The sequence below is a fragment of the Euprymna scolopes genome, chromosome 44 (assembly GCF_053919585.1).
Source record: "Euprymna scolopes isolate OS-2025 chromosome 44, ASM5391958v1, whole genome shotgun sequence".
Lineage (NCBI taxonomy): Eukaryota > Metazoa > Mollusca > Cephalopoda > Sepiida > Sepiolidae > Euprymna > Euprymna scolopes.
The window spans coordinates 55755999-56035998 of record NC_136525.1 but is presented as its reverse complement, the minus strand read 5'-3'; the positions used below and the strand labels follow the sequence as shown (position 1 = coordinate 56035998).

General features: G+C 35.4%; 3 protein-coding genes and 1 non-coding gene across 36 annotated transcripts in view; 2 read left to right on the top strand and 2 right to left on the bottom strand.

The window, feature by feature from the left end:
- LOC145268857 (retinoic acid receptor RXR-like) overlaps positions 1-35837 on the top strand; it is a 647258-nt gene extending 611421 nt beyond the window's left edge. For 17 of the 31 annotated variants that reach the window (XM_080124550.1, XM_080124541.1, XM_080124544.1 and 14 more), the window contains 5 exons: positions 2289-2437; positions 20325-20375; positions 30564-30690; positions 32594-32818; positions 35551-35837. In XM_080124550.1, coding sequence (XP_079980676.1) covers positions 2289-2437; positions 20325-20375; positions 30564-30690; positions 32594-32818; positions 35551-35804 — 806 coding nt within the window. In that variant the 3' untranslated portion in view covers positions 35805-35837. The remainder of the gene's footprint in view (positions 1-2288; positions 2438-20324; positions 20376-30563; positions 30691-32593; positions 32819-35550) is intronic. The other 14 variants (XM_080124564.1, XM_080124557.1, XM_080124546.1 and 11 more) reach the window with 1 other exon arrangement.
- Positions 35838-42444: 6607 nt separating this feature from the next.
- LOC145268856 (uncharacterized) lies at positions 42445-140685 on the bottom strand. The gene is made up of 19 exons (XM_080124538.1): positions 139657-140685; positions 133944-134015; positions 133356-133452; positions 128420-128586; positions 124419-124592; positions 122782-122847; positions 119055-119156; positions 117113-117211; positions 114585-114660; positions 109034-109140; positions 103614-103779; positions 88087-88294; positions 83602-83682; positions 61831-61927; positions 56294-56400; positions 51380-51497; positions 48949-49040; positions 46099-46215; positions 42445-42645 (listed from the first exon to the last, which is right to left on the bottom strand). Exons 1-19 carry the CDS (start codon positions 139885-139887, stop codon positions 42639-42641), a joined length of 2184 nt encoding a protein of 727 aa, XP_079980664.1. The 5' UTR covers positions 139888-140685; the 3' UTR covers positions 42445-42638.
- Positions 77895-78095, bottom strand: LOC145268920 (U2 spliceosomal RNA). The gene has a single exon (XR_013864936.1). It is a non-coding gene; the product is annotated as a U2 spliceosomal RNA (small nuclear RNA).
- Positions 140686-149465: 8780 nt separating the features above from the next.
- LOC145268855 (ATP-dependent RNA helicase A-like) lies at positions 149466-259020 on the top strand. Of its 3 annotated transcripts, XM_080124534.1 has the most exons (31): positions 149466-149573; positions 157077-157186; positions 157881-158015; positions 161283-161334; positions 162325-162413; positions 169301-169440; positions 176894-176937; positions 177684-177820; positions 180169-180258; positions 182356-182520; positions 186236-186313; positions 189424-189543; positions 191333-191404; positions 197693-197834; positions 199236-199318; positions 204937-205093; positions 207779-207876; positions 210812-210910; positions 212999-213113; positions 216636-216730; positions 224000-224073; positions 235115-235267; positions 241188-241348; positions 242324-242435; positions 245283-245447; positions 247991-248075; positions 249981-250079; positions 255275-255430; positions 256473-256600; positions 257511-257708; positions 258877-259020. In XM_080124534.1, the coding sequence occupies exons 2-31, from the start codon at positions 157079-157081 to the stop codon at positions 258950-258952; spliced, it is 3426 nt and encodes a 1141-aa protein (XP_079980660.1). In that variant the 5' UTR covers positions 149466-149573; positions 157077-157078; the 3' UTR covers positions 258953-259020. The 3 variants fall into 3 exon arrangements, with proteins under 3 accessions (XP_079980660.1, XP_079980661.1, XP_079980662.1); XM_080124535.1 differs by lacking the exon at positions 157881-158015; XM_080124536.1 differs by lacking the exons at positions 149466-149573; positions 157077-157186; positions 157881-158015; positions 161283-161334; positions 162325-162413 and having other exon boundaries at positions 169365-169440; positions 177663-177820.
- The last annotated feature ends 20980 nt before the right edge of the window (positions 259021-280000 follow it).

Genomic DNA, 280000 nt, shown 5'->3' with positions numbered 1-280000 from the left:
CAGCTATTCTACGACTGCTGCTGATTTTCTCACAATGCGCTTACACACGCTGTTACCAAGAGAGCGCACACTTCGTTACAATAGCTCTGATTTTTAAACACATTGTTAATCTGAAATATATATTTTGAGTGTCGCCTGCAATGAGGATTCAACCTCCAGAAAAGTGCAAGTTAGGACCAAAACGTGAAAATGGCAAGATAAGAACAATAGTGTAGTATATGTTCATTCCAAAAGTAAAATCTCCTATTTTTTTTAATTCAAAAACTAAAATGTTAAAGAGTTATGAAGACGGGAGTGGTATCAATAAAAGAGCAACCTTTTTTGTGTTCCAGAATTTATTTTTTCTACATAGTCACCAGCATTCTCAATGCACTTTTTGCCAACCTGTTTTGATTCCTCGGTCGTAAAATCCAGAACACACTTTGTCACTCGTATCTCTGTCGCCACTCTGAAATCTGCAAACCCATCTCCTTTGCTAACATCAACTACATCAGCTTCCTAAATGTTCAACAGTCGCCGGTAAATGTTGATCAGTTCAATTTTTTTTTTTTTTTTTTTTTTTTTCCATGGAGGAATTCAACAGCACATCTCTGCTTCTGACACACGTTCATGACAAGGGTTGCTTTCTTAGTCTCATACTGTCAATATTTGCAACACAGATGAAACTTTCAGGTCATGAATGCATAAGTTCAGTCATCATAACAATGCAATTTGCAGTCCCCTCTGATCCATTCGAATAGAATAAAAAATAGGAGGCATTATTTTTGGAACGCCCTGGTATATATACTAGTAAAATAAATATGCTCTCTTTCATTGCATATTTCTGCTATTCTTAATAATTTTTATAGTATCTGTTGTCATGATACCATCTTCCCAGGCTTTACCTCCTACTTTACCAGAGCAGTCTAGAATAAGTCAATTTGTTATATATACTAGTAAAAATGTTCTCTTTGATCACATATTACTACAGGATGGAACAATAAAATTATCACCCTAGAAAGGACGACCTGATTCCATTTCCGTTTGATGACAATCGTTTTCTTGGGGGGGGGGTCCTAGTTAGCCGTGTACAGATCTGAGTAGCGATAGGAGATTCTATCATGCCTGAAAATGACACAATGTTCAACAAGCACGATTGTAGATGCACCACTGTACAACTCATGCTTTCTACCAATCCAAGTTATGACAACAGGACCATTGCCCACACTCTGAAAGTGCATTACTGGATTGCCACAAATAACAGGAACATGTTGAGGGTGATGAAAACAAAATTTCCGACCACAGTTATGGTCTTTTGTGTGGTTTCAAGCGAGGGCTACATCATGCCACCTCACATCTTCGAAGTCGGCTTGAAATCAACACCAAATTGTACCTGGATGTGTTGAAGAGTGTGGTGCACCTCTGGTGCAATCAGGTGGCCGATGGCAAACCCTGAATGAGGCAGCAGGACTCAGCACCAGCCCACAAGTCCAAAGAGTCTCAGGCTTGGCTTCAGAAGGAATGTTACGACTTTGTACCCTTCTCTCTCCTGCCCCGACGTGAACCTGCTGGACTACTTTGTTTGGTCATACGTCAAGAACATCACCAACATGACCTCCCACAACATCAAAGCCAGCCTAATCGCCACATCCGCCAAGTATTCGCTGAGCTCCCGTCGGCACTTGTGGAAAGGCCTGCTCCCACAACCGGGCCTGTATTGAGGCGGTGATTGATGCTGAAGGTCCCATCCATCCATAGCCCTTGAGCCCCTGGAGAGGCATAGGCCATCCTACAACTTTTATAGATGTTTTTGTAGGAGTTCTTTTTACAGGGTGAGGGTTCTGGCTCCACGCCCAACCTTCCCAGAAGGTACATACAGCGCCTAGCCTTCCCAAATTGTCACCCATCTGGTACTGACCAGGCTCAACGTTGCTTAACTTAATTATCTGATGAGAACTGGTGTGTCAACATGATTGCGCTGTACATGAGGCTGAAGGTGGCTACATTGAATAGATGTCAGCTCTACTACATAATCAAGTTACCTTAATTGATTTTTCCAATAAAAGTTTTCAAATGAAGCTGTGGTGTCTTTTTTTTTTTTTTTTTTTTTTTTTAGGAGCGAAAACTTTATTGTTCCACTCTGTATTAGCCTTAAAAATAACTTTTTTTTTTTTTTTTTTTTTTTTTCATATTGATCTTTTCACTGAACCCAAATCCTATTCCGTTAATATTGTACATAAAATTCTCTGTTAAAATATCTTTTATTCTTAGTTATTTAAAATTTTTTTCTTCCTTCTCATTTTTTCCAGCCGTACAAGAAGAGCGGCAAAGGGTGAAAGAGAAAGGCGAAGGGGAGGTGGAGAGTACAAGCAGCGCAAACGTTGACATGCCCGTCGAGAGGATCCTTGAAGCAGAACTTGCTGTTGAACCCAAAATCGAGACCTATATAGACACACAGGTAAGAAACGGCTTCTTCTCTGTTTCTTGTGTGCTTTTTGCACGCTGTCTCTCGCACACTCACTCTTGCGCTCTTGTACACACTCTCTCTCTCTCTCTCTGTTTGTCACTCTCTCTCTCTGTCTTGTGCACGCATGCTCACTGTTGCTCTCTCTCGCTCTCTTTGTCGATTTCTCTCTCTCTCTCTGTTTGCCGCTCTCTCTCTCTGTTTGCCGCTCTGTTTGTCGCTCTCTCTCTCTCTGTTTGTCTCTCTCTCTCTCTCTCTCTCTCTCTGTTTGTCTCTCTCTCTCTCTCTGTTTGTCGCTCTCTCTCTCTCTCTCTGTTTGTCGCTCTCTCTCTCTCTCTCTCTGTTTGTCGCTCTCTCTCTCTCTCTCTGTTTGTCGCTCTCTCTCTCTCTCTCTCTGTTTGTCGCTCTCTCTCTCTCTCTCTCTGTTTGTCGCTCTCTCTCTCTCTCTCTCTGTTGCTCTCTCTGTCGCTCTCTCTCTCTCTGTTGCTCTCTCTGTCGCTCTCTCTCTCTCTCTCTGTCGCTCTCTCTCTCTCTGTCGCTCTTGCTCTCTCTCTCTCTCTCTGTTGCTCTCTCTGTCGCTCTTGCTCTCTCTCTCTCTCTCTGTCGCTCTTGCTCTCTCTCTCTCTCTGTCGCTCTTGCTCTCTCTGTCTCTGTCTCTGTCGCTCTTGCTCTCTCTGTCTCTGTCGCTCTTGCTCTCTCTGTCTCTGTCGCTCTTGCTCTCTCTGTCTCTGTCGCTCTTGCTCTCTCTGTCTCTGTCGCTCTTGCTCTCTCTGTCTCTGTCGCTCTTGCTCTCTCTGTCTCTGTCACTCTTGTTCTCTCTGTCTCTCTCTCTCTCTCTCTCTCAACAGTTGTTTCATATTTTTTCAATTAAATGCGATGAAGTCATTTTGTTTTTATTTTGCAATTAAACTTTATTATTTTTAAACTCGTGCGGAAAAATATTTTGTTGTAAGGGAGATAATCTATGCTTGTGTATGTTTCTAAACCTGTATACTTTGCAAGTTATTGGGAATAAAACTAAATTTAAGACCATTTTTTTCTACTTGGGTTAGAGTCACCATTTATCATGGCCTGGACCACTTGAGGATCTGGGTTAATGAGTCTAGTATCAGTTAACTGGTGAAACAACACTGTGATTATTGAGGATAATAGAACATATTGTTTCAGAGAATATTACAACTGGTGTTTCGTTCCATAAAGACCACATGCTCCATTGTCTAGAGTGGTTTAAGTCTTATGACGGAAAGTGTAAACACTTCTCCAAATTAAAAACTGAAGACAGTTTGTCGTTGAATCAACAGGTTTATTGAAAATGAAGAAGGTAAAAACTGAAAACAGAAAGAAAGAATAAAACAGAATTAGCGTGAAGCTGGTGTGGAAGGGGAAAGCAGCAAACGCTTAAAAATATGTCAAAATTGATTAAGTCCAAAATACTAACGAAATAGAATGTAAGAAATTAATCAAAGTCCCAGTGTGGAGATGGAAGAAAGGAAAAGCTCCGACATTGAGGAGAGAAAGGTGGAGGCAGTAGTAGCTAAACCCTCATGTCCACCAATCCATGGAAAGGGGGAAAAAAAAAGGAAGCCCCGGTGTTAGCAGTGAAGGGTCACAAGTTGTTCCCTCCAAAAAAAAGGGAAAGATGAGGGGCAATAAAAGAAAGACTGAGTTACGACAGCTAGTATGGAAGCAGCCTCACAGTATTGTGTTCCACTGATTGTCAGTTGTAGGAAAGAAACTTTGCTCATAGGATTTAGTTTTAGTCACAGATGAATAATAAAGGAAATTATTAGCAGTTGTTGTAGCTAAATGAGAGTCTACTGCAAATGTTCTAATTATATTGAAATCAAAGGGTTTGTATTACTGTACACATAGATTCGAAAAAGTTGTCAAAAAAACAAATATATAACAAATAGATGTTATCAAAGGCAAGATAAGTTACTTTTCTACCAAACTGGATATCATTTTCATGTTTTTATTCAATTTAACATGTTTATTCAGCTCGAAAAGCATACAGTGTTTACCGATGTATTGGAAAATTCAAAATGGCGGCCAACTCTCTCTTTAATACGGTAAGTTCGGAAAAAGGTGTAATAAATAATAAACTCAACAAAATACTGTTAGGAATTCGCTCAATATATGTTTTCGTGACATAACTTGACATATATTCGGTGTTTTTTTAATAGCATTTTGTCTAGTTTATTATTTATAACACTTTTTCCCGAACTTACTGTGTTAAAGAGAGAGTTGGCCGCCATTTTGAATTTTCCAATACATCGGTAAACACTGTATGCTTTTCGAGCTGAATAAACATGTTAAATTGAATAAAAACGCGAAAATTATATCCAGTTTGGTAGAAAAGTAACTTATTTTGCCTTTGATAACATTTATTTGTTATATATGTTTTTTGACAACTTTTTCGAATCTATGTGTACAGTAATACAAACCCCAATCAAATAGTAAAGACAGAAGTTTCCTGAACTTATTCCATCCACTTAATTCTTGAAACCACAGTCGAACACGTGTCATGACAATAGAGCGGAGATAGACTGTCTCTTCTATGAGAAAGAGGAAGTATGGTGGGGAAGAAGCTTCAGCCACTAGATTTCAAAGCCGGTTTTGAGCCCTGTCAAAGCAAGAAAGGATACTCTAGTAAAAAATATAATAAATCTATAACTTAAAGTATTGCAGCATTAAGAATTGATTATATAATTGGTATAAATTGAATTTAAAAAAAAAATTCTTAATGCTTCAACATTTGAAGTTATAAATTTATTATATTTTTTACTAGAATATCTTGTCCTTTTCTTTTCCAGTTTTAACAATTAGTCCTTTACTTTTCCATGTTTAAGCTTAACCATATTAATTTTCATGCTCGCATTTTTCTATTGTAATCCATGATTTGTCCAGGCTTCCAGTAAATTCACTTGTTCTTTGTTTAATTTTAGTCTTATTTTTTTTTTTTTTTTTTTGCCCCATAAACATAACATACACCCATGTAATAACAATGTACGGTACTCGTCTCCTTTTGATGATCCCCCCCCCCCGCCCCCAATTATCTAAATTTTATTCTCTCTGTTTCACTTATTTCTTTTTTCATGAGAGCGGTGAATTGGTAGCAACAGTAGTCACTGAAGCGATGTGGTTGCTATAGAAACCAGTCATAAAAAAAAACGTCACTCACCTCCTTACACTTTTTTATGATTTTAAACACCAGTAAATTCATCATAACTTTTGTTTTACTGAACAAAAATTGAAAAAAAAAAAAAAAAAAAAAAAATTTCACAATATAGCTGAGAAGGTGATCTATAAACTGTAATAATTGTTAGAAATTTGGTCAAAAAATGAGTGAGCAATGAAGCTTTAAAGCAGTTCTAAATGACTATAACTGCCACTTAACCATATATTCAACCACTATCGTGTTTGAATGATCCAGGTTGCACAGAGAAACACCTTCAAAGATGTAGGCATTTTTAATGTGTGTTTGGGGAGAGGAGGGTTAAACCATTTTCAAGTTATTAGAGGTTAGTAGCAAGTCTCCTTAAGCAATAAAAACCTGAGATGTTAATGATCATGGCGAAACTTATGTCAATTATCTATAATTATATATTCCAATGCTGTATATTAAATTTTTTTATTGTAAATATTATGCAGGCACTAATCGCTTCTTTATATTTAAAAATGTTCGTTTAGCTAATAGGTACATCGTAAGTGTTCCACAGGTAATAATTTTTTACAAAACTATTAGCACACGATTATGTAACGTCACCGATATTTTAGCAGTGATTTATTTATATAATAAGCATACGAGATTTGTTCGCCTGAGGTGTATCGTTAATATCTTGCTGACATGAAAATCTCAAATTAGTAACCGCTAATCCGATTCATCCACTAAAGCAAAACAAATCTGTTTTTAGGCAGAGTCATAATAAAAATAGATTTCACGCCTGTTTACGATGGCTATACAAGTTAATGGACCAATGTTTATCGGAAAAGGTTTACATTTATCTGACTGTTTGTTCTTTAGTTAGTCTTTTGGTCTCTTGTATTCCGCCCCCCCCCCACACACACCCCACCTTCCGAGCAGCAGAGTTAGATGTTTTCTTACTCTAAAATGTTTCTTCATTAATTTTTCACGACGTTGTATAACCATGTATGCAGAATTGACCAGATTTTTGGTTCCGTGGCAAAGGAAGGATTGGACCTAGTAATTCTCTCCCGTTCATTTGTTCACACTTTTTTTTAATAACCCCGTCTGGGACTTTAAAAAAAAAATTTGCACAAACATTAGTCATGGTGAAAGTTAATTTTTGCCAGAGCAGATTTTCCGGGATAACTCTGGTCTTTCCCCACCAAACCAACCCCACCCCCACACCATTATCAGGGTAAAATTGTCCTCAAAACGTTCATCTATTTGCATTTTTCACAATGACCATATCTTGGATATTTTGAAATTTTGCACAAACATGAGTCATGGTGAAAGTAAATTTTTCACTCGTGGAGGGGCACCCCGTATGCTTGGCTTGTTTTTTTTCTGTTCCTTTCCAAAACTCTAACAAGAATTTTCCTCTACAATACAACTAAACTAAACCCCAGAAGAAGACCAGAGGAATAGTTGGCCGAAACGTGGTGAAACAACAATTATAAAAACACGGATAACAGTCCACAAATAAATAAACAGTTTTACTCTACAAAACAACCAAACTAAAAACCATAAATTAATATTCGAATATATTGAAGCATAAAAACTTTTTCCAAAATTACTGGATTCGACATTAAATAACCTGAAAAGGGCTTGATGTACCGTAAGACCAAACGACCAAACATTTAACACCTACTCCACCCTGTGCTGCAATTCTAAAAATCACATCTGATAGAGGCCTTTAAGTGAAACGAGATTAGCATGTTAAGTTATGGGAGTTAATACTCCTTAATCCGTTTTTAACTTTAATGGTGTGACACTTAATGCTGTCTCCTATTGTTTGCTATTAGATTTTGATTTGCATGCACCAAACCGTGTAATTACAAATCGGATTTCACGTACACACCCCTACCCTTTCAAGTCTTATCCGTTAATTAGCTGACTAATCTATGTACGAAATGCCTCGTGCACTAAGTCAATGCATCACGGAGAGTGACCTCTGCTTGTCATGTTTATGTTCATTTTAGACTTAGTGTAAATTTTTCTTTTCTTTTTTATCCTACTCCAAAAATGATATATTGCCACTTGGACATAAAGGGCTACGTTTTAGGATCGTATCTAACGAGGGTGGGGGGGGGGGTAAGGAGTTGAGCAGCAAGATGTCAGTTCACATTACATTCAAACTTCCCCGTGTTAGTACAGCCAGGGGAGCAGGAAACGGGGAGGGAATTCCAAAATCTAGCAGTCTGAGGAAAGAAGCTATTAAAGTAGGCTTTTCAGCATTTGGGCACCTTCCTTCCCCTCCTGCCCTGACTTTTCTTTTCCTCCACCTCCAACTTTTCTTCCCCCTGATTCCCTCACCACGGACCCACCCCCTCGACTTTTCTCCCCGACTTTTCTCTCCCTGCTGGTTTTCCCCAACATCTTAGGGGGAAACAAAAAATATACAGAAACTGGTTTGCAGCCAAAGTTAAGTGCGTGATTTCATTCACCTATCGCATGTTTGACCTCATTAAATTTACGAACCTGTCACTTTTTAATCGTTTAATTTCAACCTTTCTCAGTTTTCTGCCCAGTTAGCGTTGCGGTAAGTTATCACGATTTTATTTTATCAACCTTCCCCTCAAGGCTTCAGGTTCGAGCCTACCTGCCTACCCGAAGTTTTTTTTTTTTTTTTTTTTTTTTTTTTTGCACCTCCAAACACCTGGGCAACGCCAGGCACCCACATTAGTAAAACCATAAATATCAGTTGTTTGTGTGTGTTTGTATGTCCACTAAACCTTTTTGTCATCCACATTGTATCAGCATGGACCTGGTACTGTTAGAAAGAGCAATCTTTCAGACATATTATGGAAAAATTAGAAAAAATCGTCAATTACATGTAGAAATGTTTTGTTTCACAGGTGGGAGGGTCAGGTAAAAATCTAGGTTTTGACGCTGTTTGTTAATTGCACATGTGCGAACGGTCGATTTATTGGTACATTTTAAAAAGCTAATTTTGCGACGTGATAACATCAGTGGTCCGATCGATAGTGTTCACTTACAAACTTTTGCAAGTTCGTGTCCGCCAACGCTGCCATTTTTTTTTTTTTTTTTTTTTTTTTTTAAACTAACGAATCAAACTTTCCAGATTACTGTTTTACTATACAATCGACAAAAATAACATACTTTGCTACAGTTTATTTACAGAATCATCTGGTTCTGCTCTACCAATCTAGATTATCACTAAAAGAAATTAAATAAACATGAGCAAGGGCAATAACTTGTAATGTGAAGAGTTGCCTCCCTTACATTTTTTTATTTTTTTAAGTAAAACAAAAATAAGATTACATATGACTAGGGCTATGACAATAGTATATTCTTTTCATTATTTTGACTCTCGAGTATTTATTAGTTAATATCTTATGTTTTTATATAGAGTGATGTGGTTCTCGATTGATTGTCTTACATATCAGGGCTCTACATTCCGAGTGATTTTTCAAAGTGGCGACTAGAAATAATGAATTTATTAGTTAATATCTTATGGTTTTATATAGAGTGATGTGGTTCTCGATTGATTGTCTTACATATCAGGGCTCTACATTCCGAGTGATTTTTCAAAATGGCGACTAGAAATAATGAAACGCTTATCTTTTAGTGATTGCATTTCTTTCACTGACAATCTTCCAACGCTCACTACTGAGTGAAAAATATCTTTTCAACTTTGTTCGTTTTATTAAAAAAAAAAAAAAGAGTCTCCAATCTAATAAGTCCTGAACTATCAGGCAAAATCTAACCTCTGTCCCATCGCCAAAATACTGCAGTCCTGTGTTCTGACAAACTTGTAGCACTCGTGCCTTTTCCACATAAATACTCCCGACTAATCTGACAAGCAGCAAAATCCCACCCCTCCACTGTGGAGATCTCTAGATTCTGGAAGGCCTTCTACTCTAATAGTTTCGTCCCTCGAACTGCTAGACTTTGGAATTTCCTCCCGGTTCTTCTGCTTCCCTTACTGTACTCACGTGTCAAAGTTTAAACCAGGGCTTTACGTTGCGAGTGAAACAGTCGCATTTGCAAGCGATTTTTCAAAGTGACGACTAGAAATAATGAAACGTTTATCTTTTGTATTTCTTTCACTGACAATCTTCCGAAGCTCATTACTGTGTGAAAAATATCTTTTTAACTTATATTATAACTAGCCTGAGTGCCTGGCGTTGCCCGAGTGTTTGGAGACGTGTGTTGAGAAAAAAATCAAGGTGGTAGTATGCAGGCTCAAATTCGTGACGCGAACGCGGAAAAGAAAGTGGAGGTGTCTGTAAGAGCAAGAAAAACAAAATAGGAAAGTTGCTAGCGCAAAAAAAAAAAAAAAAAAAAAAAGTTGTAGTAGGCAGGCAGGCAGGCTTGAACCTATACCGCGAAGGAGGAAAAGAACATGAAAAAACAGTGACATCTTTGCTGTTGCACCCATCGCCAAACCGGAAATGACATAGTTTTAAATTAAAGCTAGTCAATCAAAAACAGAGGATGACTTTCGTAAATTTCGGCAAAAAAAACTAACCCCTCCCTGTAAAAAGTTCCCAGTTGAGGGTGATGGAATTAATGCTTCTGGACAATTTTTCGATATTTGTTGTCCAAAAGGTCGGGCTTCAGAACGGTGCCAATCTCATGAAAATTCGTCGCCTCTGTCGAAAGTTTTAGGCAGATATATAAACATACATACATTTAAACGGACAGGTGAGATTTATATTATAGATATGAAGCGTTGTCTCCCTTACAATTTTTTTTTTTTCTAACCAAAACAAAAATAAAATTACATATGACTTAGGACTATGACAACAGCATATTCTTTTTATTATTTTGACTCTTGAGTATTTATCAGTTAATATCTTAGATGTTTTTATATAGAGTGATGTTGTTCTCGATTGATTAACTTGCATATACTCAAGAGTCAAAACAATAAGATAATTCTGTTGCCATAGCCCTAATTATGACTCATGACTTCACTGCATTCCAAGCTATGTGTAAGTGCAGTTTATGTATGTATAATTTTATTTTTCAACAGTTTATGTATGTGTGTGCATGTATATATTTTTTTATTATTGAATGCTAAAATAAAATTCTTGATTAAGATAATACATGACCAGGTTGGCATAAAACAAATCTTCTAAATTTCTGTAAATTTTCAAACATTTCTACAAATGTTTTCCTGTTTAAAATCCTCATTTCAAATTGGCATAAACTGATATCTGTCAACATTCATAAACTCTGACTATCTTTTTATTATAAAAAAAAAGTTTGAACTTGAAGAAGTTTGGAAGTTACACCGGCTAAAACATCCTGAATATAACAATTTGAGAATAATTACAAGGAAAATCTTATGAAATGGTTTTTACAATAAATTATACAAAACCGGTTATGTTGTAAAAAAAAAAAAAAAAAAAAAAAAAAAATTATTTAACTTTCTGTAGAATAAAAAAAAGTACATGTTAATTTCTAAATTTAAAAAAAAAAAATTTTTTTGTATTTTGTTTTATACTTAAAAAAATTTTTATTTAAAGTTTTTTTTTTTTTTTTTTTTTTTTTTTTTTTTTTTTTAAGATTTTATTTAAAATTTTATCTTTTTTATTTTATTTGTATCATAATTTTTTGTTTCGTTTTTATTTAATACTAACAATTCAGCCCAGTTTTGCTCGGGCTCTATGTACTGTACATAACTTTATATGTATATATATAGTAAAAAGTTGACTCAAATGCATGACTACATCTAAAATTTCAAGTGTTTAGACTCAAAATTGGCAGAGGAGTTTGGTAGAGTCTACAAAGGTCAACTCTTTCAACTTTGACCTCTTGGCAACCAAATTTTCGCCCAAAAACTGATTAAAGTTTGCTGCACGCCTGAATACCATTTATGTAAAATTTGAAATGTTTAGACCCAAAATTTGCTGAATAGTTTGCTTTTGAACTTTGACCCCTTGGTAGCCAAATTTTTGGCCTAAAACTGATTAAAAAACTTACTCTCTGTCTGAATACAATTTATGTAAAATTTCAAATGTTTAGACCAAATATTGGCTGAGAGGTCAAATTATTTTTAAATTTTGCCCCAATTTTGATCCCTTAACATTTATTATTTTGGGCTCAAATCAAGTTAAAAAGTTTGATCCATATCCAAGGAACCTACATCTAAAATTTCAAGGGTTTAGACTCAAAATTGGTGGAGGAGTTTGGTAGAGTTTTCAAAGGTCAAATCGTTGAACTTTAACGCCTTGACAACCAAATTTTTGGCTAAAAACTGATTAAAAAGATTTTCCCTGTCTCAATATCCCTTATGTCAACTCTCAAATCTGTAGACTGAAAATTGACAGAGTAATTTGGTAGGGAAATGTACACACAGAGACAATTTCACTTTTCTAGATATATAGATTAAAAAAAAAAAAAAAGAAAAAAAATTGAAAATGTATTTTTGACCAAGTGTATTTTAAGCCCTAGCACATTTTTTTAATTTTTTTAATTTTTTATTTATTTCTTAATTAAAATAGTTTATTGAACCCACATAGACCTCTTTCTGGCTCTGGAGTGGATAAATCTCAAAGTCTATCATAATAACCATTAAGGAGACATTGTAGAGCAAAGCAAGATCGCCACATTATCGTTGACATTCAAGAATAAAAAGGGTTAGGACCAATCTTATAGACCCAGCACCATTCGAGAAGCCAGTCTTTGAACTCTCCGCAGATGTAGGATATCACATTAGATATGGAGAAGAGCCCTGGGCTGTGGTCAATGTAAAATAAATTTAGACCCTTGCAATGAAAATGACGACATGTCTGAAGTCCTAGCAAGATCTGTTGAACTTTTAATAAAGACAGATTTTTTTTTTTTTTAATTTTACAGATTTTTAGCTAGTCGATATATTAATACGATAGCGTGTGTTATTTTGTCATGCTTACATCTTTTTTTCTTCCGAGTGACTGTCATTTAATTGTTATGACCTTTCATTTCTTGTAATAAATAATTTTACCAAGAATTTTTCATAAGTTTCGGTCTCAGCTGAAGGAACTCAATTTATATATATATATATATATATATATATATATATTTATTTATTTAATCAGTGGTGGAAAAAAAAAACTGACTAGAGTGCTCAATGTGTAGCCAGAGCAGTATATAGGAAATTTATTGCTGAGTCCAGAATGAATTTACATATCGTTTCGCTAGGAAGATATCCTAGCGAAAACGATATATATATATATATATATATATAAAATATATTTTAGTAATCGACATACAGTCCTGTTTCGTTGTATCACAACTCATCAGTGCCGCTAGACTAGCACCTATCCCAAGCCGAGGATCGAACCTAGAACCGTCGTGATGACAGTCGGCAGTTCTACCCCTTGACCACGGAAGCGGTGCCCGCAACTAATCTGTCCGGATGTCTATTTAAATAAACATCCGTCCGCCACTCGTAAAGTGCTCAAACGTTTGTTTGTAAACAAACAGCGAGCTTCGCATTTTTCAGCCAAATTAAGTAGCGAGTGAGAAATTTTAGTCATTCAATAAAGTTAAAAATTTATGACGTGAAATGGTTAAATTTCAAATCAAAATATTTTTATTATTCTATGTAAGACAAAGAATACATTTGAAATATAACGCCTGATCCTATATATATATATATATATACTAGCAAAAGTACCAGTCGTTGACTGGGTTCAAAAACAGCCTACAGAAAATTGACTCTGATTTATGAAAGTATGATAGGTTATGAAAAGGAAGGGTTGTAAAGAGATAGCTTCGAATTTGGGGGTATTAAAACCAAAGCAAAATATGATGAAAGTAAAAATAAAATAGATAAACCCCATGATTTATTGTACCATACCTGTTCACACTGAAACACTTATCACAATAATCTGTGGATCTATATTAAAATATCTTGTTAAACTTTGTGACATATTTCCGTTCTATGGAGGTCAGGCGCGAACGAACACCCCATAATTTTATTATACAATATTTCTTAAAATTAAAACATAATTATCAAAGTATACTTACGCAGATAGATATGAAAAGTCTTTATTAAAGTTTGTGCCTATTTCCATTCTATGGAGGCCAGGCGCGAACGCAGACCCCACAATTTTATTATACCATCCCTATTTAAGTTAAAACATACTTATCAAAGTATTATGTACATCTATATCAAAAACACTTGTAAAGGTTTTTTTTTTTTAAATTTTAAAATTTTTTATTTTCATACTTTGTGGACCAGCCGCATACGCAGACCCCACAATTTTAATGAATCATCATTATGCCAGATCAAACATACCCATTCCTGTGTCTCGATACATCTTCTATCATTATATGTAATCAGTTTTTTAAAATAGTCAACCATATAGGAGCCTATTTGTGACCAGACACACACACACATTTTTTTCTTCATAAGTTTTGGTTTCAGTTTCGATTCAAGCTGATGGTTTCGGTTTGATTCAAGTCATATAGATACATATTTTGTATTTTTGAAATCACAACTTTATAATATATAAGAATTGATATAAAATTGACTCTATAATAATATATACAACTCTATAATAATATATACGAAATCGGCATAAATTAAAATATATTGAAATATACTTTATGACCGGACTACGCCGGACGTCCCTGCTAGCTTAGATAAATACTTTTGCAGTTTTAACAAAAGAGCTACAATAACATCAAGACATCTCCATTTATGCTGAACATCTACAGAATGCCAGCATCAATATATTACATATGAATGAATCTGCTGTGGAATTTCCACGGGTCCCACTAATATTACCATGATTACATTTATGGCCATTTTTCTAATTATTTTTTTCTTTTTATTAAAGTTGATCTTTCCTCAAATTTTAACAAAAAATTATTTTTATAAATATTTTTAAAAAAAGGAGCATTTCACCCACGACATTTGTATTAAAACAAAGTAATAAAGCATGTTTACGTGTTTTACTAATAAAATAAACATCATTTTTTTTTTACATAAACATACCGTTTTCATCTTAAGAACAAATCATATTCTGCAGGTATATAAGCATTTGTGTGTGTATATGCAATAACGTCAAAATACATATTTAAAGCAAGTGAGCTACACAAACGTTTGTTTCTTTCCAGTAAAAGAATTCTCCAGGCTAAATGTTAGTCTGACAAATTCCTTCAGTGGAATGAAACAGTTGCAATAAGTGTACATCATATACTACTGCAAGACTCTAGAGTATTCAATGGGGTTTAAACCATGGAATGAAATCTCAAACAAAATACAGTGGGGGTCAAAAGAGTTTGCAGACCTATTTTTTCTCAATTTCTTTATTAATCTTGCTTTATTTTTCATTTTGGACTCTTCCATCATTTGCTGGTTGCCATTCTGGTTTGTTCCATTATTACATTTTACGATAAAAGCCAGAATGTAATAATAGTTCGACATTTTCCACTTTTCAGGTGAGCCAAAAGTTTATGCAGGTAATCTTAATTTATTGATAATGGCTAAAGGAAAGATGTTGACAGATAGGGAGAAGGGTGAAGTTGTTACATTTCTTACTGTAAAGAAGTCTACATTGGAAATTTCGAAAATTTTGAAACGAGATCATCGAACTGTGAACCGTTTCATCATTGACGCCAAAGATGGAAGAAAGAATCATAAAAGTGACAGACCAAAGGTGACTTCATTACGAGATATTAGAAAAATCAAGAGGAGTTTGCTAGCAAACCCACACAGCACAAGCAAAGCTATTTTCGACCATGCAGGAGTGTTTGGCATCTCTAAAAGGACCCGAAATCGGATTTTGAAACAGATAGCCAACCAGAGAACACAGACAAAATGTCATCCTTTGAGTAATATAAACTGTCAGAAGCGACTAGCATGGGCCACTAAATATTTGAAAACCAATTTTCAAAATGTTACTGACGAGGCCAGAGCAACCCTCGACGGCCCCGATGGTTGAGCCAAGGGATGGCTTCTTAAAGGCAATAGCCCACGCTTGCAATTCGAACATCAACAGGGAGGAGGAGGAGGAGGAGGAGGAGGAGGAGTGATGATTTGGGCTCATATTATTGGAAGTGAGATTGTTGGTCCTTTTCTTGTCCCTGACTGTGTCAAAATGAATTCTGTGAACTACTGCAAGTTTTTGGAAGCAAATTTATTGCCCTGGTTGAATTCACAAAATGATGCTTTCAACCAGAATCTAATTATCCAACAAGACAATGCCCCAAGCCATGCTTCTCGGTTCACAAAAGCTTGGCTTTCAGATAAGGGGATCTCTGGTGAACGTCTGATGGACTGGCCACCTCAGAGCCCAGATTTGAATCCGATAGAGAACCTCTGGTCGATTCTGAAGAGGAAGGTTTATGAGAACAGGCATCAATTCCATAGTAAAAAAGACGTTTGCGAGAGAATCAAGAAGGTATCTTCTGAAATCACACCTCAGCAAGTGCATACATTAACATCCTCTGTTGATAGGAGGCTGATTGATTTGATTAAAAATGGAGGAAAGCGAATAAAGGGTTAAATAGTTTAATAAATTCGTATTGTTCTGTTAATTGTTATTTGAGTAATAACTGTTGTTTTCTTGTAATATGTTATCAATATATGGTACTATAATCATGATGACACAATTTTTCGAATTATATCATGTTTAAAAATGGTATTTATTGCGGATAAATGACTGCTTGCAAACTCTTTTGGCCCATATTCCTTCCTGAAATCATTTAAAGATCCATACCCCCCCCCCAGAATATGATTATTTGGTTTCCGTTTCTATGAATTTACTTCATATATTTGCATATCAACAATGAGTAACATAGTTATTAAATTGGAAAATACTGAAGCATAAATCTATCAATTCATACAATTTGCAAACACTTGAAACTGCAATTTATTATAGTCATAAATTGTAAAGATGTACATGTCCTTTAAAAAAAACGAGTGGAAAAATGTAGGAAATGTAAAAAAAAATAATAAAAACGAACCGGCATAAAATTTCCGTTTGCATGAAGACTCTTTCAATGGCGATCTGAAGATGAAAATAAATCTTTAGAAAGAATCAAATTAAATCCAATTGATTAGAATTAGTTCAGTTGGAAAATAAAATAAAAAACAAGATATATATATATAGTAAGTTATAAAATATATATGGCAATTAAGCTACACTGAATATTCCGCGTTTCATCCACTCTAGGACACTTCAGGCTTTTTATATATATAATATATATATATATATATATATATATATATATAACTACTTCATTTACTCACATAAAGCCTGAAGAGTCCTAGAGTGGATGAAATGCGGAGTATTCAGTGTAGCTTAATCGCCATATATATTTTATAACTTACTATATATATGTGTGTGTGTATATGTATGTATATATATATATATATATATATATATATATATATATATATACATATATATATATATATATATATACATATATAAAAATAAAAAGGAAACAAACCATATTATGTGTTCATCAACGTTTCGTCTTTATTTCGAGACTTCCTCTGGATGGATGAGATTAAGAAACAAAAAATACCAGTACAAAATATTTTAAAATGTTTCACGTGCACAGTGTGATGCAGTTCTATTTCAGAAAAACGGAAAAAGACACTGTGCACGTGAAACATTTTCAAATATTTTGTACTGGTATTTTTTTGTTTCTTAATCTCATTCATTCAGAGGAAGTCTCGAAATAAAGACGAAACGTTGATGAACACATAATACGGTTTGTTTCCTTTTTATTTCTCTATTTTGTCGGAATACTATTTCCATTATTTTCATCATATATATATATTGTTTTTTATATGCTGGGGTGGGTGCCAGGCGTAAAATACGCTTAAATATGATATTTTAATTTGTCCAGATTTCAAATATATATTTCCAAAGAAAAAAAAAATGTATTTGGGTGCCATCAATTAAAAACCGAAAGCAAAACTGTAGCATTCAAAGCTGGTGACGTTACCACTGTACCAACGTGACACACATATGAACTGATTAAAAATAAACTAAGATGAATGTATGAAATGAATAACGATTTTTTTCAATTTTAAGGGATCAAAAACTATTTTAATTGGTTAAAGACCCATAAAAAGAGCGATCCTTAAAAAATCCAATCATTTGAAGCTCCTGGTGCCGCTCTGCGACTTGTAGTTTTTGAGGAGATAGTTTGAAAATATGGAGGCAGACATACATATTTATACTTGCATTTTATACTTTTATATTTTATACTTGTAATGTGTTCTTGTGTCAGCATGGTTAAATAGAAGTCCGTACTATATATGATGCGGACTTCTATTTGACCATGCTAACACAAGTAAGAAAACATTGAAAGTATATAAAATATGATTTTAAAAAAACGTGTGTGCGTTACAGCTTTTATATGCACATTTTAACTAAAAATCAAACACACATTCTGAAGAAGGGAATATTTTCCCGAAATATTATATAAAACCTTCATCTGACTGATTCTTGTAAAAACACAATTTTACATTAAAGCAATTTTTAAAAAAAAATTACATTAATTGTATTAATAATTCGCTCATTCCACCGTTATGTATTAATTGACTTTAGTTTGTGTCTGTTATAATTCTGCATTGTATTGCCTTCTGTAAATTTCCTTTTTTGCTCCCCTCACCTGGCTTCACCTTCCTTCCTTCCTTCCTTCCTGCTTGCACCCTTATTTTCTAATTCTATTTCAGTAAAATCACGCATGATTTTATAAATCTTATTATTGTTTATTTTTTTATAGCACTTCAGAAAAAAAAGATTTTTAATTGGCTACTTTTGTAAAATTACTCTACCATGAAAAAAAAACTTGCCTTAATATTTAAAAAAATAAAAATTCTTTTAGCACCTCACAAAAAAAAAAAAAAACGGGTGCTTTAAAATTACCATGAAAAATATTTAAAAAAAAAAAAAAATTTAATAAAAAAATTGGCTACTTTAAAATGACCCTACCATGAAAAGGACTTGTATCGACATTTAAAATATATATATATATATATATATATATATATATATATTTATTTATTTAAAAATATATATTTTTTTTTTTTTTTTTTTTAAGCACTTCAGGAGAAAAAAAAAACGGCTGCTTTAAAATTACTACGAAAAAACTTATTTCGATATTTAAAAAAAAAAAAAAAAAAATTTGATACTCTAATTTTTTTCGATGGTTACGCCAATCATAAGCTCTTCAAGTCTTTGATAACAAATTTTTAATTATTTCTCAATAAAGTTGAGTTTCCCCTGCCACGTTTCTTTTTTGTATTAAACTACAGCAGCATATCTTGAGAAATGCCGCTCAGAGGACTCTTCCTTGTCTTGACAAAGTACTTGACGTGTTCCCTCAGCACCAAATGTAAAAGAGTCTAGATCTTTTCTCTTTTTTGATTGCGGTATAATGCCGGTCCTATGCAGTTCTAGGAAGTTTATCTAGTGTTGGGATGTTGAATCAGGAATCGGAAAAATCTGAATTTTATGGGGTATCAGAATCTGAAAAATTTGTACCTATTTTCCAATGCCAAAAACGATTCTTTTAATTTACTGTTTTTATTTGATTTTGTTACAAGCAAAGTCTTCAACTGCTGGCCATAATGATGAACTAATAAATATTTATTGATTTGAAACTAATATTACAACTAAAATCTATAGATTATTCCTTACAAGTGTATTTTTTACGCTTCACAAAATGGGCATGTGTTGTTACGATAATCGGGGAAAAATAATTTTATAGTTAAATATTTCGAGATTTATAAAGAATCGGAATCCGTAATTGTATCGGAATTGGAAACATTGGAATCGTCCCATCACTAAGTTTATATTCCTAGGCTTTGCCCGATGGATGCTGATGAGGCTGTTCAGGCATTTTTTGCAGGTCAGAGTGCTTCTCCTCAGAGGTATGAATTCTAAATCCCATTCTCTAACCTTGGTCACATTTCTCTCTGCGTGAGAGATAAATACTATCTGCGGCTTTTATTCGGAATCTCGACTCACTTTTTTTTCTTCCCAGCAGTACTCCCGCCACATCTGGGAAGGTGCCGCTTAGCAGCTAATGAAAATTAAATTGATATCGGAGACGCAATAAATGTTAATTGATGTAAAATATCAACATTTCAATTTTTTTTTTTTTACTGCTTTGTGCGGCTCTGATGCTGACAAAAAGCAAGACAGAAACATGGTGGAAACCCTTAACGTGGCAAATAAGATCCAAAATTAATATAAAAACTATTATCAAAATAAACAGATTCTACAAGCTTCTGACTACCCATGCAAAAACAGGGGTCATTTAAGGGCTTTTTTGATTGCTTTGTGTAAATAAGATCCAAAATTAATTATAAAAAACTTGGAACACAAACAGATTCTATGAGCTTCTGACTACCTACGAAAAAAAAAAGAGTGATTCAAGGGCTTTTTTGACTGCTTTATGCGACTCTGATGCTGACAAAAAAAAAATCAAGATAAAAACATGGTGAAAACACTTAACGTGGCAAATAAGATCCAAAATTATAAGAACTATTATTGAAATAAATAAATTCTACAAGCTTCTGACTACCCATGCAGAAAAAGGGAGTCATTTAAGGGCTTTTTTCGTGGATGGGCTCATCAGAAAGAAGTGCTTGAAATTATATTGACTTTGAACCTTTTCTTTTTTTTTTTTTTTTTTTTTTTTTTCTTTTTTTTTTTGTGTGTGTGTGATAATTTCTGTTAATACAGAGGGGTCACTGTTATTCTTCAGGTCCCAAATGACAGTCCGACTCTAGAGAAGGAACCCTACACTACTGAAGAAGTAAGTGAAACTGGGAATGAACAATTTTGTTGCAGTGTTGTCCTTTTTTTTACTCTAATAATTAATAAATGTGGCTTATCTTAACACTTGACTGCACTTTCATGGTATTTCCAAGCATTACTTAGCAGCACAGCCTTACAATTGTCGGCCAAAAGAAGATGCATGTGCAGGAAGTGTGATGTTGTATGGAAGTGAGGGTTGAGGACATGTGTTGCATGAAGAGAAATGATATAAAGATTGAGGACATGTGTTGCATGAAGAGAAATGATATGAAGATTGAGGACATGTGTTGCATGAAGAGAAATGATATGAAGGTCCTATTAAATTAATATCTGGAGAGTATAAGAAGATGTATGTGTTTATGAGGGTTTCATTTATCTTCCCTGTATACAGAGAAAGGTCTTATCTGACACTTTAGAAAGATTTTCTTTCACAAAAGTTTACAATGACCGAGAAAAAAAAAAAAGATTTAGAATTTTCCAGAACCTTCAAGAGTGGTTAATAGAATCGTGTACTTTTACAAGACCACCATTCACCCATGCATGGAGTATTATTGCCATATTTGGGCTGATGCATCTACCACTAGTCTCTCCCTCTTGGATAGGGCCCAAAAAAGAGTTTTCAATCTAATAGGTCCCACTTTGTCAACTAAGCTCCAACCCCTGTCCCATCACTGCAATGTTGCATCACTGTGCCTGTTTTACAAGTATTTTAATGAAATGTGCTCTGATGAACTTGTTGAACTTGTGCCCCCCTCAAAGTACATATCCCCGACAAACCTGTTTAGCAATAAAATCTTATCCCTTAACTGTTGAGGTCCCTAAATGCCAGAAAGTTTTTTACTCTAAAAGTTTCTTCCCTCAAACAGCTAGATTTTGAAATTCCCTTCCTGCTACCTGTTTTCCTTACTGTACTGATATGCAGAAGTTTAAATGTTACATAAACCAACATCTTCTTAATCTTTCCTAGGCATGGTCCCAAATAGTAGCCCCTTGTGTCCCAGTGGCATTATGCCTTGTTAGGGGTGAATGGGAGCAAAAAAAAAAAAGAAAAAAAATTCTAATACTGAGTGGCATTCTCTATAAAAGATTTTTATGCTAACTTGAGAGTTGTCGGTCTGTCGGCATGGGTTGGGAGTTGTCGGCATGGATTGGGAGTTGTCGGTCTGTCGGCATGGATTGGGAGTTGTCGGTCTGTCGGCATGGATTGGAAGTTGTCGGTCTGTCGGCCTGGATTGGGAGTTGTCGGTCTGTCGGCCTGGATTGGGAGTTGTCGGTCTGTCGGCCTGGATTGGGAGTTGTCGGTCTGTCGGCCTGGATTGGGAGTTGTCGGTCTGTCGGCCTGGATTGGGAGTTGTCGGTCTGTCGGCCTGGATTGGGAGTTGTCGGTCTGTCGGCCTGGATTGGGAGTTGTCGGTCTGTCGGCCTGGATTGGGAGTTGTCGGCCTGGATTGGGAGTTGTCGGTCTGTCGGCCTGGATTGGGAGTTGTCGGTCTGTCGGCCTGGATTGGGAGTTGTCGGCCTGGATTGGGAGTTGTCGGCCTGGATTGGGAGTTGTCGGTCTGTCGGCATGGATTGGGAGTTGTCGGTCTGTCGGCATGGATTGAGAGTTGTCGGTCTGTCGGCATGGATTGGGAGTTGTCGGCATGGATTGAGAGTTGTCAGTCTGTCGGCATGGATTCGAATTTGTTGTCTCTCGGCATGGATTGGGAGTTGTCAGCATGGATTGGGAGTTGTAGGCCTGGATTAGGAGTTGTCAGCTTTTCGACCTGGATTGGGAGTTGTCAGCCTTGATTGGGAGTTAACGTTAGTCAAGGTTCCAACCTTGGCAATCTGTCTGACAGAAACTGAGGTATTTCGATGACCTTTTTGTTGTTATACAGATGCAAGATGTTTTCTACACGACCAGGCTTCACCTTTTGGAGGAAGCAAGGTTATCACTTTTTGTCTGACCAGGAAATACCGGCAAGGCTACTCAGAATTATTTTTGCAACGGCAGAAGTGTTCTTCCTCTTTGGGTACTGGCTCATTTTCCGACCTTGTGTCACATCCTCTTGCGGTGGGAGAGGGGTAAATACTGGTTTGTCCACGTGGTGTGTTCAACTTCAGCTCCAGCATTATTCCAGAGTTCTAAATTGAGCTAGAAATCCTCTTTAAAATTCTTTGTTAACAAAAGATACTTTTGAAATATTTCTCTGATCAGAGATTTCATGAATAAAATTTTTTTTTTTTAGATTTCTTTGTGTATGATGACCTCTTTTTTCTAATAACTTTTGTGGGAGTTGATAGGTCAGCAGATGTAGACCAGTTGTGGTAGCAGGGTCTATTGGATGAGGAGGTTATTGAAGTTGTTTGGAAGTTTTGTTACCCTGATAAAACAGGTTAGAAGTGGATGGAATGAGTCTAGAAAAAATTTTGTCGTTGCTAACCAGCAACGCATTAAGATTTTTCAACCAAAGGAAGAATCTTTCGAGCATTTGGATGCAATGTAATAATGAATGGAAAGGAAACCTGAACAGTGAGGGTTGAGGATAGACGTTGCATGGCTAGAAATGATGAGAATGATACAGTGGATGGGTAATGCGAGTCTTAAAGACGGGTTTATATATGATGAGCTCCGAGAAAAATAAAACCTGCATGGTATGTGGAGATGCATGCCAAACAGGAGACTTTGTTAGTATGGTCACGTTGTAATGATGGATGAATTTTTTTACTTCCCCCTACAAAGGACCTAGTAATTCACTCCCGCTTGTTTGTTCACACTTTTCTCAATAACCACACTTTGGATTTTTTTTTTTTTTTTTTTTTTTTTTTTTTCAAATTTTGCACAAACATTAGTCATGGTGGAAGTAAATTTTTACCAGAACGGATTTTCTGGGATTGCCCCCAAATCGTTTGTTTGTTCATTTGTTTGCACTTTTCTCAATAATCACGCCTTGGATTTTTTGTCAAATTTTGCACAAACATTAATCATGGTGGAAGTAAATTTTTTACTTGTGGAGGTGGATCCCGCATGCTCAGCTTGTGACGTAGAACAGTTGAGGTAGCAGGTTCAGATCACAGAAGAAGGCCAAAGGTAACATTGCAGCGTGTGCTAAAAATGAATTTGAGAGAAAGATAGACAAAGGCTTGGTCAGAGATAAGTTTTGAAGTCAGTTTTTTAAAACCATCCAACACATGCCAGCATGTAAAACCGTGGAATAAATCGGTGATTGCGATTTCTATATTGAATAAAGATTTATATTCAACCGTCTAAAAGCGCAGAGAAATACGTTTTTTTTTCATGATTGGATGTACTGTGAAACTGCAGTAAATTGTCAAAATAGACCACTTTATTTAGTAATTGTTATGAATTGCTCTATCTGAAAGGATATTGAGCATTTTGTGTGTACAAAGTTTGTTGTGTTTGTGCTGCTCAGTGCCAATATGATTTTCATGTTATGCTGTGTGTGTATATGTATGTGTATGTATATATATGTATGTGTGTGTGTGTAAAGAATTATTAAAATTTTAGGTTGTCAGAAGATGCTGGCTTTGTGACTTAAAATGCACCAAACTAGGTTATATGTAAAATGTATGTGAAATGGTGATTTTTTTTTTTTTTTTTTTTTTTTTTTATTAATATTGGTTGAGGGTTCTTTCTGGAAGCGATTTTGTCTTCTGATGAGCTACATGTATAAAAAATCCTGGTAATTCCATGTTTATTTGCAGTTGTTTTGCATGCGAAATCGTCAAGTTACGGAAATTCAAAATTTTGTTATAGTTAATCAGCCATCTTGGATTATAATTCGGACAAAAAAAAATTTGTTCAACATATTTTTCTTGTGAGGTTCTTTTTTTTTTTTTTTTTTTTTTTGTTTTTTTTTTTTGATTACTTTCATATGAAAAATTTAATTCTGATTTTTTTCGTAAATATTATTTACAATGGAATGGGTTTCTCCCGACTTTTATATTACTTAAAAATAAGTTTGAAAAAAAAAATGAAAGGATTAAAAAAAAAAAAAAATACAAAAGTTTCATTGATTTTTTTTTTTTTTTTTTTTTATTTTTAGAATGGTTAGTGGATGTAGAACAGTTAAAACATCAGGGTCAGTTCACTGTGGAAATTCAAGGAAAACATGGAAGGAATTAATGAAATTTGAGCAAAAGAGAAATAAATACTTTGTTAGTTTGGAAGTCGATCTTTAAAAGCCATTCAATATACTTGTAATGTAGTCATTACATGTCAACACTCGGGACCCACACGTTGTATGCAGACAGTCGCAAGGAAACAAAGACAAGGAAAGATTTGGCTCACTCTTTTTTTAGTGGTGGGCCAATTAATCGGAATCAGAAAAACCAAATCATATGAAGCGTGTTGTCAGCACTGAAAACCTGATAGGTGTAACAAAGTCGTTACATGTCAGCCTCAGGACGCATACGATGTATGCAAATTGTCACGAGGAAACAAAAACAAGGAAAAATTGGGCTCACTTTTTAAAAAAAAATTAAAAACAGACATTTATTTACAGGTACTTTCAGGATAACGCTTTGTTCTCATCCAAAAGTCTTTTCATACTCCAATGTGTTTAACAAGAACACATGGCACTCTGTAGTTATCCGATATGTTTAGGACAAGTCTTTTCCCTATCACTTGTTGGTCATGGGTCTAACACATCCCAAAAATCCTATTGTATGAAGAATTGGAATGTATCCAAAACCAAGCTTCTATCTTTGTCATCAACGCTCTGATCCCCATCTGGCATCAATTGAAATGGATGACTCTCGTCTTGGAGAGGCTCCATGTTTTGACAAGCTTCTGGGTTTGACCTTTTCTCCTGATCTAAAATGGAACACGTACATCAAATCTGTTGCCAGGGACGCTGGGAAAATGGTGGGATCCTTCTACCGCTCCAGAAGATATCTCACTACTGATGCAATTCTCTATCTTTATAAAAGCCAAGAACGTCCAAGGATGGAATACTGCTGCCATATCTGGGCAGGAGCTGCTAAAAACAGCCTATCCTGCCTTGACAGAGTACAAAATAGACTTCGTGGTTTAGTGGGGGATGCCCTTTTCTCTTCCCTGCAGCCTCTCTTCCACAGAAGAGACGTTGCAAGCCTGTCTTTGTTTTATCGCTATTTCCGTGGCAAGTGCTCGTCTGAGCTTCAATCCCCCGTCCCCCCTTGCCAATCTTTCACGATAAACACCCGTCTGGCTGAAACTACTGTCAATAATTTTCCCCACTCTTTATCTGTGCCTAAATCCAAACGTAGATTCCATGAGCAAAGCTTCTTTCTTAGAACTGCACGCCAGTGGAACTCTGCCGCTTGCCTGTTTCCCATCTGACTAGAACTTGGACGTCTTCAAGTCCAACATAAACAAACTCCTGACAAACCGCCCCCTTAAGTAAGACATTCTATCAAAACCCCCAATACTAATGATTACTACAATACTATCTCATCGATTACTGTACACGCAATAACCCTTATCCCTGAGTGGCCTTCGGGCCTTGATAAGTGGTGACCCCCATGTAAAAAAAAAAAAAAAAAAAAAAAAAAGAGATACAGAAAACTTGGTGAGCAGAAACTCCGCTACAAGGCTATGATAAAACGCCACCTAAAAGCAATGAATATGAACACGAAAAATTGGGAAAAGTTAGCAAAAGTTGCTGGTGCAGAGCCTTCACAAAGGAAAGGCAGAAATAGAAGCAAAAATAAAGGCCAGGTCTGAATAAAAACATTACCAAAGGCAACAATCCTAGTAACTACCCATGCACTATTTGAGGGGAAACTTTCCACACTTAGCATGGAATGTTACAACGCCATAGGATAATGCACCGAGACGCTGACTTGTCATCTTCAGCTAAGGACTACTACTACTACTACTACTACTACTACTACTACTACTACTACTACTACATCATCATCATCATCATCAAGAAGAAGAATAATATACAGTGGGTGTAATAAGTATCTATTACAAAGCAAAGCGTTGATTTATTTTTGTTACATGATAACAAAAAGCAATAACAAAATGCTATTCTAATAAGAATGGAAAACAATCGCATTCCAAAAATCCTATTGTATGGAGAATTGGAAAATGGATACAGAAAAATTGGTGAGCAGAAACTCCGCTACAAGTAACTACCCATGCACTATTTGTGGGGAAACTTTCCACACTTAGCATGGAATGCTACGACGCCATAGGATAAAGCACCGAGACCCTGACTTGTCATCTTCAGCTAAGAAGGACTGAGTAGTGCTCATGGTCATGGTGATGATGACTTTGAATAAGCAAGAAACAAGATCATTATCGATTTTTAATAACATTTTTGTATTGTTGCAACTTCAGCGATCGGTTCTTTTATACGCAGATGGGAAGGGTGATAACGTACGGACAGACATAAAAAAATTCCTTCGCATATTATGATATACATAAGATGTATTATGTTCCTATTTACTTTGCCTCCCCACGAGGGCAGAGTTAGACACCAGGATCGTTTTTTTTTTTATGTGGAGAAAGGAGCAAAAATTAAAAAAATTGCCTCAGTCGTGAAGGATTTCTCCTCCACTGATTGAGAACAAAAAAATTGAAGTGTGGCATCAGAACAGATACTACGCTTTGAGATATTATTATTCAAGCTAAAATTACATTTATTCATTTATTCAAGCTAAAATTACAATGCTAGTTCTAACGGAACAAATACTACACTTTGATCTTGGCTCGAAGGCCAAGCTTATGAGATGTGTTTATTGTGTTAATTTTTTATTTTTATCATACTCCTTTCGCTATCATCCCCTTTTTCCCTACGAACCCCTGCCCTTTTCTGAACTCCCTGAAACTGGGATTATAATTAACTCTCAAAACAGAATATTCAAACTATTAATTTTTACTGAGGTTCCCTGCTTTGCTTTTGAAAAGGCATGAACTCCATTTTCCCTGCATCCTCATCTGTATCCTGTTCACTTCCCAACATAACATTAGTAAATTAAGGGTAACTTAATGAATGAATTATATATATATATATATATATATATATATATATATATATATATATATATATATATATATATATATATATAGTGGGTTGGCAATTAAGTTCTTACCGTTTTTTAAATTGTGTTTTGAAAATTTATTTGTTATATTTTATGTTTTGGTTCAAGTTATTTCAATATATTTATTTTCAAATCATCAAAATAGAATGTTAGGTTTAAAAAATCTGTACTTTCGACACATAGTTGTTAAATGGTAGAACTTAGTTGCCAACCTAATATCTATATAAATAAAATGAACTCATTTTTTCCCGTCTGATTTTGACATTAATAGGATTAAAAATCAAGATATTTCATGCAAATATAATATGCACAAACGGCAGAACAATATCTGAGGTGTGTTATAGGCTTATTTCTCAAATTCCTCGATAATCTTAGATTTCTATACTTTTTCTGCTGAGAAGTCACGGCCAAAATCGGTCAAGATCAATGGAAGTGGTAAAATATTTTCTCTCTAATAAATTCCTCCTCCCCCTGCCACCACTAAACACCGTTTGGGGATCGTTCACAAGGAACAGTTGAGAAGAGAACACCGGTTTGGCTTCGTAGTTCTTTCATGTCAAGTTATTTAAAATCACTAAACTAAGCTGCAGTGCTCTGTGGCGTAGTGGTTAGCGTGCTGGACAATTCACATTATATTTTCACGTTCGCGCCGACCTACCGTAGTCGTTTTTTTTTTTTTTTTTTTTTTTTTCCCTAAACAACTGGAATGGACTTTTCTTGGTGGCCGAACTGTTAACGTTGCAGATGTTTTTTTTTTTTTTTTTTTTTTTTCACTTTATTTTCCTACTTTTACTCATGACTTCGGGTTTGATCCTTCCTACTTACCTACCATAACATTTTTTAAACCCCCCCCCCCCCCGTCCCGGAAACAAACACTCGGGCAACGCCGGGTACCCCCGCTAGTATATATATATATATATATATATATATATATAATGTATATGTATGTTCAATTATATTCCAGCAGACAAATGTATGACCCATATAAATGTTTGTATACCTTCAAAATGATTTTTTTTTATTTATATTTCTTTTCATTTAAAATTATAACCTTTTTTTTTTTTTTTTTTTAAATTCTTCAAATTTAAAAAAAAAAAAATTATTCAACAACTCCAATAAAAATAAAAATTCTATTTTCTTTAGCCTTTAAAAGTGGGCTTCTCCACTTATAAGTAGCGTTTTCTCCGTCTGAACTTTGTATGTCTGTCTGAATTTTTGGAAAAGGAATTCATCTACTTCTTTCAAACATGTTTAAATAAAGTTCTGACTTTTTGAGAAGATGATTCATACGAACCAATCCTCGTCTCAAAAATTCAGAAACGTTTTGAGGAATGACCAATCGTATTTTGATAATTCAGATGACTGCTCTCTTTTTCAGTGTTAATTGCACAGCATTTCAGTCAATGTAATCTGGCCTTTTGGTGTGCAGCGACCGATGTTTCTACATCAGCGTTTAAAATCATAATGTGTAAGCTCAATTATACACACAGTGTTTGCGCAGGCACTATCCTGAATAAAAACAATTACATTTTGGGCCAATCAGAAAACTTTCTGGATTTATTTGAAATGGTCGGAGGTGCCATCAACCGAAACGTTGTGCAAATAACATTCAAGTTTTCTTAAGTTTACATATTTTTATTGCATACTGTTCATTTAGAATTTTTGCTATGCTATGTGTAAATCAACGTAACGTTTGAGATATTTTGCTGAAGTCACTAATCTATAAGTAGATCTTTTTTTTTTTTTTTTTTTTTTTTTTTTTTTTTAAGAAAAGGAAATTAATTTTTTTTTTCTGCAAGAAAAGTATATTCATTTTTTTTTCCAAGAAAAGTATATTCATTTTTTTTTCCAAGAAAAGTATATTCATTTTTTTTTCCAAGAAAAGTATATTCATTTTTTTTTTTCCAAGAAAAGTATATTCATTTTTTTTTTTCGAAGAAAAGTATATTCATTTTTTTTTTTCGAAGAAAAGTATATTCATTTTTTTTTTCCAAGAAAAGTATATTCATTTTTTTTTTCCAAGAAAAGTATATTCATTTTTTTTTTCCAAGAAAAGTATATTCATTTTTTTTTTCCAAGAAAAGTATATTCATTTTTTTTTTCCAAGAAAAGTATATTCATTTTTTTTTTTCCAAGAAAAGTATATTCATTTTTTTTTTCCAAGAAAAGTATATTCATTTTTTTTTTCCAAGAAAAGTATATTCATTTTTTTTTTCCAAGAAAAGTATATTCATTTTTTTTTTCCAAGAAAAGTATATTCATTTTTTTTTTTCCAAGAAAAGTATATTCATTTTTTTTTTTCCAAGAAAAGTATATTCATTTTTTTTTTCCAAGAAAAGTATATTCATTTTTTTTTTCCAAGAAAAGTATATTCATTTTTTTTTTCCAAGAAAAGTATATTCATTTTTTTTTTCCAAGAAAAGTATATTCATTTTTTTTTTCCAAGAAAAGTATATTCATTTTTTTTTTCCAAGAAAAGTATATTCATTTTTTTTTCCCCAATAAACGTATATTCTTTTTTTTTTTTTTTTTTTCAGGAAACGTTTATTCTTTTTTTTTTTTTTTTTTTTTTTTTTTTTTTTTTTTTTTTTTCAAGAAACCTTTATTCGGTTTTCGTTTTTTTCTTTTTTTTTTTTTCAAGAAACCTTTATTCGTTTTTTTTTGTTTTGTTTTTTTAAAGAAACGTGTATTCATTTTTGTTTTTGTTTTTTTTTTGCAAGAAACGTTTATTCATTTTTGTTTTTTTTCAAAAAACGTATATTCATTTTTTTTAATTTTTTTTTTTAAGAAAGTATATTTATATATTCTTTTTTTTTTTTTTTTTTTTTTTTTTTCAAGAAAAATATATTCATTTATTTATTTTTTTTTTTTTTCAAGTAAAGTATACTAAAAAAAAAAATTTCATGTAAAATATATTAATTTGTAATTTTTATTTTACAAGAAAATTATATTAATTTTTTTTTTTTTTTTTTTTCATGTAAAGTATCTAAAATCTATTTTTAAAAACGAACACATTTTGAAAAAAAAAATTCCTAAATAATTTTTATATTCCTTGTAAATTATGGGCAATCATCACATAAGTAAAAAGTATGTTTTAACAAAAAAAAAACGTTTCCATGTTTTTGAAATGTTTTCTTTTGTGTAATTGTAGAAAGATCCTGTGACAAATATCTTCCAAGCTGCTGAGAAACAGCTTTTTACTCTCGTCGAATGGGCCAAACGCGTTCCTCATTTCACAAAACTGTCACTTGATGACCAGGTGACACTACTGCGAGCTGGTAAGCATTGTTCATGCCGCTGTTTGTTAGGTGTGTTGAAATTCAAATGCAAGCAAGCCATGTTAATGACTGGAATTGGAAAAATCAGAACTTTTTGGGGTATCGGAATCTGAAAAATCTGTGCCTATTTTCTTATGCCAAAAACGATTCTTTCTTTCTTTTTTCTATTTTTTTCATTTGGTGTGTTTGATTAGTGTGAAAATCCATGTAATATGTGTATATGTAAAGGTCATTCCAAAAATAAAGCCTCCCATTTTTTTAACTCAGAAAGTTGAAGAGCTATAAAGACAAGAGTGGTGCCATTAAAATGAGCAAGATTTTGTTCCAGAATTTATTTTTCTACATAGTCACCACCATTTTCAAAAAACCATCCTCTCATGACGAGTTTGCTTCTACGCATGATCATACGACGTCGTAACCTGATTTAGTTTAAATATTTGAAAAAACAACAGAATTTCATCGACGTCGTCTTGAGTCAGTTGCTTAGAGCGCGACCTCATTTTCTAAAGGTTTTGGGTTCAAATCGTGGTGTGAGATGTCTTTCTTTTCGATTTTTTTCGATTTTTTAAATTTTAATATTGAAGCAGGGTTATTTAAGCCATTTTTCACGGTTTTTTTTTTTTGGGGGGGGTATTTTTCACGTTCGTTTTTCTGTTATTTTGTTGTTTTTTTACTTCGCTTATTCTAAGGTGTTCATTAACAACCCCAACCCCCGCCCAAACACACACACACCCAAAAAAAAAACACCCGGGCAACGCCGGGTACCCCCCGCTAGTATTTTCATAAATCAGAGTCCATTTTCTGTAGGCTATTTTTGAACCCAGTCAATGACGGGTACTTTTACTAGTATAATAATAAAAACAAAATCTGCATTAATCAAAATATCATATTAAAGCATATTTTATGACCGGGCAATGCCGAGCGGCCATTAATCATTATATAAACACAACTGAAAAGAAATTACTTTGAAATGAGGACGAATTTAATTGTTTCCCCCCAATGAAAATCCATTGAATGTTTCTTATCGTCCGGCCCAAAAATACAAGTGGCATAAAGATCTCATTTTCTAAATCTTGTTTTGATCAAAGGAGATAACTTAGTTATTTCCCTTTTAAATATAAAATATTTAAGATTTTATCACTCCTGTTTATAAATAAAACATTTTAATGTTTTGGAATCCTATCCTCATTAGAACAAAAATATTGCAACACAAACTAATGTACTCTTTTTAAACCCTCTGTTCGGAGGTGGGGGGTGGATCTTGTTCTGTTCTCATGATACAATCCTCCCAGTGTTTACCTTCTCCTTTGGGAAAAGGTAAACACTGGTAGGATTGTCTCTATCATTATTTTCTGGGAGGATTATCTCTATCATTATTTTCATGGTAAGTGCTCGTCTGAGCTCTAATCTATAGTCTCCCCCCCCCTTGCCACATTTGCACAAAAAAAAAAAAACACTCAACTAGCTACAATCACTATCAACAATTTCTCCCAACTCTCTGTCTGTGCCCAAATCTAAACGCAGATTCCATGAGCAAAGCTTTCTTCCTAGAACTGCCCACCTGTGGAACACTGTTCCACTGGCTTGCTTCCCAACCGATTACAATATAGTAGCCTTCAAGTCCAATGTAAACAAGTTCTTGTTGAGCCATCCTCTTAAATAATCCAAATTCTACCCACTTTACATTATTAACAATTACTACACTACCATCTTACATTCAGTAACCCTTATCCTCGAGTGGCCTTCGGGCCTTGATAAGTGGTAACTCCCTTGTATAAACAAAAAAAAAATGCTCTGTTGTCATGATACAATACTCCTAGGCATCACCTCCTTAGACTTATGTATATATGTTCTTACTTTTGTCGTCTTGTTTTTACACGTGTGACCCTTTTCCCTTTCGCAGGCTGGAATGAATTGCTAATTGCCGGCTTCTCTCACCGGTCGATACCCGTCAAGGATGGCATTCTTCTTGCCACTGGTATTCACGTCCATCGAAGCAGTGCCCATCACGCTGGTGTTGGAACCATTTTTGATCGTGTCCTCTCTGAATTGGTAGCTAAAATGCGCGAAATGAAAATGGACAAGTCAGAACTAGGTTGCTTACGGGCAATCGTTCTCTTCAACCCGGGTAAGTAATAGCTTTTAAAAAAGAGATAACAGGTGTGTGTGTATATATATACATATATGATGATGATGAGAAGGTACTTGTACAGTTTAATCAAGACATTAAAAAATGAAAATATCGGGGGGGGGGGTTATTTTGTACGTATTCATTATGGAATGAAGTTCTCCGAAAAAAAAAAAAAATTCACTTAATTTCATCAAGTTTTTATTTTACAGCGAAAAAAACAATTTGTTATGATACCGAGCAAAAGGTTCGATTTTTAGGAAGAAAAGCTAGTATTAAAGATGGGGAAGGAGTGTCGGCGCTTTTACATGGAGTTATCTCCCCGTGGCGTGGTCGACAAATTTCATAATGGCTGACTTCAATGTGCTCTCATAAGAACGTGTTTTTCTGCTGTAAAAAAAAAAATCTACTTAATCAAATTAAACGAAATTTTTTTTCTGGAGATCTTCAGTCCAAAACGGATACGTACAATATAACTTTTTTTTCGATATTTTCATTTTTTAATGTCTTCATTAAACTGTACAAGTACCAATGAGAATAATGGAAATAGTATTCCGACAAAATAGAGAAATAAAAGGAAACAAATCGAATCACGTGTTCATCAACGTTTCGTCTTTATTTCGAGATATTTTGTGTGTGTGTATATATATTTATATAAGATTTGTTGGCATTTTTTTAGCGATATTAACAACTTCGAAACATATCGCTAAAAAAAATGCCAACAATAAATCTTAATTTTATAAGCGATAAAAACCGTGCATTAAAGTGGCGATTGACCGTGGTTCATTGGTAGCATATGAGAATGCGGATACTGATGTCATGAGTTCGATCCTAACCTGTGCGAATGATGACTAAAAGCCAGAAGCACACATGTCCATAGGTATACTTTTATGCATGTAAAATAATATTTAATAATAAATATGTATAATGTGTACGGTTGGAGAGCTGTATGTTTTAGTTTCGATTCCAGCTGATGGCATCCAAATCATGTATATATATATATATATATATATATATATATATATATATATATATATATATTAATTTTATTTATACAAACATTAATGGCTACATATGTGCATACATGTTTCTGTAATCACCCACGTTGGGGGATTACGTCTTCAGGCCAAGAATTACCGTCGACGGTTATTCTTGGCCTGAAGACGTAATCCCCCAACGTGGGTGATTACAGAAACATGTATGCACATATGTAGCCATTAATTTTTGTATAAATAAAATTAATATACCTGCTCTGTTCACTCATTGAGCACTATTTTGGTAGACACATGTTGTTTCATTGGATGTACTTCTAGGAAACTAAACTCTACTGGCTATATATATATATATATATATATATATATATATATATAATCTTATTTTTGTTCACTACTATATATTAGGTTCAATATAATGATTAATAGACTTGTTTTTATAATAATAAATACATAATCTGCATGAATTAAAATAAAAATTCAAATCTGTACATACCCATGACAAAAATATTATATTCCAAAAATCAGGTAAACTCATCAAGTAGTTTAATTTTTAAATAAGAAAATCAAAATTTTTATGAGGATCTGAGAATTGACTGTCTCGTCTGCCATTTTAAATATAATTTCAGGAAACAAAGTCAGATAACTCAACAGTGATTCATAGCTTGCGAGATTTATGTTGAATTCCCATTGTTTTGGCATCCAAGTCATATATATTAATTTTGATATATTAGGTTCGATTTAATAATCAATAGAGAATCTGCATGAATTAAAATATTATATCTAAGCATATCTTACAACCGGGCAATGCCTGGTGACCTGCTAAGAAACAAAACGGCCACATGCGTTTTTGTATGTCTAACAAAGACTTTTTTTTTTTTTTCCGGGCCGGGGGGGGGGGGGTACTATACTTTAGAACTTTTTATATAGTCCCTAGATCATAATATCTACGATTTGCAAACGGACATCATATCTACATTTATTTACATCGACTTTTATAAAATTCACGTTACTCCTTCCTCTCGCATGTTTGTTCAGCTTGTTCATATAAAAACGAAACTGAATTGAAAGTGAAGGCAGCTTACCCAGCCTTTTGTGCCGGGACATCCAGAAAGCAATCAGCTTTGATCAATCTGGAGGAAACCCCTCATATAAGATAATTGCTATTCATTTGAACACTCCCTTTTTGTGAGGAACTGGTTTTTCCCAACATTGTGGGGAAATGAAACGGCGGTAAGCTGAACTGGCCTCCAGCCAATGTTCGTTTCTGCAAGTAACTTTTTGATTGACATCGCTAAATTTTAATGCTTTTCACTTCCTATGGTTCCCTAGTGTAGCGGTAAAATGTTATGTTTTCTTTCACTTTCTTTTCTACCTTTCGGTTGTTTTTTTTTTTTCATACCTACAAAACACCCGGGCAACGCCAAAGAAATTTGATTCGAAGTCATCTCGGAATAAAAAAAATTTTCAAATTGTTAGTTTTATTGAATCGAATGTTGAAATTAGTCTTACTTTTTCTTTTTAGATGCAAAATAAAAAATTAAATAAAAATCTGTACGCTGTATTTATCCATGATAAAAGTATTATAGTCCAAAAACCAGGTAAACTGAAATCCAGCCCGTTTAATGGGGACCTAGAAGTTTTAACTAGTAAGACTAGCTAAAACTTTCAGGTCTCCATTATATAAAAATTGTATCAAATGTTGAAATTACTATAATTTATTTAAATCTTTTTTTTTAGATGCAAAAGGTCTTGTGTCAACCCAAGAGGTGGAATCACTCCGCGAGAAAGTGTACGCGACTTTGGAAGAATACTGCAAGTGTCAGTATCCCGAAGAGACAGGCCGTTTTGCGAAGCTGCTGTTGCGTTTGCCAGCCCTAAGGAGTATCGGACTGAAATGCCTGGAGCATTTGTTTTTCTTCAAACTCATTGGCGACACCCCCATCGACACGTTCCTTATGGAGATGCTGGAAAACCCCAGTCCCCAGACTTAAAAAAAAAAAAAAAAAAAAAAAAAAATTAAATAAGACACCAATCTTGTATAAATAAAGGGGGGGGGGCAAAAAAGAAAAGAATCTCCTTGAGGATTTCTTTTTCTTTTCTCTTAATTGTGGAAACATGTACACCCACGCAAATGGTTATTTTTATTCAGGTTTTTTAATGTTTAATTCATTCCTTAAATAATTTCCTAAATTTAATATAAAAAAAATAATTTTTCATTTGTAATTATTTTTTAGTTTCTAATTTATTCTTTTTAAATTTCTGATTTTTTAAAGTTTTTTTTTTTTTTTAAATATTTATAATTTCTAATTTTAATGTTTTTTAATTTCTAAATTTTTCAGTTTTTTAATTTATAATTATTTGCATTTTCATTCTATCTTTAATTCTACTAAATACTGTTGGTTAGCCATCAAATTTTTAGATAAGAAATTTTCCAGAAGAAAATTAATTTCTAGTCTTTTGAAGAATTAAAAAAAAATATTTTAATTTTGTTTTTAATAATTAATTTTTATTAATTTTTTAAATACTTAAAGTTCTAATTATTTTTAATTTTATTTGTTCATTTCTTATTATTTTTTAAATTTCTAATTTAACATGTTCAATTTCTGATTTTTATTTTTTTAATTTTAATTTTTTAAACTAATAATTTTTTTAAATTCTAGCGAATTCTATTAATCAACAGAATGTTAGAATTTAAAAAATAAATAAGATAAATTTAAAAACTTTAAAAAAAAAAAATCAAATTTTTAGATAAGAAATTTTCAAGATAAAATATCTAGTATTTCAAAGAATTTTTAAAAAGGAAAATAAAAATAACTTTACATTTTCTTTTGAAAAAGGGTGTAACAATATACATGTTCACAATTGTATTTTATTTTTATTTTATTTTATTTTTTTTAATTTAAATTTTTTTTGTTAGTGGAAGAAAAACTATTGAGACTTCCGGTGTCTCCATTTAAAAAAAAAAAAAAAAAAATATGACATTTTTCAAAGAACTCAGAGAAAACTCAATTTTATCTCCATGTTGCATGCAACCACATAAAAAGACAACTCTTCTTAACAAAAACTCCTGCGAGTTTACGCCCCCACCCCTTCATATTTACCTTGTACATACTAATGCACTGAATGACCTTTCAGCTAAAACAAAACTACACCATGTAGTAAACGACTGTTTTCCCTGGGTTTTTAGCGAAACATTAATCCTTAAAAAAAAAAAGGGGTTCATTCGAGTGACGATATGGCAACTATTTGCCGCCCATCCTGCTACTCCGGTATTTTTGTCACTTTGGTTCATAGCTACCTAAAACGCCCGCCCATCATCACTTGTCATTTCAATTTAATCCCTTCTTAACCCCACCCGTCTACCTATCCCTCCCCCCAACCCTAGAATTGGCAACAACCAAAAGGACACATTTTTCCATAACGTCAGTTTAGTAAGTTTTGAAAAATATAGATGGCAATTACTGCATGATTTTTTTTTTTCTTTTAACAAACTTTTCTTTTCCTTTTCTTCCCAGCAAAAAATTAACCCTTAGTCTTTTGTAGAATTTTAAAAAAAAATTATTTTATTTAATTTTAAATATTTTTTTAATAATTAATTTTGATTATTTTTTATAATTTTTTCACTAGTTCATTTGTATTTTTTTTTTTTTTTCATTTCTAATTTAATGTTCAATTTTTTAGTATTTTTTTTTTTTTTCTAATTTTAATATTTTAAACTTCTAATTTTGAAGAGTTTTTAAAATTTCTAACTTTTTTAATTTTTTTAAATTCTGGTGAATACTATTAATCAATTGTTTTTTGGAAACATTTTGGCATAACTTCGCTTTAGTAAGTTTTGAAGAAATATATGGCAATTAAGCTACACAGAATTTTCTCCATTTCATCCTCGTGAGGATTTGTCAGGCTATTGCATGGAAATGATGTTGCTACATGTTTTTATATATGCCCCTGAGTTTGCTAGTCAGCCAATCAAGTTCTTTGCTATTCACACACATTTATCGCAGCCAATAGTTGCACGTTTATAAGGCAGAAGTTCACGTGACCTGTAGTTCACCTTTTTCTTTGTTCGATTTTTGGGAGAATAGAGCCATCTTTATAAATGGAAAGAATAAAGCTATCTGTGCACACATACACACATTATATATAAGGCATACAAAATCCCAGCAATACTAAACTTCTGATGGAGCACGACTGAAGGGATGCATTCATTTATTTTGCAACTGCACGACCATCTGATTATGACATTGTCATTATGCTAAAGCTGTTGAAATAAGATGCTTGGGGGGAGGGGGCTCTGTCTTGCTGCCATGCAAAGTGATGGAATCAACAGAAGACAAAAAGACCTTCACCAGATCAGAGTCCTAAAAGAATTATTTCAAATAACTTTACAAAGCCACTCGATGTACAAAATAGCATATTGAGATAATGAGCGTGTAAGGAATCGAAAATCTCACCAGTTCCAAACGTTTGATCGCACACAACCGTCGGGAAATTGCACGATCATTACGCTGCAGTAGTTTCAAGTCAGAAGTGTTTGGGGGTACTGATGTCTTTAAGTTCTTTTATTTATTTTTTTAAAAATAGGCTCTTATTTAGAATTTAACCTAATTTTTAAAAAAAACTGCAGAAAAATCTGTCTTGTACATGTCCGTTATGAAAACAAATGTCGTATCCCCCCCCCCCAAAAAAAAAGTTGTGTAAATTGATAAAGTTTTATTTTTATATTATTTGTATTGATCGGACTATTGTTCTCATCTTGAATTTTATTTGTGCAACGTTTCGGTCGGTTTGGCTTTCGGGCGTGTTGGTTGTTGTTTGGAAAAGAAAGGAGAAAAGTTACTGGCCTGAAGACGGTCGAAGGCTACATCGACCGAAACGTTGCACAAATAACACTCAAGACGAGAACAATAGTTCAATCAAAACAAGTAATACAATCAGTTCTCATTTTATAAATTCAGAACTTTAATTTTATTTTAAAAAAAAAAACAAAAACATTTTTAAGCGAATCTGTCAATGTTATAAAAGTTATTGAGTTATCTCCCTTTGATTTTTTCTTTTCTTTTTTAACTTTTTTTTTTTATAATTGTTGGTGAGATAACTACTCAGATAAATTTGACTTTTGTCTCTGAAAATTTGTAATTTTTGGAATATGACATCTTCGTTCCATGACAGGTACTACTACATTATAAAGATTTTTTGAATTCTATATGAAAACCAGACTTCTGATAGAATACTGCTGGCACACATCTGATCATGGCATGATAATTATACTGAAGCGGTTTTTAAGTCGGAAACGCGTTAAGCTTTAAAAAAACAAAAAACAATTGTTAACAAAAATGTGTTCTTTAGATTGTTACCAATTTTTGAGTGCCGCAAATTTGTTAAATAAAAAAAAAAAAAAAAAAAAAATGAAATTATCAATCTTCACATCTCTTGTGTGATCGAAAAGAAATGATTTTAAATAAAGTTTAACAAAAATGTAACCAAAAAAAAATGTGGGGGGGGGGTGAAAGATCGTTTATGCTCATCATCATCTTCAGAGTTTCCCATCTTCAAGCCAAAGTATCCTCCCCACCTCTTCTTGCATAAAGATGTCCATATTTCCTTCTTTTTTTTTTTTTCTTTTTTTTCTTTAACCCTAAAATCGATATCCTTTCTGTTTGGTGCATCTGATCTGTCCAAGTATCCTTTTTTTGTCAGAGCAAAATAATTGGTCAAAGTTCACTGATCAACTGCACCGCCCCCCCCCCCCACCCCACCCGGATTTCATTCCCACATTGTCGGTGGAGCAGGAGCAGCAGAATATTATCAGCACTCCCCTCCTCCTCTTCCTCGAGGGGTGGGGAACTGATCTTGCCATATGATATACTCAAAATGCTGTAAACTTTGCTTTTGTATTAACCTCCACCCCCTATGGCCGCCTTTCTCTCTTACCCCCTTCCCCCAAGTTGCAAATGTTTCTGTCTCCTCCTCAACCCCAACCCATCTGATTTCTACCATAAATCATCATCATCATTATCATCATCGTCTCCACTGCGTGATTTTTTTTTTTTATTACTTTTTTTTAACTTTTAATTTTTTTTTTCTCTCTGCTGTGACTGTAATGACTTTTTTTTTCTTAAAAAAAAATAAATAAAAATTTTGATTGCAAAAAAAAGTAAAAAATACTGTTTTTTTTTCTTTTTTGTTTCTTTTTTCTTTTTTTTCTTTTTTTCTTTTTTGTCTAAATAATGACCGGTTTTTTTTTGGGGGGGGGGGTAACACCTCAACTACTTTGGACTTCGCCAACGTTATTTCTGCTCATCTGTGTGTGTGTTTGTCCCTTTGTCTGCATTGGTTCATTTTCCTTTCTACATTTTTTTTTTTTAAATTTCTTGGGTGGTCTAGTGAACTATTTTTTTTTTATATTTGTCTAAATATTGATCGGTTGTTGTGGGAAGGAAGAGAGGGGCATAACAGGGCAACTATTTTTGCCTCCGCCAACACAGAGAATACTAACAGACCGTCTGCCATTGCCTGGTCGTAAAATACGCATAAAGATATATTTTAATTCATACAGAAACTGAGACATGTGCATGCGACTATCATGTTTTTTTCCCATACAGTTCACTTCTTGTGAGTAAAAAAAAAAAATTTGAAATCGAAACCAAAGTCTAAAGACAATGAGTCAAATATGATAACCATTAGACCAGCTTGACACGATCTTTACAAAGTGTTTTCAAACCAACTTATTGTTCACATAAAGAAGCTGTCAGGTTTCATGGCCGTGCATGCGCATTCATGAAAGGTGACAAACATAAACATCTGATTACTCCCACGTACCAATTTTTCAATTTTTACCCCTTTAATGGCCCTTTTTTCCGCATGAAAACCGATTAGAAAGTTTTCCAATATGTAGATACTATTGTTTTCATGTGAAATTCAGTTTTACGATTTCCGAAATTTCGTCCCAATAGTGTAGAAGCGCCGATTCCCGAGTTCAACAAGATACACCCAAAGAAGGTTAGATCGACCAAAACGTGAAATTATCACTCAAGATGAAAATAATAGTCCAAATAATATGAATAATCAGTCCTCATCTAAAAAAAATTCAGGACTGTAACATTAATTGACTAAACTTGTTTAACTTTATATAACACTAGCAGGCCACTTGGCATTGCCCGGTCATAAAATATGAATAAATATACAGTGCCAGCAAAAAAGAAAGTTTGCACTTGTAATTTTTTCAAAAACTGCAAATTTAAGCTAAGTTGGATGCAACTGTTTAAGCAACCTATGCCGCATTTGATTCGCCTTTTATTCCTCTATAATTTTACCTATTCATATTTGACTTTTAATTGAAATATTCTAATATTTTAATGGCCAGAGAGAATCTCCTCAACTTCTGTCACATCTTGTTGGAACCAATTAATACATTCTTGCTTGACCTTTTGGTTCTGATCAAAGTGTAGTATCTGTTCTGAATAATCACCGGTGAGTCGCAATATTTTTCTCGGTAATGGTCACAAAGTATGTGTTCGATTTAGTAGAACGCTATAATTGAAAACTGATCCCCCACGATAAAAGTCATAAAAAGTATTTATATAAATGTTGTTTATGTATATATAGTTGAATGTCAAAAAACATTATTTTTGCACAAACCTTTATATATTTTGTTGCAGTAAAATTTGAAACTTGACAAAAAAATTGTGGAATTTAGAGGTGGGGGGCAGTTCCCTAAACGTCTGCCATCATTTTTAGTATTTCAAATTATTTAATCAAGTAAAAATTCTTTGTGTGTGTATGTATGTATGTATATATATATATATATATATATATATTAGGTTGATGCAAAAACGTTTTTATATATATAGTTGAATTTCAAAAACAACATTTTTGCACCAACCTTATATATATATATATATATATATACATATATATTGTTGCAGTAAAATTTGAAACTTAACAAAAAAATTGTGGAATTTAGAGGTGGGGGTCAGTTCCCTAAACGTCTGCCATCATTTTTAGTATTTCAAATTATTTAATCAAGTAAAAATTCTTTGTGTGTGTGTATGTATATATATATATATATATATATATATATATATATATATAAGGTTGATGCAAAAACGTTGTTTTTTTATATATATATATATAGTTGAATTTCAAAATACAACATTTTTGCACCAACAATAAATATATATATATATATATATATATATATATATATATATATATTGTTGCAGTAAAATTTGAAACTTGGCAAAAGAAATAAATAATGCACTCTGGCTGATGTCTATCTATTTGCGTCTCAACGAGGCCAGACTTAGGCACAGTTTCTAATGTGGGAGGAAAATACTGAAATACTGATGCACAAAAAGGGGCACTCTGGATTGGTGGTGGTCAAGAAAGATTTCTCTTTCAATGACTGAAGACAGAACATAATCCCAGCCCAAAGTCAATGTTACTAAGTCTGCAAATGGTATTTTTCTGGTTCTTTTTTTTTTTTTTTCACATAGTCGATATTGTTACTTGCTTTTTTACGTGGACAAACTTTAATATTTTAAATGTTGAACATCTGTGCAAACATGTACAAAAAATCAGTACTAAAAAAAAACAAAAACAAATGAATTATAACAGATTTTTAGGAAGGACGTTAAAAACAAATATTTATTTGAAATAAACAAAATTATCTGTTCGGAAAAAAAACAAAACTGTGCTATATCATCTTCAAGATGACTTTTTTTTGTAATCAGAATTATTTTAATTTTATTTTTGCAAGAATTTCTCCACATTTGTGTGACATGACAGCAATCAGAATGTCCAGAAATAATGTGTGGTTGGATTCAGGATCTACAAAATAAAAAAAAAAATAAAAAAATTGATGTCAAGGTTGACAATTTGTACAACTAATGTATTGAGTTCCCCTTATCTCTCTTTCTTTCTCTCTCTCTAAAAATCTCGAAATATCTGTAGTTTACCAATTTAATTTCCCATTAGGAGAATGTATCTCTAATACTACCAACTACAGAGGCCATACTACAAACACATTGTCACAAAGACAAACTCTCCACCTCTCCGACTCCAGTTCGATATCGCAACACTAAAAAAAAAACATGGCTGCCATCATTCTGAATTTCAAAGAATCCTGGTTGAAAATACTAAAGTATGACAAAGCAATAATATAAATAGATTGAAAATACTTGAAGTGTTTTATAGATAAAGACAAAGAAGCTCCAGACAAAGAAATTAAATTACGAATGTGGTCGTAAATTTTAAATATGTATACAAAATGATTGAGAAAAACAAAAAGCAATTCAACATTATGTAAATATCAATGTTAACCTCCTCCCCCTGTTAAAAACTGCCCATTTAACTCTTGATTAGACACCACATTACAATATATAAAGCTTGGGAATAATTTTCCCTTTGAACAATTTGGTACCCCCGAAATGGGGAGTGGCATATATATATATATATAAGCGAAAATGTATGTATGTGTGTTCGCTTTTTCTGTATATCAACAAAAGGCTTTTTTCAGAGAAGCGGTCGGTCGGTTCACAACTTTTTGAAACTTTTTATATCACATATAAATTTGTAATATCTCACAGTTAACAACGAAGCTCACCTGTCTATTTAATTTGCTCGATTTCGGGAAGATAAATATTCTATATTTGTTACTCATCGCATGTGGGTTAGTCTTTTTCCTATAACATCTGGGGGGGGGGGCGTTCAGTAGTAAATGAATACTATCCCGCAGTCAAACTTGACCTCATTAACTCATTAAAACGGGCACCTGCCAAATCCAAGTAATTAAATAAATTCAAACATGTTTCTGTTAGCATCTCGCGGTGGGGCAATGGTTAACGTCGCACATTTTTTTTTCACACTTTAATTTACAACTTTGCCTCAACGGTTCATACTTACTTTTTTTTTTTTTGTTTAAACCCCCTCCCCCCCCACACACACACACCTCCAAACTTTAATAGGGATAGTATAATAAAATTGTGGGGTCTGCGTTCACGCCTGCCTCCATAGAATGGAAATAGGCACAAACTTTAATAAAGACTTTTCGTATCTATCTGCGTAAGTATACTTTGATAATTATGTTTCAGTTTGAAGAAATATGGTATAATAAAGTTATGGGGTGTTCGTTCGCGCCTGGACCTCCATAGAATGGAAATAGGTCACAAAGTTTAACAAGGTTTTTTAATATAGATCCACAGAATATTGTGATAAGTGTTTCAGTGTGAACAGGTATGGTATAATAAATTATGGGGTTTATCTATTTTATTTTTACTTTCATCATATTTTGCTTTGGTTTTGATACCCCCAAATTCGAAGCTATCTCTTTACAACCCTTCCTTTTTGTTGTGTCTGCACAAATAATTAACAAGAACACGAAAGTGAAGGTATACAATAATATATTAGGAAGAAAAGTTATATACATATTTACATGTCTTCAGATATACTTCAGTTGGAGATATTCCGGCAGGTGGCGTGTTGCATGTCTTACTGGAGGCAGCATAGGCGTCTTGCCTATTTGACGGTCGTTGCCGGACTCTCCCGGTATTGGTGATTGATACCTTTATATATCTCACTCATCCGCCTATGTTAATTAGTAGGCGCCTCCACAACACTTTTCATAACCTATCATACTTTCATAAATGAGAGTCCATTTTCTGTAGGCTGTTTTTGAACCCAGTCAACGACAGATACTTTTACTAGTATATATATATAAAATACCAAACACAATTTTAAGAAATAATATGCCTGAGGATGATGGAAGTGTTCCAAATCGAAATCGCTCGCTAAACAAACATAAGAATCCAACTTAAATAAGTTTGAAAAAAAAAAAAACAGAAAGAGAATTATTCAGAGAAAGTATAAAAAGAAAATAATGAAACAAAAGAACTCTGCGATTTTCAATATATATATATATATCTATAAAAGTGAACCTGTCTGTCTGTGTGTCTGTCTGTCTGTGTACATTTCCCTACGCAATAACTCTGTCAATTTTTAGTCTATAGACTCGAAATTTGAAATACCGGGTACTGAGATTTGGGAAAATCGATGTGACAGGTGTCAGCCAGAAATTTGGCTGTTAAGGAGTCAAATTTCAACGATTTGACCTTTAAGAACTCTACCAAACTCCTCCGACAATTTTGGGTCTAGACACTTGAAATTTTAGATATAGGTTCCTTGAACCTGGATCTAACTTAATAAAGTGATTTGAGCCCGAAACTATAAATTTTAAGGGGTCATAATAGGGGTCAAATTTTAAAAAAATTAACCATTTTTTTTTTGTTTTTTTGCTTTTTTTGCACAGCATACACCTCCAAACACCCGAGCAATGCCGGGCACCCCTGCTAGTATATATATATATATACGTAGTTTAAAGTTACTATTTTTCAAAAGTAGGGTAACCAATGAAATATAGGAGGTTAATACAAGAGTGCTCAATATGGGTAGTAGAGCAAATTATATTTTCAAATTGTTTTTACATGAGCAGTAATTTGTTGCTACACAGTCATGAGCATGTTTCAGTCTTCTAGCGTTTAGTAACTAGAGATCTCTTCAGGCAACATACGCTTATTAACGAAAGTATAATTCAGAATGAAAACCGAAAATCCAATTTCAGCAAAAGAAGGCAATTTTTTTTTCTCTCTCTCTCTGCAAATTTTTTTTTTTTTTTTGCTGAAATCGGATTTTCAGTTTTCATTCTGAATTCCACTTTCGTTAATAAGCGTATGTTTCCTGAAGAGATCTCTAGTTACTAAACGCTAGAAGACTGAAACATGCTCATGACTGTGTAGCAACAAATTGAAAATATATATGTCATCCATATACAGTACTATTTCGCTGTGTTACAGCTCATCAGTGGAGCTAGACAAGCAACTACCTCAAGCCAGGATCAAAACCCAATCGCCCAAACAACAGTCAGAGCTTCTAACCGTTACGCTATATGGCTGCTGCTATGCGGACAAGTGAATTAAAAATAAAATATTAATTACAAAGAAGTAAAATATTTGTTTATTTTCATATTGTGTTGTGATTTGGCTTTCAAATGCATCTGATGCATATTTTATTTTATTTAAAAAAAAAAAAAAAAAAAAATTTTAATCAGCTAAAGACCCATAAAAGAACAGGGCGTAAAAAATCCAATCATTTGAGGCCACTAGTGCTGCTCTGCAACTTTTAGTTTCGGAGACAGACATATAGCCGTTTACATATTAGATGATGATGATGATCATTATCTTCTTTGAAGACAGACAATTGAAAAAAATAAATAAATACCAGACTCACCGATTGAATTCCATTGGGTCAGTTTCAAGTAGGGAAACACCTGCTCCGAGTTCATACTCTCCGTCGGATGGAACATGACGTTCATCTTTCTTACGACCTTCTTCTTCGGCTCGTTTTCTGTAAAAATAAAAATAAAACCACATTCGATTTTTATTATCTAGATAACGTGTCATTACTCACCAGCAGATCATTACCACTGTCAACCAAATCAATCGTGTCTGCAGTCTGATTATGTATGGAATTGAAACTTGACCATCTGTTATATCCCATATGTTATGACTAACAGGGAGACCCCGCATTGCCCGGAATTGAATGAGGATCAACAAATAGTGTCATTATTAAGGCTATGACAACAGCATATTCTTTTCATTATTTTTACTCTCGAATATATATCAGCTAATATCTTATCTTTTTAGATAGAGTGATGTGGCTCTCGATTGATTACTGTGTTTAATTGTGTCGGATATATACTCGAGAGTCAAAATAATAATTTCGTATCATAGCCCTAGATATGGTTTCATATGTGCAAAAAAGTTGGTTGACAAAGGGGAGGCAACTCTAATAAAGTCAACAGGGGATTAGCTCCCTTCCATCGCCGAAATTTTAAGGATGTACAATTTTTGTTTTCCCTAAAATTAGAGGCTCCCAAATTTCTAAGCTTCGTAACTTTTGTCTTTTTAGCATCTGTGCTGCTTCTTTGAGTCGCCTGACTCCATCTTGCATCCCTATCAATTATTTCGACCTCGTTCCACAAAGGGAAGTGTGTTCCTTTTACTTTCCATATGTGATTAGTAGGGTTATGACAACAGCATATTCTTTTCCTTATTTTGACTCTCGAGTATATATCAATTAATATCTTATGTTTTTTAGAGTAATATATTCTCTTGTCATAGCCCTAGTCATTACTAACCAGCAGAGCATTACCACTGTCAACCAAATCAAGCATATGTACATAGTCTGATGATGTATGGAATTGGTTATATCTAGGGCTATGACAACAGCATATTCTTATCGTTGTTTTGACTCTCGAGTATATATCTGACATAGTGAGACACAGTTAATCAATCGAGAACCACATCACTCTATATAAAAACATCTAAGATATTAACTGATAAATACTCAAGAGTCAAAATAATGAAAAGAATATGCTGTTGTCATAGTCCTAAGTCATATGTAATTTTATTTTTGTTTGGTTAAAAAAAAAAAATTGTAAGGGAGACAACTCTTCATATCTATAATATAAATCTCACCTGTCCGTTTAAATGTATGTATGTTTATATATCTGCCTAAAACTTTCGACAGAGGCGACGGATTTTCATGAGATTGGCACCATTCTGAAGCCCGACCTTTCGGACAACAAATATCGAAAAATTGTCCAGAAACATTAATTCCATCACCCTCAACTGGGAACTTTTTACAGGGAGGGGTTAGTTTTTGGGGGTTTTTTTTGCCGAAATTTACGAAAGTCATCCTCTGTTTTCGATTGACTAGCTTTAATTTAAACTTATGTCATTTCCGGTTTGGCGATGGGCGCAACAGCAAAGACGTCACTTTTTTTTTTTCATGTTCTTTTCATCCTTTGCGGTATAGGTTCAAGCCTGCCTGCCTGCTACAACTTTTTTTTTTTTTTTTTTTGCGCTAGCAACTTTCCTATTAACTGATAAATACTCAAGAGTCAAAATAATGAAAAGAATATGTTATTATCATGGCCCTAGTTATATTCCATATGTTATGTGACTTTGGGGTTTTTGGAGGGAGGTGTGGTGAAACCCTTACTGTTCACATTCACAAACTATACACCCAACTTTCTTCTAGAACGTAAATCACAAACATTTTTTCTAATGATGTTAAAGTGGGGTGAGAAGAGACAGCGGGTGTCGAAGAAACTTCACAAACATTTTTTTCTAATGTAAGGTGAGGCTAGACAACCAATTTTAAAATATTAAATTAAGACAGTTGGGATATTCCCTTAGGATTAAGAAGACTTTTCTACAGTCACATCAGACGATGTTAAAGTGGGGTGAGAAGAGACAGCGGGTAGCTTTTCGATATATGCTTTAAAATGGAGACAAAAGGATAATTACCAAATTTCATTTCTGTTTCCACATAAACTCGAAAAGATAACCGTTGAGAAGCTCCTGACTGGTCCAGTTGATTTTTTTCAAATATTCTCCCCAAAGATCGTCTGTTCCTTTTCTGTGCATTGATCGGCGTCTTACATCAGATTACAGTCAAACTCAAATGCAAGATGTCATGTTCCGAGCAAAATCGAATTGACGGTTAATTACGTCAGATTCAAATGATGCATATAAGCAGCAAAAAATTTAATTGGTTAATATTTAGAATTTAATCTTATTAAAAAGACAAAACTATAGAAAAATATGTTGTACATATCTGTAACAGAATGGAAATATCATATTCCAAAAATCACATAAATTGGTCAAATAGTTTTATTTTTATAATAAAGAAAATAATTTTTAATTGATTAATAAGAATTCATCGACAAATCTAGTAACTATGAATTATTGTTGAGTTATCTCCCTTTTTTTTTTTCTTTTTTTTTTCATAATGGTAAGCGAGACAGTTATTTCTCAGATTTTTATAAAATTTGATTATCTTACATGAATTTTGGAATATGACATCTTCATTCCATGATGGGTACTTATATCATAAAGATGTTTGTGTATTTTTGATTTTTTTAAAATTAGGTAGAATTCTAAATAAGAATCGACTAATTAATTGATAATTTAAAAACTTCTCCACAAATAAAAATCCATTGCAAGCATGCAATGTCCAACTGCAGCTGCAATATGCAATTGCCAAATGCAACAAAGTGCATCGTCTTCTTACCTGGCAACTTCCTTTTTCAATTGTTCATGTTTCATTAATAATCGCTTTCGTTCGCAAAATGTTTTCCGCACGCGATAACCACGAAAGACGGACTGAAACCAAAAAATGTTTGAAACATAAAAATATGCAAAAAAGAAAAATACAAAAAAACACTGAAGTTTTATTTTTTTTAATTTGCACAAATTTATTTTCATAATTTTAATCAAATAATTTTTTTTTATTTTTTTAAACTTCAATTTATTTTCATAATTTTAATCAAATAATTTTTTTTTATTTTTTAAACTTCAATTTATTTTCATAATTGTACCTATTTACTATGCCTCCCCACGGGACAGAGTTAGACACCAGGGTCGTTTTTTAACGTGGAGAAAAGGTACAAAAATAAAAATTGTTTCAGTCGTGAAAGATTTCTCCTCCACCGAAAGAGAACAAAAAATGGAAGTGCATCATCTGAAGAACAGATACTACACTTTGATCTTGACCAAAATTTTCATAATTGTAATCAAATAATTTTTTTTTATTTTTTAAACTTCAATTTATTTTCATAATGTTATGTAGCAGGTATATATTGGAAATAACATATTGGGGGGGGGGACTCAGAACAAAAGACTACACATAAAGTTCATATTTATAACACATAGGAGATGTGAATTCATTATCGAAGGTGGGTAATGTGTAATACAGTTCTTTTATACCAGAGGGGGATAGAGGTATTATTAATGATAGTGGAGGGGACAGATAATACTTTGAAGGGAATTATACAAAGTTCATTTAAGAGATGACAAACAAAACACATTTACCTCCTCTTTTTTGGTGGAATGACAACAGACGACAACAACAGATTACAAATATTGATGATTCTTTATTCACACCAGCTGGATGATGATCAGGGATTCAAACTTTTTCAATTACATTGTTCTATCTCCTCCCCCCACCCCCACCTCTCGCCTCCAAGAGGGCATCAGCTCCCAGTGTGGCCGACTCGAGCTTTCTCCGACCCTTTCTCTCACTGTCTAACTTCGAACCCTGTCTCAATATGTTGGAAATATTTTTTTCGCCACATGAAATTTATTTAAATGGAGTTTTTTTTTTTTCGCCACATGAAATTTATTCACATGGATTTTTTTCGCCACATGAAATTTATTCAAATGGATTTTTTTTCACCACATGAAATTTATTCAAATGGATTTTTTTTCGCCACATGAAATTTATTCACATGGATTTTTTTTCGCTACATGAAATTTATTCACATGGATTTTTTTCGCCACATGAAATTTATTCACATGGATATTTTTCGCCACATGAAATTTATTCACATGAATTTTTTTTTCGCCACATGAAATTTATTCACATGAATTTTTTTTCGCCACATGAAATTTATTCACATGAATTTTTTTTTTGCCACATGAAATTTATTCACATGGATTTTTTTTCACCACATGAAATTTATTCAAATGGATTTTTTTTCGCCACATGAAATTTATTCACATGGATTTTTTTTCGCCACATGAAATTTATTCACATGGATATTTTTCGCCACATGAAATTTATTCACATGAATTTTTTTTTCGCCACATGAAATTTATTCACTATATGTCGAAAGCACACTTTTGGCAAACAAAGAATTCCCAACTTAAATTGTTTCATTTAAAACCCATTTATTTGAAAATCTAACTTATTTTGTTAATCCTTATTTCTAAACTCTTATTGTCCATTCTTTTAACTGACATATTTAATATCCAGTTATTTCTAAAAGAATGAACGACTGCATTCCTAAACTAAATCTCTGACATAAATAATATTTAGTTATTTGCAACGAACAATGACAATCATTCTGTATTTCTAGGATTTCAATATGTATTCTTTTTTTAACACTTGCCTACTGGGTTCGATTCTAACCTTTTCCTAATTTTCAAACTTATCTAGTTTGCTCTTTTACTTACTGGGGGTCTGTCCCTTTTTACATAACAGTAATTTTATTTGAGTTATTTTTATATTTTTTTATATTCAATTTTCCTAATTTTCATTGAATTATTTTTTTATTTTTTAAAATTCATTTTATTTTCTTAATTTTTAAAAAAATTATTTTTTTAATTTTGTTTATTCAATTTATTTTTCTAACTTTATTTGAATTTTTTTTTTTTTTTTTTTTTAATACATTTTATTTTTCTTATTTTATTTGGATATTTTTTTTTTTGGGGGGGGGGGAGGAGATTTTTTAAAATTCAGAAAGAGAAAGAGAGAAAGAAAGACAAAGAATAGGAGAAAGAAATACAGAAGGAAAGAAAAAAAATGAAAGGGGGTTGCTCCATATTCCTCAACCTGGGGCCACACGACCACCATTAAACACAGTGAAGGTCAAACCAAAGACATGATTTCACTCGTATTCAATTCTATTCAAGAAAATTAAAATAATAATAAAAAATCGCACCTGTATTTTCTGAGCCGCAATATCTTGTAAACCAATGATTGATAATGCGCCTTGCTCAATCATGTACTGTGCAACGTCATAATGCTCGCCCATCAACGCATAATCCAATGGTGTATATCTTGAAAAAAAACAAAAAAAAAAAAAAAATTATAAAACGTTCACTGCATTTCAACAAGATTTCAGTTTTGTTCATGTGATGAAATTTGTCTTATTTTAATTATTTTTAGAAATCGAAAATATTGCATTAATATATATATATTTCGAACGATATCAAAACATCGTTAAACTCACTACTCGTTAAAGCAGCCGCCAATAGCGTAATGGTTAGGAGCCTTGACTGCCGTACAAACGGTCGGGTTTCAATCCTTGCTTGAGGTAGTTGCCTGTCTAGCCGCACTGATGAGCTGTGAAACAGCGAAACAGTACTGTATGTGGATGACTATATATATATATATATATATACATATGCATGTGTGTGCAAATATTAAACTGATAAACCCTTAAACTACTGTAGCTGTCATTTAAACATGAAGTCATAAAAATTGGTCAGTCATCTCATAAGATGTATAGCAATAATATACTAAATTTTTAAGAGTCTATGACAATTTTGAATGCATGTACAAAAAAGTCTGGAAATTTATTGAAGGCACCTCGTATGTTTGTCGATGTGAAAATATTTAACTGATAAACTCTTAAACTACTGGTCACATAGCACTGAAATTAACAAGAAACCGTAATCATACACCAAAAAATGGTTTATAACGAGTAAAATCTTTGTTTGGATGAATGATGAATATGCCGACATATTTCTGTACCCGTTATTGGCAGCAGCAGAAATTTCAACTTGCTGACATTTCTGTTACTTTTGCGAATGTGCAAATTCATTCATAGTTTGAAGTGGTTTAATTTTAAATCTTTCTTGCCTATCTGTTGATAGCTCAAATGGTAGGGAACGAGGCTTGAGTGTTAAATGTTTTGATTTTGATTCTAGCTGATTGGACCAAAGTCATTTTTTTTTAAAACTTTTGAAATCAGTACTATAAATTAGGTACAATATAATATTCATTAAAGAATTGGCCCTGAAATAATGAATATAAAATCTGCATCAATCAAAATATATTTAAGCATATTTTACGATCTTACAAGACATATATGAATGAGACTTACATAAAAGCAACACATTTTAAAAGAAATATTGTGACGTAAAATCATGATTGGGATATAATGCTGGAAAGCCGGACGACCACCCCCTCTCCCCACTCCTTTCTTTTATTACTAGCCTGGATGCCCGGCATTGCCTGGGTGTTTGGAGGTGTGTGCTGAGCAAAACAAAAAAAGTAGTAGTAGGCAGGCAGGCAGGCTTGAACCTGGGACGCAAAGGTAGAAAAGAAAGTGAAAGAAAATCTGACGTCTTACCGCTACTCCATGACGCGATCGGAAATTCAGAACGTTAAAATTAGGCAAAGTCAATCCAACTAATACGATGACTTGCAAAAATGGCTCACACAAAAAAAAACTAATTACAAATTTAACCGTATGGAACTGCAAAAGAACTTTGAACTCATGTTTGGATTTCGATCAGATTTTTTACTGTTCTGGAACTCGCGGCCGTTATTCCTCAGAATCTTGCTTTCAGGTACCTACAATACCGTATAGCAGTCAACTTTAGAAAGCGTGCGTTGATCAGACAGATAAACTCAAATCAACATAACGAAAACAACTGGTACGTTGAAAACGTTTTATTAATTAGGTAAAAAATCTGAAACAAAAACAAAACAAATAGTTAAAAGGAGAAAACATAATTAAACAAAAGGAAATAATACATGAAAATAATTATGTTTTGGACAGGCTTCCAAATTTTGGGATATCTTATCTTTTTCAATCAACTGTTAGGTGAAAGTCCGTAACAGTTAGAAAAGTGTCTTTTCTCCATTAAATTGTTAGGTGAAAGTATGGAGTGGTTAGAAAATGTCTTTTCTCCATTAATTACCTATAATTATACGTAATTATACGTATGGCAAGAGAATATGAAATCCACAAAAAGAGATGCATTGACCGACAACGTAAATGTAGTTGGGCACACGAGAAATTATGTTTATCTGCCTGTCGACTTTCTATATATCAATGTGATCTATCGATCTCGCTATCTTAAAACTGACGAGGTAAAAGTAACACGTTTACAATACTGTGACGTAAAAGCACGACTGGGTTATAATGCCAGAAAGCCAGAATTGCAGGCAAGTTTTTATCTGACTTCCCCCTTTAAACAATATGACATTTCTCCACACAAAATAATTGACAAATGTTTTTTTCCAATTTTTCGATATTATGTGTCCGAAACATCGCTCTTTCTAACGATACTGTGTTCGTGCCTGTATGATACAGATGACAAAAGTTTTTAGCGGACATACAAACACACAGAAAACTGAGATTTATATACTAGACTAGTAGGGGTACCCCGCGTTGTCTGGGTGTTTGGAGATGTAAAAGAAAAAAAAAAGTTTTGGTAGGCAGGTAGGCTCGAACCCAAAGCCTTGAGGTGAAGTCGGAAAAGAAAACCTGGTTACGATGCTAAGAGGGTAGGGAAGTGAGAATGGTTGAAATTAAACGGTTAAAAAAGCAGGTGCTTAAACGAACGTCAATGTCTGTTTTTCTAGGTCAAAAGAGAAATGAAATCACAGTGCGAATTTTGTAACAGAAAAGTCGCTCAAATAAAAGATAGAGACGACCTCGTTTCGTAAATCGGAGATATTATAATCTAGGGAGTATATAAAAAAGTTGTAAGAATTAGTGACCCCCCCCCCCTGAAAAAAACCTTTGCCAGACATACAAAAAAATACACACACGCATATGTTTTGGCTTTTATAGATGTTAAAACAGATAAAGATGTTAATTTATTTTTATTGCGGACTATTATCCTCATCTTTCTTAGTTGTTGTTTCACAACGTTTCAGCCAACTATTCCTCTGGCCTTCGTCAGGTCGTAACCGCAACAGGATAGGAACTCAGAATCTCCTAACTGGTAAGACAACAACAATTACGAATTGCAGTAATTGCTGAGAATGCAGTTAGGAGATTTTCTTTATGTCAACATGGGAAGAATCTTTTGCTCTGTGGATTTCAACTCGAGAACTGTCTACTGCGAACTAGTCACCTTGTGTAGAACAACGAACCATCGGAAACTAAACATGGCTTACACTTCTAGATGTTTCGTAATGCAAAATCATTCATTTAATTATTATATCAATCAATGGATTTATTTCGTCCTCAACAACTCGGAAGGAAAAGCATTTTTTCATTTTAAAAGAAAATGAATGCATATAGGCATGATTACAAAATCCAAAGAATTGGTTGAAAAATTACCTTTTTTTCATTTTGTTACGCCATGTTTAAATTTTTAAGTAAAACCACCAAATTTAAATTCCTGTATTAATAAATTGTATTTATTTTCATATACATTATTAAAAATATTTTGTTTGATACTATAGCAATTCAACCCGGCTTTGCTTGGGCCTTATGTACTGGTTGGTGGGTTGTTTTTGTTTTATGGCATATCAACCCTTTTCAGGTTATTTTAATGCCGAATCCAGTTATTTTGTTTGGGAGAGAGGTTGTAGTGAAGAAAAAGGGGTGGGAGCCAATCAAATTGCAGATACGTTTCTACACTATAAAGAATCTTCAAATGAGACAAAGATTCACCAGCCCAAATATAACGACAATACTCCATACATGGTCTGATAGTTGATTTGTAGAGATAGAATGTTACAATATTTTTTACTATAATGAGGTATGATCCCACACAGTCAGGATATTCTATTTATAAACGATGCTGTTAGGAACTGACAAATCGAATTCATGTTCTGCTACCAACCAATCAGAAACCAGAATTGCTCCATAAAAATTAAACCTTTCTGTAGCAATTTTGCATATGTTTCCTTCGTGTCAACATGGGAGTTTAGTCGGTTGTTTTTGTTTTACGGCATATCAACCCTTTTCAGGTTATTTAATGCCAAATCCAGTTATTTTGAAGAAAAAGTTTTTAATAGAATATTTTTTATTTTTTTTTAGTTGGTTTCTATTTAACCCATAGTTGGAACCCTAACAGGTACTACCACTCCGGGTCAGGATCCCTATTAAGGGACTTTTACCCTCTGCAGTTGGGACCCTAACAGATAATGCAATGGCAATTAAAGGGTCGCTCCACACTCCCCAAAGCCCGCAAGCTGGGACCTCACCATCGGATATAGTCTAAGGTCATATCCTGGACCAAGAATGCAGTTAGGAGATTCAGAGCTCCTATCCCATCGCGATTATCACCTGACGAAGGCCAGAGGATAGTTGGTCGAAACACTGTGAAACAACAACTAATAAAGATGAGTTGAATAGTCGGCAATAAAATAAATTAATATATAATACTCATCTCAAGGATAAATTCCAATTAAATAAGATTTGTAGCTTTTCATGTTTAATTAAGTTAAGCCTTGGTACCTTTTGACACATTCTGGTTGTAATTTAAGACTTTTAAATGTAGGAAGTAAAACAAAGAATGAAATGAAACGATACGGAAAGTTTTGTTTTTGTACAAAACAAATGAAAATGAATTAGGTAATATTTTGAACTAGCCTGGGTGCCCAGCATTGCCCGGGATGTGTGGAGGTATGTGTAAGGGTGTTCGTTGAGCAAAAAAAAAAAAAAAAAAAAAAAAAATTATGAGCGCAAAAAAAAAAAAAAAAAATTATAAGCGCAAAAAAACAAAAAAATTATGAGCGCAAAAAAAAATTGAGAACAAAAAAAACAAAAAAAAATTATGAGAAAAAAAAAAAAAAAATTATGAGAGCAAAAAAAAAAAAACAACAAAAAAAAATTATGAGAGCAAAAAAACCCAAAAAAACATATAAAGGTGTGTCGTCTCACCTGTCCTCCGTATGATCCATGTAATTAGGAAAGGCACCGTACTGAATTAAAAGTTTCACAGCATCCAAATGTCCTCGGCTGCACGCCCAATGCATTGCCGTCATGCCCTTTGGAAAAGAAGGAAAAAAAAACTGTTAAAACTGAGAGAGCAAACATCTAACGTATACGAGGGTCATTTCAAACGTAATGCCTCCTATTTTTTTTTATCCCATCCGAATAGATCAAAGGGGATTGCAAACTGCATTGTTATGATGACTGAACTTATGCATTCATCTACTGAAAGTTTCATCTCTCTGTTGCAGATATTGACAGTATGAGACGCTTAGAAAAGCAACCCCTGTCATGGATGTGCATCAGAAGCAGAGATGCGTCATTAAAAAAATTGAACCAATCAACATTCACCGGTGTCTATTAAACATTTACAAAATCGATGCAGTTGACGTTAGCACAGTTAGCAAATGGGTTCATCGATTTCTGAGTGGCAATAAAGATGTGAGTGACACACATTGATTGAGATTGTCGGACTGACTTCCTCATCTTGGTTGTTATCGTCACAACGTTTCGGCCGATTTGCCCTCCGGCCTTCATCAGGTGTTTTGTATCGAACTGGGTTCGATACAAAACACCTGATGAAGGCCGGAGGGTAAATTCGATACAAAACACCTGATGAAGGCCGGAGGGCAAAACGGCCGAAACGTTGTGACAATAACAACCAAGATGAGGAAGTCAGTCTGACAATCTCAATCAATGAAAACACCTCATCTCAAAAATACAGACAATTACTAAAGCGCACACAGTCAGAAATTTGATAAATTGTCAATTCCAGGTTTTTTTGTTATTCTGGAATCTGTCCAACTTATTGTAGATGTTAGCTTTGGTTCTGGCATTTCTCGCTTGTTTTCATTTGTTCTACCCTCCAGAGGCCTTCAATACTTTTCCAGGATCCAATTGGCGTCTAAGTGCCTAAACCTAAGTGTAAATTCCATGAGCAAAGCTTCTTTCTTAGAACTGCACGCCTATGGAATTATCTTCCGTTTTTCTGCATTCCAGTTGACCACAATATGGTTGTCTTCAAGTCTAACGTAAACAAGTTCTTGATGAGCCGTTCCATATAAGTTAACAAATTTACCGAATCTCCATTACTAACGGTTACTATATTGTCCAATTTCTACTGTGCACTCTTTAACCCTTATCCTTGAGTGGCCTCCTGGCCTTGATAAGTGGTGATGCCTATGTAAAAAAAAAAAAAGAAAAGATTTTTACGAGCGAGGCATCAAAGAAGGATGGCAAAAAAGTGCATTGAGAATGCTGGTGACTATGTAGAAAAAATAAATTCTGAAACACAAAAAGTCACTCATTTTAATGGTACTACTTTCGTCTTTGTAGCTCTTCAATATTTTAGTTTTTGAGTTGAAATTAAGAGGCTTAACCTTTGGAAGGACCCTCATATAAAATGTGGTGAATTTTCAAAATCAGACCCAAATAGCAATCTATCTCACATATCGATATTCGATTCGGACTAGCCTTTTTTTGTTTATTTGTTTGTTTGTTTGTTTCTCTCTCCTAGTATGACATTTATCCAGCACTAATGTTATCCTAAAAACAAATCACTTATAGGGTTCGAAATAAAAATCCATCTCACATATCGATATTCGATTCGGACTAGCCTATTTCTTTTTTTTTTTTTTTTTGAAGAGCTCAGCGCCGATGACTGATAACTAATGACCAGTGTGTTAAAGATCCTGCCACATAGACTTAGTGTTGTGCGTGTTTTGTGCACTCTGAGCATCGGAGCAGTAATTCCAGTGACCAGTAAATGTCTGGTTATGTTTTGGTTGGTTGGTTGTTTTTGTTTTACGGCATATCAACCCTTTTCAGGTTATTTAATGCCGAATCCAGTGATTTTGAAGAACAATTTTTTAATATAGTATATTTGTTTTTTAAGCCGGTTTCTATTTAACCCATAGTTGGGACCCTAACAGGTGCTACCACTCCGGATCAGAGTGGACCTGGGAGCAATGGCAATTAAAGGGTGGCTCCACATTCCCCAAAGCCCACAAGCTGGGGCCTCACCATCGGATATAGTTTTAGGTCATATCCAGGACCCACGTGAAGGAAGGCAATAATTGCAGTGGATGCAGTCAGGAGATTTGGAGTTCCTCGCGGTTACCACCTGACGAAGGCCAGAGGAATAGTTGGCCGAAAGGTCGTGAAACAACTACGAAAAAGATGAGGATAATAGTCCGCAATAAATAGAGGTTGTTCAGAAGTTTTGTCACCTTCATAATAGCATCGGGGGTAAAGGATGGAGCAGGTGCTGGTATGATTGCAAGACGTAGGATTGGATGGAATAAGTTCAGGGAACTTTGGTTATTACAAACCGGCAGAGCATTACCACTGTCGACAGATGTATGCGTGGTGATTGTTTAAAGTATTCAAGGACTGATATCTCGTGTAGCTTTTTTTTGTCTGATTGGCAAGCTCGTAGAAGTAAATTAACTGAATGAAAATTTCTCCGGAAAAAGTTGCGGGTCAATGTTCACCGTTACGCCAACTGAAGACGCCGCAACATTTTAAAAAAATTCCAAGGCGTAGTTATTGAGAAAAGTGCGGACAGACAAACAGACAAATGGACAAACAGACAAACGGACAAACAGACAGACGGACAAATGGACAAACGGACAAACAGACAAATTGACAAACAGACAAACGGACAAATTTACAGGTCCACCCTTCTTTTTGTCGGGGAACCAAAAAAAAAAAAAAAAAAAAAAAAATGAAGGAATGGAAAATTATGAAAATTTAAGGGAGAAGAACATAGAAAATATGATCAGACATTTATTTCTTGTTAGAGTCTCAAGGGTTTCTTACTAATTGTTATAATTTAAGGAGAGCAGAAAGTGGATCTTGGGTTTATTTTCGACAGAAGAAAAGAAGAAAAGAAAAAAAAGCCATTTTTGGTTTCAGAAGAAAAGAAAAAAGCCATTTTTGGTTTCAGAAGAAAAAAAAAGCCATTTTTGGTTTCAGAAGAAAAGAAAAAAAAGCCATTTTTGGTTTCTTCTGAAAAAAAGGAAAAAAAGCCATTTTTGGTTTCAGAAGAAAAAAAGAAGCCATTTTTGGTTTCAGAAGAAAAAAAAAAGCCATTTTTGGTTTCAGAAGAAAAAAAAAAAAGCCATTTTTGGTTTCAGAAGAAAAAAAAAAAAGCCATTTTTGGTTTCAGAAGAAAGGGGAAAAAAAGCCATTTTTGGTTTCAGAAGAAAAAAAAAAAAGCCATTTTTGGTTTCAGAAGAAAGGGGAAAAAAAGCCATTTTTGGTTTCAGAAGAAAAAAAAAAAAAGCCATTTTTGGTTTCAGAAGAAAAGAAAAATCGACTAAAGAAAGAGACAGATGTACGCATGGAGATTCAAGTATTCCAGGGATAACTGATATCTTGTGCAGCTTTCTTTGTCTGACTGGCAAGCTCATAGTCAACAATCACTAAAGAAGTTATTACAAACCAGCAGAGCATTACCACCATCAACTAAGGGAAGAGACAGATGTATGCACAGTGATTGTTGTGAGTAGTTATGTTCATTGCATGATCCCTAAAACCCATTAAAATACTTCAAAGAAATTGCAATTTAAAGAATATTTCTTAATCATTGGCTAATATTATTGCAATAAAACTTCACAAAAATCAGAGGTAGCTAAAATAAATTAAATATAACCCACATTTGGACGCCTTACACCTAGCAGTTGCGTTCTAAAATTCATAATGACCAGCTAATTAGTTTAGGAGTGAATCCTGTCTACACAAATATATAAACATACCTAAGTTTATATAAAATATACACGAATAGAACTACGTTTGATTATAAAATGAAAAATATTTATTAAAAGTTATTAGGGGTGAAGGCGGAACACAACTGACTTGTTTGCTCGGTCTAACAGTGGAGTGTGGGGCAGTTGAGCAGCGAGATATCTGTTCACATTACATTTAAACTTCAGCAGATTAGTACAATCAGGGAAACGAGGAACCGGGAGGGGATTCCAGTCTAGCAGTCAGAGGAAATAAATTATTAGAGTAGAAGGCTTTTCGGCATCTAGGAACCTCAACAGTGAAGGGGTGGGATTTTGCTGCTTGTTGGGTTTGTCGTGAGTATGTATGTGGAGAGGGGGGGGCGTAAGTGCTAGCAGTTCAATTTACGATGTAGGATTTGATTGCAACATCCGAAAGTAAAAATAAAAAAAAAAAATTTTTTTTTAAACTGGAAATACTTTTTAGATCAAAATTCTTAATTTAAAAATCCGCGCTCAATAAAAAATATTCGTTTATAAAAATACATGTAATAATAATAATAAAATTAAAACTCAATCAGAAAACAAAAAAAAGACAAAGAATGAATTAATGAGATGTCCTATTGTAAAGAAATATGCAAATTAGGTAACCATAAACCATCAATCGTATAGCTGTGATATTAAAAAGTTATTTATTTATATATTTATTGTCATTGTTTCACCACATTTTGGCCAACTCATCCTCTGGCCTTCTTTAGATGGTTAACCACGACGAGATAGGAGTGCTGAATCTTGCAATTGTATTCCCAGTAATTACTGCCTTCCATAGGGGTTGTTTCGCCAGGTCATTTGGCCAACTAATCCTCTAAGCTTGCTTTGGGTAGGATTGAAACCGCTATCTTCAGACAATACTCACCTGGAACGGTAGAGATCCAATGCCTCTATTCACTGTGCCACATGCCCTGAAGTGCGATTAAGGTTGGATTTTTTTTTTAATGAATTCACATTTTCATTCTTATCTGGACTTCCATTGTCGGGTCCATACCAAATGGTATTAAATATCATTTTTTTTATTGGAATCCTTTGAGATGAGAAATTTGTAATTTGTGTATTTATTTACTGAAAAAATAATTATGGAAGGCAGTAATTACTATTTTTAAATATTGAAGAGTTGTCCCCCCTTTAACCGTTATTTATCAGTGATATAAGCAGCTTACAGTTGTCTCCCTTTATCTGTTAAGTGATAACTAGGGCTATGACAACAGCATATTCTTTTCATTGTTTTGACTCTCGAGTATATATCCGACGCAGTTAGACACAATTAATCAACCAAGAACCAGATCACTCTATATAAAAGCACATAAGATATGAACGGATACACACTCGAGAGTCAAAACAATGAACAGAATATGCTGTTGTCCTCGCCCTAGTAATCACTGCAGATACAGTTATGAGACTCAGCAATGATATCCCGGTTAATCACCTGAAGAAGGCCAGAGGATGAGTTGGCCGAAACATGGTAAAACAACAATTAAGAAGATGAGGATAACAATCCATAAATAAATACACAAATTACACATCTCAAAGGATTCAAAAATAAAAATAAATAAATAAAAATATATAAAAAAGTTATTGTTCTTTTATATTGCATATGAATTTGGTGTTTTAATATCACTGCCAGTGCGATAAAAAAATTACCCCATTTTATAAACATGTCGGTTTTCATGGGGTCATGCTAGTTCTGATTATCATAATTCATACCTCTGAATCCTGGACGTTCGGGTCAGCCATATGTTCCATAAGCATAGACATACAGTTCACAAATCCACCGTAAGCGGCACATTGCAATGATGTCCTCCTGCGTCACCCGACAGGTTGAACGGAGCGAGAAAAAAAAAAAAAAAGTTACAATAAAATTAATATTTTTTAATTAAAATCAAATTAACCCTTTATGACCTGAATTATGATGTAAATGATTAAAAAAATATATATATTTTGTTTATTTTAGTTTAACCCTTTAAACTAAACTGAACAAAATATTTTTTTTTTTCAATCTTCTACATCATAATTCAGGTCATAAAGGGTTAATTTGATTAAAATTTAATTTTTTTTTAATTAAAATCAAATTAACCCTTTATGACCTGAATTATGATGTACCTATTTACTATGCCTCCCCACAGGACAGAGTTAGACACCAGGGTCGTTTTTTTAACGTGGAGAAAAGGTACAAAAATAAAAATTGTCTCAGTCGGGAAGGATTTCTCCTCCACCGAAAGAGAACAAGAAATGGAAGTGCAGCATCTGAAGAACAGATACTACACTTTGAGGTATTTATTTGCTCCCCCACTGAGCAAATTAGGCACAAGGCCGATTTTTAATGTGAGGAGTGAAGGGGAAATGGGGACCAACTCCCCGGGGAGTAGGGGAGTTGGATAATGACAATTGGTATGAAGGGTTGCCCCTACATTGACCAAGGTCTTATATGTGAGGTTGCCCACACATATGGTCTTTGCTTGCAGTATCTGTCGGAACAGATGGTATTTATTTGCTCCCCCATCGAGCAAATTAGGCACAAGGCCGATTTTTAATGTGAGGAGTGAAGGGAGGGGGAAGGGAAAAAGGGGGCCAGCTCCCGAGAGATGGGAAATGGGAGCTGGTTAATGGTCAGGCATGTGGGGTTGCCCCCACATCTGGTCTTTGCTAGTCATAGCGTGCAGCATCTGTCGGAACAGATACTACACTTTGATCTTGTTTATATATTTTATTGAGAAAGAAAAAATTGAACATAAAAAACGTACAAAAAATTCAATTCAACAAAATTAGGCACAAGGCCCTACAAGAAATTGGGAGGGGGAGGGTACAGGGTCTTTTTGACTACGTAACAGATGAGACTTTGAAGTCTTACTCTTGACTGGCAACATTTACCAAAATACCTCAATCACTCTGTGGATCCTAATCTAACTAATAACCCCAGCGTTCAATGTAAAATTTAACTATGTACAATTTGTATATTCATTTCTGTATGTTGTGTGTGCATTTTTTTTTTTTTTTTTTTTTTTTTGTGTGTGTGTGTGTATGTGTGAGAAAATAAAGTTCGATTTCATTAGAAAGAGTTCTTGAATTAATTGGCATAAAATGTTCGTGGAGTGGGAAAAAACTAATGAAAATGTTCATTTCAAAAATAAGGAAAATCTACTAATGTGTTGTTAGTAAGACCCCCCCTGTACTATTCTATGTGGCTAGATCCCCCACTGTTTTCCGGGGAACCGAAAACAAGCAGAGCATCCCTAATGGGGTTTGGGGAAGTCGCCTTAATGGAGGTGGGAGAAAATAAAGCAACGGATGGAGGGGGTAGGAAGGTGACCTCTGAGTAGGGGGATGATCGGGGGCATCAGAAAATAAAGATGAGGAGCAGGGGGGGTTGGGCAGACTCAGAGGTTCTCTAATACCAAAAAATAAAATCAGGAACAGGATCTCATTTGTACCACCAGTCAAGAGTTACTTTACTGAACTTATAATGCTAACCTAGGCGGGATGGGTTCCGTAGGACCCAGCACCGCCCATGCCATGCCTAAGGAGGGAACACGTATTGAAACTTGGCTCCTCGACGGATGCACAAACTAGTGCTGTGCACCCACCTCTTGTCAAATTCCACTCTAGGCAACCTCTTCCAATCGCATCTGATCTTTACTTTAAGCAAATGTTTAAAGTAAACGATCAGATCCCGATCAGGAACAGATGTCCCTTCGTGGACCAACTTGAGGCGCGCGATCCAAATGGTCATGCGCGCTACTGCTAGGATCGCCAGGAAAACCAAACTTTCCTCCCTGGGGAACGGCGGCTCCATGTTGTACACAAAAGTTCCTACGTCGAGATCGAGCAGACACTCGGCATCGATGCGAGCTGTTACCCCCTCGACGTACCTTAATAGGGGCTGTATCCGGCTGCAACTAAAAAATGCGTGCTCGATTGTTTCGGGCTCGCGTTCGTCACAGCACGGACAGAAGCGGCTGGTATGTTCTTTATACTGGAAAAGTACGTCGAAGAGGGGCAGCGCATTTCGGACCAGTCGCCAAGTCAGGGAGAATTCCGAGTTATTCAGAATCTCCCGTCCCGGCGCCCAACGCCATTGAGAACGGACAACCTCCATCGACCATCCCATCCGCCTACAAAGTGGATCCTTCGCGGTCCCCTCCACTAAATCCCGATACAGTTTCTTCCTTGGCTGATCGAGGACATTGGTCCCCGGCAAAGCTCTAAGAGCGGTTCGGCATTCGGAGAAGAACTTGGACTCCCCCTTCGGTCTACGACGACCTTCTACCGAAGGGTTGGGTTTGAGGTTGGGAAACGAGTTCTCAACCACAGGGACCCAAGGAGCGTCTCCTTCAAGCGAACGACCCAGGAAAGCCAATCTCTCGGCGTTTCTATGACACAAGAGACTGGGCTGACCCAGGCCTCCCTCGCTCGGATTTTGAACACAGACCTCTCTGCAGACATAATGCTTACCCTCGTTCCACAAAAGTGAATCGAGGCGCCCTTGTAAGCGGGTTAGTCGTTCTGCAGGGAGAGGAAGTACAGACAAACGGTAAAGGATGAGCGGAAAGACGTATGTAGCACACGCCTCCGCCCGACCCTTCAAGGACAATTTCCTTCCAATCCAAGTCTTTACTGACGATTTGACCTTAGACTGTACTTCCGACCAATTCTTTTCCAGCTGAAGTCCCGGTCCAAACCAGACACCGAGAATGCGGACCGGTCCATCGGTCCAGCTGAAAATACCTGGAAGCGAGTTTACCCCGGTCCAGGCCCCCAACCGCAGGCCAACAGACTTGCTACGGTTGAAGATGGCCCCTGTTACTTCTTCGTATCGAGCGAGCGCCTCGACCACCGCTTGAACGTCCGTGAGGCAAGACACGAACACGGTGACGTCATCGGCGAACGCGGAAACCCTGGCTCGTGTGCCTCCAGGGAGAGCTATTCCGCGCAGGACTGGTGTAGCCGCCTCGTCCCTTAACTTGCGAAGGAGGGGTTCCAACGCCAGGACATACAACAGAGGCGACAGCGGACAACCCTGTCGCACCGACCGAGAGACAGCGAATGACTCCGACAGCTTACCGTTGATCTGCACCGCTACCGTCGGCCTGTCATACAGAACAAAGATCCACTTGCGGAAGTCCGGATTAAATCCGGCGGCCTCTAGCACAGATCCTAGGAACCGATGGTCGACCCTATCGAATGCCTTGGACTGATCCAAACTGATCAGCGCGGCTTCGGCGTCGTCTTCTGTCCCCTCTATGATCGAGCGTATCAAGTGCAAATTGTCTTGAATCGATCTCCCCTTCACAGCATAAGTCTGGTCCGGTTCGATCAAGTCAGTGATGACAACCTGCAAGCGATTCGCAAGAATCTTTGCCAAAATCTTTAACTCTGTGTTTAGCAGAGTCAAGGGCCTAAAATCATCAAAGTTTTCCCTCCCACCATGCCGTTGACCTTTCCTCAGCAATGTGATCACACCTTTGGTCACCTGTCCAGGGATGGAACCCTGGGCAAACCAATGGTTGAACATATCCTTCAGAATAGGGACCAACATGGGCGACAGCCTCAAGTAAAACTCGTAGGGTAGACCATCAAGCCCCGGGGATTTGTTATAGCCGACCTGCTTCAACGCAGTAATGACCTCATGTTCAGTAATAAGACCATCACAGCTAGCCGCCCGAGCCGCCGTGAGGCGGGGCGAGTCAGCCAAATAGCTGCCAAACTCATCAACCCTGAGTCCGGGTAGTTGGGTGAAGCGCACCGATAGATGCTCCCGAAACCCCTCGCAGATCTCCCGAGTCGATACTAAGGGGTGTCCTTCCAGGTTATGTACTTTACGAATGTACCCATCCGAACCGCGCCTTAAAGCAGCCTTACGCTCAACAGCGTCAACATTCACAGCCTCGTTAGAAACTTTCTTTAACCTAGCCCTAACTACTTGACCTTCATACCGCTCACTAGCCAAGCGGTTGAGATCTTGTTTAGCTAGTGCTAACTCTAGGGGGTCTCCCCCCTCCACCGCCCGGGTCAGCTTATCCTCTAAACGCTTCTTTGCCTTAGCCTTATCTATCGCGAGGCGTTGGCTATACTGGACAGAGAAGCGCCTAATTTTGGCCTTGAGACTAACCCACCACTTACTCCCTGTAACCGCCCCCACTAAAGCCCGCTGAATTAGCTCAGTGACCTTCAACCGGTAGTCCTCCAGCTCCAACAAGGTGCTGTTGAACTTCCAGTATCCGGCCAGTTTAGGCCTAGCACTTAAGCTCAAACGGGCCATAACAAGTTTATGGTCCGAGTGTCCTAGCAAGTGGAACGTGGGGCAAGATAGGAAGTCTACATCGCCTCTTCTAACTAACATCCGATCCAAGTAAGTGCTTGGATGGGAAGGCACTACAGGATGCCACGTCCACATCTCCCGCCCAGGATGATCCAGACGAAATCTGTCGACGAGATCGCACGAGGCCATCAGGTCAGACAGACTGCTGTCACACCACGCCGACCCGCTAGTCCCCCCGACCTTATCTATTTTGGGATCAAGGATTGCATTCCAATCCCCCATTAAAACTAACCGTTCCGGATCCACTAAGAAGCCCTCCAACCGTCGAAAAAAGGTTGCCCTCTCTACAGCAGCATTGGGAGCATAAACAGCAACAATCCGAAAAACACTACAATTAACAGCAACATCAACAACAAGCGCCCGCCCGTCCTCGCCTGCGTGAACAACATTCACCGACGCTGACAGGGTGCGACTCACTAGCAAGGAGATTCCACGACTATAGGTATTGCCATATGCTGAGTAGACATCGTAATCGTTTACCAACACCTGACAATCCGCGTCACAAACAAAGTGGGTCTCCTGGATAGCGGCAATATCTACCTTGAGGGACACCAAGTCTCTCACAACGCGCAAGGCCTTGCTTCGACACCTGATGCCCCTCACATTCAATGTAGCCAAGTTCAAAGACATGATCACTTACCTCAAGCACTGTCACAGACGGGTCTGAAATCCTGGGCAGTGAGGACATGGCAGGCCTGGCCAAGGCTGCCGGTAAGTAAATCCGATGAAGGTGATCCATCCTTGGCCACGCCCCCCACGTCCAGGGGGAAGGTTAGTTTGAGTGCCCTGTATAGCGATGGGTGTACATACATGGGGATTCTACCCTCACATTTAAAGAAAATGTTGGTCAGCGAAGGATGGTCCCTATCCACCAGCTGCTGGCCTGGGATCGCATTCTTCGCTGCCTTAATCATTGCCCACATTCCTCCAGTCCTAGCGTCCTTGTCGACCCTAACGAAAGTGGTCAACAAGGGAGCGTCCTTGAATTTAGTGGGGTCTGTTACTAGGTCTCCACCGACTTTTTCAAAGTTTTTGAGTTTATTGTACCGGACCTTCTGTTGTCCTTTAAGGTCCGGAGCCGGTTGGAGAGGGTCTGTTTCACAAATCCTGCTTCCTGGCAGGAAGGGGAGCTTTTTGGTCCGTTCAGTGCGTACTTTGGGAGTGGGGGAGGGGACCTCTTTTGGTTGATGGGGAGGCTGAGCGCTTGGGGAGGGGGTAGCCTGCTCGTTTTCTTCTTTTTGGCTCCTGTCACGGGATGAGGGGCGGGAAGAGTTTCTTGGGGCCTTTATAGGAGAGGGGGAAGGTTGTTCGGGTTGCTGGGGTGTTGGGATCACAGGGGGCTCATCCTGTGTTGTTGTTGCGAGGGAGTCCTTCTCAGTCTCAGTGGGGGTAGGAGGGTTTGCGCGTGTCTTGCGGCTTTTCCTCCTCCTGGCCCTCCTGATCTCTGTTGCGCTCAGGGCCATAGAGACTGTTGTTGTCTCTTCCTCTGCCTCTGACGCGGCCTCCTCCTCAGATTCTGGTAGTTTCCTCTTGTTTGAGGAGGAGGGTGTCTGTGTGTCCATCTTCTCCGTCTCGCTCTTCGGTTGTTCTTGGTCTTGGGTGACTGTCTGCAAGAATGGCTGTTTGTTGGTCTTGCCTTTCTTTACGACTGTCACCCAGCCTGTCGGTGCCTCTGGAGGATTTGCGGCCGGCGCGGGAGCAGCGGCTTGATTTGTTGTCACGCTTGTTCCCGCCGCTTTTGTGGGCTTCTTTCCTCCATTCCTCTTCGGACAGTCCTTCGCCATATGCCCTTGTTGTGTGCACAGCCAGCAATGGGGCCTCCTCCCTTCCACTATAAGGGAGAGTGTCCACTCTCCGAACTTGAGTGTGGCTGGGATGGCGTAGAATCCAGCCTTGTCCAGGACCATCTGTACTTTGTAGTCCCCGGTCATGATGTTTCTTAATCCGCGGACCGGGGTGACTTCCTCTACGTCCCCATACTGGCTTAGGATAGCCCCCAGTTGTTTGGCCTCCATATAGCAGGGGACGTTTAGAGCAGAAACATTTGCTCTCCTCTTGTTCATATAGATGGGTTGGAGCTTTATGTTCCTGCTCTGATGGCAGGTCCTGGACAGCCTGACTGCGTCTTCGGAGGTGGGGAGCAGAACATCCCACTGTGCGTAACTCCTTCTACAGATGTAGTTGGCGGGAATGTTCTGCTCCAGCAACACGTTCATCATGGTGTCCTTGTTGACGCCCGTCAGACCCCTTGTCTTGGTGTCTGAAGTTATCAGCGAGAGCACTCTTTTCTCCAGAACTTCCACTTGACCCGGGAGGGGTTGGATGTTGTTCCCCTGGGTATACTCCTTGTAAGTGGAGTCGAAGAGTGCTCTGTAGTCTTCGGGCGTCAACTTCCCTTGCTGCTCTTTGGGGCCCCATGCCGGTCCTCCATCCTGGTGGGTGTCAGCTGGACTCGGGTTGGGGGGCGTAGCTGATGTTGTGGGGCTCTCCCCTGTTATGGGCCTTTTTGGTTTCGGAACTGGCCCGTTACCAGGCAAAGTAGGCCATTGTGTTTTTGGCGTTGTTTTGTCCTGGCTTGGTTTGCTCTCCGGGCCGCTCCCCTTTCTTATTTTCTTCCTTTGTTGGGTGGCTGTCCCCTTGGGGGATGGAGGTGTCTCCCCTTCTGGTGCCGTGTTCCCAGCTGGAGCCTTGGTGGGTACTGTCAAGGGTGTCTCTCCTTCCAGCTTGCTTTTGTTACCACTGGCCGGAGAGTCACCCCTTTTCCGTATTTGGTCCTCTTGGGGAGTGTTGGGGGGCCAATCACTGTCTTCCCCGCCGAATAGTGAGCAGATGGAGGCTATTACGTCTTCATCCAGCGCCTCGGTTTGGTCCGCGGTGCTGTTCTCCTCCTTTTCTGTTGGGGAGTCGCCCTTTGGGGGAGCGGGGGATGGGTTCCCCGGTCTTCCTCCCTTGGTTCTGCCGTCCTGGGGTGCAGCTGGTTGGCTGGGTTCTGCACTTTCCCCAGCTATTGACTTAGCGGCAGCTTTTTCCGCTGGGTTGCCCTCGTGGGGAGCGGTTGCAGGTGCTTTTCGGGGGGTCGCCGCGGGCTGCGGCCCTACCCTCCCGCTTTCTTCCAAGGTCGCCGCGCGCCGGGGCCCTACCTTGTTTCCTGGCGCCGTCTCGCCGGGAGATGCATCAGCTCCCTCACATAGGGAGTCGTTCGCAGTTGAGATGCTGCGCATTTGGGGTGACGTACCCCTCCTGCCTGGCATCGTGGCGGTTGCACTGGCCGCTGGCGCGGACCAAAGTGTAGTGGGGGAAAAGAAAACCCAGGGGAATGGAGGGGGAGGAGGGGGAGGAGCGGACTTTGAAGAAATTAGAGTTTTTGACTTCCCCTCACGGGGATGTCGGGTTAGCAGCTCAGATCCCCCCGCGAGGGGGGAGAGCAGAGAAGAAAGACGCAGTGGGTGCTAGCGGGTCAGAGTGCCGCGTCGCAATTAAGAGAGAGAGGGGATAGGCATCCCTGCCCACAGAGGGGAGCAGAAACGAAGCACCCGCCCTACCCCACGTCACCCTACCCACTAACTTACCCCAACGGAAGCGAGAAAGAGAACCCTGTCTGCTCGATCCACTGGGAGAGCAGCGAAGATAGACAAAGTTTGGGCCTAGCAGGTCAGAGTGCTGCTCAGGCAATTAAGTGTTGAGAAATTAGACCATCCCAGTCTCGAGAAGTGAGACCGAAACGAAGAAAAAACAACATGCAAAAACAACAAATGAAAAAAGGTCTCAACTACCAGCGATAGTGGTGTTGGTCCCGAGATTCCAGTCTCCCAAAAGAGGGGATCGGTTTCCGGGTCCAAGCTCCCACAAATGTGGAGTCGGTCCTCTAGGTCCTGACTCCCCAAAGGAGGGGGTCGGTCCTAACTAACAAAGGTTAGTACGAAAAAACACCTTAACCTAGCCCGAAAGCCCGGTGGTGGGTCAAGTTTAGTAACTGAGAGAACAGATACTACACTTTGATCTTGTTTATATATTTTATTGAGAAAGAAAAAATTGAACATAAAAAACGTACAAAAAATTCAATTCAACAAAATTAGGCACAAGGCCCTACAAGAAATTGGGAGGGGGAGGGTACAGGGTCTTTTTGACTACGTAACAGATGAGACTTTGAAGTCTTACTCTTGACTGGCAACATTTACCAAAATACCTCAATCACTCTGTGGATCCTAATCTAACTAATAACCCCAGCGTTCAATGTAAAATTTAACTATGTACAATTTGTATATTCATTTCTGTATGTTGTGTGTGCATTTTTTTTTTTTTTTTTTTTTTTTTTTTTGTGTGTGTGTGTGTATGTGTGAGAAAATAAAGTTCGATTTCATTAGAAAGAGTTCTTGAATTAATTGGCATAAAATGTTCGTGGAGTGGGAAAAAACTAATGAAAATGTTCATTTCAAAAATAAGGAAAATCTACTAATGTGTTGTTAGTAAGACCCCCCCTGTACTATTCTATGTGGCTAGATCCCCCACTGTTTTCCGGGGAACCGAAAACAAGCAGAGCATCCCTAATGGGGTTTGGGGAAGTCGCCTTAATGGAGGTGGGAGAAAATAAAGCAACGGATGGAGGGGGTAGGAAGGTGACCTCTGAGTAGGGGGATGATCGGGGGCATCAGAAAATAAAGATGAGGAGCAGGGGGGGTTGGGCAGACTCAGAGGTTCTCTAATACCAAAAAATAAAATCAGGAACAGGATCTCATTTGTACCACCAGTCAAGAGTTACTTTACTGAACTTATAATGCTAACCTAGGCGGGATGGGTTCCGTAGGACCCAGCACCGCCCATGCCATGCCTAAGGAGGGAACACGTATTGAAACTTGGCTCCTCGACGGATGCACAAACTAGTGCTGTGCACCCACCTCTTGTCAAATTCCACTCTAGGCAACCTCTTCCAATCGCATCTGATCTTCACTTTAAGCAAATGTTTAAAGTAAACGATCAGATCCCGATCAGGAACAGATGTCCCTTCGTGGACCAACTTGAGGCGCGCGATCCAAATGGTCATGCTCGCTACTGCTAGGATCGCCAGGAAAACCAAACTTTCCTCCCTGGGGAACGGCGGCTCCATGTTGTACACAAAAGTTCCTACGTCGAGATCGAGCAGACACTCGGCATCGATGCGAGCTGTTACCCCCTCGACGTACCTTAATAGGGGCTGTATCCGGCTGCAACTAAAAAATGCGTGCTCGATTGTTTCGGGCTCGCGTTCGTCACAGCACGGACAGAAGCGGCTGGTATGTTCTTTATACCGGAAAAGTATGTCGAAGAGGGGCAGCGCATTTCGGACCAGTCGCCAAGTCAGGGAGAATTCCGAGTTATTCAGAATCTCCCGTCCCGGCGCCCAACGCCATTGAGAACGGACAACCTCCATCGACCATCCCATCCGCCTACAAAGTGGATCCTTCGCGGTCCCCTCCACTAAATCCCGATACAGTTTCTTCCTTGGCTGATCGAGGACATTGGTCCCCGGCAAAGCTCTAAGAGCGGTTCGGCATTCGGAGAAGAACTTGGACTCCCCCTTCGGTCTACGACGACCTTCTACCGAAGGGTTGGGTTTGAGGTTGGGAAACGAGTTCTCAACCACAGGGACCCAAGGAGCGTCTCCTTCAAGCGAACGACCCAGGAAAGCCAATCTCTCGGCGTTTCTATGACACAAGAGACTGGGCTGACCCAGGCCTCCCTCGCTCGGATTTTGAACACAGACCTCCCTGCAGACATAATGCTTACCCTCGTTCCACAAAAGTGAATCGAGGCGCCCTTGTAAGCGGGTTAGTCGTTCTGCAGGGAGAGGAAGTACAGACAAACGGTAAAGGATGAGCGGAAAGACGTATGTAGCACACGCCTCCGCCCGACCCTTCAAGGACAATTTCCTTCCAATCCAAGTCTTTACTGACGATTTGACCTTAGACTGTACTTCCGACCAATTCTTTTCCAGCTGAAGTCCCGGTCCAAACCAGACACCGAGAATGCGGACCGGTCCATCGGTCCAGCTGAAAATACCTGGAAGCGAGTTTACCCCGGTCCAGGCCCCCAACCGCAGGCCAACAGACTTGCTACGGTTGAAGATGGCCCCTGTTACTTCTTCGTATCGAGCGAGCGCCTCGACCACCGCTTGAACGTCCGTGAGGCAAGACACGAACACGGTGACGTCATCGGCGAACGCGGAAACCCTGGCTCGTGTGCCTCCAGGGAGAGCTATTCCGCGCAGGACTGGTGTAGCCGCCTCGTCCCTTAACTTGCGAAGGAGGGGTTCCAACGCCAGGACATACAACAGAGGCGACAGCGGACAACCCTGTCGCACCGACCGAGAGACAGCGAATGACTCCGACAGCTTACCGTTGATCTGCACCGCTACCGTCGGCCTGTCATACAGAACAAAGATCCACTTGCGGAAGTCCGGATTAAATCCGGCGGCCTCTAGCACAGATCCTAGGAACCGATGGTCGACCCTATCGAATGCCTTGGACTGATCCAAACTGATCAGCGCGGCTTCGGCGTCGTCTTCTGTCCCCTCTATGATCGAGCGTATCAAGTGCAAATTGTCTTGAATCGATCTCCCCTTCACAGCATAAGTCTGGTCCGGTTCGATCAAGTCAGTGATGACAACCTGCAAGCGATTCGCAAGAATCTTTGCCAAAATCTTTAACTCTGTGTTTAGCAGAGTCAAGGGCCTAAAATCATCAAAGTTTTCCCTCCCACCATGCCGTTGACCTTTCCTCAGCAATGTGATCACACCTTTGGTCACCTGTCCAGGGATGGAACCCTGGGCAAACCAATGGTTGAACATATCCTTCAGAATAGGGACCAACATGGGCGACAGCCTCAAGTAAAACTCGTAGGGTAGACCATCAAGCCCCGGGGATTTGTTATAGCCGACCTGCTTCAACGCAGTAATGACCTCATGTTCAGTAATAAGACCATCACAGCTAGCCGCCCGAGCCGCCGTGAGGCGGGGCGAGTCAGCCAAATAGCTGCCAAACTCATCAACCCTGAGTCCGGGTAGTTGGGTGAAGCGCACCGATAGATGCTCCCGAAACCCCTCGCAGATCTCCCGAGTCGATACTAAGGGGTGTCCTTCCAGGTTATGTACTTTACGAATGTACCCATCCGAACCACGCCTTAAAGCAGCCTTACGCTCAACAGCGTCAACATTCACAGCCTCGTTAGAAACTTTCTTTAACCTAGCCCTAACTACTTGACCTTCATACCGCTCGCTAGCCAAGCGGTTGAGATCTTGTTTAGCTAGTGCTAACTCTAGGGGGTCTCCCCCCTCCACCGCCCGGGTCAGCTTATCCTCTAAACGCTTCTTTGCCTTAGCCTTATCTATCGCGAGGCGTTGGCTATACTGGACAGAGAAGCGCCTAATTTTGGCCTTGAGACTAACCCACCACTTACTCCCTGTAACCGCCCCCACTAAAGCCCGCTGAATTAGCTCAGTGACCTTCAACCGGTAGTCCTCCAGCTCCAACAAGGTGCTGTTGAACTTCCAGTATCCGGCCAGTTTAGGCCTAGCACTTAAGCTCAAATGGGCCATAACAAGTTTATGGTCCGAGTGTCCTAGCAAGTGGAACGTGGGGCAAGATAGGAAGTCTACATCGCCTCTTCTAACTAACATCCGATCCAAGTAAGTGCTTGGATGGGAAGGCACTACAGGATGCCACGTCCACATCTCCCGCCCAGGATGATCCAGACGAAATCTGTCGACGAGATCGCACGAGGCCATCAGGTCAGACAGACTGCTGTCACACCACGCCGACCCGCTAGTCCCCCCGACCTTATCTATTTTGGGATCAAGGATTGCATTCCAATCCCCCATTAAAACTAACCGTTCCGGATCCACTAAGAAGCCCTCCAACCGTCGAAAAAAGGTTGCCCTCTCTACAGCAGCATTGGGAGCATAAACAGCAACAATCCGAAAAACACTACAATTAACAGCAACATCAACAAGCGCCCGCCCGTCCTCGCCTGCGTGAACAACATTCACCGACGCTGACAGGGTGCGACTCACTAGCAAGGAGATTCCACGACTATAGGTATTGCCATATGCTGAGTAGACATCGTAATCGTTTACCAGCACCTGACAATCCGCGTCACAAACAAAGTGGGTCTCCTGGATAGCGGCAATATCTACCTTGAGGGACACCAAGTCTCTCACAACGCGCGAGGCCTTGCTTCGACACCTGATGCCCCTCACATTCAATGTAGCCAAGTTCAAAGACATGATCACTTACCTCAAGCACTGTCACAGACGGGTCTGAAATCCTGGGCAGTGAGGACATGGCAGGCCTGGCCAAGGCTGCCGGTAAGTAAATCTGATGAAGGTGATCCATCCTTGGCCACGCCCCCCACGTCCAGGGGGAAGGTTAGTTTGAGTGCCCTGTATAGCGATGGGTGTACATACATGGGGATTCTACCCTCACATTTAAAGAAAATGTTGGTCAGCGAAGGATGGTCCCTATCCACCAGCTGCTGGCCTGGGATCGCATTCTTCGCTGCCTTAATCATTGCCCACATTCCTCCAGTCCTAGCGTCCTTGTCGACCCTAACGAAAGTGGTCAACAAGGGAGCGTCCTTGAATTTAGTGGGGTCTGTTACTAGGTCTCCACCGACTTTTTCAAAGTTTTTGAGTTTATTGTACCGGACCTTCTGTTGTCCTTTAAGGTCTGGAGCCGGTTGGAGAGGGTCTGTTTCACAAATCCTGCTTCCTGGCAGGAAGGGGAGCTTTTTGGTCCGTTCAGTGCGGACTTTGGGAGTGGGGGAGGGGACCTCTTTTGGTTGATGGGGAGGCTGAGTGCTTGGGGAGGGGGTAGCCTGCTCGTTTTCTTCTTTTTGGCTCCTGTCACGGGATGAGGGGCGGGAAGAGTTTCTTGGGGCCTTTATAGGAGAGGGGGAAGGTTGTTCGGGTTGCTGGGGTGTTGGGATCACAGGGGGCTCATCCTGTGTTGTTGTTGCGAGGGAGTCTTTCTCAGTCTCAGTGGGGGTAGGAGGGTTTGCGCGTGTCTTGCGGCTTTTCCTCCTCCTGGCCCTCCTGATCTCTGTTGCGCTCAGGGCCATAGAGACTGTTGTTGTCTCTTCCTCTGCCTCTGACGCGGCCTCCTCCTCAGATTCTGGTAGTTTCCTCTTGTTTGAGGAGGAGGGTGTCTGTGTGTCCATCTTCTCCGTCTCGCTCTTCGGTTGTTCTTGGTCTTGGGTGACTGTCTGTAAGAATGGCTGTTTGTTGGTCTTGCCTTTCTTTACGACTGTCACCCAGCCTGTCGGTGCCTCTGGAGGATTTGCGGCCGGCGCGGGAGCAGCGGCTTGATTTGTTGTCACGCTTGTTCCCGCCGCTTTTGTGGGCTTCTTCCCTCCATTCCTCTTCGGACAGTCCTTCGCCATATGCCCTTGTTGTGTGCACAGCCAGCAATGGGGCCTCCTCCCTTCCACTATAAGGGAGAGTGTCCACTCTCCGAACTTGAGTGTGGCTGGGATGGCGTAGAATCCAGCCTTGTCCAGGACCATCTGTACTTTGTAGTCCCCGGTCATGATGTTTCTTAATCCGCGGACCGGGGTGACTTCCTCTACGTCTCCATACTGGCTTAGGATAGCCCCCAGTTGTTTGGCCTCCATATAGCAGGGGACGTTTAGAGCAGAAACATTTGCTCTCCTCTTGTTCATATAGATGGGTTGGAGCTTTATGTTCCTGCTCTGATGGCAGGTCCTGGACAGCCTGACTGCGTCTTCGGAGGTGGGGAGCAGAACATCCCACTGTGCGTAACTCCTTCTACAGATGTAGTTAGCGGGAATGTTCTGCTCCAGCAACACGTTCATCATGGTGTCCTTGTTGACGCCCGTCAGACCCCTTGTCTTGGTGTCTGAAGTTATCAGCGAGAGCACTCTTTTCTCCAGAACTTCCACTTGACCCGGGAGGGGTTGGATGTTGTTCCCCTGGGTATACTCCTTGTAAGTGGAGTCGAAGAGTGCTCTGTAGTCTTCGGGCGTCAACTTCCCTTGCTGCTCTTTGGGGCCCCATGCCGGTCCTCCATCCTGGTGGGTGTCAGCTGGACTCGGGTTGGGGGGCGTAGCTGATGTTGTGGGGCTCTCCCCTGTTATGGGCCTTTTTGGTTTCGGAACTGGCCCGTTACCAGGCAAAGTAGGCCATTGTGTTTTTGGCGATGTTTTGTCCTGGCTTGGTTTGCTCTCCGGGCCGCTCCCCTTTCTTATTTTCTTCCTTTGCTGGGTGGCTGTCCCCTTGGGGGATGGAGGTGTCTCCCCTTCTGGTGCCGTGTTCCCAGCTGGAGCCTTGGTGGGTACTGTCAAGGGTGTCTCTCCTTCCAGCTTGCTTTTGTTACCACTGGCCGGAGAGTCACCCCTTTTCCGTATTTGGTCCTCTTGGGGAGTGTTGGGGGGCCAATCACTGTCTTCCCCGCCGAATAGTGAGCAGATGGAGGCTATTACGTCTTCATCCAGCGCCTCGGTTTGGTCCGCGGTGCTGTTCTCCTCCTTTTCTGTTGGGGAGTCGCCCTTTGGGGGAGCGGGGGATGGGTTCCCCGGTCTTCCTCCCTTGGTTCTGCCGTCCTGGGGTGCAGCTGGTTGGCTGGGTTCTGCACTTTCCCCAGCTATTGACTTAGCGGCAGCTTTTTCCGCTGGGTTGCCCTCGTGGGGAGCGGTTGCAGGTGCTTTTCGGGGGGTCGCCGCGGGCTGCGGCCCTACCCTCCCGCTTTCTTCCAAGGTCGCCGCGCGCCGGGGCCCTACCTTGTTTCCTGGCGCCGTCTCGCCGGGAGATGCATCAGCTCCCTCACATAGGGAGTCGTTCGCAGTTGAGATGCTGCGCATTTGGGGTGACGTACCCCTCCTGCCTGGCATCGTGGCGGTTGCACTGGCCGCTGGCGCGGACCAAAGTGTAGTGGGGGAAAAGAAAACCCAGGGGAATGGAGGGGGAGGAGGGGGAGGAGCGGACTTTGAAGAAATTAGAGTTTTTGACTTCCCCTCACGGGGATGTCGGGTTAGCAGCTCAGATCCCCCCGCGAGGGGGGAGAGCAGAGAAGAAAGACGCAGTGGGTGCTAGCGGGTCAGAGTGCCGCGTCGCAATTAAGAGAGAGAGGGGATAGGCATCCCTGCCCACAGAGGGGAGCAGAAACGAAGCACCCGCCCTACCCCACGTCACCCTACCCACTAACTTACCCCAACGGAAGCGAGAAAGAGAACCCTGTCTGCTCGATCCACTGGGAGAGCAGCGAAGATAGACAAAGTTTGGGCCTAGCAGGTCAGAGTGCTGCTCAGGCAATTAAGTGTTGAGAAATTAGACCATCCCAGTCTCGAGAAGTGAGACCGAAACGAAGAAAAAACAACATGCAAAAACAACAAATGAAAAAAGGTCTCAACTACCAGCGATAGTGGTGTTGGTCCCGAGATTCCAGTCTCCCAAAAGAGGGGATCGGTTTCCGGGTCCAAGCTCCCACAAATGTGGAGTCGGTCCTCTAGGTCCTGACTCCCCAAAGGAGGGGGTCGGTCCTAACTAACAAAGGTTAGTACGAAAAAACACCTTAACCTAGCCCGAAAGCCCGGTGGTGGGTCAAGTTTAGTAACTGAGAGAACAGATACTACACTTTGATCTTGACCAAAAGGCCAAGAAATGTATATTGAATTATGATGTAGATGATTAAAAAAATATATATTTTGTTTATTTTAGTTTAACTCTTTAAACTAAAGTAAACAAAATATTTTTTTTCAATCTTGTACATCATAATTCCGGTCATAAAGGGTTAATTTGATTTTAATTAAAAAAAAAAAGTTAATTTTATGACCGTTAGTTTAAAGGGTCATGATACTATGTTTTTCTTCAAACTTAAAAAAATTATGAAGTTCAACAGTTAAACTATCACTGAGAATTTTTGCATTTAATTAACCTACCTTGATTATTATCCATAGTGTTTGAAAAAGTGTTTATGACAACAAACAAAATCCTCCACTCTCTGAGACAGATGGCAACTTACTGAATGTAAATAATGGACACTTGCAATCTGGAGGTGTCTGGCATCTAACCAGATATTGAACTAATTTTTTTTTTTTTATTACACAGTGGTCACCACTTATCAAGGCCCAGAAGCCACTTAGGGATAAGGGTTATTGCAAGTACATTACGTTAGTGTGGAGATTTGATGAAGTGTTTACTTAAGGGGGCGGTTCATTAGGAATTTGTTAACATTGGACTTGAACACATCCAAGTTGTAGTCAGGTGGGAAGCAGGCAGAACTAATACATAAAAGGCATGTTTGAATAAAAACCCACTTTAATTATGCCGTTATATTCATTTATTTATGACTTAACAAATTAGTTCAACCAGGTGATAAAGAGTTAATTAAATTCTTTATTAATATCAAATTAACAAATTAATTTAGAACCAAATAAATTTTTTATTAGAATCACATGAATTTAATATTTTTGAACTAATTTAAATTAATTGCACTCATGCAGAATAAGTCCGTCGGAATTTTCCAGGCAGTTTGCGTAAAACGTTGAAAGGCGCTAAAATACTAAGCCAATGAAGTCACAGCAATGTCATTCAGGAAAACATTTTTTTAAAAATTGGTTAACGTTTGAATGCAAAAAAAAAAAAAAAAAAGCATTTAATTTTAATAAAGTTGTGTAAAAATTACCCGATAATTATTTATAGTTTTTTTTTCTTTGTAACAACAAAAAGAATATTAAAGTTCTCAATATTTTAGTAAAAGTAAAGCTAGAAGAATACCGTGTAAAGCCATGACACGGGGAAAGGTCAAAAAGTCGGGACTAGCTGATCACATATGGAAAGAAAAAGAAACAACACTTCCTTTGTGAAATGATGTCAAAATAATTAACAAAGGGTGGAAGATGACGTGACTCAAGGAGTGTGAAAAAAAAAATTACTAAGCAGACCAAGCCTAGATATTAGTAGCATTTGGGAGCCTCTAATTGTTGAAAAAACAAACATTGTGCACTCTTAAAATTTCAATGATGGAAGGGAGATAATCTCCTGTTGATCTTTATTAGAGTTACCTCCCCTTTGCAACCAATTTTTTTTTTTTTTCCCCCTAAATTCAAAACAATAAAGGAGTGTGAAAAAAAAAAATTACTAAGCAGACCAAGCCTAGAGATTAGTAGCATTTGGGAGCCTAAAACAAACATTGTACATTCTTAAAATTTCAATGATGGAAGGGTTGGTTGGTTGTTATTATTTTACGGCATATCAACCTTTTTCAGGTTATTTAATGCCGAATCTAGTTATTTTGAGGAACGATTTTTAATGGAGTATATTTTTTTTTAAGTCAGATTCTATTTAACACATAGTTGGGACCCTAAAAGGCACTCCGGGTCAGAGTGGACTTGGGAGCAATGGCAATTAAAGGGTGACTCCACACTCCCCAAGGCCCGCAAGGTGGGGCCTCACCATCGGATATAGTTTAAGGTCATATACAGGACCGTATGATGGAAGGGAGATAATCTTCTGATGATCTTTATTAGAGTTACCTCCCCTTTGTCAACCAATTTTTTTTTTTTTTCATAAATTCAAAACAATAACCATAAAATAAAGATTAACTCTAGAATACGGAAATATCTACGCAGTCAGTAACTTTCCTCTTTTCTTTTCCAAACAACCAACATGCCTGATGACGGTCGAAGGCCAACCCGACCGAAACGTTGCACAAATAATACTCAAGATGAGAACAATATTCTGATCAATACAAGTAATTAAAAACAAAATTGTTTTACTTTTTCAATTAATTTTTCACTAAATTATCTTTGCAATGACAGAAATAATATACTTTTAATTGAAAAAATTTGTTTGTGAAAAAAAAAATCACATAACTTTCGTTCAGCAACTTCCACCATTTTATGTAAACAGTCTGTATTTATTCAACTTAAATATCAAATTTTTCATTAGATTCAAATTAATTTAATATTTATTCAACTTAAATACCAAATTTTTCATTAGAATCAAATTAATTTAATATTTATTCAACTTAAATATCAAATTTTTTTATTAGAATCAAATTAATTTAATATTTATTCAACTTAAATACCAAATTTTTCATTAGATTCAAATTAATTTAATATTTATTCAACTTAAATATCAAATTTTTCATTAGATTCAAATTAATTTAATATTTATTCAACTTAAATACCAAAGTTTTCATTAGATTCAAATTAATTTAATATTTATTCAACTTAAATATCAAATTTTTCATTAGATTAAAATTAATTTAATATTTATTCAACTTAAATATCAAATTTTTTATTAGATTCAAATTAATTTAATATTCATTCAACTTAAATATCAAATTTTTCATTAGATTAAAATTAATTTAATATTTATTCAACTTAAATATCAAATTTTTCATTAGATTCAAATTAATTTAATATTCATTCAACTTAAATATTAAATTTTTTCATTAGATTCAAATTAATTTAATATTTATTCAACTTAAATACCAAAGTTTTCATTAGATTCAAATTAATTTAATATTCATTCAACTTAAATATTAAATTTTTTCATTAGATTCAAATTAATTTAATATTTATTCAACTTAAATATCAAATTTTTCATTAGATTCAAATTAATTTAATATTTATTCAACTTAAATATTAAATTTTTTCATTAGATTCAAATTAATTTGTTTCTCAATTTTTTAAATGAGGATTGATTTTTTTTAATCTTTTGGACTACTGTTCTCATTTTGAGTTTATTTTCACGTTTCAGTCAATGCAACCTTTGATCTTCAGGTGTAATAGTGTTGAACTCAGGAATCTTTCTGTTGAATTTTAGAATTTCAAACAGAACCATTTATTTAATCCACGGCTAGCATACTCTCATTCCGTCAGCCATGATTGGGTAGAAGTAAATAATGAACAATTGAATTTTTGATCATTACCTGCACTGAGGATTGAACCTTTAAACCCCAGAAGAGTAACTCACAACTGAATTTTACCAAATACTTTATCCACTACGTCACTTGCAAGGACCGATGGTGTAGCAGATAAAGTACTTGGTAAAATATAGCAGGGTTAGCCGGCGTCGCCCACTATAATAAAAACACTAAATAAAGGATTCATTAGTAATTGTCTGTATTTTTGAGATGAGCTGTTTTCATTTACTGAGATTGTCGGACTGACTTCCTCATCTTGGTTGTTGTAGTCACAACGTTTCGGCCGTTTTGCCCTCCGACCTTCATCATATGTTTTGTATCGAACTATGTCCCAGAGCCTAGCTGGAGTCCGAACACGGTACCCCCGTAATAATAATAAAGGGTTGGGTTCGAGACTCCTAACAAACAGTTCTCCAGTTCGATACAAAACACCTGATGAAGGCTGGAGGGCAAAATGGCCGAAACGTTGTGACTACAACAACCAAGATGAGGAAGTCAGTCCGACAATCTCAGTAAAGGATTCATTAGTTTATTATTGGAATCCTTTGATGTGAGTAATTTGTATGTCTATTTGCGGACTTTGGCCAACTATTCCTCTGGCCTTCTTCAGGATAGGAATGACAAGTCTCTCAACTGTATCCTCAGCAATTATTGCTATAACAATATATAATATAAGACAACTACAGAAGGCAGTAATTACTGAGGATGCAGTTAAGAGACGGCATTCCTATCCCATCGAGGTTAACAACCTGACGATGGTCAGAGGAATAGGTTGGGCGAAACGTCATGAAATAACAACAATGAAGATGAGGATAACAGTCCGTAAATAAATAAATAAATGTAGAAAATTCATATTATTCTGTTCTCAGCTTGAGCGTTATTCTCACAACATTTCAGCTGATGTAACCTCCGACTTTCTTCAGGTGTAGCTATTCAAACTTCGGGGGCAGGGAGGGGGGAGGGGCATGAAAATTTCAAATGGAGCTCTTTAATTAATCCACATGTCAGCCATGACTGGGTAGAAGTTCAAAGTCACTTACAATTGTATTTTGATTGAACATTCAACCTCCAGAAGAATGTAACTCACAACTGAATGTTACCAAATACTTTTATTCACTATGTCACTTGCAAAGACCCGTGGTATAGCAGATAAAGTACTTGGTAAAATACAATTGCCAATTACTTAAGACTTCTCCGCAGACATGGCTGATGGTATCAGAGCATGCTATTTCCGTAGATTAAATAAAAGGTTTCGTTCAAAATTCTATACAGATTCCACAGTTTGACAGAAAGATTCCTGATTCAGAGGTTACATGGACCAAAATGTTGTAAAAAAACTCAAGATGAGAATAGTAGTCTGAAGAATACAAATGATTTGAATACTCATATATATTTTTTCATGACAAAATCAGTGGCTGATTATGTACGACAAATTAAGGCACAAATATTGTTTTTTGGGGGGGGTCAGTAAACATCTTTGAAAAAAAATAAACAGGTTTTTTTTTTCCAGACTTAGTAGAAAAATATTTTTTCAAAAATATGAATCAAACATAAAATAATTAAATTTTTCAAGAAAAAATCTTTTAAGAAAAAAAAAAAATGTTTAAAATTAAATGTTTAAAAAAAAATGAAAATTTAACAAAAAGTTTTTTTAAAAATGCTTAAAAATATTTCAAGAGAAAAAAATGTTTTAAAAAATGTTTCAAGAAGAAAATGTTTAAAGAAAAAAAAAAATGTTTAAAATAAAAGTTTAAAGAGAAAAAAAATCTACTTTTTTGAAATCCTAAATGTTTTTTTTGTTTGTTTTTTTGTGTTGTTTTTTGTTTTCTTTAAATTGTAAATATTTACCCCCAAAAAATGACAATGAAAAATAAATATATCAACAAATTATTTATTTCACAAATCTCAACATGTCAGTCTGAAAAAGAAAGAAAACTTGTTTATTTTTTAAGAAGATTCTTTCATCATCCTTGACATAAAAAGTGATGTATGCAAAATTTGAATATCACTACTTCATCCTTTCAGATTTTTTGTTAGCTTTCTTTCCACTCGCCTATTGTAGTTTATGTTTAAATAAAAATCGGCTGCTTCTTGTTGCTCTTGACATAAAAAAATCCCAGGTTGTCTGAATGACGTGCTTAACTATCACTAAAATAGAAAATTAGCAAAAGTCATTTGTCGTGACTTAATTTATCATCCGTAATTAGTAAAACCCGTAGAGTCATAGTGAAATGGACTCACCCAGAACGATCTTGACTGTTAGGCTCAATGCCATAGCGTATTAGAATCTGGCAAATGTTGGCATGACCTCCAAGAGCAGCCCTGAAAATATGAAAGCATAAAGTCACTTGCAGGTAATAAAATTCAGACTTTAATCATTTTAAAAATGAATTGTTCCAAAATCAAATTATGTCATTCCATTGATTAAAACAATCTATAAAGTTGAGATTTTTTTTCTCGCTCTGACATTGATATTAAAAGCCTACTTTTTCTTTTTAAAAATTATTAATGTAATAGAGAGAGGAGAGGTGCGAATAAACTGGAAATCCGGGCCATCAAAAATGCAACCTGGAATTGGATGACCTGGTCCTATGACGCAAGTCGGTTTATGGGTCAGACCGTTGAATGGAGCAAAGTTCGGATGAACTTAAACCCTGACCGACAAAAATGAAAGCCCGGAATAAGATGACGTAATTCGGCCGCAAGTAAGACCAAAAGCAAACATCGACAGGGTCAGAATGTGGGTCGATGACGTAAATTGGTTAACGGGAAAATTCATAAAAAGAAATGATAAACAAGAGTCAGAGTCAGTCAGAGTGTGACAGCAGAAAGGGGAGGACAGACAACGCTCAACTGCCTGTCACGGTCGCAACCACACCCTCTCCACGTACACTATCTCCACCACCACCTCCACCGCCGTATTATGTGTATATGAATGTTTATTAAATAAACAAAGTTGTTTTATAACAAAGCGTCTCGTTATTCATTGATAAATGAACAGCGGTCATTCCATTCACTAGACGACTTACAACAAACATATATGCATCAATGTCAAACGAACTATCTCTATATCTATCGAGATATTCAAAAATCTTGGATAGTGAAAATACAGGCTTGGTGCTAATAAAATAGACGTCACCGCCATGCCAACCAGTATATAACATTAACACTAACTTCTGGATATGCAAATGACTATATGAAAGTTAACTAATTTGCATATTCCTTTGAAAAATGAGCTTGCGTTAATTAATACTTCATTTTTAATGTTTTCTCATTAGATGATTCGTTTCATCTAACTATTACGCTGAATTCTATTTATGCATAGTTTCTACATTCTGCATAATTGTGTAGAATTAGAGATGAAAATGTTCTAGCACATAAAAATATTTATCTCTCTCTCTCTCTCTCTATATATATATATATATATATATATATATTAAGTAATGTGATTTATAATTTAAAAATTTTAAAAATTTAAATTATAAATCACATTACTTAATATTGAATTAGCTCTAGGACATTTAACTATCGAGCTTATTATATATCTAAATTACAACGAGCATTTCCTGTATTTTAATTAAACTAGTAATTTCACTATTACATTAAAATACACTTAGCTCTTTAGACTATTATTCTAATCTCCTTTAAATTATATATATATATATATATATATGAGTGACCTTGTTCCCTGAATATTAAGTCTACAGAAAGTTCCCTGAATATTAAGTCTACAGAATTGAAATTTGATATATAAGCTATCTGGACCTGTAGTACACTTTTGATTTAGTTTTTTTTTTTTGTCAGCAAAAATTGCTGCTAAGGGTTAAAATTGAAAACAAAATCGTTGCAACTCTGCAAGGTAAGTCGAATAAAACATCACTCTTGCTGTTACTTTTGAGCATGCGCAAAACTAAACATACACAGCTCAAAGTCGCTTACTTTTTAATCTTTAACATCCATCCGTTGGTAGCTCGGATGGTAAAAATGCTGAAGAGATAAATAACAACTAAGGCCGGAGAGATAAGCATTCTGGTTTAGAATTTAGCGGATGGTATTTTTGAATCATTATTTTTTTAAATCATTACTGTATATTGGACTAGCGGGGGGTACCCGGCGATGCCCGGGTGTTTGGAGGTGTGTGTGGTGTTAAATAAAAAAGAACCCGAAGCCCTGAGGCGAAGTTTGAAAATAAAATCGGTGAGCCAGAATGAGTTAGTGAAAGATGTTTGAATTTATTTAAGAACCAAATTGACAGGAGCGTGGCCAGAAGTCGTTGAGCGTGACGACGACGTAGGTTTGTTTGTTATAAGCGAAGTAAAAAAAGAAAACAACGTTAACACTAAGCGGGAAAAAAACACAAAAAAAAATAACATAAGGCAAATGAATGATGAAAACAGAAAAACGAACACGTGAAAAATGGCTTAAATAAGCCTGTTTCGATATTAAAATTTTAAAAATCGAAAAAAAAAAAAAAAAACCATCTCACACCACGATTCGAACCCAAAAGTTTAGATAATGAACCAAAGACTTAACCAAATGAGCTAAGTCGACGTTCACGAAATTTGTTCGGTTTTTCAACTATTTAAAGTAAATCAGGTTATGACGTCATCTGACACATGCGTAGAATCGGTCATTGTCACGAGAGGACCATTTTTGTTGACACCCCCCCCTGTCGAAAATTGTCGATTTCAGGGTGAAAAAGTTAACATTTTTGGCCAATTTTTCGATATTTTTCGAGCAAAGGATGGAGCTTCGATGTGATACCGAGTTTGTGAATTTTTGTCGCGTCTGTCGAAAGTTTTTAGCAGACATCCAAACATACACACAAACATACATACATACATTTTCGCTTTTATATATATAGATAATAATTAATGCAGAATTGGTTGTATAATGATGAATAAGAAATCTGCATGAATCAAAATATAATATTTATGACCGGGCAATACCGGGCGGACTGCTAGTTTAAAAGAAATACATTTTCATTTGTTTTATTGAATTGAAGGATATTCAGCAACAATTATTTTTATGGTAAGAAAAAAAAAGAATATTTGCTTTAAAAAGAAGTTTAATCTATATATATATATAAAAGTGAAAATGTGTGTATGTTTGTGTGTCTGCTAAAAACTTTCGACAGACACGACTTCCGGGCGCGCACCTGTCAATTTGGTTCTTACTTAAATAAATTCAAACATCTTTCACTAACTCATTCTGGCTGGTTGATTTTATTTTCAAACTTCGCCTCAAGGATTCCGGTTCGATCCTACCCCCCCCCCCCCGCCCTAGTTTCTTTTTTATTTAACACCACACACACCTACAAACACCCGGGCAACGCCGGGGACCCCTGCTAGTCTATCTATATATATAAATCTCAAACGTCTGTGTGTATGTATGTATGTTTGTTTGTAACGCTAAAACTTTTGGCAGACACAACCAGAGTTGACAAATTTGGTATCATATTGAAGCCCCATCACCCGGATGACAAATATCGAAATTTCACGTCAAACGGACCACTAGAAGTGGGTCAACTGATCAGTTTTCTTCAAGGGGGGCCCCCCAAATCCCAAACATCTGTGTGTATGTAGGTTTGTATGTAACGCTAAAACTTTTGACAGACACAACCAAACTTGACAAATTTGGTATCATATTGAAGCCCCATCACCCGGATGACAAATATCGAAATTTCACGTCAAACGGATCACTAGAAGTAGCTCAACTGATCAGTTTTCTTCAAGGGGGGCCCTCCAAAAACCTGTCATTATCTATATATATAAAAGACAAATGTTTGTTTGTAACGCTAAAACTTGAGATGAAAGATTCCTCTCCCCTAAGAATAAAACATATGTTCAATATCTGCTTTTGTTTTTTCATTGTTTATACGGTCCCGAGCAACACCGGGTAGCCCTGCTAGTATATATATAAAGGGTAAAATGTGTGTGTATGTTTGTATGTCTTGCAAAAACTTTCGACAGCGGCAACAAATCCTCACGAGATCGGTATCGTTTTAAAGCTCGCCCCTTCGGATGACAAATATCGAAAAATTAGCCAAAAACATTAATTCCTTCACACTCAACTGGGTAGTTTTCTACAAGGAGGGGTCGTTTTTTTATTGCGTCGCCATTTTTGCAAGTTATCGTCAACGTTGGATTGCCTTCACTTAATTTCAATGTTCCGAACTTTCAGTCGGACTATGGAGACATCGGCAAAGACATCACTTTTTTTTTTAATCCTTCGCGTTACGGGTTCAAGCCTGCCTACTACCACTTTTTTTTTCTCTCTCTCTTTCCACTCAAATTACCTACTGTTGTTTCACCTCCCCGCCCCGCTACTACCAATTTATTTTTTTTAACCCCGCCCCATCCGGGGTTCCTTACTCAACCCAAGCAACGCTGGGGAACCCTGCTACTATACCACTTTTTTTTTTTAGCATCTGTTAATCCCCTCCCCCTTGCGGTTCCTTACTATACCTACACACACCCGGGCAACACCAGGTACCCCCACTAGTTATAAATAAACATATCCGAATTGAAATATTTAAAGAATATCTAGTCCTGATGAACTGAGTGCACTTGTATCCCCCATACATACCATAATACCCATACATAAACATAATTTTATTAAAATGGTTTAGTTCTTTTAAGTTCTTATACGAGAAGAAACATGCCTGTGAGGAGAAGAACAATATACGCATCTCGAAAGCAAAGAAAAACGAAAGGTTACGCTTACCAATGTAATGATGAATGTCCGTCTTGGTCAAGCACGTCAATTCTTGCCCCGAGGTCAATTAAGCACTGGACAACATCCGTGTGGCCCATTTCACAAGCTCTCAGCAGTGGCGTGTGCTTCATCAGGTTTGTAGCATCGATCTGAGCTTTGTTCTCAAGCAAAAGTTTTACGGTCGAGGCGTGACCAGAAAGGGCAGCAACATGCAAGGCTGAAATACAACAATGACAAACTTTAAATATTTTTTTTTTTTTTTTTTTTTACAAAAGCATCACCACATTATCAAGGCCCAGAGGCCACTCAAGGATAAGGGTAAAAGAGTGTACAGTAGAAATTGGTCAATATAGTAATCATTAGTAATGAAAATTTGGTAAATTTAATAACTTATATGGAACGGCTCATCAAGAACTTATTTACTTTAGACTTTTGAACACAACCATATTGTAGTCAGCCGGAAAGTAGGAAAATGGAAGTCCACAGGCATGCAGTTCTAAGAAAGAAGCTTTGTTCATGGAATCTACGTTTAGGTTTAGGCACAGATAAAGAGTGGGGGAAATTATTGATAGTGTTTACAGCTAGACGAGTGTTTCTTGTGAAAGTTTGGCGAGGGGGGACCATAGATTGAAGCTCAGTTGAACACTTTCCATGAAAATAACGATACATCAGAGACAAACTCGCAACATCTCTTCTGTGAGATAGAAGTTGCAAAGAGGAGAAAAGGACATCTCCTACGAGGCTACGAAGTCTATTTATTTGCGGACTGTCATCCTCATCTGCGTAGTTGTTATTGTTTTACTACGTTTCATCTAACTTATCCTCTGACCTTTGTCAGGTGCTTAACCGCAACGGTATAGAAATGCTGAGTCTTGTAATCGTATCCCCAGTAATTACTGCCTTCCATAGTTGTTGTCTGATCACATTTTTTTTTGATAACTAATCCTGCTTTTGATAGGATTGGCAATGCTCACCTGGAACCGTAGAGACTCAACGCCTCTATCCACTGCACCACGGACCCCAAAGAGTGATCAAGGTTGTTTTTTTTTAGTCTTAAAAATCCAAGTTTTTGTTCTTATCTGGTCATCCATTGTTGGGTCTGTACCGAATAGAATTATACATTATTTTTGGTTCCCCAACAAAAGGAGGGTGAACCTGTAATTCACCCTTGTCCGTTTGTCTGTCCGTACTTTCCTCAGTAACTTATGCCTTGGAATTTTTGGAAATTTTGCACAAATATTAAACATGATATGAGTAAAAAATGTAACAGAACGGATTTTCTGGGAAAACTCCATTTGCCCTCCTTGGGGTGCCTTTTGGGTTAAAATGGCTAAAATTGATACTTTTGTGCTTATTAAAAAAAATTGATGCCTTGGATTTTTATAAAACTTTCTGAAAACTTGTAACTGATTTCTATATAATTTTGTTTATCTATACTATACAATAACTCTTGGGTGTGCTCCAGAGGTTCTTTTAGGGCTAATAAAAAACACTCCATTTTTGGGACTATTTTACCATATTTGTCCAAAATTTTCAGTGTATGTCTATTTAGCAGTTTCGCATGGTGCTGAACTCAAATTTAAATATGTTAAGCCCTTGGAGACTTTTGGGGCTAAATGGGGGGGGGCAAATGATGGACTTAGTCATTTCTTTTTTATGGTGCAGAACTCAAATTTCCATATGTTAAGGCCTAAAACTGCACCGTTTGTACATTTTCATCAGGATTGGACGTCTCCTGGTGGCTTTGGGAGCTAAATGGGGTGGGGTGGTGGGGACTGATGAACTTAGTCATTTTTTTTTATGCCTCGTTTTCTGTGCACTCACGGAGGACCATGCATACTTTCCTTGTTTTTATTGGAATCCTTTGAGATGAGTAATTTGCATATTTATTTGTGGTGAAATAACAACTATAAAGATGAGGATAACAGTCCACAAATAAATAAATAAATATAAAAATTACTCATCTCAAAGGATTCCAATAAAACAATACATAATTAAAACTTTTAAATTCAATGTTGTAGGGTAAGGAAACTTGGTTGTGCGGACCAAGCTTTACTCAACTTAAACCCAAGGTACAGCCTGCAATACAAAAGAACAAAACGCTCCTGAGACATATTGTAAAGACAGTGACACACGAACCATGTACATATGTTATATATTCGTTATCATCGGAGTTCTCACTGGGGTTATCATCGTGGGGCGCCATTTAGATCATTGAGGGGCACTTTTTACGTTTGGGTGTATACACTCAAAAGGCGAAGACATACATTTACGTTTCTTGTATACACTGTATAACATCAAAATGTATTCGTGTGCGTATGACTGTCTCTAATATAAAGGGTTGTGTGTTTGATTATCATAAAGGGAATCGTGTGTGTGACATGTAATTTCTGAACCTACCTCTGCTTCTTCAAAACGGACCATCTGGAAATTTCTCATCCTGAAGGGAGACTTGGTACCTGCTTGACGAAGATTTATCACTCCAAGACGATGAATGTGTTTTATAGTTTTTTTTATTTCACTTTCCCCAGAGGTCCTGCAGCAGGTGGAAGTGAAATCTGCTTGTGTGGGTTCTTCTTCACACACGTCAGCGTTCGTCTCCCCCCTCCCCAGTTAAGAGGGGGAGACCACGGAAAAACGTCCGTCTTCTTCAAAGCTCAAATCAAATCTCACAGATCTAGCCAACCACGTCACACATACGTAATTTGGTCAGCTGACCTTCGGTTCTGGTAAACGTGTCTACCTCCACGTTTACTCACCTCTCTCTCTCTCTCTCTCTCTCTCTCTCTCTCTCTCTCTCTCTCTCTCTCTCTCTCTCTGTAACACATATACAACAATAAATAAATAGTGAGGTAAAGTAAGTAATGAAAGCGAGACACCCATATGTCTGCACCGATGCTGAGCTTGTTTCCCGCCAATCTCCAAAACATAAACAAAAATGAAAACGCTCGCTAGCGAAGTATGAAAATGTCACAGTAACAACAAAGTTAACCTACAAAACCAATATAACAGGTCTCACATGGCGGTAAATAGCTCAGGACAGAGTTAGATGGCTAAAGTCCAGAGAGGGGTTCCTCATTGAATGACAAAACCCTTGTGGATTAACTGGTTTGTAAGCATAACAATTCATAAAATATTTTGTTTTTCAAAGTATCAAACTTTAATAAATTACAATTAAATTATTAATAATTAAATGTGTGATTATATTGTTTAAAATTTTAAAAAAAAAAAAATCCTGTATATATTGTTTAAAATAAATAAAAAGTGTTTATTATATATATAAAAAAAGTTCTGTTTATATTGCATAGTAACATAACGGTAATTAGGGAAATTTGGGCCCTTTTATGTGATATAGGGTTTGAGAGTATTTTGCCAATCTTACCTCAAGGGACGTAAAGACAGTGACATATGAACAGTAACAACAAAGTTAACCTACACAATGAATATAACATCCAATTATTTAATGTGTCAAAAAAAAATAAATAAATAATAAAAAGTATCATTGGAGCACAGGGAAGAGCAGGTGTTTGCGTGTGTTTCACCGTGTTTCAACGTGTTTCAACGTGTTTCACCGTGTTTCACCGTGTTTCAACGTGGCGAACTTGGCAATCTGAAAATCATTCTTTCTTTAACATTCAACGATTAGAGTAACTTTTGGATATGTTCATTACTGCGACATTTTTCTTTTTCTTTAACTCAAACATTTAACGATTAAAGACCACATTCTGCAATCCTGTGACCTACGAGTGTAACAGAGTGCAGGGGAGAAAATCAGCAGCAGCCGTAGGATAGCTAACTATTGAAAATACATATGCAAATTATGCAAGTGTGCTTGCGCTGTCGTCACAGGAAGGTTGGTTGTTTGGTTGTTTTTGTTTTACGGCATATCAACCCTTTTCGGGTTATTTAATGCAGAATCCAAAGATTTTGAAGAAAAAATTTTTTAATAGAATATATTTGTTGTTTTCAAGTTGGTTTCTATTTAACCCATAGTTGGAACCCTAACAGGTACTACCACTCCAGGTCAGAGTGGACCTGGGAGCAATGGTAATTAAAGGGTGGCTCCACACTCCCCAAAGCCCACAAGCTGGGGCCTCACCACTGGATATAGTTTAAGGTCATATCCAGGACCGTCACAGGAAGGAGAAAAAGGAAAATAGGAGAGCATGAGGAGAGAAGCAAAATGCGCGCCAGGGAAGATGGACATGTGACGTTGAGGGCGAGAAAGTGAATAGAATAAAAGTCTACAGCAGATAAATGTACATTATTTTAACAAAAAAAATTGTTTCTTCATTAGAGAGAGATTCAAATATCGAAATATTGAATTTCAAGTAAACCCAACAGTATCTACTTAACTATCGTGTCACAGAAATCAACATATTCAAAAATTATGAAAGATTATAAAGTAGAAAATTATTTATTAATGAAAATAATTTTCAAAGACAGCAAAAATTCAGTTTTGAAAAAAAAAAAAAATACCAGAGAGTAACTTGTACCAAGGGAGGTAATTATTTCTGAAATCTTAGGCCAATTTAGAAAATCACAGTTTTTGCTAATTGTCTTTGAAAACTTTTTCATTATAATTAATTTTCTACCTTATCGTTTTTCATAATGCAACAAAGATGGTTAAACGTTTAAATCCAATTAAGTATGTGTCAAAAAAATATCATTGGTGTGGTGTAAATGAAGAAAAAAGAAACAAGAACGACCGACCGCGTTTTTGTGTGGCTTACCTCGTGTTCATAATGAAGAAGAAAGAAACAAAAATGGCTGCCCTGTTTCTTTATATGCCTACAGGGTGACCACGAGGTATGCAAATGAGATGCTCCTGATTGGAGATAAAAGAGGAGTGATTTGGGGAAGGAAGGCATTCTGAAGTTAGATTGCGAGCAGAGAAGTTGTATTTGTAGAAGAGAAAAGTCGGATTCGGGGAGAGAAAAGCTAAAGTTGCAGAAGTTCGTTTTGGAGTGGAGAGAAGACGCGTCAAGTGGTAACCAGAAAGTGAAAGTTCGGACAGCAGTGTCACGCAATCGACAATTGGATCACAGAGAGGAGCAGGGGCTTGCGTGCAAGAACTTGAAGTGAATAGAGTGAATTTCTACAGATATACAGCAGATGAATACACGTTATTTTAACAAAAAAAAAAAAATTGGTGCTCCTTCATTATTAGAGTGAAATTCGAAAAATCAAAATATCATATTTCAAGTAAAACCAACGGTATCTACTTAATTGTCAGGTCACAGTAATGAACATATCCAAAAATTATGAAAAACTATAAGGTAGAAAATTAATTGTTAATGAAATCAGTTTTCTCTTCCCTGCACCCTCTTTCTCACAGAAGAGATGTTGCTAGCCTGCCTCTGCTTTATCGTTATTTTCATGGCAAGTGCTCGACTGAGCTCTAATCTATGGTCCCCCCCACTAGCCAAACTTTCATGAGAAACACTCATCTAGCTGAAAACACTATCAATAATTTCCCCCACTCTTTATCTGTGCCTAAACCTTTTTTTTTTTTTTTTAATTACATTTTCACCCCAAACAAGGCACATTGACACTTTGGTGTAGGGGGCTACTATCAGGGGCAACAACTACTGGGGTACTATGTAGGGATTTGGGCAGCAAGATGTTAGTTCACGTTGCACTTGAACTTCTGCATGTCAGTACAGTTGGGGAAGCAGTGACCTGGAATGGAATTCCAAAGTCTAGCGGTTCTGGGGAAGAAACTACCGGAGTAGAAAGATCTTTTACATCTAGGGATCTCTACAGTGTGGGGGTGGGATTTTGCAGCTTGTCGGGTCTGTCGAGGGTGTTCACGTCGTGGGGGCACAAGTGCTTGCAGTTCATCAGAGCATTCACCATTAAAATACTTGTAGAACAGGCAGAGGGATGCAACGCTTCGTCGATGGGACAGAGGCTGAAGCTTAGATGGCCTATCAGATTTGCGACTCTCTTTTGAACCCTAAATGTAGATTCCATGAACAAAGCTTCTTTGTTAGAACTGCACACCTGTGGAACTCTCTTCCGTCTGCCTGCTTTCCAGCTGACTACAATATGGTCGTCTTCAAGTCCAACGTAAACAAATTCTTGATGAGCCGTTCCTCTTAAGTAATCCAATTTACCAAATTTCCACTAATAACAATTACTACGATATTGTCCCATTGACTCTGTACACTCTTTTAACCCTTATCCTCGAGTGGCCCTGGGCCTTGATAAGTGGTGACTCCTATGTAAAAAAAAAAAAAAAAAAAAACAACTGAGATTTGCTACATTGGCCAAAGATTGCGGAAAATAATTACCTCCCTTTTCACAAGTTGAAATTTCTGGTTTCTTTCTTTTTTTTTGTTTTTACAAAACTTAATTTTCGCTGTCTTTGAAACCTATTTTCATTAATACTTAATTTTTTACCTTATTGTTTTTCGCAACTGTAGGGGGAAAATTATAGTCTGCATGATTAGCGTGTGTATCATTCGCTTACGAAAAGAAAGAGAAAAATTCTTAAACTCGAAACCTGACCGACACGAGACAAAAACGTGTCTTATACAAATTGAGATGCGGTTGGGTTTGGCAATATAAAAAGCCAGCATTTCTTCAATTGGATGATTTTTTTTTTTTTTTTTTGTCGGCTCAATGTTGGTACAGTGTACTTTGCAGCCTGATGTCAATTTAAGAAAGCTTGTTCGCGATAACGTCAAAAAGGGAACAGGACAGATTTTTTTTACATGCGTTTCACCGCAGCGAACTTGGCGATCTGAAAATCATTTTTTCTTTAACATTCAACGATTAGAGTAACTTTTGGATATGTTCATTACTGCGACATTCTTTAACTCAAACATTCAACGATTAAAGACCACATTCTGCAATCCTGTAATCTACGAGTGTAACAGAGTGCGTATGGTCGCGTGGGAGAAAATCAGCAGCAGCCGTAGGATAGCTAACTATTGAAAATACATATGCAAGTGTGCTTGTGCTGTCGTCACAGGAAGGAGAAAAAGGAAAAAAGGACAGCATGAGGAGAGAAGCAAAGTGCGAGCCAGGGAAGATGGACATGTGACATTGAGGGCAAGAAAGGCTGGCATCTGGTGACAGGGAAAGAGACTTTTAAAAAGCACATCTTATATAGCACAGCATTGTAAAACTGTAGGGAAAATTGCAGTGTGCATGATTAGCGTGGGTGTCATTCGCTTACTAAAAAAAATAGAAAAAGTCAAACTCAAAACCTGACCGCCACAAGAAAAAATTGTGTCATACAAATTTTGAGATGCAGTCAGGTTTGGCAATATGAAAAGCCAGCATTTCTCCAATTGGATAATTGTTTTTTGTTTTCGTTCATTGGACAAAACAGGGGAGGGTAGAGCGATGGCCCTTGATATATCTAAGGCTTTTGACAGGGTATGGCACGATGGTATTCTAAGGAAAATTAGATCATATGGAATCACTGGAAGAATTCATAATGTAATTAAATCCTTCTTAAGTAAAAGAAAAATCAAAGTTGTCCTCGACAGTCGTACATCCAAACAATATGACATAAATGCGGGAGTACCTCAGGGGTCTATCCTTGGACCTCTATTATTCCTGATATTCATAAATGACCTCCCTGATAAAATTGTTTCGGAGATGGGTATATTTGCCGATGACACCACTCTCTATAACAGATATGAGGGGAAAACAAATGAACACATATCCAAGGAAATGGCAGAAACACTAGAGGATGACCTCCAATCCGTAGTGGAATGGGGACAAAAATGGTTGGTCACATTCAATGCTGCTAAGACTAAGCTTGTTTCCTTCAATAACTACAAGAAACCTTCTCTACCACCAATAGCAATGGCCAAGAACACATTGCCTGAAAGTACTTCTTTTAAACTCCTCGGCCTAACGTTTACAGGGAATATGAACTGGAATAGATACATTGAGAGCATTGCCAAGGCTGCTGCAAGGAAGGTTGGCTCCCTCTACCATGCTAGAAAACTACTTACGCCTGACAGTATCCTATACCTCTATAAGGCAACCATTCGCCCATGTATGGAGTACTGTTGTCACATCTGGGCTGGTGCATCTGCTGCTTGTCTCTCACTCCTGGACAGGGTTCAAAAGAGAGTCGCCAATTTTTTTGTAAATAATTCCTGAACTGTCAGCTAGGCTTCAGCCTCTGTCCCATCGACGAGATGTTGCATCCCTCTGCCTGTTCTACAAATACTTTAATGGTGAATGCTCTGACGAACTGCAAACACTTGTACCTGCCCGACGTAACTACCCCTGACAAACCCGACAAGCTACTAAGTCTCATCCCTTTACAGTAAAGATCCCTAGGTGCAAGAAAGCCTTTTACTCCAATAGTTTCTTCCCCAGAACTGCGGGTCTTTGGAACTCCCTTCCGGGATTCTGCTTTCCCAACTGCAATGATATGCAGAAGTTCAAGTGTAATGTTAACAAACATCTTTCTACTCATCTCCCTTCATAATGACCCCGCTAATTAAGTCCCTAATAGTAGCCCCCTGTGAAAATTGAATAAAAAAAAAAAAAAAAAAAAAAAAAAAAGATAAACAGTGGGGGGAATTATTGATAGTGTTTTCGATTTTTGTTACATGTGTTTCAACATGGTGAACTTGGCGATCTGAAAATTATTCTTTCTTTTTTTTTTTAATTCAAACATTCTACAACTAGAGTAATTTTTGGATACGTTCATTACTGCAACATGACAATTAAGTAGATACCATTGGGTTTACTTGAAATTTGATATTTCAATTTCCGATACTCTCTCTTATAGAGAAGAAGCACCAAAAATTTTAGTGCCTTTGAGCATATGGGAAAGTATTAGCAGCAGCAGCAGAGGATGGCTGGCTTGCGAAGAGATTGGCAGCAGAGAAAAAATGCACTACTAATAAGGGCCAGTGGAATGCGGCATGGAAAAATGAAATTTCTATCTAAATTTTTTTGTAAATAATTTCTCCTCAAGAGCAGAGCCATCCATGAGAATCTCAGTAAGAAAAGGGGCACATCTACAATTGAAAGACATGAACTGAGTCTTAACAGGGTTAGATAAAACATGCCATTTCGTATCCCAATCAACAACGGAACCCGACGGTCAACTTTTATATCAGTTATATATTTCAACAATTTCAACACAGATTCACCAGCCCAAATATTACAATAGTACTCCTTACATGGTCTGATGGTAGATTTGTAGAGATAGCGAATAGTCTCGGGTAGAAGAAAGAGTTTAGAGCGATAGAGAATCTATTTTACAAGAAGCAAAAATTTTAGTGCATTTGAGCATATGGGAAACTATTAGCAGCAGCAGAGGGTGGCTGGCTTGCGAAGAGATTGGAAGCAGAGAAAAAATGTACTACGTGGTCGGGGAAAAACAAAGTGGATGTCGAAAAAAAAGAATGTGTAAAAAGTCGAGGACGAGAATGGGCTGGCTGTGGCAGAGGAAAGAGAAACGCGAGCCAGGCTAGATGGACATGTAGCTGGTTGGTTGGTTGCTTTTGTTTTACGGCATATCAACCCTTTTCAGGTTATTTAATGCCGAATCCAAAGATTTTGAAGAAAAATTTTTTAATAGAATATATTTGTTGTTTTCAAGTCGGTTTCTATTTAACCCATAGTTGGGACCCTAACAGGTACTACCACTCTAGGTCAGAGTGGACCTGGGAGCAATGGCAATCAAAGGGTGGCTCCACATTCCCCAAAGCCTGTAAGCTGGGGCCTCACCACTGGATATAGTTTAAGGTCATATCCAAGACCATGGACATGGCAGCGAGAAATTTTTTAAGTGGTGTTGAGACACGAGAGTAGCATGTAATAAAAACTTGTCGAAAAAGAAAAGATAGCTGCTCGGATTTTATTTAATCATTTTTGTTACAAAAGGACAAATTAAAGAAAGCGAGTGTTGCAATATTTTGGTTCTATAATGGGGTATGATCCCACACAGTCGGACGATTCTATTTATAAACGATGCTGCTAAGAACTGACGAATCAAATAAATTTACGTTCTGCTACCAACCAATCAGAAACCAGAATTGCTTCATAAATATTAAACCTTTTCTGAAGCAATTTCACATGTTCTTTTCCCGGGTTTCGACACGGTAAGAATATTTTGTTCTGTGGAACTGTCTACTACAAACAAATCACCTCCCAGTACTTGTGTGTAACAGCGAACCATCTGAAACTGTTCTGAAACTCAAAATGGCTTACACTTCTAGAGCGAGAATTACAGAAATTGCTGAAAGTAAAGCTAAAATAGTTTGAGGATGATGACGTATGGCGGTGAAACCTGGCCAGTGTTGGTTACCATAGTCAACCTGTAAAAATCGAATTTAACTTGAAAATCCTTCTATGTCATTTCTTCGTGTGTTCTGGGTTAAGCCTTCCTTGACTTCATATGCAACCACTGAGCCTTGCTGTTCTTGTCGTTGGGGCTAAAAACATGCAACCTCTTATAGAATTGAATTTACTCTCTTCCTCTATCTACCCTCGTTATATGTATATATGATGATTGTAACGTCTTTTCAGACGAGTGCCACTCCCTCAGACATTTAAAATCCATGAGCCCAAATGCCTGAGGGAGTATCTATACAAATATGATGTTACAGAGTCTTAGCTTTGTACGACAGCTAAGTCTCTCTCTCGGTTCAAAATGTTGAGATCCAGCAACAAGCAAGAGCAAGATAGCCAGCAACAAATTAAACTGCAGACCAGCTTAATGCGGGTAATGGTGTTCCGCTTTATGGTTTTTTAAATCAGAGATTTGCTTCTCCTAGAAATGTTGCCTTCACCACGGCTTACGGGAGCCCTCTCCACCCCAATACAATGCCGTTGACCCAGAAAAAGAGTTCATTCGCCCTTTGGAAGGTCTTGTTTTTTATCCTTCAGGGAGACTAGCCGCCCTCCTCACCAAACAAGTCTAGTGGGGGAACCAGTTTAGTCGCCGGTGACCCGACCATGAGGCAGGTAGTACTGGGTTACATGGTACCAGTAGCACATGACATGACCTGACACATATGTGTATATATATATATATATATATATAAGCACGCTCCAAAAAAAATCACAATTGAATTTATTTTGCCCTTAACTCATCAGAAGAAAAAGCACTCATCAATCCATTCAAATAAAATGCATGATTACAAAATCCGAAAATTGGAAGAGAACATGGCGTGATAAAAGAAAAAATAAATTAAGCATTATTATTTAGAAACCCATTCTTAACATCTGGAGGGAGGGGCTTTGTAAATTATTCTGTACTTTCACCTAACAATTTAAGAGACAAAAGATAGTGCAAAAATTGAATTTAACTTGAAAATCCTTCTATGTCATTCCTTCGTGTGAGTAAAGCCTTCCTTGACTTCATATGCAACCACTGGGCCTTGCTGTTCTTGTTGTCGGGGGTAAAAACATGCAACCGTGCAAGTTAAAGAATAACTGCAATCTACGAGGCAGACTCCATACAAACAAGACAATCCTAAGGCACAACCTTCATGAGCTCTCTGGAGAAGACTCTCTTAATAAAAAGTCAAAATTATCAAGTGAATGACAAGGGTTCATGTGGCAAGTTGAGTTACTAACTGCCTGCTGTGCCTGGGTTCTCACTTACGTAGCCTGGCTGGGGTGTTCAGACCCTTGAAGCATTATATACACCCACATACCCAAAAACATACAGCGCTGGTGATTTAACGTGATAATATTGACTATACAACCCTTTTTGGAATTCGAAAGTTTTAATGCATTTAAGAGCTGACTTTGGAAAAGAAGATTGAAATTTTATGGGGACCCATTGAACTTAGTCTTGAAAAGACCAAAACTGTAGGTAGAAGGAAAACAGTGAGCAGAAAAAGTGTTCCACAACTTTGTAATCCTTGGAAAGAAGCTACTGGAATTAGAAGCTGTATTTTTTTTTTTTATTTATTTTTTTCAATTTTCACCCCAAACAAGGCACAGTGCCACTTTGAAGCAGGGGGCTACTATCAGGGACTTAATTAGCAGGGTCATTATGAAGGAAGATGAGTAGAAAGATGTTTGTTAACATTACACTTGAACTTCTGCATATCATTGCAGTTGGGAAAGCAGAATCCCGGAAGGGAGTTCCAAAGACCCGCAGTTCTGGGGAAGAAACTATTGGAGTAAAAGGCTTTCTTGCACCTAGGGATCTCTACTGCAAAGGGATGAGACTTAATAGCTTGTCGGGTTTGTCAGGGGTAGTTACGTCGGGGAGGTACAAGTGTTTGCAGTTCGTCAGAGCATTCACCATTAAAGTATTTGTAGAACAGGCAGAGGGATGCAACATCTCGTCGATGGGACAGAGGCTGAAGCCTAGCTGACAGTTCAGGACCTATCAGGTTGGCGACTCTCTTTTGAACCTTGTCCAGGAGTGAGAGACAAGCAGCAGATGCACTAGCCCAGATGTGACAACAGTACTCCATACATGGGCGAATGGTTGCCTTATAGAGGTATAGGATACTGTCAGGCGTAAGTAGTTTTCTAACACGGTAGAGGGAGCCAACCTTCCTTGCAGCAGCCTTGGCAATGCTCTCAATGTATCTATTCCAGTTCATATTCCCTGTAAACGTTAGGCCGAGGAGTTTAAAAGAAGTACTTTCAGGTAATGTGTTCTTGGCCATTGCTATTGGTGGTAGAGAAGGTTTATTACAATTATATACTTAAACAGTTAATTGATGAAGAGCACTAGATCAACGAGTTAAATGAGCTGCAGCAAATGAAGCAGGGAATAAATCAGACAATTCTGGAGATTCCATGACATAATAGAATTTATAGAAAAGACTGAGATTAGAAACATCACGTTGGTGAGATAAAGGTTGCCGAGAAGAAGAAGAAAGAGTGGGAACTAATCAAATTACAGACATCTTGCTGCTCAACTCCCTACATAGTATCCCTGCAACTTATATCCCTGACGGTAGCCCCCTACATATCAAAGTGGCACCGTACCGTGCCTTGTTTGCGGTAAAAATGTAATAAAAAAAATTTGTATGTATGGGAAATCCTTCTAATCTAAGGCATTTTTTATTTTTGCCTACTTCCAAAGTGCCCCTTTTTGGGGAGCTGGTTTTCACCCACAACATAAAAAAACAACCTTGTGTCACATTCTCGTGGAAAAGCAAATAAATAGCAACAGTGAGCAGTTTCTTGAGGTATTAAATTAACAAATTGATGAAGACCACAGGATCAACAGGTCAAACGAGCTGACACAAAGGAAGCAGGGAATAAATCAGACAATTCTGAAGAATACATGACATAATAATATTTATAGAAAAGACTGAGATTAGAAACATCACGTTGGTGAGATAGAGGTTGCAGAGAAGAAGAAGAAGAAAGAGCGGGAACCAATCAAATTACAGATACGTTTCTGCATTTTATCAAGAACCCTCAAATGGGAAACAGATTCACCATCCCAAAAATAACAACAGTACTCCATAAATGGTCAGATAGTAGATTTGTAGCGATAGAGAATAGTCTCGGGTGTAGGAACGTATTTATAGCAATAGAGACAACTTTAGAAAGAGCAATAGAATTAATATATGAACTCCAAGAAAGATTTGATGTGAAAGAAAGACCAGGAAGTTTCAGAAGAAAGGGAAGAGCCATCCATCAGGAAGAAAAGGGGCACATCTACAATTGAACGACACCAGTTGAGTTTTAACAGGGTTAGATGAAACATATTCGTATCCCAATCCACAATGAACTCAGGTCAATTGCAAGAAGTGTGCAGAAGCTTTGAAATCAACATTCTTCAACTGACAAGTTTTGAAAACAGTCATATTGGACGAATTTAATAAGGGCCAGTGGAATGCGGTATGGAAAAATGAAATTCCTATCTAAATTTTTTGTAAAGAGCAGAGCCATCCATGAGAATCTCAGTAAGAAAAGGGGCACATCTACAATTGAAAGACATGAACTGAGTCTTAACAGGGTTAGATGAAACGTGCCATTTCGTATCCCAATCAACAACGGAACCCGACGGTCAACTTTTATATCAGTTGTATATTTCAACAATTTCAACACAGATTCACCGGCCCAAATATTACAATAGTACTCCTTACATGGTCTGATGGTAGATTTGTAGAGACAGCGAATAGTCTCGGGTAGAAGAAAGTGTTTAGAGCGATAGAGAATCTATTTTACAAGAAACAAAAAGAGCAATGGATCTAATATATGAACTCAAAGATTTGATAAAAAAGAAAAGCCAAGAAGTTTTAGAATCGAACAGAGGCACCCATGAAAATCTCAGGAACGCCATTAAAACAACGATGCCATTAAAACAAGGTGTACAACATTGCACCTTTTTTTAATGGCATCGTTACATTTTAACGGATCCCAGCACATTGTAGACTCCATCGCAAGGAAAATCTCAGGAACGCCATTAAAACAACAATGCCATTAAAACAAGGTGTACAACATTACACCTTTTTTTAATGGCATCGTTACATTTTAACGGATCCCAGCACATTGTAGACTCCATCGCAAGGAAATAGAAGAAAGGGAAAAAAATCGACTTTTTCTTTTTAAACAAAAAGCCTTTATGTCTAGTATTTTCAACAACACATTTTTTCTAAATATTTTAAACAATTCATTTCTCTTTCTCCAGCCGCGTGTGACTTTATCCACGTGTCTCGAACACATGCTTTTCCAAACACTGACCACATCTCAGACGCATGCTTCTCACATCATGTCTCGAACACCATAGCTTCTCCATCCACATGTGTCCATTCATCTCTGCTGTGACGTCACGTTGCACATCCGGCTTGGTCAATTTCATATCTTTATGTGGCTGCTGCGGCTGCTGCTGCTGCTCTCAGCTTCATCGGCTCTGTTACAAAGGGACAATTTCTACGATTGAAAGACAATAGCTGAGTCTTAACAGGATTAAATAAAACAAGCCATTTCTTACCGAATCCATAATTGAACCCATGTTTCAACTTCTAAATCAGCTGCGTATTTCAACTGATCCAAGGGAAATAAACGAGAAGCATACACCGATGGTAGTGAGAGTAGGGAGTTACCAAAAACTCCTCAAATAGACAAAGGAGTAAAATAATCAAATATTTATGTACTTTATCAAGAATCCTCAAATGGGTCATAGATTTACCAGCTCAAATATGAAAGCAGTATAGCCTCAACTGTGAGAAGGTGTTGGGAACGACTTTACGAGAAGTAGAAAAAGCAATGGATCTAATATATGTACTCCAAGAAAGATTTGATAAGAAAGAAAGAGTAAGACGTTTGAGAGCCATCCATTAGAATCTCAGGAAAGAAAAGGGACACACCTACGATTGAAAGACAATAGCCGAGTTTTAACAGGATTAAATAAAATAAGCCAGTTATTACCCAATCCATAACTGAACCCAGGTCAACTTCTACATCAGTTGCGTATTTCAATGATCCAAGAGAGATGGAAGAGAAGTATATACAAATGTTAGTGAGAGTAGGGAGTTACCAAAAACTCCTTAAATAGACGAAGGAGTAAACTAATGTGAAGTTGGGGGCAAGTAGAGATCTTCTGACCAGATCATTTTACGTACCTGTTTCGCTGTTCTTATCAACCTGCTGGATGTCTACATCATATTTTATGAAGGCCTTTATGACCTCGTCGGCACCTTTCCCAGCTGCCCATATGAATGCAGTACGTCCTTCCGCATCTGGTTCGTCAGTTACGTTTTTCCGAGAGAGAAATACTTCAACGGTTTGCTGGAAGACAAACAAAAAAACAAATGTTAAATTTTACTTATCTCGGAGCAGTTTCGCAGCACTTTTATGTCCGCTTACAAAGAATCATAACATTAAACTTAATTCTGATTGGTTAAAAAATTGACCTTCAACCAATCAGAAAGATTGGATCTGGGAGCCAAGCACCTCTTTGGCATTGGTTATGTAAGTGAGAACCCAGGTACAGCAGGCAGTTAGTGACTCAACTTGCCACATGAACCCTTGTCGTTCACATGATGATAATGATGACTTTTTATTAAGAGAGAGTTTTCCACAGGAGCTGCTAGAAAGACCTTATTCTACCTCAACAGAGTTGAAAATAGACTTCGTAGCCTCGTAGAGGATACCCTTTTCTCTTCTCTGCAACCTCTTTCTCACAGAAGAGATGTTGCAAGCCTGCCTCTGCTTTATCGTTATTTTCATGGCAAGTGCTCATCTGAGCTCTAATCTATGGCCCCCACAGTGCCAAACTTTCATGAGAAACACTCGTCGAGCTAAAAAAAAACTATCAATAATTTCCCCCACTCTTTATCTGTGCCTAAACCTAAACGTAGATTCCATGAACAAAGTTTCTTTCTTAGAACTGCACGCAATTCAATTGTGATTTTTTTTTGGAGTGTGCTTATTTATAACATAAAGCTGAATGTGTGTGTGTGTGTGTGTGTGTGTGTGTGTGTGTGTGTGTGTGTGTGTGTGTCTGGTCACGAATAGGCTCCTATATGGTTGACTATTTTAAAACACTGATTACATATAATGATAGAAGATGTATTGAGACACAGGAATAGGTATATTTGATCTGGCAGAACGTTAGTTCATTAAAACTGTGGGGTCTGCGTACGCGCCTGGTCCAAAAAGTATGGAAATAAAAAATTTAAAAATTAAAAAAAAAAACGTTTACAAGTGTTTTTGATACAGATGTACATAAGAATACTTTCATGAGTATGTTTTAACTTAAATAGGGATGGTATAATAAAATTGTAGGGTCTGCGTTCGCGCTTGGCCTCCATAGAATGGAAATAGGCACAAACTTTAAGAAAGACTTTTAATATCTATCTGTGTAAGTATACTTTGATAATTGTGTTTCAGTTTGAAGAAATATGGTATAATAAAATTATGGGATGTTCGTTCACACGTGATCTCCATAGAATGAAAATATGTCACAAAGTTTAACAAGGTTTTTTAATATAGATCCACAGAATATTATGATAAGTGTTTCAGTGTGAACAGGTATGGTATAATAAATTATGGGGTTTATCTATTTTATTTTTACTTTCATCATATTTTACTTTGGTTTTGATACCCCCAAATTCGAAGCTATCTCTTTACAACCCTTCCTTTTCATAACCTATCATACTTTTATAAATCAGAGTCCATTTTCTGTAGGCTGTTTTTGAACCCAGTCAACGACGGGTACTTTTGCTAGTATATATATATATATATATATATATATATATATATATATATATAGTAAGTAATTTATAAAATATATATATAATTATATAATTACTAACTACCTCTACCTACGTATTGAGCACTTTTGAAGTAAATACTTAAAGTTTACGCATAAATCTATACTTTCGTATATTAAATTTATGTGAGTAAATGAAGTAGTTATATATATATATATATATATATATATATATATATAACTACTTCATTTACATATATATATACATACATATATATATATATATATATATATAACTACTTCATTTACATATATATATACATACATACATATATATATATATATATATATATATATGTATGTATATATAACTAGGATAGATAGAAGAAGAGAGTAAATTCAATTCTATAAGAGGAGATAAAATTATCAGGATAATATAAAGCTCAACAAATTTTAGTGGAGCTTATATAGGAGACAATAGGAGTGGAAAATGAATTCACAAAGACTATATATTGGAAAATATAGAAGGAGTCATTTATTTAATGAGGATATACAAACATTTAGTTGGGGGATAAAGTGGTCTCTTTATACCAAGGCATTTCAAAGCCTAATGCTTCTCATTAGAAGAGTAGAGAAGATGCTAGGTAACATAATGGGGATGTGACATCTAGTGAGGGAATCATCGGAAACGAAATAAATAAATAAATAAAATTATTGATGTTGTGTATGTATATCCTCATTAAATAAATGACTCATTCTATATTTTCCAATATATAGTATTTGTGAATTTATTTTCCACCCCAATTGTCTTATATATATATATATATATATATATATATATATATATATATATGAGCTTTTTTTTAATTCTTATGATTTTGTGAACTTTTTATTTTAGCAAAAATTTCTTTTACCATATCTTTTTTAGTCCAAGGAAAAAAAATCTCTTTAACTGTTTTTTTTTTTTTTTTTTTTTTTTAGGAATACATATCTAACTTTTATAGTGGACTTCCATTATTAAATGAAACATATTACATAGATAGAGAGCGGAATGTGAAATAGAGGGGAGGAATGAAATAGAGGATGGAGTGGGATACAGAGAGGGGGAGAATGGAATAGAGAAAAGAAAGAGATAGAAAGAGAGAGAGAGAGTGAGAAAGAAAGCGAGAGAGAGAGAGAGAGAAAGAAAGAGAAAAAAAATGTGAAATGAAATAAATAAATAAATAAATAAATAAAATTATTGATGTTGTGTATGTATATCCTCATTAAATAAATGACTCATTCTATATTTTCCAATATATAGTATTTGTGAATTTATTTTCCACCCCAATTGTCTTATATATATATATATATATATATATATATATATATATATATATATATATATATATATATATATATATGAGCTTTTTTTTAATTCTTATGATTTTGTGAACTTTTTATTTTAGCAAAAATTTCTTTTACCATATCTTTTTTAGTCCAAGGAAAAAAAATCTCTTTAACTGTTTTTTTTTTTTTTTTTTTTTTTTAGGAATACATATCTAACTTTTATAGTGGACTTCCATTATTAAATGAAACATATTACATAGATAGAGAGCGGAATGTGAAATAGAGGGGAGGAATGAAATAGAGGATGGAGTGGGATACAGAGAGGGGGAGAATGGAATAGAGAAAAGAAAGAGATAGAAAGAGAGAGAGAGAGTGAGAAAGAAAGCGAGAGAGAGAGAGAGAGAAAGAAAGAGAAAAAAAATGTGAAATGAAATAAATAAATAAATAAATAAATAAAATTATTGATGTTGTGTATGTATATCCTCATTAAATAAATGACTCATTCTATATTTTCCAATATATAGTATTTGTGAATTTATTTTCCACCCCAATTGTCTTATATATATATATATATATATATATATATATATATATATATATATATATATATATATATATATATGAGCTTTTTTTTAATTCTTATGATTTTGTGAACTTTTTATTTTAGCAAAAATTTCTTTTACCATATCTTTTTTAGTCCAAGGAAAAAAAATCTCTTTAACTGTTTTTTTTTTTTTTTTTTTTTTTAGGAATACATATCTAACTTTTATAGTGGACTTCCATTATTAAATGAAACATATTACATAGATAGAGAGCGGAAAGTGAAATAGAGGGGAGGAATGAAATAGAGGATGGAGTGGGATACAGAGAGGGGGAGAATGGAATAGAGAAAAGAAAGAGATAGAAAGAGAGAGAGAGAGTGAGAAAGAAAGCGAGAGAGAGAGAGAGAAAGAAAGAGAAAAAAAATGTGAAATGAAATAAATAAATAAATAAATAAATAAAATTATTGATGTTGTGTATGTATATCCTCATTAAATAAATGACTCATTCTATATTTTCCAATATATAGTATTTGTGAATTTATTTTCCACCCCAATTGTCTTATATATATATATATATATATATATATATATATATATATATATATATATATATATATGAGCTTTTTTTTAATTCTTATGATTTTGTGAACTTTTTATTTTAGCAAAAATTTCTTTTACCATATCTTTTTTAGTCCAAGGAAAAAAAATCTCTTTAACTGTTTTTTTTTTTTTTTTTTTTTTTTTAGGAATACATATCTAACTTTTATAGTGGACTTCCATTATTAAATGAAACATATTACATAGATAGAGAGCGGAAAGTGAAATAGAGGGGAGGAATGAAATAGAGGATGGAGTGGGATACAGAGAGGGGGAGAATGGAATAGAGAAAAGAAAGAGATAGAAAGAGAGAGAGAGAGTGAGAAAGAAAGCGAGAGAGAGAGAGAGAGAAAGAAAGAGAAAAAAAATGTGAAATGAAATAAATAAATAAATAAATAAATAAAATTATTGATGTTGTGTATGTATATCCTCATTAAATAAATGACTCATTCTATATTTTCCAATATATAGTATTTGTGAATTTATTTTCCACCCCTATTGTCTCATATATATATATATATATATATATATATATATATATGAGGGTGTTTTTTTTTAATTCTTATGATTTTGTGAACTTTTTATTTTAGCAAAAATTTCTTTTACCATATCTTTTTTATTCCAAGGAAAAAAATTCTCTTTAACTGTTTTTTTTTTTTTTTTTAGGAATACATATCTAACTTTTATAGTGGACTTCCATTACTAAATGAAACATGTGTAAGATGTATTACATAGATAGAGAGCGGAAAGTGAAATAGAGGGGAGGAATGAAATAGAGGATGGAGTGGAATACAGAGAGAGGGGAAGAATGGAATAGAGAGTAAGAAAGAGATAGAAAGAGAGAGAGAGAGAGTGAGAAAGAAAGCGAGAGAGAGAGAGAGAGAAAGAAAGAGAAAAAAAATGTGGCTGCAGCCGAGATTGAACTTCTTACACGAGTTTGTAGTGTAATTCAAATCTTGTCCGTAGCTGAATACTTGATGCTTTGCCAGGGTTATCAAGTGTATTTTTTATCGTGATGCCATCACTAGACGGGTTGCCTACCATGGCTTAAGAGAGGACCATTTATCCTCGAGAGGAGGATAGACCATGCCAGTTTCTAAACCTGATATTTTACCTCGTGGTACATACAGCGCCTCGCCTTCCCAAATGGTCACACATCTGGTACTGGCCATGCTCAACATTGCTTAACTTCGGTGTGTCAATGTGATTGTGCCATACTCGTCTCAGAAAAAAATAGAAAGAGTGAGAGATAAAGAGAAAGAGAGTGAGAGAGATAGTTATATATATATATATATATATATATATATATATATATATATAACTAAAATTTTAATAATAAATTTTTCATCTCCCAACTTACAGCACAATTATTTTTGGCCGCATAATGCAAGGGCGTGGCACTGTTCGAATCAGAACAAGCATAGTCAGCTCCGTTGTCCAAAAGGAGGCTTATTATTTGGGAATGTCCTGGAAAAAGAAAACAGAAATGATCACCATCACATTGTTTAGTTCTTTCGTCGGATTATCAATTCTTACTGAAGACATTCCAATACAAAAGACCCTCTTAATTATCGCCCCATTAGTCTCCTCCCACTCTTCGCTAAAATCTTTGAAACCTTAATCAATCAAGCACTAGTTCACCACTTCGCAAAAGCAAATCTTCTCTCTGACAAACAATATGGATTCAGGCAATGTCGTTCCACTGCAGATATTTTAACAGTCATCTCTGAACGCATTTACCTTAAAATCGATAATAGTGTAGTGAATAAGTGAAATCAGTAATTCCTCCACTATCCAACAACCAGAAGGTCGCATGCATGGCAATTGAGAAGGCGAACCTGCTTGCCCGACGATTTGCCTCCAACTTCATCTTAGAGCCAACAAACAACTCCCTCCCAAATTTTACTGTGCAGACTGAAGCCACACTAGATGATATAAAAAACATTCTTTCTCATATCCGCATTATCATAAAATATTTAGATACCTCCAAAACGTGTGGGCCTGATCTCATCCCTGCTACACTAATCAAGAAATGCTCAGCTAAGCTAGCCCCTGTACTTTTCAAGCTAAATAAATGCCTTGCTGAATCTTGCTTTCCTAATATATGGAAGATGGCCTCTGTCGTACCAGTGTACAAGAATTCTGGTGAAAGGGCTGACCCTCTCTATTATTGTCCTATCAGTCTCTTCCCCCTCTTGCCTAAAATCTTTGAGACCTTAATTAATCAAGCACTAGTCTACCATCTCACAAAAGCAAATCTCTCTAACAAACAATATGGATTTAGGCAATGTCGTTCCACTGCAGATATTTTAACAGTCATCTCTGAACGCATTTACCATGTACTGGATAAGGCGGGCGAAGCCAGGGCTGTAGCCCTTGATATATCCAAGGCCTTTGACAAAGTCTGGCGTAAAGGGCTGCTAATGAAAATTAAATCATATGGTATAACTGGACGTATACTAAATATAATTAGATCCTTCTTAGATAATAGAAGCATACAGGTTGTCATTGACAGACGTACATCCAAGCAGCATAACATTAATGCTGGAATGCCTCAGGGGTCGATCCTTGGACCATTATTATTCCTGATATTCATAAACGACCTCCCTGATAATATTGTGTTCGAGATGGGTATATTTGCTGATGATACAACGCTCTATAATATGCATGAGGGAAGAACAGACGTACATAAATAGCACAATCATTAGAAAATTACCTCCAGACCATAGTGGAATGGGGCCACAAATGGATGGTAACATTTAATGCTAGTAAAACTAAGCTGCTCTCCTTTAACAATTACAAGGCGCCTGTCCAACCCCCTATATCCATGACAAATAGCACCTTACCTGAGAATTCTTCCATCAAACTCCTCGGCCTAACATTTGCGGGCAATATGAACTGGAACAAATACATTGAGGACATTGCAAAGACTGCTGCAAAGAAGGTGGGTTCCCTCTATCAAGCTAGAAGACTACTCACACCTGAGAGTATCCTGTACCTTTACAAGGACACTATTCACCCATGCATGGAGTATTGTTGCCACATCTGGGCTGGTGCATCTACCCCTAGTTTCTCCCTCTTAGATAAAGTCCAAAAAAGAGTTGTCAATCTAATTGGTCCCACTTTATCAACTAAGCTCTAGCCCCTGTCCCATCGCCGCAATATTGCATCACTGTGCTTGTTTTACAAATATTTTAATGGAATGTGTTCTGATGAATTCGTTTCACTTGTACTCCTCGACATACGTATCCCCGACAAACCCGCTTAGCAATAAGATCTCACCCCTTCACTGTTGTTGCCCCTAAATGCCAGAAAGCTTTCTATTCTAATAGTTTCTTCCCTCGAACAGCTAGACTTTGGAATTCCCTTCCTCCTGCCTGCTTCCCTGGCTCTACTGATATGCAGAAGTTTAAATGTAACATAAACAAATATCTTGTTAATCTTTCCTAGACATGGCCAAAATAGTAGCCCCTTACGTCCAAGTGGCGATATGCTTTGTAGTAAAAAAAAAAAAAAAACTATATAAAAAAACTACCAGGCACATAAAGTACATTTGTGTCAAATTAAAGAAAAAATCAGTCCAGCTGTTTAGGAGTCCATAGGAAACGAACTCACAGATAAAGTTCCTTTTATATCATAGTAGGGGGTGGAACGATAAAATTGTCGGCCTAGAAAAGACTACATGATTCCATTTCCGTTTGATGAAAACCAGTTTTCTTTTTTTGTTGCAGACCATCTACTAATTGGCCAGAAATCCCAACAGAGAAAGGAGTCTTCTATCATGTGTGAATGTGACACAAGGTTTAACGAGCTATATCGGAGATGCTCCACTGTACAGCTCATGTTCTCTACCGATCCAAGTTATGACAACAGGACCATTGCCAGCACCATCAAAATGCATTGCTGGATTTCCATGAATAACAGAGACTTGTCCAGAGTGATGAAAAAAAGTTTCTGGCCACGGTTATGGTCTTTGGTGTGGTTTCAAGTGAGGGCCACATTATGCCAACTCACATCTTCGAAGTCGGCTTGAAAGTCAACACCAAAGTGTACCTGGATCTGCTGAAGAGTGCGGTGATCCCCTGGTGCAATCAGATGACTGCTGGCAGCCCTTGGGTGTGGCAGCAGGACTCGGCGCCAGCCCACAAATCTAAAGTGACCCAGACTTGGCTTCAGAAGGAGTGCTACGACTTTGTACCCTTCCCTAACTGCTCCCTCCTTCCCTCGATCTGAACCTGCTGGACTACTTTCTTTGGCCATACATTGAAAACATCACCAACATGATCTCCCACAACACCAAAACCAACCTGATCACCACCATCTGCCGAGTATTTGGTGAGCTTCCACCGGCGCTTGTGGAAAAAGCATGCTCCCAGTTCTGGACCCGTATCGATGCGGTGATTGAGGCTGAAGGTGGCTACATTGAATAGATGTCAGCTCTTCTACATAATCAAGTTTTCTGAATTGAGTTTTTTCAATCAATGTTTTAAAATAAGGCTGCAGTCTTGTTTTCTTTAGGGTGACAATTTTATCTTTCGACCTTGTAGAGAGTGATTATTCCAAACCCAATTGTTTGTTTTTTTTATCATGTTCAAAAACATGTGAAACATAGACTTTTTCAAAGAAAAAAGAAAAAATAATGATGCTAAATTTTTTTTAGTAGTATAACGTAACCGTTACGTCACGAACGGACAAACAAAAACATGTGAAACATAGACTTTTTCAAAACAAAAAAAAAAAAAAAAAACATGATGCTAAATTTTTTTTAGTAGTGTCACGTAACCGTTACATCACGAACGGACAAAAAAATAAAACAGGAATGGAATACATAAAAATCCGAGTCAGCATTATTTCTTTTAACTACACACCTGTAGAACTGTCTTCTGTTTGCTTGCTTTCCAGCTGACTACAATATGGCCGTCTTCAAGTCCAATGTAAACAAGTTCTAGATGAGCCGTTCCCCCTTAAGTAATCCAATTTATCAAATTTACACTTCTAACGATTACTATGATATTGTCCTTTTGACTACTGTACACTCTTTAACTCTTATCCTCGAGTGGTCTCTGGGCTTTGATAAGTAGTGATTTCTATGTAAAAAAAAACAAAAAAAAAAAAACACAAGTTTTTATTACTTTTTTTTCGGCACCACTTACAAAGTCTATCGCAGCCACGTGTTCATTTTATCTGGCACGCGTTTCTATTTCTTCTAACCGTACACCAGTATTAGCCAGCCATTTTTCGTCTTTGCATCTACACGTCTATTTTCTTTGACATCGCCTTCCTTTCTCTGACGTCACACCGGCATCAGCCAGCCATTTCTCACCTTTGCATCTACACGTTCATTTTCTTTGACGCTCACTTTGTTTTTCCCCGAGCACGTCTTACATTATTTTCTCCTTTTTCTTCTTCTTCTTCTTCTCGTGTACACTTTCTAATTTGCATATGCAGTTTTTTGACTACTGCTGCTAATCTCTTCACATGCTGGCCATCCTTTGCTGTTGCTAATATTTTGCACTATGCTCATTCACGCTCTGTTACAGTAGAACTGGACAGCATTTCCCACATGGGGATGGGTAAAGATGTGAAAAATGTGCTGTACAGCACGTGTTTTGCAAGAGCATGTGAATGGCAGACATTGCAGTGATACCTCCTTTGCCGGAGGAAGAGGAGGATGTAGAGCGCTGAAAACATTTCTAGCCAGAGTTAGACCACCCAAGAGATATTCTCTTTTGAAAAATAATAAGTACCTCAGTAAATAGAAAAATCTTACTTGGATCGCGTTTGTGAGAAAAACCAATATGCCCGGTTATTTGTAGATCAGACCCAGGAATAGAGACAGTCATATATATTATTTTCAGTAGATGTCTATATTGGTCACACCATTAGATATCGAATGATGACTATTCAAAGATTGTTGAAAATTAGAAAAATTGCTGTTTTCTTGTAGAGGTTATTGGTTCAGAAGCTAATTTTCACTATGTATGATAGATTTTGCCCACTAGATTTCAAAGCCAGTTTTGTAATCTGAGTAGTTTCTTTCAAGAACTTCTGACATCGATGAGACATTGCATCAAAGATGTTGATTACAAATTTACAGTTAGTTTGACTCTTAACTGTTGAACTTGTCCGACTTGGAAATGTTTCTGCCCGACTTGGGAATGTCTCCGTCCGACTCCAGAATATTTGTAACTCAAGAATATGCATAGAATTTTGAATGGAACTGTTTATTTAATTTATCGGTTGGTTGGTTAGTTGGTTGTTTTTGTTTTACGGCATATCAACCCTTTTCAGGTTATTTAATGCCGAATCCAAAGATTTTGAAGAAAATCTTTTTGATAGAATATATTTATTTTTTGCAAGTCAGGTTTCTATTTAACCCATAGTTGGGACCCTAACAGGTACTACCACTCCGGGTCAGAGTGGACCTGGGAGCAATGGCAATTAAAGGGTGGCTCCACACTCCCTAGAGCCCGCAAGCTGGTTCCTCACCATCAGATATAGTTAAAGGTCATATCCAGGACCTTAATCTATGGGAGTAATATGTTGCCCTTCTGTCAGCCATGACCATGTAAAAGTCTAAAGTAATTTGCACTTGTGCAGCAAATATTAAAAATACAATTGTAAATTACTTGGGACTTCTACTTGGTCATGGCTGACAAAACTAGAGCATGCTACACCCGTGGATTAAATAACGGGTTTCGTTCGATATTCAGATGAGAACAATAGTCTGCATAAATAAAGTAAAATTTTTTTGTATTCTAGAATTATCTTTCAACAAAACCAAATGTCATATTGAAGCAGTTAGCTCTCAAAATATTGATCTTAGATTACCCGTTTAACTGTGATGCCACAGCACATATATAGAAACCTTATATTGTTTACGTAATAGGCAAGCAAAACCCCTAACTTACCTAAATCAGCTGCCCAATGCAAAGGGGTCCGAAAATTATTGTCCAACTCTGATACGTTGCAATTCTCGAACGACGTCTATCGTGGAAAAATGAGACAAAAAAAAAAAATTAAATAAATAAATAATTTATATATATATATATATATATATATATATATATATATATATATATATATATATATATATATATATAAAACATGTTAAAAGACATCTTGAAAAAGAGTTAAAAACATATTTAATTTTAAAAAAGGAAGCACAAGATAAGTTTATTATAAGCTCTATTCCCTTTTCGGTTTTATTGAGCTTTTTACATCTGGCTGAATTTATTTTACTTGTAAATATTAACTCTTTAATATTTATAATATATTTTAAGTTTACCATTTTGATTACCTTGGTAAACTTATTGTAACTTTTATTTTATATATATATATATATATATATATATATATATATATATTTAAAAACAATCACTTTTCACAATAAAAATTTATTGTTTGAACTAAAGAATACAATGTTTAAATTAGAATCATTGTATTCTTTAGTTCCAAAAAATTTTTATTTTGAAAAGTGATTATTTTTAAATGAAATTTTAACATATAAACTCTAATTTTATTTGCTCTGTCTAGTATATTGATCAATTTTGATTTGGCTGGGATTGTCTTATAGAAATTTTTCTTCCAGTATTTTATAATTCTTGAAACCACTAGATTTACTGACCAGTAATCTAATTCATTTCAATACCTTAAAGTATATATATAATTTTTAAAATATTAAAAGTTATTCTTATATATATATATATATATATATATATATATATATATATACATATATACTGTGTAAGCAAAAACAAGACTTCGAAACAAGGTGTTGGTGGCAACAAAAAGTGTATTTCAATTTACGTTACAATTGTTTCCCTGTCCAGTTCGACAATTTCAAGCATTATGTCGTTTGAAAATTTTCAAAACCAGCATTTCTTCAGACTTTATGAACAAGCACACTTTTGGCAATGGAGCATTTTTTTAAGAGAAGGAAGGAAGGGGAAATCCCTAGCTAGAAAGGCATGCAAGAAACATCTACCTTTGTTCTTGTTTTGAAGTCTTGTTTTTGCTTACACAGTATATTAATGCTCAATTATAAAATTTGATAATTTTGTAGCTTACTCTTTAAGTCAACAATTTTTGGCTTAAAACTCATTGGTATATGAAAATTTACTGAATTTCACGAACTCAGTATAATTACATATAAGTCTCTCTCTCTCTCTCTCTCTCTCTCTCTCTCTCTCTCTATATATATATATATATATATATATATATATATATATATATATATATATAAATACTTGCAAAAGTACCGGTCATTGACTGGGTTCAAAAACAGCCTACAGAAAATGGACTCTGATTTATGAAAGTATGATAGGTTATGAAAAGGAAGGGTTGTAAAGAGATAGCTTCGAATTTGGGGATATCAAAACCAAAGCAAAATATGATGAAAATAAAAATAAAATAGATAAACCCCATAATTTATTATACCATACCTGTTCACATTGAAACACTTATCACAATATTCTGTGGATCTATATTAAAAAACCTTGTTAAACTTTGTGACATATTTCCATTCTATGGAGGTCAGGCGTGAATGAACACTCCATAACTTTATCATACCATATTTCTTCAAACTGAAACATAATTATCAAAGTATACTTACGCAGATAGATATGAAAAGTCTTTATTAAAGTTTGTGCCCATTTCCATTCTATGGAGGGAAGGCGCGAATGCAGACCACACAACTTTATTATACCATCCCTATTTAAGTTAAAACATACTTATCAAAGTATTATTATGTACATCTAAATCAAAAACACTTGTAAACCTTTTTTTTAATTTTTTAATTTTTTATTTCCATACTTTGTGGATCAGGCGCAAACGCAGACCCCACAATTTTAATGAATCATCATTATGGCAGACGTTCAGCTTTATATTATATATATATATATATATATATATATATATATATATATATATATATATATATAATATAAAGCCGAATGCCTGTCTGTGTGTGTGTGTGTGTCTGGTCACGAATAGGCTCCTATATGGTTGACTATTTTAAAAAACTGATTACATATACTGATAGAAGATGTATCAAGACATAGGAATCGGTATGTTTGATCTGACAGAACAGTGGTTCATTAAAATTGTGGGGTCTGCGTACAGACCTCGTCCACAAAGTATGGAAATGAAAGTGTTTTTGATATAGATGTACATAAGAATACTTTAGTAAGTATGTTTTAACTTAAACAGGGATGGTATAATAAAATTGTGGGATCTGCGTTCGCACATGGCCTCCATAAAATGGAAATAGGCACAAACTTTAGTAAAATAAAGTTCTGTATTGGCTAATGTTCCTAAGTGTTATGCACTTAGCTTAGTAATCTCTGTCCATTACTAATTAGTTTTATGACCATGGCTTAATAAACGAAAGGGTAAAAAAAACACACACAAGAAATAAAAGAGACATAAAACAACTTACAAGAACTTTAACAATCGCCTCATTTCCATCAGCCACGGCCGAATGCAATGCAGTTCTTCCTTGGTAATCTTGCCAATTGATAACTGATGGGGCAGCTTCCTGAAGAATGCAACAACCACATAAGAATCTTTAAAATTATGTACAAGAGAACAACAAAGCAGACAGTGGAATTGATTTTGACGTCACAAGCAGGCAATCAGTATTATCCCAAGTAGAATTATGTCCCCTTGATTGACGGTATATCTATTATTCATGGAGATTTGGTATCTACATTATCACTTACATTAATAACTAGCCTGGGTGGCTGGCATTGCTCGGGTGCTTGGAGGTGTGTGTTGAGCAAAAAAAAAGGTGTAGAAGGCAGGCAGGCTCAAACCCATACCGCGAAGGAGGAAAAGAACAGGAAAAAAAAAAGTGACATCTTTGCCATTGTGTCCATCGTCAAACCGGAAGTGGCATAGTTTTAAATTAAGGCTAGTGAATCGAAAAGAGGGGATGACTTTCAAAAATATCGACGAAAAAAGTGATCCCTTCCTAGAAAAGTGCCCAGTTGAGGGTGAAGGAATTAATGTTTTTCGATATTTGTTGTCCGAAGAGTCAATTTTCAAAGCAATACCGATCTTGTGAAAATCCGTTGCCTCTGTCGTAAGGTTTAGGAAGACATACAAACATACATACATACATTTAAGCAGACAGATGAGATTTATATAATAGATCTAGATTCAGTGTTTATCGGAAGCTGAAACTATACTATTACTTCTATTACTAATGGAGATTTGGTATCTGTTGTGTCATTGTACCATCTAGTAATGCTCAATTCAGTTTTTTTATACTATTTTAGACAAATGTTCCATCCTTCAATACTCAATTCACAGGGGGATAGTGTAGTATTTGTTCTGTTTTCATGAGACTATCTTCCCAGGTATTACCTCCGCCTTTGGAGGAGATAGTTTAGTATATGTTTCCTAGTCATAGCATCTTCGCAAGCATTACCTCAGCTACGACTTTTGAGCATTTCTTTAACTTTTATGAACAACCTTCACCAACCACTTATTTTCCCCGGCTCAAAGTCCACCAGACAACATCGCTAGACACTGTGAAAAGCTTAAAAAAGAAAAAAAAAATCACAAGTTACAAATAAAATAAAGAACTGCTGCCACATCTGGGCAGGAGCTGCTAAAAACAGCCTATCCTGCCTTGACAGAGTACAAAATAGACTTTGTGGCTTAGTGGGGGATGCCCTTTTCTCTACCCTGCAACCTCTCTCCCACAGAAGAGACGTTGCGAGCCTATCCTTGTTTTATCGTTATTTCCATGGCAGGGGCTCGTCTGAACTCCAATCTCTGGTCCCCCCTCGCCAATCTTTCACGAAAAACACTCGTCTAGCTGAATCCACTGTGAAAAATTTCCCCCACTCTTTATCTGTGCCTATATCAAAACGTGGATTCCATGAACAAATCTTCTTTCTTAGAACTGCACGCCTGCGGAACTGTGTTCTGTCTGACTGCTTCCCACCTGACTACAACTTGGATGTCTTCAAGTGCAACGTTAACAAATTCCAAATGAACCGCCCCCCTTAAGTAAACACTTCATCAAATCTCTACACTAACGTACTGTACTTGCAATAACCCTTATCCCTGAGTGGCTTCCGGGCCTTGATAAGTGGTGACCACTGTGTAAAAAAAATAAAATAAAATAAAATAAAGATCTATTTTCTCTCACAAATCCATGTCCCCACCCAAGCTATTTGGCCACACACTAACCAATCAGCTGGCAGAGCACATTGATTCATTTGTCCTCTAAGGAATTCTTTTAGTCCCTTTGGGAACTATGGTTAGCCAGCAGAGAGAACAAGCAAGCATTATAGGCAGACCTCACTCCTCTCTCTCTCTCTCTCAAAAATATTGTTAAAAAAAAACAATAAAAAAACATCACAACTTACAAGAAAAACTTTGACACAGGCCACAGCAGCTGGATCCCGACTACTGGCGGCCCAGTGGAGAGGTGTTTTCCCTTCGCTATCTGGGATACTAATATTAGAACCCTGCAAAAAACAAAATTTCTGTTTTGTTAATTTTTAAGGTTAAATATCATTTGGAAAATGAAAATCATTTTTTTTTTTCAACCTTAAACAAGACATATTAGCACTTGGAACGTATTGGGGATTGTAGGGAGTTGAGCAGCGAGATATCTGTTCAGATTACATTAAACTTCAGTAGGTTAGTACAGTCAGGGAGGCAGGAAACAGGAGGGAATTCCAAAGTCTAGCAGTCCAGGATGAAGAAGCTGTTAGAATAGAAGGCTTTCCAGCATCTAAGGACGTCAAGAGTGAAGGGGTGGGATTTTGCTGCTTGTCTGGTTAGTTAGACATACACGTAACAACAGCAGCATCAGCAGCAGAGGATGGCTGGCTTGCAAAGTGATTGGCAGCAGCAGCAGCACTAGTCGATAAAAGCCGTTTATATGCAAATCAGGAAGTGTGCGTGAGAAGAATGAGGGGAATAAAATGGAGAAAAAATGCACGTGCTCGGGAGAGGAGCAAAGTGCGACCTCAAAGAAAATGGACGTGTAAAGTCAAGGGAGAGAATGGGTCAGCTGTGGCCAGCATGCAGTTGGAGGAAGAAGAAACGCTTGTCAGGCTATATGGACATGTGGCAGCAAGAAAGTAAACAGTAATAAATACTTTTGTTAAAAAAGAAAAAAAAAAACGCTGACCCATATTTTTATTTATTTTCTTTGTAACTGCAATGTTAGATATGTACATTGAAGGGGCACAAGTGTGATCAGTTCATCAGAACACATTCCATTAAAATACTTGTAAAACAAACACAGGGATGCAATGTTGTGGCGATGGGACAGAGGTTGAGGCTTTTTGGATCCTATTTAAAAGTAGGAGACTAATGGCCAATACACTAACCCACAAGTGGCAACAATACTCCATGCATGGGCAAATAGTGGTAGTGTTGAGATATAGGATACTCTTGTGGGAGTAATTTTCTAGCACAGAAGAAAGAGCCCGCCTTCGCAGCAGCCTTGGCAATATCCTCAATATATTTGTTTCAATTCCTATTGCCTGAAATTATATAACACTAGCAGGGGCTTTGATATTTAAGACACTGCAAGTGTCCCGTACCTTTTTTTTTGTTTAATTCCATTTTCACTTCAAACAAGACACAATGCCACTTTGAAGTAAAGGGCTACTATCGGTGACATAAGTTGTAGGGATATTATCATTACACTTGAACTTTTGCATATCAGTACAGTTAGGAAAGCAGAATCCCGGAAGGGAGTTCCAAAGTCTAGCAGTTCTGGGGAAGAAACTATTGGAGTAGAAGGCTTTCTTACACCTAGGGATCTCCACTGTGAAGGGGTGGGATTTAGCTGCTTGTCAGGTTTGTTGAGGGTATTTTCATCGAGGAGGTACAAGTGCTTGTAGTTCGTCAGAGCATTCACCATTAAAATACTTGTAAAATAGGCAGAGAGATGCAGCATTTCATCGATGAGACAGAGGCTGAAACTTAGATGACAGCTCAGGACCTATCAGATTGGCAACTCTCTTTTGAACCCTGTCCAGGAGTGAGGGACTAGTAGCAGATGCACCAGCCGAAATGTGACAACAATACTCCATACATGGGTGAATAGTGGCCTTATAGAGGTACAGGATATAGAAAAAATACATCTTACTAGCAGGGATACCCGGTGTTGCCCGGGCCACATAAAAAAAAAAGAAAATAAAGTTGTATTTGACTTGTTAAATGATTTGTTTTAATTTAATGTTTTTACTATGCAACAATTTATATTAGTTTGAAAAAAAAAAAAAATCCACTGATGTCGACCCACTGCCACGAATTTGGAACAGGGGCATGTAAGCCAGAAAAAAAGTGTACAATGGATACAATCTAAAAATCATATACTCATGATTTACCTAAGTAATAAATAAACCCTCAGCTAAATCAACCACCAATAAAAAAAAAAAAAAATGATTTTTGTCTTAATTCAATGAACCGCCAATAAAAAAAATGTTTTTATTTTAATAAAATAAAATATGCATCAAGTGCGTTTGAAAGCCAAATCACAACGCAATATTAGGAAAATAAACAAATATTTTACTTGTTTGAAATTTATAATTTAAATATATTTCGGAATCAAACTCCATCCTCAGTACGTTGTTTTCTTTCTTTTTTTGGTTGGTTGTTTTTGTTTTACGGCATATCAACCCTTTTCAGGTTATTTAATGCAGAATCCAAAGATTTTGAAGTAAAAATTTTTTAATAGAATATATTTGTTGTTTTCAAGTCGGTTTCTATTTAACCCATAGTTGGGACCCTAACAGGTACTACCACTCCGGGTCAGAGTGGACCTGGGAGCAATGGCAATTAAAGGGTGACTCTAAACTCCCCAAAGCCCGCAAGCTGGGGCCTCACCACTGGATATAGTTTAAGGCCATATCCAGGACCTTTCTTTTTTTTCTTTTCTTCTTTCTTGCCATGTTGTAAAGTTGGAGAAAGAAACAAGAAATGTCTGCTGGTAAAGTTCCGCGCGTTGTATCTCAGCGGTTGTATTTTGAAATGTTGGAACTGATTAACGTCAAGGGTGTGAGTTTTCTATCTATAGTGGAACTTACACCCTTGGCGTTAATCTCGCTAAATCCAGTAATTTTAGAAAAAAGGTTTTACGTTTCAAATTCTTTATGCCTTCAAATATTTATTCATGGTTGAAACAAAAATGTAGTAGGCAAAAAAAAAATAAATGTTCTGTCAGCAACAGTACAACTTCAAAATAGTCAATATCGCCCACCTCCAGAAGAGAGGGAATTCCTGTCCATGATAACCGTGGTAAAAGAAGACACACTCCAATCGCCAGAAACACCCACACTCACAATTTGCAGGACACTGCCGACTTGTCTCTAGCCTCCTGCTTTTATAGTGGCCGGGAATTATCCATTTGCATAATCACATGAGAAAGAAACGTGATTTTCCGAGAGTTGCATGGGGTAAACACTAATAAAAACCCCCGGACGCCATCTTGGAATTCTCTTTTTCCCCCAACCGGTGACACAACAGACGTACCCGAGGTAGGCTCTTTTTCCCCTCATTTTAGTTATTGCTACTTCTGCTACAATGGTGTTTGGTTTGGTTCTTTTTTTAATTATGGTACAATCATATATCTATATAAAATACAAAAAGCAAGACAGGAGATAACACTTGAAATATGTGGGCTTTGTCTTGCTTGTTTTGTTTTACGGCATATCAACCCTTTTTGGGTTATTTAATGCTGAATCCAGTAATTTTTGGAAAAAAAACAGTTTTTATGTTTCAAGTTCTTTATATCTTCAAACATTTATTCATTGTGTTTGGTTTGCTTTGGTTGTTTTGTCCAATTGGCTTTGCGGAACATGATTGAGTTTTGCAAGAGTAAATGGAAAAAGAAAACACTATCAATGTTTAGTGCATTTTAGGTCAGGAAACCAATATCTTCATATAGCCTAATCTGGTAGTACTGGGTGATTTTGAGAAGAATAGCCTGGGCAGAGGAGAGAAAGGGGGTTGGAGTAGAGAGGTAGAGAGATGGTAGTTTTGATAAAAATAGGTTACTTTTGCCCTGGGCAATGCCAGTTTACCCTACTAGTCTAATAGAAAGCAAAATATAATGAAAAGAATTCCTCATACCTGTTTTATAAGCATTTTCACGTGATCAATATTTCCGTATGAGGCTGCTCTATGCAGAGCAGTTCGCTGGAAGTAATAATATATAACAATTAAAGAATTGAAAAAGGGATATTTCCCGAATTATAACAATACAGACACCCCGCTCCACCATCTGATGCAAGTAAGGACACAATTCTTCTTTGAATTCAAATTTCCTTTATATACAAACAATGTTTTGAGCAAACTACATTATATATATATTTCTGTAGAAATATATATATATATATATATATTTCTGTAGAAATATATATATATATATATATTTCTGTAGAAATATATATATATATATATATATATATATTTCTGTAGAAATATATATATATATATATATATATATATTTCTGTAGAAATATATATATATATATATATTTTTTTTTGTATAATATATACAGGAATTTACATCGGTAGTCGGTACCGACGGTTTCAAGCCCGGTAGTTGAGGACTGCTCTTAATGTCCGCCTCAGGCTCTCTTCAGCCGACTCTCATCTCATCGTCGGCTGAAGAGAGCCTGAGGCGGACATTAAGAGCAGTCCTCAACTACCGGGCTTGAAACCGTCGGTACCGACTACCGATGTAAATTCCTGTATATATTATACAAAAAAATATATTGCTCTTATTTCGAGAAAGGTTTTTCCCTAATAATAGAGCACTGTATGGGATTTCTTTTACTACAAAAAGTACAAGTATATATATATATATATATATATATATATATATATATATATATATATTTCTGTAGAAATATATTTTCTTATAATATATACCAATCCTTATTTAAGAAGCTCAATGTAATTACAGAGCAATATAGTAAATAAATGACAAAAACTATATTCCAAAAATCGTGATGTTGACCATCTTATAAGTTATTCCTTTAATTTATTTGACATTTACAAATCTTGACAGTATCTGTTTCGTAGTGCAAAATCAATCACTTAATTATTATCTATTATTCCCTCAACTCATCAGAAGAAATAGCAACAATCAATCCATCAAAAGGAAATAAAGTGTGATTTGACATGATTAAAATCCAAAAATTGGAAGAGAAGCTGCAAATACCTTAAATATGTTTCCATTACGCCATTTACGCCAAAAATTCAAAATGGCGTAATAGAAACATATTAAAGGTATTTGCAGCTTCTCTTCCAATTTTCAAATTTTAATAATAATTAAAATTAAGGAGGCTATACTAAAATCACTACTCCCCTTTCCTTGAGAAAATATTTTTAAGTATGGCCTGAAAAAAATAAATCTGAAAATCCACAGGAACGCTACTAAAAGCAGTAAATATGGTTATAAATATAATTATAGTTATATATCGTATACTTATATGTACATCAGATTTTTTTAAAACTTAAAATTTATTTGTAAGGAAAACTCATTAAAATAAGTTAAAACAAAAAAATATTGTTGATCTTGTGTATGATTTGAATAGCAGTAGTAGCTTTTAATATCAGACTTAAGACAGGGTGGCCATGAAATAGGTAAGCAGACAAATTTTTTGAAACCGGAAGTCATAAAGCAGATGGATGATTTAAACACGCAAGCAAGCTGATCTGAGTTTTATAATAATATACATATATATTTGTATATATCTTACCTTGTATTTATCTTGGTCATCAACTTCGCCCGGTGTGAGCTGTTTGAGAAGTAAATTGAGGCATTTGAGTGATTTATGCCGCGTGCACAAATGCATGGCCGTTTGACCCTCATTGTCTTTCTCCTGGCAATTGGCACCTTTAGACATGAGCAACTTCATCAAACGAAAATTGCCCTAAAAAAATTTTTAAATTACAAAACACAACATGAAAATGTATTAAAATTTATTAATTATTTATTAAATTTATGAAAATTGCCCTAAACATTTTTAAATTACAAAACACATGAAAATGCATTAAAATTTATCAATTATTTATTAAATTTATGAAAATTGCCCTAAACATTTTTAAATTATAAAACACATGAAAAGGCATTAAAATTTATCAATTATTTATTAAATTTATGAAAATTGCCCTAAACATTTTTAAATTACAAAACACATGAAAAGGCATTAAAATTTATCAATTATTTATTAAATTTATGAAAATTGCCCTAAAAAGTTTTAAATTACAAAACACATGAAAAGGCATTAAAATTTATCAATTATTTATTAAATTTATGAAAATTGCCCTAAACATTTTTAAATTACAAAACACATGAAAAGGCATTAAAATTTATCAATTATTTATTAAATTTATGAAAATTGCCCTAAAAAATTTTAAATTACAAAACACATGAAAAGGCATTAAAATTTATCAATTATTTATTAAATTTATGAAAATTGCCCTAAACATTTTTAAATTACAAAACACATGAAAAGGTATTAAAATTTATTAATTATTTATTAAATTTATGAAAATTGTCCTAAAAATTTTAAAATTACAAAAACCATGAAAATGCATTAAAATTTATTAATTATTTATTAAATTTATGAAAATTGCCCGAAAAAGTTTTAAATTACAAAACACATGAAAATGCATTAAAATTTATCAATTATTTATTAAATTTATGAAAATTGCCCTAAACATTTTTAAATTACAAAACACATGAAAATGCATTAAAATTTATCAATTATTTATTAAATTTATGAAAATTGCCCTAAAAAGTTTTAAATTACAAAACACATGAAAATGCATTAAAATTTATTAATTATTCATTAAATTTATGAGTAAATAAATAAATTTTAAACATCATTTTGTCAATAAAAAATTAATTTAAAAAATGTTTGGAAAAAATATACATTAGACTGTCATATAACGACGAGATCACTCTGACTGATGTTAAAAGCATTTAAAAAAGAATAAATGTTTAATTTCAACTGTATCTCTCGCGGTTGTCGGTAGGTCCTTGCTAATGAAACCAGACATGACTTCTGTTGTCAGGGTTCGAATCACTTGACTGGCGTTACTCATGACACCCTGCACTTATGATTTCCAAAAGGATGAAACACTAGTGTCTGTAGGTATTTAATTATTATAGTAAATAATTTATATATATGTGCATTAATAATATATGAAAAAAATAAAAAATGGCGTAAATATCATAAAACACAATTGTAACTACTTTTCGATTTTTTTCAGATTTATGTAATCATGCAAATATTCTGTAGGTCTTCTCTTTTTCGTCTTCAGTTGTTTATGTTCGGTTTTATGTATGATCTTAAATAGAATACGTACATCAAATCTGTTGCCAAGGCCGCTGGAAAAATGGTCGGATCCTTCTATCGATCCAGTAGATATCTCACTGCTGATGCAATTCTCTATCTATATAAGAGCCAGATACGTCCAAGGATGGAATACTGTTGCCACATATGGGCAGGAGCTGCTAGAAAAGACTTGTCCTGCCTTGATAGGGTTCAAAATAGACTCCGTGGCCTGGTGGGAGATGTCCTTTTCTCTTCGCTGCAACCTCTATCTCACAGAAGAGATGTTGCGAGTTTGTCTCTGCTTTATCGTTATTTTCATGGAAAGTGTTCGACTGAGCTTCAATCTATGGTCCCCCCCTCGCCAAACTTTCACAAGAAACACTCGACTAGCTGAAAACACTATCAATAATTCTCCCCACTCTTTATCTGTGCCTAAACCTAAACATAGATTCCACGAGCAAAGCTTCTTTCTTAGAACTGCACGCCTGTGGAATTGTCTTCCGTTTTCCTGCTTTCCAGCTGTCTATAATATGGGTGTCTTCAAGTCCAACGTGAACAAGTTTCTGATGAGCAGTTCCACTTAAGTTAACAAATTTACCGAACTTCCATTACTATCGATTACTATATTGTCCTTTTGACTACTGTACACTCTTTAACCCTTATCCTTGAGTGGCCTATCGGCCTTGATAAGTGGTGACGCTTATGTAAAAATAAAAAAATAAAAAAAACATCAACCGACATTCCTGGAATATAAATAGTAAGATATTACATTCTATTTTTTATTTTCCCAACCTGGAATGTAAGCATTTCTTTGTTTTTGTGATAATTACAATTCGGGTCATTATTATGAGACACAAGACTGTAGATCAAAAATTCATCTAGAATATGCATGTGTGCTTTCATCGGCCTTGTTATGGCTCCATATCCAACACAAGGTCAAGTGTTGGTTTTATGAAAGTGTTTCTGTGGAATGAACTGGATTCAAACTTGGCACACCCAGGTCTTCAGTTCATGTGGTTAACCACTCAGCCACTATCAACCCCATTTCCATTTTTTTGTATATACTTCAGTATGCAGCATTTGATTTTATTCTTTACTTTTGACTAACCTGGGTGCCCAGCGTTGCTCGGGTGTTTGGAGGTGTGTGTTGAGCAAAGAAAAAAAAAAGAAGTGGTAGTGAGCAGGCAGGCTCGAACCCGTACCGTGAAGGAGGAAAAAAACGTGAAAAAAAAAAAAGTGACGTCTTTGCTGTTTACCCATCGCCAAACCAGAAGTGTGAAGGTTTAAATTAAGGCTAGTCAATTGAAAAGAGGGGATGACTTTCGAAAATATTGGCGTAAAAAGCGACTCCTCCCTGTTGAAAAGCGACCAGTTGAGAGTGAAGAAATTAATGTTTTTTAGCCAATTTTTCGATATTTGTCATCCGAAGGATCGAGCTTCAAAACGATCTCATGAAAATCCGTTGCCTCTGTCAAAAGTTTTAGGTAGACATACAAACATACATACATTTAAACAGACAGGTGAGATTTATATTATAGACTAGCGGGGGTACCCGGCGTTGCCCGGGTGTTTAGAGGTGTGTGTGGTTTTGGGTAAATCAAAACAAAAGAATAAGCAAAGACTTCCCGTCCAGGTGTTTGTGTTGGGGGGGGGGGGGTTAAAAAAAAAATTTGGTAGGTAAGTAGGAAGAATCGAACCCGAAGCCTTGAGGCGAAGTTGGAAAATAAAGTGTGAAAAAAAAAAAAACATGCGACGTTAACCGCTCGGCCAACAAGAAATAGTAATGGGAAGATGCTTGAGTTTATTTAAGTATTAAGAATTGGCAGGTGCCCTCACTTATTGACTTAATGAGGTCAACTTTCACTGTGGGGCAGTATTTTATTTACTGCGGAGCAGTTTTTTTGTTTGTTTCCCCAAGATGTTTGGGAGGAAATCAGCTCCCCATAAAAAGGGGATTGTCCAAATTGAATAGCAATTGTCTGATATAAGGAAAACTCCGCATTGATCAAAGCTGATTGCTTTTGGACGTTCCCGGCGATTGCGCCAGGAAAGATGTGTTAGGCTTTGAATTAGTTTTGCTTTTATACAAAAAAGCCGAATCAACACGCGGTGATCCAAAAATGTGGAATATTTAGCTTTTCAAAGTCGGGCAAATTAAATAGACAGGCGACCCCCATTGTTAACTCATAGATATTATGATTTAGATGTGATTGATATAAAAAGAAGGAGCAAGCCAACCGATCGCTTCCCGGAAAAAAGCCTTTTGCAAACATACACAAAAACGCACAAACAAACACACATTTTCGCTTTTATATATATATAGATTATTTGCACTTAAATGTTTTGTTGTTTGTCTGATGGATATTTCTGCACCAAATATCAGTTTTCCCTGTCACAAACAATCAAAATGAACATACCTTTTGTGCAGCTCCGTGGAGGGCTGTGCGCCCACCTTTATCCTTCAAGTTGACATTAGCACCTGCCTTGATTAGAATCTTTGCACAGTAAGGCCGATCGGCAAGTACGCAATACATGAGTGGCGTGCGACCAAATTGATCAACTGCATCCGTACAGAAATTGTTGGCTAAAAAAAAAAAAAATAAAAAAAATGTAACCATATTTTTTTTATTTATAATGCGTACCAGTCATGCAAATATTGTTTTTTTTTCTTTTTTACTCACCTCCACCCCAAGTTATGCTTTGGATTTGAGTTTAGCTGATGGCACCTAGGTCCTATAGATATATTTTTTAGTTTTGATCTTGCTACTATATATATATATTTAAAGGAGATTAGAACAATAGTCTTAAGAGCTGAGTGTATTTCAATGTAACAGTGAAATTACTAGTTTAATTAAAATACAGGAAATGCTCGTTGTAATTTAGATATATAATAAGCTCGATAGTTAAATGTCCTAGAGCTAATTCAATATTAAGTAATGTGATAGATAATTTAAAATTTAAAAATCAAATTATAATTAAATTAAAAATCCGTTTCATAAGAAGGAACAATAATAAAATCAATTATCTGTACGATATATATATATATAGTCATCCACATACAGTACTGTTTCGCTGTTTCACAGCTCATCAGTGTGACTAGACAGGCAACTGCCTCAAACCAGGATCGAAACCTGACCGCCTACATGACAGTCAAGGCTTCTCACCATTACGTCATACGGCTGCTGCTGTGTGGGTAATGAATAAACGAATTTGTTTACACAAAGAGTGTCGCTTAATACACTAATGGCAATTTGTATATCACTTTATATATATATATATATATATATATATATATATATATATATATATATATATATATATATATATATATATATTACTCACGTTCACCCCAAACAAGGCATATAGCCACTTGGACATAAGGGGCAACTCTTTGGGACCATGCCTAGGAAAAGTTAACAAGATGTTGGTTTACATTACATTTAAACTTCTGCATATCAGTATAGTCAGGGAAGCAAGTTTCAGGAAGGGAATTCCAAAGCCTAGCTGTCCAAGGCAAGACGCTATTAAAGTAAAAAGCTTTCTGGCATTTAGGGATCTCAACAGTGAAAGAAGAATTCTCATGTAGGGAGTTATTTGTCATGGATATCGGTGGTTGGAGAGGCGCCTTGTAATTGTTAAAGGAGAGCAGCTTAGTCTTACTAGCACTACCATCCATTTGTAGCCCCATTCCACTATAGTCTGGAGGTCATTTTCTAACGATTCAGCCATTGTCTTTGACTTGCACACATCCGTTCTTCCCTCATGCATGTTACAGAGCGTTGTATCATCAGCAAATGTGCCCATCTCGGACACAAAATTATGCTATTTCTGGAGCGTATTTTGCTGAATTTTTTTGGAAAGTGCTAAGAACAATAAATATGAAGTTCAAATTTGCAAATAAAAACAGGGCTCTACATTGCGAGTAAAACAGTCGCATTTGCGAGTGATTTTTCAAAGTGGCGACTAGAAATAATGAAACGCTTATCGTTTACCAATTGTATTTCTTTCACTGACAATCTTCCAAAGCTCACTACTGAGTGAAAAATATCTTTTCAACTTATATATATATATATATATATATATATATATATATACAGGGTGGCCAAAAAGTTCCAGAACACTGTATCCTTTTCGAATTTTAGGAGACTGAAACCTGTTTTTGTATCTAGATGTACAGGGTGGCCGAAAAGTCCCAGGATACTGTATAGTGTCCTGGGACTTTTCGGCCACCCTGTATATATATATATATATATATATATATATATATAAAACAAACAAAGTTAAATTATTTAAATAATAAAAGTTTAATAGAACAATATACTATTTATTTTTTTTTTTAACAGGCTGTTTCAAAAAAATATCTGAAGAAATCAGAATGTTCATATCTTCAAGTATCAACATAAAATTTGTTGTATATTTAGAATTACGCTTATTTAAAAAAAATATTCAGAAAAATCTTTATGATGTACATACTCGTCACAGAATGAAGATGTCATATTCTAAAAATCATGTGGGTTTGGCTAGCAACTTTTCTATTTGGTTAGTAAGCGAAAATATTTAGTTGTCAAAGGTCAACTAAAGATAAGTTCGTCCGTAGAGCCCTGAAAAAGATGAATAAAAATGTGACTGGGTCACCAGTTAGCAAGTGTTAACTCAACAATGGAATTTTGGGGAACAAGATGAGAAAACATAAACCAACAAACAAAATATCTATCTTCCATTACAAAAAAAGAACTTTGTGTATGCATATACACGTGTGTGTGTGTGTGTGTGTGTGTGTGTGTGTGTGTGTGTGTTCCTTTTAGACTCATAAACGGCTGGACCACTTTTTATGAAATTTTACACAAATGTACTTTATGTATCTGACAGTGTTCTTAGATAGATTTTCTATCAGAATGTCTCTGATAAGTATCGATAATTGAAAAAATCCGATGAAAGAAACAGAAACATTCATTTTGAACACACCTCTGTTATATCAAAGAACCTACTGTTGATTTTATATGCCAAGTCTTTCTGCTTGTGCGGTAATAAAACTTCTCAAATGCACTTGTGATGTTAGGCTGTATAAGGCTTTTTTTTTTTTTTACGACCGGGCAATGTTGGGACGCCCCTCTGCTAGTACTAATATAAAGGACTAGCAGGGAGACCCAACGCTGCCCAGGAATAAATGAGGATCAACATATGTTTCACCCTCCCAGATTTTTATTGTCATCAAAATCAGTAAAATTGCCCATTTTTCAATCCTCGCGTAGTGACTTAGTCCACAATACATTTTAGTCTACATTGCACTGTAGAGAACCTACTGTTGATTTTATAAAATTATTTTTTATATATAATGGCTTGAATTAAAGTTAAAAATGAAAAAGTCAAGTATCATGGTTTAATTGTGCTCTAAACAGAAACATTCATTTTGAACGCGCCCCTGTCATATCAAAGAACTTACTGTTGCTTTGGTGAAAATCGCCTTTTCCTTCTTTCATTAGATTTTTTCGATTATCGATACTTATCAAAGATATTTCCGATACAAAACCTATCTAAGAACACTGCCAGACACGTAAAGAACATTTGTGTAAAATATTTAAAAAAAAAATAAATAAATAAAAAAAATTGGCTTAGGAGTCCTTAGAGAACGAACTCTCACACACACACACAAAGTTCCTTTTATATAATTACGAGATAGATAGACAGATAGGTATAAAATTATTTTTTATAAAAATTTTAAATGAAAAAGTCAAGTATCATGGTTAATAGTGCTCTAAACCGAAACATTCATTTCGAACTGTCAAATCAAAGATGTTATATCCAGTTTTGACGGTATATCATCATCATCATCATCATCATCATCATCGGCGGTCACTCGTGTCCGAGTAAGACTGTCCTCCGTTGTGGCTTCTGTGGGTCCTCAGGTGAGCATAGAGCCCAATCCTAGACCTAATTTGTCTTGTGCAATTTGGGCAGATAAAGGTAGTGATGGTGGGGTGCGGTTGGGTGTGTCTGGTTGATAATCTGTCCTTTCTGTGCTTGCGTTTATCCTCAGCAGCTTGATTTAGGTCACTACTATAAAGCGCAGCACCTTCGTGAACAGCGCTCCTCCATGCCAACTTGCTCCCAGCCACATCCTCCCATGTCTCAAGGTCTATGTGAAACCGCTTTAGATTTACTTTGATGTTGTCCTTATACCTCATCTTTTGGCCACCCTGGGCACGCTTTCCGTCAACAAACTGAGAGTAGAAAATCTGTTTTGGGAGGCGGAGATCCGGCATTCGGACAACATGACCAGTCCATCTGAGCTGGCGTTGAGCAACAGTAGCGGTGATAGTGGGAATGTCAGTCTCACTCAGGACGCTGGTGTTGGTGCGTCAGTCCTTCCAACTGATTCTGATGATTTTTCGGAGGCATCTTTGGTGGTACGTCTCCAGGGTTTTTACGTGCCTTTTACGTTTTTCGTTACCTGACGGTATATAATAACATGACAAAATACGCCGAGTGGAATACGTAACAAAAGAAGGTTTATTCGTACTTCGAAATAATATGCAATACAAAATGGCTGCTCGCCTTGAAGTTAGTATACATGTAAAAGAAGGTAAAGGAAAAAGGTAACTTAACGTGTGTGAGCGGAACGCTCGTCCTGGGTTAGTTGGTTGGTTGTTTTTGTTTTACGGCATATCAACCTTTTTCAGGTTATTTAATGCCGAATCTAGTTATTTTGAGGAACGATTTTTAATGGAGTATATATTTTTTTTTTACGTCAGATTCTATTTAACCCATAGTTGGGACCCTAACAGGTACTATCACTCCGGGTCAGAGTGGACCTGGGAGCAATGACAATTAAAGGGTGGCTCCACACTCCCTAAGGCCCGCAAGGTGGGGCCTCACCATCGGATATAGTTTTAGGTCATATCCAGGACCCTCATCCTGGGAGCTTGGTTAATCCTGACTACACTTGGAGAGTGTAAGGCGAGACGGTCGGACTAGTGCATACCACTTGACTGCCCACAAGACAAGACGCTCTTTTATACACCGTTTCATATCCGGTGCTATACGTAATTATGTCCCTTATAACAAAAGAGTATGCTGAGCCATTCTGCTTTCTTCACTTTTGTCAAAATCGCCTGTTCCTTCTGTCAATTATCGATACTTATCAAAGAGATTCTAATACAAAACCTATCTAAGAACACTGCCAAACACATAAAGAACATTTGTGTAAAAAAATTTTTTTTAAATCGGCTTTGTCATTTAGGAGTCCATAAGAAACGAACTTTCTCTCTCTCTCTCTCACACACACACACACACACAGAAAGTTCCTTTTATATAATTAAAAGAGATAGATAAATAGACAGATAGATAACTTACTCAGTAAAAGTCGAGTCAGGTTCGCCTTGTCCCCCGTTATTGCTGCGGCATGGAGCTGCTGTTCATGATTCGGCAAGGTACTTTTTTCTGTCGGTTGCTGAAAGAAGCAGAAAAAGAAAATAGACAAAAATTGTAACATAGCGCATATGAGTGCATAAGAAAGTATCAGCGGCAGCGAAGGATAGCTGGCTTGCAGAGAGATTAGCAGCAGTAGCCAAAACATGTGCATATGCAAATTAGAAAGTGTGCGTGAGAAGAGAAAGGGAAAAAAAGAGAGAAAAATACACCACATGCTCAGGGCAGAAGCAAAGTGGGCGTTAAAGAAAATGGGTGTGTAAAGTCGAAGACGAGAATGGACCGGCTGTTCCCAGCATGTGGTCGGAAGAAAGAGAAACGCATGCCAGGTTAAAATGGACAGTATAAGTGTAATTCTAAATAAGCAACTATATAGTATGTCCCACCATACAGTGTTATTTATAATGTTATTTGATTATATACATGTGTATTATACACTGTACTGTATTTTGTTACTAATTTTTAATGCCGTATCTCGGGGTTCTACTGTAAATTCAATGTAAGCAAACTTACTTTTGTGATGACAAGAGAAGCTTTTTCAACCTGCATTGCAATTGGGCTTCCAGGAGGACTGTCATATGAAATCTGGAAAAAAATAAATGAATAAATAAAAAAAAATGTACCAGGAGTTGTCTTTCCTTGGGATCACTACTACTGGAATAACAACAACAATCATTGATCACAATTTTTGTTGGATTATTCAAACTATTGTTCTTGTCTGATCTGGGATGTAATTTTTTTTAATGGAAATCACGCCAGACAAAGCATGAAGCCACTTGATGTAAGGATCTAACTAGAACAAAAGATAATTGTTGCAAGGACAGAATATGCCTATTGACCTTAGTCTTGAAAAGACCAAGTCTGCAAATGGGAGGAAAACAGGGAGCAGAAAGAGAGTTCCACAATCTTGCAGTTCTTGGAAAGAAGCTACTGGAATACAAAGCTGTATTATAATGAGGTATTAAAACAGCAAATTCATGGAGACCACTAGACAAATGGATCAAACAAGCTGGAACAAAAGAAGCAGACACTTTTGAAGAACACATGACATTATCGATACTTATCAGACATTCTGATACAAAGCCTAGCTAAGAACACTACCAGTTACATAATGTACATCTGTGTGAAATTTCATTCAAGTCTAGCCTTTTAGGAGTCTATATGTTTTTTTCTTTTTTATAAAAAAAGACGGAGACTAGCAACCATGTCTGAGAGATAGGTTGTAGTGAAGAAAAAAGGGGGGAAGGAAATCAAATTGCATATACATTTCTGCACTATAGAGAATCTTCATATGGGACAAAGATTCACCAGCCCAAATATAACGACAATATTCCATACATGGTCTGATAGTTGATTTGTAGAGATAGAATGTTACAATATTTTTTACTATAATGAGGTATGATCCCGCACAGTCAGGATATTCTATTTTTTTTTTTTTTTTTTTTTTTTATTCAATTTTCACCCCAAACAAGGCACAGTGCCACTTTGAAGCAGGGGGCTACTATTCGGGAATTAATTAGCGGGGTCATTATGAAGGGAGAAGAGTAGAAAGATGTTTGTTAACATTACACTTGAACTTCTGCATATCATTGCAGTTGGGAAAGCAGAATCCCGGAAGGGAGTTCCAAAGACCCGCAGTTCTGGGGAAGAAACTATTGGAGTAAAAGGCTTTCTTGCACCTAGGGATCTCCACTGTAAAGGGATGAGACTTAGTAGCTTGTCGGGTTTGTCGGGGGTAGTTACGTCGGGGAGGTACAAGTGTTTGCAGTTCGTCAGAGCATTCACCATTAAAGTATTTGTAGAACAGGCAGAGGGATGCAACATCTCGTCGATGGGACAGAGGTTGAAGCCCAGATGACAGTTCAGGACCTATCAGGTTTGCGACTCTTTTTTGAACCCTGTCCAGGAGCGAGAGACAAGCAGCAGATGCACCAGCCCAGATGTGACAACAGTACTCCATACATGGGCGAATGGTTGCCTTATAGAGATATAGGATACTGGCAGGCGTAAGTAGTTTTCTAGCACGGTAGAGGGAGCCAACCTTCCTTGCAGCAGCCTTGGCAATGCTCTCAATGTATCTATTCCAGTTCATATTCCCTGTAAACGTTAGGCCGAGGAGTTTAAAAGAAGTACTTTCAGGCAATGTGTTCTTGGCCATTGCTATTGGTGGTAGAGAAGGTTTCTTGTAGTTATTGAAGGAAACAAGCTTAGTCTTAGCAGCATTGAATGAGACCAACCATTTTTGTCCCCATTCCACTACGGATTGGAGGTCATCCTCTAGTGTTTCTGCCATTTTCTTGGATATGTGTTCATTTGTTTTCCCCTCATATCTGTTATAGAGAGTGGTGTCATCGGCAAATATACCCATCTCCGAAACAATATTATCAGGGAGGTCGTTTATGAATATCAGGAACAATAGAGGTCCAAGGATAGACCCCTGAGGCACTCCCGCATTTATGTCATATTGTTTGGATGTACGTCCGTCGAGGACAACTTTGATTTTTCTATTACTTAAGAAGGATTTAATTACGTTATGAATTCTTCCAGTGATTCCATATGATCTAATTTTCCTTAGAAGACCATCGTGCCATACCCTGTCAAAAGCCTTAGATATATCAAGGGCCACCGCTCTACCCTCCCCTGTTTTATCCAATGAACGGTATATACGTTCAGAAACTACAGTTAAGATATCTGCTGTTGAACGGGCTTGCCTGAATCCATATTGTTTGTCAGTCAAGAGTTTAGCAGCTGTTAGGTGCTGGACTAGGGCTTTATTAACTAAGGACTCAAATATTTTGGCGAAAAGCGGGGGGAGGCTAATGGGGCGATAATTTAGTGGGTCAGTTCTTTCACCAGAATTCTTGAAGACTGGTACCACAGAGGCGGTTTTCCAGCAGTCGGGAAAACAAGATTCGTTAAGGCATTTATTGTAAAGTTTGGACAGAACTGGAGCAACCTCGGCAGAGCATTTTTTTAATAGCACAGCCGGGATGAGATCTGGTCCACATGCTTTAGAGGTGTCTAGGTTTTTTATAATAGCATGTACCTGAGAAGGGGTGATTTTCAAGTCGTCAAGTGTGGCGTCTGTTCGCAGAGGAAAATCAGGGAGTGAGTGGTGTACCGAGTTCAGTGTGGAGTTTGAGGCAAACCGACTGGCAAGCAGATTAGCCTTGTCAGTTGCCGTGCAAGCAACCTCATGATTGTTTGTTAGTGGGGGAATAATTGACTGTCCATTATTAACTACGCTGTTGTAGATTTTCCAAAAATCCCGGGTTCCTAATTTCTGTGCTTCGATGCGCTTTCTGGTGGTTTCAGAGTAATCTGACTTAGCTGTGTCTATCACTCTCTTACAATTATTTCTAGCTTCTATAAACTTCTGTTTATTTGAGCTGGACTTATGTCGGTTGAATCTGCGGAACGCATGCTGCCTTTGACAAATGGCAGCTGCACAAGCAGAAGTAAACCATTGGGGGGAGTGGGGCTTGCTATAGTATTTCCGTGCGGGAACATGTGCTTCAATAGCAGTTTTGAACCATTCAGTTGTCTCATTTGCACACTGTTCCGCTGGAAGAGTAAAGATATTTTGCCATGGGGCATCTCTGATGAGCTCCCTGATGGCTTCCCAATCAGCCTTTTTGTAATACCTCGTTGTTTTGAGTAGTGGGTCTTCAGTTTTAGGGCGAGAATTTAGGCTGATTTCTACCATTATCACAGCGTGATCAGCATTCCCGAGTGGGCTATGGGCATTTGTTGTACAGTCATTGGGAACTGTTGTCAGAAAGAGATCTAGAAGTGAGGCATGTTGATCGTGCTGGTCTGGGAAACGTGTCGGAAATGTAACCATCTGAGATAGGGAATGAGATATAGAGAAGCTATATGTGGCGCTACCAGCTACGTCTGTGTGATTTGAGAATCCTAGCCAGTTACTGTGGTGGACATTGAAGTCACCAAATACATGTATTTGTGCGCTAGTATCGAGGGAGAGTACTATATCTATGCTGTCTGAGACTTTGTTTATTAGGGTACAGTCTTGGTTTGAGGGAGAGCGGTAGAGAAAATATAAGTAGCTAATATTGTGTTGCATATTTAGTCTGAAGCACATAAAGGCCTGGCCCTCTGATTCTAGTTTTATTTCTCTAGTTAGGGAGAGGGTGTTTCGAATATAGACTCCAAGTCCATGCATATGTCTGTCCGAGTCCTTACGGTAGAGTGGGAGATAACCAGGCATGTTAAAGTGGTTAGAGGGTATGGAGGAGTGAAGGTTAGTTTCACTTAATGCTAAGATATCCGGGGTGTTTACAAGGAGAAATGACTCAACATCATCTAAGTTAGTTCTAAGCCCGCGGATATTAGTAAATGCAAGCCTCAAGGGAGGAGGCAGGTTGGTTTTCTTTGAGTTTGGTCCTGGTTTAAACGTAACTTTTGCTTGAGCTGTCATTTCATTTTATTTTATTTAAAAGTTTCAGTTAGGGTGGATGAGTGAGGGGGTGCTGGACAAGTAGTTGTGCAGAATACCAGACATGCAATACAAGTAGACTATTTATAAACGATGCTGCTAGGAACTGACAAATCAAATTAATTCACGTTCTGCTACCAACCAATCAGAAACCAGAATTGCTCCATGAATAATAAACCTTTTTGTAGCAATTTTGCATATGTTTTCTTCATGTCAACATGGGATGAATTTTTTGCTCTGTGGATTTCAACTCGAGAACTGTCTACTGCAAACTAGTCACCTTGTGTAGAACAACGAACCATCGGAAACTATTCTGTCTACTGCAAACCAGTTACCTCCCAGGATTTGTGTTGAACAACGAACCATCGGAAACTAAACATGGCTTACACTTCTAGATGTTTCGTAATGCAAAATCATTCATTTAATTATTATATCAATCAATGGATTTATTTCGTCCTCAACCCCTCGGAAGGAAAAGCATTTTTTCATTTTAAAAGAAAATGAATGCATATAGGCATGATTACAAAATCCAAAGAATTGGTTGAAAAATTACCTTTTTTTCATTTTGTTACGCCATGTTTAAATTTTTAAGTAAAACCACCAAATTTAAATTCCCATATTAATAAATTGCATTTATTTTCATATACATTATTAAAAATATTTTGTTTGATACTAGCAATTCAACCCGGCTTTGCTTGGGCCTTATGTACTGGTTGGTGGGTTGTTTTTGTTTTACGGCATATCAACCCTTTTCAGGTTATTTTAATGCCGAATCCAGTTATTTTGTTTGGGAGAGATGTTGTAGTGAAGAAAAAAGGGTAGGAGCCAATCAAATTACAGATACGTTTCTGCACTATAGAGAATCTTCAAGTGAGACAAAGATGCACCAGCCCAAATATAACGACAATACTTCATACATGGTCTGATAGTTGATTTGTAGAGATAGAGTGTTACAATATTTTTTACTATAATGAGGTATGATCCCACACAGTCAGGATATTCTATTTATAAACGATGCTGTTAGGAACTGACAAATCAAATTCACGTTCTGCTACCAACCAATCAGAAACCAGAATTGCTCCATAAATAATAAACCTTTCTGTAGCAATTTTGCATATGTTTCCTTCGTGTCAACATGGGAAGAATTTTTTGCTCTGTGGATTTAATCTGATGAACCCAAGTCATATAGATATATTTGTTATTTTTGAAATCGCAACTTTATTATATATAAAAAATCGATAGAATATTAACTCTATAATAATATATACAAAATCTGCAAGAATTAAAATATATTTAAGCATACTTTACGAATGGGCTATGCCGGGTGTCCCCGCTAGCTTAGATAAATACTTTTGCAGTTTTAACAAAAGAGCTACAATAATATCAGAGCTGAACATCTACAGAATGCCAACATCAATATATTACATATGAATGAGTCCCTTGTAGAATTTTCACAGGTCCCGCTAGTTCTAATTAATTAAATAATATACTTTCGGGTTTATTCAATCAAGAAATGGGCGTGGATTGAAATGCGATGAGAAAACGGTACAAATGACTGTGCAAAAGCATCAAAACACTGGCAGTGTTCGTGATGCTCCTAAATCTGGTCATCCTAGAGGTACTCCTTACAGGGAAGACAGTGCTATCAAGACCTGCAGCCTCAAAAACATTTGATAAAAATAGAATAATTCTTTATCTGACGCCGTTTGCTGCGGGGGCTTTCAGTCACCTGTTCTTCTGATTCACCAAAAAATTTAATTTTCTACTTACCGCAGGTGAATACGAAGAATAATCAGCCGTAGAAGTTTGATATTGTTCATGTTGGTGATGGTGTTGGGGGTGATGATGATGGTGGTTATAGTGATGGTGTGGTGTTGGCGGTGAGGACGAAAAAAAAGGAGTCGACCGCGTCACGACCCGTCGGGGTGAAACGCAACACAGGCAAAGCATTTCTTGAATTAAGATCTCATCGCTGCCGTCCCATCGATGGTGATACATCATCGAATTATCGCCAGGTTTTAGTTCCTCGTCTTTTTTTTTTTTTAATAATGGGTCGCCACTTATCAAGGCCGAGAGCCACTCGAGAATAACAATTAATGAGCTAGAATTGTTGTCAGTTGAAAGATGAAGAAAAAAAATGCAAAACAATTTCAGATGTGAACAAACAATAGGTATCACAAACCAGCTTAGAGTTTAACATGTGAAATTGAGCGAATATTGCGAAAATCCATTCAGTTTCAATCTGCAAGGAAGCAGCTTTGTGATAATGTTTCCCACAAATGAGAAACCCTTACAAAGAAGCACTGTCCATGAAAATCTATAAATATTGTGAAATTCCTTCCGGTCTAAACGTATGATAACTCACTGAATTTGAAGACAATCATGTTGTAACCTGCAGAGAAGCAGTCCTGAGGGAATGTGTTCCACAAATGAGAAACTCTTGCAAATAAGCTCTGTCCATGCAGTGAAGTTCCCTTTCATTTAAACTTGTGATAACTTGCTGAATTTGAAGACCACTATGTTGTAATCAGAAGAGAAACAGTCCTACAGATTTCACAGATTAGAAACCCTTGCCAAGAAGCTCTGTTTGTACGAATGCTGTCTGACGCGAAGCATATGGAAGAAAAGAAAGTTGGGTTTTTTTTTTTTTGTGAATGTGTGTGCAGTAGAACGACTAATTGTTAAAAATGGAATGAATAAATATTTACTAAACAAACAAAACTTTTTTACAAATCCTATTTTTAAAAAAAAAAAGTAATTAAACGTTTTTTTTTTGTGGCAGAAAAATCTATTTTAAGAATAAATATTTATTAATTAAAATTCAATTTTTTCAAATCATATTATTATTATTATATTACTCCAAGTTAAGAATATTCAGCGATTAAATTATAACGAGTTTTATACAAGAGTGCTCAATACAAAGTAGAGGAAGCTATACTTTTTATTTATTTTATATTGTCAGCATTTACGTCAAATACTTAGGCACTAAGCCTGGCGGTTCCCTGCATAGATGAAATGCGGCTGCATAGCTTAATTGCCATAAATATATTTTCATATTATTTCAATTCACTTCAGCTATGTTTTGTTTTTTTTTAAGAAAATTCTAGATTATTATATATTAGACATTAAATAACAAAATTATACATAAAAATAATTTGGTGCTAGTGCAGAGAGTGATCCGCGCTATTTTTTAAATCGTACTGCCAAATTTAGTTAAAGTTTTATGATATGTTTTTTTATTCAATTGTAAGGTTGAAGTATAGAATAGGTACAAAACACCCTCCCCTCCCCATGTTAAGAATGGCTTATTAAATAATAACGTTATTATTTACGTCCGGATCAGCGGATCACTCTCTGCACTAGTACCAATAATTTATATAAAAAATATTTTACGTTATTAAAGTTTTAGATTAAAAAAAAAAAATTACTTTGTTTTTTTTTAAATAATTTAATCTATCATATAATTTAAATATTTTAGATGGAAAGATGAAGTTAAAATATTAATTTTTAGTTAATATATATTAGTGGATGAAACATGGATGCCTCTGTATAGCTGAATTGTCATAAATATATTCTCATACTTAACTAATAAAAGTGTTTATATTTTATTCAAATTTTAGATTATTAAACATTAAATAAAATTATAAATTATATAAAAAAAATTAATTTTACATTATTTAAATTAAACGGTGTAAACCAATAAAACGTCCCTGTAAAAAATTCATCCATTTTTTAAGTCGCTATTATATATATATATATATATATATATATATATATATATATGTTTAAAACTTTCAGACTTAAAAAATTGATGCAATATTTTCACATTTTTGAAAAATAATTTAATACATCATATAGTTTGAAATATTTCGGATAAAAAGATGGAGTTTTAGTTAATATATATTGTTTTTAATATTCCGCATAAAAACAAATACGCAATTATAAAAGGCCTCCATCTCGACTCGGAAAAAAAACAAAACATAAACCAACAAAAATAAAGTTGAATTATTATTAAAACGATAAAAAAATATTTTTAAAAGATGATAGAATTGGATGTATTATATCTCTATGTTTAAAACGTTTTCTTTTTTTCACTTTTTAAATGGGTCTCATCTTTCGCCGTGAAGTCAAAAAGTTTGGAAAAAGTTTTTTGTCGTAAAACGCGAAAAGCAAAATGGTTTTCTCAGGCAAAAACATTGAGTTGGAATCACTTTGAGGGGGGAAAAAAACGTCCATATCTTTTTTTCTTTTCTTTTTTTAAGTATTTTGCTTGCTGACGATTTTGTTAGCGAAAATCCATGTTCTTTTCTTAAATAATTAGCTTCAAAACAAAACAAAACAAAAAAAGTCACAGCACAGGAAGACGAAAGTGTTTGTTTTTTTAAGTTCCTGGTAGAAAGTGCCAATTTTTACAAGACAACACGAACAATTTGGATATCTGAGTTATCCCCCCTTTCGCATTATTAAAGCCAATTCCGTTTTTAAATGTCTTGACCTCTTCCTCCCTCTTATCTATAATATATTTCTATCGGTCTGGCCAAGACATGAGAGCCCGATTTCCCCCCCCCCGTCCGTCCGTCCGTCTCTCTCTCTCTCTCTCTCTCTCTCTCTCTCTATATATATATATATATATATATATATATATATATATATATATATATATATATATACTTGTTTATTGTTATATAAACATGGTTACATCCTGCTGCTACAAATAGCCACTTGTTTCAATCAAACAACAGATATCATCAGGCAGCGACTTGACTATTCAAAAGTTCAGTAGTCAAGTCGCTGCCTGATGATATCTGTTGTTTGATTGAAACAAGTGGCTATTTGTAGCAGCAGGATGTAACCATATTTATATAACAATAAACAAGTATTATCAGCTCTTTTTATTGAGCACTATCTAACAACCTCGTTGAATTCATTAGTCCATTACTTTTGAATAAAAAACCCCGAGTATATATATATATATATATATATATATATATATATATATATATATATATATATATATATATATATATATATATTACTTCAGGTTAGGATCACTTTATAAATATTAAGTCTTTAATATTTATAATATATTTTAAGTTTGCTATTTTGGATTATCTTTGTAAACTTAATTGTAATTTTTATTTCATTATATATATATATATATATATATATATATAAATAATATATATAATAATATATATAATAATAAAAAAACTTCCAACTTCTTAGACGTATCTTTAAATCTATGTAATGAATCTTACACCCCGTACCATAAACCAAATCTAAACCTATTTTATGTACACAAACAATCTAATCACCCAAAGTCAATAATCAAATCAATAGTTCCATCTATCTCCAAAAGAATATCAAATCTATCAGCGGACAAAAAAGCTTTTGACCAGGTATCGACATTCTACAATAATGCTTTAAGGAATTCAGGATATAAGGAACGCATAGAATATAACACAAAACACTCTTTTGCGAGAAAACTACACTCAGTAATTACACATAATATGACAATAAAAAATAACAACAACAGAATAAGCCAAAATAATATGACAATAAAAAATAACAACAACAGAATAAGCCAAAATGTCCCGAACAATACAAATTTCCTCACTAAATACGCAGCCACCAGCCCAATCCCAAATCAAAAACAATTTAATAAGAAGAGAAAAGTAAGACGTAAGAATGCCATTTGGTTCAACCCTCCTTTCAGCTCCAATGTAAAAACTAATATTCCAAAAGAATTTTTCAGAATAGTGGAAAAATCCTTTAAATACCCTCATAAGTATAGTACCATATTAAACAAAAACTCCATAAAAATATCATACTCCACAATGCCTAATCTAGCACAGACAATAATTTCAACAAATAATAGGAAAATTAAAAAAGCGCTGGATATACCAGTTGACCTAATACCTAGTAACAAATGTAACTGCCTAAATAAAAATGAATGCCCCCTCAATAACGATTGCATACACAAGGACGTAGTATACGCCTGCACAGTCACGCAACTACCAAAACATAAAAACAACCAATCAAACGATGAAAACAATGAATATAGTCGAAGCGTTCAGAACGCAAACATATATAGGGAAACATATAGCGAGGGCTCGAATAATAATAACAACAGAAACAACAGCCAAGCTAACGTATCCAATAATATAATTCCCAGTGAAGACCAATTTAGTACTAACCAGAACCAAGGCTATGAATCCCCATACCCCATCTCTGCCCAGCCCCCCAATATAGGACTCAATAGAAATGGGACCGATGAACAAATAAACAACAATAAAACAAGGAAAACATTCACGTATATAGGTGCATCATCAAGCTTAATAAAAATAAGAATCTCAAACCACCTACATTCCTTCAAAAATGAAAGATCTCAAAACAATGATAATAATAGCACATCTTTAACCAAATTAATCAACAGCCTAGCGGACAAGAAAATTCCATATTCAATTAAATGGAGAATACTGAATAAATCTAGATCATATGCCCCAGGGGATAAGTGTTGCAATCTTTGTATATCCGAGGCAGTTAACATCATAACCTTCAATAAACCCATAATTAATACCAAGAACGAGCTAGTGTCCAGATGTAAACACAAGAAAAAATTTAAATACAGTAATCTTAAAATAAAATAACATACACTCTCTGTACAAATGAGAAATAGGTAAAAATAAAAAAGTACTAAATACACACCAGTCTTGACTAAAATCTAAACACTTACTTTACTAATAATAAAATAATGTTCATTTCTAAAGATAGTTTCTTAATAACCTGTTTTAACACATAAATAACTTTTTCTGTTTGTGTTATATGCACATGTTAAGTAGAGCCTTACTATAAGAACATTGAAATACTACACTTTAAATCTCCTACACGTAATTGGCACTCTAAGATCTAATTATAATAGTATTTCCAAAAGCATGTAGATTCCCATTTAAAGAATTTATAATTCCGCACCCATCTGCTAACCAGAAAAGAAGTAAAAATTCCCCATTGCAAGGTAATCTCCAGATCCGTACGTATAAACAAGAAAGAACTATACTCATTGATGCGTCATCCCTGTTGCTACTAGGTTAATTAAATTCTATAACCATAGTCACACAATCCCATTTTTTTTTTTCATCTTATTAATGTTAAATTAGCAGAGGAGGGGGTTAAAAAATTATAACAAAATTTAAAAAATAAAAAATGTCATTGATAAACTTAGGTAAGTTACATACACTAATTATTCCTATAATTTATAGTGTTAAATAAGTGCATAAATTTTTATTTCTAAATACATTTTTTGTATATATGAGGGCATATCTGTCTATATATGATACACCTGTTATTTGTGGGTATATATGGGCTTAGATGTAAGTATACATAGAATAAGTGAGCGTATGTGTGTATTAACCGTATGGTTGCGAATATGTATAAAAATATATATATTGTACACGTTCATGCATGTGTACGTGTGTGTGTATGTATATGTTATGTGTGGGTATATATATATATATATGGGTATGTGTGTATATATGTGTGTATATATGTGTATATATATATATGTATGTATATATGTGTATATGTGTGTATATGTGTATGTGTGTGTATGTATATGTATTAATAATGCAGTTATAGAAAATTTCCCCGGTTAAATATTATTAAATAGCATAAGGTTATGGATATACTGATTTTAAACTTTTTCTGTAAGGTATTATCATTACTTTATTACCTTTGTTTTAACTTACTTAGCATTGAACTATTACCGTAAGGACCATAAAATAAAGATAAAACGTTCCATTAATAATATTAGAATTAATTTCACAATTAGCTAAATAAACATTAGTATATTCTAAACTCTATGCCAATCCTCTTTCTAAGGGAAATATAGATAAGTATAAAATTAATAATAATTAGCACCTCATGCGCAGTACTTATAACTTGAGTTGACAGAACAAATACGATTTAAATTGACAATGAGGCTTGAGATTAAACTAGGAAAAATCAGGAAAAAAAGAATTATTCCATTTACGGTTTAGGCCCATCTCTTTGTTTTAGTTTGTTTTGGTTTTTGTCTTTATATCTATATTATTCTTATTCCTCCTCCTTTCTTCCCCCCACCCCGAACCAAGTCCCTATATCTTGTACACGACCTGACCTCAATTAAGCGACCGGTCAAACTTTATGATTCTTAGATTCTACTTGAAGAGATATCTATTTTTATAGAGATGTATGTATGTTTAAGTGTGTGTATATGTGTATATGTATATATATGTTTATATATATATGTGTATATATGTATATATGTGTGTATGTGTATTACATATGTATATTGTGTGTGAGTGTTGAGTTTGTATATGTGTGTTCATGTGTATATTAGGATGAATATGCACAAAATTGTCTCACCCCACCTCCTGCCACTTACCATTGCCTACTCTCCCTAACACTCCCCCCCCCCGCTAAAATAATATAAGCTTCCAATGAAAAGGCTTCCACCAGACTTTGAAATTATTTTTCGGCTGGACCCAAGACAAATTTAAACAAGCACTTGCCCGATTCGGATATATACACAGCTATGCGGATTACCCAGGATATAACTTGGAAACTATTACCAAACGGATGTAAAGAACATATAATATGGATTTTACCAAACAAGTTGGATCAACAAAAACAGTCACATCCTTTTCTACAAATACTCCTGCCACAGAACTTCTGATAAATATAATGTTTTCACTTTGACTTTCCATGTCTCACTGACTTTAGCAAATAGGGTGCATACCTTTATAACTATTTGCTAATATTTTCACTCCTCTGATGAGATGGTAGACATCGAAACCCTATAGGTTAAGGAGATAAACTTTCTAAAACATTCTTTGTCTTGCTTAGAATAATAAAAATTCTTTGATATGAAACTCAACCACTTCATTTCATTTCAATGAGAGTTTTTTGAAATTCATTGAATTACAATTTAAATATATATATATATATATATATATATATATATATATATATATATATATATATATATATATATATATACTAGCATGGGTGTCCGGCGTTGTCCGGGTGTTTGGAGGTGTGTGTTGAGCAAAAAAAAAAGTGGTAGTAGGAAGGCAGGCTCGAACCCATACCGCGAAGGAGGAAAAGAATGGGGAAAAACTGTGACGTCTTTACTGTTACGACCACCATCAAACCAGAAGTGACATAGGTTTAAATTAAGGCTAGACAATCCAAAAGAGGAGATGACTTTCGAAAATATCGGTGAAAAAAGTGATCCCTCCTTGTAGAGAAGTGCCCAGTTGAGGGTGAAGAAATTAATGTTTTTAGCCAATTTTTCGGTATTTGTCGTCTGAAGGGTCGAGCTTCAAAACGATGCCTCTGTCGAAAGTTTTAGGCAGACATACAAATATGCATACATACATTTATATATTGGTAGCTTAAATTTTCGACCCAAACTGATTAAAAAGCTTGCCCTATCTCTGAATATGCTTTATGTAAAATTTCAAATGTTTAGACCAGAAAGTGTCTGAGTAATTTGGTAGAGACCGCAGAGGTAAAAAAATTTTAACTTTGACCCCTATTATGACCCCTTAACATTTATTGTTTTGGGCTCAAATCAAGTTATTAAGTTATCCATGTCCAAGGAACCTATATCTAAAATTTCAACTGTTTATACCCCAAATTGGCGGAGGAGTTTGATAGAGTTCTCAATCCGTAATTTCCGACCATTTTTGGCTAATTTTGGGGTAATTTTGACCCATTTTGGACTCTGAGATACCCTAAAAAGCCCTATACTTGTGGGATAGCCAATGGGAATGTTAGATTTAATGATACAAATGCATTTATAGTCAAAAAATGCACCCTGTGGATTTCAATAAGTGATTAAGTGTGTTCGGGGGCGAAATTTGGGCCATTTTCACGCGTCAACGTGGTCAAATCACGTTTGGGGCCAGCGACCCTCCAATTTTGACCCGTTTTGAACAAAATCACTTGTTCCCATCTATTTACATATAAATGAAGGTAATAAGCCACTTTTGGCATTTATTTGAAAAATTTTGTTCCTATAGCCTTCCCCTAACCCTAGCCCCTTACACCAAAGTGGCAATTTGCCTTGTTTGGGGTGAAAATGTAATAGAAAAAAAAATAAAAAATTGGTATATATAAAAAATCTGATCATATATACAATGCATTGGATAAAGCAGGGGAAGGTAGTCTCTCTCTCTCTCTCTCTCTCTCTCTCTCTCTCTCTCTCTCTCTCTTGGATAGGGTTCAAAGAAGAGTCTCCAAACTAATAGGTCCTGTTTTATCAGCTAAGCTCCAACCCCTGTCTCATCACCGCAGTGTTAGCAGTGTCAGAAATTTTGTGAAAACTATTGAATAATTCCACCCGCTATCTTTCAAAGCTTATAACTCCTCGAAAAATGTAATTCAAGCCCTAATTTTTTTTTTCAATTAAAGGAGCAAGGACTAAGGTTTCATTAAAGAAAACAAAAACAAAAAAAAATGTGTTTTTTTTTTAAACAAAAGGTTTTAAACTTCGGACTTTACAGGTAAATTTCTAAAAGACACTAGTTTTTTTTGTTTTAAATTTGAATATAGTATTTATTGATCTTTTATCTTCAATTTGTGATATATAAAACTTTGGTACATAAATTAATTATTTACTTTTTAATAGACATTTGAAAATGGGGGGGGGGCGTGAATAAAAAAAACAACGTTTGTCTAAAATATTATATTCGGTTTATTGGAAAGAACATAAAATTTCATATTGGCCCTGAAAATATCGTAAAAATAGAATCAATAGAAAAATTTTGATAGATTTTTAAAGTTTAAAAATTGAAAAATACTGAACTCGTAAAATTCAATTGATTTCATTACTATTTTTTTTTTTTTTTTTTAAATATTTCTATTACTTTTTATACGACTTTAATAGTTTATTTTGGAAGTATAATTCATAAAGAAAATAAACAACCCGCTTTTAAAAGAGAAATTACGAGTTTTTTATATTTTATTTACAGTTTCGTGTCGGGGTGTCAAAAATTCCTACAAAAATTATGATACACCTATCGCAGTTGCATCCCTGTGCCTGTTTTACAAATATTTTAATGGAATGTGTTCTGATGAACTCACTGCACTTGTGCCCCCTCAACGTACATACCCCCGACAAACCTGCTTAGCAATAAAATCATAACCCTTCACTGTTGAGGTCCCTAAATGCTAGACAGCTTTCTGCTCTCATAGTTTCTTCTCACGAACAGCTAAACTTTGGAATTCCCTTCCTGCTACCTGCTTCCTTGGTTGCACTGATATGCATAAGTTTCTTAAATGCAACGAAAATCAACATTTTCTGGATCTTTCCTAAGCATGGTCCCAAATAGTAGCCCCTTACATCCAAGTGCCTTGTTAGGGGTGAACGTGAGTAAAAATTTGATTATTTGTTTCGTTAAAAAAAAACAAAAAAACTTATATGATCGATTTACGTGATTCTATTCTATTATAGACTTGCACCGATTTTTCTCTTTTTTTTTGGGGGGGGGGGAGAGATTCTGTACATGCGGCTTTTTTAGCTTTGATAATTTGCCAGACGATTTTTTCTTGAATTATCGCCCTTTGATAGTCGCCAGGTGGCAGCACTCGAATGACGACGACTTCAAAACAATACTTCAAACTTTATTGAATTACGACTTTAAGTAAGTAAACATTTTTTGAAAAATATGTCTACAATTCGTACAATGCACAAACCTAACTCGTATAAATTTTGAACTTTAATTTAATGTCGTATTTACTTATTTTGCAAGTATAAAATAATTAAAACCAACATTTATAAACACGTGCGCCGCCGCGCCGGGTTTGTTTTTATAACCTACAGAGTTTCGAAAAAAGTTGTAAAAAAATAAGATATGTATTTATTATAATAAATAAATGTTACCAAAGGCAAGATAAGTTACTCTTCTACCTAGCTGAGTAGGCTTTTATTGATGTAAGATGTCTATTCGGTTCGAAAAACAAGTAATATCGACCGGTACACGAACACAAGAAAAAATGGACGCATAACAAATACATTGCGGATAATTTTGTAAAAGAGTAACTTGTCTTGCCTTTGGTAACATTTATTAGTTATATAGTTGATATTTTTTTTAACCACTTTTTCGAACCTCTGTGGATTGTAAAACAAACCCCGTGCGTCAAACCTTGCCAAAAGCAGGCGACGCACGTCGCACGTTTTATATTCGTTTTATTTTCTGGCGTAAATAAATGTTTAAAAAGTGTTATAAGTTATTTAATTATTCATTTCGCTTTTTAAAATATTTATTTTATATATATATATATATATATATATATATATATACTTTGATAAAACAAACTAGCCGGTAACCGGGCAGCAACTATTAAATACCTTCAAAACAATTGCAAAAAAATAAATGCTGTATTAAAACGTGTTATATATATATATATATATATATAGTAACTGCAGTTTCCTTTTCTTTTGTAATTTATTCATTATTTAAAGTTGACATAAAAATAGTTAAATCCTTTTTTTTTTTTTTCTTTAAAATTTATCAAACCAAAAAAAAGGAACGAATCTATAATAGTAAAACGGAGTTGTCTCCCTTATCGGCGGCCTTGTCGGTGGGGCATTAGAATACGCCAAACTGCCCCCCCCCCTGCAGAGGGTAAAAGTCCCTCAATGGGGGTCCTGGATATGACCTTAAACTATATCCGGTGGTGAGGCCCCAGCTTGTAGGCTTTGGGGAGTGTGGAACCACCCTTTAATTACCATTGCTGAGCAATGGCATTGCTCTCAGGTCCACTCTGACCCGGAGTGGTAGTACCTGTTAGGGTCCCAACTATGGGTTAAATAGAAACCAACATGAAAACAACAAATATATTCTATTAAAAAATTTTCTTCAAAATCTTTGGATTCGACATTAAATAACCCAAAAAGGGTTGATATGCCGTAAAACGAAAACAACCAAACCCTTATCGGTGCTAATGAACTTTAGTTTCTATTTACTTGACTCCCCGCGATGGCAAAGTTAGACACAAGGTCAGTTTTTAATTAGGGGAAAATCTCCCCAAAATGGAGCACTCTGGATTGAAACAAAAATAACAACTGCCTCTGTCATAAAGGATTTCTCCTCCCGTGACCGAGTACAGAAAAGGTTAATAGTAATTGTCTGTATTTTTGAGATGAGGTGTTTTCATTTATTGAGATTGTCGGACTGACTTCCTCATCTTGGTTGTTATAGTCACAACGTTTCGGCCTCCAGCCTTCATCAGGTGTTTTGTATCGAACTGGGGAACCATTTATTAGGAGTCTTGAACCCAACCCTTTATTATTATTACGGAGATACCGTGTTCAGACTCCAGCTAGGCTCTGGGACATAGTTGCTAATTCTCTGTTTTGAATGTTACTTTTCACTGCCTTCGTTCAGGATTGAACTCAGCACCTTTGGGTAACTGTAAACTTTGATGCAACGTCTAGGACCACTCGGCCATTACAGTTACCCAAAGGTGCTGAGTTCACTCCTGAACGAAGGCAGTGAAAAGTAACATTCAAAACAGAAAATTAGCCACTATATCCCAGAGAGAGCCTAGATGGAGTCTGAACATGGTACCCCCGTAATAATAATAAAGGGTTGGGTTCGAAACTCCTAACAAACGGCTCCCCAGTTCGATACAAAACACCTGATGAAGGCCAGAGGGCAAAACGGCCGAAACGTTGTGACTATAACACCCAAGATGAGGAAGTCAGTCCGACAATCTCAATAAAAGAAAAGGTGAAGTGTAGCAATCAGAACATATACTACACTATGATGAAAATATTACCATACTATTTTTTAATAGTATTTTCAAGTTAAATTACTGTTTTACGATATCATTTTTGGGGTACTCATTTAGTTTAATCAATACATTAAAAATAGAAATTATGGGGGGGGGGGGGATGTACGTACCCGTTATGGAATTAAGTTCTTATAAAAACATTTCGCTTAATTTGATCAAATAGTTTTTTTTTTTTGTTTTTTTTTTACAGAGGAAAATCTAATTTTAATGAGATCGATCGTATCCCGGCTATCTTGCATATTTCACAGACGGGGAGGAGGGAGGGCGTAAAGGGAGATAACTCTATCACCACTTAAAGTTTGTCAAAATAATTTTGACAAAATTTGACGAGATTATTTTGAAACATGGACAGAAAAATACCTAGATAAATATTTTTAGTTATTTTTATTTTTTCACTTATTTTACATAGTTTCTCTGCCTTTTTTTTTTTAAATCCTTTTTCACTTTGTCCTTAATCCTTTTTTTGCTTAAAGACATACCCCCCTCCTCGTCCACGAAATAAGATGACTAGGATACAATTTAAAAAAATTTTTTTTTTTTTATTATTACATTTTTACCCCAAACAAGGCACATTGTTACTTTGATGTAGGGGCTACTATCAGGGACATACGCTACAGGGTTACTATGTAGGGACTTGGGCAGGAAGATGTCGATTCACGTTACACTTAAACTTCTGCATGTCAGTACAGTTGGGGAAGGAGTTACTCGGAAGGGAATTCCAAAGTCCAGCGGTTCTGGGGAAGAAACTACTGGAGTAGAAGGCTCTCTTACATCTAGGGATCTCAACTGTGAAGAGGTGGGATTTTGCTGCTTGTCAGGTTTGTCGGGGGTATTTACGTTGAGGGGGTACAAGTGCTTGCAGTTCGTCAGAGCATTCACCATTAAAATACTTATAGAACAGGCAAAGGGATGCTTCATTTCATTGATGGGACAGAGGCTGAAATTTAGATGACAGTTCAGGACCTATTAGGTTGGCAACTCTCTTTTGAACCTTGTCTAGGAGTGAGAGACTAGTAGCAGATGCACCAGCCCAAATATGACAACAATACTCCATACATGGGCGAATGGTGGCATTATAGAGATACAGGATACTTTCGCGCATTAGTAGCTTTTTAGCACGGTAGAGAGAACCTACCTTTTTCGCAGCGGTTTTGGCAATGCTCTCAATGTAATTTTTCTAACTCATGTTTCCTGTGAACGTTGGCCGAGGAGTTTAAAAGATGTACGTTCAGATAAAGATTTATTGGCCATTGCTATTGTTGGTAGAGAAGGTTTCTTGTAGTTATTGAAGGAAACAAGTTTTAGTCTTGGCAGCATTGAATGTGACCATCCATTTTTATCCCCATTCCACTGCAGATTGAAGGTTGTCCTCTAGTGTTTCTGCCATTTCTCTAGATATGTGTTCAAACATTTGATTTTCATTTCTAAAAATAAAACCTACTTGATCAAAGCGTAAGTTTATTTTAACTATAACACAATGCCGACCATTCTAGTTTAATTAATCTTAACATGGGAAGGGTGTTTTGCAACTATTCTGTACTTTCACCTAACAATTTAATTAAGAAAAAAAAAGATATTGTGAATTTCAATTTGACTTGAAATTTTTTATTTATTTATTTTTTTTTTTAATTACATTTTCACCCCAAACAAGGCACAATGCCACTTTGATGTCAGGAGCTACTATCAGGAACCTCGCTTCCCTGATCAGGAAGAACAACACGCATCACTATTAGATCTGTTTTTGACCACAGTTCCTGATGATTGTGTAACGAAAGCTGACAGCCCACTTGGGAACGCTGATCATGCGGTGATAATGGTTGAAATCGCCCTAAACTCTAGACCCAAAACTGAAGAGCCAGTGCTCAAAACAACGAGATATTATAAAAAGGCTGACTGGGAAGCTATCAGAGATCTTATCAGAGACGCCCCATGGGGAAATATTTTTTCTCTTCCTGCTGAACAGTGTGCAACCGAGACCACTGAATGGTTCAAAACTGCAATAGAAGCGCATGTTCCCATGCGGAAATTCTATAGCAAGCCCCACTCTCCCCAATGGTTTACTTCGACTTGCGCAACTGCCATTGCTCAAAGGCAGCATGCATTCCGTAGGTTTAATCGACATAAGTCCAGTTCAAACAGACAGAAGTACATAGAAGCTAGAAGTAACGTTAAGAAAGAAATAGCGACAGCTAAGAGGGAATTTACGGAAACCACGAAAAAACGCATCGAAGCACAAAAACTAGGAACTCGTGACTTCTGGAAAATCTACAACAGTGTAGTAAATAATGGGCAATCAACAATTCCCCCACTAACCAACAATCACGAGGTTCTTTGCTCAGCAACCGAGAAGGCTAACATGCTTGCCAGTCGGTTTGCCTCAAACTCCACACTGGACCCTCTAAACCACCCCCTACCTCAATTTCCTATGCGGACAGACGCCACGCTAGACGACCTGAAAATCACCCCTGCTCAGGTGCATGCTATCATAAAAAACCTTGACACTTCCAAAGCATGTGGACCCGACCTCATCCCAGCTGTGCTATTAAAAAAGTGCTCAGCCGAAGTAGCTCCAGTTCTCTCCAAACTCTACAACAAATGCCTTAATGAATCTTGCTTTCCGAGCTGTTGGAAAACTGCTTCTGTAGTACCAGTATTCAAGAATTCTGGCGAAAAAACTGACCCATTAAATTATTGCCCTATTAGCCTCCTCCCACTTTTTGCCAAAATATTTGAGACCTTAATTAACCATGCTCTAGTCCAGCACCTTACAGATGCTAAACTTCTGACCAATATGGATTTAGACAAGCCCGTTCTACGGCAGACATCCTCACTGTAATCTCTGAACGCATATACCATTCACTGGACAAAGCGGGAGAGGGAAGAGCGGTAGCTCTAGATATATCTAAGGCTTTTGACAGGGTATGGCATGAGGGTCTCCTCAGGAAGATTAGATCTTACGGTATCACTGGTAGAATACTTAACGTAATTAAATCCTTCTTAGATAAGAGAAAAATCCAGGTTGTCCTCGACGGTCGTACATCTAAACAATATGATATAAATGCGGGAGTGCCCCAGGGATCTATCCTGGGACCTCTGCTGTTCCTGATATTCATAAATGACCTCCCCGACAAGATTGCCTCTGAGATGGGGATATATGCTGATGACACCACACTCTATAGCAGGCACGACAGGAAAACAAACGAACATATATCTAAAGTAATGGCAGAAACACTAGAGGATGACCTCCAATCAGTAGTGGAATGGGGACAAAAATGGATGGTCACGTTCAATGCCACCAAGACAAAACTGGTTTCATTCAATAATTACAAGAAACCTTCTCTACCACCTATAGCAATGGCCAACGACTCTTTATCTGAGAGTACGTCTCTCAAGCTCCTTGGCCTAACGTTCACTGGAAACATGAGTTGGAACAGTTACATCGAGGGCATTGCCAGGGCCGCTGCAAGGAAGGTGGGCTCTCTCTACCGTGCTAGAAAACTTTTAACACCCGAAAGTATCCTGTACCTCTATAAGGCCACTATTCGCCCATGTATGGAGTATTGCTGTCATATTTGGGCCGGTGCATCGGCTACTAGTCTCTCGCTCCTTGACAAGGTTCAAAAGAGAGTCGCAAATCTGATAGGCCCTAAACTGGCATCAAAACTTCAGCCTCTGTCCCATCGTCGAAACGTTGCATCCCTCTGCCTGTTCTACAAGTATTATAATGGTGAATGCTCTGAAGAACTGCAAGCACTTGTGCCCCCACGACGTGAACACCCTCGACAGACCCGACAAGCTGCAAAATCCCACCCCCACACTGTAGAGATCCCTAGATGTAAAAGATCCTTCTACTCCAGTAGTTTCTTCCTCAGAACTGCTAGACTTTGGAATTCCATTCCGGGTCACTGCTTCCCCAACTGTACTGACATGCATAAGTTCAAGTGCAACGTGAACCAACATCTCGCTGCCCTAATCCCTACATAGTACCCCAGTAGATGTTTCCCCTGATAGTAGCCCCCTACACCAAAGTGGCAATGTGCCTTGTTTGGGGTGAAAATGTAATAATAAAAAAAAAAAATAAATAAAAATAAAGGGGTACTATGTAGAAAGTTCAAGCTGTCCAACAGAGACACCTCAGAAGGATCATGAAGATCAAATACATACCAAACACGAACGTTCTCAGGAGAGCAAACCTAGATAGCGTGGAAGCTATCCTTGCTACTATGCAACTACGATGGACTAGGCACATTGCCAGAATGGAAGACAACCGAATTCCAAAGATGATATTCTATGGGGAACTGGAAAATGGAACCCACAAGGTCGGAAGCTTCACTACAAAGATGTAACAAAGTGGCACCTGAAGGAAATGAACATCAATGTCAAGAGTTGGGAGGAACAAGCCAAAGAAAGGAGCAGTTGGCAGAACAGTCTCAACAAAGGAAAGAAAGAAATAGAGAGAGAAATTGGAGAAGCCTTAGAACTGAGACACTATAGATAACACAACCCTAGCACCCACATATGCAGTGCCTGTGACCGGATGTTTCACACAGAAAGGGGATTATGCCAACACCGAAGGATAAAGCACTGAGGCCCCAACTAGTCATCGTCAAGACTGACGAACTGCATGATGATGATGATGATGATGTAGAAAGTTTAGTAGCAAGATGTCTGTTCACATTACACTTGAACTTCTGCATGTCAGTACCGTTGGGGAAGCAGGAACTCTGGAGGGAATTCCAAAGTATAGCAGTTCTTGGGAAGAAGCTACATCTAAGGATCCCTACTGTGTAGGGGTGGAACTTCGCTGCTTGTTGGGTTTATTTTCATTGAGGGGATACAAGGGCTTGCAGTTCGTCAGAGCATTCACCATTAAAATACTTGTAGAAGAGGCAGAGGGATGAATCATTTCATCAATGGGACAGGGGCTGAAGCTTAGATGGCAGTTCGGGACCTATCTGGTTGGCGACTCTCTTTTGTACCCTGTCCAGGAGCGAGAGACTAGTAGCAGATGCACCAGCCCAAATGTGACAGCAGTACTCCATACATGAGTGAATGGTGGCCTTGTAGAAGTACAGGATACTTTCAGGCATAAGTAACTTTCTAGCATGGTAGGGAGAGCCCACTTTTTTTGCAGCAACCTTAGCAATGATCTCGATGTATCTATTCCAACTCATGTTTCCTGTGAACGTTAAGCCAAGTAGATTGGATGAAGTACTTTCAGGTAATGTATCTTTAGCCATAGCTATTGATGGTTGGTAAGGTTTTATGCAATTATTAAAGGAAATACTATCTTACTGTCGTATTGATTAACATATTGATTGTCATGCTTTTTAATTTTCTTTCTCCAGCCATGAATGTCAAAGAGTTCTTGCACACGTGGTGTGAAAAGCAAAAAGTAACGCATACTTTTGAGTTTAGCAAGTTCGAGGGACGTCACCGACACCAATTCAAATGTGAAGTAAGAATAATAAACATTTTCTTTTACATTTAATCTAAATCAGAGGTCGGCAACTCATTTTGTCTTTACGATCCGGATATAAGAACAAGTCGCGGGCCGGACGAAGACCATTAATTGAAAATCAAGGAAAATTACATATACGACCCCCCCCCCCCGTCAATCTAAATATTTAAAACCATAATGAAAATTACATATGCAAAGCCCCCGTTAATCTAAATATTTAAAACCATATTAAGAAATCAAAAAAACAAAAAAAAATCTAAAATTAAAATATCAACCTAAAAAAACTTAAATTTCCTTAAACGTCAAAATACTTAAAAATGAAAAAAAAAATGCTGAAGCGAAATTATGATGTGTACATTTAAAACTGTTATTCAAAGATAAAAATATGGCCCATTGAAAGATTCCAGCAGCTTACATAAGATAGGTACAAGGGTCACTGTTGAAGGAGTGAAGTAGAAAGCTGACTGAGACAACATGGTTACTTTGAAGCGTTCCACGCCTAATGTCTGTCGCCAGTTAGTTGATTAAATTGGCTCTCAGTTTTTGTTTAATATTTATTTTTTGATTTTTCTTATACAGAAATGGAGGTGATTGAGTTTTGAGGTGAATCTTGGTCTTTTGTTGAATTCAAAAGCCTCATCTCTCGTTAATCTTCTTTGTACTGAATATTTTTATTTTGGTGTATTCATAGGCTAAAGTAAAATCCTATTCCTACATTGGGATCGGATATTCTTCAAACAAGAAAGATGCACAAAGAAATGCCGCACGAGCGTTTATTGACTACTTAGTACGCGAAAGAATTGTGCAACAATCGAAAGTGCAGGGGGTAAGTACAGCCTCCTCCCCAACACACACATACACTTTTCTCTTCGAAGTAGCGGACTTCCGTCTTTCTGTATTTTTTAAAAAAATATTTGCGGACTATTATCTTCATCCTTTATAGTTGTTGATTCATTACGTTTCAGCCAACTATTCCTCCGGCCTTCGTCAGGTGATTAACTGCAATGGGATAGGATTGCTGAATCTCTTAACTGTATCTTGAGTAATTACTGCCTTCCATAGTTGTCGTCTCACCAAGTTTTGGCCAACTAATCCTTTGGCTGGCTTTGGGTAGGATTGAAACCGCTATCTCTAAATAAATAAATAAAAAGATGTACAAGATTACTCATCTCAAAGTATTTCAATAAATAAAATTAAATTAAATAGTCTTCTATAACATAAATCTCACTTGTCTATTTAAATGTATTGTATGTATGTTTGTATGTCTGCCTAAAACTTTCGACAGAGGTGACAAATTTTCACGAGATCGGTATTGTTTTGGAAGCTCGACCCTTCGGACGGCAAATATCGAAAAATTGACTAAAAACTAATTCCTTCACTCTTAACCAGGTACTTTACTACAATTTACTACAAGGACGAGTCGCAAACCATTTCTTACTCTTATCTATGACATAAATCTCACCTGTCTGTATGTATGTCTGTATGTATGTTTGTATGTATGTTTGTATGTCTGCCTAAAGCTTTTGACAGAGGTGACAGATTTTCACGAGATCGGTATCGTTTTGAAGCTCGACCAAAATACAAATATAAAAAAATTGGCTAAAAACATTATTTCCTTCACCCTTAACTGGGCACTTTTCTACAAGGAGGGGTCGCTTTTTTCGCCAATATTTTCGAAAGTCATCCCCTCTTTTTGATTGACTAGCCTTAATTTAAACCTTCGCCTCTTCCAGTAAACATGAGTTGGAACAATTACATTGAAAGCATTGCCAGGACCGCTGCGAAGAAGGTAGGCTCTCTCTCTACCGTGCTAGAAAACTACTAACAACTGAAAGTATCCTGTACCTCTATAAGACCACCATTCGCCCATGTATGGAGTATTGTTGTCATATTTGGGCTGGTGCATCTGCTACTAGTCTCTCGCTCCTAAACAAGGTTCAAAAATCACCAAAAGTCCTGAACTGTCATCTAAGCTTCAGCCTCTATCCCATCGACGAAATGTTGCATCCCTCTGCCTGTTCTATAAGTATTTTAATGGTGAATGCTCTGACAAACTGCAAGCACTTGTGCCCCCACGATGTAAACACCCTCGACAAACCTGACAGGCAGCTAAATCCCACCCCCACACAGTAGAGATCCCTAGATGTAAAAGAGCTTTCTATTCCAGTAGTTTCTTCCTCAGAACCGCTAGACTTTGGAATTCCATTACAGATCCCTGCTTCCTCAACTGTACTGACATGCAGAAGTTCAAGTGTAATGTGAACGGACATCTTGCTGCCCAACTCCCTACATAGTACTCCAGTAGGTGCTGCCCCTGATAGTAGCCCCCTACACCAAAGTGACAATGTGCCTTGTTTGGGGTGAAAATGTAATTAAAAAAAAAAAAAAGTTTGGCAATAAACACAACACTTTTTTTTTTTTTCACGTTCATTTCCTCTTTCGCGGTACAAGTTTGAGCCTGCCCACTTTTTCTTTTTTGCTCACAAATCTCCAAACACCCAGGCAACGCCAGGCACCTCGGCTAGTATTTAATAAAATTCTGTCTTTTTGTTTCGGAATTTTTTAGATGAGGATTTATGATTTGGATTATTCGGACTACTGTTCTCATCTTGGATTGTTATCTCACAATGTTTCGGTCAGTGTAACCTTCGATCTTCTTCAGGTGTAGCTTGTCGAACTCGGGTATCTGTACAGAATTTCGAACAGAACCCGTTATTTAATCCATGGGAGGAGAGGGGGGGGTGCAAGAATGTTGTGTAAAAAAAAAACACTCAAGATGAGAACAGCAATCCCAAGGATGCAAATATTACAAACTAGCGGGGGTACCCGGCGTTGCCCGAGTGTTTGTTTCCGGACGGGGGGGGGGGGGAGTTTTAAAAAATGTTATGGTAGGTAAGTAGGAAGGATCAAACCCGGAGTCATGAGTAAAAGTAGGAAAATAAAGTGTGAAAAAAAAAAAAAAAAAAATATCTGCAACGTTAACAGTTCGGCCACCAAGAAAAGTCCATTCCAGTTGTTTAGGAAAAAAAAAAAAAAAACGACTACGGTAGGTCGGCGCGAACGTGAAAATATAATGTGAATTGTCCAGCATGCTAACCACTATGCCACAGAGCACTGCAGCTTAGTTTAGTGATTTTAAATAACTTCACATGAAAGAACTACGAAGCCAAACCGCTGTTCTCTTCTCAACTGTTCCTTGTGAATGATCCCCAAACGGTGTTAAGTGGTGGCAGGGGGAGGAGGAATTTATTAGAGAGAAAATATTTTACCACTTCCATTGATCTTAACCGATTTTGGCCGTGACTTCGCAGCAGAAAAAGTATAGAAATCTAAGATTATCGAGGAATTTGAGAAATAATAAGCCTATAACACACCTCAGATATTGTTCTGCCGTTTGTGCATATTATATTTGCATGAAATATCTTGATTTTTAATCCTATTTAGGTCAAAATCCGACGGGGAAAAAATGAGTTCATTTTATTTATATAGAGATAATTTATCCTCATCTAAAAAGTTCAGAATCATAACAAAACTTCCACTGTTTCTGAATTTTTGAGATGAGGAGAAATTATTTGAACAATGTGGAACAATAAAGTTGTCACCCTAAAGAAAACAACACTTATGAAGAATTCTTGGTAAAATTATTTATTACAAGAAATGGAAGTCCATAACAATTAAATGACAGTCACTCGGATGGAGTACTGCTGCCACATCTGGGCAGGAGCTGCTAAAAACAGCCTATCCTGCTTTGACAGAGTACAAAATACTTTGTGGCTTAGTGGGGGATGCCCTTTTCTCTTCCCTGCTACCACTCTCCCACAGAAGAGACGTTGCGAGCCTGTTTTTGTTTTATCGTTATTTCCATGGCAAGTACTCATTTGAGCACCAATCTCTGGTCGCCCCTCACCAATCTTCCACGATAAACACCCGTCTAGCTAAAACCACTGTCAATAATTTTCCCCACTCTTTTTCTGTGCCTAAATCAAAACGTAGATTCCATGAACAAATCTTCTTTCTTAGAAGTGTATATATTATTAAAAGACAGACAAATATGCACAGTTATTAATTTAATTTCCCTTTTTCTTTTTTTCAGATAACTAAGAAAAAATCCGTTCGGAGAAAAAGTGCTACTTCTTTAAGCAATAGTAAGTATTTGGTTGAGGAAAAAGTGTGTGTTCTAAAATGGGAGTTTTGTTTTTTTAGTCGAAATCTGCTTTCTTTTTGAATGCAGCATTTTTTTCAATACAACATTTTTATAAATATAACATTTTTTATTAGTATATACCATTTTTTTAAATACACCATTTTTTTAAATGCAACATCTTTTTTAAATGCAACATTTTTATAAATACAACATTTTCTTTTTAAATACACCAATTTTTTTAAATACATTTTTTTAAATGCAGCGTTTTTTTAATACATTTTTTTTATAAATACAATATTTTCTTTTGATATACACCATTTTTTTTAAATAAAACATTTTTTTTATTACATATACAACAATTTTTCATATACAATATTTTTTATATACAACATTTTTTTTAATATCTTTTTAATATATGACATACGTGTCCTGCTCATCTGTGCTTAGATGTTTTGATATCAATAACTCTTGTTTGTTGGCAGATCCAGATGTTTGTCTTTCTGTCTTGTAGTGTGATGACTAACATTATCCTCTCGATCTTTCTTTGTGCTACAGCCAAGATTTCACTTTGGCAAGTTGTCAGTGCTCGTGTTTCACTACCATAGATCATCACAGGTAGTACATATTCATTGAAGATCTTCCCTTTCATTTACATATTTGCTTTTCGATTTCTCATGATATTTTCCACTCGTGGTTAACCGTGGCTGAATGTATACGGTCCTCGCTAATGAAGCTAGAGATGGCTTCTGTTGCCGGGTTTGTATCTATCGATTGGTGTTAATTGTGACACCCTGCACTGATGATTCCCGAAAGGATGAAACACTAGTGTCGGTTGATATTTAATATAGTATTATAGTAAATAGTTATATTCATATATATATATATATATATATATATATATATATATATATATGAATTGATAATGAATATTTTCAAGTGCATTTTTTGTGTTTGTTCTTTTTTTAATATTTTCAATGTATTTTCTTCTCAGGTTCCACCTGTCCTGCTAAACCTGCTGATAAAAAGGGTTCTTCAAAGAGTAAATCGGTTCATCTGGGTAAAAAGCGGAAACTCAAAGAAGTAAGCTCAGTTCTTTTACATCTCAATGAATATCTTAATCTATATAAATATTGAATATTTATGATCTATATAAATAAAACAGTAGATGTATGTATGCGTGTCTGTCTGTATGTAAATATTTAACCACTAAAATCAACTACTGGTCACATGACACTGAAATTAATAAGAAATAGTAATCATACACAAAAGATGGTTTATAACGAGTAAAATCTTTGTTTGGATGGATGAATAATATGTACAGACATATATTGGCAAGTCAAAATGCAAGATGTTCATTTCAACTTGCCGACATATTTTTATTTCTTTCTGTGCATGCTCGAATTCCATTCATTTCTCCAAGTCGTTTAATATTACCTCTTTCTTTTCTGTCTCTCGATAGCTACATCAGTAGGAGACATGGCTGGAGTACTAAATATTTTGGTTTAAATTTTAGCTGATGACATCCAAGTCATTTTTCTTTTTTTTTAGTTTTGAAATTACTACTATATATTAGGTACAATATAATTTTAAAATTACTACTATATATTAGGTATAATATAATTTTAAATTACTACTATATATTAGGTACAATATAATTTTGAAATTACTACTATATATTAGGTACAATATAATTTTAAAATTACTACTATATATTAGGTATAATATAATTTTAAATTACTACTATATATTAGGTACAATATAATTTTGAAATTACTACTATATATTAGGTACAATATAATTTTAAAATTACTACTATATATTAGGTATAATATAATTTTAAAATTACTACTATATATTAGGTACAATATAATTTGGAAATTACTACTATATATTAGGTACAATATAATTTTGAAATTACTACTATATATTAGGTACAATATAATTTTGAAATTACTACTATATATTAGGTACAATATAATTTTGAAATTACTACTATATATTAGGTACAATATAATTTTAAAATTACTACTATATATTAGGTACAATATAATTTTGAAATTACTACTATATATTAGGTACAATATAATTTTGAAATTACTACTATATATTAGGTACAATATAATTTTGAAATTACTACTATATATTAGGTACAATATAATTTTGAAATTACTACTACATATTAGGTACAATATAATTTTGAAATTACTACTACATATTAGGTACAATATAATTTTGAAATTACTACTATACATTAGGTACAATATAATTTTGAAATTACTACTATATATTAGGTACAATATAATTTTGAAATTACTACTATATATTAGGTACAATATAATTTTGAAATTACTACTATATATTAGGTACAATATAATTTTGAAATTACTACTATATATTAGGTACAATATAATTTTGAAATTACTACTATATATTAGGTACAATATAATTTTGAAATTACTACTATATATTAGGTACAATATAATTTTGAAATTACTACTATATATTAGGTATAATATAATATCCAATGAAGAATTGGCTCTGTAATAATAAATTTGAAATCTGCATTAAAATATATTTGAGCATATATTATGACCTGGCAAGGCCGCGTAACTCCCTCCACCCGCTAGTATATTAATAAAAATACTCGTTTTTGTTTACTTTAATTCAAAATTTTAACAAATTCACTTTTCCTACATTTAAAAGCACTGTAAAATTCCAAACATAAAAAAACATGACGTTTCTGAATTTTTGAGATGAGGATTGGTTACTTCTATTATTAAGGACCCATGGCGCAGTGATCAGAACACTTGGTAAAATCAATTGTAAAAAGTGATATTCTCCTGAAGGTTGAAGGTTCAATCCTCAGTGTAAGCGACCGAAAAATTTAATGCATCCAAAACCAAACTCCTATCCTTACATCATCAACGCTCTGATCCCCAGCTGGCATCAATTGTGATGGATGGCTCTCGTCTGGGTGAGGCCCCGTGTTTTGACAAGCTTCTGGGTTTGACCTTTACTCCTGATCTGAAATGGAACACGTACATCAAGTCTGTTGCCAAGGTCGCTGGAAAGATGGTGGGATCCTTCTACCGCTCCAGAAGATATCTCACTACTGATGCAATTCTCTATCTATATAAAAGCCAAGTACGGCCAAGGATGGAATACTGCTGCCATATCTGGGCAGGAGCTGCCAAAAACAGCCTATCATGCCTTGACAGAGTACAAAATAGACTTCGTGGTTTAGTGGGGGATGCCCTTTTCTCTACCCTGCAACCCCTCTCCCACAGAAGAGACGTTGCAAGCCTATCCTTGTTTTATCGTTATTTTCATGGCAGGTGCTCGTCTGAACTCCAATCCCTGGTCCCCCCTCGCCAATCTTTCACGAAAAACACCCGTCTAGCTGAATCCACTGTGAAAAATTTCCCCCACTCTATATCTGTGCCTAAATCAAAACGCGGATTTCATGAACAAAGCTTCTTTCTTAGAACTGCACGCCTGTGGAACTCTGTTCCGTCTGCCTGCTTCCCTCCCGACTACAACTTGGATGTCTTCAAGTCTAATGTTAACAAATTCCTAATGAACCGCCCCCTTAAGTAAACACTTCATCAAATCTCCTCACTAACATAATGTACTTGCAATAACCCTTATCCCTGAGTGGCTTCCGGGCCTTGATAAGTGGTGATCTCTGTGTAAAAAAAAAAAAAAAAAATACAATTGCGAATTACTTAGGACCTCTATCCAGCCATGGCTGAAGGAACAAGAGCACTCTACCCCCATTAAGTAAATAAAGGGTTCCACTCGTAATTCCCTCCAAATTACCGAGTTCAACAGAAACATTCCCAAGTTCAACAAAATACACCTGAAGAAGGTTGGAGGTTACATCAACCAAAACGTTGTGAAAATCACACTTAAGACGAGAACAGTCATCTGATATGAATCCAAATAATACGAATAAGAAAACATTTTTAAAGTAAATTCGGTGCTAAGAGATTTTTTTCTATTTTTAGTGAATTGCATTTATTTTTCCTTATTGCCGATAGTCTATAGTCTTATGGAAAGTGTTTGACTGAGCTTCAATCTATGGTCCCCCCTGGCCAAACTTTCACAAGAAACACTCGTCTAGCTGTAAACACTATCAATAATTCCCCCCACTCTTTATCTGTGCCTAAACCTAAACGTAGATTCCATGAACAAAGCTTCTTTCTTAGAACTGCACGCCTGTGGAATTGTCTTCCGTTTTCCTGCTTTCCGGCTGACTACAATATGTTTGTCTTCAAGTCTAACGTAAATAAGTTCTTGATGAGCCGTTCCATATAAGTTATCAAATTTACCAAATTTTCATTACTAATGATTACTATATTGTCCAATTTCTACTGTATACTCTTTAACCCTTATCCTTGAGTGGCCTCTTGGCCTTGATAATGTGGTGATGCCTATGTAAAAAAAAAAAGAAAAAAATTTTCATGTGTAGAGATCACACTGGCATGTGTGTAATTGTAACAAAATCAATATTTCTACATCTAAAATCACTATAGAATTGAAGACAGAATATTTTTAAAGCCAAATTTGTTGCTTATTTAAAAAAATAAAGAAAAACTTTTGTCACAGAATAAGATGTTATATTCCAAAAATCACAAAAATCAAGAATTTTTTAAATTATTTTAAACAAAATCAAATTTTATAATTTCTAGCTTTTTTTTAGCAGCCACTGATAAGCCATTGAAAAGAAATAGCTGAATAGAGTTGTCCACCCTTGATTCCAATCAAATATGGCAGCTAGTTTTCTCTCTCATTGAACATGTCATAAAATTTGATCAAGTATTTTTTTTTAATAAAGAAAATCAAATTATTTAATTTTCTTTAGTAAAAAAAAAAATACTTGATCAAATTACGTGATTTTTGGAATATGCTTTCTTCATTTTGTGTCTAGTACATGCATCTTAAAGACATTTCTGTATTTTCTTTACTTTTACTTTTTGCTGAATAAGCACCAGTGATATATATATATATATATATATATATATATATATATATATATATATAAATATATATATATATATATATATATATAAAAGTGAACATGTTTGTCTGTGTGTACATTTCCTTACCAAATAACTCTGTCAATTTTCGGTCTACAGACTCAAAATTTGACATACAGGGTATTGATATTTGGGAAAACCTTTTTAATCGGTTTTTGGCCAGAAATTTTGCTGTTAAGGGGTCAAAGTTCAATGATTTGACCTTTGAGAACTCTATCAAACTCCTCTGTCAATTTTAGGTCTAAACTCTTGAAATTTTATATATAGGTTACTTGGACATGGATCTAACTTTATAATTGGATTTGAGCCCAAAACAGTAAATGTTAAGGGGTCAAAATTGGGGTCAAAGTTTAAAAAAAATTTGATCTCTGCAGTCTCTAACAAATAACTCAGCCAATTTTTGGTCTAAACATTTGAATTTTTACATAAAAGGTATTCAGACATAGAGCAAGCTTTTTAATCGTTTTTTTTTTTCTGCTGAAAATTTGGCTTCCAAGGGGGTCAAAGTTCAAAAGATTTGACCTTTGCGGTCTCCAGCAAGCTATTCAGCCAATTTTGAGTCTAAACATTTGAAATTTTACATAAAGGGTATTCAGGTATGCAGCAAGCTTTTTAATCAGTTTTTGGGCAAAAATTTAGCTGCCAAGAGGTCAAAGTTTACAGAGTAACCTTTGCAGACTCTACCAAACTCCTCCACCAATTTTGTGTCTAAATGCTGCAAAATTTAGATGTAGGTTACCTGGACATGCGTCAAACTTTTTAATATATATATATACATTTGCACATAAAGTTATGAACAGCAGATAGGGCCTGAGCAAAGCCGGGCTGAACTGCTAGTATATATATATCTACTATTATATAAAAGGAACTTTGTGAATGAGTTTATTCCCTATGGTCTGTAGAATATGAAGATAGAATCTCATTCTAACATTTAAAAACGGCTTTATTGATCGTGTTCGTTAGTAAGAATAAGAAAACAGGTTAGTCGTAGAAAGTGTCCGTGTGTGGAGACGTAGATTAAAAATTAGACAGGCCTGTTGAAAGAGATTTTGTAACAGGTGAATGATTTACATCCGTGATTGCCTGACCACCCCATCGAAGTGGCGGACGTGAAGGAGTACACCTTACTGATCAGGGGCTGCCTGGTTTGATGCGGGTGGTAGCCACCCACTGGGGCTAAATAGCCCCTCACACCGTTGCGGAGGATCCAAAGCACCTGGTCGTGACGTCAATTTGACTAGACTTTTAACTCATAACTATCTGCCACCGTTGTGAGAGCCTGGGCAAAGAAACTCATGCGTTGCCCAAGTGGCACGAGTGGAACTTGACCAGAGCCAGTAGAACCCAAGGAAAGACAAGGTCGATATGTTGGTACCTACTCTGGCTGCAGGAGATGGCCGTTGGCTCATAAGAAGCTCATCCGACCTTTGATAGGTCTTGTTTTTGGTCCTGCTGGGTGTCCCCACACCCTCCTCACCCAGGTTACCCCAGGCAGGGGAGCCGGTTTAGTCGCCGACGACCCAACCATGAGGCAGCTAGCACTGGGTTACATGGTATCAGTGGAAGTCTAAGACTCAGCTGACTCTATGAAAGAGATAAAGTATGTGGAAATGTGCGTCATGGATGATTAGAGACAGTCCTATAGAAAGAAAGTTTGTGTGTATGCCGCACGGAAGTCTTTGTGCGGAGGTAACCATGTTGGCTTGTTTGTGTTCATGTCATAGTCGACCCCCAAGCGCTAAGCCTGAGTATGTTCTGTTGAGTCCCAAGAGAGAAGTTGTGGGGACAGGTCCGTTCCACGTGGAGTTGTTGTCAGTCAGCGATGATCTGGGAAGAAAGAGAGGGAGTGTGTTGCCGGTTTAACCTTTTATAAACTCAGTCATGTGACTGAGAGCTGGCTTCTGATTGGACAAGCCAGAAAGGAAGTGTATTCAAAATCTCCAGCTGTGAGAATTTGCTCTTGCTTGTGTTCCTTGCAATTTCGTTTGCTGCAGGACTCTAAAATGGCTGAGTTAATATTTTATGAAATTTTGCACAAAGTTACTTTATGTACTTGGCAGTGTTCCTAGATAGCTTTTGTATCGGAATGTCTTCGATGTATATTGATAATCGAAATAATCCAATGAAAAAAAGAACAAGTGATTTTTGACCAAAGTTAACACTTTACACAGCCTAACATCATAAGTGCAGTTGAAAAGTTTTATTACCATACAAGACGAAAGGCTCGAAATTAAAAGTCAACAGTAAGTTCTTTGATATAGGGCGCATTTGAAATTAATGTTTTTTTAAAGCGCAATTTAACAATAATACTTGACTTCTTTCATTTTAAACTTAAATTCAAACCATTTTCATTACCCAAGCAGTTAGACCAGACATATAAAATCAACAGTAGGTTCTTTGATATAACAGAGGCGCGTTCGAAATGTATGTTCCTATATAGTGCACAATTGATGCATGATATATGGCTTTTGCATTTTAAACTTTAATGCAAGCAATTAAAAAAATATAATTTTATAAAATAAACAATAGATTCTCTACAGTGCAATGTAGACTACAATGTATTGGCATGTGAAGCTTTATCTCAGTGCACTGCGATGGGTTTTGAACTAGACCAATCAATCAATTTGATTGAAAAATGGACAATTTCATCGATTTTGATTACAATAAAATATGGGAGTGTAAAAGATTTGTTGATCATCATTCAATCCTGGGCAACATCGGGTCTCCCTGTTAATAATAAAGAAATAAAAGAATAATTAGGTATGATAATTATAAAGAAATAAAAGAATAATTAGGTATGAAATTTAATATTTTGAGCAAGAAGGAAGGCTTAATCTTGATAATAACTGCTAATAATAAATAAAGAAAAGAAAAAAATCATGTTCATAGTGTATCTTCGTTTTATTTATTTTTATTTTATTTTTTCAGTACGAAGATCGTGATTACGACTCCATTCTCCACGGTAATTGGACAATGGAAATAGCCAAGTGCCGATTACATCAGTTCCTGGAACAGAATAAGATAAAAGCAGATTATGAATATTCCGAAGTTGGCGCTGATGACAATCGGTAAGTTGCTTCTTTCTAGTCTCAAGAGGCTTCTGGTGTGATATTATCGATGCTTCCTGTCCTTCAAGTGTTAAGATGTAAAAAGAAAAGGTTTAAAAAGAAGGAAACAAGTCTATCGGCAGAACAAATCTATATGAAGTTGTTCATCATGGCACACAAAAGAAAGCTAAAATGGGATTGTTTTTTTTTTTTTTTACTTACGTTCACCCCTAACAAGGCATATCGCCACTTGGACGTAAGGGGATACTATTTGGGACCTTGCTTAGGAAAGATTAACAAGATGTTGGTTTACATTACATTTAAACTTCTGCATATCAGTACAGTCAGGGAAGCAGTTAGCAAGAAATAAATTCCAAAGTCTAGCTGTTCAAGGGAAGAAACTATCAAAGTAGAAAGCTTTCTGGCATTTAGGGACCTCAACAGTGAAGGGGTATGATTTTGTTGCAAAGCGGGTTTGTCGGGAATATGCATGTCCAAGGGCTACAAGTGCAACGAGTTCATCAGAGCACATTCCATTAAAATATTTGTAAAACAGGCACAGAGATGCAACATTGCGGTGATGGGACAGAGGTTGGAGATTGATTGACGAAATAGCAACAATACTCCATGCATGGGCAAATGGTGGCTTTGTAGAAGCACGGGATACTCTCAGGTGTGAGTAGTCTTCTAGCACGATAGAGGGAACCCACCTTCTTTGCAGCAGCCCAGACAACGTCCTCAGTGTATTTGTCCCAGTTCATATTGCCCATGCATGGTAAGCTGAGGAACTTGAAGGAAGAATTCTCGAGTAGAGAGTTATTTGTCATGGATATCGGTGGTTGGAGAGGCTTCTTGTCATTGTTAAAGGAGAGCAGCTTAGTCTTACTAGCATTAACTGTTACCATCCATTTGTGGCTCCATTCCACTACAGTCTGGATGTCAATCAATGTGGAGTAATAACAGGAACAGCAGATCAGTGAATATATTGTAAAGTTAGTTTTAGAAGTGGCAGTAGATTTTGCAACAATCTATTATGGCTTTTGGAAAGTCTTGGGTTTGCAACAGTTGACAATAGTTGTGAGTTCAACACAGACGAACGCAGGAGATCAGGATGAGCTGACATCAACTAACGTAGATGTGAACGTTAGTGTGTAGAGAGTTGATGGTGTCACACCCACACCGCAACTGATATTTGCAGAACGTGTTGGAAGTTTGTTTCTCTTTTGTTTTTTTTGTTTTTTAATTTTTTTTTTTTTTTATTTTTTTTACATGGAGGTCACCACTTATCAAGGCCTGGAAGCCACTCTGAAATAAGGTTTATTGCATGTACAGTAATCAATGGGATAGTATCGTAATAATTGTTAGTATTGGAGATTTGATAAAGTGTTTTACTTAAGGGGGCGGTTCATGAGGAATTTGTTTATATTGGACTTGAAGACATCCAAGTTGTAGTCAGGTGGGAAACAGGCAAACAGAAGAGAGTTCCACAGGCGTGCGTTTTTATTTTTATCTATAAAAGTGAGAATGTGTGTGAAGACACTTCTCAACCTATATACTCAACAAATTTTTGATCTACAGACTTGAAATTTGGTATATAGGGTATTCAGACATGTAGAAAACGTTTTAATTGGTTTTCATCCGGAAAAAAGGGCTGCTAGGGAGTAAAAATTGAAAAATTGGTACTTGGGGATCATTGGACTTTTATCTGTTTGTCAACTGTTACACGAGGATTGAAAACACATTTTTAAAGATCTTGGCAAGCTAGTCTAATGGTTGTAGTACTTGACTCACTATTTTTAGGTTTTGGTGTCAATCTCAGCTCGAGTATTTATTTATTTTTTTTTTTTTTTTTACTTACAAGAAGTGAACTGTTTAGAAAAAACATAATACTCGCATACATATGTCTCGGTTTCTTTCCGTCTTTATTTTTTACTTCATTTTTTTTTTTTTTTTTTTTGTTAAAGGAATCTAACACTGCATTATTATACCTAGCAAGCCGGGTACATCTTAATTTTTTTATACTTGTGAACTTCTATGTTAAATCTAGTAAGAGTTATCTCCCTTACATGTTTAACATGAAGTTAAAACGGGCTTACCTCCCTTTGAATGTATATACCATGATTTGGATGAGGACTTACAAGATTACTTCCATTTCTTGTTCTCTTTCGGTGGAGGAGAAATCCTTCACGACTGAGACAATTTTTATTTTTTGTACCTTTTCTCCACGTTAAAAAACGACCCTGGTGTCTAACTCTGCCCCGTGGGGAGGCATAGTAAATAGGTACAAGATTACTCACGGCTGATATGGAATGGGCGGCCATTTTTGCTATTATGTGCTCAGAGCACATGTGTTAAAATAAATCTCTTATCTTTAATACATTCCCATCAGTCTTGTCTATTTTATTCACTGTGCAGCTACAAGGTAAAATACCAGGTTGAGAAACTAGCTCGGTCTATCCTTCTCTCGAGGGTAGATGGGACTTTCTAAAGCCGTGGTAGGCACCCCATCTAGTGATGGTGTTACAATAAAAAATACCCTTGATAGCCCTGGCGAAGCATCAAGTATTCAGCTACCGACAAGATCTGAATTACACTACAAATTCGTGTAGTGAGTTCAATCTCGGCTGCAGCCACGCTGAATGGTGCACCTCCACCTTGGAACACGACCTCAACAGAATGTAGATGTAAACCTTAGCATGTATAGGGTCAGTACTGTCGCACACACAGCCAGATTGCAACTCTTATTTGCAGAATGTGTCGAAGTTTGTTTTTTTGTGTTTTGTTTTATTTTTTCATACTTGTGGACCTGTGTGAATGCTCCGAACTGCAAGTACCCCCCTCAACGTAAATACCCCCGACAAACCCGCCAAGCAGCTAAATTCCACCCCTTCACAGTAGAGATCCCTAGATGTAAGAGCGCTTTCTACTCCAGTAGTTTCTTCCCCCAACTGTACTGACATGCAGAAGTTCAAGTGTAATGTGAACCGACATCTTGCTGCCCAACTCCCACATAATATCCCTGTAGCTTATGTCCCTGATAGTAACCCCCTACATCAAAGTGGCAATGTGCCTTGTTTCAGGGGAAAATGTAGGTAATCTCCAAAAATACCGTTAGAGCTTACAACATGGCCGCCAGAAGAGTCACGTGATCCGGTTGATCCAAAACATGAATCGTGCAAATGGAATTTTAGGCGGAATTTTTGACACCCCCAACAAAAAACTGCGAATAAAATATATAAAACTCGTAATTTCTGTTTTTAAAGTGGGTTGTCAATTTTCTTTATGAAATATACTTCCAAAATAAACTATTACAGTCGTATAAAACATAATAGAAGTATTATTTTTTATTTTTTAAAAACAATGTTTACAAAATGTCTACGAACGTGCGTAGACATTTTGTAAACATTGTTTAAAATTCTGATACACCTAGTCGACCACTTGTTTGTTCTGAATAAAATACTTTTTATAAACACTGTTTTAACTAAAAACAACCTAAGATTGTTTCTCAAAGTTTGCCTATTTTTATAACAACATTATATCAACAAAAAATTAAATACAAACAAATTGTGATTGTTTGTCAAAGTTTGCCTTCAAGGCTGCGTTTTCCATTTGCACGATTCATGTTTTGGATCAACCAGATCACGTGACTCTTCTGGCGGCCATGTTGTAAGCCCTAACGGTATTTTTGGAGATTACCAAAATGTAATTAAAAAAAAATTTTTTTTTTAAACCCACTCGGCAGCTGCTATTGTGAGAGAAGACAATGTCAACACAGCCAGAAGAGAAGATGAAGAAGACCACGACGACAGAAACAATGGGAGGCAAGGGTTGCGTAATCTCCAACTAGACTTCTATTAAACTGGCATTGATTGAGTACAATGTTGAGAAGTCCAGGACAATAGCAAACAATGTCAAAACATGATGTTATTTCTTGACTTTCCTTCTAGACTGGTTGCCCAAGCAAGACTTGTGAGTCTAGTCTACCCTACTATTTAATCCAAAGCTGAAAGGAGAATATGTGGATTCATATCTCTCTCAAGGTTGGTTTGTTGGTTCAGCCACGCCCCTCGACGACACTGAGGTGACTGTATTCATGAAGACATCAATCCAGTACCGCCACCAACCTAGAAGAAACGTTGCAGTGGCTAACTCAAAACCTACTTCAGAACAGTGAAGCAGGATGCTGAACTGATTCTAAGCCCTCATCTTTTAGTGCTTGTTGCTGGAACTGCGAATAGCTTGCACTCATAACAGAAGCAGTTTTGAATTTCCTTGCTTGGTCAGCCTTTGTTCAGGATGTGGTGAATTTTTTTTTTAATGAAAATCGCTTAAGACAACGCATGAAGCCACTTTGATTATTGCAAAGACAGGAGATGCCTATTGACCATAGTCTTGAAAAGACCAAAGTTGTATGTTGAAGGAAAACAGTGAGCAGGAAGAGAGTTCCATAATCTTTGGAAAGAAGCTAGTGGAATAGGAAGCTGTATTACAATTGGTTATTAAGACAACGAATTGATGGAGACCTCTAGACCAACGAGCTGCAACAAAGGAAGCAGGGAATAAATGAAACAATTCTGAGGAACACATGCCATAATAGTATTTGTAGGAAAGACTGAGACGAGCAACATCACGTCTGTGAGGGGGGAGAGGTCGCAATGAAGAAGAAAGTGTGAGGTCATTCAAATTACAGATACATTTCTGCAATTTATCAAGAATTTTTAAATGGGATACAGATTCACCATCCCAAATATGACAGCAGTACTCCATATATGGTCTGATAGTTGATTTGTAGCAATAGAGAATATCTTCAAGTGTGAGAAAGTGTTTATAACAATAGAGAGAACCGATTTTACAAGAAGCAGAAAGAGCAATGGATTTAATATATGGACCCCAAGGAAGATTTTATGAGGAAAAAAGATCAAGAAATTTAAGAGTTGAGCTATCCATAAGTATCTCAAATAGAAAAAGGACACATCGACAATAGTTGAGTCTTAACAGGATTAAATGAAACAAACCATTTCTTACTCTAATCTATAACATAAATCTCACCTGTTTGTATGTATGTATGTTTGTATGTCTACCTAAAGGTTTCGACAGAGGTGACGGATTTTCACGAGATCGGTATCGTTTTGATGCTCGACCCTATACAAATATCGAAAAATTGACTAAAAACGTTAATTCCTTCAGTCTCAACTGGGCACTTTTCTACAGGGAGGGGTCGCTTTTTTCGACAATATTTTTGAAAGTCATCCCGTCTTTTCGATTGACTCGCCTTAATTTAAACCTTTGCCACTTCTGGTTTGACGATGGGTGCAAAGGCAAAGATGTCACGGTTTTTGTTTTTTTTTTCACATTCTTTTCCTCCTTCGTGGTATGGGTTCGAGTCTGCCTGCCTACTACCACTATTTTTTTTTTTTTTGCTCAACACACACCTCCAAACACCCGGGCAATGCCTGGCACCCAGGCTAGTCCATAATAGAACACAAATCAACTTCTAGATCAACTGTATATTTCAAAAGATGAGCAAGAATAATATCTTTCTTTTCTCCTTCCTCTCCCTCATTCCTCCTTAATCTCCCTGTCTTTCCCTCCTCTCCTCCTCTCCATCCTTCCTCTCTCTCTCTCTCTCTCTTTCTTTCCTCTCCCTCACTCTGATTTTTCTCCCTCACTTTCCTTTGCTGTCACTTTTGTTTTCTGTCTCCCTCTCTTTTTCTTGCTCTTTCTCTGCCTCTCTTTTTCTTGCTCTTTCTCTGCCTCTCTTTTTCTTGCTCTTTCTCTCCCTCCCTCTCTTTTTTTTGCTCTTTCTCTCCCTCCCTCTCTTTTTTTTGCTCTTTCTCTCCCTCCCTCTCTTTTTCTTGCTCTTTCTCTCCCTCTCTTTTTCTTGCTCTTTCTCTCCCTCTCTTTTTCTTGCTCTTTCTCTCCCTCTCTTTTTCTTACTCTTTCTCTCCCATCCTCTCTTTTTCTTGCTCTTTCTCTCCCTCCCTCTCTTTTTCTTACTCTTTCTCTCCCATCCTCTCTTTTTCTTACTCTTTCTCTCCCATCCTCTCTTTTTCTTGCTCTTTCTCTCTCTCCCACTCTTTTTCTTGCTCTTTCTCTCCCATCCTCTCTTTTTTTTGCTCTTTCTCTCCCATCCTCTCTTTTTTTTGCTCTTTCTCTCCCATCCTCTCTTTTTTTTTGCTCTTTCTCTCTCTCCCACTCTTTTTCTTGCTCTTTCTCTCCCATCCTCTCTTTTTTTTGCTCTTTCTCTCCCATCCTCTCTTTTTTTTGCTCTTTCTCTCCCATCCTCTCTTTTTCTTACTCTTTCTCTCCCATCCTCTCTTTTTCTTGCTCTTTCTCTCTCTCCCTCTCTTTTTCTTACTCTTTCTCTCCCATCCTCTCTTTTTTTTGCTCTTTCTCTCCCTCCCTCTCTTTTTCTTGCTCTTTCTCTCCCTCTCTTTTTCTTGCTCTTTCTCTCCCTCTCTTTTTCTTGCTCTTTCTCTCCCTCTCTTTTTCTTGCTCTTTCTCTCCCTCTCTTTTTCTTACTCTTTCTCTCCCATCCTCTCTTTTTCTTGCTCTTTCTCTCCCTCCCTCTCTTTTTCTTGCTCTTTCTCTCCCTCTCTTTTTCTTGCTCTTTCTCTCCCTCTCTTTTTCTTGCTCTTTCTCTCCCTCTCTTTTTCTTACTCTTTCTCTCCCTCTCTTTTTCTTGCTCTTTCTCTCCCTCCCTCTCTTTTTCTTACTCTTTCTCTCCCATCCTCTCTTTTTCTTACTCTTTCTCTCCCATCCTCTCTTTTTCTTGCTCTTTCTCTCTCTCCCACTCTTTTTCTTGCTCTTTCTCTCCCTCTATTTTTCTTGCTCTTTCTCTCCCTCTATTTTTCTTGCTCTTTCTCTCCCTCTCTTTTTCTTGCTCTTTCTCTCCCTCCCTCTCTTTTTCTTGCTCTTTCTCTCCCTCCCTCTCTTTTTCTTGCTCTTTCTCTCCCTCCCTCTCTTTTTCTTGCTCTTTCTCTCCCTCCCTCTCTTTTTCTTGCTCTTTCTCTCCCTCCCTCTCTTTTTCTTGCTCTTTCTCTCCCTCCCTCTCTTTTTCTTGCTCTTTCTCTCCCTCCCTCTCTTTTTCTTGCTCTTTCTCTCCCTCCCTCTCTTTTTCTTGCTCTTTCTCTCCCTCCCTCTCTTTTTCTTGCTCTTTCTCTCCCTCCCTCTCTTTTTCTTGCTCTTTCTCTCCCTTTCTCTCTTCTTCACTCACTTTATCCCTTTCTCTCTTCGCTATATCCCCTTCTCCCCCCCCTCTACCCTCTCCTTTTTCTCCCTACCTCTACCCTCTCCTTTTTCTCCCTACCTCTACCCTCTCCTTTTTCTCCCTACCTCTACCCTCTCCTTTTTCTCCCTCCCTCTACCCTCCTTTTTCTCCCTCCCTCTACCCTGTCCTTCTTATCCCTCCCTCTACTCTCTCCCTTTCTCTTTTTTAAAAGTAAAACTTTTTCCTTTTTTCATTTCATTTCAGCTTTTGTGCAGAAATGAAAATATTTTTGAAATCCTGCAATCAATGTAAGTACACAATATTATTTTTTAAATTTACACGCTTTTAAAAGTTACATGATTTTTTAAATTATTTTGTTTTTAAATTTTTTTATGTTTTTAAATTTTTTTATGTTTTTAAATTTTTATATGCTTTTAAATTTTTTTTGTTTTTAAATTTATGTTTTTAAATTATTTTATGCTTTTATGCTTTTAAATTATTTTGTTTTTAAATTATTTTGTTTTTAAATTATTTTATGCTTTTAAATTATTTTGTTTTTAAATTATTTTGTTTTTAATTATTTTGTTTTTAAATTATTTTGTTTTTAAATTATTTTGTTTTTAAATTATTTTATGCTTTTAAATTATTTTATGCTTTTAAATTATTTTATGCTTTTAAATTATTTTATGCTTTTAAATTATTTTGTTTTTAAATTATTTTTTGTTTTTAAATTATTTTTTGTTTTTAAATTATTTTATGCTTTTAAATTATTTTATGCTTTTAAATTATTTTATGCTTTTAAATTATTTTATGCTTTTAAATTATTTTGTTTTTAAATTATTTTGTTTTTAAATTATTTTGTTTTTAAATTATTTTATGCTTTTAAATTATTTTGTTTTTAAATTATTTTGTTTTTAAATTATTTTGTTTTTTAATTATTTTAGTTTTTTTTATTTTACACGTTTTTTTAAAATTCATTTTGTATTTATTTTAAACGTTTATTTATTTTAGATGTTTTTTTATTTCATTTTAGATGTTTTTTCGTTTATTTAAGATGCATCAGCCAAAGAACATGGATCAGACAAACAGATGGCTTCAAAATCTTGTGCCCTCTCGATGGTGCGTCAACTGTATCACATGGGTCTCATTAAAGCCTTTAAGAATAAAAACAATCAGACAGAAACCAATCAGGTAAGAGGTTCACATGTACTAACCCCCACACAACCACATACTGATCCCTCCCCTCTCGACAATCGCCAATTTGGGACCATATCTACAAGTACACTATGTAAGCAGAGAGATGTTTGTTCATATTACATTTAAACTTCTATATGTTAGTACAGATTGGAGTGAATTCCATAAAAAAAGTGTGGTGCTTATTTAAATTGCCACTTATGGCGATAAACAAAAACAAAGAAAAACTACTTGTCACGGAATGAAGATGGTAGATTCCAGAAATCACAAAAATTGATCAAGTTTGTTTTTTTTATTTTTGAAAAAACAAATTTGCTGTTTTTATTTACAAATAAGTGATGGCCGAAATCATTTTAATATTCTTCAAATTTTGTTTTTAATTTATATAAAATGACTTTTCTAAAATAATATTTAAAAATTTTATTTTCTGAAAATAAAAATATAAAAAATTACACATTATGTTTATAAATTATTGCTTAGTTTTAAAACGTACACTTCAGTTGTTTTTCTAAATTATCCAAAAAAAACAACAAAAAAAATTGAAATGAAAGTCGGTTGTCTGCCCTTGATTTTACCATAATTTTTTTCCTCATTTTTTTTTTTTCTTCTTATAATCATCAACCCCAAGACTTTCATGCTGTTCATTTCTATCTCTTTGACCTTATTCTGTCTGTGTCATCCCAAATTGGCGATTGCCGAGAACGCATGTACTAGTTTACAAATATAGAAAAACAAAACAACGTAAACTCACAAAGAAAATCAACTTTTGTAAGTGTACTGGGGTAGTTAACACCCCCTATATCTATGATAGTATGGATTCGTCTGGCACTATGTAAGCTTCACATTTCTGCACAAACATTAGTCATATGAAAAGTAAATTTTTGCCAGAACAGATTTTCTGGGATAACTCTGGTTGCTCCCCTTAGAGGCATTATAGGGGTAAAATTGCCCCCAAATCATTCATCCGTTCATCCGTTTGCACTTCTGGAAATTTTTCACTCGTCCAGATTTTATTGAAATTTTTCACAGGCCTGGATGTTTTATATATAATATATAAATATTATTATATATTATATACTAGCAGGGGTTCCCGATGTTGCCTGGGTGTTTTGGAGGTGTAAAAGAAAAATAAAAGTTTTGGTAGGAAGGTAAGCTCGAACCTGAAGCCTTGACATGAAGGTGGAAAAGAAAGGGAAAAAAGACTGGTATCTTACCCGCTCGGCCATGTAGGGAGAGGAATGAAAATCATTTTAATTTAACGATTAAAAATACAGGTTAATGAGGTCAAACATCACGCCATACGGGAATGAAATTAACTCTGGCTGCAAGCCAGTTTCTGCATTTCCCTCAAAGATATTGGGGAAAACCAGCTCCCATTGTCCATATGAATAGCGATTGTCTTATATAAGGGGTTTCCCCCGCATTGATCAAACCTCATTGCTATTCTGGACGTCTCTGTCACGAGTGACAGGGAGGTGTGTTATGCTCCGGATTCAGTTTCACTTTTTTTATTCTGAAAAGCCAAACAAACACGCGTAGACCAAGAAATATCGTAAAAATAGCGTGTAAAAGTCACCGAAATTAAAGATACACCTCGTTTTGTAAATCGTAGATATTATAATCTAGATAGTATATAAAAAGTTTTAAGAATGAGTGACCACCCCGAACGCCCCACCGAAAAAAAGCCTTTGTCGGACATTCACAAAAAGTGCACACACTAACACACATTTTTCCTTTTCTATATATAGACTAGTGGGGGGTACCCGGTGTTGCCCGGGTGTTTGGAGGTATGTGTGTTAAAAAAAAAACGTTGGCCGGGTGTTTGGAAGTGTAAAAAAAAATAAGTTTTAGTAGGAAGGTAGGATTGAACCCCGAAGCCTTGATGCGAAGGTGGAAAGGAAAGGCAAAAAAGCCAGGCACCTAACCATCTTGGCCATGAGGGGAGAGGAATTGATAAGCGTGTTAAGTTAAGGGTTATAAAGTAAAATATACAGGTGCGAGGAAGTGGCGTGATGTTTGACCTAGTTTTGCGCTGCAAGCCAGTTACTGTTTCCCCCCGCCACATCATTCGTTTTCTGAAGACACGACGAGCTGGTAAAAGTCAGGCAAATTAGACACACACGTGACCCCTGTTCTTAAGTCGTAGATATTACAATTTAGACGTGATATAAAAAGTGTTCAGAAGGAGCAAGCCGACCGAGAAGGCCGACGAAAAAAGCCTTTTGTAGACATACACAAAAAGCGAACATACATACATACACACACACATTTTCGCTTTTATATATATATAGATAATTGCTTTTATATTAAAATATTTAAATGTTAACTTTTTTGTTTCTTCATAGGTCCCATTATATGAGGTTGCAGTAAGTCCAGAAGTGGAAGTTTGCATTGACAAAGCTCTCAATGCTTGGAACATCAATCCAGTTCAAGTGGTCAGTGAATTATGACACAGAATCATTTTCTTCTTTTAACGCTAACGATGTTTAGTGCATTATTAAATTTTTAATTTTTACTTTTTCTTTCTCATGCTGAGGTCGATATCTTTTATTTTATGGCTGTATCAGGTAATCTATAAATTGTGCAGTTTTCCCCTATTTGTTAATCACTGTAACTCTGTATATTGTTTTTTAACCCTTTATGACCTGGTTGAACTAATTCATTCAGTCATAAATAAATGAATATAACAACATAAATAATTCAAACACGCCTTGTACGTATTAGTTCAGTATCTGGGTAGATGCCACATACCTCCAGATTGCAACCGTCACACATTCAGTCGCCATATGTCTTGGAGAATGGAGGATTTTGTTTGTTGTCATAAACTTTTTTCAAACACTATGGATAATAATCAAAGTAAGTTTATGAAATACAAAAATTCTCAGTGGTATGACGTTTCTGAATTTTTTAGATGAGGAATGGTTATTCATATTATTTGGATTCATTGGACTACTGTTCTCATCTTTGCTTCATTGTCATATTTTTTTTTTAATTTTTTATTTTTAAATTTAAAAAAATTTTATTTTTGTTTTGTAATTTTTTTTTTTTAATTTTCAAAAATTTTCAAAAAAAATTTTTATTTTTTGTTTTTTATATTTTTTATTTTTTTAATTTTTTTTGTAAATTTTTGTTTTAATTTTTATTTAAAAAAAATTTTTTTTCAATCAATTACCTTCCTTCTATTACATTAAACCTCTGTGTTTTTTTTATTTATTTTTCTTCTCCAAATTATTTGTTTTATTTTCTAAATACTAAACTACACCCTCTAATTCTAGCTTATATTTATATGTCCCAACTATATCCTCTTCAATCTACAATAGTTTCGTATAAGTTTTGTTTACATCTCCGATCTCATAATTGACTTTGTTTCATATTTCATTTTTAAGAAGGAATTGTAATTAAAAGTTTAATTTTAAATAGATTGTCTCCCGGCATATGCTGCTTCTTTGAGTCGTCTTACTCTCCACTGTTATTTTCTGTCTATAATTTTTTTACTTAATCCCATAATGAAAGATGGTTTCCCTTTTCCCTCCAAATATGGTCAGCTATACCCGATTTTTCAATCACTCCATGTATTACGGCTTTTCGACGTTCTTCTAGGCGGTTTATCTGGAGCCTATCTAGGAACATTACTCTTCTCAACTAGGTTGTTCTCAGCATGATTCCTAGTTGTCACGCAGGATGAACTTCCCAAATGTTACTACATTCTCTTTGCCAAAGTATCTGTTAGTTGAAGATCGCCACAAGAACGATACCTATAAAGAATAAAGGGATTTTTTTCTCAAGGTTACGTTGTTCTCTGTTTTGTTTTGTACAAATTATGCCTGAGCATATTAACACGGTTACCTCATGATAAACATGACTCTTTGCCATGTACGGGTTCATTACAAAGCGATTAACTATAGGCTGTAACTACTCAAGAATACTTTGAGACACATCCCAGACGTCCGACTCCTTTCACAGATCTCCGGCTCCTTTCACAGACCGCCGACTGCTTTCACAGACTTCCAACTGCTTTCCAAACTCCCGACTGCTTTCACAGACTTCCAACTGCTTTCCAAACTCCCGACTGCTTTCACAGACTTCCAACTGCTTTCCAAACTCCCGACTGCTTTCACAGACTTCCAACTGCTTTCCAAACTCACGACTCCTTTTACAGACCTCCGACTCCTTTCACAGACCTCCGACTCCTTTCACAGACCTCCGACTGCTTTCACAGACTTGCGACTCCTTTCCAAACTCCCAACTCCTTTCGCAGACCTCCGACTCCTTTCACAGACCTCCGACTGCTTTCACAGACTTGCGACTCCTTTCCAAACTCCCAACTCCTTTCGCAGACCTCCGACTCCTTTCGCAAACCTCCAACTCCTTTCAAAAACCTCTGTTTCTTACCCAAACCTCCAACTCCTTCCACAAACCTCTGACCACAACTCTGGTTAATGGCCATGACCTTTTCATGATCGACTCTTGCCGATAATTTAAGTAATTCCCAAAATATGTAAAAGTTTCTTTTTTTACTTTCTTCATTTCAGCCTTTATGTTGCAAGGAAGCACTTTCTTTAATAACTCATACTCAACCAAAGGAGTTGGTTTCGGCACCAAACAAAAAACAAAAAGAGGTCGTATTTTGGTCTCCACCACAACCTGACTGGAATCCTTGGAAAAACTGTAACATCAATGAAGGACCCTTGTTACATGTAAAATAAAAAAAACTCCTTTTTATTATGCTATTTGACATTTTTTTTAATATTCAAGGCCATCCCTATAAGAGGCCGAGAGACCTCACATTTGGAGTTTTTTTTTTTTGTTTGTTTTATTGTACATTTTTTCCAGTTAATTTACTTGTATGCTCCATCCTTTATTCCAATGGTATCATGAAGGTGACAAAACTTCCGAACAGACTCAATATGGTCGCCATTTAAATGTCATTTCACGTAACATGTGGCAGTTAAGCAAAATTCAAACAGCAAAAACAGTTATTTAAATCCAGTTAAATTTTATAAATATTCAATTTTTTTTCAAACAACAAACAAGAGAAACAGTAATCTCAGTTCTGCTTTATATAAAAAATATTTGTGCCCCCTGTATTCGCAATCTTCAAGGTGTTCACATCTAGGGAAAATGCATATGTTAAGGCCTAAAATTGCACTGTTTGTTCATTTTCACCAGAATTTTATTTCCCCTGGGGATTTGGGACGCTAAATGGGGGGGGGGGCAGATGTTGAACTTAGTCATCTATTTTTTTATGCCTCGTTCACTGTGCACTCATGGGGGACCATGCATGCTTCACTTGTTTTGTATGTTATCAAAATTGCAAATAAAGACTAATTTTTATCTGTATAATTTTATTAATTTGTTTGCATACTTTTCAATAATGCCCTTTTCTTCTATTTTATTTCTATAAATCGTTTCACAATAGAAATACTGAAGAACAATAAAAGTGGAGGAACTGATTCCAGTAGTACTACACTGGAGGTTCGGAAGTACATAAGCTGACTATAAGCCTGGTCAGTAATAACAGGAGCACCCTGATTTTACATCATCCATTCCTATATCTTGCAATCACCTACTCCACCCTGTGCTCCAGTTGTGTCACTAAACTAACAAAACTCTTGTAATAATACTAATACACTCGCACATAGCTTTAACTTTTTTTCTCCTTTATTAAACCACAAGCATTGGTACCCGGCGTTGCCCGGGTGTCAAGAGGTGGTATAGTAAGGTTTATTGAACAACCAACCTGAAAAACACCCGTCTAGCTGAAACCACTGTCAGTAATTTTCCCCACTCTTTATCTGTGCCTAAATCAAAACGTAGATTCCATGAACAAAGCTTCTTTCTTAGAAGTGCATGCCTGTGGAACTCTCTTCCGTTTGTCTGTTTTCCACCTGATTACAATTTGGATGTCTTCAAGTCCAACATAAACAAGTTCCTGATAAACCGCCCCTTAAGTAAGACACTTTATCGGATCTCCATTACTAACGATTACTACGATATTGTCCCATTGATTACTGTACAAAAAACCCTTATCCCCGAGTGGCTTCTGGTCCTTGATAAGTGGTGGCTTCCATGTAAAAAAAAAAACAAAAAATAAAAAAAACTTAGCCGCAGTAGCCAGGCTTGAACCTGTAATGCGAAAGAGAAAAAGGAGGTGAAAAAAAAAAGCAAACGTATTAGCTCTCTCACCCACGGCGCACTTGTGACATCACAAGCTTTCGAAATAATGTCTTTTAAGCATGTTGATATCACTAGGCGTGAATTACTTGCAAAAATGTAGATGCAAAAACTGACCCCCTCCTTGCAAAAAAAAAAAAAAAAAACGGGCCCAGAATTCAAAGAATTAATATTTTTGGCTAATTTTTGGATATTTGTCATCAGAGAGATCGATCTTTCTAACAATACCAATTTTGTCAGTATTCGTTGCATGTGTCGAAAGTTTTTGGCAGATAGACACACACACACACACACACACATTTTCCCTTTTATATAATAGATGGTTATAAAACCGTTAGCAATAGACAGAAGCTACTAAGCTAATTAGGGAATGCATAAAACTAAGAAACATCACGATAGTTAACTGATACAGAACTCCAAAACTGTGACAGTGATACATGTTTATTCACACAATTCTGAGGCGGCACGTTCAGGATTGCAGAACACAGTGCAAACACCATTGTGCTTATGCAGAGGGTCTAATGTGAATATATAAAACATCACAGGTTTGGTCTGTCCAGCTGCAGCACAGGACAATATTTAAGCATTGCGGTGGAGAACTATGAAATAATCTGTAGGCAACAGAAGCAACTGTTATTTTCCGGCGAGTAGGCAGTATCATATACTCTAAAGGGGACAGATTCGAGGCAGGGAATATGTAGCATATATCTGACTAGCCTGGGTGCCCGGGTGTTTGTAGGTGTGTGTTGAGCAAAAAAAAAAGGTTGTAGTAGGCAGGTAGGCCATGACATGACAGGCAGAAAAGAAAGTGGAGGTGTGTATAAGGGTATTGGTTCAGCAAAAAGAAAAGGAAAATTTTGAGCGTAAAAAAAAATAAAAGTGGTAGTAGATAGGCAGGCTTGTGAAGGAGGAAAAGAAAGTGAAAAAAAAAAAAAGTGACACATTAGTTGTTGCGTTCATCGCCAGACTGGAAGTGATGTAGGTTTAAATTAAGGCTAGATAATTGGAAAGAGGTGATGACTTTCAAAAATATCGGCGAAAAAAGCGATCCCCCCCCTCCCTTTAGAAAAGTGCCCAGTTGAGGGTAAAGGAATTAATATTTGTCGTCCGAAGGGTCGAGCTTCAAAATGATACCGATCTTGTGAAAATTCGTTACCTCTGTTGAAAGTTTTTGTGAGGCATGCATACATACATACAAACATTTAAACAGATTTTTGCCCTTTATATTAAAGACTAGCGCAGGGTACCTGGCGTTGCCTGTGAGTTTGGAGGTGTGTGTGTTGGAGGGGGGCGGGATAGATCAAAACAACCCTGTTAAAAAAAAAAAAAACGTTGGCCGGGTGTTTGGAGGTGTAAAAGAAAAAAAAAGTTTTAATAGGAAGGTAGGCTTGAACCCCTGAAGCCTTGACGCGAAGGTGGAAACGAAATGAAAAAAAAACCTGAGACCTAACCATCTTGGCCACGAGGGGAGACGGAGTGATAAGTGTTATAAGTTAACGTTTATGAAGTGAAATATACAGCTGCCAGAAAGTTAAGTCGCATGATGTTTGACCTAGTTTTGCGCTGCAAGTCAGTTTCTGTTTCCCCCCCTCCAAAAAAAAACGTGAACAATGGCTTAAATAACCCTGCTTCAATATTAAAATTTAAAAAATCGAAAAAAAAAAAGACATCTCACACCACGATTCGAACCCAAAATGTTTAGATAATGAAGCCGCTCTCTAAGTAACTGAGCTAAGACGACGTCAACGAAATTGTGTTGTTTTTTCAAATATTAAATCAGGTGACAACGTCGTATGACGCATGCGTCATGAGAGGACGGTTTTTGCTGACCTCCCCCTGTAGAAAAGTGATGATTTTAGGGTGAAGGAATTAACGTTTTTGGCCAATTTTTCGATATTTGTCGGGCGAAGGTTGGAAGTTTAAAATGATATCAATCTGGCGAAAATCCATGACCTGTGTTGAAAGTTTTTGCGAGACATACAAACACACGTACATACATACATACATACAAATGTACATTTTCGCTTTTATATATATAGATAGATGGCACGATGCTGTAGACTCTTCTATTTCTTTACTATACTCCCGGGCAACACTAGATTGATTAAGTTCCCTGAACTTAATCTAATCCTACCTCTTGCAATTCAACATATTTATGCATATTTGGTGCTTGTTTGATTTTCACACACTACGCTCCCAGGCAGTGCAAAGTAACAATGTATTTTATTATATTTTTAGGCAACAATGGAGCAAATCAGCGAGGATGTCAACAGGTCACTTGTAGAACAAAAGGGCAATAATAAGAAACCACAAACAGTAAGTGGTCGTCATCGTACAAGGTGTCGCAGCAAATGTGCATCAGTTTCCGCATTCAAGTGTTTTCTTTAAGATTTCAGCTATTTTCAGCATTACAATCTGTTGTATAGTCCCAGTCTTCCCCCTGATTCCAATTTCTCCTCGTCTTTTATCCATGTTATTTGGGACTGTTCCTAGTGCTCCTATTGTTGGTATTATATTGATATTATTATAGGGTGATATAAAATTATATACTAGGAGGTTCTCTTTCCTATGATACCTGAATATGGCAAAACTAAAGTATATTATAAATATTAAAGAATTAATATTTATAAAGTAATCTCAACCAGATGTAAAAGCTTGATAAAACCAAATAGGAGATAGAGCTTATAATAAGAGCAAACAGTTAATAAAACATGTTAAAAAAAACACTTTGAAAAAGAGTTAAAAACATATTTAATCTGAAAAGGAAACGCTTGATAAGTAGATAGTCCTTAATCCGTGGAGTTTCGAAGAAATACTTTACTTCTCATCAGAGAGTAGGAATTAGCAAAATGCGGGATCGGATTTTGCATACAAAATATCAAGTGCTTCCTTTTCAGATTAAATATGTTTTTAACTCTTTTTCAAAGTGTTTTTTAACATGTTTTATTAACTGTTTGCTCTTATATATATATACTGTATTAACAAAACCAATTATGGCGTTTGAAAATTTTTCACATAACCAGCATTTCTTCAGACTTCTTGAATAAAAAACACTTTGATAATAGAACATCGTTTAAAGAAAATTCCCTTAACGGAAATGAAGCATGCGAAAACATTTACCCTGGAGGCATCCTCCGTCAAAAGCCAATTCAGTGAAGCAGAGGGAATATGATGAAGAAAAAGGTGATTTCACGTGAATGTTATCAAGTAAGATCTTTGACTTACTTGCAGTTTCATCAAATACTTTTGTATGCAAAATCCGATCCCGCATTTTGCTAATTCCTACCCTCTGATGAGAAGGAAAGTATTTCTTCAAAACTCTGCGGATTAAGGACTATCCACTTATTAAGTGTTTCCTCTTCAGATTAAATATGTTTTTAACTCTTTTTCAAAGTGTTTTTGTAACATGTTTTAACTATTTGCTCTTATTATAAGCTCCATCTCCTATTTGGTTTTATCAAGCTTTTACATCTGGTTGAGATTACTTTATAAATATTAATTCTTTAATATTTAAAATATACTTTAGTTTTACCATCTTGGATCATTTTGGTAAACTTAATTGTAATTTTTATTTTATATATATATATATATATATATATACTAGCAGGGGTGACACGTTCACTTTTATATATATATATATATATATATAAATATATATATATATATATATATTTCTTTTGCTTTATTCTACTTTTGGTGTTATATATCCAAGCTATAATATAAAATCAAATATTCCAAATCAATGTTTGGTGCATTTTAGGTCAGGAAGCTATATCTTCAGACAGCCTGATCTGGTGCAAGAGAAATGGTCTATTGATGGCAACTTCGGATTATGAATTCGTAATAGTTGCCACAAGGTCAGATAATTCAATATCGTCAGAAAATTATTTGGATTTCAGCTTTTTTTGTCATTGATTATTTATGTGTGATTTTTTTGTTTTTTGTTTAATTATTAAAGTTTTCGGTACTTATGCGGAATAATGACTGGTATTGTACTTTTATTTTTTTTTTGTTAATGATGGCAAATTTTTTCCATAAAAAATATATTATTTCTCTTATTACAATGAAAAATTAATTGAAAAAATGAAAACAATATTATGACATTATGACAACGTTATATTACAACATTATTATGACATATTATTATGCACATTATATAGACATGGCAGTATGACATATTATGACATTATGACAACGTTATATTACAACATTATTATGACATATTATTATGCACATTATATAGACATGGCAGTATGACATATTATGACGACGTTATATTATGACATTATTTTGTCGTTGATTATTTATATGATTGGTTTCTTTTTTTTCTTTTTTTTTTATATAATTATTAAAGTTTTTGATATTTATGCGGAATAATGGCTGTGCTTTTGTAAATTTTTTTTTTTTGCAAATGATTGTAAATTTTTTCCATAATAAATATATTACTTCTCTTATTACAATGAAAAATTAATTGAAAAAATGAAACAATATTATTACGACATTATGACATATTATTATGCACATTATATAGAAATTATAACATTATTATGATATTATGACATATTATTATGCACATTATATAGAAATTATAACATTATTATGATATTATGAAATATTATTATGCACATTATATAGAAATTATAACATTATTATGATATTATTTATATGCTTGATTTCTTCTTTTTTGTTTAATTATTAAAGTTTTCGGTACTTATGCAGAATAATGACTGTGCTATTGTAATTTCTTTTTTTTTTTTTTTTTGCAAATGATGGCAAATTTTTTCCATAAAAAATATATTATTTCTCTTATTACAATGAAAAATTAAATGAAAAAATGAAAACAATATTATGACATTATGACAACGTTATATTACAAAACAATATTATATTTGTTATGAAAACAATATTATATTTGTTATGAAAACAATATTATATTTGTTATGAAAACAATATTATATTTGTTATGAAAACAATATTATATTTGTTATGAAAACAATATTATATTTGTTATGAAAACAATATATTTGTTATGAAAAAATATTATATTTGTTATGAAAAAAAATATGATTAATGATTATCAGACAGTTTTTATAAAACTTTAAGAAAATTAAAATTCCAGTAAAAAAAAAAAAAACTCATTGTAAGGTAATTTTCATGAATAACAAAAAAAAAAATGTTAATTTTTTTAATGATTCTTTTTCTTTATGATATTTTTTTGTTCAAATCAAGATAAATATTTATTTTTTTATAGTAAACCAATGACACAAATGTTTCTTTTAATGACATAATTTCATTGGCGCAGCGTTTTGGAACCTTTTGGCATTTTACGTAAACTACCCAGAAAATTACGATGATAGCGTGGTCCTTATTCTACAAAAGTTTCCACTAAAATTTAATTTTGTTGTTGTTTCACTTGTGTTTTTCAGACGCTGAATCCTGGTGCTATGTTCCCCATCCAAAATTCCAAAGATCACATTTTTCGTGTCATCAAAGCCAACCAAGTTGTACTCATCCGAGGTGAAACAGGATGTGGCAAATCAATGCAGGTATCTATGTTATAATGTACCTGGTGTGGTATTCATCCTGATAAATCAGAGTGTGGTCAGAAGAGAAACGCATGCCAGATAAAATGGTCATATGGTAGCAAGAGACTTTTTTAAGCCGTGCTGAAAATAACGGTATAAAAAAACTTTTCTGGAAAAATGGTCGGATCTTTCTATCGATCCGGTAGATATCTCACTGCTGATGCTATTCTCTATCTATATAAGAGCCAGGTACGTCCAAGGATGGAATACTGTTGCCACATCTGGGCAGGAGCTGCTTTAAAGGACTTGGCCTGCCTTGATAGAGTTCAAAATAGACTTCGTAGCCTCGTAGGAGATGTCCTTTTCTCTTCCTTGCAACCTCTATCTCACAGAAGAGATGTTGCGAGTTTGTCTCTGATGTATCGTTATTTTCATGGAAAGTGTTCGACTGAGCTTCAATCTATGGTCCCCCCTCGCCAAACTTTCACAAGAAACACTCGTCTAGCTGTAAACACTATCACTAATTTCCCCCACTCTTTATCTGTGCCTAAACCTAAACGTAGATTCCATGAAAAAAGCTTCTTTCTAAGAACTGCACACCTGTGGAATTGTCTTCCGTTTTCCTGCTTTCCAGCTAACTGCAGTATGGTTGTCTTCAAGTCTAATGTAAACAAGTTTTTTGATGAGCCGTTCCATATAAGTTAACAAACTTACCGAATTTCCATTACTAACGATTACTATATTGTCCAATTTCTACTGTACACTCTTTGACCCTTATCCTCGAGTGGCCTCTTGGCCTTGATAAGTGGTGATGCTTATGTAAAAAAAAACAAAAAAAAGAAGACATGTCCATCGTGTAAATAATAATATCTACATCTAAGTCATTATAATTTATACATAGAATAAAATGTCCTTTTCCCTTGAAAACTTAACAAATAATCAAACCTTATGCACATACTTGGCCTTCGAGACAAGATCAAAGTGTAGTATCTGTTCTTCAGATGCTGCACTTCAATTTCTTGTTCTCTGTCAGTGGAGGAGAAATCCTTCACGACTGAGACAATTTTGATTTTTGTTCCTTTTCTCCAAATTAAAAAAAACGACCCTGGTGTCTAACTCTGTCCCATGGGGAGGCATTATAAATAGGAACCTTATGCACATAACTGAACACTATCGCCACTTCCTTTAGCCTGTTTCAGGAAAAATGCTTTTACATTTTTAGTCATTACAAAAATTATTATATTTATTCCATGATGACCACCTCTCCCAAATTCATCTTCTCAAAAGGGGGTAGAAACCATTTTCCCCTCCCTATAAAATATATACTAACATGCCACCGCTTAACACCAGATCAGCATTTTACATAAGGGAAACAATTTCAGTGAACTGCTATGTTGCAATAGTTTTGATATCTAATGGGAGATATGATCTCTGAAAGTTGGGAGACGTTATTAATAAACACTGCTGATAAGACTAGACGAATCAAATTGGACAATGTTCTGCTAGCAACTAATCAGAAACTAGAATTGCTCCATAAATTTGAATCTTTTTAGCATTCCAGCACATAATTTTTTTTTGTGTCAACACAAAAAGGATCTTTTGCTCTTTGCTTACAAAATTATAAAGTCCAGGACCTATACAGAACAGCTACCCACTGAAACTTCTTGATATCCAGGACTTGTATAGATTAGCTAGCCATCAGAAACTCTTCTGAAATTAAACATGTCTTCCAATTCATAATTCTGATATTTCAATTCTTTAATCCTGACTGCTCGTGATTTCTTTATTGACAATTTCTTTTTCTCTTTAGGTTCCTCAGTTCATTCTAGAAGGTATGATTGCAGAAGGTAAAGGTGCCGACTGTAGCATCATTGTCACTCAGGTAAGTGTTTTCACCTGCAAAACAAAATTAGTTTGACTGGCGTGTTTCGATTTGTTTGTATCAGTATTTTTCATCTTGGATGTTTGTTGTTGATTTAGAATTAAACCGATTTTCAAGACAAAAATACAGAAAAATCTTTGAAAAAACTTTTTGAAGTACTAGCAAAGATACTCGCGCTTCATGCTTTACTTAGCTGTATGCTCGGGTACCCACTTTTGTGGGCACCCTTGCAGTAAGTGGATGTTGTAAAGAGCAACTATTGCTTAAGGTGTTTAAAATTTTTAACTACCTCCTGAAGTAACTGAGGGTGATCTGATTGAAATTCACAAAGAAGTTGGCCAGCGTGATGGTGGCAGCCCTGGGATGGTGGCAAACTCAAACTTGGTGCGCACCATCCCTAGGTGTAGAATCAGGTGGTCTGTGTCCTGGAGAGCTTCGTTGTACTTTGGGCAGATTGGGGAGTCTATTTACCTCTAACTGTTTATTTACTGCAGTCTTGCAGTGTTTTGTTCTGGTCCGGTTTGTGACTACCCACTGTTTCCTACTATTCGTAACAAAACCAGAAAGGCGCAAAGTTGGGTCTTCAATGATGCCCCCTCTTTTGGGAGTATTGTTTCTCTATTCCTCCTTCCCTGTCTCAACTGGATCGGATTTTTTTTTTTTTTCTTTTTTCTTTTTTTTTTTTTTTCTTTTTTTTTTTTTTTCTTTTTTTTTTTTTTTTTTTTTTTTTTGAGTTGTAGAAGGACTTTCAGAACTTGAGTGTGGAGGCATCTGAGGCATCTTTTAAAATGCGTTGAATTGGTAAGTCCCTGGTGTCCTCTTCAACGTTTCGAATCCAAGTTTGATTCCATGACCTTAGCCTTTGACTTTGAAAATGGTGTGCAACATCCCTAGATTGGAGATCATCACCATGTCGGGTTTGGTCCTGATCGGTCCAGTGGTGTGTGGTGTAGAAGAGTATATATATACATAGGCTATGACTTTAATCTTGAAAAATGGTGTGCACCATATTAGGTAGGGGATGGGGGGGGGGCGGCATCATCGTTCCAGGTTTGGTCACAATCGGTTCAGTGGTGTACATACAAACACACACAAAAGCTACAGCTTTTTATATATATATATATATATATATATATATATATATATATATCGTAAGTTATAAAATATATATGGCACTTAAGCTACGCAGAATATTCCACGTTTCATCCACGCTAGGATTCATCAGGCTTATGCCGTGGATGAAACGCAGAATATTCTGTGTAGCTTAAGTGCCATATATATTTTATAACTTACTACCTAGCTCTACCTACGTATTGAGCACTGTTGAATTAAATACTTAAAGTGTACGCATAAATTAATACTTTTGTATATTAATTTATGTGATTAAATTAAGTAAACATATATAAAGGGTGTCCACAAAGTCTGACTATATTATGTAGCCAGACTTTGTGGGCACCATGTGTGTGTGTGTATATATATATATATATATATATATATATATATATATATAAAATTATTACTATAATTTTTTTAATACCTATGGACATTAATGTTTCATCCTTTCAGAAATCTATCAATGCAGGGAGTTATGATTACAGCTGGTTAGGAGATTCGAACCTGGCCACAAAACCATCTGACTCTATAAGCAAGGAACAAGTCTGGCTACATAATCTACACGGTGCCCACAAAGGCTGCCTACATAATGTAGTCAGACTTTGTGGACACCCTGTATATATATATGTCTCGGAAGTAGAGTGAAAAGCATATCTTATTTTTCTTTTATTAATATTATTGGAATCTTTTCTTTTTTCCTTGTACACATTTTTGTGAATTATTCCATGAATTTCTGCCTTTGGATTATTATGGACCATTTTCTTCCAATTACGGGATTTCCTTGGATTTTACTTGTACAAATGGAAATTCTTTTAACTTTCTTTAAGTTTTACATTTGGATTTTACCGTCACTGGATTTTTATCTTCCACCAGACTATCCATTCATGTGTAATCACCTTTTTCTTCACCATATTCCCTCTGCTTCACTTTTTTTGTTTTCAAGTAAGATCTTTGACTTACTTGTTGTTTCATCAAATACTTCTGCATGCAAAATCCGATCCCGCATTTTGCTAATTCCCACCCTCTGATGAGAAGGAGAGTATTTCTTCGAAACTCTGCGGATTAAGGGTATCCATTTATCTAGTGTTTCCTTTTCAGATTAAATATGTTTTTAACTCATTTCAAAGTGTTTTTTTAACATATTTTATTAACTGTTTGCTCATATATATATATATATATATATATAATCTGTCACAGAATGAATATGTCATTTTAAAAAGCACGTAAATTGATCAAGTACTTTTAAAATTTTTTTTTAAATCAAATATGCACATCATAAATATTTTTCTGCAATGTTTCTATTTAAATAGGTTTAATTCTAAACAAACACCTGGCGTTATTCTCGGGATGTTTTAGTCGATGTAACCTCCAATCTTCTTCACGTGTACTTTATTTAACTCGGGAAATCTGCATGGAATTTTGAACTGAACTGTTTACATTTCTGAAATTTTGGATGTTTCAGCAAAATGTAACTGTTGTGGAGACGCCCACTAATTAGCATATGTGGGTGAAAAGATATAGATAAAGGTATCAAGTCAGCAAGACCGGGGAGCTGTGTTCTAAAGCCGGATAGGCAAGACACATGTGCCGGTTGCTCCATGAAAAACTTTAACACGCCCTCTGCGGGACAATCTTCCAACTGTAGTACAACTGCACCTTTGTAAATATGTATTATCGTTTCGTTTTAATATATTTGTTTTATCTGCGTTCGTGTCGTTATTGATACAGACACAACAGTAACTTTCAACTTTTTTTTCCGGCGTATCTTAGTTGAATGCAGGAATTTTTTTATCAAAAAGATTTTTTAACTGTTTTTATGCTTGTGAATTTTTTAGATAAGGATTCGTAACTTGCATTCTTTTGATTATTCAGACTACTGTTCTCAGTTTTTTTTAAAATTTATTTTTCATATTATTATCTGAATAACTTTACTCCCTGCTTCTCTATCACAAACCGAAGGTCGATGGAAAAAAATGGTCAAGGCATCTCCTCTCCTCCACCCCCTCTATACTTTTCTATTGACCTTTCTCCCTTCCGCCAAAAAGAATGACTGTTACAAAATAAATGTGATTATATTTGACCTATGGCAATGCTGAAAAAAATGCACCAGCTTTGCAGGTGTGTCTTGTGTAGTATCTGACTTTTAACCATGCACACACAAACAAACATCTGCGCTTTATATAATAGACTAACAGGGCTACCCAATTTTGTGTGGGACAAAATTCAATTAAAACTTCTATCTCTCTACCTCTCTCTATTCGTCTCTATCTTTCTCTCTCCTCCCACTCCCCAACCCCCTCTTTCTCCCTTATGCAGCCCATTACTCTTTTACTCTCTCTGGACACACACACGGACGCATGGACAACTTTCCTTTATATATTAGATTTCTCAAGAAATAAGTCACCATTTTCTTCCCAAATCAGTACATAAAAATGGCCGAAAAACAGTGGCCTGCAACGAAAACTGGCTCAGTTGACCTCCGAAGAATTTCTTTTCAATTACAAATATTATTTATCTGAGGAAACGCTGATAAAGAATATACCAACTTTGTGGATATTTCTTTTTACATTTCAAGGCAGTGCTACTTTCTTTTGTAGTTTTTTACTTTCACCTGGATATACATACACACAAACACATACAAATAGGCAACTGCTCCTACTCAGAATTGTCCAGTGAAATGTAAAAATTTTTATTGTATTTGTGCATTTTTTTTTAATTTTAAAATTATAATTTTAGTTATAAGGGAGACAACTCTTTTTACATTTTCAATTAAAAATATGTATTACTTCCCTTGCTGTTATTTTTTGTGATTAACTAAAAATGTTTTATTATATAGATTGCCAGACTAAATAATTTTTCTATTAAATAGCAGCAACGTTTTTTTTTTGTTTTTTTTGTTCCCCCGACAAAGGAGGGAGTGAACCTAATAATTCACTCGAGTTTCTCCATTTGTTTGTTCGCACTTTTATCAATAACAACACCTTGGATTTTTTCTAAATTTTGCACAAACATTAGTCATGGTGAAAGTAAATTTTTGCCAGAGCGGAATTTCCAGGATAACTCTCATTGCTACGCTAGAGGGGCATTATATGGTTAAAATTAGTAATTCACTCACGTTGGTCGGCTTGTTTTAATGCTTTTTCACCCTCAACAAGGCATATTGCCACTTGAATGTAAGGGGCTACTATTTGGGATCATATCTACAGGAGACTATAAGGAGTTGAGTAGCAAGATGTCTGTTCACAGGACATTTAAACTTCTGCTCATTAATACAGGCAGGGAAGCAGGAAACAGAGAGAAAATTCCAAAGTCCAGCAGTCTGAGGGAAGAAACTATTGGAGTAGAAGGCTTTCCGACATCTAGGGACCTTAACAGTGAAGGGGTGAGATCTTGTTGGTTGTTGGGTTGGTTGGGAATATGTATGTCGAGGGGGCACAAGTGCTTTTTGTCCATTTCTTTCTCTCTTTTCTCCTTCATTCACCCCCCTCTGTTTTTTTCTTCTTCCTCCTCCTCTTCTATGTCACATGATCAAATTTTGCTCACTGATTGGGCAAGCCTCTCCTTGTGAACCAAGTCTGCCACAAGGTGCATTTTTCAAGTTAAAAAATCAGTTGCTGTTCTCACACTGTGGATGAAAGAAGTTGCGGAAGAACAGGTTCAATATGTCATGGTTAACTGACATGTTTAATCGAGGTCTTGGGCAAAGAAAAGAGACCTTATATTTTGTGAACAGTTTTTCAGTCCTGACTAGACTGTAAAGTAGTTGAAAAGGAAGAATGGCTGATTCCTCCCAAGTATAGAAGGATTTTAAGTTAAACTTACCTAACTTTTGGAATGTGTCTCGGACGAAACTGAGTTGAAGGAAATTAGAAAGAGAACCAACTTTTAATCGATGTCCACCATGTTGCTTTTCTCTTCTGGAACTCTCTTGTCTTTTTAAAGATCTATGTAGGGCGATAACTCTTACTTTCTTCATTTAGAGTTATTCCTCCTTTTATCGCTGTAACATAATCTTAACTGGACTTTAAAACAGTTGAAATATGCGACTAATTCGCAGGAATTAATTATCTCAGCATATAAAGGAAACTCGGGCGATGTCGCAGAGGTTTTATAGTTACGTGAACTCTCTGTATTGGAGATTTGTGTGAATCTTTCTTTATAAAGGAAAATTAACAAAGGATTTTCATCTAATGATCATGCTTATGGAAATGCTCCCAAAGGATGCACGTTAAACGAGGAGATGAAGAACATTGTTTCTAAAAGAACACAGAATAAAGAAAGGAAATCCTGCAAATTGTTTTCAGTAAATGAATCCCTTCTCTCCTTTCTCTCTGCAGTAGAATTTCGAATGTTATTCTACAAGAATCTTATTTGTAAGTCAGATGGACAACGTTTGGCAGTCGATCGATTATAGACTTTTCATATCAAAACTTTCTACAAAATAAAAATCTTTTCCTTTCAGTTGTTTTATTTTTCCTTTTCTTTTCCCATCGGTGCTTCTTTCTTTCTGTCTAAGTTGCAGGTAACAAACTACCAAGAATTACCTTCCGTGGGACATAACGGATAATAGTTTCTTCAATCAAGGAACACAAAAGAAAGCTAAAATAGGATTGTTAATCAAGGTGTGGCAGTGATTTAGGACAAAGGACCAGCGCAATGTTTAGAGTTGGTTTTTAGTCTTATACATAACGGATAATATTTTCTTCAACATTGCAGCAATAAGACAGGTGGATAATATGGAACCAGTTAGATTATAGATTCTTCTTTGAATTTTGTCTAAAAGTGAGAGACTAGTGGTAGATGCACGCACGTAGATGTGGCAATAATACTGCATGCATCGGCAAATTTTGACTTTATAAAAATATAAGATATAGTGTGAGTAATTTTCTAGCTTGGTAGAGGGAGCCCACCTTTTTTGCAGCAGTATTTGTAAAACAGACACAGGAATGCAAAATTGCGATAATGAGACAGAGGTTGGAGCTTGGTTGACAGTACGGGAGCTATTAGATTTGAGATTCTTTTTTTGGAACTTGTCTAAGAGTGAAAAACTAGTGGAATATGCACCAATCCAGATGTGGCAAGAACATAGTACAGCAATAACAAATGAGAATTGGCTTGTCAGTTTACAGGGTTTCTGCGTTGAATTATCTTATATGATTTTCTTTCTTCTTTCAGCCTAAAACATTGAACGCGATATCGTTCGCTGAGCGTGTTGCCATGGAAAGGAATGAAAACTTAGGTCAGACGACTGGATACAGCGTTCGTTTTGAGAAGGTTCTTCCTCGGCCACACGCTTCCATTTTGTACTGTACAGTTGGTAAGTTGCACATCTTCATCTTCATCCTTCTCTCCTCTTCTCAGTGATGAGATGGGGGAGGAGGGACAGCATCAAATGGAATTGGTTAGACTGCTTTATTTTTCTTTTGTCCCCGACAAAGAAGAGATTGGACCTAGTAATTCACCCTTGTTTGTCCGTTCGCACTTTTCTCAATAACCATGCCTTGGATTTTTTTTCAAAATTTTGCACAAACATTAGTAATGGTAAAAGTAAATTTTTGCCAGAATGGATTTTCCAGGATAACTCTGGGTAAAATTGCCCCCAAATCGTTCATCCATTCATTTGTTTGCACTTTTCTCAATGACCACACCTTGAATTTTTTTTTAAATTTGGCACAATCATTAGTGATGGTGACAGTAAGTTTTTCACTCATGGAGGGGGGGGGGCATACATGACCGGCTAGTTCTTTTTTTTTTTTTATTCTTACTAAATAAAAAGAACATTTCCATGTGCATACACACATATCTTAACTTAGACTGTCCATTGGATAGATTGCAAAGATGGGAGGAAGTGTTAGGGATGAATTTGAGAGAAAGAAAGATAAAGACCTGGTTAGAGATAGGTTTGTTTGGAAATCGATTTCTAAAAGCATGCCAGTATGTAAAAAAGATTTTAAACCGAATATGAAGATAATGAGATTTGTTTTGAAAAAAAAAACGGTTAATGTGCTGTAAATCAGAGGCACCAAAGCAATCATTGAATCATTTTGAAGATTGCGTCCAAGGAAAAAGGTTGAGTACTCGTGCAGTTTAATCAAGATATTAAAAAATGAAAATATCGCAAAAAAGAGTTAGATTGTTTGTACCGTTATTGAATTAAGTTCTCCAAAAAAATTTCACTTAATTTGATCCAGTATTTCTTTTTGTTTTTTTTTAATAGCGGAAAAACAATTTATGACACCAAGCAAAAGGTAGCCATGTTTTGATTTTAGACCACAAGGAAGGAAGAAAAGTTATTATTTAACATGGAGAGGAGGGATGTCAGTGCTTTAGACTGAGTTATCTCCCCATGGCCTTCCTCGTGGTCTAAAAATCGAAAGATGGCTCCCTTTTGCTCGGTGACATAACAGATTGTTTTTCCGCTGTAAAAAAAAATATATATATTTGAAAATAATTAAGTGAAATTTTTTTGGGGGAGCACTTCATTCCATAACGAGTACGTACAATATATATATATATTTTTTTTTTTTTTTTTTTTTTTTTTTTTTTTTGATATTTTCATTTTTTAATATCTCGATTAAACTGTACAAGTACCTAACCTTGATATGCCGTAGTGCAAAGAGAAAGAAACCTCCTGAGACAACTCAACCAAAACATAAAAATATTTTTATTTTTATTGGGTTTTTATTCTTTTTATTTTTATTTATTTTTTTTTTACAAGGGACCCTGCTGAGACAATTGGAAAATGGCTTGTGTGGCATCTCCCATGTCATCGTGGATGAAATCCATCAAAGAGATGTTGAAGTAAGTTCTTTAAGAAATTTATTTTATACATCAACACGTTGAGAAAATGCTGTATATCTTGTATTATTATTTTATGCAAGTCACTCCAACAAAACATAAAGCCACTTAATGTAAGGAACTAATAATAATATTAGGTTTGTGCAGAAGTTTTTGACGATTTAAAATTTCATCTTGAAAATGAAAAACTGATTTTTAAAATCTTTATTCATAACATCAACGCTCTGATCCCCGTCGTGCATCAGTTGAACTAAGTGGCTCCTCGTCTTGAGGAGGCTCCATGTTTTGACAGGCTTCTGGGCTTCACCTGTACTCCTGATCTGAGATGGAACACGTACATCAAATCCGTTGCCAGGGCTGCTGGGAAAATGGTGGGATCGTTCTGCTATTCCAGTAGATATCTCACTGCTGATACAATTCTCTACGTCTTAAAAGCCAGGTGTGTCTAAGGATGGAGTACTGTTGCCACATCTGGGTGGTGGCTGCTGGAGGCGGCTTATCCTGCCTTGGCAGAGTTCAAAATAGACTTTGTGGCCTAGTGGGGAATGCTCTTTTCTCTTCCCTGCAATCTCTTTCCCACAAAGGAGACGTTGCGAGCCTGTCTGCTTTGTCGTTATTTTTATGGCAAGTGCTTGTCTGAGCTCCAATTTATGGTTCCCCTGGCCTGACTTTCACGAAAAGCACTCATCTAACTGAAACAACTACCAATAATTTCCCCCACTCTTTATCTATGCCTAAAACTAAACATAGATTCCATGAGCAAAGCTTCTTTCTTGGAGCTGCATGCCTGTGGAGCTTTGTTCCGTTTTCCTGCTTTCCAGCTTCTACGATATGGTCGTCTTAAAGTCCAACATGGGCGGGTTCTTGATGAGCTGTTCCCTTGGGTGGTCCAATTTTCTAGGTTTTCACTACTAACGATGACTGACATGTTCCCCTTGACCACTGTACACTCATATTAACCCTTATCCTTAAGTGGCTTCCGGGCCTTGATAAGTGGTGATTTCTTTGTAAAAAAAAAAAAAATAACAATAACAACGTTTGCTCTCTGTAACTTTTTTTCCATCTGTCTAAAATTCTTTAGGTTTGGATCCTGGATATGACCTTAAACTATATTCAGTGGTGAGGCCCCAGATTGCGGGCTTTGGGGAGTGTGGAGCCACCCTTTATTTACCATTGCTCCCGGGTCCACTGACCCGGATTGGTAGTACCTGTAAGGGTCCCAACTATGGGTTAAATAGAAACCGACTTGAAAACGAATATATTCTATTAAAAACATTTTCTTCAAAATCTTTGGATTTGGCATTAAATAACCCGAAAAGGGTTGATATGCCGTAAAACAAAAACAACCATCTTTAGGTTTTGAAGTGAAATACTCGTGTTTCAATCACATCATATTAACTTAAGATCGTCTGAATGATTTTATAATCCTCAAAATAAGGGATGATTCGAGGGAGCTAGGTCAGGAGATTATGCGGAATGAGGCAAGATTTCCAACCAAATTCTGCAAGATCTTTTGTGAATAATTCTGTGTGAGGACAAGCAATAGGTTCTTTTTTTAGCAATTGTCAAAAAATTTTAATTATAGAATTGTATTACAATCTTAAAAAAGCCTGCAAATTTTCATGTTTCGTCCGAAAAAAACCAAAGATATGAGCATTTCAATATTCACTTTGCCTACCAATATAGATATATCCACATATAAATAGATATACCACCTTTTTGACAATTTTAGAAGTTCCAAATCTCAGCAACTATTGATCAGAAGTTAACAAATGAAGGCTCATTGGAAAGGTAATGACCTGGATTGTGTAGTGGGCTATTTGACATTTGCCCTTAAGGTTGCACATTAAGGCGATCATCCAGAGCCTATTTTTGGCATTTTTTTACAGCCATAAAATGTTTCAATCATTTGTTTTCCTAGTTTTGCATATGAATTACAAAATATCTGTATTTCCCCAAAACCTCTCGCCTTGATGGAGGCGAGACTAAAACTTGCTATGGTTTCAAATGATCTGAAATAACAGCAAAGAGAGACTTGATTCCAAATATTTCTCGTATGTTATATCTTCTCTCTTTGGTTTTCATACATAAAGTAAATTTCAGTGTATAAGGATTATTTGATGCTGGAGATAATTCATAACCGTACCCTATTTCCAAAAGGATTAGTTCCTGGCATTAGTTTTACTAAGTTTTAGTCCGTCAAGGCCAGAGATTTTGGGGAAATATATATTGTTTTTAAAATATAATTATCCACTGACAGAGTGGCTGAATCTAGCGAGATTCGAAATTGGGACCCTGCGGGGTAATGAGCCTAAACTCCTTACCCACGCATCCATCTCGCTCGACTGTCTGAATGTATCGCAAAAACAAAAACAAATAACATCTATATATATATATATATATATATATATATATGAACAAATGATTAATAAAATATGTTAAAAGACATCTTGAAAAAGAGTTAAAAACATATTTAATTTTAAAAAAGGAAGCACAAGATAAGTGGATAGTCCTTAATCCGCAGAGTTTCGAAGAAATACTCTCCTTCTCATCAGAGGGCAGGAATTAGCAAAATGCAGGATCGGATTTTGCATATAAAAGTATTTAATGAAACTACAAGTAAGTCAAGGATGTTACTTGGTTAAAAAAAAGGGTGAGGTAAGGGGAACAGGAGGCAAAAGAAAAATAATAAAAAGATTTCACATGAATGGATAGTCCGGTGAAGGGTAAAAATCAAAAAATGGTAAAATCCAAAACGGTCGAATATTAACTCTTTAATATTTATAATATATTCTAAGTTTACCATTTTGATTACCTTAGTAAACTTATTATAACTTTTATTATTATATATATATATATATATATATATAACAAGCTAGACGCCCGGTGTTGCTCAGTCATAAAATACGATTAAACATGATATTTAAATTTATGCAGATTGCGTATGTATTATGATGGAATCAATCCTTATATTGATTATTATATATTACGAGGAATAATTTGCCCGGTGGACTAATTTGCAAAAATAATTAAAAAAAATAATGATAATGTCGTTCATCAAATTTCATCTGTAAAATGTTTTTGATCTCTAATGGGGGTATGAGACGAATGGATTCGCCAATCATTTTTATAACCAACGGCTGTGCTAAACAACCAATGAAAACGTCGCAAAATTATTATAAAAATTGTCGAATTTTGGATTCAATCAGTTCGTCGTTTACTACGTCACGGACCGCATTTAATTGTTGGTCGCCATCTTGGTTACTGACCTGAACTACGCCGCCATCTTTGTTCAACACAATATCTCGGAACTTAAGAGGTTAACTACGCCACGGACCGCATTTGTTTCTTGGTCGCCATCTTGGTTACTGATCTGAACTACGCCGCCATCTTTGTTCAACACAATGTCTCAAAACTTAAGTCAGTTGATATTTGGGCTTGACGATGAATTCCCTGGAAAAGTCACTTCTGATTGATATTTAGTTTAAAAATATGCAAACAAGCAAATGATTTTTGGCAATTTTAAATGGTACCTCTTCTGTTTCACTGTACCACAGCTCATCAGTGCGGCTAGACAAGCAACTACCTCAAGCCAGGATCGAAACCCGACCGCCCATATGACAGTCTCTTTTTCGAACTTATTAACAAGAAAAAAATTAAAATAAAATGAATAGGTACACCAGGCTTGAACAGGACATCATTCAATATGTAGTCAAATGCTCTACTATTAAACTATATGTCCAGATGCCAACAATATCTGTTTTTGTTAAGAAGAAATGATTTGCTGAGATTTTATTATCTCACTTGGCCGGTGTAACGTAAAAATATTCCCCTGAAAAAATGTTAGTTTTTTATCTGTAAGAAAGAAAGGCTTTTTAAGATCAGATTTTTTTTTTTTTTTTTTTTTTTTTCAACTTATCGGATGAATTTCTGTACAAAACATATCTAAGAACACTACCAGACATATAAATTAGCTTTGTGTGAAATTTGCAAAAGTTCAGCAGTTTTGGAGCCTATGAGGAAGGAACTCTCACACACACACACACACACACACAAAGTGACTTTCATATTAAAGTGTAGATCTATATTATTCCAGGTTAATATTCTTCAAAGGTGAAAACATCGAATGAGTTTAACAAGGTTTATACAAAAGTACTCAATACTAAAGCAGAGCAAGATCTTTTTATTTAATTTTTAATTATGTAAAAAATAAGTAAAAGTATGTGTGTGTGTGTGTATATATATATATATATATATATATATATATAACTACTTAATTTACTCACATAAAATTAATATACGAAAGTATAAATTTATGCATAAACTTTAAGTATTTACTTCAAAAGTGCTCAATACGTAGGTAGAGCTAGTTAGAAAGTTATAAAATATATATGGTGATTAAGCTGCACTGAATATTCCGCTTTTCATCCACTCTGGGATTCTTCAGGCTTATGCGCAAATTTTGTGGTTGTTTGTCGTTTTTATATACGCAATATATATATATGCGTATATAAAAACGACAAACAACCACAAAATTCGCGCATAAGCCTGAAGAGTCCCAGAGAGGATGAAACGTGGAATATTCTGCGTAGCTTAATCGCCATATATATTTTATAACTTACTATATGTCATCCACATACGGTACTGTTTCACTGTACCACAGCTCATCAGTGCGGCTAGACAAGCAACTACCTCAAGCAGGGATCGAAACCCGACCGCCCATATGACAGTCTCTCTTTCTCTCTCTCTCTCTCTCTCTCTCTATACATATATATATATATATATATATATATATACAAGCTCACATGTGTGGATCATGATGTTATAATCATTAGATCACTATGGACGGATGTTTCAACATTTAAAAATGTTTAAATTTCAACAATATTTCTCGCGGTTAAAGTTGGCCGTGTGGATTTGTTCCTTGCTAATGGAGTCAGAGATAGTTTCGTGGCCGGGTTCAAATCTCCTGACTGGCGGCAATCATGACCCCCTGCACTGATGATTCCCGAAAGGATGAAACACTAGTTTCTGTAGCTATTTAAAAAAAGAAATGTTATTATAGTAATTATATATATATATATATATATATATATATATATATATATATATATGAGCAAACAGTTAATAAAACATGTTAAAAAAACTCTTTGAAATGAGTTAAAAACATATTTAATCTGAAAAGGAAACACTAGATAAGTGGATAGTCCTTAATCCGCGGAGTTTCGAAGAAATACTTTCCTTCTTATCAGAGTGTAGGAATTAGCAAAATGCGGGCTTGGATTTTGCATGCAAAAGTATTTGATGAAACAACAAGTAAGTCAAAGATCTTACTTGAAAACAAAAAAAGTGAAGCAGAGGGAATATGGTGAAGAAATATATATGTATATATATATATATATACACATTACAAGAACAATTTTTTCACAAAAATTTAATTTTTCTTTTTTTTCTGAGTTTTTGAATCCGACATTTTAAGAATAAGAATTTGTTACTTTTTCGCATCTTAGAAGTCTTAGCCTTATAATTTTGGGATTCCGTATCCGTTTCTGTCTATTCATGATTTTAGCGTTTCTTGATAATTTTGTTTCTTTTTCCACTGCTTTGATTTTGTTTTCCAGACTGATTTTTTACTTGTATTATTACGGGATATGTTATCAACTTACAGTGATCTACGCATCGTGCTCATGTCTGCCATAGTCGATGTAAAGCTATTTACTGAATACTTTGGAAATTGCATTGTTATCGATATAAATGGGTGTGGATATCCCATTCAGGGTAAGTCAAAGACTCAATATTCCTAAAATTGTCTTGATGTGCTATATATATATATATATATATATATATATATATATATATATAATATAAAGCTGAACGTCTGTGTGTGTCCGGTCACGAATAGGCTCCTATATGGTTGACTATTATAGAAAACTGATCACATATAATGATAGAAGATGTATTGAGACACAGGAATGGGTATGTTTTATCTGGCATAATGATGATTCATTAAAATTGTGGGGTCTGCATACGCGCCTAGTCCACGAAGTATGGAAATAAAAAAATTAAAAAAAAAAACATTTACAAGTATTTTTGATATAGATGTACATAATAATACTCTGATAAGTATGTTTTACCTTAAATAGGGATGGTATAATAAAATTGTGGGGTCTGCATTCGCGCCTGACCTCCATAGAATGGAAATATGTTACAAAGTTTAATAATGTTTTTTAAAATAGATCCACAGAATATTGTGATAAGTGTTTCAGTGTGAACAGGTATGGTATAATAAATTATGGGTTTTATCTATTTTATTTTGACTTTCATCATATTTTGCTTTGGTTTTGATACCCCCAAATTTGAAGCTATCTCTTTACAACCGTTCCTTTTCATAACCTATCATACTTTCATAAATCAGAGTCTATTTTCTGTAGGCTGTTTTTGAACCCAGTCAACGACGGGTACTTTTGCTAGTGTGTGTATGTATATATATATATATATATATATATATATATAATGGAATCGGAATTGGGAAAAATATTGGAATCGTCCCATCACTAATAAATATATATATATACACAAGGAGTCCCAATAAAATGTATACACCCTTTAACTTATCTCAGCTTTCTATATAAATACGCTATACCACTCTTTAAATGATTTCAACTTGCTACATGAAAACGCTATACCATGTTCCCAAGAGATGTTTAGGAATAAAGAATGGCACTTTCAGCAGAATGGAGCACTTCTCCACTATCATCATGAGGTAAGAGCATATCTTGATAGTCACCTGCAAAACAGATGAGCTGACAGGCATAATGTCTGTGCCTCGGTTCCCCAAGAGCTGGTAGCCAGAATTTCATACCTTCTTATAATAAATGTCTTATCTATTATATTTAAACTAGCTTTAGTGCCCGGCGTTGCCTGGGTGTTTGGAGGTGTGTGTTGAGCAAAAGAAAAGTGGTAGTAGGCAGGCAGGCTCCATCCCATTAAATAATCCAATTTACCAAATTTCTACTACTAACCATTACTAAGAAATTATCCCATTACTACTCAATAACCCTTATCCTTTTTTTCGGAGATCGTCAATCCAAAATGGATATGTACAATATAACCTTTTTTTGATATTTTCATTTGTTAATGTGTTGGTTAAACTGTACAAGTGCCCATTGCGCAGTTTTGTAGTGTTGACTAGTGCAGCACTAAGGCTGACAGGCATAATGTCTGTACCTCGGTTCCCCAAAAGATGTTAGCCAGAATTTTATAGCTTCTTGTTGAGCTTCTCGTCGTCGGTTCTGTACGACATTGTTTAGTGATGTGAATGCTTCCAAAAAAAAATGTCTGAAAGTCTATAGAAGCTCAGTTTATGGATAGGAACATCATGCCATGAATAAAACTTCCTTGGCATGAAAAAATGAGGTGGAAAGTTCAACAGATGAATTAAAATGACATAATCTCCTATCACATAAATAGCAAAATGAGCGCAAACGTTTGTGTATGTCCACAAAAGGCGTTTTGTATCAGGTTTCTCGCATCGGTTAGATTCCGTGAGAAGTTTTCTCAGATCGTAATATCTCGGATTTGCAAACAGACATTGTCTCTATGTTTATTTTGATCCCACCGTGCCGTCGTCTCCAGTGTTTGTTCGTATAAATAAAGTGAAACTTCAAATGCCAACGCCTGGCCTTCGCCCAGGTAGTATCTGTTTTGTAATTCATCCTTGGTCAATGTAGGGGAAACCGTTCATACTGAGACAATTATTTGGATACTGCCAGAGTGCCCTCTTTTTGGGTGAGTTGGTTTTCACCCCACATTAAAAATGACCTTGTGTCTAATTTGCTTTCGTGGGAGCCTTAAAAGCAACACCATCTCTGCAAGTTATCTTGACGTTAAATTTGAACGTTTTACACTTCCGGTCGCATCATGGAGTAGCGGTAAGACGTCAGATTTTCTTTCACTTTCTTTTCCGCCTTCGCGTCCCAGGTTCAAGCCTGCCTGCCTACTATCACTTTTTTTTTTTGCTCAACACACACTTCCAAACACCCGGGCAATGCCGGGTACTCAAGCTAGTTTAAATATAATAGATAAGACATTTATTTAAAATTTTATAAAAATTGGTTGGATGCCTGGCCTTGTTTCTGCTTTTTTTTTTTTTTTTTTTTTTTTTTAATCAACATTAATTTTTGCAAGGTGTCCATGTCCTTCCACATACATTGCCTGGCATTTCCAGATGGTCACCCATCTGGTATCAACCAGGTTCAACGTTGCTTAACTTTGGTGACCTAACGAGAACCAGTGTGCTAATGTGATTATGCTGTACATATCGTGTTTTTATAATTCTTGCAGTTGGGTGTCAGCATCCTCCTACATGCAGCGCCTGGTATTGCCAAATGGTCACCCATCTGATACTGACCAGATTCAATGTTGCTTAACACACCACTTCCACTATTATTTCTATTGTTTCAGATTACTTTTTAGAAGACTGCATTCAACTCACCAAATTTGTCCCGTCTTCAAATGATCGACATAAGAAAGAAGACCATAAAGACGACACAGAAAAAGGAGTAAGTTTTTTATTTATTACTAGCAGGGGTGACCGGCGTTGCCCGGGTGTTTGAGCACAAAAAAATGTGGTAGTAGACAGGCAGGCTCGAACTCGTACCGCGAAGGAGGAAAAGAATGAAAAAAAAAGAACATGATGTCTTTGCTGTTGCGCCCATCGCCAAACTGAAAGTGGTGAAGGTTTAAATTAAGGCTAGTCAATTGAAAAGAAGGGATGACTTTCAAAAATATTGGCGAAAAAAACCAACCCCTCCATGTAGTAAAGTGCTCAGTTAAGAGTGAAGGAATTAGTGTTTTTAGCCAATTTTTCGATATTTATCACCCGAAGAGTTGAGCTTCAAAATGATACTGATCTTGTGAAAATATGCTGTCTCTGTCAAAAGTTTTAGGCAGACATACATACATACATTTAAACAGACAAGTGAGATTTATATTATAGACTAGCGGGGGGTACCCGCGATGCCTGGGTGTCTTGAGGTAAATCAAAACCCTGGGGGGGGGGGGGGTTTAAATAATAATAAAAAAATGTTTTGGTAGGTGAGTATGAGAATCGAACCCGTACCCTTGAGTTGGAAATTAATGTGTGAAAAAAAAAAAAAACCGTGCGATGTTACCATTGGGCCACCGCGACATACAGCATAGACGTGTTTGAATTTATTTATCTAACTATAACTATAAAAACGGGCGTGCGTAATAAAAGTTAACTTTGCTGCTTCCATTTGACCTAATTAAGAAGGTCAAATAGAAGTCACGCAGCGTCAGCGTCTGAGTTTGTTTATCGAAATTTGACTGTCTGATATACAAGATTGATCAAAGCTGATTGCTTCTGGACGTTTTTCCCAGTGCAATGCCGCGAACACGTCTGTTTGAGTTTAGTTTCACTTTATTTATACTAAAAAGCCCAATCAACACGCGAGAAGCCAAAATAGCAATAATTTTGTAAAAATCGACGTAAATAAATCTATACGCTACGCACTTTCTTAATTCCTAGATATTATTATATAGGACCTATATACACAGTTTTAAGCGATAGTAACGACCCTGGGAGTGTGTGCGAGAAAAGCCTTTTGCAGACATACGCGAAATGGTCACACACATTTTGCCTTTTATATATATAGAAGACTAGCAAGGGGTACCTGGCGTTGCCCGGGTGTTTGGAAGTGTGTGTGTGTGGGGGGGGGGTTAAAAAAAAAGTAAGTATGAGGATCAAATCCGAACCGTTGAGGCAAAGTTGTAAATTAAAGTGTAAAAAAAAAAACGTGCAACGTTAACAATTGCCCCACCACGAGATGCTGACGGAAACACGTTTGAATTTATTTAATTACTTGGATTTAGCAGGTGTCCGTTTTAATGAGTTAATGAGGTGAAGTTTGACTGCGGGATTTCATTTACTGCTTAACGCTTTTTTTGTTCCGCAAGATGTTATAGGAAAAAGACTAACCCACATGCGGCGAGTAACAAATATTGAATATTTATCTTCCCGAAATCAAGCAAATTAAATAGACAGGTGAGCTTCGTTGTTAACTTTGAGATATTACGATTTATATGTGATATAAAAAGTTTTAAAAAGTTGTGAAGCGAGCGACCGCTTCTCTGAAAGAAGCCTTTTGTAAACACACAGAAAAAGCGAACACACATACATACATACATGCATACATTTTCGCTTTTATATTTATAGATTATGAAGCCATCTATGACCCATTGGGTCAGTATTTGTTATATCTACATAATAAGTATATAAGTATTTAATAAATGTAGAGACCGGAAAGAGGAGAAAATATCTACTATTATATAAAAGGAACTTTGTGTGTTCATTCCCTATGGACTCAAAAACGGCTGTTGATTTTTATAAAATTTTATGCGAAAGTACTTTATGTGCCTGGCAGTATTCTTAGACAGGTTTTGTGTCGGAATGTCTTTGATAAATATAAATAATCTAAATAATCAGATGAAAGAAGCAACGGGTGATTTTGATCAAAGTTAACATCACACGTGCATTTGGTAAGTTTTATTACCACACAAGCCGAAAGGCTTAACATATAAAATCAACAGTAGGTTCTTTGATGTGACAGAGGAATGTTCCAAATTAATGTTTCTGTTTAAAGCACAATTTCACAACGATACAACAGATGATGGTTTCGACTGTGGGATTTTCACGGGTCTCTCTGTTATAACACCTGTGTTATCTGTCTCTTTATTTAACGGACTGTTCTTCTCAGATCCTTTAATGTTTTAACGGCCCATGATTCGTCTAGTGGGTGTGGATGTGTGTGTATTACATATAATTCACAGTACATTTATAACAACATAGCTGTTGCTGTGGGACCTTCTGTCTTAAGGCCGCTGCCTGAGGGATTCGCCAACGTCTTGGGGGAGCTGGATCCTGCTATAACAAGACAGACAAAAGACGATGGACGATGTATGTTTTTATATATCTGTTTATTTCACTCCCAGACATTTCGTCTTGAGCAGCATGGAGTGAAATTGATGATCTCAAACTTGCAGCGTTTCTCTGCATCCATTTGAAACCATCGCCCCCTTATGGGGAAACCTGTTTAACCAGTCTTGCTTCTTCGGTGTCTCAAACCCAACTCACTAAACTTAACTTAACGATTCATGTCATGTCCAGTCCCCATTTGGATACTTCCGGTGCAAACTGATCAGTCAACTAAATTTGATACATGTCACAACATGACCCTTTCTGTATGCTTGCTCAGCTTATTGTTTCCCATGATTCAATCTCTGTTGTTTACTCTGCTAGATAGATAGATAATTAGATAGATCGATAGATAATAAGATAACTAAACAATTGCTTTCCACCTGGTGTTGCCCGGTGTGTATCTAACATCTCTAATCATTATTATTTAATTATTTTATCGACCCCGCTGTACACACACACACACATACAGGTACTTACTTTCAGTGTTTTTATTTCAGGAGAATTGCAATTTGCTGGTGTCTGGTGATTATTTGGACGCAACGAAGCAGGCTATGGCGATGATAAATGAAGAAGAAATATCGTTTGACTTGATTGAAGTAAGATCAGTATTATCCTTTCACGCCATTTCTATTTTTATTTTTTATGTTTTTTGTTTCTAATTTTTATTTTTTACTATTTTTTGTTTCTAATTTTTATTTTTTACTATTTTTCTTTTAAATTTTTATTTTTTACTTTTTTTTTCTTTATTTTTTCTTTTAAATTTTTATTTTTTACATTTTTTTCTTTTAAATTTTTATTTTTTACTATTTTTCTTTTAAATTTTTATTTTTTACTTTTTTTTTCTTTATTTTTTCTTTTAAATTTTTATTTTTTATATTTTTTTCTTTTAAATTTTTATTTTTTACATTTTTTTCTTTGAAATTTTTATTTTTTACATTTTTTTCTTTGAAATTTTTATTTTTTATGTTTTTTTTCTTTTAAATTTAAAATTTTTTCTTTTTTTACATTTTTTTCTTTTAAATTTTTAATTTTTTTCTTATGTTTTAATTTTTACTTTTTTTCTTTCTAATTTTTATTTTTTATGTTTTATTTTCTAATTAAATTTTTTCTTTCTAATTAATTGTCTTAAAAAGAAATTGAAATTTAGATAACCTTACTTTATTGGTGTCTAATGACTATGGATCAAATTCCATGAAAATCTGAAATATTTTAATTTTTAAATAGGTGTCATATATTTACTACAGAAAGTACTTCTTTTAAACTCCTCGGCCTAACGTTTACAGGGAATATGAACTGGAATAGATACATTGAGAGCATTGCCAAGGCTGCTGCAAGGAAGGTTGGCTCCCTCTACCGTGCTAGAAAACTACTTACGCCTGACAGTATCCTATACCTCTATAAGGCAACCATTTGCCCATGTATGGAGTACTGTTGTCACATCTGGGCTGGTGCATCTGCTGCTTGTCTCTCGCTCCTGGACAGGGTTCAAAAGAGAGTCGCCAACCTGATAGGTCCTGAACTGTCATCTAGGCTTCAACCTCTGTCCCATCGACAAGATGTTGCATCCCTCTGCCTGTTCTACAAATACTTTAATGGTGAATGCTCTGACGAACTGCAAACACTTGTACCTCCCCGACGTAACTACCCCCGACAAACCCGACAAGCTACTAAGTCTCATCCCTTTACAGTGGAGATCCCTAGGTGCAAGAAAGCCTTTTACTCCAATAGTTTCTTCCCCAGAACTGCGGGTCTTTGGAACTCCCTTCCGGGATTCTGCTTTCCCAACTGCAATGATATGCAGAAGTTCAAGTGTAATGTTAACAAACATCTTTCTACTCTTCTCCCTTCATAATGACCCCGCTAATTAAGTCCCTAATAGTAGCCCCCTGCTTCAAAGTGGCACTGTGCCTTGTTTGGGGTGAAAATTGAATAAAAAAAAAAAAAAAAAAAAAAAAAAAAAACTACAGCCAGTCGTCAAATGGTGTTTTTCAGCCTTTTTAATTTCTAAAAATCAACTTTTGTTATTTCTCGATATATATATACTTGTTGCCGATAATAAAACACAGTGTTTACGTGAAGAATCCTCCATCCACAGATTTCTCTATTTAGTGGTATATCGACCCCTTTTTTTTGAGGTACAGTATATACCATGAGGTAAAATACCCGGTTGAGAAACTGGCGCAGTCTATCCTTCTCTTGAGTGAAACTGTCTTCCGTTTTCCTGTTTTCCAGCTGACTACAATGCGGTTGTCTTCAAGTCCAATGTAAACAAGTTCTTGATGAACCATTCCACTTGAGTTAACAATTTTTCCGAATTTCCATTACTAACGATAACTATATTGTCCAATTGACTGCTGTACACTCTTTAACCCTTATCCTCGAGTGGCCTCTGCATCTTGATAAGTGGTGATGCCTATGTAAAAAAAAAAAAAAAAGATGGACCTCTCTTAAGCCGTGGTAGGCAACCCATCTAGTGATGGCGTCACGATAAAAAATACCCTTGATTGCCCTGGCGAAACATCAAGTATTCAGCTACCGACAAAATTTGAATTACACTACAAACTTGTGTAGTGAGTTCAATCTCAGCTGTGGCCGTGCTGGATAGATGGATGGAACCCTTTTTTGAGGTTAATACCTTTTTGATATTTTATTTTTTTATGCTGATTTTCTCTCTCCTTTTGTAGGCATTGTTGCTATACATCCGGCGCCTGAATATCCCTGGTGCCATCCTCATCGTTTTGCCCGTCTGCTATTTAATCTTTGCTCTTCAGAAACATTTAGAAAAGTCAAAAAAATTGTGTAAGTGCCAAATTTTTTGTTTAAATATTTTGAAATATTTTTTTTTAAATTAAAAAAAATAATTCCATTCTTTCTTTTATTCATTTATTTTTTTTTTTTGGTCCCCCTGACAAAAGGAGGGTATGGTAGACCTGTAAATTCACCCTTGTCTGTTCGTCTGTCCACACTTTTCTCAATAACTACGCCTTAGAATTTTTTGAAATTTTGCACAAACATTAAACATGATATGAGTAAAAAAGTAACAAAGCAGATTTTCCGGGAAAACTCTGGTTGTGTACCCCCCCCTCCCCTCCCAGGAGTGCCTTTCGGGTTAAAACGGCTAAAAGTGACACTTTTGGGCTTCTTAAAAAAAATTGATGCCTTGGATTTTTATAAAACTTTCTGAAAAGTTGTAACTAACTGATTTCTATATAATTTTGCTTGTCTATACTTCGCGATAATTCTTGGGTGTGCCCCAGGGGCTCTTTTAGGGCTAATAAAAAGACTCCATTTTTGGGACTATTTTACCATATTTGTCCAAAATTTTCTGTGTATGTCTATTTAGTAGTTTTGCATGGTGCTGAACTCAAATTTAAATATGTTAAGGCTTTGGGGACTTTTGGGGCTAAATGGGAGTGAGGGGGGGGCAAATGATGTGTTAATCATTTCTTTTTTTTTTTTTTTTTTTTGCATGGTGCAGAACTCAAATTTACATATGTCAAGGCCTAAAACTGCACCATGTTCATTTTCACCAGGATTTGATGTCCCTTTGGGGCTAAATGGGCGGGGGGGGTGCAAATGCTGAACTTAGTCATTTTTTATGTCTCGTTCACTTTTTTTCTTTTTTTCTCTTTTTCTTTTTCTGTTTTTTTTTCTTTTTCATATTTTTGTCTTTTTTTCTCTTTTTGTCTTTTTTTCTCTTTTTGTCTTTTTTTCTCTTTTTGTCTTTTTTTCTCTTTGTCTTTTTTTTCTCTTTTTGTCTTTTTTACTGTCTTTTCTGTGTTTTGTTGTCTTTTCTGTGTTTTTTTTCTTTTCCTGTTTTTTTTTTTCCGTTTTCATATTTTTGTCTTTTTTCTGTCTTTTCTGTGTTTTTTCTGTTTTTTCTGTGTTTTTTTTTTGTCTTTCTGTGTTTTTTGTCTTTCTATGTTTTTTGTCTTTCTGTGTTTTTTGTCTTAGTCATTTTTTATGTCTCGTTCACTGTGCATTCACAGGGGACCATGCATGTTTCACTTGTTCTGTTGTTTAAGTTTCGTTTTGTAAAAGTTTGAGTGTTTTTGTATGCAAACATGCTAATGAAAAATGACAGCTATAAACAATAGGAAAACTTTAGGAAATATTTACTTTAAAAAAAAAGGGGGGGGGGTTCTCCTCTTGTCATATTCTAAAAAAAGGCCTTTTTTTCTTTTTTTTTTTTTTTTTTTTTTTAAATATAGTTTCTTCCCCAGAACTGCTAGACTTTAGAATTCCCTCCCTGATTCTGCTTTCCCAACTGTACTGACATGCAGAAGTTCAAGTGTAATGTAGACAGACATCTTGCCACTCATCTTCCTTCATAAATACCCCTGCAACTTATGTCCCCGATAGTAGCCCCCTAATTCAAAGTGGCACTGTGCTTTGTTTAGGTCGAAAATTGAATAAAAAAACCAAAAAAAAAACCAAGGTACATAGCCACTTATTTATGAGGGGCTACTACAATAAAACCCTTGGATACGGTGGCTCTAGAATACATTTTTTTTTCAGGTTACGATGTGGAATACAATGTTTTTCTGGACCTTGGTTATGGTATTTGCCCCGCATTACAGTGTTATTTATATTATTTGATTATATACATGTGTATTATATACTTTACTGTATTTTGTTACTTATTTTTAATATGTACTTTGTAAAATTTTGCTTAGGCCCCGCCGTACGGCGATTTCACCTTACGATCCCAACCCTGGAATGGATTAATGCCATATTCTGGAGTTCTACAGTATTTGGAGCCAGATTTGCAGGAATACTATGTAGGGAGTTGAGCAGTGAGATGTCTGTTCACATTACACTTGAACTTCTGTATGTTAGTACAGTCAGGGAAGCAGGAGCTTGGGAGGGAATTCCAAAATACAGCAATCCAAGGAGAAAAAATTATTAAAGTAAAAGGCTTTACAATATCTAGGAATCTCTACAGTATAAAGGTGGAATTTTGTTGCTTGTCGGGCTATTGTCGTTGAGGGAGTACTAGTGCTTGGAGTTTGTTAGAGCACTTGACATTGAAATACTTGTAAAACAGGCACAAGGATGCCATGTTTCTGGGCTTTGATTGGCCAAGACAGTTCTTCTTTACCAATCAACAAACACCCAATTTTGACAGGCTGAATACGGACAAAAATCTCCGTATTCTTCAAGTAAAGAAACTTCTCTCCCTTAAGTTCAATCTGAACTGAAATGAGAGACTTCTATTTTCTTAGACAATAAAGAACTTTTTTTTTTTTATTATAGTTTGACTTTTTAAAGCTGCAAGCACAATTAGTTTTGCAAAAACTTTTCTTTATTATTGTTTAATTTAATATTTTACCGTTTATTTTTGTCTGGTGTGTCTACACCTTTCTTTTCAGCATTTATCCAACTTCAGCAAGCGATAACTGGGCCAGCCCCTTGCCAAATCACTTCAAACAAACCTCCTCAAAGTTTTTATTTTACTTGATCAGCGTTGCACTAGATGTATATCTAAAATTTAAAAAAATCATTCTTTGACCGTAATCTGGCACAAATTATATCAGAGAGGGCAGGGGGTCTGCTTTTCTGTCATTATCTGTACTAAAAATAAGGAAATGATTTTTTTTATCAAAGAGTTACCCCTTTTGTTATTAAAAAATATTTGTGTACACTAAAAGTTATAGAAAATATTAGGTTGGTGCCTAATCCTAAACGTAAATTCCATGAACAAAGCTTCTTTCTTAGAACTGCACGCCTGTGGAATTGTCTTCCGTTTTCCTGCTTTTCGGCTGACTACAATATGGTTGTGTTCAAGTCTAACGTAAATAAGTTCTTGTTGAGCCGTTCCATATAAGTTATCAAATTTACCGAATTTTCATTACTAATGATTACTATATTGTCCAATTTCTACTGTACACTCTTTAACCCTTATCCTTGAGTGGCCTCTTGGTCTTGATAATGTGGTGATGCCTGTGTAAAAAAAAAAAATCATTTAGTCTTTTCATTCCATCCTGTACATTCAACCTCTCTAACAAGGTATCAGAGCTGATCCTTCAGGACTGATCTAACCTGACATTGCGTATTCTGATCATTGCTCTGTCATTCACCTCTATACAGTATTGCACTCCTAACATAGCTGTTATATACCCTCCTTTCTGATAGTGAAAGAGATAGCTCTTAATTCACAAATTCTGAAGGCTGCTTGCAACATTTCACAAAGACAACATTGTAAATAGCTAATCTATATCTAAATGTTTTAAAGAATTATTGGTATTATTTAATTTATTTGAATGTGCTCAATGATATGAGTTTTTCTTGTGATCTTTATGATTTTCTGTGCTTCTGCAGGTGTTTCAAACTACCGAATTCTTCCACTTGATGCTCAGATGCTGAGAGAAGATCAAAAGAAAGTCTTTGAGCCAACCCCAGAAGGAATTGTGAAAGTAAGTTTTCAAAGAAGAAAACCCACACATACTTCTTTATAAACTATTGGCAGGGTCACTCTGCATTATTCTGGAAGGAAATTGGTTGTTTTATTTTAGAAGATGTGCAGGTGGGAAAATATCTACAGGAACGGTTAGATAGCTGGCTTGCGAGGATATTAGCAGCAGTAGCCAAAAAAAGCACATATGCAAATTACACATGTTATTTATAAATTTGTTACATTTTATAGCATAGCCCAAGTGCATGGCCAACAAAATATACAAGTAAAAAAAATGCACATAAACTTCTCTCTCTCTCTCTCTCTCTCTCTCTCTCTCTCTCTCTCTCTTCCCTGGTGCTACCAGATCAGGCTGCCTATTGGCTTCCTGAGACGAAACGCACCTACATCGATTTCTGTTTTTGTTTTCTATTCTCTTTTGTAAAACTTAATTATGTTCTACAAAAACAAAATAAAAACAACAGCCCCCTCCCCTTCCCCCCTCCTTTTTTCCTTCTCTACTTCCCGGTTGACCCTGTCGGCAGGGCATTAGAATATGCCGACTGTTCCCCCTGCAGAGGGTAAAAGCCCCTCAACGGGGCTACCTGTTGGCCGTGGGTGGCAACCCGTGATGCCTAGGAAAAGGATCCTGGTGGCTGAGCAACCGATGCCTAGGGAAAATAAAGGTACCTGTAGCAACACTCTACTTTGGCCTTGTACTAGGCTAGACGGGCGGTTGGAGAGGCCCGATCCAACCAATCGGCTAGTCATGTCAAGCCCTAACACTTACACTGAAAATGTCAATTATAACATCTAAATAAAATTTAAAAAAAAAAAAAAAAACTTAATCCAAAGATAATACATTTCATTACTATAAACATAGACAAACCAGTTAAGTGTTAGAAGGCGATGGCAAGGGCCAATCAATTGATGAGACAAAAACCACACAACTGCTCCCTAACGAACGTTTCTATCAAACTGGGAAAGAAGAAACTAAAGGAGGAAACAGGAAATGATGGAACAAACTCAATCAATTGAGTATATCTCTTTTGTATCCCTGGGATGAAAGGGCGAATGGGTTTCCCCCCTTACATCTCCCAATTTCGGGCTCCGAGGAGGGTGGGGAGCAAGAGAGATGAAAATCTAAACAAACTTCTATGGATATAATAAACCCAAACAAAAAACCCAGAAATCAAAAAAATACTACAAAATCGAAAAGAACCCACTCTGACGTAACCAGCTCAGACAGTGAACAAGAATATAACTATGAAATAATTGATAAAGAAAAATATCCAAGATTCATAGTAATCGAAACCTTGGAAGGAAAAAAGATCAGCGATCTATCTCCATTCCTAATCGAAAAAATTCTGTCTCAAAACAGCAACCCAAAAACAGCAAAAAAAATGAAAAATGGCAATCTACTTGTCACAGTCGACAACTATAAAGACGCAAAAAACATCTTAGAGATGGAAAAATTCCATATCTATAAATGCAAAAGTTATGCTCACGAAAGACTAAACACATCAAAAGGTGTTATAAAAAGCCATGAATTAAGCTTGGCTACAGCAGAAGAAATAGAAAATGCCCTAAGAAAACAGGGAGTAATCGATCACGTCCGAATAAACATAAAAAGGAATGGTCAAACCATACCTACAAAAACCTACATACTAACTTTCAATACACCAAAAATTCCCAAAGAAATAAAAATCGGATACACAATAGAAAAAGTAGAACAATATATACCAGCCCCTCTGAGATGTTATAAGTGTCATAAATATGGACATAGCAGAGAAGCATGCAAAGGACAGAAAGTATGTGGAAAATGTGGCTTAAAAGAACCTAACCATACTGAAAGTGAATGCCCAAACGAAACAAAATGCCCAAATTGCCAAGAAAGACACCCAGCATACTCTAAAATATGCAAAATCTACACAAAAGAAAAAGAAATAGCCGAAATAAAATACAAACAAAATGTGCCCTTTCCTGAAGCAAGGAAAATAGCAAGCTCTCGAGAAAAAATAAACACTTACGCAGACATTACAAAAACTTCAAACCAAACAACCCAAAACCAAGACCTACTTAAACTAATCTCCGAACTCAAAAATTTAATTGAAACTTTAAAAACTAACCAAAACGAAAACAAGAAACAAATATCAGTATCTTTGAAAACTCAGTCAAATGACCTAAAACAAGTCCCAAAGAGCAAAAAAGAACCCGAACAGCAAAAACCACAAATAAACCGTGAAAGATCCAAATCACGTACAAGGACAAAAGCAGAAGATAAAAACACAATATCTGGAAAGATGGAAACAGAACGGGAAAACACAAATCCTCTTTCCAAAAATCAAAGTAAACAAAAAACAGAGACAATATTAATCGAAAATGAAAACAAATTTGAATTGATTGAAATCGAGAGTCACAGGAAAAAATCTAGCTCCAAAAACAGAACTGATCAGGAAGAGAAAATGGAGACTGAGGAACCAAGCAGTTCAAGTAAACACAAAGCAAAAACCACTCAAAACACAACAAACCAATAGAATAATAGATATAAAAACCTAAACAAAAACCAAACAGAAAAAAAAAAGGAAAAAAAATTAATAATTAAACGAACTTATGGAAATGAATAAAAACATCATACAGTGGAACTGCAGAGGCATAAAACCAAACTACGAAGAAATCAAACATATAATAGCACAATATGACCCCAGCATAATCGGCCTACAGGAAACTCTTCTAAAAGAAACGGACACCATCAACTTCAAAGGATACCACATCTACAATCAAACAAACAGATCACAAGCAGATAATCGACCCACAGGTGGCACTTCAATTATAATAAAAAAACAGATACCACATATAAAATTACAACTCCAAACAAACCTTCAAACAATAGCAATTAAAGTTACACTTCACCGACCAATAACCATTTGTTCAATATACATTCCACCTAAACATAAACTAAACAAAACCGAAATTGAAGATCTTATAACACAACTCCCCATACCTTTTATATTAATGGGGGACTTCAACGCCCATAACAAAATGTGGGGAAGTGAGAATATTAATCAAAATGGGAAAACCATTGAATCATTACTGGAATCACCCGAAGTAACTATATTTAATGACAAAACACACACATACCTTCACCCAGGCACAGGAACGACATCAGCTATCGACCTAACACTATGCTCCCCCACAATATTTATGGACTTCCAATGGGAGGTACATAACGACCAGTGTGGCAGCGATCACTTCCCAATTTTTCTCAAAACCCAAGAACCTACAACAGAAGAATCAAAACCAAAATGGCAAATTAATAAAGCTAACTGGACTGAATTTAGCAAACTTTGCACAAATCTAATTAATCAAGAAATAGTTAACAAACCAGATCCTATGTTAGCTTTCACCAATACACTAAACGAAATAGCAACCAAGACAATCCCAAAATCTTCCACCAAACCACACCCAAAATCAACGCCATGGTTCACAATAGAATGTAAGCAAGCAATAACCAACAGGAAAAAAATGCTAAAACACTTCAAACAACATCCTACAAAACCCAACCTTCAAAAATACCTACAAGCACGAGCAAAAGCACGCTATATTATAAAAAAAAGCAAAAAAGAAACCTGGCAAAACTATATTTCCAAATTGAACAACAACACGCCATCAAAAAAAACATGGGAAATAATAAGAAAAATAACTGGAAAAAAACTTGGAACACCAATAAATAATATAAATACACCAAATGGTAGACAAACTATAGACAAAAAAGAAATAGCAAACATAATCGCAAATGAATTCAGCCAAAACTCATCATCCAACCACTACTCCCCCAAATTCCAAAAATACAAAAACAACGCAGAAAAAGAAAAACTCAATTTCACATCCAATAACAAAGAATACTATAACACCTCTTTCACTATAACAGAACTAAAAAATGCAATTCATAAAAGTAAAGATACAGCTACTGGTCCAGACGACATCCACTATCAATTTCTAAAACACATGCCAGACACATCTCTCAACATTCTCTTACAGATAATTAACAAAATATGGTGGACTAACAATTTTCCAAAACACTGGCTCGACTCCAATATCATCCCAATTCCTAAAGCAGGAAAAGATCACTCCAACCCTACCAATTATCGTCCTATCGCCTTAACAAGCTGTATATGCAAAACAACAGAAAGGATGGTCAATACAAGACTAATGTGGCATTTAGAAAAATATAACCTCATTTCTACGCACCAAAGTGGATTTAGACAAAATCAAGGTACTAATGACCAACTTATTCGGCTAGAAACATATATTCGTAACGGTCTAATAAGAAACCACCACGTGGTCTCAATCTTTTTTGATATTGAAAAGGCGTATGACACCACGTGGAGATATGGAATCTTGAAAGATATTCATAATATGGGAATCAGAGGAAACCTAGCAAAATTTATCCAAGAATTCCTATCCCACAGAACATTTAAAGTATGCTTAGGAAATACAACATCAGATCAACACACACAAGAAACAGGGGTACCACAGGGTAGCGTACTATCTGCCACCCTTTTTCTAATTAAAATCAACAGTATAATCGAAAATGTTAACATGGGATTCGAAAAAACACTATTTGTTGATGACTTTTCAATAACTTACTCATCACCAAATATGCCAACTATTGAAAGACAAATGCAACATTGCCTTAACAAAATAGACCTTTGGGTTAACCAAAATGGATTTAAAATGTCCAAAAGCAAAACCACATGTATCCACTTTTGTAGGAAACGAAAATACCACCTTGACCCACAGCTCAAACTAGATGGACAACCAATACCAGTAGTACAACACACCAAATTTCTAGGGATCATTTTAGACAACAAACTAAACTTCAAGGAGCACATTAACAAATTAAAACAAAAATGCTTAAAAGCAATAAATATCTTAAAAATAGTATCAAAACTAGATTGGGGAGCAGATCAAGCTACAATGCTCAAAATATATCGCTCACATATCAGATCCAAACTGGATTATGGTTGTGCCATATACAGCTCTACTTACAAATCCTACAAAAACAAACTACTAACAATACAGAATCAAAGTTTAAGACTCAGCCTGGGAGCCTACCGAACTTCTCCAATGGAAAGCCTTCATGTAGAAGCCCAAGAACTACCCCTGCACTTAAGATGGAAAAAACTAGCGTTACAATACGCAACAAAACTACAAACCCACCCCGAAAACCCAACATACAAAACTACCTTCAACTTACAATGTACAAACTCTTATTCAAGGAAACCAAAAAGTATACCCTCCTTTGGACACAGAATTAAAGAAATAATACATCAAATCAATGAAAACCCCGACAATATAATTACTCAGAAAACAAACGACAGACCCCCATGGACATTACACAAACCAGAAACCGACATAACACTTACTACTTACAAGAAAAACATTACAAATAATATAACAAACAGAAGCAACTTTGGAGAACTAAGAGAAAAATATGCAGAATACATAGAAATATACACCGATGGGTCTAAAACTATAAACGGAACAAGCGCAGCATGCACAGATGGACAAAATCAATATCAAATAAGACTGCCCAACGAGGCTTCAATATATACAGCCGAACTGCAGGCCATCAAAATAGCTCTCAAACACATCAAAGACATCAACGAACAAAAAGCCATAATATATACAGACTCCCTATCCTGTATCATGGCCCTTGAAGTAAAATCTAAACATCCTTTTATCACAGAAATTATACAAGAATACAATGAAATAACCGAAAAAAACAATAAAAAAATTATAATAGCCTGGATACCAAGTCATGTCGGCATCCCAGGAAATGAAAAAGCAGACAAACTGGCTAAAGAAGCCACAAACCACCAAATGGAAAAAATTAAAATACCACACACAGACCTAAAAAGAAAAATCAACGAATATATAGAAAACATGTGGCAAGAGGAATGGAACAAATGCACTGCAAACAAATTGCATGAACATCAACCAATAATTAAAAACGAAAAACAAAAAATTTTTAAAGGAAGAAGAGAAGAAATTGTACTAAACCGAATAAGAATCGGACATACAAAATTAACTCATTCCTACCTAATCAAAGCGGAGGAAACACCAAATTGCACACTCTGCAATCAACAACTAACAATTAAACATCTACTGACAGAATGTAGAAAACACAAACACACTCAGAAGAAATATTTTAAAACAACAAACATTAGAAAAGTGTTCCAGGAAGTGGAACCCCAACAAATCATAAACTATTTAAAAGAAACAAATGTATTCAAACTCCTATAAAGCAAACAAGTAAAATTCAGTTTAGAAAAACAAATCTCTTACAACTAAAACAATTTTTCAGAAAACCTAAAACATCTTGCTTCAAAAGATAAACTTTTTCAAGAAACTTAAAAAATTTTTACAAGAAACTGAAAATCTATTATACCAACAAAACTTTTTTGGCATTAAATGACTCTTAGAGGTTGAAATGCCGTTAAACAAATACACTCACTCACTCACTCACTCTCTCTTCCCCTTACCCAATCTTTCTCTCTCTATCTATCACTCTTTTTCTCGCTTTCTAGGTTGATGACTAATCTATATTATATTCCTCTTAGTCTTTCTGTTTATCCCATTTTTTCTTCGAAACTACTGGACTGATCTGGCTGAAATTTTGTATGAACCTTCGCTATGATAAGGTGCAACGAACTAAGTATTATAGTATCCATTTGATAAACAGTTAGGGATTATGGTTAGTCACCACAATACTGCATCTATTTTCAAAATTTTTATCAGAATCTACTGGGCTGATCTAGCTGAAAATTTGTATGCACCTTTGCTATGATAAAGTGCAGCAGCTGGCCTTATGATTATCGTACTTCTCCCTCTCTATAGGTTTTGGTTTCGATCTCAGCTTGAGTATTTTTTTTTTTCACATAGAAAAAAACAATGTCTCAGTTTCTTTCTTTTTTTTTTTTCTAATTCACTTTTTTTAACGGAATTTAACGTTACATTCAATTCCAGGCAACGCTGTGTACATCAGCTAGTATTCATATAAAATTGGTGAAGTCAAAAGAAAAAAATAAATAAGAACAAAATAAATGTCCCAAATAAACGAAAAGTTTAAGAAAAGAAACAAAAGTTAATTTCGTATTTATGCAAACACTGGAGAAGTATAATCCCCCCCCCTCATTTTTTTTAATGAAGGATGTACACGCGTATCCAAATCAATGCACATTGGTCTTTATTATAGAGCAGAGAATTATTTTATTTTTACTTTCAGATCATTTTATCAACGAATGTTGTCGAAAGCAACGTGTTCATCGACGATGTTGTGTACGTGATTGATTGTTGCAAGTAAGCTACATTTCAAACATATCTCTTGCATTAATTTTTTTTTTTTTCGTGTGATTCGTCCATGAATCAGGAAATCTATAATATAAAGCTGAATGTCTGTGTGTGTGTGTGTGTGTGTGTGTGTGGTCATGAATAGGCTCCTATACGGTTGACTATTTTAAAAAACTGATTACATATAATGATAGAAGATGTATCGAGACACAGGAATGGGTATGTTTGATCTGGCAGAACGGTGGTTCATTAAAATTGTGGGGTCTGCATTCACGCCTGGTCCACAAAGTATGGAAATAAAAAATTTAAAAATGAAAAAAAAAACGTTTACAAGGGTTTTTGATATAGATGTACATAATAATACTTTGATAAGTATGTTTTAACTTAAATAGGGATGGTATAATAAAATTGTGGGGTCTGCGTTCACGCCTGGCCTCCATAGAATGGAAATAGGCACAAACTTTAATAAAGACTTTTCATATCTATCTGCGTAAGTATATTTTAATAATTATGTTTCAGTTTGAAGAAATATGGTATAATAAAATTATGGGGTGTTCGTTCGCGCCTGATCTCCATAGAATGGAAATATGTCACAAAGTTTAACAAGGAGTTTTAATATAGATCCACAGAATATTGTGATAAGTGTTTCAGTGTGAACAGGTATGGTATAATAAATTATGGGGTTTATCTATTTTATTTTTACTTTCATCATATTTTGCTTTGGTTTCGATAGCCCCAAATTCGAAGCTATCTCTTTACAACCCTTCTTTTTCATAGCCTATCATACTTTCATAAATCAGAGTCCATTTTCTGTAGGTTGTTTTTGAATCCAGTCAACGACGGGTACTTTTGCTAGTACAAATTTATACGGCATAATCAAATTGACACACCGGTACTTGCAAGATCACCAAAATTAAGCAACGATGAACCTGACCAGCATCAGATGGGTAACCATTTGGGAATTTCGGGCACTTTGTGTTCTTCGCTTATCTCAGCATTGTTTCCAGTCGTCTTGAACTTATATATACTTGCAGCTTGAATTAAAACGGTGCCGACTTGGGAGAGGTGTGAGTGGAAATTGTGCAACTCTGGCCTCAATAATTTCTCGTACAGACACCCTTCAATGGGTATCTATAGTATGACAAGACTGAATGGAGTCCCCATTTTTTTTTTTTTTGTTTAAGATACAAATATGAAAAAATAATTGGATGAAAATGATTCTATATAGATCAACAAGATATTATATATAATGATTTATTAACAGTTTCACAGGCATTAATTCCTCCTTTTTTTTTTAGGAGAGGGGAGAAGGTGGCAAGTTTTGTTTGTTCATCATTATACTATACTGTCAGGCATTATCTCCTCCTTTGGAGGCCAATGTAGTATTTGTTTCATCACTATCATATCACTCACCCACCCAGGATTACCTTCTCCTTGGAACTGGTGCTACCAGATCAGGCTGCCCTGTGGCTTCCTGAGACGAAATGCACCTACATTGACGTTTTTTTGTTTTCTGATCTTTTTTGTAAAACTTAATTATGTTCTGCAAAACCAAAAACAAAAACAACAGCCTATTCCCCCCCCCCTTTTTATTTTATTTTTTCCTACCTTACTCCCGGTCCTGGATATGACCTTAAACTACATCCGATGGTGAGGTCCAGCTTACGGGCTTGGGGAGTGTGGAGCCACCTCTTAATTGCCATTGCTCCCAGGTCCACCCTGACCCGGAGTGGTAGTACCTGTTAGGGTCCCAACTATGGGTTAAATAGAAACAGATTTTAAAAAGGAAAAGAAACAACAAAAAAAGAAAAAAGAAAACAAATATATTCTATTAAATTATCTATTTATTTATTTATTTTTTTGCCCTGTCGGTAGGGCATGAGAACAAACCGACTGCCCCCCTGCAGAGGGTAAAAATCCCTCAATGGGGCAACCAGTTAGCCGTGGGTTGCTACCCGTAAAGTCTTAGGACGTGATCCTGGTGATTGAGCGAACCTAAACCAGGATACATAGAAGTTTAGGCACCGCAACACATTACTTTGGCCCTTACTTCGATTAGACGGGCGGTCGGAGAGGCCCGATCCGACCAATCGGCCAGTCACGCCAAGCCCCACCATATATTGCCCATTCCAAAAACCCACTACTAATACAACACATCCCCCCTCTCCCACAAATAACCCTACTCCCTAATATATGATGGAAAGCGGTGGCTCAGGGTCAATCGATTAGGTGTGAATATCGATGACGAGGCTGTAAACCCCTCAGGATTGCTACAGATCCCATAGCAATATCAAGAGAGAACAGATAATCATTATGATACCACCAAAGTCGGTTATATCATCATTGTATCCCTGTAGAGGCTGGGCGAATGGGTTTCCCCCCAGGCTCTTCCCAAATAGGACTCCGAGGTGGGTGGGGAACAAAGATGACGAAAAAAGAAAACAAAATATATGGCTTATTCCTCCCAAAAACCACCCAACCACCCAAAGAGAACCCACTCTGATGTCTCTGACATCAGTAGCTCTGACGAAGAGACGATAAAACCAAGGAACTCAACATTCGTAGTAATAGAATCAATGGAGGAAACTCCTTTGAGCAAACTATCACCTTTTAAAATTGAAAAAAATCTTAAAACTCTAAAACCAAAGTCTATTAAAAAACAATTTAACGGCAGCCTACTAATAGAAACCCATAACGAAGAACAAACTAAAGAAATATTGAAACTAAAATTATTTGAAAACATCAAAGTCAAATGCTACAGACATCCAACCCTAAATACCTGCAAAGGAGTAGTGAAAAGCCACGAACTTGCACTTTGTCCCTTGGAGGAAATCCGGACAAACTTACAGAAACAGAATGTGTTAGATGTTCGCAGAGTTCAAATTAAAAAAAACGGTGAGAAAATCAATACCAATACATATATACTAACTTTCGATTCCCTCACCATACCCAAAGAAGTGAAAGTCGGATATATGAAAATAAATGTAGAAATTTATATTCCAAACCCCCTCCAATGCTTCAAGTGCCAGAAGTTTGGACACCATCAAGATCGGTGCACACGATTACCAGTGTGTGGAAGATGTGGAGAAAGTGGTCCACACATTGACTGCAGAAAAGATTTCAAGTGTGCCAACTGCCTGGGAAACCATGGCGCGGGCTCTAGATATTGCGAAATATGGAAAAGAGAAAAAGAAGTGACCAAACTAAAACATATAAAGAATATATCCTACCCAGAGGCCAGGAAAATCATCGAAACTAAAACATATGCAGATGCAACAAAAAAAACTAATCCAATCAACAATCAAAATGGTCATATACATGTAACGGATACAACTGACAAGAAAATTGATGTCCTAAGCAAACTAATAAAGGAAATGAAAGAACTATTAGAAGAAATGAGGAAAATGAATAGTGCAATGTCTGCAACCAATCCAAGGATAATATTAAGTAAAGACACTACTGAACCACAAAAAGAAACAAAACCACAAACCATTTCTACAAAAACAACCGAACAACCATCAAACACATCACAAGCCAGAAAAGAATCAAAAATCCCCCCAGACAAAAAAAAAAAAACAAACAAAAACAGGAAAAGAAAGATCCCGATCTATATCTCGAACAGGGACTCCGACAGAAAATAGATTTGAGGGATTGGAGACGATGGAAGTTGAACACAATTCCAAATGATGAACAAAATATTACAATGGAATATCAGAGGGATAAAAGCAAACCAAAATGAACTCACATTATTAATAACAAATATGAGCCCAGCACTTGTCTGTCTACAGGAGACCTTTCTGAAAGAAAATAATACCATCAACATAAAACACTACACATCTTACAACTACATAAATAAAGATACGGACAGAGCTTCTGGAGGCACATCAATACTTGTGAAGAATGAAGTCCCTCAAAGACAAATAAATATAAACACAAACTTGCAAGCAATTGCAGTTTCAGTGACTCTACATAGAACTATAACACTTTGCTCAATATACATCCCTCCAAAAGATACAATCAACGAAACTGAGATAACTCAATTAATAAAACAACTCCCTAAACCCTTTTTTCTACTAGGAGATCTCAACAGTCACAATGTAATATGGGGAAGTAAAGAAACAAATAAAAAAGGAAAAGAAATAGAAAACATAATAAATAAAAATAATCTATGCCTCCTTAATAATCAAAACTACACCTATATGTACCCAGCAACAGGTACTTTCACCGCCATTGACCTTACCTTATGTGATCCTTCCATATATATGGACTATGACTGGAAAGTACACAATGACACCTGTGGGAGTGATCATTTCCCAATCATCCTGGAAAGTCTAAGTACTAGCACTGAACAAAAAACACCCAAATGGAACCTACATAAAGCGGATTGGGAAGACTTCCAGGAACAGTGCAAAAACCAATTAATTATCGAAAAGAATGATGAAGATGACCATTTGAACTACTTCATTAAAACACTCACAAACATAGCAAATAATACCATACCGAAAACAACCAAAACCAACAATCACAACAAACCTTGGTTCACAAAAGAATGCAGAAAAGCCATCAGAGCTCGACGAGCTGCCTTGAGAAAATTCGAAAAGTATCCAACAAGCAAAAATCTGGATTTCTTCAAAAACAACAGAGCAAAAGCCAGACGAATCATAAAGGAATCCAAAAGAACAACCTGGAGAAATTATATATCCAAAATTAATGTGAATACCAAGGCGAAAACAGTTTGGAACATGATGAGGAAAATAGAAGGAAAGTGTAGTAGTACACCAATATCCCACATCTCTAAAGGCAACAAAATATACACCGATCAAAAAGACATTTCCAATAACCTGGCAGATAATTTATCAAAAATTTCATCATGTGACAGACAAACAGAGAAATTCAAAAAGATTAGAGAAAAGGAAGAGAAAAAGAAAATTCTATTTAAATCACAAAATACTGAAAAATACAACCAACCTCTTACCTTGCCTGAATTAAAAGAATCGCTAACCAAATCCCATGACACAGCTACAGGGCCCGATGAAATTCCATATGAAATCCTCAAAAAACTTCCAGAAGCCTCAATGAAATACCTACTTGAAATTTTCAATATTATATGGTCCAGTGGAAACGTACCCGAGACCTGGAAAGAGGCCACAATAATACCAATCCCCAAATCTGAAAACTCAAACATCCAATCCCAATCAAGTAACGTCTCAGATCCATTGAATTTCAGGCCAATAGCTCTAAAAAGCTGCATTTGTAAGACCATGGAAAGGATTATAAACAAAAGACTAATCTGGTTCCTGGAAACAGAGAATCTTATTACAGAATTTCAAACAGGATTCAGGAAAAACCGAAGTTCAATAGACCACATAGTCAGACTTGAAACCTTCATCAGAGAAGCCTTTGTAAGGAAAGAACATTTAATAGCAGTGTTTTTTGACATGGAAAAAGCCTACGATACTGTGTGGAAGTATGGTGTTACAAGGGATCTGAAGGCGCTTGGACTAAAAGGCAGAATGCCAATTTTTATTGAAAATTTTTTAAAAAATAGACGGTTCAGAATAAAGGTTGGCACAGCTCTCTCGGACTTGAAAGAACAAGAGAATGGAGTACCTCAAGGGAGTATACTGTCAGTGACCCTGTTCAGTATCCGAATTAACAACATTGTAAAAAACCTTAACCCTGGGGTAGATTGCTCCCTATATGTGGATGACTTCCTAATATGCTGTAGATCTAGATATATATCTATAATAGAAAGGAAGCTTCAATTGTGCTTAAACAAAGTAATGAGATGGACGGAAGAGAATGGATTTAGATTCTCCAAAAGAAAAACGAAATGCATGCATTTCTGCAAACTAAAGAACATGCATAATGATCCTGTCCTAACCATGGAAGGAATGCCCATACCAGTTACTGACCAGTACAAATTCTTAGGGATTTTATTTGACAAAAAGTTAACATTCATCCCACACATAAACTATCTGAAAAAAAAATGTAACAAAGCTGTAAATCTTTTGAGAGTGGTAGCACATACCGATTGGGGTGCAGACAGGGAAACACTCCTTAAACTTTACAGAGCACTAGTCCGCTCAAAGCTAGACTACGGTTGTTTCATATATGGATCAACCCGAACATCATATATAAAAAGCCTAGACCCTATTCACCATACTGGCCTAAGATTGGCCCTAGGAGCATACAGAACTTCCCCCGTGAACAGTCTATACACGGAAGCACACGAACCCCCACTAGATCTAAGGCGAGAAAAGTTAGCCCTTCAATATTTACTGAAACTGAAGTCTTGCCCAAACAACCCTGCATACCAATGTACCTTCTATCCTAAATATGAAGAACTCTTTAACATGAGAAGAAAAACTATCAATACGTTCGGGCTCCGAATGAAGGAAAGCATTGAAGAATCGAAAATTCCAATCTCCAGCATTCACAACTTCATACTGCCTAAAACACCCCCATGGACCATGAAACAAGTTGAAATAAAACTCAACCTAAACAAAAAGTCCAAATCTACCACAAACCCTATTGAATACCACGACGAACTTCAACATTTAAAATTACAATATTCAGACTACACCTTTATCTACACAGACGGGTCTAAAAGCAACAATCACACTGGATGTGCAGCAACGTACCATAAAACCACAATGAAGAGAAATCTTCAAAATGAAGCATCTATATTCACTGCAGAGACTATAGCTATCGATCTAGCACTCAACATAATTTCAGAGGAAACCACCAAAAACTTCATCATTCTCACAGATTCTCTATCAGTCCTATTATCTATACAAAATCAAAAACAAGAAAATCCACTAACAACAAAATTAATAGAAAAAATCAATATCCTTTCAACTACTAAAAACATTATTCTTGTCTGGATCCCCAGCCATGTGGGATCAAAGGCAATGACAGGGCAGATACAGCTGCAAAAAGATCTTCTCACCTTCCAACTGACAATTTTAAGATTCCACATACTGATCTTAGACCCCAGATAAAAGCATACATACAGGAAAAATGGCAACTGCGGTGGAGTCAGCAAGAGGGCAACAAATTATACTCAATCAAACCTGAACTTAAGGAACGATGTCCGGACATCAAGAGATCACGCCGAGAAGATGTGATACTGACTCGGCTGCGCATAGGGCACACCAACTTTACTCATTCTTATATACTAAATGGAGAATCGGCGCCAGAGTGCATCCCATGCCAGGAGACACTCACAGTAAAACATATCCTAGTTGGGTGTGATGACCTTGCCCCAACTAGAAAATTATATTATACAGAAAGCAATATGGAAGACCTTTTTGAAAAGGTCAACTCAGCAAATATTCTAGCATACCTAAGGAAAGTAAATTTATATAAGAAAATTTAAGGAAATTTAAAGTCATCCAAATATACACATCCATGTATAAATACAACATTTAATTTCTTAGTTCAATTTTATAAAAAAAGGGAGGAAAGGCTGAAAAAGTCATTCCCCCCCTCCCAATAAAAAAAGTTAAAAAAAAAAAAAAAAAGGACTCCGGCATTAAATGACCACATAGGTTGATATGCCGTAAAATCAATCAATCAATCAAAAAACTTCTCCTTGGATGGAGGGATATTCTGTTCTGTTTTCATGATATAATCCTCCCAGACATTAGCTCCCCCTTTTTTAGGTGGTATACGATTTGTTTGTCATGATAACATTGTCGAGCATTATCTCCTCCTTTGAGGTCCAGTGTAGTATCACCAGAATATCATCCTGCCAGATTAGTCAAAATATGCTCCCTCCACTTGCATAGTTTTGCCCGTGTATAATTATGTATGACATCAATCGTGTTGATACACCAATTCCCATTAGACCAACAAAGTTAAGCAATGTTGAGCTTGGTCAGTACTAAAATGGGTGACCTTTTGATAATAGCAAGTACTGTATGTGCTCAGAAGCCTGTAGAGAGATGGGCATCACCAGGCTATTCTTGCCCAAGTGACATTGGGTTTGTATTACTATACGCATGGATTCGAAAAAGTTGTCAAAAAACAAATATATAACAAATAAATGTTATCAAAGGCAAGATAAGTTACTTTTCTACCTAACTGGATATGTTTTTAGTGTTTTTATTTAATGTAACATGTTTATTCGACTCAAAAAACATACAGTGTTTATTAATTTATTTGAAAAATGCAAATGGCGACATGCTGGCTGTTGAACACAATAAGTTTGGGAAAATGAGTTTAAACAAAAAAGCTATACAAAATACTGTTGGAAACTTAATATATGTTACCGTGACATAGGCAGACATATATTCGGTGGGTTTCTAACAGTATTTTGTATAATTTGTTTGTTTTAACTCATTTTCCCAAACTTACTGTGTTTAACAGCAAGCATGCCGCCATTTGCCTTTTTAAAATACATCGATAAACATTGTATGATTTTCGAACCGATTACACGTTTTAAAGTGGGTAAAACCACTAAAAACTTTTCTAGGTTGAAGAGTAACTAATCTTGCCTTTGATAACATTTATTTGTTATTTGACAACTTTTTCGAATCTATGTGTATGAAATAATGCAGTGCCCATGACCCCGTATAGTTAAAGGACTTCTTCATTATTCAAATCTATATATATATATATATATATAAAAGGCAAATGCGGTACGCGCATTCTTGTATGTCTCGAAAAGGCTTTTTTCGCCGCCATTCTCGGGGGGGGGGGTACTATCGCTTAGAAGTGTTTATATACCCCCTAGATAATAATATCTAGGATTTGTGAACGTGCGTTGCATCTAGATTTATTTACATCGACTTTTATAAGATTTGCTCTATTTCGCTCTGTCCCCTGTTTGTCCTGCTTTTTAGTATAAATACAGGGAAACTAAATTCAAACGTTCGTGTTCTCGACTTTCGAAACATCCAGAAAGCAGTCAGCTTTTGATCAATGTGGAGTTTCTCCTTATATCAGACAATTGCTATTCGATTTTGGACAATCCCCTTTACATGGGGAGCTGCTTTCCTCCCCTCCCACCATCGTCTTGGGGAAGCTAAAACTAAAAATACTGCCACGTCATCGTAACGATCCCGCGATGACCTCATTTAGCGTCTTCCTGTTAATCAAATCTCTTTCACTTGCTTTATAAGCCTTAACTTAACACGCTAATCAATTACTCCACTTGTGGTCGAGATGGTTAAGTGGTTGGCTTTTGTTTCCACCTCTGCGTCAAGGCTTCCGGGTTCAATCCCACCTCCCGACCAAAACTTTTTTTTTTTTTCTTTTACACCTTTAAACACCCGGGACACGTCTTTTTTATTACTTCGCTTATTTTTTAGTTTACCTCCCCCCACCCGCTAGTCTATTATATAAAAGGCAAAATGTGTGTGTGTATGCGCTTTTCCGCGATGTCTGCAAAAGGCTTCTTTCGGAAAAGCGCTCGCTCGCTTCGCAACTTCTTAAAACTGTTTATATCATCCATAAATTGTAATATCTCAGAGTTACCCACGGACCTCGCCTGTCTATTTAATTTTATTCACTTTCAAACCTTAATTATTCCACATTTCCCGCATCGGCACGCGTTACATTCGCTTTTTGGTATAAACAACAGCGAAACTCCACTCTAATCACAGGCCCACAGCCAGTGTCGACTTCGTCATATCAGATGGGCGAGCGGGTTTTTCAATTGACCTCATTAAAAACTGTCTCGCACGTCAATCAAAAACGAGCACCTGTTTTTTTTTTTTTTTTCACACTATTTTCCAACTGCGTGTCGGAAAAGCTTCCTTTTTTTTTCAAACCCACCTCTTTTTTTTTCACACACACCCAAAAACACCCCGGCAATGCCGGGTACCCCTCGCTAGTCTTCTATAAAATAAACGGCAAACGTCTGTGTGTTTGTTTATTTGGATGTATGTCTGCCAAAAACTTTTGACAGACGCATCAGAACATGATGAAACTGGTATCGTTTTAAACCTCGAACCTTCGGACGACAAATATCGAAAAATTGGCCAAAAAAATTAATTCCTTCACCCTCAACTGGGCACTTTTCTATAAGGAGGGGGGGGTCGCTTTTTTTCGCTGATATTTTCAAAAGTCATCTCCTCTTTTTGATTGACCTTAATTTCAACGTTCGCCATTTCCAGTTTTGTGATGGACGCAACAGCAAAGACGTCCCGTTTTTTTTTTTTTCACATTCCTTTCCTCCTTCGCGGTACGGGTTCGAGCCTGCCTACTACCACTTTTTTTTTTTTTTTTTTTACTCAACACACATCTCCACACACCTGGGCAACGCCGGACACCCAGGCTAGTCTATATAAAAGGCAAAATGTGTGTGTGTGTGTCGAAAACTTTCAACAGACATGTCGGACCATTACAAAATTGGTATCGTTTTAAAGTTCAGTCTCTCGGACGACAAATATCTAAAAGTTGGCCAAAAAGATTAATTCTTTCACCGTCAACTTTTTTCGTTTTTTTTTTTTACAAGGAGGCGTCACTTTTTCCATCGACAGTTTTGCAAGTCATTCAAACCGCGTGTCAACAACGTTGTATAAAACAGGTTCTTTTGGTGGGCGCATCGATAAGACTGTTTGCTTTTTTTCACCTCCTTTTTCTCTTGCGTATCACGGGTTCAAGCCTGCCTGCCTACTACTACTCCTATTTTTTTTTTTTTTTTTTTTTTTACGCTCACACGGGTACTCATTGCTATTGTTTTTTGTTTTTTTTTCAACCAACATCTTTACACACACCTCCACATACCCAGGCAACACCGGGCACCCAGGCTAGTCTTATATATAAAAGGTACTTTGTTTGTGTGTGTGTCAGTTCATTCCCTATGGACTCTGAAAAGGCAGGAGCAGTTTCTTTGAAATTTCACACATAATGTTCTTCATGTGTCTAGGAGTGTTCTTAGATAGTTTTTTTTATCGGAATACCTCTGATATGTATAAAAAAAATAATCTGATTAAAGAAGGAGCAGTCTGATTTTGACCAAAACACCACAAGCACATTAACTATTTCAATTTCTGTATATTTATTATTTTAAAAAAAAATTATTTAATTTTTACTTCAGGGAGAAATTGAGCTCACTTACATCAAACAATAATGTGAAAAACTTTGCTATCGTATGGGCCTCAAAAACCAGCTTGGAACAAAGACGTGCTTGTGCTGGTCGTGTCAAGCCAGGATTCTGTTTTCGCTTTTGTAGCAAAGCGAGATATGAGAGGTAAGTTGGTTGGTTGATTTTTTTTTGTTTTACGGCATATCAACCCTTTTTGAGTTATTTAATGCTGAATCCAGTTATTTTGGAAACAGTTTTTATGTGCCAAGTATTTTATATCTTCAAATATTTATTTGTAGAGTTTGGTTTGGTTGTTTTATAGCCTAATTGGAATCGGGACTTGTATCGGAATTGGGAAAAATATTGGAATTGTCCCATCACATACATACATGTGTGTACACACACACATATATATATTTATATATATGTCCACATCTATACATTACAGATTATATACATATATACAGCCACATACATATACGGGTTATTTAATGCCGAATCCAGTTATTTTAGAAACAGTTTTTATGCCTCAAGTTCTTTATATCTTCAAATATTTATTTGTAGTGTTTGGTTTGGTTGTTTTATGGCATATCAACCCTTTTCATGTTATTTAATGCCGAATCCAGTTATTTTGGAAATAGTATTCATGTTGCATTCAGTTATTTTGTAGAAGGTTTTTATTCTTCAAGCTCTTTGTATCTTCAATCGCTAGTTTGTAACGTTTGGTTTGGTTGTTTTATAGTGGATTTTATTGTTTTTGTTTGACTCCTGTCCCGGTAACCGACATCTAAAATTTCAAATGTTTAGACCCAAAATTGGCAAAGGAGTTTGGTAGAGTCTGCAAAGGTCAACTTTTTCAACTTTGACATCTTGGCAGCCAAATTTCCGCCCAAAAACTGATTAAAAAGCTTGCTGCGTGTCTGAATATCCTTTATGTAATATTTAAAATGTTTAGACCTAAAATTGGCTGAATAGTTTGCTAGAGACTACAAAGGTAAAATCTTTTGAACTTTGATCCCTTGGTAGCCAAATTTTCAGACAAAAACTAATTAAAAAGCTTGCTCTATCTTTGAATACACTTTAATTACTATTTCATCTGATCTACCTCTGCATTCCATGTTTAAAAAGGATGTGTCCTCTATAGTATTAGACCTGACGGAATGGTTAATTGTAGGTATTGACCGTTTCATACCCTCGAAAAAGTTTCAGCAAAAACCTAACAGCCAGCCATGGTTCTCTCCAGAATGTGCTGCTGCCATTGCGCACAGAAATCACTTTTTCCACTGTTTCCAACGTAATAGATGTATGAAAACTAAAGCCGCTTTCAGGACTGCCAGCAACCATTGTAAGAAAGTAATAAAGAGCGCAAGATGGTTGTATGCTCAATCTGTTAAGTCCAAAGTAGCTGAGCAGCGGCTTGGTTCCCACCAGTTTTGGCAAATAGCAAACAGAATCCTGAACAGAAGCGTGTGCTCCATCCCAACTATTATCAATGGACCTGAGGTAATCTCGTCAGCATCAGACAAAGCCAAACTCTTTGTCAAGAACTTTGCAGCTAATTCTAACCTTTGCGATCAAGGCCGCCAACCCCCAATATTTCCTCCTGTATCAGAAAACACGCTATGTGATATACGTATATCTGTACGTGATGTTGCCAAGCTAATCAAAAACCTTGATTCCAGTAAATCAACAGGCCCTGACGGTATTCCAATTATAGTACTCAAAAAAGCTTCAACCAGAACTAGCGCCCATACTTACAAAACTGTTTAAACGTTGTCTTAAGGAGAATAGTTTCCCATCTCCCTGGAAAATTTCATCAGTATGCCCTGTATTTAAGAATTCAGGTGATCGCTCATCCCCCTCTCAGTACAGGCCAATAAGTCTCCTGTGCGTCATGAGTAAGTTGCTGGAATCTGTGTTAAATACAGAAGTAATCAGCCATCTCAACAAAAATAACCTTCTTAGTGACACTCAATATTGTTTCCGTTCTGATAGATCTACAGCAGATGTGCTTACAGTTATATCTCATAGGATTAGCAAATCTCTCAACGGAGGCAACCTTTCTAGGGCAATTGCTCTTGACATATCTAAGGCCTTTGATAGGGTATGGCATAAAGGTTTACTTCATAAGATCTCTAGCTATGGTATTGCTGGAAATGTCTTCTCAATTATTAAATCATTTCTTTCTGATAGGTTCATAAGAGTAGTAGTTGAGGGGCAAAAATCAGAAGCTCACCGTATTAATGCCGGTGTCCCTCAGGGGTCCATCCTGGGCCCAACTCTTTTCCTGATCTACATTATTGATCTTCCAAATCACATCCTTACATCATTTGTAGACATCTATGCTGACGACACTACCATTTATGGTAGCACATCTAAGACAGTAAACGACCAAGTTCTCTCCAATTCTCTCTCCTCTGATCTTGAGCACGTAGTACAATGGGGTAAGGAGTGGCTGGTTACTTTTAATGCATCTAAAACCAAGCTTCTCTCTTTACATCATCAACATTCTGATCCCCATCTGGCATCAATTGAAATGAATGGCTCTCGTCTTCAGGAGGCCTCAAGTTTTGACAAGCTTCTTGGCTTGACCATTACTCCTGATCTTAAATGGAACACGTACATCAAATCTGTTGCCAAGGCCGCTGGAAAAATGGTGGGATCTTTCTATCGATCCGGTAGATATCTCACTGCTGATGCTATTCTCTATCTATATAAGAGCCAGGTACGTCCAAGGATGGAATACTGTTGCCACATCTGGGCAGGAGCTGCTAGAAAGGACTTGGCCTGCCTTGATAGAGTTCAAAATAGACTTCGTAGCCTCATAGGAGATGTCCTTTTCTCTTCCTTGCAACCTCTATCTCACAGAAGAGATGTTGCGAGTTTGTCTCTGATGTATCGTTATTTTCATGGAAAGTGTTCGTCTGAGCTTCAATCTATGGTCCCCCCCTCGCCAAACTTTCACAAGAAACACTCGTCTAGCTGTAAACTATCAATAATTCCCCCCACTCTTTATCTGTGCCTAAACTTAAACGTAGATTCCATGAATAAAGCTTCTTTCTTAGAACTGCACACCTGTGGAATTGTCTTCCGTTTTCCTGCTTTCCGGCTGACTACAATATGGTTGTGTTCAAGTCTAACGTAAATAAGTTCTTGATGAGCCGTTCCATATAAGTTATCAAATTTACCAAATTTTCATTACTAATGATTACTATATTGTCCAATTTCTACTGTACACTCTTTAACCCTTATCCTTGAGTGGCCTCTTGGCCTTGATAATGTGGTGATGCCTATATAAAAAAAAAAAAAAAATTGGCTGAGTAATTTGGTAGAGACAGAGGTCAAATTTTCTTTTTAAATTTGACCTCTATTATGACCCCTTAAGATTTATCGTTTTGGGCTCAAATCAAATTAGAAAGTTTGATCCATGTCCAAGTAACCTACATCTAAAATTTCAAGTGTTTAGATCCAAAATTGGTAGAGGAGTTTGATAGAGTTTTCAAAGGTCAAATCGTTGAACTTTAACCCCTTGACAGCCAAATTTCTGGCCGAAAACCGATTAAAAAGATTTTCTCAAATCTCAATACCCCTTATGTCAAACTTCGAGTTTGTAGACTAAAAATTGACAGAGTAGTTTGGTAGGGAAATACACACACAGAATTCCACTTTTATAGATAAACTAGCAGTTCAGCCCAGCTTTGCTCAAGCCCTATGTACTGTTCATAACTTTATGTGCATATGTATATATATTAAAAAGTTTGACTCCTGTCCCGGTAACCTACATCTAAAACTTCAAGTGTTTGGACCCAAAATTGGAGAAGGAGTTTGGTAGAGTCTGCAAAGGTCAACTCTTTCAACTTTGACATCTTGGCAGCCAAATTTTCATCCAAAAACTGATTAAAAAGCTTGCTGCATGTCTGAATACCCTTTATGTAAAATTTCAAATGTTTAGACTCAAAATTGGCTGAATAGTTTGCTAGAGACTGTAAAGGTAAAATCTTTTGAACTTTGACACCTTGGCTGCCAAATTTTCAGCCAAAAGGCGATTAAAAAGCTTGCCCTATGTCTGAATACACTTTATAATATGTTTCCATTTGCAGCTTCTCTTACAATTTTTTGATTTTAATTGTGTCAAAACGCACTTTATTTCCTTTTGACGAATTGATTGTTGCTAATTCTTCTGATGAGTTAAGGGCATAATAGATTCACTGATTGATATAATAATTAATTGATTTTACTCTATGAAACAGATGCTGTCAAGAATTGTATAAGTCAACTGAATTAAAGGAATAAATTATAAGCTAGTCAACATCATGAACTTTAGGAATATGGTCTTTTGTCATTTATTCACTATATTGCTCTGTAATTACATTGAGCTTCTTAAATAAGGATTGGTATATATTATAAGAAAATATATTTCCACAGAAAGATATATATATATATATATATATAGGGTGTTGCAACCAAATCTACCACTTGAGAGAACAAAAATAAAGTAGACAATAAAATGTATATGCAGAGACCCAACAATTTATTTAGCAACTATTACTTGCATACTACATTATTTTTCAATGTAACCACTGTTGACAGAAGTGGCCATCTCAAGGCATGCACAAAATGACTTGCACACTTTGGCGACTATGTATCTATAGCGGCAAACATCTCCACGATGACAGCTTTCAGAGAGTCAATCGTGTTCTGGGCATGCTTGTTGGTCTTGGCATCAATCACGTTCGAGAAGAAATAAAAGGAATAAATGTTGTGAAGCATGCAGCCACAAGTCCGATGACTAGTGGTGAGGAAAATTGTTGGGAAATGTTGTTTTTGTTTGAAGGGGGGGGGAGGTCAAGTAAAAATGTTGTGACGATGTTTGTTAATTGCGCATGTGCGAACAGTCGATTCATGTTTTCATTTTAAAAAGGTAAATTTGCAACGTCATAACATCTGTGTCATCATGGTCTGATTGATAACATGTTCGCTTATGAATTTACGTTATGCAAGTTCACGCCCAGCACGCGGCATTTTTTAATTCTTTTCTCTCATCTATCTTTTAAAATTCTCAACTTTCTTGTGTGCGTCCACCATGTCACATTTTTTTGGTCCCCCCCCCGGCCAATCTTTCACGAAAAACACCCGTCTAGCTGAAACCACTGTCAATAATTTTCCCCACTCTTTATCTGTGCCCAAATCAAAACGTAGGTTACATGAACAAAGCTTCTTTCTTAGAAGTGCATGTCTGTGGAACTCTCTTCCGTTTGCCTGTTTCCCACCTGACTACAACTTGGATGTCTTCGAGTCCAACATAAACAAGTTCCTGATGAACCGCCCCTTTAAGTAAGACACTTTATCAAGTCTCCAATACTATCCCATTGATTACTATACATGCAATAACCCTTATCCCCGAGTGGCTTCTGGGCCTTGATAAGTGGTGACCTCCATGTAAAAAAAAACACGATAAGATGGCACCTAAGTCCTATGTTTTTTGTTATAATTGACTTTATTATAATATATATATGAAATCTCTATAAATTAAAATATTATATTTAACCGTATTTTGCAACCAGGCAATGCTGGGCACATCCCATCCATCATCTACTAGTATATATATATATATATATATATAATGCAGATAGAGATGACAATGTCTTAAATATATTTTAAACCAAAGCTTAATTGAATCACTGGACAAACCTCCTTACTAGTGATGCGATAATGAAAACTTCTATAAAAAAAAAATTAAATAAGAAAATGGAAACCTGGTGGGATCCTTCTATCAATCCAGTAGATATCTCACTGCTGATGCGATTCTCTTCTTATATAAGAGCCAGATACGTCTAAGGATGGAGTACTGTTGCCACATCATGATAACACAATAAGATGGCACTTTTTTTTTTTTTTATTTAACCATATTTTATGACTGGACATTGTAGGCGCCCCTGCTGGTTTCATTGAAAACATTAAGTAATGTTTTTAATAATGTAACCTATCTCTTTTGTTAATGCTACTTTTTTTGTTTTTGTTTTTTAAAAAAGAAAAGAGACAACAAAACAAGATTTCGCAAAATTAAATTTCTTTCTTTATTCAGGTTGCAAAAAAATAAAACTCCAGAAATTTTCCGTACCCCATTGCATGGATTAGCACTTTCTGTGAAGATGTTGCGACTGGGATCACTTGCAAAGGTCTTTGCCAAAGCTGTTGAACCGCCTCCCAAGGATGCTATCATAAAAGCCCAGACACTTCTTAAAGGTAACGAATTGATTGAGCCAACTAATAATCTAGCATTGCAAGCGTATGCTGTATTTTCGTGCACATCGGCAATATTACATACCTAATACGCTTCAACAAATCATTTTATTTTTTGTTTTGTTTTTTTTTGTTCTTACGATGAGGATTCGTTATTTGTATTATTTGGATTCTTCGGACTACTGTTCTCATCTTCAGGTGTAATTTGTCGAATTCAGGAATTTGGACGGAATTTCAAACAGAACCCTTTATTTATTTCATAGGGATAGCATGCTCTTGTTCCGTCAGCCATGATTGAATAAAAGTCCTAAGTAATTTGCAATCATATTTTTCGGTTGCCCACACTGAGGATTGAACCTTCAACCTTCAGGAGAATATCACTTTTACATTTGATTTTCTTGTGGGCTTGTGACGCAGTGGTTATGTAGTACTATAAAGTGGACCTGAGTCACTAAGTGCTGAGAGGGGGGGGCAATAGACAAAGGAATAGGAAGTGACTGACAATAAACAAAAAGATGGGAAATAGCAAACAATGAATCTGCAGGTATTTTTAGATTGAGCTTTTTAGATTTGACAATGACAATAGAAACCTACAGAACAGATAACACAGAGAAGCTGGGGTCACATTTTATGTTTATTTATTAATTATTGATTTCAAAAGTTAATACAAAACATGACTTGGGTGCCATCAGCTAGAATTAAAACCAAAGCATTTTTTTGCTCCAAATGTATTCCCTACTATTTGAGCTATCGACAGGTAAGAAAGATTTAAAATTAAACCACTTCGAGCTATGAATGAATTTGCGCATGCATAAAAGTAAAAGAAATATGTCAGTAAATTAAAATGGAAAATTTTGCATTTAAACTTGCCGACATATTTCTGTATTGTTTTGGAATGGGGGGGGGGTACATCGTCGTCTGCTGTTTTTTTTGTTTTTTCTTTTTCCACTTGATGTTTTTAAACACCTCTCTTTTCAGAAATGCGTGCTCTAGATGCAAATGACGAATTAACACCTCTGGGTCGTATTTTGGCCAGACTTCCCATCGAGCCTCGCCTCGGAAAAATGGTAATTTATGGGTACACATTTAAGTAAGTTTTTTGTCTGTTTTTTTTTTTTTTGTTTTTTTTAAGCCAGTTTCTACTGGTGAGGTGATTAACGCTATCATGAAATTCACTTCCAAACAAACCTATCTCTGGCCAGAGTTTTACTTATCCACTTCTTGCCATGTTTTCCTACCATTTCCTCATGAACTAACCCTGCTAGCTCAACTGTTCTATATTAACCAACCTCAAATTTCTCATTCATTCTTTCAACATGACCATACCATTGATATCTCCTTTCTCTGCACTCATCTCCTTTAATCTTCCTCAGAAGTCATCAGATCTAATCCTATCTTTAAAACTCGTAACGCACATCCATTGTATCATTTTTCATATCATTTCTCTCCATCCAATGATGCTACCAGATCAGGCTGTCTGAAGATATTGGCTTCCTGAAATGAAATACACCTAACATCGATGCTTTTAGTTTTTCTACTTCATTTTTGCAAAACTTAATTATGTTCTGCAAAACCAAAAACAAAAACAACAAAACACCTTTTCTCTCCTTTTCCTTCTTCCCATTTCCCCTTTTTCTTTCTATCTCTCCCACTTCCTGACTGGTTTCCAAACTTAAAATGCACCAAACATTAATAATGTAACCCTTTTTCCTCTCCCATTGCAAAACTCATTCATGTTCTGCAGGGCAGAGAACAAAAATGATAAAATCCACTATAAAACAAACACTAAAAATTAGTGATTGAAAATACAAAGAACTTGAAGAATTAAAACTTTCTACAAAATAACTGGATTCGGCATTAAATAAACCGAAAAGAGTTGATATGCCGTAAAACAACCAAACCAAACAGGTATCACTATTGTTGAAATGAACAAGACATGATAATATAACTTAGGTGTTACAATTCATTTTTAAATAAACTCCAGACAAATAACTTTATTAGTTTCTGAAATATATGTGTTACAAAGTCGCGAAACTTTGAACCCGATTACTTAGGAGTGTCAGAAGTCGCCATTAAAAACGAGTGATGATTAATTAGACTCGCTATCTTTCGAAGCTTATAACAGCATGAATAATACTGAATCTCTTTTCCCTCTCCCATTGCCAAACTCATTCATGTTCTGCAGGGCAGGGAAGAAAAACGATAAAATCCACTATAAAACAACCAAACCAAACACTACAAACTAGTGATTGAAGTTACAAAAAACTTGAAGACTAAAAACCTTCTACAAAATAACTGGATTCGACATTAAATAACGTGAAAAGGGTTGATATGCCATAAAACAAAACAACCAAACCAATGTATATTCTGGCCCTGTCAGTGGGGCATTAGAATATGCCGACTGCCCCCCTGCAGAGGGTAAAAGTCCCTCAATAGGGGTCCTGGATATGACCTTAAACTATATCCAGTGGTGAGGCCCCAGTTTGTGGGCTTTGGGGAGTGTGGAGCCACCCTTTAATTACTATTGCTCCCAGGTCCACTCTGATCCGGAGTGGTAGTACCTGTTAGGGTCCCAACTATGGGTTAAATAGAAACCGACGTGAAAACAACAAATATATTCTATTAAAAAAATTTTTCTTCAAAATCTTTGGATTCGGCATTAAATAACCCGAAAAGGGTTGATATGCCGTAAAACAAAAACAACCAACCAACCAATGTATATCCTCAAGCCTCGCTGGCCAAGCTTCACTTCCATATATCATCATATTGAGATAAGGGTCTCAAAGGCTGCTGCAAATAAGGTGGGCTCTCTATACCATGCTAGAAAGCTACTTATGCCTGAAAGTATCCTGTACCTCTATAAGGCCACCATTCGCCCATGTATGGAGTATTGTTGTCACATTTGGGCTGGTGCATCTGCTACTAGTCTCTCGCTCTTGGACAGGGTTCAAAAGAGAGTTGCCAATCTAACAGTTCCTGAAATGTCATCTAAGCTTCAGCCTCTGTCCCATCGATGAAATGTTGCATCTCTCTGCCTGTTTCTGACGAGCTATAAGCACTTGTACCTCTCAACGTAAATATTCCCAACAAACCTGAAAAGCAGCAAAATCCCACCCCTTCACAGTAGAGATCCTTAGGTGTAAGAAAGCCTTCTACTCCAATAATTTCTTCCCCAGAACTGCTACACTTTGGAACTCTCTTCCAGGATTCTGCTTTCCCAACTGTACTGACATGCAGAAGTTCAAGTGTAATGTGAACAGACATCTTGCTGCCCATCTCCCTTCATAATATCCCTTTTAACTTATGTCACCAATAGTAGCCCCCTAATTCAAAGTAGCACTGTGTTTGGGGTGAAAATTGAATTAAAAAAAAAAAAAAATATGGACAAAACTAAAATACTCCGCAACTAGTATGATGCTCCAAAACCAGTTTTCAAATGTGAGTATTCTTGTGGTGTATTTAAAAAGGATGTTGGTAACAATTCCATCCACTATTTCTCCTGCAGGACATGGATACATAAAACATACACTGGTATCAATGGCCGACTGAAAGACAATCAGAACTTCATTTGCAGGATTGCTGCCCGTTTCTACCCAGGAAGAGATCATGGAGGTAGTTATGTTTTGCACACTCTTGCTGATGTGTCTCATGAGAGAGGTGGTTGTGGCGATGTGACGACTGCATGGAAGAAATTAACAGCTCTTTTTAATCCTCGCTTAATGACGCATTTCGTCTCACAATAGAGCTATGCTTACAACATTTTTGGCCTGTTACAGTTGAGGACATTACCAGATTGGCTCATAGCAATCATGCAATGAAACAATGGATATAATTTAACATTTTTTTTTTTTTTTTTTTTAAATTTAAAAAACAAAACAATTTTCCCAAAACTGTTTTATTTAAAATTTTTCTTTTCTATAACCCTTTTTTTCTCTAGTTGCGGAGATGCTGCGTGCATCATTGCAGCCAGCACTGCATTTCCAGAACCGTTCATCATACAGGATCGTAAACATTTGGATCGTGTGCACAAGGAATTGGCAGGTATTCGGTCCAGTGATCATTTAGCCTTACTTGAAGCGTTCCAGCTCTGGGAAGATGCAAGGTAAAAAATCGTTCAGATCATATCACTGCGAACATCAAGAATATTTTGAGGTTGGATCCTGTATACAATAAGCACCCCAGAATAAGTGACATAAACAATATTTTCCGTTGGAAAAGTTTCTTTTTTTTTATTTCTAATTAAGTTGTAAATAATTTTTTATCATCATCATCAACATCGACATTGATGGTTGCTAAGTGATTAACGACATGAACTGATAATCTGGGTGTGCCAAGTTTGACTCTAGTTCATTCCACAGAAACATCTTAACTTTGGATGTTGGCAACCTTCATGTGATCCCTCCCACAAAACCCAGTGTATGTGTGTGTGTGTGTGTATATATATATACATATATATATATAATTACTTCCCCCAAAGTAGCAATATAATAAGCTCTAAAAGTGAACTAATCTCTCATTGCAAATATAAAACCAAATTTTTTCTTTTTTTAATTTTTTTTGTTACATTTTCACCACAAACAAGGCACAGTTCCACTTTGATGTAACTACTATCAGGGACATAAATTGCAGGATACTATGTAGGGAGTTGAGCAGCAAGATGTCTGTTCACATTAACCTTGAACTTCTGCATGTCAGTACAGTTCTGGGTAAGAAACCATTAGAGTAGAAGGCTTTCTTATATCTAGGAATCTGTACTGTGTAGAGGTGGGACTTTGCTGTTTGTCGGGGGTATTTACATTGAGGGTGTACAAGGGCTTGTAGTTCATGGGAGCACCTACCATTAAAATACTTGTATAACAGACAAAGGGATGCAACATTTTGTCAATGGGACAGAGGTTGAAGCTTAGATGACAGTTCTGGACCTATCAGGTTGACGACTCTCTTTTGAATCCTGTCTAAGAGTGAGAGATAAGTAACAGATGCACCAGCCCAAGTGTGATAACAACACTCTATACGTGGCCGAATGGTGGCCTTGTGGAGGTGCAAGATACTTTCAGGCATAAGTAACTTTCTAGCACAGTAGAGAGAACCCATCTTCTTTGCAGCAGCCTCGGCAATGCTCTCGCTATATCTGTTCCAACTCATGTTCCCTCTGAACGTTAAGCCGAGGAGTTTGAACGAAGCACTTTCAGTTAATGTATCTTTAGCCATAGCTATTAATGGTTGAGAAAGTTTCTTGTAATTATTGAAGGAGACGAGCTTAGTCTTGGCAGCATTGTATGTTACCATCCATTTTTGACCCCATTCCATTACAGACTGAAGTCTTCCTCTTGGATATGTGTTCATTCGTTTTCCCCAATGTGCCTGTTATAGAGCGTGATGTTGTCAGCAAATATTCCCATCTCAGAGACTATTTTATCAGAGAGGTCATTTATGAATTTAAGGAATAATAAAGATCCAAGGATCAAACCCTTGAAGTACACCTGCATTATTGTATCACACTGTTTAGACGTAGGACCATCAAGGACAACCTGGATTCCTCTCTTATCTAAGAAGGATTTAATTATCTTAAGTATTCATCCAGTAATACCATAGGATCTGATTTTTGTGAGAAGACCATTGTGCCATATCCTGTCAAAAGCCTTAGATATATCTAGGGCTACTGCCCTCTCTTGCCTTATCCAGTGCATGGCATATACGTTCAGAGATTACAAAGTTTGAACCCCTCAGATACAGAATTCCATAAAATTATAGATCTTTTACGCACTTTCTCAGCACTTTATATAATTTTTTTTTCTAGAGGTCCTTCTCTCCTCATTGTTTCGCTGGCTTAGTACCTACTGACTTTGTTGCATTTGTGTGCCTATTTTTTGTATATGTGTGTGTTTATATGCTTGTATGCTGCATCTAATGATGTTGACTTGCTCTTCTTTTTGGTTCAATGTGGCAGTTGTCTAGAGAGTGGGATTGTCTCGGTGCAAAGTCTTTCCTCACTATAAAAAGTTTCAAGCACAGGCATTACTTGATATGTAATGGAATACACATTTTACCATCAGTGTGTATCTCGTTAACAAAAAGGCTGGCTGTAGCCTGAAACGGTGAACGGACACTCAATGAGGACTGATGCGGATATGGACGTCAATGGAAATAAAGGCTCTGGAACATCTGAGGTCTGGACCGGCAGGTGTTCAGGGCACCAAAGCCTGGACCCGGTCATCAGCAGATGTGCAGGACTGTAGAAGGTTCATAGAAGTGACCGTCCGGCATGTGCTGCTGGTGGCGCTCATGTCTGCCTCATTTGAGCCAAAGATGTATTTTTTTTTTTTTTATAGGCGTCAACACTTATCAAGGCCGATAGGCCACTCAAGGATAAGGGTTAAAGAGTGTACAGTAGTCAAAAGGACAATATAGTAATCGATAGTAATGGAAGTTCGGTAAATTTGTTAACTTAAGTGGAATGCCGGGAGCCCGAGTCGGTCCCTTTTGAATGCCGGGAGCCCAAATCAAGCATTTTGAGCTCCTGATTAGTATGTAACACATAGTGTTTTAAGACAAAAAATTCAAAAGTGCTGATATGTCATAAAATGTGGAGGAGGGAGGATTCATAACCCAAATCTTAAAATTTTTTTTCATTCTTGTCTTCAGAAAGACAAACAAAGATGGTGGAGTCAGTTTCTGTGAAAAAAAATCTTTATTGCTGCCAGTACTTTGCAAGATTTGTGATGCGAAGGTAATTAATGTATCTTTTACATCTTTATTCACGATGTAATTTTGAATAAAATAAATACGTATTAGATACGTTTGAAGCCAAAACAACACATTATTACAAAATAAACAGATATTTATTTCGTTCGAAATTTATATTTCAATTTATAAATATATTTTGAAGATACACTTCATCATCAGTATGTCTTTCTTTCTTTTTTTTTGTTTTTTTTGTCATGTTGTTGTTGTTGGAGGATTGAATCAGTAGAAGTCCGTTGGTTGTTTTTATGGTAGGCTTTTCAAATGTTGGAACGGTGCGTTGGTCATGCGGAATTCACGTTAGGGTTTGCGTTCCTTGATAGGAGCATTGGTTGAGTTTGAATAAAATGAAATACGCATTAGATACATTTGAAGCCAAAACAACGCATTATTACAAAATAACATGGCAAAAAAAAAGAAAGAAAGAAAAACATACTGATGATGAAGTGTATCTTCGAAATATATTTATAAATTTCAAACAAAATATGTTTATTTTGTAATAATGTGTTGTTTTGGCTTCAAACGTATATAATAATATATTTATTTTATTCAAACTCAACCTAACGTAATTTTGACTGTTTTTTGTCCTTGTACAATTCACCATCCCTTTTACGTTGTCTGCTGTCCAACAGCTTCTGAGCAGTTTCATTATTATATAATATTCATGACTCGAGTTTGTCTATGTCTCAGATGTTGGATAAAGGAAATTAGAGATCATGCACACACGCAAATTCCAGGTTAGCAGAGAACAAAGAAAATACCAGGTCGGACTTTGTACACCCATATTGACCTCTGATGGAACAAGGAGATGCAGGTCAGACTTTGTACACACATATTGACCTCTGATAGCAAAAAGGAAGAAATTGTCAATAAAAGCAAGTGCAAAAAAAAACCCCAACAAAATCCAAAAAAATCATAACAAAATAATCCGAACAGCACAAAGTTTAAGAAACAAAAACAAGCGAGGCAAAATAATAAGCGCCCCCTCAAACGTGATGCATACAACATCGGAGCCAATGCGTATTTCACTAGAGGGGCCTTACTTGTGTACGTCCGCCAAAATATTTTCTGATTGCGCGATTCAGTTGTAGTCTTGATCACAATATCAAAATATTGATCGATCTGCATAGACTTACAATGTTTATATAATTTTATTTAATATATATATATATATATATACATACATGTAACCTCTGACTTTCTTCAGGTGTATCTTGTTGAACTTGGGGGTCTTTCTCATTCATATATATATATATATATATATATATATATATATATATACACACACACATACATATGCGCGTACGTGTGTGTGTGTGTGTGTGTATATATATATAATATATATTTTGTTAGATGCAGCCACTCTGATGAGTCATAGACGACGAAACCTGTGTCAATGGATAATTATATTTTAGAAACAATATATATGTCGCTCCCCATTTGGTGGTACCAAATTAGTAAAAAGAAAAATAATTCTCAACTCGCATTTAGGTGCAAATGCTTTTTCGTATAAAGTATTGAATTTCATTCCAAAAGTATCGAAAAACAAAAACAAATAAACACACATACATATTTATATATATATATATATATATATATATATATATATGTGTGTATGTTTATATGTGTGCGAGTGTGTGTATATATATTTGTGTGTGCATGTATGTATATATGTATGTATGTGTGTGTATATATCCGGAGTTCGACAAGATACACCTGAAGAAAGGCAGAGGTTACAGCGGTTGAAAAGTTGTGCAAAAAACACTCAAGATGAGAACAGTAGTCTAAATGATCGAAATTATCAATCCTCATCTAAAAAATTCAGCAACAGAATAAGAATAAAACTTCAAAATACATGTTTTAATATTTTTTTTTTTGTTTCTTGTTTCAGAATGAACTACAAAACATTCTAATGAACGAAAGTTTCCTGGATGAAAATCTGACACAGAAAATCTACAATTATACGAGTCCTGATGACAGTCTCAATGTTGTGAGTTGCAGCAAAATTTTGTCTCAACAATTCCCCATTCTATAATACAAGGTGTAATAATAAAATTGTTGTCATAGAAAAGATGACATGATTCCATTTCCGTTTGATGAAAACTGGTTTTCTTTTTTTATTGCAGACCATCTACTAGTTGGCCAGTTGTGTACAAATCCCAATAGTATTAAGATCATTCTGTCATGTCTGAAAGTAACACAATGTTTAACAAGCAGGATCGGAGATGCGCCACTGTACAACTCATGCTCTCTACTATTAGCATTATATTAATATGATTTATGAAAATAAATAGTTGTATTAGTATTGATTTAAAAAGAATTGGTTGTATTAGTATTATTTATTTATAAATGAAATATATTAGTATTATTTTAAAATAAACTGGTTATATTTTTATAATTTCTTTTAAAAAGAATTAGCTATATTCAAATTAATTATTTTTAAAAGAATTTGTTGTATTAGTGTTATTTATTTTTTTAAAAATTGGTTATATTATTATTCATTATTTAAAAAAAACTTGGTTATTTTATTATTTATTTATGTATTAGTATAAATTATTTTAAAAAGAATTGGTTATATTATTGTTATTTATTTTAAAAGAATTAGTTGTATTATTAATTTAATAATGAATTAGTTGTATTAGTATTTTTTTTAATAATTGGTCATATTAGTATTATCAATTAAAAAAAGAATTGGTTGTTTAAAAAAAAAAGAATTACATCAGTGTTAATTATTTTAACAAGAATTGATTTTATCATTATTCTTTATTTTAAAAGAATTAGTTTTTTTTAAAGAATTGGTTACATTAGTGTGATTTATTTTAAAAAGAATTGGTTATATAAGAACTAATTATTTTAATAAGAATGTGTGTGTGTATATATATATATATATATAGTAATTTATAAAATATATATGGCAATTAAGCTACACTGAATATTCGGTGTTTCCTCCACTCTAGGATTCGTCAGGCTTATGCATATATATATATATATATATATATATATATATATATATATATATATATATTAGTGGTGGGACGATTAATCGGAATCGTAAGAATCGTGTATTTTGGGAGGTATCGGAATCGCATCGTTAAAAAATACCTTAATTTTCCAATTCCTTCATTACGATTCTTTTAGTCTGATGCTGAAAAAAAGGAAAAAAATTCCTGATATTTCTAACCGCAAGAGAGAAATAAAAAGAAACCAAAGAAATTCATTATTAACAGGGCAATGCTTAGTGCCCCTCCCTTACAAGGTTCATTCATTCAGATCTATTGTAATCAAAACTACAAAAGAGTTAACTTGAAAAGAAGTATGCAGGGCTCTATATTGCGAGTAAAAATAAAAAAAACGCTTATCTTTTTGGCGATTGTTTTTTTTTACTGACAAATCTAATACTGAATGAAAATGCTTTTTCAACTTATATTTTCTTAAAATAAAACGAGCAAAGTCAAATTATTTAAACAGTAAAAGGTTTAATAGAACAATATACTTTTTTTTTTCTTTTTTTAAAAGAAGGCTTTTGAAAGAAATATCTCTAAAATGAAATTGATCACATTGTATTATTTCGCAAAGTTTTGACAGTAGTCGGTTTCTTTTGAAGTTTCAAAAAAATCGACCCCATACCTATCTCTACCAAACCTAAAGTTATTAAATAACCCCTTGTTAATTTAAGGGTAATTAATTCAATTCAGTCAAGTTTTTTTTTTCAATTTCATTGAAATAAAATCCATTATTTTTTTTTTCTCCAGAAAGATAAAACCCTGAATTTGATTATATTAAAAGCAGAATAATATAATCTTTTTTCTAGAATTTTAAATTGAAAATTAAAAGTGTTTTGCACAGTTCTTTGCCGAACGAAAAAGAAATTAATATATATATTTTTAAAAGGTTTTGTAATCAGTTAATTTTTATGTCTAAATAATATTTACGATTAATTAAATAATTTCATTTTAAAAAGTATTTATAAATAGAATTTTACTAGTTGGCTTTGTATTACTGTACACATAGATTCGAAAAAGTTGTCAAAAAACAAATATATAACAAATAAATGTTATCAAAGGCAAGATAAGTTATTTTTCTACCTAACTGGATATATTTTTCGGGTTTTTATTCAATGTAACATGTTTATTCAGCTCAAAAAGCATACAGTGTTTACCGATGTATTGGAAAATTCAAAATGGCGCCCGACACTCTCTGTAACACGGTAAGTTTGGGAAAAGATGTTATAAATAATAAACTATACAAAATACTGCTATAAACTCGCTCAATATATGTTACCGTGACATATTTTGATATATATTCGGTGTTTTTTTTAATAGTATTTTGTCTAGTTTATTATTTGTAACACCTTTTCCCGAACTTACCATGTTAAAGAGAGTGTCGGGCGCCATTTTGAATTTTCCATTACATCGGTAAACACTGCATGTTTTTGAGCTGAATAAACATGTTACATTGAATAAAAACAAAAAAAATGTATCCAGTTTGGTAGAAAAGTAACTTATCTTGCCTTTGATCTATGTGTACAGTAATACAAACCCGGTTATTTTGTATCTACGGCGCCATGTCACGTGGTATATTGTTTTTTTTTCATTATTCATTCATTACGCACGTTCATTTATAAATTATTAAATTAAATATTTATCTTTTTTATATTTAATTAGTATATATTTTCTTTCTCTTCCGCTATATTTTTTTTATTTAATTCATTAAATCTGTTAATTATGAGGACCAAAATAATGAATCGTGTGTATTTATTCTCTAATTTTCTTGTTTTTGTTCTGTTATATAAATTCTATTTTATTTGTTTTTTCTCTGAAGGATTAATTCTATTTTCTTTGAGTTTTTTTTTCTGTATTCCAATTAAGTAAAATAAATTTTCTCTAGAATAAATTTTGCTAATTTTTCCGTTTAGTTTGCTATATAATAATTTTATTTAATCCAAAACACGACGGTGTAGACATAAAATATCTCTTCCAAAGTTAGGGAACATATTTGGGAACTACCGACCATAAGTATAAAACTACCTGGTATATTTCAAAACAATAAATTCCCTAGGAATCGGAATCGGAATCGTACTTGGTATCGGAATCGTTAATCAATATTTTCCTGGAATCGGAATCGTATAAAAATTAGGAATCGTCCGAACACTAATATATATATATATATATATATTAGTTTGATTTCTTTTTTTTTTTTTGAGAATTATTGAAAAAACTTTTTAAAATCTTTTAAAACTATTTTGGGAAGATTATATATAGGATTTTTTGTTATTTTTAATGAAATAATTTTATTTTTATAATTTCATAAACATATATTTATTATATAAATGTGAATAAAAAACCTTTATTTTTTTAATTAAAATAATGTATTTTTATACTTTCATAAACATATATAAATTCAAATAAAAAATGTTTATTTTTTAAATTAAAAAAAAACAAAAAACTTCTTTCCTAGACATTTATCATAAAATTTTAAACAAAATAAAAACATTTATTTTTTAAATTTTGCTAATAAAAGTTAAAATAAAACTAATTGTGTTATTTTTTATCTGTATAATTTTGTTAATTTTTATCGGTATAATTTTGTTAATTTTTATTGTATATTTTTCAATGTATTTTTCTATTTTATTTCAATAAATCGTTTCACAATAAAAATCTTGAAGAACAATAAAAGTGAAAAAAACTGATTTGCCGGTAGCAGACGCAACAGAAATTAGGAAGTATATATATATATATATATATATATATATATATATATATATATATATATACACACACACACACACATTTCTGTGAAAATATATTTTCTTATCAATGTAATTAAAGATGAATATAGTGAATTAATGATAAAAACTATATTCCAAATTTCATGATGTTGACCATCTTACAATTTATTCCTTTAATTCAGTTGGCATTTACAATTCTTGACAGTATTTGTTTCGTAGCGCAAAATCAATCATTTAATTATTATATGAATTAGTGAATCTATTATGCCAAATCACACTTCATTTCCTTTTGATGGATTGAGTGTTGCTATTTCTTCTGATGAGTTAAGAGCATAATAGATTTGATTTTGCACTATGAAACAGATACTGTCAAGAATTGTAAATGTCAACTAAATTAAAGGAATAAATTATAAGATGGTCAACATCATGAACTTTTGAATATTGTTTTTTGTCGTTTATTCATTATATATATATATATATATATATATATATATATATATATATATATATATATATATATATGTGTATATAAAGAACAAGTAGTTGATAAAACACGTTAAAAAATCTCTTTGAAAAAGAGTTAAAAAGGTATTGTCTATAGTTAAAAACATATTTAATTTTAAAAAGGAAGCACAAAATAAGTGGATAGTCCTTAATCTGCCGAGTTTCGATGAAATACTTTCGTTCTCATCAGAGGGTAAGATTTAGCAAAATGCGGGATTGGATTTTGCTTGCAAAAGTATTTGATGAAACTACAAGTAAGTCATAGATCTTACTTGGTAAAAAATATTGAAGCAGAGAAAATAGGGTGACGAAAAAGGTGATTTCGCGTGAATGGATAGTCTGGTGAAGAGTAAAATATCCAATAACGGTAAAATCCCAAAATCAAAATCCAAAAAAGTTGGTTAGGTTTCCAGTGAATATATATATATATATATATATATAAGTAGGTTGTAGTTTGCTTGAAGCATTGTTGAAGAAAATTATAAGGTAAAATTAAAAGCCAAGAACAATGCGAGATTTTTTTTTTTTTTTTTATAGAATAAGCTTTTAATTTTACCTTATATATATATATATATATATATATATATATATATATATATATATATATATATATATATATATATATGTTCACTATAAATGAATATTCTCCATTTTCTTAGCATTAATGAAGATGAAGTTTTTTCATTTTCTTGTCTCTATTTCTGATTTGAAATGTTTTTCTTCCACAGCTTCACTCTTAGAATTCCAAAAATCAGTTCTTGATTGCACCCAATATTCCACTTGCTTTTTTTTATTATTATATTGATGTTAAATTAATATGATGCTTTTTTTTTTGTTAGTTTCTTGCATCAAGTGGCTTCATGCCTTGTCTGGAGTAATTTCCATGAAAAAATAAGTAAATAAATAAAAATAACATTTAAAAAAAAAAAATTTCAAACATCTTTCTACCACAGCTGACGACGATTCTTTGTGCTGGTTTCGATTCCAATATTACTTACCAAAGCGAGAAACGCAACGTGCCGACCGCCAAAAGCATGCAGAAATCACAGAAGAATTGCATCAATTTTGAAAAGCAGTTCTCATCTCCATTCTATATCATTAGTGAAAAGGTAAGGTTTTGAAAATATACAAATGCTGCAAAGTATGCACCCCGTGTCCCTCAAATTGACAAATTTAAAAGGACACAGTAAATTACCCATGTATCCAATTGATACTGTTCAGTTTTTATGTGATTTAATTAAAAAAAAATATTATTTTACAAAATAAATAAATTTAAAATTTTGATGACAATTCTGATCAGGGTTGTAAAGTCAGAATGTAGAAAGTTTGACTTTAATGCTAAGTATATATATATATATTATTCCTTAATTGGAATTCATTTTTGAAATGAGCATTATATATTAATTTATTTTTATTTCGGACTATTATTCTCATCCAACCCAAAGCGTGCCAGAGGTTAATTGGCCAAAATGTGGTGAGACGACAACAACTATGGATGGCAGTGATGGCTGAGAATGCAGTTAGGAGATTCGAAGTTCCTATCCGTCGCGGTTACCACCTGACGAAGGCCAGAGGAATAGTTGGCCGAAACGTTGTGAATAAACAAAACCAATAAAAGATCAAAAACAACAACTAATAAAGATGAGAATAATAGTCCGAAATAAAAATAAATTAATATTTAATGCTGAGATTCTGAGAATTATGGTTCCAGCCGCTAGGTTTCAAAACCTTATGGTTCCAGCCGCCAGGTTTCCAAAAATTATGGTTCCAGCCGCCAGGTTTCCAAAAATTATGGTTCCAGCTGCCAGGTTTCCAAAAATTATGGTTCCAGCTGCCAGGTTTCCAAAAATTATGGTTCCAGCTGCCAGGTTTCCAAAAAATTAGGGTTCCAGTTACTAGGTTTTAAAAAATCCTAGGCATTACCGGTTTATGATTGGCTGGAATTAAAATATGAGTCATCCTCAATTTAAAATAAATGACGATGACATCCAATTTATTACTTGCTGTTTTTATTATTATGCAGCGTGTCTCAGAATTAAACATCAATTTTTAACGATCAATTTAGCATCAGAGATATTTAATTTTGAGACACCGTTTAATGACGTTGAATTAATAACGTGAAAAGAAGACAAAATAATTTTGTTTTTACAGTATTTTTTGCAGCTGCACACGCAAACAGTTTCCTCCAAACAAATGACGACGGTCACTCCTCTTCAGCTACTGCTGTTTGCATCGTGTCCTGTTGTCTACGAATGGGGGCTTGTCATCCTTGACGATTGGTTAGTATTTTTTGTCTTTGCGGTTTTCTTTCTTTTTCTTCTCCCATTTAATCCATAAAGAGCAGAGCACGTGGAAGCCATCTATCATATTGCTCAATCATGCATCTGAATGTCCCTAGTCATCCTAAAAAAACTGCGTTCTAAAATCTTGTCAAAAAAAGTAATAAATGTAATTTTTTAATATATTTTTGGTGGAGCTGTCTACCAAGATGGACATTTTCTGGTGTCCTGATCTAAGCAGGCTATAATCGCTTTGCTCTTCCGTTTACCTGCTTTCCAGCTGATAACAATATGGTCGTCTTCAAGTCCAACGTAAACAAGTTCTTGATTAGCCGTTCTCCTTAAGTAATCCAATTTACCAAATTTCCACTACTAACGATTATTACGACATTGTCCCATCGACTACTGCACACTCTTTATCCCTTATCCTTGAGTGGCCACTGGGCCTTGGTAAGTGGTGACGCTTATGGAAAAGAAAATAAGTTTTGTTTGTTAAATAAAAAAAAACCTTAAACTCTGAATTTGTACAGTTGTAATTAACTCTTTATGACCTGATTGAACTACTTCGTTCAGTCATAAATAAATGAATGTAATTACATAAATAAAGTGGGAATTGATTCAAACACGCCTTGTACGTATTAGTTCAATATCTGGGCATATGCCAGATATTTCCATTGCTTACATTCAGTATGCCGCCATCTAAAATTAACAATAAATATTTTTTAATCATCTACATCATAATTCAGGCCATAAAGGGTTAAATATTTCTTGGTCAACTCATGGTTGAAAATTCAAATATATTATTGAGATTGGATAACACACACATACACACAAAAAAAAAGAAAAGAAAAAGCTTTTTTTTTCATCTTCGTACGGATTTAATGAACTTGATATTTCTCTTCGTTTATAGGATCAGGCTGAAGATTAAACCAAATCTTGCTTCAAAAATCGTAGCATTACGACGAGCTATGGAAGCTTTGATTTTACGTACAGCACAAAATCCTCCCATGGTTGCACAGCCAAATCAACAAGAATCTGCCCTGATAAACGTTGTGCGGATGCTGTCTCAACCCAACGCAGGACGCTTTGGAATTTCTGACCAGAATATGTAAGTTATTTATTTATTAATGTTGTCCTTGTCCGTACGACCATTATAAGCTGTGTTATCTATTTTCTGATACTATTGACATCCCCCCCCTCCCCAAAGTGGTCGGGGGAAAAAAAAAAAGAAAAAAAGAGGGCAAATAGGTTCCTATTTACTTGCCTCTTCACCAGGGTGGGAGGGTGTGGGGGGAGTTAGATACAATGTCGGTAAGGAAAGGGAGAAAATCCAGCTTATTAAAAATGGCATTCTTGATTGAGATTAAAAAAAAAAAAAATTGCTCCAATCAAAAAGAATTTCTCTTTGGACTAACGATACTTCACTTTGATCTTAACTAGAAGATGAGAAAAAAACAGTCTCTTGTTGATTGACTCAACTACTGACCACTTTTCCAAAAATTGCTTTCTTTCTGAACATTCACGCCCTTCGCCCTTCCTTTCTCTTTAACATTTAAAAAGATACTGGGGGGGGGTTGTAGGGGTGTGTTGTGTAGGGGGGGGTGATCAAAACAACCCTGTTTATAAAAACAATGTTGGCCGGGTGTTTGGAGGTGTAAAAGAAAAAAAAAGTTTTAGTAGGAAAGTAGGCTTGAACCCCGAACCTTTGATGTGGAGGTGGAAACGAAATGGACCTAGTCATCTCGGCCACGAGAGAAAAGGAATGAAAAACCTCTTAATTTAGCGTTTATGAAATGAAATTAACAGGTGCGAGAACCTTAAGTCGCGTGATGTTTGACCTTGAAACATGACGCGGCTACAAGCCAGTTTTCGCTTGTTTTATACTGAAAAGTGAACGATACACCGGACGCTCTAAAAATCTGGAAAAAAATATCGCGTGAAAGTCGGGCAAATTAAATAATCATTTATACGTGATATAAAAAGTTTTAAGAAGGGATGTGCCGACCGAAATGTCCAGCGAAAAAAGCCTTTTACAGACCTACACAAAAAGCGAACACGCATACATACACACATTTTCGCTTTTATATATATATATATATATATATATATATATATATATATATATATATATATATATATATATATATATATAGATAGATAACTTTATTGCAGAAAGATATCAAATTTTTCATTAAAATAATTTAGAAAATCAATTTATAGCAAATATTTGTATTGAAGAAATTGGTTTTAATATTTTATTTTTTCTCTTTTTTAAGCAATCCTCCAAAGAAAAAGTTTGCAAAATTTTGTGGCGGCAAGAAAGGCAGCTATGGTGGCGGCAACAGTCACTGAACTCTGTGATATTGGAGCCTACTTACAATCTGCAGAGGAAATTAAAATAAAAAATCTTTTTAAACAGACAGGCTGATTATGTTTTTAATAGCGTTTGTATACAACCAACTTTGAATGAAATTGTCTCCAAGCAATAAGAGTTAACGACTAAAAAGATATCGGTTAACTGATTGGAAATTTTACCTTCAGTAAAAGAAACCAGAATATTTTGGCTTTTAACCAAGGCCATGTCTATAACAGGCCAGGCAATCATGCAAGGAGGGCTTTCAGTGAAGATGATGTAAATTTGCTTGTATAAAAAATTATCTAAGGGGGAAAATTTAACATTTTTTATATGTAATACACATAAGAAAGTAAGGAGAACCATGAGTTAATTGATAAAATACAAAATTAATCGCAAATTCCTATAAATTAAAGGACAGTTAACTTTGAATAAACAAAGACAAACATATAAAAATTGTTATTTCTGAAATTTCAAGCTGACTACAATATGGTTGTCTTCAAGTCTAACGTAAATAAGTTCTTGATGAGCCGTTCCATATAAGTTATCAAATTTTCCAAATTTTCATTACTAATGATTACTATATTGTCCAATTTCTAATGTACAATCTTTAACCCTTATCCTTGAGTGGCCTCTTGGCCTTGATAATGTGATGATGCCTATGTAAAAAAAAAAAAAAAAAAAAAAATATATAAAAATTGTTATTTCTGGAATTTCAAGTGTCATTCTAAATAAGTAACACATTTATTACTCAGAACAGCTTAACCCGACAGGATCGTACTCCCCCCCCCCCATGTCTACTCCCTCCCTGCACCACACCTCCCTCCAAAATCCCTAACTGCTCACATTCACAAAGTATAGGCTCCACTTTCTTTCAGAGTGTAAACCACACCCGAATATCTCATAAAAAAACAAATGTAATTTTGACTCTCGTTTCGATATCGCTCCTTTTTTTTGGTCTGATGAAGTGGTATTTTTGAATTGGAATTCCACTGAAACATGTATGTGTAATAAACAGACTATATATATATATATATATATATATATATAATCTGTGGAAATATTTTTATTCACTTATATTTCCTTTTTATATATACCAATCCTTATTTAAGAAGCCCAATGTAATTACAGAGCATATAATGAATTAATGACAAAAGTCTATATTCCAAATTTCATGATGTTGACCATCTTACAATTTATTCCTTTAATTAAGTTGATATTTACAATTCTTGACAGCAACTGTTTCGTAGCAGAAAATCATTCATTTAATTGTTATAACAATCAATGAATTTATTTTGTCATTGATTCATCAGAAGAAATAGCAACAATCAATCCATCAAAAGATAATAAAATGCGTGTGGACATGATTAAAAAATCTGAAAATTGAAAGAGAAGCTGCAAATACCTTATAGCTTGCTTACATTACGCCATTTTGAACTTAGAAACTTAGAAATATCTATATATATATATATATATATATATATAGTAATTTATAAAATATATATGGCGATAAATTACTAACTAGCTCTACCAACGTATTGAGCACTTTTGAAGTAAATACATAAAGTTTACGCATAAATCTATACTTTCATATATTAATTTATGTGAGTAAATTAAGTAGTTATATATATATATAAAACATCAAAGGAGGTTCTCCTCAAGGGAGATAATCGTAACAATGAAGCACTTTCTCATCAAAAGGGAGATTCTCCTCAAGGGAGGTAATCGACAATTAGCTTTGAATAAACAAAAACAAATGTATAAAAAAAAATGTTATTTCTTACTTGACTTTGAACATTTTTGTACAGTGCATGAACAACCTTTACCAACAACTCGTTTTCATCTAGATTATATAAAACCCACCAAACAACATCTCTTGCCTTTGTCAAAAACTTTTTCTGGATCCACAAAATAAAATACAGGTTCCTATTCTTACCAAGATACTTCTCTTGAGATAAATATAGCACAAGTCTTACATTAACCAGACATAAAACTATACAGTATTTTATTTGACTTCCTATTTGCTGTTCGATTATTCTGTGTCACTTTCAGAACATGATGATCCTTCAATTTTAAAGCTTCCCCCGTTATGCCTTATAACATGTCACAATTATATTAAGTTACTTGTGTCTTTTGGGATAACCTCTATAAAAAACAATTAAAACAGACGATGAAGGAGTTTGAGATTGTCGGACTGACTTCCTCATCTTGGTTGTTATAGTCACAACGTTTCTGCCGTTTTGCCCTCCAGCCTTCATCAGGTGTTTTGTATCGAACTGGGGAACCGTAATAATAATAAAGGGTTGGGTTCGAGACTCCAGCTAGGTTCATAGTTGCTGATTCTCTGTTTTGAATGTTACTTTTCACTGCCTTCGTTCACGATTGAACTCAGCACCTTTTTGGGTAACTGTAAACTTTGATACAACGTCTAGGACCACTCGGCCATATGTCACTAGGACAATTCTTAGTTGGTTTTTGTTAATGTTAAACCTATGTTGTTATTCAAGGTTTTCTCTCTCTATCAGAGGTGTCCAAATTGTATTCAGCTCTATGCTTGGTTTGCTCAGTAGGTTGTTATATCCGAGCATGTGAGCTGTTTAAGTTTTCTCACTTTCCAGTGGGTCTCTCTGTTTATTTTTTTTTTTTATTTTTACTTCGTCCCATAGGGGGCGATGGTGTCCTCTCTCTAACTAAAGGGGAGATGGAAAAATCGGGTATAGCCAACCATGTCTGGGACAAAGTAAAAATAATAGTGATCCTAGACGTTGTATCAAAGTTTAGTTACCCAAAGGTGCTGAGTTCAATCGTGAACGAGGGCAATGAAAAGTAACATTCAAAACAGAGAATCAGAACCTACCTGGAGTCCAAACACGGTACCCCCGTAATAATAATAAAGGGTTGGGTTTGAGACTCCTAACAAACGGTTCCCCAGTTCGATAAAAAATACCTGATGAAAGCCGGAGGGCAAAACGGCCGAAACGTTGTGACTATAACAACCAAGATGAGGAAGTCAGTCCGACAATCTCAATAAATGAAAACACCTCATCTCAAAATACAGACAATTACGATGGAGTTCTTCATAAATAATGGCAAAACTGGAATTGGTTATTTGTTGAATGAGCATTTTCTTTTTTTCCTTCTAAAATGTCAAAAGTGTCTTTGACTCTTGGACTCAATTGAGTGGAAAACGTCTCATTTGAAGGAGGCAGAACTGTCTGATTGGCATCGGAGATGAGGATGGGGGTTGTCTCATTTTTCTACTTTACCCCTTTTTCAAGGGTGCTGTGTATTTTTCCCCCCCTTCTCTTTCTTCTCCATCAAGTGGCAAGTTGAATAAACCACTCAGAAGAATAACTCTTATCACTTGCTGCAATTCATTGAAGAGAATAATTCACCTTTGATGTAGATATTCATGCGTTTTTTTTTTCTTTGTTTGTTTCTCCTTAGTTTTTAGTTTTGCTTTATTTTTGTGATGTGTCCATAAATCTACATGATAGGCTCTGTCTGTCTTTCAGTGGCATTTAAACTTTTTATCTGAAGTCAAAACTATTACTTTTAATAATGGATATTTTGTATTAGTCTGTAAGACAGATTTACCAATTAATACACATTGCACTTTATTATAGCGTATGTTTGTCACAAACTGAAACTATACTACTTCGATTACTAATGAAGGTTTAGTATCTGAAGTTTAGACTATACTACTAATTCAATTGTACTATAATGTCTTATGTATGTGATATATATGTACAATGTTCTATATGTGATACATATATATATTGTATTATATTTTAATAGATGTGTGTCCATACATCTACATGATAGGCTCCGTTTGTCTCTGACATTTAACCCTTTTTTCTTCCCTAAATCTATTATTAATAGAAATTTGGTATATGTCTGTTTGAAGCTGAAATTATGCTTCTTTTTTTTTTTTTTAAACTCCCCCCCCCCAATAAGGTTTATTGCCACTTGGCAAGATGTTTGTTCACAGTACTTTTTTCTTTTCTTTTTTTTTTTTTTTAATTACATTTTCACCCCAAACAAGGCATATTGCCACTTTGATGTAGGGGGCTACTATCAGGGACATAAGCTACAGGGGCACTATGTGGGGAGTTGGGCAGCAAGATGTCTGTTCACATTACACTTGAACTTCTGCATGTCAGTACAGTTGGGAAAGCAGGAACCCGGAAGGGAATTCCAAAGTCTAGTAGTTCTGGGGAAGAAACTACTGGAGTAGAAAGATCTCTTACATCTCGCGATCTCAACTGTGAAGGGGTGAGATTTTGCTGCTTGTCGGGTTTATCTGGAGTATTTACGTCGAGGGCGTGGTACCTCTTTTACGATTTGTTGTCTCTGATCATCTCAACGTCTGTTTAACTCGCAGCCTTCAACATTTCTGCAACAAAGCCTGAGCATCCAGTTTTGCCTTTCTTCATCTTACTCACAGCTTCCATACATTTTTTTTTTTTTTCCCATTAATAATTATTTTTCTACCTTATTGGTTTTCATAATTTTTGGATATGTTACTATTTGAGACCTGACAATCACTAAAATTCAATAATTCCGCATCACACTGCACATCCACACTTTAGTTGCAGTCATCCAAAGCAAAGCAAGACCATGGCCGATGAGAGGAAGTGACCTATGAAAGGTTGAGGTGTTTGAACACTGCTGTTTAAGCCTATCCTTCATGTCCGCTGGCAGCAGGTCATCTCAAATGAATGCCTCAGCAAAGCATCCAGTTTTGCCTTTCTTCATCTTACTTACAGCTTCCATACATTTTTTTTTTTTATTTATTTATAGCTGAACTAGATATTTGTAAAATATCAAACGCAATTACTCCTGAATCGATACACATGCAGGAAATAGAAACCAACAAACAAACATGTTTCAATATTCAGTAGAGATTTAGAAAGTGAAATACTACTGAAATTTTTTATTTTTCAAGTATTTATAATATATATATATATATATATATATATATATATATTTGAAATAAATGACAAAAATTTTGTAGTTAAAAAAAATTCTGAAAAGCTGTGAGAGAGTGTATAACCCTTTAACGGACAGAGAATTGCCCGATAATTTACGTGATCCTATATACAAACGTGTGATTAAAAAAAATTATGATTTTTTTTTTACATTCTAAAAAAAAAAACAAAAAAAAAAACAGTTTTAATAAAAAGTGACTGCAAAAAAATTCTGACCTATTAAAATTTTTTTTTTTTTTTCCGATACGATCGATTTTGGTGTTTGGGTTGGTGTACCCCCAAAATTTATCTGCCCTCATAAAACATAAGGCAACAATGCATAAAAATATGGCAGGTGAAGGGAATTTAATAATAAAAAAAAGGGTGTGTTCTTAGGATGAGGGTCTATATGAAAAAATAAAGAAGAAAGGGATCAATTCAGGTTCAAAGAAAATGAAAATCTCCCTCTCCATAGAACACCCTTCCAAGAAAAATTTCTTTGTTGACTAAATATTAAAAAAAAAAAAAAATGTGAAACCTTGGAACTGACCATTTGGATTTTTTTTAAAAAGGATACACATTTCAAAAATATTTCTCCAAAAAAAAATGTGACAATCCTTTTAAATTGTGGTCAAGTGAGGGAGGGGATCTGCTGTGCGACCTCAAAATCTCCTTTTTGCTTCTTTCTTTAATACGAATTACACGCCGGTTTGTATCTATTAAAGCAACTCATGACGTCCACGATAATTCGCATTCAAATGAAACTTTTAAAATTCATTCTTTTTAAAAGTATTTTATAAATTTAAACGAATTTAATGAATTTTAATGAATTTTATTCAATGTGTGCAACAACCAAAAAAAGAAGTAATTTAATGAAATTTCATTAAATTTAAATTTAAACAAAATGTCGTGGCCAGGGGGACTTGCATGCAACAGCAAATTTCTATTTCGTTGTTAAAAGAATTTTTGAAAAATCCAAAGTATTTATAGGAATTAAATTTCAGCATTCTGTCAGTTGTCCTATCAATTTTATTCGAACTACTGTTCTTGTCTGGAATATCATTTTCACAATGTTTCAGTCAATGTAACCTCTGACCTTCTTCAGTAAACGGAATTTCAAACAGAACCCTTTATTTAATCCATGGGGATAGCAACAAACCGTGGCATAAAAGATAAGGTAAAATTCAGTTGTAAGTGACATTCTTCTGGATGTTGAAGGTTCAATCCGCAAAATAATACACTTGCAAATTACTTAGGACCTCTACCCAGTCATGGCTGACGGAATAAGAGCATGCTACCCCCATGAGTTAAATAAAGGGTTCCGTTCGAAATTCCCGCGCTTGCAGAAGACTCATCGTGCAAATAACACTGAAGATGAAAACACTAGTTTGAAAAGAAAAATTTTTTTTTTTTTTTCAAATTGCTTTTGCAATAAAATTGATAGAATTTAAATGAGAAATTTGAAAACCATTGAAGTGTTGGAAATAATGATACAATCATTTTTTTCTTTTTTTTTTTTCCATAACACCAAAATGAAAAAGAAAAAAAAAAAAACTTACGGGCCAGGCTTCTTACTCTGATGAAACTATTTTTAGCAAAATATTGAACTTACAACAACAAAAAAAAAATAAGTAAAAATGATTTAACATTATTTCCGACACTTCAAAGGTTAAAAATTTCTCATTGAAATTTTATTCAAAACTTTACTTTAAAATTCACAGAAATGCTGAGAACAGTTTGAATAATTCAAAATACAAATTATTAATCCTTATCTAAAAATAAATTGCAAAATCAGTTTTTAAAATGGCAATTTTCGTTATGTAATTATCTTTGCAATTTACAAAAAGATTACGAAAAGAATGGCAGAAATTGGAAACGGGGTCAGTAGACAAAAGGAAAATGACATTAAAAAGGCAATGCTGTATATATTATACAGATATTTAAATTTATGTAAACACTTTTGCAGACATGTTTCAGTTCTAGCTGAGAGTCAGCTGAGCATGATCAGGCCAAATTCTTATTATGAAGATGTTTATATATTAAGAATTCGGTCTGAGGAAGCTCAGCTAATTTCCAACTGGAGCTGAAACATGTCTGCGAATGTGTAGCCAAAAAAGTATTTGCATAAATAAAAAAAATTAAACTAAATAAATTTATGCTGCTCTACCTTTTTTGAGCACTATTATATAAACATAATAAGGATTCACCAGATTAACACCTATAAGCAAAACCTTACTGGAATTATCTTTATTAAAAAAAAAAAAAAAGCTAAATCCCTAATTTATTGGCATAGCTTTATAATTTCTACAGGTTTTTCTTCCATAGGAAGCAATTAAAATGTTATGATTCGAAATATATATATATATATATATATGAATAAAAAATGGAAAAGGAAGACCAAAGACCATGATGCCATAGACATTTTAACTATTCATTCTTAAGAGTCAACGAAACATTGGTCAACACTTTGAATAATTGCGTCTTATTTCCATTTGTACTGTGTATTGTCAGATTTTTTTATTATTATCATATATATATATATATATATATATATATATATATATATATATATATACACACACATGTATATACAACACACAAATATATACGTATGTATATATTCGATGCAAACTTTGCTTATTGGCAACACCATGTACTGTAAAAAAAAAAAAAAAAAAAAAAAAAAAAAAAAGAGTGAGGATATTTAAAAAAAAAAAAAAAAAAAAAATCCCCATGAGGTCTGACAGCAGAGTTGTCCTCCTCCCCTTCCTCAGGGGGGAGCTTGACTATTTCTTGAGATAACCAAGATAAAAACCGAGCAATGTTTAGGGAGCCGTTTACAAAAACTTTGGACCTCTGTTTTTATTTTTATTTTTTAATTTATTTTATATAAAAAGATATATGTATATGTACATTTAAGAAAAAAAAAAAAATAGACCAGTAGAAATTTTGCTATAACATGTTTTTTGGACAAGGAGTTTCTGGACATTATAAAGAGTTTGTTTATTTGGACCGTTTACACGTAGATCATCCTAGTTAAACAGATTTTCTTAAATTCCTTGCTTTTTAAAATCTGCGGAAAGAATTAAACGTGCAAAAAATGGAAACATTTTTACATTTGTTCAAAAAGTTTGCTTTTTTTTATTATAAATGTTAGGGTTATTTAGAAGCATGGGTGACCATAAGTGCGATCATATCAATGTCAGACGAAAACCTAGCCTCGATGTGAAAATGCTCCGATTACTAAAGTGGACTTCCTGTTTTAGTTTAAAATAAATTTGTAAAATTGACAAGAAAATATGTGAAATTTTTTAACACGATTTTATATTTTTTTTTTAATTTAATTGAAACTAAAACAGGAAGTCCAGTTTGATCAGAACATTTTCACACTAAAACTAATACAGTCGCACTTAGGATCGCCTGTGCTTCCGAATTGCCAAGTTTAGTCTAAAAAAAAAAAAAAAATTTGGTGTTTGTTTAGTTTAATCGAAATATTAAAAAATGAAAAAAAAAAAAAAAAAAAAAAAAAGTTATATTGTACGTATCCATTATGGAATGAAGTTCTCTGAAAAATTTTTTTTTCGCTTAATTTGATCAAGTAGCTTTTTTTTTTTTTTTTTTACAGCGAAAAAACAATTTATGATACCGATCAAAAGGTAGCCATGTTTCGATTTTTAAGAAGAAAAAGCTATTACTTAAGATGGGGGGAGAGGGAGGGTGTCGGCACTTTAGACACAGTTATCTCCCCATGGCGTGTTCTAAAAATCCAAACAAAGCTACCTTGATTGAGCGGTCTGTCATAAAAACGTGTTTTTCCACTGTAAAAAAAAAAAAAATAACTACTCGATCAAATTAAATGAATTTTTTTTTTTTTTTTTTTTTTTTTTTTTTTTTGAGAACTTCAGTCCAAAATGAATACGTACAATATAATTTTTTTTCGATATTTTCATTTTTTAATGTCTTGATTAAACTTAACAAGTACCAAAAGAAATTTTAAACCAAAAAAGTCAATTTAATAACAATAGTTCGTATTAATCATCTTTTATTGTTGTTGAAATGAATATTGGTTAGTCTGTTATTACACGTTTCCTGCTTACACGTTCTTAAATCTATGTCCATCCATCAATGGCTATATATTTTGGTTCTTATTTAGAATTCAACCAAAAAAAAGACAAATCTTTATGATGTATGTACCTGTCACAGAACAAAGATGTCATATTCCAAAAATCATATAAATTGATCAATTCTTTTTTAATTAAAAACATCAAATTTTATTTGGAAGCAAAATGGAAACCAGGAGTCGCCATGTTGTTCTAGACTGTGTTAAAATTCAAGGGCGATAAATCAATTTGACTGCCGAGGTTTAGTTTGTATTCAAAATAATGAAAACTTTAATTGTTAAAATCATAAAATTTTGATTTCCTTAGCTAACAAAACAAAACAAAACTACTTGATCACTTTACATGATTTTAAGAATATGACAGTGATGTTTCTGTATTTTTTTTTTTTTTTTTTTAATTAAGCATCTGTAAGTGTATATGTGTTTATTTATGGTTACATGTCTCTAAAAACGTGTGTTTATTTTGACATAGCTTTATAATTTTTACAGCTTTTTCTTCCATAGGAAGCAATTAAAATATTAGGATTTGATATATAAAAAAAAAAAAAAAAATGGAAAATACCAAATAGCATGATGTCATAGACATTTTAACTAATCGCTTTTAAAACAACAAAACTGAACAATTTCGTCTTATTTCCATTTTTGCTGCATATTGTCAGATTTTTATCCTTTTATTATCATATATGTATACACACACACACACACACTATATATTATATATAACCACCTTTTTCTTCACCATATTCCCTCTGCTTCACTTTTTGTTATCAAGTAAGATCTTTGACTTACTTGCAGTTTCATCAAATACTTTTGCATGCAAAATCCGATCCCGCATTTTGCTAATTCCTACCCTCTGATGAGAAGGAAAGTATTTCTTCGAAACTCTGCGGATTAAAGACTATCCACTTATCTAGTGTTTCCTTTTCAGATTAAATATGTTTTTAACCCTTTTTCAAAGTGTTTTTTAACATGTTTTATAAACTGTTTGCTCTTATATATATATATATATATAGACACACATACATATTATATATATATATATATATATATATATATATATATATAGACACACATACAATATATGTATGTATATATTCGAGGTAGAACAATGCAAACGTTGCATAAATCTATTGTACTTATCAAGATGACTTGATAAAATGAAAATGTGAAAAAATTAAACATCCTTCAGTGTATGTGTGTTTATTAATGGTTGCATGTCTCTAAAAATGTGTTTATTAATGGTTGCATGTCTCTAAAAATGTGTGTTTATTAATGGTTGCATGTCTCTAAAAATGTGTGTTTATTAATGGTTGCATGTCTCTAAAAATGTGTTTATTAATGGTTGCATGTCTCTAAAAATGTGTTTATTAATGGTTGCGTGTCTCTAAAAATGTGTTTATTAATGGTTGCATGTCTCTAAAAATGTGTTTATTAATGGTTGCATGTCTCTAAAAATGTGTTTATTAATGGTTGCGTGTCTCTAAAAATGTGTTTATTAATGGTTGCGTGTCTCTAAAAATGTGTTTATTAATGGTTGCATGTCTCTAAAAATGTGTGTTCATTAATGGTTGCATGTCTCTAAAAATGTGTCAATGGTAACGTGAAACTGCCAAATTTGACAATCATCACTAACTTATTCTTCAACCAAAAAAAAGTCTTAAGTTCAATTTTAAAAAAATGTTTGTAAAAAAAAAATTAAAAAAAAGTCTTAAGTTCAATTTAAAAAAAAAAAAAAAAAAAAAAAAAGTAGCACCATTTAATTAACAGCAATTTTCTACTTTTGTTTATTTCAAACGAAAAAAAATTTTTTTTTTTTAATTAATTTAATTAATCATTTCTCCACATTAATGGATCCCAGATTTCACAGCACCTGCGTAATCCCGGGTTGCCGGCCAACGACTAAAAGTGCATATCTGAGCATCATTCGGTGCATGACGCAATGTATTGGTGGATGATTAACTGTGCAGCTGCAGGATTGTGCAGATGCCACGAAACCCGTGTTTCGTACGCTTTAAAAATGATTGTGCATTAAAAAATACATTTAATGCCCCTTACATCAATAATTGAGCACTCTGAGAAATTCACTATCCCTCTCTCTCTCTCTATATATATATAGATCAATAGGGTTTGTATTACTGTACACATAGATTCGAAAAAGTTGCCTAAAAAAACAAATATATAATAAATAAATGTTATCAAAGGCAAGATAAGTTACTTTTCTACCAAACTGGATATAATTTTCGTGTTTTTATTCAATGTAACATGTTTATTCAGCCCCAAAAACATAGTGTTTACCGATGTATTGGAAAATTCAAAATGGCGCCCGACTCTCTTTTTAACACGGTAAGTTTGGGAAAAGGTGTTATAAATAATAAACTAGACAAAATACTATTAAAAACCCACCGAATATATGTCAACTTATGTCATGGTAATATATATTGAGCGAGTTTCTAACAGTATTTTGTCTAGTTTTATATTTATAGCACCTTTTCGCAAACTTACTGTGTTAACGAGAGAGGTGGGCGCCATTTTGAATTTTCCAATACATCGGTAAATACAGTATGTTTTTCGAGCTGAATAAACATGTTACATTGAATAAAAACACAAAAAATTATCCAGTTAGTTAGAAAAGTAACTTATCTTGCCTTTGATAACATTTATTTGTTATATATTTGTTTTTTGACAACTTTTTCGAATCTATGTGTACAGTAATACCAACCCGATCAATATTATCTTTTTATTATAACCTATCAGGGTAATAAAAAAAGCTCAATAGATAAAGCAATTAACAAATATTAATCCATAATGTTTATATATGATGAAATCGCGACAGTGCTCAACCACATTAGTAAGAGCATAATATTTATCCTATAAAATAATGTGCTGGTTAGCATTCCATACCAGCCGTTTCTATGAAAATAATTAAATCAAACTGATTTGTTAGAATAGTACACTTTCATGAGAGGCCAGCAGCAGATGAAGGCGAGATATTTAAAATTATGATTTTTCTTTGACTATTGCCTTAGAAACCGCCAGTAAGGATGGCTGATCAGCACATAATTGTACGATGTTATAAATATATAAACTATGTACGCATTATACCTTAAAATACATTTACTCTCATTCTTAATCATTCATAAAATTGAAACAGATTTTAACGAAGGAGGAAATTTCTTTTTTTTAGTGGTTGTTAAGAATTGCCCCATATTAAAAAAAAAAAAAAAAAAAGAATCTCTATGGTGTACGTATCAGTTGAAGGAAAATATTGTATTCTGAAAATCACGTAAATTGATCAAGTAGTTTTGGCTTTATAAAGAAAATCATTTTAAAGCGAAGCCGAGTTTTTCCAAAGTCTTCATATTAAAAATGATTTTTTTCCCCCCAAATATTTCACGTTTGAACTATTGGAGTTATTTCCCTTGTTTCCAAGATGGCACTGCTATATTGTCATTGTTGAGTCATAAAATTTGATTTTCATTGGAAAAACTCGAATGCTCTTAAAAATTATTGTCTTCATAAAAATAAAATCACTGGATCAATTTATGTGATTTTTAATGTACAATAGTTTTTTTTTTGGTACTTGTGCAGTTTATCGCCGAAAATGGAGACGCCATTTTTTTCACGCACCTGTTGTTAAAAAAATCCAAGGGAGAAATCAGTATTTTAAACTATGACCGAATCATGAAATAAATAACAAAATTAAACTAGATAATGATTTTTCAGTTTCATTTAAATTAATTTGTTGTTGACCCTTCAAAATTGCTTTAATTCAAAAACAATGTTTCATTAAAATTATTTATTTCTTCGAAAAAAAAAAAAAAAAAAAAAAAAAAACTATTTTATAAAAATCCAATGTTGCTTTCATTACAAAATTGTTTAAATAAAATTATATTTTCTTACGCAAACTTTTCAATAAATGTTTTTTTTAATTATATTTTAATAAATTTTTATGCAGTAAATGTTTTGGTTTTCAAATGGCTCTCGCCCAGTTTAGACAATTCTGAATATGTCATTTTCATTTTCTGTTTTTAATAAAAAAATATATATATGTTTCATGAAAAACTTTCCGTTTTCATTAATTAAATCGAAACATTTCCAATTAAACAATGACGGATATATGTTCTCTTTCACTTTCTTTATTTACTTTTTTCCATAGTTCTTTCCTGAAGTAATTAATATCTAATTTAATTTTTTGTTATTTATTTCTAACTTCGGCCATAGTTTAAAATACTGATTTCTCCCTCGGATTTTAACGACAGGTGCACGAAAAAAAAAAAAATGGCGTCTCCATTTTCGGCAATAAACTGTAGAAGTACCATTTTTTTTCCATCAGAGGTATGTATACCATAGTTTTTTTTTTTGTTTTTTTTAACGCTGGGGTTATTCTAAACAAGGACTCTTCTTTTGTATGAGTTTGCGAAGAAAAAACTCAAATGATCAAATGTTAAATAAAACTCCAAAAAAGATTAAACAACAGAGGTGACATTTATGCAACAAGCTCCCTAAACAAAACAATATTTCATATATTTCCTTTTTTCTTTTGAAATATTTCTTTCAGTAGCCAAGGTTTCTTGCTTACGACAATTAAAATTACACAAAAAAAGGGAATCGATATATCATTACAGATTCGGTGCTTTGATAAAATTCGGGAATATTTAATAATAAAAAAAAAAGAAAGAAAAGACTAAGAAGAAATTTTTTTTTATAGAAAAAAAAAATTAAAAAAAAAAAAAAGACAACAGAAATGCTTGCAGGATTTCGTAGCTATACAATTGTCATGAAATTTCATTTATTTTTTTTTACAAAATCCAAGTTTTGGTGTCGGTCTTTCAATATCGATAAACTTGTGCAGTTTGATAACAAGAAATAGAAATATAGTGTAAACCCGGATATAAGAGAGGTTTCCCTTGGGTCCCAAATTATCAGCTGTTTTAATGTACAGAGTAACCCTGATATAGGAGAGCATTTCCCTGGTCCCCAAATTAGAAATGTAGAGTAAACCTTGATATAAGAGACTCACAGGATATAAGAGAGATTTCCTCTGGGGCCCCAAATTAGAGCCTGTATTAATGTACAGAGTAACCCGGATATGAGAGAGAGAGAGAGAGAGAGAGGTGTACACCCCTCCCCCGGAGAAGTTTCTTATACCCGGGTTACACTGTACTTAAAAAGGGTGATATTTACACGAAATATATTTCATCTCTAAAAAAAAAAAAAAAAAAAAAAAAAACGGTCTAAGAATTTAATTAAGGATGCAATGATGGATGCAAACAAACAAAATTTTTTTTTAACATTTGATAGACAAAAGCGATTCTGGAAATTAAGGTTAGCAATTTAGAGAAACAGAAACGATTGAATAGCTAGAAAATAGAAACCCGTAATAATCAAGATGCGAGATGGAGCAGTGAAGACGGGATTTCAATGCAGCTCCCCCCTCCTCCTGAGATGATTTTTGTTTTCTACTTCCTTTTGCAAAACTTAATTATGTTCTGCAAAACCAAAAACAACCCCCGCCTTTCTATCTCCTCCACTTCCTGACTGGTTTCCAAACTTAAAATGTACCAAACATTAATACTGTAATCCTTTCCCCCTCTCCCATTATAAAACTCATTCATGTTCTGCAGGGCAGGGAACAAAAACGATAAAATCCACTATAAAACAACCAAACCAAACGCTACAAATTAGCAATTAAAGATACAAAGAGCTTGAAGAATTAAAAACTTCTACAAAATAACTGGATGCAACATGAATACTATTTGCAAAATAACTGGATTTGGCATTAAATAATCCGAAAAAAGTTGATATGCCGTAAAACAAACAACTCCCCCTCCCCTCCACACTATATGGAAGAGTGAATTTGTATCATTAAAAATATAACGAGCGATAATTTTTTTTTTTTTGAGTTCTCAACGTATGAGGAAAGATGCTATAAAAAAATTTGAAGAGAATTCTCCAACAGAACAAATAAGTCTTTCTCTTATAATGTGGCCAGCAAAGAAAGAGCTAACCACAGCACAAAAATGCATTGAGATTCTGAGTTGTCGTGAATTGAAACACCCACACCAAAAATGTGATTTTCGTTTTTCATGACTGTATGATACTGAAAAAGTACCACCAATTTGTTGGGGGGAGGGGGGATGAGGTGCACTGGGTTCAAATATCAGATAAAATGCTGACGACGTATAATGGACGACTCTTTAAGACTGTTTTTAACCTAAACACGGGTTAATCATGAGAGGAGATAATGCTTGGGAAACAAAAGTGTTAAAGAGAAAATCGTATCCATCATGGAAATCTATAAAAGGAGAAGAAAACTCTTTTGCACTTTAGTTATCTCCCTTACTAAGAGATATTTTTTTTAAAGCATATTTGATCTGCCAGAATTATCTGCTCTGCAGTGACAAACGGCAACACAACAAAAGGGAAACGCGAAACGGAGGACATGACACTACAAAACCAGTTTAGAGATAAACAATTAAGTCCTTATTCACAAAGTTATTTTTCCATGTACAAAATTGTTAAATCATTTTATAATTTTGATTTCCCTAGAATCGTTTTCATCCAATTCTTTTGTCATATTTGCATCCTATCACCCACACAAACCACTTCACAATGATCATTGCAATTTTAAAAAAAATATCTCATGTTTGGCGTCTTAAAAAGTCGTTCATTACACAACGGTCTTTTGAATATTGGTTAGAGGAAAGGAATTCAAAAACTTGAATATTGGTTAGATGGTTTTGCTTTTAAAGGAAATTGTTATGATTAACATGGGGTGCAGGTTTGCAAAATATTAGGAATTCACAAAAATTGAGGTTTTAAAAAAATTTTCTATTCCATTCTGGAAGATTGGATCATGAAAAGAAAAAATGGTCTTCATCATTGAATTTTTATTGTTTATGTTTTGTAAATTGTGAGTTGCAGAAATAAATCTGGTTTGACTATTTTCTTCCTGTAGATGCAATAAATGAAGCATCCAGAATCATATGGTACCAACATCCGCACAAAATGACTAAGACGCAATCAAAGTGCAGTAAAACTTCTTTAATTTTGTAAACGTAGTAATAAAGTTTAATGGACAATAATAATACATTTCATTGTCATCAAATTGGTGAAACAAACATGACATGGTCTTCTAGCTTAGGTGTTACACTTTATATGTGTGTGTGTGTATATATATGCTTACACATCTCTAAAATGTGGACGACTATTTAGTTGTAAGAGACAATTCTTCCTAAACTCCCAAGGGGAGTAACTCACATATACCATAAGAAAAATGACAAAGCTCAACATGTCTATATATTGTGTTTATTTAGGCAGCATCTTCTCATTCAAACAACTATCATCCTCAGGTATGTTGTAGAAATTACTATTTTATTTTCTTTCCTTTTTCCTAATTATATATGTAATAAGCCAGCACGTGACTATATATATATATATATATATATATATAAAATATATTTTAGTCATCGACATACAGACCTGTTTCGTTGTTTCACAACTCATCAGTGCCGCTAGACTAACACCTCTCCCAAGCCGAGGATCGAACCTAGAACCGTCGTGATGACAGTCGGCAGTCCTACTCCTTGACTACGGAATCGGTGGCCGAAATTAACCTGTCCGAACGTTTCATTTTCTTTCCTTTTTCCTATAATTGTGTATGTATATATATATATATATATATATATATATAATATACAATTATAGGAAAAAGGAAAGAAAATGAAATAGTCATTTCTACAACATGCCTGAGGATGATAGAAGTATCTCTGTCGAAAGCGCTTGCTATGAATACAAGTTATACAATTTAAAAAAAAAACAAAGAAAACCATTCGGAGATTGAAGAAACTGAAAAGTAAGATAATAAAACAGAAGAATTCCGTGCTCTTCAATAACATTTGTTGGAATGTCTACATATGTAGACATATCAGAGGCCCTCTAGAATCATAGAGTAGCAAGCACGATATTTAGGGAAAACAAGTTATGTATCCCACAGAATGATTTCTTCATATTGCTGCAACATTTTTCAGTTTAAGACTCAAGTAAGAAATTACTGGGACTATATTACCGCATTAGACACAATTAGAAATGCATGTTAGTTAATAAAACTTCTTTTTTTATAAAGTAATATACAAATTAGCAAGCGTTATAGTTTCGGTTGCGTATGCATAAGCAAATAATAAAACAAATAAAATACTTCTATTCTATGAATAGAGCATTTCAATTTTACGAATAATACGAGAAAAGCCCCCTGTGTATTGACCCACTGTAACTTCCAACCACTCACCACTGTAGTTATGTACTGTGTTTCCCAAACTCTCCTCTACGTGGAATGCAAGTTGGAGGTAGAGAATATATCTGACAACACGGTCAAAACGCAAGGTTTATGAAGGCGATATATACCATTGCTGTCCAGCTAACCAACATCACCTCTGCTGGAAAAAAAAACAAAAACAAAACTGGCTGATGTGAAGACTCTGTTCTGTACCTCTTACATGTCCTCCTTATCTCTGATCTTCTAGATGAACAAAAAGCTCTTTGTCAAGACGAAAACCTGACCTCATAGGCAACTGTGGCTGTGAGTGAAGAATCTGAGGATCCGAACGCATTCATGGATTACATTAACACCAACATCAGCATAGAACGACTAAGAAGCAATTTAAGTGCAGTAAAACTTGTCCTGTTTCTCTGACTTTGTTAAACTCCAATCAGCAGTAGAATGGGGACAAATATAGATGGTCACATTCAATGCTGCCAAGACTAAACTTGTTTCCTTCAATAACTACAAGAAACCTTCTCTACCACCAATAGCAATGGCCAAAGACTCTTTATCTGAAAATACATCTTTTAAACTCCTCGGCAGGAAACAGGAGTTGGAAAAATTACATTGAGAGCGTTGCCAGGACCGCTGCAAAAAAGGTAGGTTCTCTCTACTGTGCTAGAAAGCTACTAACGCCCAAAAGTATCCTGCATCTTTATATATGGGCGAATGGTGGCCTTATCGAGTATTGTTGTCATATTTGGGCTGGTGCATCTGCTACTAGTCTCTCACTCCTAGACAAGGTTCAAAAGAGAGTCACCAACCTAATAGGTCCTGAACTGTCATCTAAGCTTCAACCACTGTCCCATCGACAAAATGTAGAACAGGCAGAGGGATGCTCTGATGAACTGCAAGCACTTGTACCCCCCTCAACGTAAATACCCCCAACAAGCAGCAAAATCCCTAGATCCAAGCGAGCCTGCTTCCCCAACTGTACTGACATGCAGAAGTTCAAGTGTAACGTGAACCGACATCTTGCTGCCCAACTCCCCACATAGTACCCCTGTAGCTTATGTCCCTGATAGTAGGCCCTTACATCAAAGTGGCAATGTGCCTTGTTTGGGGTGAAAATGTAATTAAAAAAAAAAAAAAAAGAAAAAAAAAAAAAAAAAATTCATTAAACTTTATTTACAGTCAATAATAACACATTTCACTGTAACCTTGACTCCCAATAATTTTCATTACATTACAGACGACATCAGCGTCGAAATGAACATATGATAACTTGAGTGTTACGATGCATTTTAAAACAAACTCCAAACAAATAACTTTATTTACTGTTCTCATAATCATTACATCACAACTATCATCATTATTAAAAATGAATACTGCATGATGATATAGCTTAGGTGTTACGATTCATTTTAAAACGAACCTCAAACGAATATCTCTATTAGTTCCAGATGTATACGGGTTACAAAGTCGTGAAACTATAAACCCTTTATGTTTAGTACCATATGATCCTGGGTGTCTCAAGGAGGTACCAAGTAACTTACCCTGATACTCTTGGGAGAGTTATGAGTCAATCTCAGTTCCTGTTTCAGTGATAAATAGTAGGGTGGAGAGGACTACTCTCAAGACTTAGTAGAACAATCAGTCTACGAAAATCCTAGTGGAAGGCGAGAAGTAAAATGAATATAGTCGTTTTTTTTTGTTATTAGATTAAAACAATTTTGTTTTCAGATGTTTTTTTTGCTATTAGATTAAAACAATTTTGTTTTCAGATGTTTTTTTTGTTATTAGATTAAAACAATTGTTTTCAGATGTTTTTTTTGTTATTAGATTAAAACAATTTTGTTTTCAGATGTTTTTTTGTTATTAGATTAAAACAATTTTGTTTTCAGATGTTTTTTTGTTATTAGATTAAAACAATTTTGTTTTCAGATGTTTTTTTTGTTATTAGATAAAACAATTTTGTTTTCAGATGTTTTTTTTGTTATTAGATTAAAACAATTTTGTTTTCAGATGTTTTTTTTACTCTTTGTTTTGTGTCATGTTTTGTTTGCAAGTTCAGATGCGAGACCATTTCATGATCATTAATATCAGAAAATACAAAGGTAAAAAGAAATCTAATTAACCTTTCGTGTGGAAAGGTGTGCACATGTTTACAAGAAAATGTAAAAATCAAAGAAATTGACAATAGAAGAAATCTCGGACAATCTTTTTATCGATCGTGTTTCAGCCGTTTTATTTTTCACGCACTCTCTCCTCCCATTTTTGGAAAAAGAAGCAATGACCAACATTCTACGTAGCTGAAATTGATCCAAGTTCTTCGAAAAACAAGAAAAACCTTGGAATTCTGTCAAGCACTCTCGAAAAATGGATTTGTAAAAGAAAAACTTTAATTCTTATTTTAATTTTAAAATTCATTTTTTAACAAAAAGAAACATTCAGAAATAGATGGCAATTTTTCACATTCAGATTTTTTCTTTCAAGATTAATTAATTTTTTTTTTGTTGACAAAAAATTAATAATAAATAAAATTTATTTGACAAATCAAAATAATTCAACAAAATATCAATTTTTTGTTCACTGGTAAAAAAAAAAAAAATTTTCATTGAAAAAAATTATCGATTATATATCATTAATAGAAAATTAGAAAAAAATGAATTAGAAAAAATACTAAAAAAAAAAAATTAAAGAAAAAACAAGAAACAAAAACGAAAGATTATTTTTCTCTACATTCAAAAGAAATTAAAAAAACAAAAAAAAAACAGGATAATCTTTTTTTTTTTTGAATGAGGAGAAAATAACGGGAAAAAAAATGAATGGAAGATAGAAAATTAAATTAATAAAAAGCAAGAATATGAAAAAAGAAATTTAATAAAAACTGAATGAGAAATAAAGAAAAAATAATAAAAAAAACATGTAACCTAAGTAAATTTTTTTTAAATATCAGAATAAAAAAAAAAACATAACCTAAGATTAAAAAAAAAAAATTAAAAACTGAAAATGACAATTTTTGTTAATATCATTCGCCATTTTGTTTTCAAAATTCACTTTTTTAGTTTTGTATTTTTATTTTCCGATATCAATATTTGTCACAAATGCTAGCAAATATTCACGCAGAGTTGAAAAACCAGGAAAAAAGAAAAAAAATTCAAACGGGGAGAAATTATTCACAACATGAAATGATAGCATTTTTTCTTTTCATGAAACACAAAATCTGATCAAGATGTTTTGTAATTCAATCAGTTGCTCTTGATGGAATATCAAAAGCTGATCGCAATCTTGCGAGTGGGAGCAATAGTCAACTCCAATAAAAATTATATTTTTATTATATGTCTTTGATGAAATTTCTAACAATTTATCACATGATCTTCAGATTGACATAAATGAAATTTAAAAAAAAACACCAATCATCTTAAAGTTGGATGGTGTCTTTTCTTGTCATTTCGATCGTGATCATGCATATCGAATGATATTAGTAAAAATTTTCTTTGTTCATATCAAATATTACCTTCCTTCTAATGTTTGAAGTATAGACAGAATTATTTTATAATTAAAAAAAGAAAACATTTCTTTGCCCTTATGTAAATACCTTGATGCAAGAATGCTATTTTTTAGTTCTAAAAAAAAAATAAAAATGTTGAAATATTCAGTATTATTTATAAATTTAATACAAAACAATATTTAT

Coding starts and splice junctions, on each gene's coding strand:
- LOC145268856 (XM_080124538.1), bottom strand. CDS start 139,887: ATGATGTATCACCATCGATGGGACGGCAGCGATGAGATCTTAATTCAA. Junction 124,593..128,419: donor TCCACGGAGCTGCACAAAAG/GTATGTTCATTT, acceptor AAATTTTTTTAG/GGCAATTTTCGTTTGATGAA. Junction 83,683..88,086: donor GGACATTCATCATTACATTG/GTAAGCGTAACC, acceptor TCATATTTTCAG/GGCTGCTCTTGGAGGTCATG.
- LOC145268855 (XM_080124534.1), top strand. CDS start 157,079: ATGAATGTCAAAGAGTTCTTGCACACGTGGTGTGAAAAGCAAAAAGTA. Junction 162,414..169,300: donor AAAAGCGGAAACTCAAAGAA/GTAAGCTCAGTT, acceptor TTATTTTTTCAG/TACGAAGATCGTGATTACGA. Junction 205,094..207,778: donor GTGTGGATATCCCATTCAGG/GTAAGTCAAAGA, acceptor CTATTGTTTCAG/ATTACTTTTTAGAAGACTGC.